Raw genomic sequence first — 223709 nt, 5'->3', positions numbered from 1 at the left:
GTGAGACATTTCTTTACCCTTGTTTGAGTGGTTCTCAACACTAGATAAGGCGTGGGGATATTAGCAGGTTGTTTTAGACAATGAATCTGTCAAAAGCCCGTATTTGTTGAGAGAAATGGACTATACATATGGAAATGTATGCATTTGGGGCTCTGTAATGACCCCGCTACTTTTAAGAGACTTATGGAAAAGGTCATGAGAGGGTTGCAGTGGGAAATCCTGCTGACCTATGTAGAGGACTTAAATGTCTTAGGTAACACAGTTTAAGAAATGAAAGAGAGACTGAAAGTGGTGTAGATTGTTGACTTGTTGAGGAGTGAGGCTTGTGTGTTCTGTCATGGAGGGATCAGCTTGTTGACGTTGTTTGGTGATCAGGCATGCTTCTTTCGTGGGTATGTTGGTGAAGAGAGAGACTACATCAAAACTTACAACAATGTCCAATTGACTGAGGTGAATGCCCTTGATGATGATGACGAACCGACTCCGGTTGGTGATGTGATGCTTTGTGAGGCAGCTTGAGACTGATGGAGAGATTGGAGCTGGTTGGGGATCTTGTGTTCAACGGCCTGGACAACACTTCATCAGTTCCAACACCACCTGAACAACTTACATCCACTATCAAAGTTACCCTAACCCTAACCCTAACCCTAATCCTAATGCTAACCCTAATCCTAATGCTAACCCTAATCCTAACAAAGTCCTAATCTAGATCCTTCAAACCATCAAGAATTCTAAGCTACCAAAACCTAACACACCCAAGCAATAAAATGCCGCCATCTGAGCTATACCTAAAGACCAATCCATCCACACGTCAGCCAACAAGGGTAACGCCACTGTGGTCATGTCCACCTCTGACTACGAACAACAAGGCGACTGAGATTCTCTCAACCGACACTGAAAGACAACTACCAAGAAACCCTATCCAGGCCATCGAGCACAAGATCACCAACCAGCTCCTATCTCTCCATTAGTCTCAAGCTGCCTCACAAAGCATCACATCACCAACCGAAGTCATTTCGTCACCATCTACCTCAGTCAATCGGACATTGTTGTAAGTTTTGATGTACACGTTGTCTCTCTCTTCACCAACATACCCCGAAACAAGCATGCCTCATCACAAAACAACGCCTACAAGTTGATCACCCCATGACAGTTGTTCTCATTACTTGCGTATCTTCATCAAGCTTCCGATGGAGGGACCACTCAAATGAGCAAACCACTGAGGCTGCCATTGGATCTACTCAATTGTCAGAATGGCTCAGTAGAGAAAGCTCATGAGGACAGGCATTTATCACAAGAGAATAGGCTAGAGTGTTAGATAAAGGAAGAGAGTAGTATTAGCCAGATCACTTGTAGAGTAGGGAACCAGATGATTCCGTAGTGGCTCGAAAAACTATCACCGTGGGTTTAATTTCCACTGTGGAGCATAAGGCAATTAAAAATAAGGCAAATGAGGCTAGTGAGCCAAAGCAGGGTTTGTCTTTGCATTTACTAGACTTAATTACAAGAAGTACAGACAATGTACTAAACAAGTAAGCTGTTCCAGTCAGGACGTGTTTAGTACAGTTCGAAGACCGGGGTGTCAAGATATAGGTAGGACGGATGTTATGAAACACCACATAACCACTGGAGATGCAAGGCCAGTAAAACAGAGACCAAGATGGGACTCTGACTCCCTTAGGAGAGATACAAAGACAGGTTGTTGGCATAAAGAAAAGAGGTGCGATAGAACCCTGGTATAGCCTGAGGGCTGCCAATGTTGTACAAAGGTGTTTCTGTATAGACTACAGAAGGTAAACCTGTCCCCAAGAGTTTGGAGGATTCTTGGCCTTGCGTCCTATGACAAAAAGTTCATACACGGTTTTGCAGAGATAGATAGTCTTTTGCATGCCCTGACAGAGAAGTCAAGACTGTTGTAGTGGAGTGAGTTATACCATGGAGCTATAGCTCCATGGTTATACCAGGGTGCATTTGACAACTCTGCAAGCAGTGTAGCCAGGAACAACTGGTAGAGTAGAGAGGGCAGTAAAAACATAACGTCCGCGGAGCATTTTAGAAAAGAAACACAAGAGGAAAAGTTGTTGGTTATGGCAAAGAAAAACAAAGCAAGAAAAACCCAAGTAGATGATGAGACTAAGTTAGGTTTTAAATGCCGAGATTCAATGTGCCACTACCCAGCTAACGTGCAAACGTTGGATGCATAAACATGGTATCTTTCGATTTACAGAAACACTTTCCAGTTAAAATAGTTCAATTGTAAGCTGAGCGAACTACCAATTTACCAGATCGATTATGTTTGACAAAGTACACAAAATTAGATACATTTAAGCAGTGTTGCAGTCGAGTCACCTATGTCAAATCAGAGTCCGAGTCATGAGTCACAAGTCACTTGGGTCGAGTCCAAGTCCCGAGTCACTTGTTTGAGTCTGAGTCCGAGTCACGAATCACTTGAGTCAAGTCCGAGTCAGAGTCATGAGTCACTTGTTTAAATAGTTAAATAGTTCAACTTCAACCGGTTCACCTATACTGGAGCACTTGATTGCAAATCAATTGTTGAAAAACAAGAATAGAAAATTACAAAGTAAAACACATATAATTTAAATAACATTCTGTACTGCAATTTAAATTTCATTTCAGGTTTTACAAATACACAACATGTGGTCCTACTCCTTGTCCCAGAATATCTTCTATTGATTTCAAACTATTACTTTTCAAAAAGAATTTTTTTTTTAAACCAATTACATATCGGTACTGATTTATTCATTTCAGAAAGATAGGTATCCAACAAACTGTTATGGTTTAGAGAAAGTAGACCTCTTGAAATAAAAATAAAAAACTGCCAAATAATGCCGCAGTGCACAATGCTTTTACAGAATAATATCCCAGCGGGCCGTATGCGTCCATCTTACCCACAGACCCATAAAATACCCCTGGGTGAACACAAGTGCCATGACCAGATTCCAACCCATAATTACGATGATTAACCACCAGAACTTGAATTCAATACTCTTGACCACGACACCCTTCCTTTAATTTTAAATGAAATAAACTATATTGATGAAAGTGTACATTATTTTAGTGAATCTACACTCAACTGTCAATTTGTTACAGACTAAAGTGAATAGTTCAACTTGAAAACAGCAGTATTCCCAAATTAAAAGATAACATGATCATCGTCCATTAAAACACAGCTGAAGACACGTTATCTTCTGATACTGGTATACCGAAAAACTTTCCATTTAAAATAGTTTAATTGTAAACTGAGCAAACTGACACCATACTCAATAATGTTTGATAAAGTACACAGAATTAGATAAAAACAAGGAAACATACATTTACACTGTACTATACACTGTAATCTTGGAATATCTCATTTGAGTAAATTCAATATAAAATTATTTCATAATGAATGAAATAGTGGTGGTAGGATACGGACATTATCCTAGCTATATTTTAAAACTTCCTTGGTTAAAGAGAATTAGGCCTAAAGAGTGACAAGCTTAACAGAGTAAACTGTGCCAACACAGAACCACAAACAAAAACCTTAAAGGCACTGGACATTATTGGTAGTTACTCAAAATAATTGGTAGCATAAAAACTGACTTGTTTTCCCTGTTGATAGTATAAAGAAACATTGGTAGAAACGGCTCCATTATTTTCTTGCAATTTCATTGAACAATTAAGCCCAAATTTTCACTGTTTGTTATTTTATGCATGTTTTGGGATACACAAAGTGAGAATATTGGTCTTTCACAATTAGATTACCAAACGTGTCCAGTGCCTTACAATTCATTAGGTCTAAAAGAAAAAATCTCAAATCAATCTATATTTTGTATTAGCCAGTACAAGTTTGCTCAGTCTGTTCCTTTAATAATAACTATATTTTAGTTTTAAGCGCAAGTTACAACCATATCAATGGGCTTTACATTAGTGCCCACGTCATTGAGCCAATAACATTCCTTTAATCTTTCTCGGCTCTCTATGGACAGCCCTGAGCTGCAGCATAGTGCTAGTGGCTTTTCAACCCCTACCCTCAAAGGTACCCATTATACCCCAGAGTGACCATGACCAGATTCGAACCCACATTGCGATGATTAACCACCAGAACTTGAATTCGACGCTCTTAACCACGACACCCTTCTTTAATTTTTAATGAAATTAAATGATTATTTTTGTGAATCTACACTCAACTGTCAGCTTGTTACAATCTAAAGTGAATAGTTCACATTGATAAATAGCCGTCTTCACAAATTAAAAGTCCAACAAAACACAGATGAAAACATGCTATCTTTTGATATACCAAAACACTTTCCATTTAAAATAGTTTAATTGTAAACTGAGCAAACTGGCATTGTACTTAATAATGTTTGACAAAGTACACAAAATTAGATAAAAATAAGGAAACATTTACGCTATACACTGTAATCTTGGAATAATTTCCATAACCTGCCACCACTTTGTCACTTATTTTTACCACAAGGAGTATCTCATTTGAGTAAATTCAATCTAAAGTATTTCATTACGAATGAAAAAGTGGTGGTAGGATATGGACATTGTCCTCTATATTTTAAACCTCCCTCATTAAACAAAATTACAGATTGACAAATTTTAACAGAGTATAAACTGTAGCAATAAACATAATCACAAAAAAAAATCTTAAAGGCACTGGACATAATTGGTAAATAATCCAAATAATTTGTACCATAAAAACTGACCTTTCTCCCTGTTGATAGTTGAAGAAAAAAACATTCAGAGAAATTGCTCCATTATTTTCTTGCACTTTTGATGACTAATTGAGCCCAAATTTTTACTGTTTGTAATGTTATGCATATTTTGGGATACACCAAGTGAGAATACTAGTCTTTCACAATTACCAATAGTGTCCAGTGCCTTACAAATAATCAGGCCGAAAAAATGTACTAAAATCAATCTAAATTTTGTATTACTATACCTCATACATATTTATGACAGAGAGTGGAGTTCTCATTGGTTGATTCATCATCACGCGCCAGGTGTTAATTTTGCTAACTACCAAGAGCGCACGTGAGTATTCACGCAAGTGGTAAATGTGCATCACAAGTAATAGTTCCCTGAAAGCTATTTTACTTGTCATGCGCATTACCGTTGCGCAACGTCATCCCCGGGCGCTATGGATCGTGGCACCGTTTTGTATACACGCACGAACGGCGCTCTCTAAGCGACATCCAACACATGAACAAACTTATCATGTGCATTTTGTTTCACAGTAATTATTTTCTCTTGCTCAAAACTCATGTTCCGGTAATTGAATATGTATGAAGTATAGTAAAACCAATATAACATGGTTTATTTTAGGTGACTAGTCGATGAGCTCCCCTCGGTATTGGAAGTTGACCAACTAGTTCCCTTGGCTTCGCCTCGGGAACTAGTTAGTCAACTTCCAATACCGAGGGGAGCCAATATCAACTGGTCACCCTCGAACCATGTTATATTTGTATATTAGCCAGTACAAGTTTGCTCAGTCTATTCCTTTAATAATAACTAGTTCTTAGTGTTTAGCGCATTTTACAGTAACCATATCAATGTGATTCACATTAGTGGCCTCGTCATTTGGGCCAATAACATTCCTTTAAGCTTTCTCAGCTCTCTATAGAGTATACAGCCCTGAGCTGCTGTATGGTGCAAGTGGCTTTTCAACCCCTACCCTCACACAGGTGACCATTTATACCCCTGGGTGAACACAAGTGCCATGATAAGATTCAAACCCATATTCCGATGATTAACCACCAGAACTTGAATTCGATGCTCTTACCACGACAAGCTTATTTAATTTTAAACGAAATAAACTATATTGATGAAAGTGTAGATTATTTTAGTGAATCAACAATCATCTGTCTATTCGTTACAGACTAAAGTGAATAGTTCAACTTGAAAATAGCCGTCTTCCCAAATTAAAAGATTTTTTAAAATATGATCTTTGTCCAACAAGACACAGCTTAAAATAGTTATCTTTCGATGTACCAAAACATTTTGATTTAAAATAGTTTAATTGTGAGCTGAGCAAACTGGCATTGTACTGGATAGATAATGCTTGACAAAATACACAAAATTAGACACAATTAAGGAAACATACACTGTACATTGTTATCTTGAAAAGATTTCCATATCCTGCCACCACTTTATCACCTAAATGTGTACCTCAAGGAGTATCTCATTTGAGTAAATTCAATACAAAATTATCTCTGATTATGAATGAAAAAGTGGTGGTAGGATATGGACAATTTAATCTTGTTTAATCAGGGGAGTTTTAAACATAGATCCATGTTTTAAAACTCCCGTGATTAAACAAAATTAAAGTGTGACAAGTTTTAACAGAGTAAACTATACCAATACAGAACCCTAAACAGAAACCTTAAAGGCATTGGACATTATTGGTAATTACTCAAAATAATTGGTAGCATGAAAACTGACTTGTTTTCCCTGTTGATAGTAAGAAAAGAAAAGAAAAAAAATATTTGGAGTTCAAAGGCTCCATTATTTTCTTGCAGCTTCAATGACCAGTTGAGCCCAAATTTACCATTTTGTTATTTTGGGATATACACCAAGTGAGAATACTATTTTTTAACTTACCAAATGTGTCCAAGTGCCTTTACAATTCATCAGGCCTAAAAAATGTTCTCAAATCAATCTAAATTTTGTACTAGTCAGTACAAATTTGCTCAGTCTGTTCCTTTAATAATAACTAGTTTTTAGTGTTTAGCGCATTTTGCAATAACTGTATCATTGCGCTTTACATAAGTGGCCTCGTCATTGGGCCAATATTATTCCTGTAATCCTTCTCAGCTCCCTGGGAGTATACAGCCCTAAGCTGCAGTATGGTGCTAGTGGCTTTTCAACCCCTAACCTCACAGGTACCCATTTATACCCCTGGGTGAACACAAGTGCTAGATCAGATTCGAACCCACAGTCCAGTGATTAACCACCAGAACTTGAATTCGACGCTCTTGACAACGACACCCTTTTCTTTAATTTCAAATGAAAAAAAAATACATTGATGAAAGTGTTGATTATTTTTGTGAATCTACACTCAACTGCCAAAAAAAAAAGACATGATGTACAACAAAACACAGATTAAAACATGTTATCTTTCAATTACCAAAACACTTTCCAGTTAAAATAATTTAATTGTGAACTGAGCAAACTGACATTGTACTGGATAGATAATGTTTGACAAAGTACACAAAATTAGATAAAAATAAGGAAACATACACTGTACACTAATATGGAATAATTTCCATATCCGTCCACCACTTTTTAACTTATGTGTACCTCAAGGAGTATCTCAATTGAGTAAATTCAATTTAAAATTATTTCATAATGAATGCAAAAGTGGTGGTAGGATATGGACATTATTGATTGTCCCCTATATTGTAAACCTCCCTTGATTAAACAAAATTACAGAGTGAAAAATTTAAACAAAACAGAGTAATTAAACTGTAGCAATAAACAGAACTACAAACAAGAACCTTAAAGACACTGGACACTATTGGTAATTACTCAAAACAATTGTTAGCATAAAAACTGACTTGTTAATGAGCAATGGATAGCTGTTGATAGTAAAACACATTGTGGGGAATGGCTCCATTATTTTCTTATGTATCTCTGATGACCAATTGAGCCCAAAGTTTCACTGATTGTTATTTTAAGCATACATGTATTTTGGGATACACCAAGTGAGAATACTGGTCTTTGACAATTACCAAATGTGTCCAGTGCCTTTAACAATTAGGCCAGAAACAATGAACCACTACACTATAAAGACATAATCAGTAAAAGCTATGATAGACAATCTAATCAATAGCAAGATGAATTTACTCTAGAATCACAATGGTAACGATAATGTGAGATGATGGCCGTCTTTTGATGAAGATGCCAGTTCTCCCGAGTTGAAAGAGACGGAACATGTGTTTGAATGTGCTACAGACTCTGTAGTATCGAGCTTTGCTGATGGCCTCTCTTGGTCCGCATGTTGTTCTCTTAGAAGATCGTACACCAAATGAAGGCTGACCAGTAGATTAGCATATGAATATGTTTGCATATCAGTAATCTTATGAATGTATACTTATTATTGAGAAAACCATTTAACTGAAACATAATCAATGACAAAAGTATTTCATGGAGTAATATTTCCAGTCTTTCACCATTACCTCCTGTAAACCCTGTAAGTTATTTGTAAATCTGTGAACCAATAGAGTGTCGAATGGCTTTAAACACTCTGGGCCTCATTGGAAATTTAAAAATGTTCAAATCTACTGACATTTATCTTTATTTACAAAAATGTGTAAGAAGAATGTTTTACATATCTGTTTCAACCTTGTTTTACACTAACCTCAAACATCATTCTCACTCATCATTCGCAGGATTGGCACTGCAGACATTGTCAAAGTAGTGTGCACAAAGTCCTTGGGATTGGCACCAGAGAATTTGTCAGAGCAGTGTGCACACAATGTCCTTGGGATTGGCATTGGAGAATTTGCGTAAGCACAGTGTCCTTGGGATTGGCACTGGAGAATTTGCGTAAGCACAATGTCCTTGGGATTGGCACTGGAGAATTTGTGTATGCACAGTGTCCTTGGGATTGGCACTGGAGAATTTGCGTAAGCACAGTGTCCTTGGGATTGGCACTGGAGAATTTGCGTAAGCACAATGTCCTTGGGATTGGCACTGGAGAATTTGTCAGAGCAGTGTGCACACAGTGTCCTTGGGATTGGCACTGGAGAATTTGCGTAAGCACAATGTCCTTGGGATTGGCACTGGAGAATTTGTCAGAGCAGTGTGCACACAGTGTCCTTGGGAATGGCACTGGAGAATTTGCGTAAGCACAGTGTCCTTGGGATTGGCACTGGAGAGGAGAATTTGTCAGAGCAGTGTGCACACAGTGTCCTTGGGATTGGCACTGGAGAGTTTGCGTAAGCACAGTGTCCTTGGGATTGGCACTGGAGAGTTTGCGTAAGCACAATGTCCTTGTGATTGGCACTGGAGAATTTGCGTAAGCACAGTGTCCTTGGGATTGGCACTGGAGAATTTGCGTAAGCACAGTGTCCTTGGGATTGGCACTGGAGAATTTGCGTTAAGCACAGTGTCCTTGGGATTGGCACTAGAGAATTTGTCAGAGCAGTGTGCACACAGTGTCCTTGGGATTGGCACTGGAGAGTTTGCATAAGCACAATGTCCTTGGGATTGGCACTGGAGAATTTGCGTACGCACAATGTCCTTGGGATTGGCACTGTAGAATTTGCGTAAGCACAGTATCCTTTGGATTGGCACTGGAGAATATGTCAGAGACATTATGCACAATGTCCTTTGTGATTGCCACTGCAGAATTTTCGTAAGCACAATGTCCTTGGGATTGGCACTGGAGAATTTGCGTAAGCACAGTGTCCTTGGGATTGGCACTGGAGAATATGTCAGAGACATATGCACAATGTCCTTTGTGATTGGCACTGCAGAATTTTCGTAAGCACAATGTCCTTGGGATTGGCACTGGAGAATTGCGTAAGCACAATGTCCTTGGGATTGGCACTGGACAATATGTCAGAGACATATGCACAATGTCCTTTGTGATTGGCACTACAGAATTTGCGTAAGCACAATGTCCTTGGGATTGGCACTGCAGACATTGTCAAAGTAGTGTGCACAAAGTCCTTGGGATTGGCACTGGAGAATTTGTCAGAGCAGTGTGCACACAGTGTCCTTGGGATTGGCACTGGAGAATTTGCGTAAGCACAGTGTCCTTGGGATTGGCACTGGAGAATTTGCGTTTACAAGCACAGTGTCCTTGGGATTGGCACTGGAGAATTTGCGTAAGCACAGTGTCCTTGGGATTGGCACTGGAGAATTTGCGTTTACAAGCACAGTGTCCTTGGGATTGGCACTGGAGAATTTACATTTACAAGCACAGTGTCCTTGGGATTGGCACTGGAGAATTTGCGTTTGCAAGCACAGTGTCCTTGGGATTGGCACTGGAGAATTTACATTTACAAGCACAGTGTCCTTGGGATTGGCACTGGAGAATTTACATTTACAAGCACAGTGTCCTTGGGATTGGCACTGGAGAATTTACATTTACAAGCACAGTGTCCTTGGGATTGGCACTGGAGAATTTGCGTTTACAAGCACAGTGTCCTTGGGATTGGCACTGGAGAATTTGCGTAAGCACAGTGTCCTTGGGATTGGCACTGGAGAATTTACATTTACAAGCACAGTGTCCTTGGGATTGGCACTGGAGAATTTACATTTACAAGCACAGTGTCCTTGGGATTGGCACTGGAGAATTTGCGTTTACAAGCACAGTGTCCTTGGGATTGGCACTGGAGAATTTGCGTAAGCACAGTGTCCTTGGGATTGGCACTGGAGAATTTGCGTTTACAAGCACAGTGTCCTGAGGATTGGCACTGGAGAATTTGCGTAAGCACAGTGTCCTTGGGATTGGCACTGGAGAATTTACATTTACAAGCACAGTGTCCTTGGGATTGGCACTGGAGAATTTGCGTTTACAAGCACAGTGTCCTTGGGATTGGCACTGGAGAATTTGCGTTTACAAGCACAATGTCCTTGGGATTGGCACTGGAGAATCTGTCAGAGTAGTATGCTCTCCTGATCTTGGCATCAGCAATCAGCATCTGTACCCAGTTCTTTTGTTGAAGAAACGATGATCGCTTACAACCTTGCAACATCAATGACCCGCCTGTCCACACAAGGGATGGCACAACTCTCCAGGCGAATCAAACTTCAAACACCTTGAAAGCGACATGCACATATTCAGACAACCAATGAGTATGAAAACAGAGAAGACAGAGACATTTGCAGTAGAGCAATAGCAAAAGCTGCCACATCGCGCTGCACCGAACACTAGGCTTAAGACCGGAACTGGTATGTGATCTTTCATTTAATATCTGGAATGGGGTTTCTTTGGTAGGTATCTGCAGGTGTCAGATGGTGTCTAAGTGAAGGTTAGTGTCTGTAAGGGTCGGTTGTAGGCCTAGTCGTTTGTGTTGGTAAATGTGGTCATGAGTGAGGGGTTAGGGTTACATTAAGGGTTAGGGTGATAGAACTCCCGGGTAGAACTAGGGTTTGGGTTAGGATGAGGGTTAGGATGAGGGTTAGAGTTGTGTTAGGGACAGACACCTACTAGAAACCCCATTCCGGATATTGAATGCAAGATCACATAGCAGCTCCATTTGTTTCAAGCCATTAGCACACCAATTTAGCGTTATTTTAATTTGCATTCTAGAGCTCTCTGAATCCCCTGCCCTCGTTTCCTCAGACAACCCAAGATACACAATCTTGATGCTCCCCTCCACGACATAGTGGTGTCCAGGGGTTCACCAACCTACAACATGCCCAGACATCTCACCAAGATCCTCCACCCACATGGCCTCACACAGCACCATATCACCAACACAAGTTCAACATTCATGTCAGTTTTGTCAAGACAACACTTGATCACCAGTTCCTCCAACACCAGAACAACCAGCCTGCACTCATCAAATTGACCATGGAACTAAAGGAGAACAATACCATATTCTTCCATGATGTTTAAGTCACCAGAAATGCAGATAGCACCCTCGCCCACACTGTACACTGGAAGCGTGCACGCAATTAGCATTAACCACACAGGTCTTCATTCCATTATCCACTCTTGGAGTCCACCGTCCAGAACAATTTGGTCCACTGTAAGCCCATAGCAGTTAACTAGGTATATGGGTACCCGAAAACAGTCGTTCAGTTCCAGTTCCATTTTATCGATTTCATTTTAAACATCCAGCGAGCAGCAGCTCCCACAGAAATTTCACATTTAGTTAGATATTCAGAGATGACAATTACATAGTAAGTGATGTCACATTTATGTACTTTTAAAGATTATCACTTAGGCTGTGTACGCATCCAGTGTAGGATATGTCCCTCCTCATGTAAATGCCATTCATTTCTATTACTTGCAGTTCTGGTTCATGTTGCTCCTGCATGATGTCATCTCTCCGTGATGATCTTCTTCTCTGTCTACTTGTACCTCTTTTCCCCTTTCCCTGTCCTTGGTTGCCAATCCATGATTCTTGTTGTCCATATAATTATTGTCAGTTCTAAGGGTAAAGTATCCATCCCATCTCCATATAGGCTTTTTTCATATTTTCCTGTTCTCTCTTGTTTCTGTGCATTTAATCCTGTCTCTATATTAAGAAATGTAGCGCTCGTCTCTCCATTGCTTTTGTTGGTGTGCAGAGTTTATGTTCTATCAGTTTTGTTGTTATCTGTCCATGTTTCTGCTCCATAAGTTATTGTTGATAGCCCACACTGATCCTATTATTTTTCTCCTCAATACCATATACCATGTAGGTATCCCATCACAAAATATACCTCCGTGTCATCCAAAGGAGCGTCATCCTGTCTTAATCCTGGTTGATGCTTCATCTTTTGTGATGTCGTTCAGTTTTACTGTTTGGTACAGTATTTATATTCATTGACCCTGGTGATCTCTTGGTCCTCCACCATTATTGAGTAATCTGTATTGAAGTTGGTCATAAACTTTTCCTTGTGCATCTTCAAATCATTGTCTTTATTTTTGCTGTTTACTTCATTTATTTGCACTTCTAAGTCATTAGCAGAAGAGGTGATAGAGCCACATCATCTGCAAAGCATAGATCTAATAACATTTCCCCATCGATAATGTGCCCCTTCCTTCTCATCCAGTAAAGTGTTCTTGAAAACCTCTTCCAACACCATGTTGAATATTTTGGGTGATTTTTTGTCCCCATGTCTTGTACTGCAATACATTTATTAAATACATTTATTAAAGTTTAATATAATTTTTAAAATCGTAACACATAAACCACATAATGGATTTGTACAATCTATAAATCATCACATGGGCTTTGCATACTTTTAAACAAAAGCTACACAGAGTGTGACCCCATTTGACCTTTACTTCCAGTTAAGCGCAGGCGTTAGAGCCAATGTCAGTTTTAAAGTATTATCTTTCTCAAGAAAAGCGCTGTGGCTGGCTGGTTGGCTCCATTGATCAACAGGTTCAAAGAAAGAAAGCTAGGTAGATAGATCAATAGATTAAATGTTAAGTTTTCACAACATTACAGCTGAATTGTAACTACAGTGTATGACACATAGTTACTAGATACATAAATCACAAGCAAAAATGGGAATAATGTATACTTTTAATTATTTATACTTCTTGTTTGGAAGCAGATTGATATCTAATATACATATAGAAGAATCAGACATACACTTTATTGTTCTAGCTATGAACTTAGAGAGGCTTTTTGCATTATTATGCACTTTAAAATTTCTTTATTGCTACGTAAAATTGGGAAGGTAGTGCTTTCTTCCCTACCGGCCAGAATTCAGACTGATGATACCCAAGCCTACATCCGTATTGAGTTTAAAAGGGGTTAACCCTGTTTCAGCCCTAGGAGTAGGTGGCAACGGCCTCTGAAAAAGAAAATTGTTGCTCACACCTTGAAGTGGCCTTCAGGCCTCGTGTGTCTGGCGACTTACATAATTTTTGTATACATATTACCAATCATGACAACAAACTAAATTACTATGATTTCAGTGACGGCTCAAAGTACCAATGAAAATCAAATTTTCGAACAGACATTTTTTGTGTTGTGTGATATCGGTTGCAACTCATAAGAAATACAATTTGAAGAAGGCATTTCATGTGATTGGTGGTGTAAGGGCCACTGAGAGAAATGACATGTTGTTTTAGGTTTCTCTATTTTTTCCCTATTTTACTTAAAGGCACTGAACACGTTTGGTATTTGTCAAAGACCAGTATCTCACTTGGTGTATCCCAACATGCACAAAGTAACAATTCTGTGAAAATATTGGCTCATTTGATCAATGGGCTTCAACTGAAAAAGGCTTCAGGCCTAAAGTATTGCTCTGTCTCCCACGGCCAGTATCTCCAATGGGTACAAATATTGTGTTTGTGCTGATAGTTAAGACGATGATTTTTCCTGCACAAAGACTACCTATCTCTGAAAAAGAGGGAGAGCACAAAAGTGGTAACATAACATGAATTTCAGGAAAAGTCAATTATACTTTTCCTGAAAAGTCAACAACAATTCATTTAGAATAATAGAACATACCCCCACGCTAGGTAGGTCAAATGACTATCTTCAAGGTAAATAATGTGCTGTCAATATTGAGTCTCGAAAGTTGATATCACTTATTATATTTTGAAAAAGTGACAAAACAAAATGGGAGGGAGTTCAGGTTTGCCGAGAACCTGCCAAAATCTTGCAAAACATTTCTAAACAACTCTTCCTTTATGAGTTTTTTTTTTTTAGAAGAGTAGGCCCAACAATTACTTTGAGTAATTACCAGTAGTGTCCAGTGCCTTTAATAAAAGATTTTAAATGGTAATATAATGTAGAAATTAAACTAGTGACATTTACTATAGTGGCACCACAAACAGTTGCGAATTTAAACTACATGTAGTTGCAAGTAATTTTTAATTCCCAAGATGCAATGCAGCATTTGTTGGCCGCAGGCGCAATATACTAAAATTCCTTCTGAAAGGATTGATATATTGTGTCACTGATGTCAGTGTTGTTCAAGGCAGCATGATTAACCTAGTAGTTGAATAGCGGTTGTCCTGAGTGTCGACCCTAGTCACACAAGTCGCCCAGGCTTAAACAGGAGTATAGGCATAATGCATAAAACGTATGTGATTTGTTTTCTGCAATCACACTATATGATAGATAAAATAAAATTTAAACAATGTGAAACTTAAACTGAAATTAAAATAGCGAACAGCAATAAAGACGCAATGCAAGATCAAAGTTGAAACAGAATGTGCTAATTGAATGAATGTTAAATATTCCCTTCATAGCAAATATTGGAAGATGATCAGACATTGAACTATAAAGAATGCTATCATTTTTGCCAGAGATGTGAATACTGTTTTATAAAGTACATGTAGACTCCTACTCCTACTAAAATTATAAAATAAACTCAAAGAATCATACACACTGTATAAAGCATTTAAAGGTACTTGACATGTTTGGTAACCGACAAAGACCAGTATTCTCACTTGGTGTATCCTAACGCATACATCAAAAAACAAACCTGTGAAAATTTGGACTCAATTGGTCATCGAAACACCCTTGTTGCATAAATGTGTGTGCTTTCAGATGCATAAGCTGGAGTATTTTATTGTTTGAATGACAAATCACCTCTTTCTAAACAAACTATATGTTACTTCAGGGGAAGCCGTTTCCCACAATGTTTCATACTATCAACAGCTCTCTATTGCTGGTTACCAAGTAGGTCTTTATATGCTAAAAATTATTTTGCGTAATTACCAATATTGTTCAGTGCCTCTATACACCCTTTGATAAAACTCTCTTTATATTTCAGGAAAATTACAGAGGGACCATGGTCCAATACACGGCTGTCTCACAAGCAAACGATTTAACAATTAGCATTATAACCAATTCATCACACTACACAAATACAATATGTAAAAGTTAAGTTTACAGCAACATTACATTATTGGCTTTTGCTAACAAAACAGTTGCTGGCACGCCTGGCAGTGTAAGCACTTTATGTAATCCACCATTTACAATGTACATAAACAAACCTGTATAGGCTAAAGACCGAACAGCCACCTGGGTCATGAGAAAATAGTGAAAATTTATAACACATTTTCGCTCACTGTGCAACAAACTCAAAACGGGAAATTAGTTTTATAAACCTCTCATAAAATATGACATTTCAGACAGAAACATTTAAAGGGATGTTTTCTACTGTCAGTGTCAATCAATAGACCTAGTAAGTTTGATGTAAATCAGTGATCTTAGACAAGTTTTGTTCATACAAATATTATGTAATGTTCCTCAAAAAAATCAACAACAAGACGATAAAAGTTACTTTTGAATGTTAAAGATGCTATGTCAGATTTTTTGCCCAAAACATTAATAAATAGATTTGTTTGAGTGAATGGTATTTCAAAGAGTATAACCTGCTGTAACGAAAAAAAGTTTAAATTTTACTTGTGATGGTCAGGAACCATGACAAAATTTTAAAATGTTTCTTATAAAACACATAAGAATTGGTCACGTGATATATTGTCGGGATCCCCACAAAAACAAATTTTGAGCACTTGATTTCAATGCTACTAATAATTGGCAAACTTTTTCGAGCAATGACTCAAATAAAAGCTTGTAACTTTCTCGACCCCCATCAATTTCAAATCAAAATTTTGGGGTCAAATCGGCCAAAAATCTGACATAGCATCTTTAAGGTTTACGTTAACAGGACCAAGTAGCTGTCAGTGTAAAATTTCAAAAAATTTAACCGTGAATAGTCTCCATGTACCAGCCAGTTATTTAAAAATTTACTTCTAAACTTTAAAAATGGTTTCTCCAAACATACATTTTTGGCTGCCGGGGATTTGTGGCCGTTCGTAAATAATACTGAAAATATGCATGCATTGGTAATCTTCGGAATCTACGCTTATTATTGAGAAATCAAATTGATTTAATTTATTTCATACACAATTACCAGGAGCTAAACAATATGCAAAGCATTTTTATGAGACCCATACAAATTGCAATAAAGACTGTATTATAGTTTTGAGCACTGCAGTGACAGCTGTTGCTTTGGTAAAATTTAGTAATGATCGATGTAAAACTACCATTCCTATTTTTTTTTAAAGATGTTAAATTTGCGTCCAGGATAAAGATTGATAATGTTGGTTTAAACCCTTACACCAATGTGTGTTAACACAGTTTACTCAGTACTTTCCTGAGTCCTGTGAAAAGTCCATTCAAGATGAATGCCCTATTTGTATAGGTTACAAATAACTCATATCATGCTTTTAGAATAAACAATGCAATTACTACCGATAAAATAGTATCAGAAATCATTGAGGTATTTAAATGTGTGCAAGGAAGACCATAATGAAGCCTATACTAGAAACTTGTATATCATAGAACTAGTCCCTCAATCAGAAGCTTGATGAAAAAGCGCAGGTAATGAGAAAATAGATGACTTTTTGAATAGTGAGGCTTGTGGGGTCTGTCATGGAGGGATTAACTTGTAGGCATTATTTTAAGAAGAGACATGTTACTTTCTTAGGTATGTTGGTGAAGAGAGAGACTTTGTCAAAACTCTCAAGAATGTCGGTTTGATGATGTTGACGAACTGGCTTAAAGGGGCACACCAGCTCACCGTTTACGCAATTTAGGGGTGTAGAATCATAAATAATGTTTTTACAGATGGTTGCTGTAAAAAAAATCATCAAAATGCATTGTAATTAGCGGAAAATGAAAAAAAAAAAAAAAAAAAAAAAAAAGTAAAAGGCCAATGTATACGTGTTTCCAGCCGTTGCAACTGTCAAATCTTCGTGACATTGTCGCACAATGTGGTAAGTAGACTGGTGCTTTGTTTATAGCAACATTTTACTATCACGCAGCATAAGGATCCAGTCTATCCATGTATCATAAACAACCAGCATAAATATACGGATTTAAGGCAAATCCGTCGACGATGGAGTTAGACCTTCAGGCTTCAACGTACATCCAAAGATCGTCACGAGGAACACAAATAACCCAGAATATGATGGGACAGTGACAAGTAAATAAGCATTCCTGGCACAAATAAACTAGACCTACTACTGCATAGGCATGATGCAGTTTGGAATGCGATCGTGGCGTATTGCTCCCGATGTGTGCGGACCCAATTTCATACTTATAGTGCCTGTGTAGTGGCCCACAAATTTGCTTAGCACAAAATAGTATTGCATAGCAGAAACTGATTACCAGCCAAATTTTAATTAAATTTTAAATGTTGTGAACTTTTGGCTGGTGCCCGACTAAATTTTTAAATAGTAAAGCGATTTTGTAAGGCAGTATTTTATGCTAAACAGATGAAAGCGTACCATTTTAGTCTCAGTCTATTTTGTAGCCCAAATAGCCCAATCAGCCGGTGTGTCCCTTTAAATTGGTGATGTGGTACTGTTTGAGGCCAAGTAGTGGGTGGAGAATCTTTGTGAGATGTCTGGCCTTGTTGTAGATTGTTAAAACCCTGGGCGCCACGATGGGATGGAGGGGAATATCGGGATTGTGAATCTTGGGTTGACCGAAGAAACGAGGGCAGGGGGATGCAGAAGTCTTGAGATGGCCTGGGTGTGCTGATGGCTTGAGACGAGACTGATGGAGAGACCGGAGTTTGTTGCTGATCTTGTGTTCGATGGCCAGAATGGAGTTTCTTGGTAAATGTATGCAAGTGTTGGCCGACAGAATCGCAGTCTCCTTGAAGTCAGATGTGGACTCGACCACAAACCCTAACCTTAACTCAACCATAACTCTGCCCTAAACCTAACTCAAGTCCGTCCAGATCCTGCTAATCCTCAAGAACACCAACCTACCAAGACCATTCAAAAGCAAGCAGTAGAATGCTGCCATCTAAGCCCTACCTAAAGACCAATCCATCCACTTCATGTCAGCCGACACACCACTGTGGACATATCTACCGCTAAGTATGACCACAAGGTGACTAAAATTCTGTCGACTGACACTTACAGACGCCTACCAAAAAAAACATCTTGGCCATTGAATGCAAGATCAGCAACAAGCTCTGACCTCTCCATCAGCCTAAGGCCATCAGCTTACCCAGGTACTGCTGTCATAAGACCTCTGCATCCACCTGCCTTTGTTTCTTCGGTCAACCAAAGATTCACAATCCCGATATCCCCCTCCATCCCATCGTGGCACCCAGGGTTTCAACAATCTACAACAAGGCCAGATATCTCACAAAGATTCTCCACCCACTACTTGGCCTCAAACAGTACCACATCACCAATTTAAGCCAGTAGTGTTGTTATAGTGTTCTTCAAAAATGTTTGGCAAATAGAAACTATCATTTCAAAGTAAAATTTTCATTTGTTGATTTTTATCTACTTTTTTCAAATTTGTATTCGTTTTTCACTTAATGATCTGGAGATCATTAGAAATATAAAAAAGCCATTAGCGACCTTATAGTTCTGAGCAGCACATAAGAAAGTGTATAAATGACTAATTGTTTAGTGAATGTACGAGCTGAAGGCAAGTATTTTTGTAGTTAAATGATTTTCAGTGTCTATTCTCTGACTACATAAATTTCCACAAAAGCCATTGTTTGCAGTAAATTAAATGATTTAGATATATCAAAAATAAGTGTAGATTTCTAAAGACCTCAATGATTTTTTGATACTATTTTATATGTAGTATTTGCATGGTCCATTCGAAAAACATAATGTGGATATACATAAACAATAAAAAATAGGCCATTCCTTTTGAGTGGACTTACAAGTTGATGCTGCATGAGTTCTGCAGAACCATTTACAAAATTTTAACCCCGATTGTCATAACATAGGAATTTGTAATTTTACATCAATCACTACTGGAATTTACGGAAGCAACAGTTAGCACTGCATGTGATTGTTTACTAAAGAGTATAGATTTACAGAATTAATGTTTTATTGATACAATTGGACCCATTCCTGGATGTGATCTGCACTGACCTGATTCCAATCTTCTTCTGGCAAGCTTGATGTGCAGATTCGACCTTGAGTCTTGAAACATCTGGAATGCATCTTCAACCACATCTGCAAATAAAGTATAAGAACTTCCATTAAAAAAGCTAGATGTGATTCATATCATTTTCTGTAATGAACGAGAGAGCCAGTAGGCCATATATATCAAGATTTCACAACACACCGAAGAAGATCTAGTAGTGAACCAGCTCCGATTTTGAGTGATTTGGAATTTGCAGATGACAGCGCACTCTGTCAATCAACCCTGGAGGGCGCAAGATCACAAATACTAGATGTCTCAGAAGCTGCCAGATCAGTGGGGCTCAAAATACACACCGGGAAACAAAGGAGAAGTCATCAAACAAACAGACTTCAAATATTTGGGGTCAATGATGGCTTCATCAGAGAGCGACATACGACGACGTAGATCTGTAGCATGGGGTGCTTTCTGGAAACTGGGAAGGATTTGGAAGTCTTCTTCCATGAATCAAGAGCTAAAACTCAACATCTTCAAGACAGCCTGCCTACCTATACTCCTATATGGCTGTGAGACATGGATCCTGACCAAGCACCTCACTGATCTCAATAGCTACATGTATCACACAATGTACAATGTATCACACATGTACCGACCGCAGCGAGCTCTTTGTACCCCGACATCGCTGCCGTCGCTGGTATCACGTCGTTTTCCATCCATAATTATTGGAGTGGTAAAGTAGCAACACACAAGTTCAACGCGTGCGCAGTAAACAATGTCACCTACGTTGCATGCGCAAAATGCTACATTAGAAACTGTAGACTTTGACCTTTCTACTGAATTGTGAAGCAAACAAATTGGCCTTTCCTGTGATGAACTATGACATTTGTTAGGTTTTGCTGATCGGGAAAATTATGAAATATGTGGTATTGATTGTTTTATCATGAAAAGAATGTCTGTGGTCTCCGGCCGTTGAAAACGAATTGAGATTGTTTGCAAACGCTTTTCCTAGCGGGGATATACCTTTGAACGGTAGACACAATTAGACACAAACTGAAAACGGGGAATACAAAATGTTTTTTTTCTTTTTTACTTTTATACAATTTCGCGTAGCACATTTTTGGTTAAGAAGATTGAGAGAGCCGTAATTATTCAACTGATTTTGTGTTTGTTTAATAAGAATACAACCAAGAGGTAATTCCTATTGCATTTTTGTTTGCCAAAATCATTGAAATGTTGTTATTCATAGCTAAAATCATCCTTGCCGTATGTCGTTGGTTGAGAGATCACCGATCACCAGAACGCCCTCTATGAGTGAAACAATCCCAACTCGAATAATTGATGACCCAGTGAGCCGCGACAGAGTTGGACTCGACCATTCTGTGCGTGAACGACATGCAAAACCCAATTCGTGTATGAAGACCTAATGCGAGATTTATAGGCGAGACTCAATAAACGCCAGATGTGAGATGGCAGATTTATACAACCATTGAGCAGACAATGTTTTTGCTAGAGATACACCAAGACTAACAGCACATTCGAGTGTATGTGCTCTTCAGGCCAATGTGCCTGCTACGGTAAGTGACACAAATGGGGGAAAGGATATCCGCATAAAAACAATGTTTCTATTCAAAAAACGATTTCACCTCCTGGCGTGGAGTAGATAGACATAGGGCCAAGGAAGAAGCGGTACTAATCTATTATTCAGATCATCATCATGCCGAAACCTCCTCTGGAGTATGAGGTTCAAACTAGCAGGTGCAGACATAGCCCAGGTTGGACTCCTCCGTTGCAGGCAACGCGACAGAGTTCAGGGTATTTAGGTCACGTACCATTGCGAAAAATTTTCAAAAATCTGTTTAAATACATTTCTGCCTAACTAGGGAGTCTGAACTTTTACTCACATGTTCCTTGTAGTTGGAACTCCAAGTTTCGCATTATTTAAAATTGTTGAATATTCTCCTTTGGTGTTTATTTTTTGTGAAAAGAAAATTTAAATTGGCGTTTTCCGATCCCACGTCATGCACTAACTTCCGTGTAAACACTTTCTTGCACTGATCACTGGCGGCTTACTATATTTGCAGCCAACTCGCTGTCAACTTGCGTCAACCAAACACTACGCAGATGGATAATAGTCAGCGAGCAATTTACACAAAGCGCAAAACTATGCGATACCATAAATTACCATAAATTAGCGCATGCAATACCATCCCAAGAAAAAACATAATATAGACCTTTCTTTTGCAACGGCACAGCCCGAGTTTTTGCCAACCCAGATTGGAAAACTATGGAAAGCCATAGGTGCAAATCAAGAAAAGATCGCTATTTTTGGTAACAATGTAACAAAATTTGTTATTAACAAAACTTATTATTAGGGACACTATGAATATATGAACGGAATTTCAGCTTCTCAAATTAGGTAAAAAAAGAAGAAAATTATAGTCAAATTTGTGTTCCCATTGGGAAAAGTTTCCGTATGGCGCCACCACTTGTTCATTCGAAATAAAATAATATAGTATCTAATTTACCTGATTGATATATCCCTTTTTGTAATAAATGAGTGAAAAAGTGGTGGTGCCATACGGAAAGTTATCCCAGACATAAACTCAAGGCATAAAAGGTACGCATACTGTGCATGTAAAAGCATTTGCGCATTTTGTGTGGGGGGATGGATATTTAACTGACGGTGACACCATTCAGTCTGGTCTTGAAGACATAAGCAGGAACATGAGAATCAATAATATTAATGGAAAAGTTTCCGTATGGCGCCACCACTTTTTCATTCGAAATAAAATAATATAGTATCTAATTTACCTGGTTGATATATCCCTTTTTGTAAAAATGAGTGAAAAAGTGGTGGCGCCATACGGAAAGTTATCCTTTTAATTTTGAGCATCGTATTAGTTCTTAGCTCCCACTTACTCTTTGTCTTGGCTCCTTATTGAATACCATGCGGTAAGGCAGGTCCTGTAAACTACTGTGGCACCGCCACTCGGCACACAGCATGGAGGTAGAACCTCCATGCACACAGTGAACAGAACACGCATTCATATGACAGTGTGTTTTGGGCACGGAGTCGGCGGGAAATTGAGCTGATTTTGTACATGTATTTTAAGTGCTAAATAACCAAAGATTACCATGCACGAATTACCAGCGGTTTTACGGAAATGCATTTCGACAGGAAGAAATTAAAACAAAAAAGATTTACCTTTTCTTGGTGAAATTAAGAACTACGTCACTGAGTCATATCCTCTTAGTTGTAATGGCGCTGCTCAACTCGCGCATGCGCACTGCTAAATCCTAGCTAGCGCGATGCCGTGTGGTGGCGCGGGGTGTGTTCCACTCGCGCAAACGACTCGCAACTGTTCGCGCAAACTAAACGTTTTTTATCCTTTGAACGATCGGTGCGTATAGACCTTTCTTTTGCAACGTCACAGCCCGAGTTTTTGCCAACCCAGATTGGAAAACTATGGAAAGCCGTAAGTGCAAATTAAGAAAAGATCGCTATTTTTTGTAAAAATGTAACCAAATTTGTTGATTTTGTTAACACCAAAACAAATAATTGTGAGAGGTATTTTATTTAATTGAAAATTTGCAGAAAATGCTGAATTTGGTTAAAACATCTGTTTTTAAGATTTAGTGTTTTACTAACATTCGGCCGACCATGCCAACCAAGGCGGCTTGTTTATCAACAAAGGAAAGGTCTATACGCGATGTCAATATGGCGGCGCCCTGAAATGAAGATGGCGCGCACATACGTAGGTTTTTTTTAAACTTCGCTTTTGCTGCAATAGTCGTCTTTTTGACATCATTACATCAACTAATTAACTTTGTTATTCCAAATCTGCATTATCATCCACCGAAAATACAATGTAGTTATGTTTGTGACAAAGAAATAATACCGTATGCTTGTCCGCCATTTTAAAAACCACTCACCAACACCTCAGAAGTATGTTCGCCTAAAGTTGCCAACGTTCGCCAACGGTGGCGGCGAACAACTCGTTCCACTTGAAATTGTTGGCGAACGTGCGCAACTGTTGGCAATGTTTGCGCGAGTGTTGACGTCAAAATGTTTAGGTTTTTTTTATCTAATGGCATCGCCGTATTTCGTAAAAATGAATATTGATCACACAGTAATCTTTTAACCAGTGGTTTATTCACTTTCAATATGGAAATAACGAAGCTATGATTTAGTTGCTTTTTAGGTACAATAACCATGATATCAAGAATAGGTGCATCATAGCTTGAAATAGGCATTAAATTCCAACATCTGAGAGGGGGGAACATCACCCTTCAGATTCACTAGATTACACCAGACAGCATCTACAGGCTAAACAAATTCCCGGGGCCCTAAAGCGGGCCCCGGACCCCACGCCGTAAATGTTATGTGTCCCCCCCCACCTTTAAAGACGGATTGCAACCCTGTTTTAAATAAAAAACCTATGCTGAATTATTGACTGATTTTTTGCAGTTCGTAATTATAAACGATACATTAATTATATGAATCAGAAGTGCTTAAAAAGTAAGTTTTTCTTCTAAATTAATGCATAAGGAGGCTAATTTTTCACCCCCAAAACGCCAGAAAGCTCAGAGCTCCAGTTGCCCCTGGACCCCCACCGGGGCTTCGCCCCTGGACCCCACACAATAAATTTGTTCGAGACCCCCCCCCCCGCCATTAAAATACATTAAAGATCTGCTTGTAGAAGCACTCTCTAAGTTGTAGAGAAAAACAAGTTGAAACTACAAGTACCTGCCAAATGAATAGGTTAATATACATCTGACAGCAAGAGAAAATGTGTTGACATGCTGAAATATATGCACGGTCTTCACTATTCCCTCCCTATTCAGACGACAGATTGACCCCTTGTAATTTTAACTATCCTATATTTAACCTTTAATAGAGGGTTTGAGATTGGTAAGAGCACAGCACACAGTTGCTGCAGGTCCAATTAAATCAAGCTGATTTACAGGCACTGGACCTGCTAGATATCTATACTCACGTACTCTACCAATCACACGCTCTACATGAATTCGAGCATGTGTGATTTCCTTTTTGAGAACATTCTTCTCAGTAAAGGGTTGCCCTTTATTTACAAATGGTGGAATAATGAGCTCTACACCATGCTCTAGCAATTCACCCTTTATCTTAAACCCTTTATCAACCATACACTTGTCACCAGGAGAGAACTTATCGAGAATTTCACTTTTTAGAACAAGCTCTTTATCAGACATATTTCCACCAGCTGGGGGTGACAGGAAGGACACTGAGCCCCCTGGAGTACATGCAAATAGAAATTTAGTGGTTTGGCGGTTTTTATAGGCTGAGAACACTTGAGTATTTGCCTCTACATGAGATGGTTTTTGAGTTGCTACTTCAAAACAGTCAAGTATAGCTCTGACACCTTTCCATCTTGGATAGCATAGTGGGACCTCTTCTTTCTCTGGCCAATAAATTAAACCACAAAGCTCATGACCCAGAAATGGAATCCATGTGGATAGTATGGATGACACAGAAGGTTGTGAAATGTTAAACAGAAATGCCAAATAATCCTCAGTCATGTTGTGCCGCAACTTCATCAAAGTCAGGAGGAGTTCATTTGGTTGAGACAGAAGTCTTGCTGGTCCAGGTCTACTTTGATTTGCCTGTAGAAACTTCTTTGGTGTTGCTGAATCACTGCCATGCCAGTAGGTCATGGTTTTTGCTGCTGGTTCAACTTCCTTAAAGACCCACTCAAATACCTTATACGACGCTAAGCCAGTGTGGAGATGGATAAGTTCATCCGAGTCCTTTATAGATTCAATGGATACTTTAGGCCCGTCTACAAGTCTCTTCATTTCTTGTGATTTCTTTTCAAGTGACTTGTTCTCTTTTGTTAATTGTTTGCTTCGTAAAGCCTCAGCTGCCAAGTTTTCTTGAAGGTTTTCTACTTTTTGTATGTGTTTTTTGAGCTGTACTGTTAGTTCTTTACAATTTGCATTGCCACATAACATCTTTTTGCCCTTTTTATTCCTTTGACAGTTCTTGTATACTTTATGTGTACAGTCTTTGTCATGACCTTTGCATCCAAAGTGAACAGTTGGTACTGACGGTACACCTGGAACAGTCTTGGTGTAATTATGAAAGTCACCGATAGAATAGGGGGTACAATCTTGTGTGTCTTCTGTTCTTGAAGTAATGGTTGGCTGTTTGGTGATAATAGTTGAACTCGTTTGAAGTTGCTCATTTGCTGGAAGATCAAGCAGACCACCATATCTATAAATGTACAAGGCTTCAAGGCATTTACCACCAGGCACAATGGGTGCAAGTTTGGAAACTAAATATCTTGCTGTGGGCCAAGGCAATTGCAGCAGCGTCTGGTTCAGTTGTTCACCCTGTACTCCAAACTGCTTGCCTAGATTAGCAATAGTAACAGGGTCCAAGTACTTGCTGATGTGAACTAAGATGTTGGAGATGAGTCCATCTTCCACAGCTGCTGCTTCCTTGGCCGCACATTTCCTAGACACTGCCCAGCTAGGGTAACCCCTCAAATATTGCGAAGGGACAGCAGAATTTTCAAGTGGCTTTGCAAATCTGAATGAAAAAAAGAAAACAAGAAAAGAAATATGTATTAAGTAATGGCAATACAATAAAGATCTTTTACTGTAGAATACCATCAGGAGATTAGCCAGTTGATCTAGCAACATTTCCCCTGTGAATCATAAAAACTTGTGGGTATGAACTTGCACTGTACACAAAATACCCACAAAACAAAACAAAAAGGTTGTGTTATCTGGTAAATGAACAGTACACTTGCTTTAGATTTTACAATGTTTTATTCTTACTGCAGTTGAAGATTAATTTGACAAATGTAATATGAAGTACAGGTCCTCCCCTCGATAAATTTATTTACATTTGAATTAATCACATAGATTGTTCTCATGAAACAGTGTTGACTGAGGACATAATGTATTTTTTATTCCTATATTTTTGGCAGAGTTTAACATTATTTTCCAATCTGAAAACGCAGTAAATATTTATTCATAAATACCCCACACAGTTTTGCTATTCGGTGATGGAGGGCAAGTAATGTTGGGGTGTATAAAGTGTGACAGATTTTCCTACTTTATTAAGCCTTTTAACCGAAATGGCATTTATAAATGGAATAATAGAGTAGTGACTCGTTCTATAAACAGCCGTTTAAACCTTTGCAGGGTCGTGGCAGTGCGACAAAGGACCGATCCGAACGACCCTGCCTGTTTTAAACACCCGTTTAAGAACATCGTCATCACTCATTTATTCCCTTAGAATTTTGTGCTTAATCTTTCAGGTATATGCATGTACATGTTTCTTATTTGATGACCTGTCATATTTGTTAAGTTAGAAATGAGATGCACTTACTTGAAATGGTTACTGCAGATCTTTGTGTGCTTTGTCACCTTGAAATTCTTGATGTCAATTTTTTTCTCCCATTTCGTGAATTCTTCAGATTTGGGAGAATGGAATTGAAGGTCAAGCACATGTGGCATTATGATCCATCTGAAAAGCAATGATATTGCAATTTGCATTATTATAAAATCTCTTACACTTAAAGCTTTTTAGTCTATTGTGCATCTCCTGTATTTGCCTGAACACCGGTGATTAAAAGATACCATAAGAATGATAAGATTATTTTAAATGTAACTTTTTTAAATATCTGACTGGTACTGTTGTCTAATCCAGTTTACATTTGAAATAACATTTTTTTTTGTATGATATACTTGCAACAAGTAATATTGTTCCATTTTCAAAGATCATTAAAAAGTCACATCAATTCAGAAGATATTTTGTTTATTATTTTCCCCTAAACTCAAGCTAAGCACAGTGCTTTAAAGACACTGGACACTATTGGTAATTGTCAAAGACTAGAGCCTTCACAGTTAGTGTATCTCAACATATGCATAAAATAACAAACCTGTGAAAATTCTCAACCGGTCGTCGAAGTTGCGAGATAATAATGATTTCAAGAAGAAAAAAAACCTTGTCAGACGAAGTTGTGTGCTTTCAGATGCTTGATTTCGAGACCCCAAATTCTAAACTGAGGTCTCGAAGTCAAATACGTGGAAAACTACTTCTTTCTCAAAAACTACGTTACTTCAGAGGGAGCCGTTTCTCAAAATGTTTTATACTATCAACCTCTCCCCATTACTCGTTACCAAGAAGGGTCTTATGCTAATAATTTTTTTGAGTAATTACCAGTGGTGTCCACTGCCTTTAAAACTCAACAACTGGTAATTTTTGTTATAGCATTCTGCTAGGCTCACTTTCATGGCTCTGCTACATGTAACTGCTTATGTCCAACTTCTGTACTTGTGATTATCATTCCAAACTTCTGCACGAGCTGTATAACTTCGGTCCTACTAAAAGCCGACAACTCGCCGACAACGCCGACAACAAGTCCAGAGCGCCGACAACTCGCCGCCAACAAGTTGTAATTACCTCAAAAATGGCCAATAAACCATAGATGTATTAGAACTATATGTGTTATGTAATATAAACATAAAGTTAATGGAAAAACTTCACAAAAAGTGTGAATTTTTAACCAGAAAAAAACTTCACTTGCACGAAAAGCGGTCGGACGCCATCTTGGCTTAAAAACCGTGTTTGGACCAGACCATTATGATACGGGTAGATTTAGCACTTGTCAACAACAGAGGGCGGGCTTCATGTGAAGACCTTCACAGCAGAGACCTTATCGCAAATACCAATGCGCAAGCGCAGACTGTTGAATGAGGTGCATTGTGGGATATATATGGATCAAATTTGGATACCAGCTAGACCACAATGCACCTAATTCCAAGCTTTACGCGCGCGCCCCGGTATTTGCGAAAAGGTCTAGTGTGCACAGTGCATGACGCCCGCCCTCTATTGCTAAGTCTGACTCACCCGCATCATAATGGACTGGTCCGAACACGATTTTAAGCCAAGATGGCGTCCGACCGTTTTCCGTGAACGTTCAGTTTTTTTTCTGGTTAAAAATTCACACTTTTCGTGAAGTTTTTCCATTAAATTTATGTTTATATTACAGAACACATATAGTTCTAATACATCTATGGTATATTGGCAATTTTCGAGGTAATTAAAACTTGTTGGCGGCGAGTTGTCGGCGCTCTGGACTTGTCGGTGTTGTCGGCGAGTTGTCGGCTTTTTTTAGTAGGACCCGTATAACTTTTAAGGGAAGAATGCCTCTATTGCACACTACAAAACAGAATTCCCTTTTATCCTTGTGAAATACATTGAATGTAAAGGCAGTAGAGTTCCTTGCTTTTGGGAAGTGCTGATTCTTTGTACATTAAGCCTGGTGGCGTTTCATACTTCATGCAAAGCGAGGCAAATTTCAGTGGGATATAATTCTCAGGTATTTTTCCAAATGCGAAGCAAGAAAACTCGCTTCGTTTCCGCATGAAGTATGAACCAGGCTGTATTAAGCAGAGCCATGAGCAATCCGCAATTTGTCATCATCTCAAAAAAAATGTGGAGGATCTATGAATATATTATTATTATTTTAGTTTCTTTCTACCACCAATCACACATAAAATAAATCTAGCCTACATTTGTCATTACCATCCTACCAGTACAAGTTATATGTTTGGGATTCATGATTTAATTTTAATAATGACATTTTATTTACTGATATTTTAATTTTATTAAATTATTTTTGTTCAAAATAACTTGGACCTACGACGTACCTGTCCCTGTTTCTTCCGTTGTTGCAAAACACACACCTGTGGTCTGACGGCATTATTGTCGTAGTTTAATCGGAAAAGTTTCCGTATGGCGCCACCACTTTTTCATTCGATATGAAATAATATAGTATTTAATTTACCTCAATGAGATATCCCTTTCTGTAAATATGAGTGAAAAAGTGGTGGCGCCATACGGAAAGTTATCCGTTTAATCATCTAACAATACATGACTAATGCAAAGCCTCGAACTTCGAGTCGAAGTGTACCTCGATGCACTTCCATTCCATAAACATACATAAACATACATAAACTGTCTTCCGCTGCAGCACGACCGTCCATCCGGATATTTTCAAACAAACGAAATGTTGCCAAACAGCAATTAGTACTACACTAGTAGTGCATGCAGTGTACACGACGACAGCTCAGTCAGACGAACGTAGTTCCACACGCTGCGTTGCTTACTGCATGACGACTGCGAGGTGCCAAATCTCCAATAATCCTTTGCTAGCGGGATGCCGCGCTTCGCGCGGCACCCCGCTAGATGATGAAAATCCTTTACACAAATATTTCGAAATGTAATGTGGGTGATGGTGTTATACGCGTCTCTTAATTTTTATGCATGGCGTCATAATTCTAACCCCAAATGAAGCTATTGCGCCCACCTCGTTTTGGGTTAGACGACGTACCTTATGCATACTTTTAGAAACTATAAGGCTCCCCGTGAGCCGGGGGGGGGGGGGGCTCCTTAACGATATACGTTTTTCAAATCAGCGTTGATAGGTGAAAGTTTTACGACCGTTAGCCAGCAATAACTAAAGTTTATTTTGTACTACACTACCAAAACTTTCCCCACACACTCAATATACATTCATAATGCTTGCATTTCCTTTTTGTTGAGTGATATTAAAAAACATCGTAAAAAATGACATTTTCTGCTCGGTACTCACTGTTTTACATGTAGATCGACGAACTGCCGCGGCATGCCGAGCCGCGGCCGAGTCGGACTAAACCATTCTGTGAAAGGGGTGTTCAAGGCAGTGCAGCAGTGCGTGGGTGCTGTCCGTTTACAATACCCGCCGATCACGCATAAAGCTTGCACGCACTGTGGCGGCCATCTTAGATTTGGGAATTTGAGGCATTATGGGACATTTTTGAGCTTGGCATACAGCAAATTCGAGCTTAGTACCCTTCAATACCCCTATATAATGATAATAATAAGACTTGATGCGCACATATCCACCCTGCTGGGTGTTCAAGGCGCAGTAAAACCAAAAACAAAACAAAAAACAAAACACAACACAAAGAAAAACAGACACAACAAAATTAGTCATTGAAAACCTGTGACATAAGATAAGTTTTGAGAAGAGCCTTGAATTTTGCAGTACAAAGACAAGATCGAAGATTAAGTGGTAGAGAGTTCCAGATGCGTGGCGCGGCTGAAGAAAAAGACCTGTCACCCCATGAGTGTCGAGACTTGGGTTCAATGAGGAGAAGCATATAACTTGATCGAAGATTCCTTGATGGAGTGTAAACTTGAAGCAGTTCAGAAATATAGTGGGGAGCCTTGCCATTAAGAGCTTTGTGGACAATGAGCATCAGCTTGAAGATGATTCGTTGAGAGATAGGGAGCCAGTGTAGTTGTTTCAGAAAGGGGGTGATAGAACAGGATTTTCTAGACAGTGTCACAATGCGGGCAGCAGTATTTTGGAGCCGTTGAAGTCTGGAAATCTGGTTGTGAGGAAGACTGTAGAGAAGAGCATTGCCGTTGTCAAGACGAGAAGTAACAAATGCGTGAATGACCTTTTATATGCCATAAATTAACACAGTTTGCCTTGAGGGTTTATTTTTTTGAAAATTTACCCAGTCTATCTTGGGCCCTTCACTTATTCATCGCGATTTATGGAGCGTCACGTCCCACGATACAGAGCGTTGTTACAGCACTAAATTTAGCGAGTCTTCGCAACATGCTGTGTGCCAAAAATCTAATCTATCAACTGTTTTTTTTTTTTCTTTCGGGGGGGGGGGGCGGTAAGAGCGTAGGCCTCTTTTTAGTTTATTCTCATCTGAATTTGTCCTGTAAACTTTCTGGTCAACAGGCTGCACGTTACGGGAGCACTTAACGTGGACGTGAACGTCAAAAAAGTGTATTGTTTATTGTCACTTAGGGCTTATTGCATCTCGCGAAATTTTAACGACACAATTTCTGACCATTCATGTTCACGCTGCTCTAGGAACAAAACCTCCATATACATCCCCTATCTCTGGAACCCTATATATCGTACAAGCTAAATAAAAGAGGTTAATTCGTCCTCACTCCTTAATTTTCTCTAACTTATTTTACTTTCAGAAAGCATGTCAAGTTATTTTTAGGATTTGGTACGTCCAGTTTGAGTCTCAATTTTGTAATAGACACACTCCTAAAAATGAACCCCATTCAGCCGCATGAGGGCTCTTTTGTTTACATTATCTCCAGTAACCAACCCGACGGGCCGATTGCTGAAGCAGGCTACAAAATGGATTTGGCAAAAATGTACATTCTGAGACCTGACCGACACACTGCTCTAACCAATTTTGTGAATCGACTTATTCAAAAGGAAACTTAATGTCGTTTTGCTCCACAACTTTGACCAAATGCAAAGATCTATTTTTACAGCTTCAGAATAGCCTTTAATGTACATGTATAAGTTTCACAAACTTCCGTGATGGGGTAAACTCTGAAACTGCAACACTATACCTCCATGAACAAACCGTATTCTAAAACGGTATTCATGTACTCATTTGAGTTTACTGGCAAAAAGAATCAGAATGTATACACTCTCTTCTTGTAAATAATTTGTTCTATAAAGATAGTGTCCATAGTTTAAAAACAGCAAGATACGTTTTGCATCAATAGTGCAATTTCTGTATGGAGATTTATTGTAAGTCCGAGGTCGCCACCCACTTTCAACCTAAAGTGGTACCACGGCGACCTCCTTCACCAAGAAACAGGTGGCCTGTCTCAAAACCAGACAACACACCACTCGCAATACACTGACCAGAATGTAAGGAGAGGTTGGGCTTGATTACACATGCTTACTTTATTTGTGTAAACCCCCCACCCAACCCAAAATGTTATTAATAGACACCTTTCAGGCTCCTTCCAACCTTATAGCCCTACCCAAAATTTCCAAATTATAAAGCTTCCGTTTGATCCCATCCGCCTTGTCCATAATTCTCATGCCGTTTGGAAGTGACTGCTTTTTTTAAATAATAATTCTCAATTTAAACTTAATCTTTTCAACAAATGAGTCACCTGTCAGAAGGATTTCGGAAGTCTTCGCAGGCGACCAGCACCCGATTTCACGAAGCGCTGCGACGCGTCGCAAGTGCAAGTTGCGACCGGTTACACGTCGTAAGTTGCGATGCGTGTGAATCCATTTCATCAAAGTTACGATGCGTTGGATACGTCGCAAGTTCCTTGACAACGAGGAAGAACATAGGGTCGTCGTAAGAATGCTATGTTTCATTTGTTTACGCACAAAATGCATGAAAGGACATAACAATTACCACACGTAACTTCCGTGAACCAATCGGGAAGACACTAGACAACAAATGGAAATTAACCCTCCCCCCAAAAAAAAAGTTCGGGTAAAAGAAAAGAAAACAAACACACGCATAACAAACGAGCACACAAAAACTAAAACAACTAACAAATAAATAATTATAAACCAACCCCAAAAACCCAAACTAGTCCGAAACGGTGTCTGCCATCTTGAATGAACTATAATACACGACTGTTTCATGACCAAGTTGTACACAACATAAAACAGCAGTAGAACTTTAGCAGTTCATCCTCGTCCAAAGGGTTGTTTTTATTAAGAGTGAAAATAGTTTGTATTGCGACTCGTCGCACTTACGACGTGTTTGGTGAAATGGATTGTGGAACTCGTCGCAGCCACGACGTGTCTTAGGTCTGCGACGCATGCAAACCCTGCGATGCGTCGCTACTTGCGATGAGTTTCGTGAAATCGGGGGCAGGTGACTCATTTGACAGTGTTTCGCAGATGGTTCTCCGGATTGGTTCACTCATTGCCCCTTGCCTATGGGCAGCCAAAAGGGCCAAAAGCTAAATAAACTAAAAACTAACTATATTTTTGAAAACTAACATAAAAAACGAAAATCAAAGAACAATAACAATTAATTAAGATAAACAATAATACCAATAATAAACAAACGAAATTTATGTGTTGATCGTAAAAACAGAGCACCAAAAGTTAAAAATGAATGAAATAAAAATAAAATAAAAAACAATAATGATCACCACGCGATAGCTTCTTTTCCACATTTTTCATTTTAGTTGGCTATGTTAAGGGATTAAAAGGGCTGCAATCCTACCCTTAACAAATTACACATCACATTTATGCCCTGGTTAAAGTTATAATATCATTTTTCAACAGTAATCTGATAAAAATTATTATTATGCGACACCACTTTCGCAAAACAAAGGTTTATCTGTAGGTTATGGGTTTGCCGTCTCCTTATTCATGGAATTTGCCTCCCAGTGATGAAAAGTAGCACCCCCTATAATGTTCTCTTTCCAACCACGTCCGCAGCATTACTATTTAATTAAAACAAAAACCTTTACTGAATTACTGTCTGGTTTGTGCAGTTCGTAATTGTAGACGATACATTTATATGAATCAGAAGTGCTTAACAAATATGTTTTTCTTCTAAATTTATGCACATAAAGAGGCTTGATTTTTCACCCCCAAACCGCCAGAAAGCTCAGAGCTCCAGTTGCCCCTGGACCCCCACCGAGGCTTCGCCCCTGGACCCCACCAGGGGCCGTAAGGCCGGCCCCGAGACCCCACACAATAAATTGGTTCGAGCCCCCCCCCCCCAACATAATCCTAGAAAGCTCTACGTAAAAATGCTGCAGGTGTAGCGCTGTGTACAGGGGATGGTTAAGCGGCTGGGCAGGGTCACAATACAAATCACTGTGGCAAACCACCCATCCTAAGTTAAGACAAATCTTAGTGCTTTGTGAAATCGTACGTTTGTCCGTCTTTTTTCCGTTTCGGCATTGTCGATCCCATCCATATTTTCCAGTTTCCAGCGGGTCCCGACAGTGGTTCTTTCCCAGTCCAGTTTATATCCCGTTTCGTTTATTTTGTTCCCGTTCAGTTTATTATTTTCCTGTCCTGTCATTTTCAAGTCCCTTTTCTTTTTCCACCCTCACCAGCCCCGTTCATTTTTTTCCCCAACTCCCTGTCCCGTCCCATATCTAACCCACGCCTCCGTGCCTCCCGTCCCCGCGATCCCATGCATTAATTGGCATTGTTCTTTGCTTGCCACTGTTTGCCCATAACTCATATTTTTCCAGTTTCCCGCGGGTCCCATGTGTGGTTCTTTCCCGTTTCATGGGCTTGATTTCCCCCATTCCAGTTTAATATTTTCCTGTCCCATGTCCCATATCATGTTATAACACACCTCTTGCTTTTTCTGTATTCTGGTTGGCTGAAACACGGTCACGTGGGATGAACTAATATAGTGATCGCGTGATTTTTTCAATTCCTACCCCAGCCCTGTTAATTTTCTCCGTCATTTTATTTTTGCCGTTCCCCGTCCCCCGTCCCACAGACGTACCACTGTCCCAAATCTAACCCGTGCCCCCTTCCCGTCATCCCGCCCGTGAATTGTTCTTTGCACTTTTTTCCCGTTCTCCGTGGGTCCCGCCAGTCAGGTGTTCTGCGTTTCGTGTATTTTTTTTCTCTGTCCAGTTTATTTTTTCCCTGTCCAATGTCATCATTAGTCCCTTTTTCTTTTTCCCCTTCCCGTATTATTTTCCCGCCTCGTGAAATGGAACAGTCCAAATTTTACCTTGCGATGATATTCCTCCCATTCCATGGCCTCTGAGTAACACTCAATATAATGTGTAAATCATCAATGGTCGCACAGCAGCCAGTGGATCCGATGAGCAGTACGCGCTGTGGTCCCTGGGGTGGATTTCACAAAGGTAGTCCTAACTTAGGACTAGTCCTAGGCAATGCTAAGAGATGGGACCAGTCCTAAGTTAGGATGAGTAACTGGTCCTAACATTGCCTGGGACTAGTCCTAAGTTAGGACTACCTTTGTGAAATCCACCCCTGGGGATCCAGGAGCCGCACGCGCGCGCTGCAAATCAGATCCACTACATCTAGCAACCAAAGATCATACTCTATGATCTTTGCTAGCAACCGACCAAATTTGTCGGGCTCTAAACCACAGATTTGTATAGACCTTTCTTTTGTTGATAAACAAACCGCCTTGGTTGGCATGGTCGGCCGAATAGTAACACTCAATCGTATTAAACAGATGTTTTAACCAAATTCTACATTTTCTGCAAACTTTCAAGTAATAAAATATCTCTCATATTAGTTGTTTTGTTTGAACAAAATAAACAAATTTTGTTACATTGTTACCAAAAATAGAGATCTTTTCTTGATTTGCACCTATGGCTTTCCATAGTTTTCCAAACTGGGTTGGCAAAAACTCGGGCTGTGACTTGCAAAAGAAGGGTCTAATGTCTGTGCTCAAATTATGGCTTAAAACTAGTTTCGCTCGTCCCAAGCATGGGCCAATTTCTTTGCTAAAAGCACGATAATGGCTTGCTTATTTTACATTATTATGTTACTAACTGGCCACAATTTCATGACATATACATTCCCCTGTGACTGGTATTTAGCTGTTGTTTACTTGGCATAACGAGCGCAGTCTTGGCCGGTAATCTGATTTTACTAAGCAAGGTGTAGAATTGGTAAGAAACACAAATCGTGAAGATCACAGATTTACATAAAACTTACATGGTCTAATGATGATGATAGTTGAAAACATCCCTAGAAATATTTCTGTCTGGAATGTCATATTTGATGAGAAATAAATAATATAACTTCGCGTTTGGAGTTTCGCTCAGTGAGTTTTATTCATTTTTGTTTTGGCATCAATGCAATGCAAAATTTGTAATCGGTTTTTCACTATTTTCTCGTGACCAAGATGGGCGATCGATCTCAATTTTCTACAAGTTTGTCAGTTTATGTATATGGCTGATTACATAAAGTGCTTACAACAACTGTTTTGCTAGCAAAACTAATTCTGTAAAATTGGGCCCCATCCGCTAGCTGGGGCCGAGCGAAAAAGCTAGTTTGATTCCCGCGCCGAACACGGCGCCCTCAATCGACCATTTCGTCACAGAGTATTCTACGCTGGCCGCATTGCATCCCCCCCCCCCCATTGCAGCACACAAGACACGGCCGGCCAGCGCTACACTCGCACTCAACTGTTTTAGCAATTGTGGTCATACAACAGCTCTCTGTGGTCCCAGACATAATTTCGACGGAATGGCGGACGAGCAGGAGCAGGTAACTCGCTTATTACCAATATTTAAGGAAAATTTCCCGTATCCTGCCACCACTTACGTGACTTAAAATAAACAAACCAAGTAATTTTTACCATCTGAGATGCATTGACTTGAGAATTCCGCCCCAGTTACTGGGTCTACTCTAGTGTCATGATGATGGGTTTTCACTCCACTCAGCTAGCCCTCAGCATGGATGATGGTAGGATAATGCGACAACTGTTCATAATCAAAAACTAACTTTTTTTTCTAATTTAATTTGAATTCTACCTCCAAAAGGTTTATCGCGAATAGCAAAATATCAAGAGAGGGCGCTGTTGAACCCACACAAAGGTATATAGGCGTTGGGTGCGCGAGTCGTACAAACTGCATAGTAACCGCCCCATATTCCTTCCCACAATGCAGTGCGTTTCTGAATCACGATAAACCTTATGAATAAATGATGATCTATCCATGGAGGAAGGAATAGAAGGAGCTCGAACGACCCGCAAAACTGCAGAGTAACCTCAAAAGAATACCCTAACAATGCCCCTGTCTGTAACTTACCTGTCTGACCAGTGGAAAAAGATAGGAGACCTCCAGCTGGACGGCCGATTAACGAGCAGGATTAGATCCCTTTGTACCGAAGGTGTGGTACCGCCACTCTGCACCGTTGCCTTCGTGTAAAGTTGAATCATTAGAGACAAGAATTGTGAATATACACGTTTTCATTAGCCGTTTGTGGTGTTAACGTGGAAATATCATAGCATATTTTTACATTTTTTGCAACTTTCCGGTCACTAGCGGTGGATCAAAATTTTGGTATAGGCACACGAGGGTGGTTTGTATTTAATTGTGTTAATCTTTAAGGTGTGCAGTAGCGTCTCAAAAAAGTAGTTTTTCCATATGACGTGGCGCAAATTCACACACACCAGGTTGCCCATTGTTTGTGTACGGTATGTGGGTGATTACGAGGTGACGTTAAACGACCGCGGTACCACGGGTTCGACTTTTGAAGTCCAATCGTTCGAGCTCCTTCTCTTCCTTTCTCCATGATCTATCCATCATCCATGTCTACTTCTAGTTGCGATAATGTAACCCTCCTCCCGACGGCAATTTTCTGCTCGGTACTGACTGTTGTTTTTCTGCCGCATCGCACGTTTTTTTTACTTCTAAATCGACTACATCAAGTGTTGAAATCTTCAAAGTTTTGGTCTCACCATCATAACCATGGTCTCGTTGCGAGAGATCGTCCGCCATTGACAGTGTACATGGAAGTAGATAGAATAGAAATGTAACACCCAACCATCATTCATAGAGCGCCGAGTGTGGGCCGGATTAACTATAGAATACAGGGCCACACTCGGCTAACCCTAACCCTAACCCTAACCCTGATTGCATTCACGCAGCGTGGATTAAGTGGAGTGGCCCTGTATTCTATAATTGTACCTGTGGTCTTGTATTCTATACTCCCAAGTCAATATAGACATGATAAAGCATAGTTGCAATCCCGATGGCCGCACAGGCCGGAGGGTTACGAAGCTTCCGCAATGTGTGCAGGGCGAAATGGTTAAAAACGTACAATTTCGTCAGCAGATTTGCTCCATTTTTACCACTTTTGAAAATCATGACACAAATTCTAGGAACACGAACTTGATCCTCAATATGTCTAATGAATCCTACCATATCACTCAAAACACCAAATTGAGGAAATAATTTGAAGAAAAAGGACAAAAACTTGCCAGATCCCCGAGCGAGGGAGTAAAAAATGTCCCAGGTTGAAAATTCAAATCTGAGGGGGGCAGGTCTTCGGCTGTGTGTGCTCGTCACCGGGGTCAACGACTCAGCATTGTGTGGTGCATTGTGTATCCCGCGGTAACTGTGCAGCAGTAGTCTTGGTTCCAAGACCATTGGTGTTGTGCAACGTTCTGATCTATGCACCGCAAAAACTGAAACGATTATTCAGAAATTGAAGGCTCATGAAATGTAATCATTCAATTAGGAAACGTATACTTTCTAACAAAGAACAGTTGCCGAGTATGTTATTTTAAAAAATAGTACAAATTCAACTTAGATGTGTGCAAAAGATAGGGGTTTCGGAATATAGGGATGTCTGAATTTAGGCAGAGTTGTCGGAACATATGAGTGTCGGAACGTAGGGGAGTCAGAATATGTAATCGTTGAGATACACCAAGTGAGAAGACTGGTCTTTGACATTAGTAAAGGTGTCCAGTTTCTTTAACCAAGCTGAGAGTAGTTAGTGTGATTTAATGAGCCAAGGTAGTTAGTGTGATTTCTTGAAACAGCAATGAGTCACTCCTTGATTTCTTGAACTAGTCAATGAGTAGCGCCTATCGGTGAGTCTCTACGGAACACGGTAAATAGTGTTATTTCTTTAAACAATCAATGAGTCACTCCGGAACACAGTAGTTAGTGTGTTTCTTGAAGCTGCAAATGAGTCACTCTGAAACATGGTAGTTAGTGGTATTTTTTGAAACAGCCAATGAGTCACTACGGAACACGGTAGTTGGTGTGATTTCTTGAAACAGCAAATGAGTCACTCTGGAACACGGTAGTTTGTGTTATTTCTTGAAACAGTCGATGAGGAACAGGGTAGTTAGTGTAAGCAGCAAATGAGTCACTCCGGAACACGGTATTTAGTGTGATTTTTTTAAACAGCCAATGAGTTACTTCGGAACACGGTAGTTATTGTTATTTCTTGCAACAGTCAATGAGTCACTACGGAACACAGTAGTTAGTGTTATTTCTTGAATAACACAATGAGTCACTCCGGAGCATGGTAGTTAGTGTGATTTCTTGAATAACACAATGAGTCACTCCGGAGCATGGTAGTTAGTGTGATTTCTTGAAACAGCCAATGAGTCACTCAGGAACACGGTAGTTAGTGTTATTTCTTGGAACAGCAAATGAGTCACTCCAGAATCACAAACGAACAGCGCCCTCTAGCGGCAAAACAAATTGTTTTAATTTTTTTTAATTTTTTTTTATAGCGCCCTCTAGCCAGATAATTTCGGATAGTTGCCCAGCGGTATCCGAATAACAAAAATTCACTTTTCTCCCAGCACTACTGATTTCTCAACCAATCAGTTGGGTCAGTTACTTGTAACTCGGGGCTTGCTAAACGCATTGCTCAGACCACTATGCAGATACCTCCTTGTTTTTTATGAGAAAAAGCATCTTCAGGGAACAATTTCCCTTGTATAGCAAGTTTTGAACAAAATTCGTTGTTCGTTTGTGAATGAGACCTTATGAGATATTAGTTTTAGACAGTGTCACTCGGTTCATTCATAAAAATGACCGGATCTAATTTAAAGATGGCGATTTGCTTTTTCTTATGATCGTGATTGACTCTACATGAAGGAAAACTTTTGTAATCTTTGAACAAATTATGTCAGAAATGTCATTGTTTTAACTCTTCACGGAGGTGAGCATAGTTAAATACTTAATTTGTGCTGTTTTATGCTGTCTTAATAGAAGTTTCATAAGGATTCAGACAAAACATATCAGTTGTCGCCCGACGTCCGCGTTTTACTTGGTTGAAATTACAGAACTATCCGGTTTATAAATAGGTATTCGCGCCCTATGCGGATATCCGGTTAAGAAAAAAAAGGCATTCGCGGTTACGGATAGGAAAACCTATTCACCGGATATTCAAATAATTCGCCCAGGCCTAGTTCCAAGACCATTGGTGTTGCGCGGTCACACACAACCAACGTTCCGATCTATGCACAGCAAAAACTGTATGCTTGTAATGAACGAACGCTAGCAGGGGCTCTGTTTCTCTGATTTCCGGATCTCTCACCATGATCGCACCAAGGTCTTGGATATTTGCAAATTGAAGGCGTGGCCAGACTATGCAAATGACTCGTAATGCATGCAATATTCATATCACGTGACGGGTTGAAGATGACTATTCAAACTGGATGGAGTCAAAGGTCAATGAATGACTCACACGTTGCTGTGATCATGGTGAGAGATCCGGAAATCAGAGAAACAGAGCGCCCTCTAGCATTCGTTCATTACAAGCACGTACAGTTTTTGCTGTGCATAGATCGGAACTTTGGTTGTGTGTGACCGCGCAACACCAATGGTCTTGGAACCAAGACTATGGTTTATCATGAACATGGAGTTCTGTGCTTTCGGGTTTGGGAATCATTGGCTAAATTTAGAGTATTGTACAAAGCAGAAGTCAATCAAAATACTCCCCATTTCTGGTATTTTAGATAACACTACATGTAGGTGTTCGGGTGTTAAGTTGTGCTTCATTATTTCCAAACAATTAAATGAGAACTGTTTCCTTGTCCATCATTCATCAGGTTTGATTTTTTAAGTAACTCATTTGTGTAATCAACAGGTACCAACTAATGCAGTGGAAGAGCCTTTGGATTTGGTTCGCCTTTCTCTGGATGAGCGTATTTATGTTAAGATGAGGAATGACAGAGAGTTAAAAGGAAGATTAAATGTAAGTTTACTTAGTCAATGAAATGCATAAATTTCAAACCACAACCACAGTCCCTGATTATAAGAACACTCTGGATATTGAGCGGGGAGCGGTTAGGGATGCTAGTAAGGGTTGCCTGTAAATTATAGGACTCTCAACAAAACCTATAAAACCATAAAAATGTGTGAAAGTTTCTTCTTTGTATGCCACAACAATAGTTAGCCTCAATGTGCTGCAATCTGGGACTTACACAAACATGCTCAAAGAAGACGGTGGCGATGAAGTGACAAAACAATAGATTTACTAAAACGCCAAATCCAACAAGCCTGACACCTGGTCTTTAGACAGTTAGCTGCCAAAGTTTTCTCCAAGCCCTCCAGTCCTCCCTCCCTCCCCCCTCCCTCCCCCCTCCCTCCCCCCTCTAATCTCAGATTGTGCTCTGTGGTTATAGTATGGATCGATATTCAGCTTCTCAGCTACATGTATGACAGTACAGTGTGCATAAGGCCATAGAGCATGGAACAGAAAGAGAACTACAGCTCCAAAGCTCAAATTATTCCAATTAGCGCTGCACCCACCTTCAATGGAAACACTATGGATGTGAACCGCAGCGCCTGTAAAAGGCTGTACACATTCCGACCGCGGCGAGCTCTTTGTACCCCATGTGTGTTACCGCCTTTCGCTGCCGTCGCTGGTATCACATCGTTTTCCATTCATACATAATTATTGGAGTGGTAAAGTAGCAACTCACAAGTTCAATGCGTGCGCAGTAGAAAATGTCAGCCACGCTGCATGCGCACAGTGCTACATTAGAAACTGTCGACTTTGAGCTTTCTACTGAATTTTGAAGCCAAAAAATCGGCCCTTCCTGTGATGAGTTATGACATTTGTTAGATTTTGCTGATCGGGAAAATTATGAAATATTGATTGTTTTATCATAAAAAGAATGTAGGTGGTTTCCGGCCGTTGAAAACAAATTGAGATTGTTTGCAAACGTTTTTTCTATCGGGTGGTATGCATTTGAACGGTAGACACAATTAGACACAAACTGAAAACAGGGAATATAAAACAGCTTACAGGGAATATAAAACGGCTTTTACATTTTTTTTTTCTACTTTAAGACAATTTTGGGTGGGATCATTATTGTAATGAAAATGATGTGTTTGTTGATAAGAATATTACAAAGAGGTAATTCCTATTGCATTTTCGTTTGCCAAAATCATTGAAATGTCGTTATTCTTAGCTAAAGTCATCTATGCCGTATTTTGTTGGTTGAGAAGGACGCTTGAACGCAATGCAATCTGGTTTTTTTTTCTGTGACGTAACCACAGACACATAATACCCAAGTCTTTCATGGTTCTTTATACTTCGCTTGCCAGGAATTGCGCCCGCAGATGTTTCTGCCAATTAGCGCTGGTCATTTGTGACCACGGTAACACACCTGGAACCTTTGAAGTACGGCTAGTTGTAACTCCATCTGTTCCTTGCTCTATGCCAGTAACGCAGGCCATCTGCCAAAGTAATTGTTGGAAATGTTGAGACACTTTTTGCAGTCAAGTTTTTTCTTTTTATGCCACCAGGATCATGCATACTTGTCAACTATTTGTTAATTCCATCATCTTGAATTTGTCTTGTCTTTTATTTGAATTGTATTAATTTTGCACATCATCCCCCACCCCCATATGGCCTGTCTTTCTGGTTTTGACCATTTTCAAATCATATTACACGTGCTAGTCATGTACATGTATGCCACTTCAGGGAAAACTAACTTCTTAAATTTCACTTGATATCCTGCAGCAGCAATGACCGTACATAGTAAATTGTTGATTTTTTGCAAAAAAAAGTAAGTTGGTAACGGCAGCCATTTTGTAAACAGTCACATTCCATGCTCTTTTTAAATCCTTCCACATGATAATTTTTATGTGTATTGCAAGAGGTCAACATTTTTGTATAATGTAGAGCTCTGTTCATTTTAGTGTGTTTCAAACACAATTTTACAAATAAATAGCAGCCGTCTTGAATTTTTGGCTGCTGTCTTGGATTTCTCGCTTGTGAACCAATTTTTTTAGTAGAACATTGTTTTTTCTTGGAGAGGGCACCATTCCCTTCATTTTGATGTAGATCTCCCCTTCACCACTGGGGATGCAGCATTATTCTACATGTATTATTCTACATTTAGTTGACCCAAATCGTGTTGTTTGAGTAGGAAAAGTTTGAGTTATTGTTAATACAATTGCAAGTTAGGTTTCACTCTTCCTTTTCACTTCTCTCTGTCGTGCCTTTGTTCTCGGTGACAATTATGAATTAGCCACACGTAACACTATCCTTGACCATAGTTTGACTAAGTTTATTTGCGGCCAATGTGTACGCCATCCAGAGCTAGCTGTGAGCCCCCTATATTTGTTTGGGAACCCATCGATGGAAACAGGAGCAAGGGCAGGAGGAGACTCTTTTAAAACCATAGTACCTGCTCAAGTGCAAGAGTGTGCCAACAACAATGATCACAGCAGCAGTCTTGGCAACAAGTCCCAAACGCCCCGCATGTGGAAAGAAGTGTTCTTTGTGTGGCAAATGAATCGTTTCGCTAAACTCTGGCGCTCGTCACAGAACATTCAATGCGTGGATGACCCCTACAGTGATGATCAGAATATAGTGTACACGGTAAAGGACATTACGCACATCGGTCTGGGCAATTTTAAAGACTGTGTAATAACAATCGATGGCAAGCCCATGCGCCTTCTCATTGACCTTGGTGGGAAGGTCTCAATACTAGATGAAGCAGTCTACAGACCACACTTTACGCACCATCGTCTCCAATCCCCTACTTCAACCCTTCATGGCTACTTCGACTCCAAAATTGAAGTACACAGGGTTCTAGCTGTCCCAGTTGACTACAAAGCTATACACTACAGGTGTTCTCCTTTCTCATTGCAAAGGGACGGAGTTTCATGGGTGTTCATCTTTTTGACAAGCTTGGGTTCAAAGTCCTCTGGGAGCCTAATTAAAGACACTGGACACTATTGGTAATTGTCAAAGACCAGTCTTCTCACTTAGTGTATTGCAACATGCATAAAATAACATACCTGTGAACCTTTGACAAAGTTGCGAGATAACTTTGAAAGACAAAAACACCTTTGTCATACGAAGTTGTGTGCTTTCAGATGCTTGTTTTCGAGACCTCAAAATCTAATTCTGAGGTCTCAAAATAAAATTCAGAGAAAATTACTTCTTTCTCGAAAACTACGTCCCTTTGGAGGGAGCCGTTTCTCACAATGTTTTATACCATCAACCTCTCCCCATTACTCATTACCAAGTAAGGTTTAATGCTAATAATTATTTTGAGTAGTTACCAATAGTGTCTACTGCCTTCAAGGTCAAGCTCAAAGATGTCGAGAATCTGGAGAATCTCCAGAAGACGATCAGAGCATACTGATCGAAACGTCGAGTTAAAACCAACGGTTCTTTTCAGAACCTCCCCAACTCATTAGAGATAGTCATTACATGGTGTTACCGCAAACCTTTCTATATCATTCTAGTAAAGACGGAACAAACAGCGCCACAAGCTGCATAATGCAAATGACCTAAAGCAAATCTGTCTATGAAAGTATAGGCCCTACTGCATTTTCAAATGTTACTAAGTTTGTTTATCTTTATTGTTCAGGCATATGATCAACATCTTAATATGATTCTTGGTGATGTAGAAGAAACGGTGACAACCATGGAAATAGATGAAGAGACATATGAAGAAATATACAAGGTAGAAAATAACATGAAGCAAAAGTTTTAAAATGTGTAAGCTATTGTACATGTACCCATTCTGTATAATTACAAAAGGTATTTGTCAGTGCTAGACATCTTTCATTGTTGTTTTCTCCTACTTCTTTTTTACACACTTCAAAAATGTAGAAGCTTGAAAAAAAATGTGTGTATATTTGTCAAGGTTCTTCTGCCTGCTTATCGGAAGAGAAACAATTTAGCACGTGAGATTTGAGTTTGTGCTGCCTATTTGCAACACATCGTAATGATCAGGGTGTGGATTTCACAAAGAGTTAGGACTAGTCTCATCTCGAGTTAGGACCAGTTACTTGTCCTAACTTAGGACTATCAATGCAATTTGTTTATCTCCTAGCTCGTCTTAACTCTTTGTGAAATCGACCCCAGATCTGGTTTGGTTAACCACTGAAAAATTGCAGCACTGACGTTTCGTTGTGCTTTTATAGTGGGAAAACTGTTTTTGCATAGAACATGACTGATGTACATTTATATGAGTATGTGGTTTTTCTCTAACTTATCTTACAACTGTTATTTGCAACAGACTACAAAAAGGAACATTCCCATGCTGTTTGTTCGAGGAGATGGAGTTATTCTGGTTTCACCGCCATTAAGATCTGGAACATTGTAATGGACAAAATGTAGCCCAGCACTTTAAATGGGATCTTCTGCAAAATGGACCATGCAAATGTAGGCTGCAAAAGAAGATGTTTCTCAGGTATACTGGCATCATTTTTCTTCATTACCTCATGGCTTAGGCCATAACTGAACGAATGGTTTTGGAAGTGGCTGTTGTCTGTTTGTCAAAAAGGGTTAATCTTCAATGTTGCTTCTTGCACAAAGGGTACAATACATTGTGTTGCAACTCTGTCACAGTGTAGACATGACGTCGTGTTTAGCATGTACATTTGTATACTTATCACATAGTACATGTTCATGACCACATGAACATGTACTACAAATTGAGCACGGTTTTGAAGTGGGGCAGTTAAAAAAAAAAAAACGCCATAAAACAATATTTATGTTCTATGTTTTGTGCTCTCTTAAACTTGCAAATAATGGACTTTTTAGACAGTGACACGCTTGTGTACAAGTCATGCATGAAGCAGAACTGTGTTGGCAAAAATAATCTTGGCACAAAATATTTTGTCACATGCACTGGCTTAGAGGTGATTATAACCAGTCACTTGACCATAAGGTAAAGTTACAGTTTCTGAAATCTCATTTTATGTAAAACTTACTCCAGTGGTGCCAATTTATTACTACTTTAAATAATGACCAGCCCCTTTTTAACTTTGATATAGGCCTCAACATGAAGCGTAAAAGTGTAATGGAATGTGGGATTTGGGGCTTTGCATGGTGAGGTATCGAATTGGTTCCTATAATTGTGTCTTTTTAAAAATTATGGTCAGATTACTGGTCAGTCAAATACATTTGCACTGAATTGGAAATCTTTTAAGTTGATTAAAGACACTGGGCACCAGTCTTCTTACTTTGTGTATCTCAACATATGCACAAAATAACAAACCTGTAAAAAGTTGACCTCAATTGGTTATCAAAGTTGTGAGATAATAAATGAAGAAAAATCACCATTGTTACACGAAGTTGTCTGCTTTCAGATGCTTGATTTTGAGATCTCAAAATTTAATTCTGAGGTCTCAAAATCAAATTCAATTTTTTTTAGTGGATAACTGCATTCCTTCAGAGGTAGCCTTTTCTCACAATGTGTTATACTATCAACAGCTCTCCATTGATCGTTAACAAGTGAGTTTTTATGCTAACAATTATTTTGATTAATAACCAATAGTGAACAAGCCTTTTATAAGTTAACAAAGTAAAGATGCAATTGCTGGTTTTCAATATCGTTTTGTCAAGTCCCTTTTCTTGTAAACTATCTGTTCTTGGTAATCAAGTGAAAGGAATATCACAGCCAAACAGGAACACATATTGATTGTCACCAACAAAGTTATGCTCTTGTACTCAAAATAAATGGTTTTGCAGTAAACCCTAGTGTGAACCAATTAAATATTTCAAAGAAAGTATTTGTTGTCTTCCTGTAAATTAAAAAAAAAATTTTTTTCAAGGTATTGACTGACCCCTTGCACGCGCGTCACCTGCGACGACTGATGACACGCTCACCATGTTGTTGGGCAGTTAGGTTTACATGTATTAACGCCACGTCACCTAAAATGCACACTTCACGTCATAACGCCCAGCAAAGAGTTATATATTGTATATAAAAACGCACAGTAAAATTGCCCACCAGTATGGCGCATTCAAGATTTTTCTGATGATGACGTCAGGTGAAATGGGTCAATAGTAAAGATTTTTCTACAAGAGCGATGGTCGTGTTTGCATACGTGTAGTATTCATGAGCTATCTAAACCAAGCTAACCAAGCTATGTTGGACATCAGAGATTTCTTGATTTATGTCCGAAACTTCCGAAACAGAATTTCAAAAATCAGCATAGTCTCAACCCTACACAGCCCAATAAATGTACAGGGGATTGTCTCAATGTCCACCTCCAATGAACTGCTATGGCAGAAGGAAGGGCTTATCCCCTTGATGCAAGCAATGGAGGAGGGTTTTGCAGTGGCTTTACTGCGAGAGGGGAGATGTCAGTGCCCCCACCCCAACCTGAAATTTGAAAATTTGATACTATAATAATTAACAGAATAGTTCAATAGTGTTTAGTTTTATAAACTTTTATGGAGCCCTGGTGTCTTATAACTTAATATTTCAAACCACACATAAATGTTGTACCCTTGCATTAGACAGTTTATTTGTCACCAAACGTCTTCAGTAATTCGGGAGTTCAGTAGTTAATGTCTGGAAATGTATAATTACTACCACTGGTGCACGCCCCATTCTGCCATATTCTGACATTTTGTATGGTAGGCCCTAACTTTCAAACTGCTTATTCTTAGATTGCTCTGAGATGATTTATGTACTAATGCACGTGGGTGTTCTGAAGGGGCTTGTTCAATCTCACTGTGGTCGGAGACAAACGTATTTCAAATTACTCATAATGTACAGAGATTATTTCTGTACAAAAAATGTGGGGTTTCTGAAGCGACTGGTTGATTCTCAGCGTGGCCGGAGAAGAACAATTTTCAAATCGCTCAAATTGACTTGAGATTAATTCTTTAGGAACTATGTTCTGAAGCAAGGGTGGATACAGAGGGGGGGGGGGGACAAATCAATATTTTAAGTCAACCAACCCTTAATGGTGATTATAACAGGAAAATCAACCTTTTTTCGGTTGCATTTTGAAAGAATCTGATATTGCACTATGCCAACCTAATAATAAAAGGCCCACATTCTACAGCTCACATTTTGAAGGCTTTTCTGTTTCCTTTTTATCAAGTATGCCTCTAAATGGCCTTAAATTGCACCACAGAGCATCCAGAATGAAAACATTTCGTGGGCAATCCATCGCGCCCCGGACCCATTGCCATAAATGCTTCGTACCGCGCTCGCATGCTCCATCTTCGACAGATTTGGCCCCCCTAAGATTTTGGTCACGATCCGCCCTTGTTTTGAAGTGCCCCCTAGAAAAATGTGTTCCCGCGCCACCCTAAAATAATACCTAAAGCCGGCCTCAGGTCGAACTACAATTTTCTTCCGTCCGGCCGGCCGGGCGACCGTCAGCGCTTAGTGGAAATGTTCAAGTTTTTGGTTTAAGTTTCAGTCTTTGAGTTGAGTTGTTTTTGGTATGTACAAGCCCAAGTGAGATTGTTATATATACCGGTACATGTCAGTCATTTTTGGTAATTTTCAGCTATGTTTTCCAACAATGTTGAAGTTTTTTGGAATAAAAAAACTGTTAAAGTGGGGTTTTTTCAGGCCCAAATATTTACATCTGGATTTTAAAGAATCAAACTCAAACTTAAATCTTGAAGTTTTGAAATAATTTGTTTTAAACAAAAATCAATCTCTCTGTCACTGGTTTTGGTTGAATGAGCTGAAATAATAAAAACCTTAAATGGTCATAACTCCTCATTGCAATGATGTTCTGACTTGAAACTTAAATCATATATTGCTTCTTATTCTTGCTTCTTACATATAGATACAAATGGAAAGAAAAAAATTCAAAGAGTGTACCACTGGTTCCAATTGAATGAGCTAAAACAATGAACACCTTATATGGTCTTACTCCTTATGCAATGATGCACTGACTTAAAAACAATGTAAACTCCCATCACAAATATAAAACTCAAAGAGTTGATCAGTCACGTATGGATTACCACACAAAAGACTGCAGATAAAAACCTCACATTGAAGATCTCCTACCCACTATGAAAAAAACGTAAACTGAAGTGGTATGGCACATTTCCGGTCATCGCGGGACTTGCTAAAGACGCCTGTAAGGTACTGTACCAGGAGGAAGAAAGAGATGCAGGCAGAGGAAAAGGTGGGAGGATCATGGAGTGGACGGGTCTGACGCTGAAATGACTATGGGGCGCCGTCTGGCAATTAATTGTTTAGCACTTTTAAAGGGTATAAATATGTACTTTTTCCTAACAGAAAACACAATGTCCACAGATTTACATTAAACTTACACAGCTTGAAGATTATGATAGTAGAAAGCTTCCCTTGAAATTTTACTTATTGAGGTGCTGTAGTTTTTGAGAAATGAGTAAAAGTAATAATTTAATTTTTGTCTCAGTTTTAGCATATAAAAACGTATTAACCAGTTATGCTATGGTTTTGGTATAATATCATAATCGGTTAAGGGGATTTTATATGCTAAAATAATTTTGGTCTCATGAGACCAAAATTATTTTGTGACATGTTTTACTCATTTCTCAAAAACTACACAACCTTAGTAATATTTCAGGGGATGCTTTCCACTATCATTATCTTCAAACCCTGTAAGTTTAATGTAAATCTGTGGACATTTTGAGTTTTTATAGCAATTAGATTTAAATCATAGAAAGTGTTGCCAAATCCTTTTTATGGTTTACATACCGTACCAGTAGTATTTGTTGTGTGTAAGTTAATGGTTTACAAATCATGAAAATGCAATAAACATTTATAAACCATTGAAATTTACGCATCTTTAAAACATGGTTTATAAACCATAAGAATTGAAGCATCAAATTCATGGTATACAAATAAGGGAATCAATGTGTGGTGAAGAGGTTTTTAACTGGTGGTTTAATCCAAACGAGGCCTGGTTGTTGATAATTTTACCAAGACGAAGTCGAGGTAGATTATCAAGAACCAGGCCTCAGCGAGTTTAAACCACTAGTTGAAAACCGATTCAACACACATTGATTCCCATTCATAAGCACCTTTTCGGTCAAAAAACATCAACACTTCTTGGTAAAAAAGTAAAATAAATGCAAAAATTATAATTTTGTTCAATGATTTCTTTAAACACAACACCCCTCTAGCTATGAAATGGTAAGGCCCTCGCGTAAACAACTCCTTATAAGGGAGTGTTGTGCGTCATGCGTATTGCGTGATGTGGCATAACTGTTTCAGCCAATGCTCTCGACCAATAGGAATGAAGAAACTGTCTGATATAAGCACAGGTGCAAGCTCGCGTGTCACGCCCATGTTTTCAACACTTTTTACTGGTCATGAACAAAGGTTTATACACACCCACGTGACGCGCTCTCAACCAATAGGAATATCGAAACTGTCTGAGGTATTTATGAATCGTGGTTATAAACCATGAAAATTGGGGCATCTTAAAAACATGATTTATAAACCATGAAAATTGAAGCATGAAAATCATGGTTAAAAAAACATGGTTTATAAACCATGAAAATTGAAACTTAAAAATCATGGTTTACAAAGCATGATCATAAACCATAAAAATTGAAGCATTTTGACGATGGGGGCGCACGTGTCTTATGTGACAGCCGGCGCGTAACATGTGTTTGGGAACTCACACGATAAAGGGACTTGAATCAAGTCTAGCTGCCGGCCGGCCGCATGGATGGATGGGGGACTGACACACATGCACACACCATTATAGAGCTATAGCTCTATGACACAACACACACAGTACACACGCACACCACCCACCGCGATCTTCCCCCCCCCCTCCACCACATCACATCCGATCCCACTGCAAACATTTTCTTCGCTGCTTGTTTTTAGATGTATATGCGGTTACCCTTCTAGTTAGGTAAGTACTAAGTTCAGTGTAATTTTAGCATAGTTAGGGCGGATAAATTGGTGGCGTGGTAGGGAAAATTGCCAAAACAGCTGTGTATCTTTTTCCTCTATTTATTATTATCGTAGGAGGTACTGTTTTCGAGGTGTCCCTAAAAATAAAATCGTGGCAAATCTGTTACCTCTCTGTGCGCGATGTAAACAGTCCCTAGATATAAATTGTGTGGTTTTTATTTGCCAAGCAGAGAGTCTCCTCTCCTTTGATTAACATTTAGAAACACGTAATAAGGCTCCACTGGTTATTTGCACAAATGCAAAAAGTTGGGTATTTTAGGCATCGTAGCATCATACGTTATCGACCCTCATATGTTTTCGAACCCCAACTTTGACTCCCTTTGACTCGCGAGATTGTGCAAGCTGCACCGGTGACAGAAGTTATGCAGTTCACTCATGGTCTGTATTTTCATCAGGCTTAACTTAGAATAAAGTTTCCTGTCGTTGGTTATGCTCAAACATTTATAAAATGATTGATTTTTGGTACAAATCACTAAGTGCATTATTATGCCAACATTCAAATGAGTCAAATAAACATCATCCAACCTCAAAACAAAAGTTCAAAACAAAACAAAATTACCATCTGCTAGATTCAGAGATTCTAGAGTTTCATTCTGCTTTAGTCACTAGATGGATCACGTGAGGTGGTTAATATTTGGGATTCTAGGTTTTTTTTGTTGTTGGATTAACTGCATATCCTGGTGTCATGTGTTTTCAGTAGGATAACAGGAAAGTTGTTCACAATCAAAAACTAAATATTTTTTTTCCAAATCATCTATCCAGTTTTTCAACAATAATACTTTCACTTCATGGTGTGTTGAAATTTTTAAAGTTTTGGTTTTGCGTTGCGAGAGACAGTCCGCCATTAACAGTGCTTATGCAACATGACATTGGAGCAACGTCATATGTTTTCACACCTTTCATTGGTTGGTATATTATTGAATATTCAGACGCTAGTATGGCGTGCAAAATAAATCAAAAATATTATTCAAAAACAAATTTAATTACATTTTTGTCCTAAGGGTTTATGGCTACTATATTAGAATCCAGAGATATCATAAGGCATGAAAGTAAAACACCCCACCCCACCCCCCCCCCCCTTGATGCACTCACACTTCATAACAATCCGTTTTCCCCCATTACAGACCAGTAATGTTTGGTTTCAGGAGATCAGAAACCAATCCATGGGGGTCGATAACGTATGACACTACGATACTGTAATAAATTCTGATAAAGCGTAATAAATATTAAGTCTACATTAAAGAGAAAATATAGATTGGTTTCTTATCTCCTGAAACCAAACATAACTGGTCTGAAATGGGGGAAAACGGATTGTTATGAAGTGTGTGTGCTTCAAGGGGGGTGGGGTGTTTTACTTTCATGCCTTATGATATCTCTGGATTCTAATATTAGTAGCCATAATGCCTTAGACAAAAAATGTAATTAAATTTGTTAAGTAGTAATTGAACAATATATATTTTTTTTTTTTGCAAGCCATACTAGCTTCTGAATTTTCAATAAAATACCAACCAATGAAAGGTGTGAAAACATATATGACATTGCTCCAATGTCATGCATGCATATTGCACTGTTTATTAGCGGACTGTCTCTCAAAACGTAAAACCAAAACTTTAAAAATTTCAACACACCATGAAGCGTAAGTGTTATTGTTACAAAAATTGGATAGATGATTTGAAAAAAAAACATTCAGTTTTTGATTGTGAAAAATTTTCCTGTAATCCTACTGAAAGCACATGACATCAGGACATTTCTACATACATTACATTATATTTATAAGGTACAAAAATAAGTCATAATGTTGAGGCCATATTGTTACGTATGACCAACTAACAAGGTTAAACCCATAAGTTGGTTTGCACGGAAGACTAATACAACAATGGAACTACAAAAACAATTAAAGTAATAGTTGCGATAACGTAACCTTCCTCCCGACGGCTCTAGGCCTGGCAGCCGTCGGGAGGAGGGTTGGGAGGAGGGTTGTTTATCGCAACTATTAAAGAAAGGGAAAACCAGCAACTGATAAAGGCAACGGTTGAAATATTCTGTGTATTTAGTAACAATTAATTAAGTAATATATTTACAAAATCAAAGCTTACAAAGGGTGTGATGACAAAATAAAGTTAGATATAGCATAGTGCTCAATCAACCCAGGAGTGCTCTGGAACAGGGAGTCCGGCGCTCACCACCGGTAGGTAGCCTTCGGTGGTACGGTAGAACATCACAGTTAAGGTAGTCCAAGACCCTCAGTACTACGCCCAAATAATTCCCGTCCAGTCTGTAGCGCCTTCAGATCCCACGGTAGAAGTAGTGATTATCACATCCCAGAGGTTTTGCACCGGTCAGCATCCCGCCCCGAGGTTCCCAGAATGGAAAGAGGGTGCGGCTATGGCATGCATTAGCTTTTATACCGCACAATTTCTCAAGCATGACCACGTCTTGAAAGGAAATAAGTGCGCCATTATCAAAGCACACAGGTGGGGAAAGTAAAGAAAGGAAGAAGCGGCTGAGCAAACACACATGCTGGCTACAGGTTTAAAGTTACAAACTGCGACCATGTAACAATAATTAAAAAATTGCTCACCGAAAAAGTTTCATCAAACACTAGGATTTCAATTCACAAATCACGATTATCAAATCATGTGACTGAACATTCTGCTGAGCATTCTGGGAAAAAAATACAGAGACTTAAAGCCATTGGACACTTTCGGTAAACAGCATTGTCCAAAGGCCTAACTTCGTGTATCACAACTTATGAATAACAAACCTGTGAAAATTTAGGCTCAATCGGTCATCGGAGTCGGGAGAAAACCCATACCTTGTTTCTGCACGTTTCGCCATGTCATGACAAGTGTCCAAAAAAAATCCGCAATTCTCGTTATCGACTATTGATAATTGTTTTTTAAAATGTTTTCTCAAAAAGTTAAGCATTTCATGGAATAATATTTCAAGAAAAGTCTTTCACCATTACCTTCTGTTAGTTAAAACAAATCTTAGCCGACACTTTCAAACCATTACTTAAGTTTGGTTTGTTCGCAGGGAACACACACAAAGTTTTATTGTTTAAAAGATTATTGAGCCATCTATAACAAACTTATGTGATGTATTAGCACAGTTTATACTTGTCCGAACAGCGCCCTCTGGAGGCTAATGTATTAAACATGACGTCATTTTAAAAACCTGTATTTAAACAATAATTTGACCAAGTTTTATCATGAAACAGCAAAGCATATTGGTGTAATTGCCAATTGTGCAAACATATATCCTTACCCTAGTGCTAAGGATTTTTGCAATTATAAGCTCCTTGTGACTAGGCTTAAAGAGTGGCCATTTACTACCACTAAGCTACCATCCTGGGATTGCTATCACATCAATTTATCATCCCAAGAAACAGACCTTTAAAAGAAAATTATTTAGATTTTGCCACCTCAGGTGGTACCAATAAGTCAAATTTTGGCCTCTGGCCCATGGACTAATACATCGATGTGTGTTAGCACTGTATACTCAGTACATTCACGAGTCCTGTGAGCAAATATCACAGGCATGTTACTCGGGTAGGATTTGAACCCACCACCCTTGCAATTCTAGAGCAGTATCTTACCAACTTCTTTCTCAAAAACTATGTCACTTCAGAGGGAGTTGTTTCTTACAATATTTTATGTATATAACTGACATACAGATCCTTGTCATTTGATTGGTGGAACTTACTTCACGTGACAATCACTATTACTCCCATCCACATCGCCGATCAAAAAGACCTATTCGCCCATGGGGAATAGCATTTCCCATTCATCAGCTAGGATCATCCTTGTTCCCAATGTTTTTGAGCAGTACAGCGCCCCGCGCCGCTGCTAAAACAAAGGAGCACCTGTGCAAAAGGTTGTGATCCGATTTGTGCATTGTTGCCGCTACGCGGCGCTATATGATTTTTGGTTGTCAGTTATTTGTGTGAGATTTCATACATCAAATGACAAGGATCTATATATGTCAATGGAAGGAATATTATCGCTCGGTAAAATTTGGACTATTCCATTTCACTTGGCTTCGCCTCGTGAAATGGAACAGTTCAAATTTTACATTGTGATAATATTCCTCCCATTCCACTTTGAGCCACTCAATACGTATTTGTATACTATCAACCACTTCCAAGCAATGTCTTACCAACTAGTGGGAGGGCAAATAAAAAAACAGGGTGTGCAACTTTTTTTCACCGAAAATCGACATAGAGCACAGGCCACTTTTTGAATTAAAGTTAATAAATATTTTTACTTCATATTTATAAGTCTTGGCTTATAACATAATGCTAGGTCAAATCACCCAATAAAAAGGCAATGTTAAACCCTAACCCGCTTCAAATTTGCTCATTGTGTTTAAAAAAAATTAAAAATCGTAATTAATTAACCACGTGACCCATATTTGCATATTTAATTGTACAAGTTGTTGGAACTTCCTGTTGATGCTGACATCATGAGAACATCAGCATAAGTATTGGAATTGCACTACCTATTGAACCACTTGGAGTGTTCAAGGAGTCCAACACGTCAGTCTAGAGTCCAACTCTGATTGTAAAAATCAATTCAGGCATCATCTTCAATTTAATTTTATGCAACAAGCAAACTTGGAAATTTTCTGATTTTATTTCAAAGGGTAACATCAATGGCTGTTAGCAAACGGTTTCCAACAAAAACTACATGGTGTACTGGCCTCAAGCATTTACCTCTAGATAATAAATCAAGCATTCAGTTCAAAATGATAAAAGTTTGTTATCGCCACATTATTCAGCGAACCATGAATCATACACAGCTACTATTCACAAGAAAATCTATGCGTGGAGGGTAACAGACAGCACACAATGGAACCGGAGTTTAACAATGACAATACCAAAAGTGCAATCGTCAGCCGTTGAAGTTTATTATACATGGGGCTGATGGTGATCAAAAGGATAAAAGTCTGTTGTCGATACAACAGCCCACTTATATTCAACAGACCATGAATCAAGGACCAAATGCACAAAATAAAATATTCAAAAGAATATCCATATAATATATTTGTCTGGTGTATAAACTGATGTCCCAGGCATGGGATTTTTGTGTGTTTTTGCTAGATCCCTCGCTCCCCAACCAAGGTGACTACAAAACGTCTCTAATGGATAACAATGGTATATTTCGACATGGTTTTTTTCCCAGCAAGAGTTGTGGGGCCCAATTTCTCTAGTATTTATTTTGGGTATTTTGTTTATCTGTTTCATTTAAATATATGGTTTTTGAATTGTTTTGCCGCTACATAAGATTACACCCACTAAATAGAATTGCTTACATTGCTTTCTTCGTTAGAAAAAAAGGGGGGGGGGGGTCTGTACTCGTTAAGGTTTGCTTTTTATGGGCCGCTCCATCCCCTACATGTGTTTTGCATTGATTTTTAGTTTTTGTTTTCTATTATTGTACGATTGCATTTCAGCCATTCCGTGGTATTTGCGCTTCATAGTAAAAAATTTAAAATGGTTATCGTTGAAGTTTTTACATTTATTTTGAAACAAGAACACCTAGTGCTTCTTCTTCTAAAAAGACTTTATACAAATATTCTTTATTGTTTTTGCGACAGCCTTGGGAGTAAAGGGTAAAAAGTGTACACAAAAGTCTGAAAAATCCTTGAAATTCAGGTTTTGAAAAAAAAATCATGAAACAATAGGTGTTCAGATTTAATCATTATGTATAAACAACAAAGAGTCATTAGTAAGGACAGCCAAAATTAAATATGCCTTTTTGAACTATTAACTTTTGAAAAATGGGAGTTAATTTTTACCCTCGTTTTACTGTCACGCGAGTCACAAAAAAAATGATTGTAGTATTTTTTCTATTATAGACCCTCAACATTTTTTTTCTTCTCTCTCATAATAGTGGTCTTTTCAAAGGGTCTTTCAAGAATTAATTAGTTTTTTTTACCTAGGCCTTCTACCTAAACAAAAAAAAACACCCTTGAGTTTGTCACGCGAGTCACGGCTAATGCACTTAATGCACATGGTTAGCAAAAGCTACCAAAGTATCGTGGGGATGATGTCTATGGAATGTTACCAAAGCACCCCCAGCCCACTGGAACATACTACTATGCCCCTGAATTTATAAATTTTTGTTAGAACAATGAATTATAACAGTGCACAATTGTAACCTGGCACACTGTCAGCAGATCATGTTGAACTACATACACTGCATACTGCACTGTACAATACGCTCACATCTGCATAATTTACCTGCATTATTTAAATAATACAAGGAATGATAAACTTAAAACAAGAACAAACAAAAATATTTGATGAAACTGGGTATTTTAAGACAGTATTCTTAAGTAAGATTTGGAGGGAGGCATCAATAAAGAAATTACTTATCAGATTTACATGTACTCAGCCTAACACAGTCTAATGCCATTAGAACTTGACACCAAAATTTGTGGTTTCTTAACCACTCTGCCAAGCGTAGTGAGAAAAAAGTCCTTTACTCAATCACAAAACAATATAATAATTTCTAGTAAGGGTTCTCTCTATGGGTTTGAGTGGTTCTGAAAAGAACCGGTGGTTTAACAACTCAACGTTTCGACCAGACAGTGTTGTTAAACCACCAATTCTTTTCAGAACCACCCCAACATTACCATGTTTAAGTCAAAGCCTGTTCAGATTATTTTTCCTTTAAATGTTGCTTCAGGTGTTTTTGTTATGCAGTATCCTGTTTAGTTATTGTATATTTTCTCAATTGTCACGCGAGTCACAAACTTCTGTCACGCGAGTGACACGCATTTAACAAATTTTCAATTTTTTAAAAACTTTTTATTTTGTACTTTTTATAGTATAATAAAGTGCTTCTCTTGTACTTAAAAAAAAAGTGATCTGGAACTAAAAAGTTCCTCTGAGTTCTCACGACTGGGCAATGGCATACAGGGATGCAACACCTTTCATTTTTTGGCAGTCACGCGAGTCACATTTTTGGAACTCCTATAAAAACATGATACCTACACAATTTGTTTTCCTTTTTTATTTTTTGTTGTAGGGCTCTTCACTAAGTTTATATAAATTGAGTTACATGAGAGCCATGTGTTATATTTTGGAGTATAGATCTTTCAAAAGTTGAAAAACCAGTGAGATTGTCACGCGAGTCACAATGGAATGGCTGATTTGCTTGTAATAAATTATTTATTACCTTCTGTGTAGACTAAGCAAGTCTCGCGCGTATTTGAACTTGCGGGACCATTATGTTCCAAACCTTATGGAGTTTTACGTGGGACATTTTGTTTCGTCCATTATTTTAGTTTAACGTAGTTTATGACCATGAATATTAGATTATTGTTGGAAATGTAATACTAGTTAACAAAACGTATACAAGTAAAATCCTTTCAACAAAAGAAATCCTACTTTCGGGATGTCGACTTCCCGAGATAAATTATCACAGCAAGACGACATCCTACTTTTTGGATATTGACATTCCGAGATAAATTATCACAGGAAGACGACATTCTTCTTTTAGAATGTCGACTTCCCGAGATAAATTATCACAGGAAGATGACAACTGACGTTTAGGATGTCGACATACCGAGATAAATTATCACAGGAAGACGACATTCTTCTTTAAGAATGTCGACTGTTTGTAGTTATAAGATAGGGGATAGGAGAAAATTTTGGAAAAACCGTGACCTCAATTTGACCTCTACTTCCGGGTCAACCGGAAGTGGGACCATATCTCAAGAACTACTCAACCGATTTTCAATTTGTTTTCACTTACAGACTCCTTGACATTAATATTTACTGTGAAAACTCGTGACCCCATGTTGGCCTCTACGTCCGGGTGAACCGGAAGTGGGACCATACGCCAAGTACTATACAACCGATTTTCAATCCTGTTTGTTCAGTTTTATCCTCCTAAGGCATTAAAAATAAACTTTGAAAATCCATGACCCCAAGTTGACCTCTACTTCCGGGTCAACCAGAAGTGGCACCATATCTCAAGAACTACACAACCGATTTTCTAACTTTTTTCAGTTACAGACTCCTTGGGCGTTAGAGATTAGCCTTAGGTTACTGTGACCCCATGAAGTGGCACCGTAACTCAAGACACTGTACAGTATTTTTCAAACTTTTTTTCAGTTATAGACTCCTTGGTAATGTTAACACATAATCAAAGCAAAAGAACACGGAACAGCTTTGTGTTTGTTCACAAACACCTAATGTCTAGTTTATTAGTGCTTTTTTATTTTTTGGGATGTGTTTATTGTGGAGTTTAGTTTTCTCCCCTAATACCCAAGGGCCAGTCCAACCTCTGGCTGCCAACAAGTCTGGCCCGCTAGTTGATTGGTTTTCGTCAAGTCATAAACCACTGATGGTCATTGCTTCTCATTGCTTCATGTCAATAAGAAAACCTTATTTATGGACTAGTGGAAACATTAACCCTGACAATCCATTCAGATGAAATAACAAGCCACTGGCTAAAGTCACTGATACTCCGTAAACAAGTTAGGGACAACCCTAATTTATACAACTTACATGTCAAAATGTAATACTGTTTTGAACTGCTTACCCCTTAGTTTGAAGGAAGATGATTTTTGGAAGCTGTTGAAATCCAGAGTTTGGCGTTTCTCTTCACTCTATCGTACAAAGCTGGATTCACACAATGGCAGATACTCATACAAAGACAGCCACCAACAGAAAAGTTTTAGCTGGTGCAGCAAGGCTTGCATCTTACAATATGATACTTCAGGTAAGATTTGAGGGTTCAGGTAAGCACCATGGCCCAATTTCATGGCTCTGCTTACTGCCGAATTCTGCGCTTACGATCATGATTCCCCGCTTATGTGCAAGCGCCGAAATTCTGCCCTAGCCTCGTAAGCGTAGAATGCATAGATACGTGGAGTACGCATGCGCAGAAGCCAAAATTCGCCGCTAATCCCTGAAATTCGTATGACATAATTCCCTGCTTCCGTAAGTACGATTCTGTGCTTACGGTTAGCAGAGCCATGAAATTGGGCCCTGGTAGATCAGTGGTAAAATGCACTCTAGCCAGGCTTAAAGAGGCATAAGATGTGGCTTGGACAGTCTTTTTTAGAGCCATGATCCTATGCGACTGGAAGAGGAAAGTGAGCGGCAAAGCCAAAAGGGCGCTTGTTTGTGGTTTCTTTATAAATCTCAACCCTTTTCTAACAAATGGACGAAACTAGGGAAAGTCTGCGTTTTGATTGGTTATTTTTTAATAACACTTTTCGTACACTATGATAACGTCCGATAACCAGTTCTTAAAAAACCCCAAAGACCGACAGTTTCATAGGGTTTATATTTTAATAGGGTTTATATTTACCGGTTTTCTGCTTGATCCTTCGCGCTTATTGTTTTTCTAAACCATATCAAATTGCCCCGCCATGCTCCACTTTCTTTGGTTTTTTTCTTACCAACGAAGAAAAGGCGGGATTAATGTTGCTGCTTCTGCTAGCTAGGCGAAGGGAATGTCTGCTCTCCGCATGACACCATGAGGCATATGCTCCGGTTTCCGGGGGTTTGTTTACACACAAAAGTACCATTATGCAACTAGAAAACAATTCTCGTCAGACAGCATACGTTCTACACTGTTTGTGCACATTCTGGCTCTGTGTGTTTTTGTTGCTCAATTAGGGAAACCAGACGCTTAAAGACACTGGACACCTTTGGCAATTGTCAAAGCCTAGTCTTCTCACTTGGTGTATCTCAGCATATGCATATATACATATCAAACCTGTGAAAATTTGAGCTCAATCGGTAGTTAAAGATGCGAGATATAAAAACACCCTTGTCGCACCATGGTCACACAATGTTGTGTGCCTTCAGATGCTTGATTTCGAGACCTCAAATTCTAAACCTGAGGTCTCGAAATAAAATTTCAAATTCGTGGAAAACTACTTCTTTCTCGAAAAATACGTCACTTCAGAGGGAGCTGTTTCTGACAATGTTTTATTTTATCAACCTCTCCCAATGAATCGTAATCAAGAAAGACTTTATGATAATAAATATTTTGAGTATTTACTATTAGTGTACACTGCCTTTAAAGGCAGTGGACACTTTTGGTAATTACTCAAAATAATTATCGGCATAAAACCTCACTTGGTAACAAGTAATGGGGAGAGTTGATAGTATAAAGCATGGTGAGAAACGGCTCCCGCTGAAGTGACGTAGTTTTCGAGAAAGAAGTAATTTTCCACGAATTTGATTTAGAGACCTCAAGTTTAGAATTTAAGGTCTCGAAATCAAGCATCTGAAAGCACACAACTTCATTTGACAAGGGTGTTTTTTCTTTTATAGTTATCTCGCAACTCCGATGACCAACCAAGCTCAAATTTTCACAGATTTGTTATTTTATGCATATGTTGAGATACACCAAGTAAGAAGACTGGATTTTGACAATTACCCAATAGTGTCCATTGTCTTTAAAGGATTTGGGTACTTTTTCAAAAGTCCACAGATTTACATTAAACTTACAGGGTTTTAAGATAATGATAGTGGAAAGCTTCCCTTTGAATATTACTAACTAAGGTTGTGTAGTTTTTGAGAAATTAGTAAAACAAGTCACAAAATAATTTTGGTCTCATGAGACCTAAATGATTTTAGCATGTAAAATCCCCTTAACCAGTTACGATATTATACCAAAACCATAGCAAACTGGTTAATACGTTTTTACATGCTAAAACTGAGACAAAAATTATTACTTTTACTCATTTCTCAAAAACTACAGCACCTCAATAAGTAAAATTTCAAGGGAACCTTTCTTCTATCATAATCTTCAAACTGTGTAAGTTTAATGTATGTAAATCTGTGGACATTGTGTTTTTTGTTAGGAAAAAGTACATACCCTTTAAAAGGTCCCATTATGTGTCTGGCGCTGTTGTGTTTTATTGCTTGTTGTATAAGGGGGTGTTGGGGCGGAACCAGATAAAAATAACTTAACTTAACTTAAATGCATTTATAAAGCGCTTTAATACTGTTTCGAAGTGCTGTACAGCCAAGAAAAACATTAAAATGCAGGATAAAAAACATGAGCAAAAATAGCAATTGGTTTTAAAAATACACAACAGTTAAAAAAGAAGCAAACAAAATTTAGTCAAAAATTGCCTTACAAAAGTTCAGAATAAAATACAAAATTAAGTAAGCGTCAGGTGGACCCAGATTAAATCAACCCCATTTCTGATAAAAAAAAGGAGACAACATGGAAAAAAATTACATGACAAAGGGTCAAATAACGCAAACCACAAAATTAAAAAAGTGAATTGTAGTCAAGAATGTCCATAAAGTGGAAATCAGTTCAGTTATAGGTTTTCAACTTTCTCTTGAAACATGCAATCGTTGTGGTTGCACAAATGTCCTAGGGTAGACTTTTCCACAATCATGGCTCCGCAACCGCGAAATCCCGGTCACCAAGCCCGATCAACATACTTAGTGAAGTTGTGAGGCAGAACAAAGATTGCGTTCGGGAACGAAAATGGAAAGTAAGTCGCAGATATACTTGGGCCCGATACATCCATTGCTTGATTTTGAGACCTCAAAACTTAATTCTGAGGTTTCGAAATCAAATTCGTGGAAAATTACTTCTTTCGGCAAAACTACGTTACTTCAGAGGGAGCCATTTCTCACAATGTTTTATACTATCAACAGCTCCCCATTACTTGTTACCAAGTAAGGTTTTATGAATAATTATTTTGAGTAATTACCAATAGTGTCCACTGCCTTTAATATAAAGACCAATTGATTAAACATGAGTAATAGCTGTGTCATCTGCATAAAAAAAAAAACGTTTTAGAGTCTATTGGAAGCATATTGGCTAATTCATTTATAGTGTGCAATATTAGAAGAAGTGGCCCAAGCCCAAAACCCCGAGGCATACTGGGAGTCACTACAGTAGAGGAGGAATAGTTTTCACCAATTTGTGTCACCTGTTTTCGACCATTTAAATAAGATTAAAACCGGTCGAGCTCCAGACCCTGCACTCCACTCCAATATGTTTTATCTTGTTGAGAAGATGGTCATGGTGAACAGTGTCAAACACTTTTATAAGATCTAAAAAGATTGCTCTCTTGAGGTACCCTGAGTTCATATTTTCCATGAGGTAATCAGAAACATTAAGAAGACAAGTTTTGGTGGAGTGCATAGGTCTAAATCCAGACTTAGTTAATGATGTTTAGTTTATCGCCACTAAGTTTCCAGGCAGATGGCACAGAGCCAGTGGAGAGGCTCAAGTTCATGATGTGAGTAAGTGGTGCCGCAAGTTGTTTGTACCCCACCTTCAACAGCCTGGGACCAAAACCATCAAGACCAATAGCCTTGGTGGTATCGAGGCCACACAGCAAAAGGCTTGCCTCACACGGCACCACACCCACAAAATGAAACGGCTCCTCCACTGGCTCTGTGTCCTGGGTACATAAGCTGACGTAGTCAAGTAAACTCTGCCGACTCAGAGTATGAGTAAGTTTCCTGCCGATTAGGCCTGGGCGAATAATTTGAATATACAACTAATGGCTAATAGTTTTTCCCAACCGTAACCGCAAATACCGTTTTTGACATAACCGGATGTCCACAAGGGGCGTGGATACATTTTAATAAACCTGATGGTCCTCAAATTACAACCAAGAAACCGGATTCCTATTATCCGTGATCGTCGGGCGAAGACCAATAGGAACGTTTTGCCTGAATTCTTATGAAACTTCTATTAAAGGCAGTGGACACTATTGGTAAATGTCAAAGACCAGTCTTCTCACTTGGTGTATCTCAATATATGCATAAAATAACAAACCTGTGAAATTTGAGCTCAATTGGTCGAAGTTGCGAGATAATAATGAAAGAAAAAACACCCTTGTCACACGAAGTTGTGTGCATTTAGATGGTTGATTTCGAGACCTCAAATTCTAAATCTGGGGTCTCAAAATCAAATTTGTGGAAAATTACTTCTTTCTCGAAAACTATGTCACTTCAGAGGGAGCCGTTTCTCACAATGTTTTATACCATTCACCTCTCCCCATTACTCGTTACCAACGTAAGGTATTATGCTAATAATTATTTTGAGTAATTACCAATAGTGTCCACTGCCTTTAAGACAGCATAAAACAGCAAAAACAAGTTTTCCTTCACATAGAGTCAATCACGATATCAAAAGAAAAGGATTAGATCCGGTTATTTTTATGAACGAACCGAGTGACACTGTCTTAAACTTACATCAATCCGCCCATATGATCTCATTAATAAGCAAACAGCGCCCTCTAGTGACCCAAAAAATTAAATTAAAAAAAACGCCCTTTAGCGGCCTTGAACCTACAATAATAACTGCTATTTTATGTTTGCCCTTCCAGGTCCTTTTCCGTTTGACCACGTTTGTACTGAATGCTCTCATACTGAGACACATTTCCAAGGAAATGCTAGGAGTTGTTTCTGTCAGGTATTGGTAGATATTTCTCTCTCAAATTATTGTTTGTTTGACTATGACAATAATAAACTTCAACTAAGCACTATAACTTAGCATTGCATGGTGAGTGCATGCAGCACTATAACTAAGCATTGCATGGTGAGTGCATGCACTGTGCGCACTATAACTAAGCATTGCATGGTGAGTGCATGCACTGTGCGGACTATAACTCAGCATTGCATGGTGAGTGCATTGCACTGTGCGCACTATAACTAAGCATTACAGGGTAATTTGCATTGCACTGTGCGCACTATAACTAAGCATTACAGGGTAAGTGCATTGCACTGTGCACACTATAACTAAGCATTACAGGGTAATTGCATTGCACTGTGCGCACTATAAGTAAGCATTACAGGGTGAGTGCATTGCACTGTGCGCACTATAACTAAGCATTACAGGGTGAGTGCATTGCACTGTGCGCACTATAACTAAGCATTACAGGGTGAGTGCATTGCACTGTGCGCACTATAACTAAGCATTACAGGGTAATTGCATTGCACTGTGCGCACTATAACTAAGCATTACAGGGTAATTGCATTGCACTGTGCGCACTATAACTAAGCATTACAGGGTAAGTGCATTGCACTGTGCGCACTATAACTAAGCATTACAGGGTAAGTGCATTGCACTGTGCGCACTATAACTAATGCTTACAGGGTGAGTGCATTGCACTGTGCGCACCTACATTAGGAAATGTATGAGTGTCTATAATGCTTATTCCGAATGTTTACAAAAGTGGGTTTTGCATGTCATCCGTGCATGCACTGTGCGCACAATAACTTAGCAATACAGGGTGAGTGCATTGCACTAGTGTGCAGATAAAGTATACAAAAGTCAAATGGTTAATCCTGAAACTGTTTGATTACTGAGCAAACAGGACATTTTTGCCTGTTGAAAACAGTATTTTATGAATCTACTGTGACTGTCTGCATTGAATTTGTATGTCTTTGAATATCTCTTTAGGTTACAACTTTTATACAATACCATCCTGTTTATGTCAGGAGAAGCATTCCGCAGAGCCTGCCTCAGTCAGGGTCAACACAAGCAATGGACACAAACCATCAATCTGCTCTGGTGCTCGTAAGTTATCTTTGATTGTCTTAATTAAATGGGTTGTCTTTTAGGTGTTCAGGCATTCAGAAGGGGGAGGGTCATTTAAAGGAATTTTAATAACTTTTGAATTATATACACGCCTCAAAATGACCAACGGCAATAAAGATACATTACTTGCTGTAATGCCCTCAAAATACCAGTATTTCACACCGTTAAGTTGCCCAGCCCTTTTTTAAACTTTTGCCATGCAAACTGTAACTAGCTTACCTCAAAGTTGACAAGTCTTGTCACTCGGTGTACCTCAACATATGCATAAAATAACAAGCCAGTGAAAATTTGAGCTTGATTGGTCATCGGAGCTGCGAGATAACTATGAAAGAAAAAAACACCCTTGTCACACGAAGTTGTGTGCGTTTAGATGGTTGATTTCAAGACCTCAAATTCTAAACTTGAGGTCTCAAAATCATATTCGTGGAAAATTACTTCTTTCTCGAAAAACTACTCCACTTCAGAGGGAGCTGTTTCTCACAATGTTTTAAACTACCAACCTCTCCCCATTACTCGCTACCAAGTCAGGTTTTATGCTAATAATTATCTTGAGTAATTACCAATAGTGTCCACTGCCTTTAAAGCCATTGGACCCTTTCGGTAAACAGTATTGTTCAAAATCCACCCTTGTATCCGCGCGTTTCGCCGTGTCATGACATGTGTTTAAAATAAATCCGTAATTCTCTCTAACGTGAATTGATATTGTTTTACTGTTTTTCTCAAAAAGTAAAGCATTTCATGGAATAATATTTCAAGAGAAGTCTTTCACCACTACCTTCTCAAACCCTGTAAGTTATTTGTAAATCTGTGAACTTTTATTTTTTTGTCTGTACCGAAAGTGTCCAATGGCTTTGTTTAAGTTTAATTACACTATCCAACTAGTGTGAAGATTGTTTGTTAAACATTAAGAATTAAATAAAACACATTTGATCAGACCTGCGTACTAAACTGTTGAGAGGCTTTCCTTAAACTCTCTTTGGTAGTAATTGTAAGCAATCTTGCTGGAAGTAACACAATCAGACAGAGAACCCTGCCAATCTGCTCCACTTTAACCACTCACACGCATTCATATCAATACCAAAAGTGTATGTGATGGTGGTAGTCTCCTTTATTTTTTATTATTTTATTATTTATTGCTTATTGATAAAAAAGGCATCATAGCCATCTGTTGAATTACGACAATTTTGTACAAATAAAAATAATCATAAACAAGTACATTACAAATATGAAATAAAATAGACAGTATAAAACGGTTATATAAATACAAACAAATAGTACATAAACATTTATACAAAATATGTCAGTATAAAAAAGTATGATTAATACAAATATAAATAAAAGATATTATTACGACAGTACTACATAAATTAAAAATTCTCTTGGAAGAAAAATATTATACACATCAGTATGTACTTAAACTCAAAACACTTAAATCAGGATAGCCTTGCTCAAGGCAGTCGCATTATGCGCTCCGAAAAGACGCCGCTGTAAACCCACCCATATACCCTGTGCGTGATGCGTGCGATCACACTGCATGACCCACCCGTATACACACTGTCACATCGTACGACTACTGTGCACACAAGCCATCCGCACTCGTACCACTAACCGCATGCGGAGGCCGTCAGGCCGACAGCCTTGTCGGGTCTGTAACTTCCGGGTTTAATATGTTGTATTGAAAAATTGAGGGGGGGGGGGCTCTCGGATATGCTAGTATGCAGTTCATAAATATGTATATCTTTCGTCAGACCTATCAGACAACACAGGAGGCAAATGAATTATTCATTTTGACGTCCAATCACGCACGCCTATCATGCTCGCTGAGCGTCCGTGGTGGTGGTGTGTGATGTAGACATATCTCGTCTTTCGCGGGCATTATGGTAATGAGATGACCGTGGGAACTCTTCGCTTATTATAGTAATGAGGTCAGTGGCTTCAACACAGACCCTACAAGGCTGTCGACCTGATGGCCTCCGCATGCGGATAGTGTACGGGGGCATCGTGTCATGCGATGTTACGCACAGTGAATACAGGTGGGTTTTTATACAGCGGAGCGAATAATTCGACTGCCTTGGGCAAGGCTAAAATCAGGATCAACTGCAACTGGAAAACTGTAGCTTAATGGCACTTACATGTATCATTTCAACATTTGACCATGCAAGGAATGGCACCACTAGCATGTCTCTTAGTAGTACATTAGGAGTTGTCGAGACAAGTGAGTTACAAAATACCTGGCAATTACCATCACCTCTAGTCTTAGGAAGCCACTCTCAAAATTCAGTACTGTTCAACAGGGACTCGGCAAAGTTGAGGCAACAGTTGGAGGCGTTGCTTTGGAGGCGTTGCTTCAGATCTTGCATTTTCAAAGCAAGTAGGGCACAATCATATGATTCGAACTCTTTTGCTAGATAATCATACAGGCCCTTTTTGTATACGTTCAAGTGCATGTTTGTCTGAGATCCTGCAGCCGATTTCACAAAACTTTACGCAACTGCGTATGTCCACTTGAAGTTGCGCCACAAATTATGGTCGAGTTCTACCGATTTCACGAAAGTTAGCCATGTTATAAGTGGCGCAAGTCTGAAAGTTGCGCCACAAGAATGGCGTAACTTACGCACTCAATTTTTATTGCAACAAAGTATATAATAGTTTATTGATTTTTAATCGTCCAGTGACCACTGTAAAAAAAAATTCAAGGCCCCACCCCATTTATCAAGTACACAAACAAATTAAAATATATAAAATTATGAAGAATTGTTTCGAAACCACAAGAAGATATTAGCTAAATTTAAATTTCAGAAGATGAAATATAATATGGTAAGTCCACCACAAAGTTAGTATTTTAAGCACTTCAAAGGAATTTCACCCAACTATTTGGAGAGTAACAGTGGTTTCATTTTACTTAATTTAGTTGAAAGGATTTGAAGTTAATACTCTTTATGTTTGCCCACTTGCATGTTCACTGACCAGTGTTCAGTGATGTTAGAGGGTCTGGTTTGCTTGATTAGTGTGTAAGTTACTGTTTGCCCTTTTTCTCTGTGGTGTAACCCGCGTTCCTTACACATGGTATATAATATGGATTATTTTAACCAACCAGTGTTTACCTGCCAGACTGAGTAGCCAGCCAATTGACCCATTTCACCTGACGTCGTCATCAGAAAAATCTTGAATGCGCCATACTGGTTGGCAATTTCACTGTGCGTTTGTATATATAACTCTATGCCGTGCGTTATGCAGTGAAGTATGCATTTAGGCGACGCGGCGTTAATACACGTAAACCTAACTTGCCCACCGACATGGTGAGCGTGGCATCAGTCGCCGCGTGTGACGCGGGTGCAAGGGGTCAGTAGGAGAGTTTTATAAATGTGTCAGTGATCTTGGGAGGGGCTTTGTTAAGTATTCAAATGGCATGTTTTGCCAAGTTCTGTGAGACAAATTGGGGAGGGACAGAGGATGACTGGAGGAGGGAGGACTGGAGTGGCTCATCCTATCCTTGGGGGTTTATAAGGGGTAGGTGTTGAGGCTGAAACTTGGGATGTCTTTCTTTGGTTAAGGACCAACCCAATTAAAGGGTTGAGACAAATCCCCTAAACACTGAGTGAAACATCCATTATCCTCACTTATTATTAATAGTTTCATTAAACATAATGGATCATATATCCTAAAAAATACACCCCGGTACGATTGGAATTGTAATAAGTATTTAAAAATCTTTGTTGATGCTGCCAATTCATTCGCCTGCTGTGTCTTTATCATCTCTAAGGAATCCCCTATTTGTTTAAGTTATAAACTAAGATATTAAATCTTGGTGGTATATTTCCTTCAAGCGTATCCTCATACTTGTCGGCCAGCAGCCGCTCGCTGACAGGGACTTTATGTTGGAGTCGTAAGTTAACGAACAATAATAGGTGAAGCATATCCCTATTATTTTATTTGCCCTCCTTTGGGGTGGATGGGGGGGGGGGAACTGTAGCAATTTAGCTTCAGTTTCAAGACAACCACAAAGCTATAAACAGTATGTGTTACCATTAGAAAGTAGACTGTCCATTATCACAGTTCTTTACTTAACTTTTCTTGTTTTTTTATCACAGTTCTTAATTTACCTTTTCTTGTATTTTTTGTTTTCCAGGATCCCTCTTGCAATATTCTGTAGTATTCCCCTTGTTTACATTTGGATGTCAGTTTTGGAACAGCCTGATCCTGGGGTAATAGCCAACTATTCATTTAGTGTCTTTATATTTGCTTTGTCAACATGGATCGAGCTGTCAGCACAGCCACTCCTGGTTCTTGCTCAAGCCACACTATTTGTCAAACTAAAGGTGAGAACGTTAAAAACACATTTGATTGGTCTCTGATTGCGATGGTTCATTGCAAGACCAACCGTTTTTCCTTTTTTTTTTGGGGGGGGGGGTGGGGTTGCATTTCGGGTGTTCAGATGTAACAAAAAACTCCTGTTTTTGTGCCATTTATTTATTTTGGGAGATGTTTGGTGTAGACCTTCTTTCTCCAGAAGACGATCCGAGCATACTGATCGAAACGTCGAGTTAAACAAACGGTTCTTTTCAGAACCACCCCAACTCATTAGAGATAGTCATAACATGGTGTTACCGCAAACCTTTCTATATCGTATTTCCACCATGCAAAGTTTGAAATCCTACAGACCTTGTTTAGTTTTGTATTTTGTCCAGTCTGCAATGTTGTATGTGTTTGCACAGGTTTTTTTCCTGTCCGATGTCACAAATGAAATTGCAGTTTTGCAGCATCGTTTATAAAGACACACTTTCTTCCTTGTGAGTGGAATGTAGGAGCTACAGTCTCAATGTTTAAAAATATTGCTTTGAGCCTGAAATGCTTTGGAGTTTAGGTAGGGATAGCAGAATCCGACTTTGGGCTTGACTATAGACACACACCACCTGACACAATACACATGCAGGTGCAGTACATGTATGAATGTGCAACAACAAAATATATTTGCCAAGGTGCGTGTAACATCCAAGGTGCATGATTTGTGTGTTCAATCCAAATGATCTGCTGTTTATTGTACCTTCATAAATACCTAAGACAGTTTATCCATTCTGATTGGTCGAGGGGGCATCACGTGGGGGTGTTAAAACGGATGATATAACACCAGTAAAAAGTGTTGAAACATGGGCGTGACACGCGAGCTTGCACCTGTGCTTATTAGACAGTTTCTTCATTCCTATTGGTCGAGAGCAACGGCTGGAACAGTTGTGCCACATCACGCGTGACGCGCACAGCAATCTCCTTATAATGAGTTGTTTACCCGAGGGCCTGACCATTTCATAGCTGGAGGGGTGTTGCGTTGAAAGAAATCATTGAACAATTATAATTTTTGCATTTATTTTACTTTTTGACTAAAAAAGTGTTGATGTTTTTTGACCGAAAAGGTATTTATGAATGGGAATCAAAGTGTGTTGAATCGGTTTTCAATTAGTGGTATAAACACGCCGAGGCCTGGTTCTTGATAATTTACCTCATTGGTAAAATTATCAAGAACCAGGCCTCGTTGGGTTTTTAAACCACAAGTTAAAAACCTCTTCACCACACATTGATTCCCTTATGCTCTGATGCTTCTGTGTAGCAGAGTGTGGGTTCAAATCCCGGTCGTGACACTTATGTCCCTGAGCAAGACACTTAACTATAATTGCTTCTCTCCACCCAGGGGTAAATGGGTACCTTTGAGGGCAGAGATGGCTCTTGTGATTGGTTTAGCCGAGTAGCGCATATATTGCGCACAGGCTGTATACTCCCCAGGGAGCTGAGATGGTGTAAGGAATGATTTAAGACCCAGTGACCAGGGGTAATAATGTCGGAAGCGCTTTGAGACACCCCCTCAGGCGTGGAAAGCGCTATATAAAAAATGGTCTGTTATTATTATTATTTTTATTTATTATATATTAATGATAATAATAATCATAATAGTAATATCAGTCACTTAGACTGGACTTTGCCAAAAGATTCAAAGTGTTGTCGCTGTCATCCTCGAGTCAGAACATCCTATTATACATGTAGAATCTGAAAAGACATCTGATCCCCAAAATAGTAAATAACAAAGGAAGATTATTTACTATTTTGGGTATCAGATGTCTTTTCAGATTCTTCTTGAATGTCAAACACCTCAATGAAAAGGGTAGCTGGTTTAAAAGCATTGGCCCAGTTTAACCAAGAAAGCCACACCAGACCTCACGTTTATGACTCTAATTACCATAAGCAAAGAATCAGTTCTCGCGGAAGCAGGGAAGTCCATGGTTACGTCAAGCCTTTTTCACGGGTTAGCAGGGAATTTACCTTGTGCGTGTGCGTGCTCCACGCCGATGAATTGATTAATTGAATTTGTTCTGATAAAAAGCCAGCAAGATCATGCCAAAAATACATACACAACAACAGAAGAAAAGACAATAGAACATACTGCACACAATTATCCAAGGATAACCCAAAAAAGCCAATAGCTTAGACTCATTTTCCATCGGGGTCCTTTAAAAAAACGGCAACAAGGCCAATAAGAAATGGAAGTCCAAAAACATACAAACCTAGGAAAGAGCATGAGATGAATCATGGAAAACCAATAAAAAATTAAATTAAAAAATTAAAAAGTGGAAACCAAAAAGGAACCCAAGCTATGCTCTCTTGGGCAGTGACTATTTTAAAACAATTGTTGCAGGCTAGTAGACATTTTAATAGTAAACTTGCGGGTACAACCATGTAATAATTCCCTCCAATAAAAACAAGAAACTGTCATGGTATTTGCACAAGAACATCCAACTGTAACGAGGTGACAGGGGGTACCAACTGTAACGGGTGACAGGGGGTACCAACTGTAACGAGGTGATGGGGGTACCAACTGTAACGAGGTGACAGGGGGTACCAACTGTAACGAGGTGACAGGGGGTACCAACTGTAACGGGTGACAGGGGGTACCAACTGTAATGAGGTGACAGGGGGTACCAACTGTAACGAGGTGACAGGGGGTACCAACTGTAACGGTGTGACAGGGGGTACCAACTGTAACGAGGTGACAGGGGGTAGCAACTGTAATGAGGTGACGGGGTAGCAACTGTAATGAGGTGACAGGGGGTACCAACTGTAACAAGGTGACAGGGGGTACCAACTGTAACGAGGTGACAGGGGGTACCAACTGTAACGAGGTGACAGGGGGTACCAACTGTAATGAGGTGATAGGGGGTACCAACTGTAACAAGGTGACAGGGGGTACCAACTGTAACGAGGTGACAGGGGGTACCAACTGCATCTCTGGCCACAGCATTTGCGATCGCACACCAGCCTTAAGTGATTTCATAATTCATGCATGAATCGTTTTTCAGATTCAATTGTGTTGGAGTGAATAATTTATAGACCAGATAACTTTGAAGGGAATATTTGCTCAAAATCCCTTCTTACCAAGTTAGTTTTATGTTCATTAATTTTTTGAGTATTTACCAATCTATGACGATACATTTAAAGTTGTTTAACCTTTATCTAATGTTCATTTGTATTAGAACTGTTTTTTGTTGTTGTGTGTTTCAGGTGATCATAGAAGGTCTTGCGGTTGCCGGAAAATCTCTGCTGATTGCCAGCTTGGTGCTATTTTTCCCCCAATTGGGAATCTATATTTTCTGCATCAGTCAGGTATGATTTGACACATATTTGGATGAGAATGAGAGGATACATTGTGCATTGTACACAATGCAGTCTAGTGATTGAACAGATACCAGGGATATTGTGAAAAACGGGGAGCTCAACAATCCATTTAATATTCTTTATCTCCGATGCACATTTCTATCTATTAAATCGTTAAGCTACCCTCTGAAAGAATAAATGTACAGGGTTCGAACTGCCTCTGGCTATCAGGCAATCTTGGTGGTCTAGTTGGAAGGACTCTGCTCTAGAATCGCAAATGTCCTCGGTTTGAATCCAACCCAAGTAATATGCCAGTGATTTCTTTCCACAGAGCTCGGGGAAAGTGCTGAGTATACATTGCTATTTTCATTGCTTAATGGTTGTTCTTTTGTAGAGCAGCGCCATGAGCGCAGCTTGCGGCAGATACCGGCGCTTTAAAAGTGTGTATGGGTAAAACCAAAATGAATATTCTTAATCTCCATTGCAAATGGCCACCTACTAAATCTATTTTACGTTTAGTGCATGTGATATTGAATTACCGTTGATGATGGCCCATTCTGTTTGCTTTTTGCATAGTAAGTCTGAAGCAACATCAATAGCAGCGAAAAACACCATAACAGACCTAGTTTCATAATAGAGTAAACCATAAAGTTGAAATTTTACTTTTTCTTGCAGATGGGATATGTTATAATCCACTTGAGTATGTATTATGGATACATCATTTATTATATTGTGGCAAAAGGCAGTCAGGATGATGATTTTCCCATCAAGTCAGTAAGGGACATTTTCCCGAGATTCCAGTCAAAACAAGTAAGTTACATGTATTTGTTCATGTGAAGATGAACTTAATTTTATACATACATACATATATATAATGTATTTGTTTAGCGCCACTACATCAAGAACGCAGTGCATTAGATAGGATACAGAGAATTTTTGATACACTTCTTAAATGTTCAAAAAGAGTCGGATTTCCTGATTGAGGTGGAGAGTGCATTCCAGGTGTGTGGAGCAAAATGAGAGAATGTGTGACTTGAAGCTGACTTAAGAAGCTTGATTGAGTTAGGTTCCATGAGGCGAGTAGTGTCGGATGCTGAGCGTAGACTTGAGCGGCCAGGCCGATGGAGAGACAGGCAAGAGGTTAAATAGCCAGGTGCTGTGTTATTGAGGCATTTATACACATAAACCAAGATCTTGAAGGTTATCGTCTCCCTAATCGGCAGCCAGTGAAGATCTTGTAAATAAGGTGTGGCGTGGTCATGCTTTTGGGTACGACAGACAAGTTTAGCAGCCCAGTTTTGTAGCCGTTGGAGTCGTTGTATGTCTGTTGAGTTGGACCCAAACAGCAAGGCATTACCATAGTCAAGCCTGGTATGAATCAGAGCATGGACAACAAGATGACTGGTGTCCTTATCGAGGAATCTTCTGATTTTATGTGAAACTATTTTAAGAGCTAAGAATGAAAATTACAATGCCAGTTAGGAAAAACATTCCACCCTTTAGAACATGTAAATGCAAACAGAAATGTTCATGTTATAAATTTAGCCAGTCGTCTTAAAAAATTGAACTTGGGTTGCACAAATGTTAATTTAATTTGGCCTTGTCTTGCAGATTAAACTGAAGATGATTTAAGTCAATGATTGTGCAACACCTGTAATTATCATGAATGTATTCATTGAACCACAGGAAACATCCCCATCAATATTGAAAATAATGATTTGTTGTGCAGGGATAAGATCCTCTGTGGTTCAAATGTTGACTTGTCTCACAGTATATGCAAACAATGGCATATTATTACTAGGCAAATAAAGTATCTGATGTTTATCTAGCACTGGTGTAAGGTGCCGAAACAAAGTAAGACTGTTTAATACTTCTAGGGAAACTTGACATATAAATGTGTACCAAAACAAAACACAGGAATAGTTTTCTTTATCTGAAAATGAAAGTTTTTTGGGGGAAAAAATGGTAGAACTTTTTGTCATAGCAAATAGAAACTTTCTTGTGCTCCTGTTTCAAATTTTAAAAAGTAAACATAGATGTTGGTTTATAGAATGGTGCCATGCTCAATCCATATATGTCTCTTATATCGCTTTTATTCTTCAGCAATGGATAAATCCACAGCAGGCATGTCTTACACTGAGTTTCTTCAAGCAAGGTTTTCTCAAGCAAATTCTCACAGAAGGTATATAAGGTGTATTGACTTTCCTAGTATTGTTTCTAATATGTGGTTGAAGAAACTAATGTGAAAGCTGTAGTTGTGTTTGTTTTAGAACCAATTTTAAAGGAACGTTACAGAATTGGTAAGAAACAAAAATCGGGAAGATCACAGATTTGCATAAAAATTCTAATGGTGATGGTCTAATGATGATGATAGTAGAAAACATCCCTTAAAATATTATCGCTCAGTGAGCGTTTTATTCATTTTTGTTTTTTCACCGATGCAATGCAAAATATGTAAACGTTCTCTCGTGACCAAAATGGCCGATCGATCTCAAACTTCTACAGATTTGTCAGTTTATGTATATGGTGAATTACATAAAGTGCTTACACTGCCAACAACGTTTTTTTTCACTACTCTCTCGTGACCAAAATGGCCGATCGATCTCAAACTTCTACAGGTTTGTCATTTTATGTATATGGTGGATTACATAAAGTGTTAACACTGCCAGCAACTTTTTTCGCTGGCAAAACCATCCTGTAATGTTGCTTTAAACAGTGTTAGAAACAGCAGTAATGAATCTGTCTTCACGATATGACTTCCTGATGGCTCATTATAGTCTTTTTCCAATAGTTGTTGTATTTCATGACCTTTTTAAACAGTGTAACAGTGTATATTTATATTTTATACAGTTCAACTTGGTAATGCTAAGTGTTAACATTTCAAATTCATTATACAGATACAAAGAGATGAATGTGCTACGTACATTTGTAGAGTGTCACGGCCGAATGGTTAAGAGCATCGAATTCAAGTTCTGGTGCTGATTCACCGGAGTGTGGGTTCGAATCCCGGTCGTGACACTTGTGTCCTTGAGCAAGATACTTTACTATAATTGCTTCTCTTCACCCAGGGGTATAAATGGGTACCTGCGAGGGTAGAGGTTGATTTTGTGTATGAAAAAGCCACAAGCGCCTTACAGGCAACTCAGGGCTGTATACTCCCAAGGGGGCTGAGAAAGATTAAAGGGATGTTATTGGCCCAATGACTAGGGCACTAATGTAAAGCGCATTGATACGGTTATTGTGAAATGCGCTATATAAGAGTTTGTTTTTATTTTTACATTGACATTTAATGAATCATAATGGTGTTATCATAACTTTTTCTTTGGCAGGAGAGAGATATATTATGACCTTTTTTGACATGCTGAGTTTTGGAGATCAGGGCATCTATGATACCATCAACAATCTGGGCTCTTTAGCTGCTCGCTTTATATTCTTCCCAATTGAAGAAAGTACCTACTTGTTTTTCTCACAAACATTAGAAAGAGGAGTACCAGTACACAAACAGCCAAAGGTAAAGAAAAAACATTGTTTATTCTCGCAAATTTGAGTGTCAAAATGATGTTTGTGTTAAACACACTGAAGTACTGTGCTGTAACTCTTTGTCTGCTGTGGGTTGGATTGTAGCTATTAAACGGTAAATCTAAGTTAAACTGCCTGCAATCTAAGTCTGAATTCTGGTTTTAAAATTTGTGTTCGTGAATTTTGTGAAAAAAAGCAAAGAATGCAAATATAACAAAATGAAAATATAAAAGTTTATGTGTTATGTTAATCCTGTTCTATGCTAATTTTGTAAAATGTAATTAAAGGCAGTATCATCATAAAACCTTTCTTGATTACGAGTAATGGGGAGAGGTTGATGGTATGAAACATTGTGAGAAACGGCTCCCTCTGAAGTGACATAGTTTTTGAGAAAGAAGTAATTTTCCACGAATTTGATTTCGAGACCTCAAGTTTAGAATTCGAGGTCTCGAAATCAAGCATCAGAAAGCACACAACTTCGTGTGACAAGGGTGCTTTAGGGTGTTTTTTCTTTCATTATAAGCCACTTCGGAATGTCAGCTGCGCATGTCTATTACTGCTGACAACGGATTTTGTCTATCTCCCGAAACCTTTTGACAATACCCGCCCGCTGGTATTGTCAAAAGGTTACGGGAGATAGACAAAATCCGTTGTCAGCAGTAATAGACATGCGCAGCTGACATTCCGAAGTGGCTTATTATCTCGCAACTTCGACGACCGATTTAGCTCAAATTTTCACAGGTATGTTATTTTATGCACATGTTGAGATACACCAACTGTGAAGACTTATCTTTGACAGTTACCAATAGTGTCCACTGTCTTTAATTGAACTACAGGAGTCCATAACACTAGCTTCTACTCTACTGAAGTGCCTACTGAAATGTGTAGTTCTTATAGGCCTCACAAATGTAGTCTTCGGCTATGCTTACTCTTACTTGCTTCTGGATATATATGGTGGATCCCTGCTCAGCTCTAGCTCAGGTGAGTTTGATGCATGGAATTTAGAACTAGAACAATGGTTTAGTCTTATTTATTTTATTTATTTATTTCCTCAAAACCTCCAAAAAAGGAGAAGATAAAAAGATTTATAAAAATTACATCAAAAATACAAAATAAGGGACATAAACACGCAAATAAAGAAACAGGATAACCCTGACACTCTCGGACGACCCCCCCCCCCCCCCATACCATCTTGACAAAGTATGAAACAGAGGGATTGTCAGAATGATCTGAGTAGCAGACCGAGAGTATCAAGGTCATCACATTCAAGAAATTGATTACAAAACAAAACTGTTTTTACACTATCACAAATATCATGGTTGACGCAGTTTACATACTTAAGGTCAGAGTAAAATTTCCGCCTGCAAGAAGGATTAATAATGCAGTTAATAATGCAGTTAAGCAGCAAAAAATCTTTGTGCCAGCTAAAACTTATGTTACATAAACCAATGGCTCAAACTGTGTTACATAAACCAATGGCTCAAACGTTACCATTTCTGTGTGAATCAATTAGCTTTAGTAAACAACTATCTCTGACATAACTATATATCCATGAAACAAGGAGCCATGTTACCTGCACACCACCAATCTCATCTGTCTTATATCTTGCAGAGTTTGTGGTGTTCATTATACAGGTGAAATAACAACTACACTCAAGAGGCGTTTCTACAATCATAGATACAGAGTCACCACCCATGTTGGACATCACTTCAATTAGTTTGATCACTTTATTTCTGACATGATTTTACAGGGCACTGAGGCATAACCCAACCTCAGAGAGACTGTCCGTCCGAGTAGGGAGAAACTCTGGATAGGGTACTCCTACATGTAGACAATTCAACCCCATGGGCTAAGCATCCAAGAACAACATTATTAATAACTTGTTGTCTTTTCATGCTCATTTTTTTCTACAGTTGTTCCCAAGTTAACTCTGTTTCATTCACGAATTAACAAAGTTTTAGACCTCCCCTTCCAGATCATGACCAAGACCTCATGTCAAAGATTGTTGACAAACTCAAACAATAATAACAAGTATTTTGAAATGCTCCTCATAGAAAACTATATCACAGCGTTTACAAAAACTGAAAAAGCACAACAACAACTAAGTTTTATCAGAAAAGCTACATTGTACATACACAATGTTATAAATTAAGTTTGTTAAATGAAATTCACCAATGTGTTTTAAATAATTACTGAAAATATAACAACTAGTTTTTAACAAGTGTCATGAATTTGCATTGTTCCTTTATAGCCAGTGGACACTAGTGGTAGTAGGTAAATTTTATTTATTTCACGTCCATTTTATGAAAGAGGATGAAGGAATTCAAGGTATGAAAGCACAGCTTTCAATAGATGCCCAAATAGTACGCTCTATTCATTCATTTCATTCATTCAATGGTTTATTAAAACTCTATTCAATTCGCTGCGAGCAGCAGAATTACATGAACAGTTACAAAGTAAAAAATTTGGAGTAAGACATTACATTACTATTTAAAATGGCCTAAATCTTACACAGAAAAACTGAGAGGGAGAAGTACTGTTCACTCTTGTAGGGAGGAGAACAGTTACTTAAAATTAATTAATTAAACACTATCACGCTCGCAATAGAACACGCACCTCGAAGTGTGATGCCATGAGCGCTAGATGTTCAGGCTAGGTTTGCTACATGCTAGGTTTGCGTCAGCGTGGTGTAAGGGGGTGAAGGGGGGGCGGGTAAGTGGAGGGACGCAATCAGAGTACAATACAAATAACTGTGGCAAGCAACCCATCTAAAGTTAACACGATGAATCTGTGCTTTGTGAAATCAATTTTTTTGTCCTGTAGACTATTGCACAAGAAAGAGAATCACTCTAAAGACATCAGAGAAATAGCAGCAGCATTAGAGCAGACCTTTCAAAACAGTGCCAAAGTGGTTTGACACTAAAAACAGCATTGTTAAATTACAAGTACCACTAAGTATTGGCAACAAATGCAGTGTACCTGTTATTGAATGCAGACAGAAAATAAAGGTCCTCAGTTGAATCAAGTGTTTTCTCTCTTATGATAGAGTAACTATCTGTTGAGATGAGTGTGACACATTTAATTCCTTATATCTTTAAAATCTGACATGTAATCATCAGGTTCTTAGAAATTTTTTACTATGATTATCAACCAAATATACTTCTACTAAACTGCAACAGCTTATCCGCTTCCTTGGTACATTTGAATAAAAACAGCATTGTTAGGTTAATTAACTACATCATCATCAGAATTCGGTTGGGTTTGGGGTGGACTTACAAATTCCATACAACCAACCCCGCCCCCCCCCCCAAAAAAAAAAAAAAATCAAAAAATTTCATATCAAATTCACACTGGACTTGACTACCACTAATTTGAAAGCAAAACACCGGAATTCCAGTTAAAACCGGAAGATTCTCATGCCCGGCCATTTCTATAAAACCGATCTTCAAATTACTAATCCATAAAATTTGCTGTTGATGAAAACGCCTTTATTTAGGGCAGAAATTAAGGGGAAAGATCGTCCAAAACGCAATTTCACGACCTGCACTTCACTTGTGGGCCAAGCTGCTACTTTAGCTCATCACATGCCCAATTCTAACCCTAGCGCAACGATGTACTTTTTTCATATTCAACGCCCCCACCCCCCTTCCTCCAAGCAAAATAAATGTATGCGGTTAACTACATAAAGAAAAAAACAATTATCTTGATAAAAGGAATGACATTAACTAGATATTGAACCTATGCTATTTAATTGGGAAAGGAGGATGGTTTGATCATTGCAAAAGTACTTTTTAATATACATTGGAAGGAGTTCAAAGTTTTCAACTGTTGTGCAGAAACACAACCATTTTCATTTTGTAGTTGTTCTTAACAAATCAACACATCACTTTTGTTGTAAATTCCCCCCGAATCAACGGTGCTCAGCCCAGTCATAATCAACAATCCATACAGTACACATGGGCTGCTAAAAAGCAAGCAGTTTTGATTGAAAATCAGTTCACTTTGTCTTCACATTTGAAGTCTGCATGGCCATACTGTGAAGTACATTGGTGATCTATCAATGGAGGCCAAAACGAGTCACGTTCTCGACTGTCTAATATACATGTACATAGAGCCAAATCACATTGGCCGGCAGCTGGAATTCCCTTTTCTATTTTTTAATGTTTTGGGACGATTATGATTTTGAATTTCAGGTCTTAAAATGTTGCGACCTTTGCTCCAAGACTGAGATTGAGTCTTCCAGGTCAAGACACTCAAACAGCCAAGACCTCAACAAGTTGATGGGTCTTGAGATCGGTCACAAGTGTTCAACAACACTGCTAATTAATTACTTTTTCCTCCCTCTTCCCTCCTTTGATTAGGTGTCCGGGCATGGAACACCACTTTTTTTCTTTTTTTTTTCTTAATACTTCTTCATTCTTTTTTTCTCAGCATCCCTTGTCGCTTACAAAAGATCCTTTCCAAAGTCATATGTTGAACCATTTACATGTATATATTGACTAGAGAGCTAACTTGCTCTGCGTTTAGAAGCCACCCTGGGCGCAGACATGTTTGATGTGTTGCGTGACTACGGAACGATTTTAATTTGAACTCTGCACCAATTTTAAGTCCACACCAATTGCACATATATGTAGATCAGCTCTTGATAAAATATTTCTACCTTTTTTCAAAGGACCTAATCATGTCTGTATGTTGGTCCACATTTAATGCTTTTGATGTAGAGTATATTTTCTACTTTATATTAAAAAGTACTACCATTTAATCACTCTGGGTTTCCAAAGACCATCATCATAATAATAATAATAGTGGATTCTTATATAGTGCGCAAATCCGTCTTATACTTACTAAAAAGTACTAGCAAACACTGATCCAACGACAGCCGAACACCTAGTGTTTGTTTCACAAATACTACATGTCTAGTGTTTTTTTGTTTTGCTTCTAAGCTCTTGTGGTTAGACCCTCTTGTCTTTTATTATCTTCATCACTTGTGTCTTCTGTTTGCATTCTGTCCTTCTGGGATTGCTTCTTTTGCACCAGTCTTGTCTGTGTATGTTTTGAGAAAGACTGCTTGCATTGAAACATCAGGCCATCAAAACATTTGTGCAGTTTCCATTTGAAATACATTGTGTTGTATTTGAGGAAACTAATAACTTTTGTTCACAAACGACAATGTAGATGCACGATGATAGAAACATTAAAGGCAGTGGACGCTATTGGTAATTACTCAAAATAATTATTAGCATAAAACCTTTCTTGGTCACAAGTAATGGGGAGAGGTTGATGGTGTAAAACATTGTGAGAATGGGCTCCCTCTGAAGTGCCATAGTTTTTGAGAAAGAAGTAATTTTCCACGAATTTGATTTCGAGACCTCAGATTTAGAACTTGAGGTCTCGAAATCAACCATCTAAACGCACACAACTTCGTGTGATAAGGGTGTTTTTTCTTTCATAGTTATCTCGCAAGTTCGATGACCGATTGAGCTCACATTTTCACAGGTTTGTTATTTTATGCCTATGTTGAGATACACCAACTGTGAAGGCTAGTCTTTGACAATTACCAATAGTGTCCACTGCCTTTAAGTAACATAAAGTTAAATACAAGCTATTCAAACAGTGTATTATCTTAACGACTAGAGAATGAATTGAAGTTTATTAAAAACAAACTTGCTTTTCTTTCAGGCCCATCACTACTTCGATGGTACTGTTTCTATGTCCTACTTATTGCCGTTAACGGAACCACAGAGGCATTTGTGTTTGCTTCAATGAGCCAAAAGGATGTTGAAAGGTAAGGGAGACTGTCCATATATAAAGTGTGTTTACTTTTACAGTCCAGAGTAGTTGTACATCACTCTGCTAGATATCCAACAGGTGATACACTAATCTGTTTGGTTTAAGTCACACAGGTAAATTTAACTGCCAGCCCTCCAACGATGCAGTACTAATTAATCAAATGAAGCAAATTGTAGCGATAAGTATAACACAACATAGTAATAGCATGTAGGAAGGAAGAGAAGGAGCTCAAACGAAGGCACTTCAAAAGTCGAACCTGTGGTACCGCGGTTGTTTAACGACACCTCGTAATCACCCACATACATGTACCTTACATAAACAATGGGCGACCTGGCGTATGTGAGTTTGCGCGTGGGCACTTGGTTCTTCACGCAACTATGGCGTATGTTGTATGGATAAAAAAAAACTACTTTTTGAGGCTTGATAAATTTTGTGTACGCTTTCGCCCACCAAAACGAGAAAAAAAACAATTGAATACCAACCACCCGCGTGTGCTAATACCAAAATTTTGAACCACCGCTAGTGACAGGAAAGTCGCAAAAAATGTAAAAATATGCTATGATATTTCTATGTAAGCACCACAAATGGTAAACGAAGAAGTGTATATTCACAATTCTTGTCTCCAATGATTCAACTTTACATGTACATGAAGGCAATGGTGCAGAGTGGCGGTACCACACCTTCATACAAAGAGATCTAATCGCGCTCACTAATCAGCTGTCATGCAGGAGGTCTCCTATCTTTTTTCCACTGGTCAGACGGGCATTGTCAGGGTTTTCTTTTGTTACTCTGCGGTTTGGCGGGCCGTTCAAGCTCCTTCTCTTCCTTCCTCCATGGAAATAGTAACAGGGACTAGCCATATTGATCCAATTTATCTGAAGCCATCACCCATGATAAACTTTGTTGTTACTCACATGTTAGTTACGTACATTTTAGGTGAGGTATATGTCATTTACACATAGTGTATCATTTTTATTATTATAGTTACTAATACTTATGTGGCAGACCATAAGCAGCCACTAGCTGCCTGTGACATGAGTGCAAGGGTTCATGATGATGAATTACATTTGTTTTATTTCCTGTGTTTGTTTTTGACTGCAGTTATAACAAGAAAATGCTGCTGTTTTCAGTCTTCTTCTTGTCAGCTTCTTGGTATCTATCCAGTACACTAGGTAGTGTTGGTTTTATCCTTGCCAACTGCATTAACATGGTGGCCAGAATCATGCATAGGTATGCCTACGATATTCTACCTTTGTTATAATCCCAACAAATAGTGCAAACAGTTTTCTTTCCACTCACTGCTTGCATAAAGGCAGTGGACACTATTGGTAATTACTCAAAATAATTATTAGCATAAAACCTTACTTGGTAACGAGTATTGGGGAGAGGTTGATAGTATAAAACATTGTGAGAAACGGTTCCCTCTGAAGTGATGTAGTTTTCGAGAAACTTGAGACCTCAAGTTTAGAACTTGAGGTCTCGAAATCAAGCATCTGAAAGCACACAACTTCGTGTGACAAGGGTGTTTCTTCTTCCATTATTATCTCGCAACTTCGATGACCAATTGAGCTCAAATTTTCACAGGTTTGTTATTTGATGCATATGTTGAGATACACCAAGTGTTTGTCTTTGACAATTACCAATAGTGTCCACTGTCTTTAATGAAGTTTGTTATTTTTTTTTAAATAATTTTAGAACTGAATAATTACAAGTAGCTCTGATAATGACAACAGTTTTTCATGTCAAACGACATGATTTCTTAGGCAAGGGTTTTAAACATCAGTTTTGGGATTGTGTACAGTTTAAAGCATGTACACAAAAAAGCTTAATAATAATAATAATAATAATAATAATAATAATAGTTTATTTTGGATATAGGGGAAGGGCTTACATAAAAAAAATCTCAAACAGTGTACATTACTTTTACTCATTTTAAACATTAAGAAGCTAAAAATAGTAAGCAAAATACAGCAACATTTCATTGTACAATAAGAACAACAAAAACAAACAATGACATACACCATTACAAGACGATCAACAATATTACATCACAGAAAAGGCAATGAAAAATATGCACAAATTCAAAGATAATGTCTTTTATAAAGAAATGTTTTGAGATGGTTTTTAAAAATATCAAAGTTGGTGATAATCCTCAAATGAATGGATAATTGATTCCAAAGAGTAGGAGCAGAAAAAGCCTGATCCCCATCAGATTTGCTAGGCTTTTAATTAGTTCTGACAGATAGCGAGGGGTCGGTTTAATGTGATGAATAAGTTTTAAAAACACAAAGACGATTTCAGTCAAGCATATTTGCTTGCATCCAGCAACAGATTTTGTCAATGCAGGACTTAATTTGAGTCACACAAGAAAAATTAGAACGAGAGCCACAAGAAATGTAAGGCTGACAATCATCAGCATAAATTACACAATTAAAACCATGGCGGGTGATAATGTACTTGAGTAGATCCATGTAAAGAGAAAACAAAACCGGTCCCAGAACATAACCTTGTGGCACTCCAAATTGGAGAGTCTGCCGCCTTGACAACAATGACCCTATTGACACCCTTTGTGTTCTACCATGCAGACAGTCATAGACTTTGCTCCTAATTCCAAAGCGGTCATGTAATCTTTTTGCAAGAATGTCATGGTCAATGGTGTCGAAGGCAGACAAATCCAACATTACTAAAATAACATCATGTTGTTTATACTAACAATTAGTTTGAGTATTATTGAATCCCTTTTTTATTTTTATTTTTTTTATTTGTTGTATCCCATATACAGGATTGTCTTGTTGATGTGTATGGCCATTGCAGGTGTTGACCTATAACTTATGACATGTTTGATTTGCAGCATTTATTTCATAGTGAATTACTTCAGTGCTACCATATACCAGCCACTGTATGGCATGTTACCAAGTATACCGGTACTCTTCACTTTTGGAGCCTCATGGTTGATCACAAGTTTCTCTGAGGTGAGTTTTATTATCAAGCCACATTTCTATAACGTGGTAAACTAAGGGTCTCAATGTGTGGTGAAGAGGTTTTTAACGAGTGGTTTAAACCCAACGAGGCCTAGTTCTTGATAATTTTACTGAAACGAAGTCGATGTAAATTATAAATAACCAGGCCTCGGCGGGTTTAAACCCTTAGTTGAAAACCAATTCAACATACTTTGATTCCCATTCATAAATACCTTTTCGGTCTAAAAACATCAACACTTTTTGGTCAAAAAGTAAAATAAATGCAAAAACTCTAATTGTTCAATGATTTCGTTCGACACAGCACCCCTCCAGCTAAGAAACGGTAAGGCCCTCGGGTAAACAACTCCTTATAAGGAGATTGCTGTGCGGGTCTGGCGTATTGCGTGATGTGGCACAACTGTTCCAGCCGATGCTCTCGACCAATAGGAATGAAGAAACTGTCCCGCTCACAACCGGTCATAAACACTGGTCATTATCAAAGGTTTAAAAAAAAAAACGTGACGCGATCTCCACCAATAGGATTAGCGAAACTGTCTGAGCTATTTATGAATACTGGATTATAATTCATATCCTTTGCTATCGGTCAAGGAAAGTTGTCAAAGTGAACATTTAGCATATAAGATCCTTACCAACAAAAAACTAATCCATGGGTATTTTGACTAAGCTTTGTCTAAGGCTCTTTAGGAAAACAGGAACACACCTGCTTTCCCTATAGTCACTAGTGGCATGAATTACATTCAGCAGTGTTTGTTTAACCTCAATGAAGGTCACATAGAGCCAGTTGTTCTACTGCAAATGTTTTATGCTATGTAGGTCTTGAGTCTTGAGTAGTGTGATCCCTTTGCAGCACAAATTTTGCTAAATTGGGATGGGTGCAGCGTGGCGTCACAGCCGGAAGGTGCAAGTGAAGAAAGAAAATAGACAAAAGCACAAGAAGTTGACAAAATCCAACAGAACTTGGGTGCAGGTTAAAAAGTTTGACTACAAGATCAAGAGAAGCCTGGAACCAGCAGGTAGCCTAATCCCTTTAATGACAGGCAAGGCGGCTTCCTGGAAGGCGATGGGTGATGTAGCCAGGACAGCAGCTGAAGGCAACTGGTTCAAAATCCTCACCGTGCATGGATAGAAGGAGAACTTATATAGGTCAATGGATGCTTCAGGAATTGTATATTTCAATTGGTGGTCGGCGTCTAATGTAGTGTGCTGGTTGGATAATCGATGGAAACTCGATATTGACAAGTCCATAGTGGATTTTATAGAACATTGTCATTTGGAAAAGTAGTCGCCTGTTATGAAGTGGATCCCAGCCCAAGGTAGTGATAAGGGGCGTGACCGATGTTGTTCTGCGGTAATCACCAAAGACAAAGCGAGCTGCAGCTCTTTGAACCTGCTCTAGGAGGTTGACTCCATCCAGGGTGTATGGGTTCCATACCTGGGCGGCATACTCAAGTTGTGGGCGGACGAGCGTTTGGTAAGCTTTTGCCTTGACACCTTGATGACATGGTGAGAGTGTGCGACGGAGCAGTCCCAATGTGCGGTTGGCCTTCTGTCTGATCTTCTGGCAGTGGGCATCCTAGTGGAGATCGTGTGAGATAGCTACTCCAAGGTAATCATGCTGACTCACCCTTTCAAGTGCTTCACCAAAGATGATGTACTGGTGTTGTGAGGGTTTTCTCTTCCTGGTTATTGACAGAATGGCACATTTCTTTATGTTGAAGTGCATTAACCAGGTGGATGACCAGTCAGCAAGTGCCTCAAGGTCTTTCTGGAGAATTGCATGATCTTCTGGTTGCTCAATCTCACGGCAGAGGATACTGTCCTCAGCAAATAATCTCATCTTTGACTGGACCTGGTCTTGGGTGTCGTTAATATATAGTAGAAACAAAGCCGGACCTAGGACTGAGCCTTGGGGTACTCCAGATGAAACCATCGCCCATGATGAGTGGGTTCCATTTAAAGATACAGCCTGAATCTGGTTGTTTAGAAACGAACGAATCCAATCTAGTATAGAGCCTCCGATACCATAGTGATCAAGCTTGACAGACAATCGTAGATGTGGAACTTAGTCAAAAGCCTTGCTGAAATCAAGTAGTATGACATCGGTCTGGCCACGATTTTGTGGTGTGGAAGCCCAGTCATGAGTGGATGTGATAAGTTGCGTAACAGTGGATAGCCGTGCCGAGAGTCGATGAGGATGTTGTTCATGTTTATGTATTTTGGGATGTGGCTGAGAATTATATGTTCCATAATCTTGCTGCAGATACAAGTAAGAGAAATTGGATGATAGTTGCATGATTGTGATTTAGGTCCCTTCTTGTAGATACCAGTTACAAGTGTTTGTTTCCATTGGGAGGGGCTAATGCTAAGGTTGTAAGATTGTTGAAACAAAAAAGTTAAAGAAGGTGCAAGTTCTTGTGCAACAGTTTTCAACAGCCTGGGTGGTAGCTCATCTGGCCCGCATGCTTTGGTCGGATTTAGAGATGCAAACTGTTTTTCGACACCTGATACACCGATGCAAAGGTTTGATATTCTATCCCCTATAATATATGTGCCATTCACGTGAGCTAGAGGTTTGGTAATTGTCAAAGACCGTTGTTCTCACTAGATGTATCCCATCATATGCATAAAATAACAAGCCTTTAAAGGCAGTGGACACTATTGGTAATTACTCAAAATAATTATTAGCATACAACCTTTCTTGGTGACGAGTAATGGGGAGAGGTTGATGGTATAAAACACTGTGAGAAACGGCTCCCTCTGAAGTGCCATAGTTTTCGAGAAAGAAGTAATTTTCCACAAATTTGATTTCGAGACCTCAGATTTAGAACTTGAGATCTTGAAATCAACCATCTAAACGCACACAAATTCGTGTGACTTGGGTGTTTTTTTCTTTCATTATTATCTCACAAGTTCGATGACCGATTGAGCTCAAATTTTCACAGGTTTGTTATTTTATGCATATGTAAAATTTGGGCTCAATTGGTCATCGAAGTTGCGAGAAAATGATGAAAGAAAAAACACCATTGTTGGACAAGTTTGTGTGCTTTCAGACAGAAATACAAGACTTCTACATGTAGCTAAAAGTTTTTGATTATTTTATTAAGAAATTACCTCTTTCTCAAAAACTACAATACTTCAGAGGGAGTCGTTTCCCACAATGTTTTATACTATCAACAGCTCTCCCCAATGCTCGTTACCAAGTCAGTTTTTAAGTTAATATTTGTTTTGAGTAATTACCAAACATGTACCTTCCCTTTAAGTCATGGCCATATCACACCATAACTGGTTAATACGTTTTTACAAGCTAAACTGAGACAATTTATTTTTTGTGGCGTTGTTTTACTCATTTCTCAAAAACTACAGCACCTCAGTAAGTAATAATTTAAGGGAAGCTTTCTTCTATTATTATCTTCAAACTGTGTAAGTTTATTGTATATCTGTGGCAATTGTGTTTGGTGCTAGAAAAAAAATACATACACCCTTTAATATGTGTAGGTTCATTTCTGTCTTTCGATGATATTCAGTCATTTAGGCCTTGAAGTCTTTAAACTGTTGGCCAAAATTCTTCCTTTGAATGTAATGACCCATTAGTTGTTGAAATCCATTGACGCTGTGTTTCAAATTTTTGCTCTAAAAGAATTGTGAATTACTACAACCATCTCCATACAAAAATTTACTTAGCACTTTTTCTCAGAATTATGTCATCGACTTGCATTAAAAAAAATATTGCGCTTAAAGGGTATGAAATACAATAGCAATTTACACCAATTTTACATGAGGTTAGAGACGTAATTTTTTCCACATTCATAAAGACAGAGGCCTCTATCTATTGGAACTGACAGTTCCCTTCCTCTTTATGCAGGCATCAATTTGAAGCCTAAACCCACCCACAGAGGTCGCAAAAAGGAGGCAGCTTCGACGCAGTGAGGTCAATAATTTGCTCTTGAAGTGAAGCTGTAACATTCTACATGTATTTAAACAATTAAATAAAGCATTACTCATGAAGTTGATGAAAGATTGAAGCATTGACAAGCCGGATTTATCTTTGGTGATGTGACGTGACATCGAATCCACTACATCAGTTGCATCATGTCAAAGCCTTGGCGTTTCAAATATTGGCGCAGTCTTTGAAGACGGCCTTTTTTTAAATTCCTGCAAGTCAATTTAAAAGGTTTGCTGGCGCACTATTTTTGAACCAAAGTTTGTAAAAACAAATAAATTTCCGCTGCTAGGACTGGAACTACACGATTTGCAAAAATAATAATAATAATAATAACAATAATATTGAAGTCTTTTACAGCGCACGTAGCTACCAACAAGGTTCTGAGACCCAATTATGTAGCACTGTATAAGGGTTTACAAGGTGCTATGGCGCATACAGCAGCCACAGCCAGGAACACCGGGGCGAACCCCTTCTCTTTTAGATAAGTGCTCTGGGTTCTTTTACATGCGTTACACAACACATGGGACCAATGGCCTTATGTCCAATGGTAAAGTGTCTTGCTTAAGGACACAAGTGTCACGACTAGGGTATTCAAACCCACACTCTGCTGATCAGAAACACCAGAGTTTGAATTCAGTGCTCTGAAAGGCACTGGACACTAGGTTATTACTCAAAATAGTGTTGAGCATAAAACTTTGGTAACAAGTAATAGGGAGCTGTTGATAGTATAAAACATTGTGAGAAACGGCTCCATCTGAAGTAACGTAGTTTTCGAGAAAGAAGTAATTTTCCACAAATTTGATTCAGAGACCTCAGAATTAGATTTTGAAGTCTCGAAATCAAGCACTTGCGATGCGCCAATTTTGTATTTCACTAAAGTCATCGCAGTTTATATAATAAGGAAAATAAAGTTTTTGTAGAAGGCTAAAAGCAGTGACCTTTGACATAACCTGCCAGAAAATCGTCGGCCATCGAGATTAAAACCGAAATGCACAACCAAAAAACTAGGGCTACATTCATTTTAGGCAAAAAGATCTCCTTTTTGACCAGTTTTAAGCTCTCTCTCGTAAGCACTCGCATCGCTGAATGTTGTCATCAGCCATCTGAGTTTCACAGTGTGAGTAAGAAAACACGGAGAGTATAATGTAATGCCATTTGACTGTCTTTAGTTTACGGACAAACTACGTCAAGGCACACCGCTAATGGTTAGCACAAAATGCCTCACTCTGTCATAACTTTGAAGCCACTACAAGGCAAGATTGTCTTTGCTTATATTTGTTTTGCGATGGGTAGATTTGTCACAAAGTTGTAGTGAAATCATTATCCAAAATCCATCGGTAAGTTGTGATGGGTTTTGTATTTAGCGATCGGTTTCAGCTTTTGCAATGATCAAAGCGTGTTGGCGGAATCGGCCCGAAGCTTTAAATTGATGCCTGCATTAGTACGTAAAGCTAACTAACCCTCAAATCAACAAAAAGGTCTCACAAGTTAGTTACTTAAACCAAACTAAACCCACTACCAATGAACAGGCACAAAAAACATCTTACATTGACCATGTTCTAAATCAATGAGTGCAGAGCCTAACAAGAATCTGTGATTCTACAAAATAACTATTTTGACCATGCAAACACTTGCAGTCATAAAAAGGTCATAAAATATTGTATGGCTTGATTGTTGGTTTTAATAGAGCATAGGAATTTGTTTTAATCACAATACTATGATACGTGAAGATACACATTTTTAATCACAGCCCTTTGTGAAACTTGAACAATACTAGCAATTCTTTTTAAATTTCTTTGGAGCCAAAGACATGTAAAAAACATTTGCTCAACATTGTCTATCTAGCTTGTGATAAAGTTACATTTTATGAAGCTGAAGAGGTCCTTATCATGCAATCTATCACAAATTTGCAAAGTTCTTTACCTATATCTTATTGTCATCAACAAAATTAATATAAAAATAATGTGGTGTAAACAAAAGTAGACCCCACCTGCCCTCATTTTTCAAGTCCTGAGGTCGACTTTTGTTGATAAAGAGAAGTGAGGTAAACAAGGAGTTATCAGTTGGCCAGACATGAGACAATCATGTATCCTGATGCTTACAAATCTAACCTTTGTACAGTAATTGATCAATCAGCTTTTTTGCCTGACTGCACAGAATGGCAGTAATAAATTGTGATTGGCAGAAAGCATTGCTAGCCAACTAATCAACCACTTACAAATTGACTGTACCATTGTTGTCTATAAATTGGCATGGCACTGCTGCAGGGTCATATTGCTAGCTCCTACCTTTTTTAATTCTTAAGTTGGATACAATAAAAGTTGTGCGTCTTTACAACTAACAATAATCATGTGTTAACAGTGTGTGTACAGCTGCTTGTGTATGGATACCAGGTCTGAATTTCATGGTTCTGCTTACTTTGAGCAAGTTGTTGCCACTTACCTATATAAGCATATTTAACACGTCAGCAAGGAGTTTATACTTGAATCAGGCTTGCATAGTCAATGACTACTAGTCTTCATTTGCAAAGCTACATGTACAACAGACATTTCTGATGAACAGATTAACACACTTTGAGTCTATATAACCCAGTTACAAACATCCTTTAAACATTCAATACCGGTAGTGTTTTAATAGAAAGGTAATAATCAGATCACAAATTAAATGAAAAACTTTGTTTTATGCTTATTTAAAAATTCTTGAAAAGTTGCCAGATGACATGTTAAAAATGAATAAATCCACTAACAAAATTAAATAAACAAGTAAAAGGCATAATTCATGTATATGTGACACCAGGATGTTAATAGGAGTCAACAATAAATGACGAAAATAGCTTGCTGTTATTTACAATGTATTTATTGATCTTGATCTGGAAAATAGAGAGGTGAAACCAAAGACTGTTTAAAGGGTTGTCCCTCTCGTGAAAATAATTTGCAAAGTGAGTATGAATGTGGACATGAAGGCTATGAAGCTTATAAGGGCGTTAGTGTGAACAGGTTAAGTTGGATATTAAACGCTTCTAAAATGAACTTAAATGGCATAAAAAGTAAGGTAAGTAATATGTTTACAAATGGAAGAAAATAGTACATTTAAAGGAAACAATAAGTAAACTTTGTGGGTTATTTCAATAACCGTCACATAAACAAAGTAAATTTTCTCATTAAAGGCACTGGACACTATTGTCATACATGTACTCAATATAATTGTGAAGATGAAAACTTACTTGGTAATTAGCAATAGAGAGTTGTTGATGGTATAAAACATTGTGAGAAATGGCTCCCTCTGAGGTAACGTAGCTATCAAGGAAGCAGTAATTTTTCACTGACTTCGAGACCTCAGAATTAGATTTTAAGTCCCAAAACCAAGCATCTGAAAGCCCACAATCTGGCAACTTCGATGACTAATTGAGTTCAAATTTTTACAGGTTTGTTATTTTATGCATATGTTGAGATAAACCAAGAGAGAAGTCTGTCTTTGACAATTACAAAAGGTGTCCAGTGTCTTTAAATCATGATTCATAAATACCTCAGACAGTTTCGCTATTCCTATTGGTGGAGAGCACGTCACGTGGGTGTGTATAAACCTTTGTTTATGACCGGTAAAAAGTGTTAATTCATGGGCGTGACACACGACCTTGCACCTGTTCTTATAAGACAGTTTCTTCATTCCTATTGGTCGAGAGCAACGGCTGTAACAGTTGTGCCACATCACGCGATACGCGCGACGCACACAGCATTCCCTTATAGGGAGTTGTTTACCCGAGGGCGGCGGAGGGCTTTACCATTTCATAGCTGGAGGGGTGTTGTGTTGAAGGAAATTATTTAACAATTATAATTTTTGCATTTTATTGCTTTTGGACCAAAAAGTGATGATGTTTTTGACCGAAAAGGTATTTATGAATGGGAATCAAAGTGTGTTGAATCGGTTTTCAACTAGTGGTTTAAACCCGCCGAGGCCTGGTTCTTGATAATTTACCTCGACTTCGTCTCGGTAAAATTATCAAGAACCCGGCCACGTTGGGATTAAACCAATAGTTGAAAACCTCTTCACCACACGTTGATTCCCTTATTATTTGTGGACAGTCAACTCCCACTAATCAAATTTTGGTACAATAGTTGTAAACAAAAAGTTGGTTTAAGTTAATTTTGATGTTTATTTTGTTATTTTGTATATTTTCAGATGTATCTATGTTGTGATGAAGGTCTGTCATATCGGCTTGCTCATATAGCCATAGGGGCTATGTGTATTGTAGTAGTATTTGTGAGTATACTACAAAGTGAAAAAGAGTTAGTAAATTTCGTTATAACTCAATATAGGTCTAGAAGAGGCAGTGGACACGGTGAGAAATAAGGTTTAGGTGACCAAATCACCACAAGAGCATTACATTATGTGGTGAAATATCTGTCAATTCTGTTCACTGTAGTTTGTTCATGGGAGACAGCATTCATGTTTTTGAGTTGCTCAGAGGTTGTATTGACACGGATGTGTTTGGTCAGGTCATATGCGGCTGTTTAATTAATACCCTAATTCGAAAAATGTCACACTTTCTGTTGATTTAGATGACATGAAATTCATTTGAAGTTTTGATCAGGTACACTACAGTGGAAGCTTTTTGCCTGTGTCAGATCATGGAGCAATAAAATTGCTCCATGGTCAGATAAACCCAGTTGTTTATTCATTGTTTATGGCAAGATTACAAATACACGTATTGAACAAATCAAAATACATCTTGGCAAAGCGGTTCAAATTTCATGAATAAACAAAAACAAGACAATGGGATCAATTCATCCATCCTGATTTTAAATTTCTTTTAATTATATAATTGTCACTTTTCACAGGTATTTATCAATTGTTTATTGCACTGGTATAAGGTTTTTTTCTTGACCAACTTTATTTGTGTGTTTGGTTCAACTCCCTTTGTCTGCCCAATAGGCTGACAGGGTAGTGTCATTGCCTCCAGACGTTGTCCAACTTTTCTGACCTGTAATTTAAGTTAGAAGTTGGACTTGTTACTTTGTATGGTGTTACCCTTTGGGAAAGGAAACTTGAGATTGTATTGGTGTCAAAAGTCAAGGTCACAGTGGTGAGTTTAGGTTAATGGTTTTTCGGGCCTTGACTCCAGTTAGAAGTGACATTTGGACTTGAAACTTGGGTGAGGGTTTCTGTTTTGGAAAACGGGAGCAATTATTTGGGTCACAGTGGTTAGTTTAAAGACAATGGACAATATTGGTAATTGTCAAAGACCAGTCTTCTCACTTGGTGCATCTCAACATATGCATGAAAAACAAACCTGTGAAAATTTGAGTTTTATTGGTCTTCGAAGTTGCGAGATAATAATGAAAGAAAAAACACCATTGTCAAACGAAGTTGTGTGCTTTCCGATGCTTGATTTTGAGACCTCAATTTTGTAAATCTGAGGTCTCGAAATCAAATTCATGGTAAATTACTTCTTTCTCGAAAACTAAGTTATTCAGAGTGAACCGTTTCTCACAATGTTGTATACTATCAACAGCTCCCCATTACTCATTACCAATAGTGGCCACTGCCTTTAAGGTCAAGAGATCAAATGTCAAGGTTGCGAAACTTGGTTGTATAGTTGGTATTGGTATAGTGTATTAATCTATGCAGGGCTTCAACAGCATTGCTGTTACTTTTGTTTTGCCCCCCCCCCCCCCAGTTTTTCAATTTTGGGTTGAAAGCGTAACTAATGGTGTACATGTACCTCAACTTTAATTTAAAAAGGCTAATTTGTATACAGTTTTGGCACTAATTTTTGTTTATACATTTATTATTTTTCTATGTACCATAATGTACTTCATAACATTTATTTCAGTTAACAAAACTGTTTTGGGAACTTTTGTCAATAAAGTTGTTTTTTATAAAAATGTCATCTCTGTCCAAGTTTTTCACTGTATTAATGTGAATTAGCGTTAAAATCGATAACCAAAATATGTGGATATGACAACAAATGGACAATAGTGACAGCAACTCAGACATGGAAAACAATGACAGCAACTCAAACACTGATAACAATGACAGCAACTCAAACACTGATAACAATGACAGCAACTCAAACACGGACAACAATGACAGCAACTCAGACATGGAAAACAATGACAACAACTCAAACATGGACAACAATGACAGCAACTCAGACATGGAAAACAATGACAACAACTCAAACATGGACAACAATGACAACAACTCAAACATGGAAAACAATGACAGCAACTCAAACACGGACAATAATGACAGCAACTCAAACACGGATAACAATGACAGCAACTCAGACATGGAAAACAATGACAACAACTCAAACACGGACAACAATGACAGCAACTCAAACACGGATAACAATGACAGCAACTCAGACATGGAAAACAATGACAACAACTCAAACATGGACAACAATGACAGCAACTCAAACATGGACAACAATAACAGCAACTCAGACACGGACAACAATGACAGCAACTCAATTATAGACAACAATGACAACAACTCAAACATGGACAACAATGACAACAGCTCAAACATGGACAAAAATTGCAGCAACTCAGACATGGAAAACAATGACAGCAACTCAAACACGGACAACAATGACAGCAACTCAATTATAGACAACAATGACAACAACTCAAACATGGGCAACAATGACAGCAGCTCAAACATGGACATAAATGGCAGCAACTCAGACATGGACAACAATGACGGCAACTCAGACATGGAAAACAATGACAGCAACTTAAAATGGACAACAATGACAGCTCAAACATGGACAACAATGACAGCAACCCAGACATGAAAAACACTGAGAATCAACAATGACAGCAGCTCAAACATGGACAAAAATGGCAGCAACTCAGACATGGACAACAATGACAGCAACTCAGACATGGAAAACAATGACAGCAACTCAAACATGGACAACAATGACAGCTCAAACATGGACAACAATGACAGCAACTCAAACATGGACAACAACAGACACAGATAGGCATCATTCGTTAATAAAAAACCACAACAAACAACATTGGTCCTAGGATTGAGCCCTGCGGAATACCACAGGTGACTGGTAACCAGTCTGAAAGAGCACCATTTAGGACCACTCTCGCAATCTGCCCTCCAGGTAATTATGGCACCAGGCAAGGAGTGTGCCACCGATACCAGCACACCCGAGCTTCTCAATAAGCTTAGAATGATTGACGGAGTCAAAGCTTTTGAGAAGTCCAGGTATACTCCATAAGTGTTGCACCCCTGTCACAAGATTGTGGGTAAATTCAACTAAAGTGTGATGTAAGAAAGATTAGGCATAAATCCATGTTGGCTGTCAGATAAGCGGTTGCAGAAATGGTAATAGTTGCTTATGAATACACCGTTCCAGGACTTTAGAGACCAGGCTAAGCAAGGATATGGGACGGTAGTTTCGTAGCACAGCTGTTGTCCCCTTTTTTGAAAACTGAAGTGACGTTTGCAAGTTTCCAGTCAGCAGAGGGAACCTTGCCATGCATGAGAGAGGCATTGAAAATTGCAGTGAGTGAAGGTGGAATCTCGTGATGCGCACACTCACGTAACAATTTGCCAGGAATACTGTCCGGGCCACTTGCCTCTTGCCTGGATCCACTGTGTCATGACTTAACTTCTAAAACATCTGTGGAAACAAAATTCAAAGAGCATATAGGTTATTTAAATTGTCCTGAGAATTTTGGGTAGAGTTAAGCTTATATATGTATTAAGTAGCTTTTTCTCCAAACACACTGAAAATATTTGTTTTAAAAAGATGGGCATGTTGAGCCGGAACACTGGTTGTATTAATGTTATAACTGAATGAGTGTGGAGTTTTACCTGGTTTTGTAATCTTGTGAAAAGACAAAAAGCGCGTGGGATTGTTTTTAAAAGATCTACAAGAAAACTAGCACGCTTCTGTTTGATGAGAGTTTTAGATTGTTTGCGCAGAGAACAAAATTTGTTACAGGTTCTTAAATTTGACCCAAGCTCTCTCCTTCTTTTAAACAAGAAGGATGACCTCAGAATTTATCCAAGGAGCAGAACTACGAATTTTGCAATGAACTCTAGGAACAAATTTGTCAACAATATTAATACAACTGGCGTTCCAATTTTCCCATAATAAATCAATGTCATTGTCATCCATGTTCCAGGATTAAGCACTCGGTCCAGCCCAGTCTGCACGTTTAAAGTTTTATAATGGTACGCTTAGCTTGTTTCACCACGAGATGGGTAAAGTCAAATTAATTGTCAAGGACTAGTCTTCTTAGTATCTCGATATATGCATAAATTAACAAACATGTCACAATTTGAGCTCAACTGGTCGTCGAAGTAGCGAGATACTAATGGAAGAAAAAACGCCCTTGTCACACGAAGTCGTGTGCTTTCTGATGCTTGATTTCGAGACCTAAAAATCTAATTCTGAGGTCTCGAAATCAAATTCGTGGACAATTACTTCTTTCTCGAAAAGTACGTTACTTCAGAGGGAGCCAGCCGATTCTCACAATGTTTTACACTATCAACAGCTCTCCATTACTCGTAACCAAGTAAGGTTTTAGATGCTAATAATTATTTTGAGTAATTAACAATAGTGCCCACTGCCTTAAACGTGAGACTTGCAAAGTCGAAATTGTTGGCCTTAAAAATGTCAACTTTCCAGGGGTCTCAGAATATTTGTCTTTCGGTTGTGATTAGGGCCAATATTGTCTTTTTATTTTTGGTGAGAAAAACTTGGGTAATTGTAACAGTACTGCATCAAAAATATACTTTTCCCCATAACAGGGAAAATGCATTTTGATTTTTTTTTTAAAGGAACACGTTGCCTTGGATCGGACGAGTTGGTCTTTGAAAAGCGTTTGTAACCGTTTGTTATAAAATGCATATGGGTAGAAAGATGTTTTAAAAGTAGAATACAATGATCCACACACATTTGCCTTAAAATTGCGTGCTTTTCCTTTTACTTTGCGAACTAACACGGTCGGCCATTTAAGGGACTTAACGCGGTCGGCCATTTATGGGAGTCAAACATTTGACTCCCATAAATAGCCAACCGTGTTTGTCGACGAGGTAAAAGGAAAACCATGCAATTTCGAGTGATACTTGTGTGGATCATTATATTATCATTTTAAAATATCTTTCTAATCATATGCATTTTATAACAAACGGTTACAAACGCTTTTCAAAGACCAACTCGACCGATTCAAGGCAACGTGTTCCTTTAATATTGAATGTACAACATTACAAAATTCGGCAGCTTTTCCAAGAACATTAGCACAAGAGTTTAAGAAGCGCCCGTTAATCTTAATCACGTTCACATTATATGTTTTCTTTAATTAGGATGAGAAGCTTCATGACATCATCAGCAACTTGGCAACATTTAAAGTTTTGTTGATCGTTAATGAGACCGTTTTCCATTCAAAACGGTATCAACCGTTGAAATAGTTTCAAACTTGGTTTTCATTGGGCTAAATTGGTATTAGATGTTGGCTCAGTCACAAATTCGCAACGAAAAGTTCGCATCACTACACTTGTTGGGCCACCCCTGCGAAACATTCAATGCGTGGCAGGGGCCTTATTCATGAAGCCCTCGTAAATTGGTCACTTACGTGGCTCTAAGTAAGACTTTAGTAAGGCTTTAGTAAGCTCTCCAACGTAAAAGAAGAAGCTGCGCCCCCAGTAGCATACACTACGAGTAGGATCATGATACCCTTTCACAAATAAAATACATGCAGTTTGTTATAGATCCTTGTCATTTGGTTGATGGAATACTCATCATGCCACCCTTTATTTTTATCATGTTTAATGTGGAACGGCTACAATTTAATATAGGAGTCATAAACCAAATGCTGCATGCCTTCACTGTCACATAAATCACCAAGGTGAAACCTGGACTATTCGTTTCACATACAAATTAAATAGTTTTAGACAGGAATCTACGTGATTCAGTGGATAATTTACATTTCTGTTCCATGTGCCGATTAAAAAGAAATAAGGTCCACAATGGACCCTTTGTCTGTCTCAATTACAGCTTTCCACAGTATTTAATTCAATCTTACACCGGACAACAATGCAGTTTGAACTTGGGATATCACTTTCCATGCAAACACGATGTAATGTACCTATACAAGCTGTTTATTGCTTCAGTCTAAGTAAATGCGAAACACAATCTGCACGACAAGTAGTTTGCATAATAATCACAGGCCACCGTTAACAGCATTCCCTTGTTCCATGTAGGTATATAGTTTGGGTAACTTAAGACTGAAAATCGTGTTTTAAGGTAGAGGCAGTGGCTTCTATTAACTTTCTTCAATAATAATAGAACACTGAGTTGATTTTTGATTGTTGGTTGTTTTTGTGAGGGCCTAATAGGCCCTACACATTCTCTTCTACAATAGCTTACCACAACCCATTATATCGCAATATATAGCGTCCTCTCTGACTCTCCACAGACTGGGGGTTTATGAACATTGCGCCCAAGCATGCATGGTCCTAAACAGTCATGTAACATTTCAATGAAATACTTTTCAAATTGGACACCGAGGATGGGGTGGGGGAATTATTTCTGAAGTCAAATTGCTTTACAATGTTACCGTTCACTATGGAAAAGTGCTTGCGAAACTCAACTCATTCGAAAAACTTATTCAAAGTGATGGATCGAGGCAAATAATGCTAACCCTTTGACATTGAACGTTGAGTATCTGTGATCTATCAAGCACAAAGGCCTGTTGCCGGGAGTGGTTTCAATTATTTTGATATGCGTATTTATATAAAAATTAAACAAACTCATATTCTATTAGTAAACTGTTGTTGACTGTTGACACAGTGACTGGTGGCATAAAAGTGTCACTCGACACACCACGTTACCATCGCGACGTATGGGATACGGGCGCCGCTAGTTGGTCAAAATCCAAGACTGCTTGTATTTATACTTTATTATTAACACAACCCGCAGTTGGCCGGGATCGTGTGTTTTTTTTGACTAGCCAATAATTTTGCCGAGATATTCGAAACAGCGTGTTTTATGTGTTGTCGGACCTACCCTACATAATGCAAAGAAGAATGTTTTAACTTCGAATTGCTGAGCAGATTGGGAATTTTTGGAGTGTTAATATCAAGCTATAACCTCAAGCGTATCGGTAATAATTAAACAGGAGAAAGACTGTAAGGTAAGATTTTAAACTCATGTTTGCCTAAATACCTCCTACATCCATGGTATGGAAATCTAGATGACATCTGTGGAACTTGGCCGCATTAATACCAGCTTCTTCTCACAAATTCTAGAGCTGACAAAAATGGCACGAATGTGGAACTACCACGTTACCTTCATTTTGTGTTTTACAAATTTCGGTTAGAAGGTACACGTTTGGTAATTGTCAAAGACCAGTCTTCTCACTTGGTGTATCCCAACATAAGCATAAAATAACAAGCCTGTGAAAATTTGAGCTAAATTGGTCATCGAAGTTGCGAGAAAATGATGAGAGAAAAAAACACCCTTGTTGGACGAATATGTGTGCTTTCAGATAGGAATAAAAGACTTCTAGCTAGAAGTCTTTTATTATTTAAGTGGCAAATTATCTATTTCTCAAAATCTATGCTACTTCAGAGGGAGCCGTTTCTCACAATGTTTTATACTATCAACAGCTCTGCAATGCTCGTTACCAAGTCAGTTTTTAAGTTAATATTTGTTTTTGAGTATTTACCAAACGTGTACCTTCCCTTTAATAAGCTAAGCTGAACTTTTATACAGGCCTACTTTTAATAATAGCATCTTTAATATTGTTGTCCAAAAGCGCAGACATATACACATTTCATTCGTACCAGGTTTACATATTATAAAACAACTTAGCACACAATCCTGAGTGTGGGTGGATATACACAAGGAGGTTTGTAAATGTTGGAGGCGCAGATAATGTGTAAGACAAATCAACTAATCGACAAGTTAATGTTGGTGTTTTTATTAATGTAATTTGTGCATTTTACAGACACTGCGTGAAAAAATAACGTTTGTTTCATGTAACTTTATTTGCTGCGATGTTCATGTACACTCAATATAAAGATGTTAATCAACCATTGGATTTAGAGATCAAACTATTTAATGAATCCAATTACCAAAACCCAGGAAGATTGAGCATTTTCCCGCTACTCACTTCAACAATCATTTTAATAAACCATGCTGCAAGTTTAACCCCAATGACATTCAATCAGTGCCTTAACCAAATGAAGGTTAATTCTCAAAACACTGACATGAAGTAGCAGCCTACAACAAAATCACATTGCCCGGACTATAGCAGGTAAACTCGGTTATTTGTCATGTCGGAAGACACTCAAGTCATCCTATGCTGCAAAACGAAATGTGAAATGTCTGTATTTCTGTATTAATGAGAAGCCGAACGTGTGGAGTTATTGTACGGATAGTGACGTAAACACTACACTTTGCCAACAGCAATTATTATTTTTGGTCCGATGACTGGCTTCGCCAAAACGCAAAACTCTTCACATTTTGTATGGATGCCATCTGTCAACAGTATTCAGTTAATTTACAAAGGGAGGTTATAATAGTCTGTAAAGATAATGGTAAATGAATGTAAGTTTCGTCTCAATTTTAATTTCTGAAAATAAGTTCAGATTCGCTTATCAATTAGTATTTCGCTTGTTTAACCCATGAACAATTCCATCTAACTTCCGTCATATTACTTGGGTCCATTCAATTGCCATCCAAAAGGTATATAGGGCCTACCGTCCCAAGTTGTCAGATGTTTCTTCCGGTATGGAATACCCACTGCAAAACGTGACGACCTTTTGGGTATCACTGGAAACTACTCTTTGAATTCCATCAACCAAGAAATTCAGATGAAATAATGACTCATTGGTTATGATATTTGTTGAACATTTTCAGGAGCATGCTTGATATGTTTTCCCTTTCATGTTATTGTTAAAGATTGAAAGCTTCTCATATCGGTCAATCAATAATCATTTATTTTGCAAGTAAATGTTTCCTAATTGCATCGTGTGGATGCTCTCAGAAGTGTTGGATTATCCGGTAAGCATTTGTGTATATTATTGGCAGCGATGACACTCAGTGTTTGACCTATATAACAATAAAATTGGCCTCTCCCTTTAAAGAGTATAAAACTTGATGTTCAAGAATATGTGAAGAACTGCACGAAGTTGCACCATTAGATTTGCCATCCTCACAAATTTCCCAACTTTGTTAACGATTCCTTTGAAATTTCATTGAGATTACAAATGCACATGACAAGTAGACTAACGCCCGGGCATTAGTCTAGTCATGCGCATTTACCATGTATTCATAATTATTTATATATATATATTAATTTATACCGCACACATTACCTGTCTATACCCCCTCGGCATTGGAAATTGATAAACTTCCAAAGAGGGTCGGGATCTCATAGCGACTATTCAACCGAAATAAACCACTGTTTAACTATCATACATATTCAGGTAATGGTACAATATTATTTATAAGCAAGGGAAAATGACGACTGAGAATTAAAATGCATCAATTGTTTTCACAAAAACCTACTGGCGCATGCGTAACAGACAGTTCGCCGCTCGTAAAGCGCATGACTAGTAGCCCGGTTCTACTTGTTATTCGTATTTACCATAAATGGGTGAATAGGCAGGCGGCCTACGCCTCTCTTAATATTTATATTTATGCACGAGTATGTTACAACTTTAAGCGTTAAACAAGGCTATACGCCTCTCTTAATATTCATGCATGACGTCATTTACCTAAAATTGAGTCCATTGTCGCTCATGCATAAAATTAATAAGAGGGCATATAGGGCAGCAACTGCAACAGCGGTGGCGGACGTGCGCCTTTAAGCATTTTTGAGGTATGGCGGACGTACGTGTTTGTACTGTCGTGTACTGTTTGGTTTGGGTGTATAGACCGTATTGAATATGACGTCACCGTTCATATATCTGCCCTGCAAAATGGCGTCTGTGCGCGTTTGCGTGGGGGTGTGTGCGTGCATTTGCCGTAGAAATCTAACTCATAGATATAGAGTATAATACACAAGCCTTTTAGTGTTGCAGCATTGTGTCCGTAATATCTCAAAAAGGATTATATTATGGATGGCCTCATTTTTTTTACAAGAACTATGACGTCATGCATATAAGAGAGGCGTATACTCCCGCGCGCGCTTGGTTCATATCAAAGCATGGCACGTGATGTTAAATATAGACCAAAGAGAACTCGACTTTCGGTCATGAATATGTATGAGGTATACATGTAGTAATAATTATCGACTGTTCAACCTCTAAGCTATTTGTTGGTGTTTTTTCTCCTTTTTTTTGTGTTTTGTAATTGTACGTTAGCATATTGATGTTTTCTCTGAAAATCAGTAAATCTGGCGCAGTATCACTCCTGCACTCGTAGGCATAACTCCACTCATTAAAATGACAAAATAATAGATAAATAAATACATAGTCATAATAACAGGCAGACGAGCAGACACATAGCAAGCAGATATTTTGTTATCTCTAGAATATTTGATTTTTCTTTTAGTTAAAGTGAACATCTTTTCGAAAATTCTGGCCGCCAAGGACCTTTACATGTTTGAATCGGATGGTATATGCCTACATATCTTATTGTATACTATACAACAGATTTTATTGTTTAATATTTTTGTTAAGGATAAACCATGGCACACATATATGAGAGAGTAGTTCGGCTTATCTCCAAGGATCCTTCAAGAAGACATGAGCGAGATATTGAGTCGCTTATTCCGTGGTTTCAGAACATGAGCGGACTCTTCAAGACACAGAAGACAGGTAACATCCAACGTGTTTGTATGCAATATCGACAACGAGCAGTTATGCTTAAAGGCAGTGGACACTATTGGTAATTACCCAAAATAGTTATTAGCATCAAACCTTTCTTGGTGACCTCAGATTTAGAACTTGAGGTCACGAAATCAACCATCTAAACGCACACAACTTCGTGTGACAATGGTGTTTTTCTCTTTCATTATTATCTCGCAAGTTCAATGACCGATTGAGCTCAAATGTTCACAGGTTTTTTATTTTATGCATATGTTGAGATACACCAATTGTAAAGGCTAGTCTTTGACAATTCCCAATAGTGTCCACTGCCTTGAAGCAAAAATTACTTCTCTAATAAAAAAAAATCAACATTCTTCTGTTGAATTATATTTGGTCCCTACCTATTTACAATATTGATAGAATCGAAACGCGTTGGAATTTGTTGCAGTTTTTGTTCATGTTGCTTTGTTGTCACATCATGAGTAAGTTACCCGCGATATAGAACGTCATTGCAACTTATAGGCTAAGTAGGCCAAAAGTTTAACAAGTTTGGATTGAAACTAACTTATTTGCCTTATAAAATTTGTAATCCAAACTACTCAGTTAATACGATTGTTTGCACAGACCTTTAAAGATGCTATGTCAGATTTTTGGCACCAAACATTAAAAAAGATTTTTTTGAGTGAATGGTATTTCAAAGAGTATCACCCGCTCTAACGAAAAAAGGTTTCACTTTTTTTTTTAATGGTCAGGAACCATGACAACAATTTCAAACTTTTCTTATAAAGCACATAACAATTGGTCACGTGATATATTGTCGGGATCCCGACAAAAACAAATTTTGAGCACTTTATTTCACTGCTACTAATAATTGGCGGACTTTTTCGAGCAATGGCTCAAAATGAAAGCTTGAAACTTTCTCGACCTCTATCAAAATACCCATTGAATTTTAAATCAAATTGTTTTGGTCAAATCGGCAAAAAATCTGACATAGCATCTTTAAGTTCGAACTAAGTTGGACCAGACTTTAAAACGTTCTAAGAAACAACGTTTGTGAATGGGCTCACCAAATAATCATTTTGACTTTGTTTTCATGGGTTTCTCTTCTCCCCCCCCCCCCCACCCCTCTCTTTCTCAAATGTTTGTGACTTATGCCTACTGCCCGTTGGTGGATGCATTTCGTATAAATCGCTCCACTATACAGAGATATCAAGCCGAACTTTATAGACATGAATTCTCTGTATAAAATATATTGGCCTTTTCACAGAAAAGAAATACCAATCAGAAAGCGTCCTGAACTGAATAAATAATTAGTTATTGTTAACTTTGCTGACAAGCCAGTGATGTGTGAAGAGTGTGGTAATTGATGCTCATTTTGGGGAGATGTCTAATGTTGAGAATCATTTGGTTGAATGTTCGTTTAGATGTGGTGAAGGACATTGTGCGGAATTGTGAATTTAGGTCAGTACCATCGGATAATGTGATCATCAAGCAAGGTGATAAAGGGGATTGGTAAGTAGAATTCACCGTATGCTACATGGTAGACCCAAATCAAGTACTTAATTGACTTGTCGGTAGACATCAATCGACTGGCCCAACGACCCCTGCCAATAGATGAAGACATTTGATTGCCTGATCTGTCCGTCAGTTATAATTAATGATTAATGAACACATGCAGTAATAGTGTCCATGTGCACATTTTCATTTTGACATTGTTCATTGTAGGGTTCACAATGAGTATTTGCCTTAGAAAAAAAAAGTACCTCTGAGAAAGCTTCCATTAGAAACGAAACTAAATGCAAACTTCTGAACAATTGTTTCTGCTTCGTGTGTGTGTGTGGGGGGGGGGGGGGGCTTTCAGAGCGCCGCCCCGCTGGTTACGGTAACTATATCTGAATGCGGAATTGTCTCATTTTAACCTTATACCATTTACGATTCATTTTCAGTTTCTATATCATTCTAAGCGGTACCGTTTCCATCTATATCAACCAGACGTTAGAAGAACAAGGAAACATTCACAATCCAAATGATCTCGTCAAGGCTAAACGAAAGGCTAAGCAACGAAGTCGCTCAAACAGTAGGCCTAGGCAGATTGGTTTACCCCTACGTGAACGGAGTAAGACTACTGTCCGAACAGAAACACCCAATGCAGTAGCTTCACAACGACGGAGGAAGAGCTTCGCTGACCATAGCGATATAGTTGAAGTAAATGGCGATGATGATTCTGAACAATTCTTGAAAGCAAATGCTAATGGCAAATTTCTCAAGTTTCCGGCAGGATATCGACGTTCAAGCTTATCGCAGTTACCTCATCCGAACCCAACAAAGGAGTCCCGCTCACACACTTGGCTTTCAACTTACACGGCGCGGGATGCAAGCTTCTTTTATAGTGAAGACGACCAACTTGAGTCAAGTTCAAGTGAAGATGAAGCACAAACAACATCAACTGGGAAACTGGACAGGACAATGTTTGGTGTGCACATCCGAGAACTGGGTAGGCAAACCAAACTCCTTGGGGCCTACCCAATTTCTGTCGTTTTTCTCGGATCGTGTCCTATATAACTTTGCATTTCAACTGGGTACTGTCTAAATAAACAAATTACATAAAAATGCACGTGTGTGAAAATAGGTTAGTCCTTCTTATTAACATGTATGTAAACACTGTGGGTTAAAACTCCATATAGCTGGAGCCATGCAGACGCACACTTAAACACTTATCACGCCAGCCTCGTTCCCAGAGGAGATCTCACCGCCGCGGCTATTTTCCAACTAAACTGCGCCAATAAAGACGTATCTAAACACTTACAAATGGTCAGATATATCGGAACCTGAAACAGTATGCCAAAAAATAATTATTCATTTCGAGTCACCGTTAATTTCTGCACATTTTGACACATCTTGTGTTGCGCTACGATGTTGTTTGGTGGATTTACGGGCACTTGAGTGGCTTAAGGTCGAATTTCAACAGTTGCAAAAGCCCCTATTCAAGCTAAATCGTTGTAATTGTGAGTAAGATCGGCGTTTCTTTTGCTCGCCTTTTATAAATGACGTTTTTTTGGTCGCGTTTTGGATAAATAGGTTGCGATGAACATACTCACCAATAATTGTCAGTAACCAAGCAAAGGAGTCAAAGATGGGAGGCATACAACAACGGTAAGACAGGGAATGGTGTTTCAAGATAACAGGAAAGATGGCTCAAACGACCAAACAGGTAAGAGGACGGATCGTTGGTTTGATAGAAGCCGGTACGTCGATGCGAGCTGCAGCTCATCAGGTAAAAACGTCACCAGCGACGGTCAGTAAATGGTGGATTGCTACCAAGCTCAGGGAAATTTGGACGACCTGCCAAGGGGTGGCCGTCCGAGGGTGACTTCTGCAGCAGAAGAAGAAAGTGAACAAGTCCATAAAGCCTGACACCACTCTCGAGGGGTTTGCGACGCATCCTGATCAGGAAATGGCAGGGGATTGACCAGGGACAGATCAGAGGTCTCATTGAGAGTATGAGAAGACGACTCCTTGCCGTTCAGGACAATGATGGAGGACACACCAAGAATGGAGGACAGGATAACAGCAGTTACGGCAATTAATTTCATGGTCATGTAAACGAAACGAGTTTGTGTATTTGTCTTGATTTTGTCTGAGTGTGATGCTTATGTGAGTTCCCTTTTGGAATTGGGGTGAATAGGGGCTTTTGCAACTTTTGAAATTCGACCTTAAGCCACTCAAGTGTCCATAAATCCACCAAACAACATCGTAGCGCAACACAAGATGTGTCAAAACGTGCAGAAATTAACGGTGAATAGAAAAGAACAATTAAATTTTTGTATACTATTTCAGGTTCCGATAAATCTGACCATTTGTAAGTGTTTAGATACTTTATTGGCGCAGTTTAGTTGGGCCCCTGTCTTTATCAGCAAGGATAAAGACATGGACAGGCTTACTTGCTTTTCAGTACCAGAGGTTTCATTTGATACAATTATTCGATAAACGTGCAGTGACAGTTTAATAGACGGGCTCTTTTGTTATTAACTAACGCTGGTCTGGTGGTCGGGGCACCAAACCCACGAAAAACAGCAAACTGCCACATCAATGGATAATATCATCGTCAGCCAATCACCGTGCAGGAAAACCATCCTGTTTGATGGTTGATTTTTTCGGAACGTGTGTTTTGGACTACCGGTGGAAATCGCTGTATCCTGACTGGACTAGGTACGATCCGGTCTCGCTTTAAACATTTCCAGGAAGAATATTAAATAATCTATCCATGTATACTATTTTTGGACTGTTGCTGACATTCATAGCGGGACAATCTGTCGTGTTTTTGTGAGATGTTTTTATTCTTTTTGAAGCCATCTTTTACGTACAAATTTCTCTTTTTAAAATTTGAGTCGCACCGATTTTTTCATACAAATTGACAAATATGCTCTTCATTTCAAATGTACTGCTACATTATTTCTGTCAATACTCTTCAGATAAGGCCGAAAAAGACTGAATTCCAGAAGCCCTTTTGACCAATTAAATATTCACACAGAGGTCACGCACTGAAGAAAAACGATACATAATTTGCAGATAAAAGGTTGCTGTACAATCTTGCCGCGCCATTTTTATCCCGCCGATTGCTCAATGAGTAGAGCCATACCTTTCGCTCCGTCCAAGGGGACCTCATTAGAACGGTGTGCCAAAGTGCGACTTTTAAATAACAAAATATTTTGGACTGACATGTGTAGTAAAATTAGCCCCTCAGCCTCTCCCCTACTCCATGTATGGTCAAACCTTGGCGATAAGGAATCGATTCGTTTGATCATTGTTATTGGTATTAGACACTGCTCTAGAATCGCAAAGAGTTCGAAAGGCCACCCGAATATGCCTGAGTTTTTTCCCCACAGAGTATGATATACAGTGCTACTGCTAACACATCGGTGTATTACTTACATAGGTACTAACCAAAAACTCATTTTTGCAAGTTTCAATCTAATATTTCATAATGGTTATGAAATTATTTCCCTAAAGTGGTGAGCGTATAGGTAAATGTTTATGCTAATGAATGTTCACATCGCATGATTGGTTGTGAAGTTTTGACACGTTGGAAAAGGCCTTCTTTGTGCTTTACCGCTCTCGCGTCTGGTGGTCTGTGGTGTGTTGGAAACAAATAATTGAACAATTCGAATTTAGATTTTTATTTTATTTCAAACTTTTTGACCAAAAAGTTCTGATTTTTTTGTATTACCAAAAAGGCATTTATGAATGTGAATAATGTGAATAGGATGTTGATAACTACCCTCGCTTTCGGCTCGGGTAATTATCGCATCCCGACTGTAACCGGTATTAAACAGAGTGTTTAAAACCAGCCAAACACATATTTATTCCCATAAATGCTCTTTGTCTGCTGCATCCAAACAGTTGTCTGCTGAAAAAATGGTGTCCGGTGCGCATTTTACGTCTCAGCCCGTATTCCAAATCTTGCACGTGATTCGGGAAATACGTGGATATAAAACATTGGTGAAATCATGTCCTATTTTTGAAAAGTTTAGGTCTCACTGACGATTCAATTATCAGTAGGGGCCAACATCAACTATTTGTAAGTGGAGGCATGTTGGCCTAATTAGCTAATTGCCTGTTATAAACGAGATAGCTGACGACCCGCCAGATAGAAGTGGCGGTGTCACACGGAATTCCGTCCGCCTGAGATTTTGTCCCCCATTGGAAAATTAACTTGAATTGGAGGAGGATCAAGGATGATTCGAAATTAAGACCTCTCTTGGTACGAGTAATCGGGAGAGGTTGATAGTATAAAACATTGTGAGGTGAAACGGCTCCCTGTGAAGTAACATAGTTTTTGACAAAGAAGTAATCATCCACAAATTGGATTTCGATACCTCAGATTTAGAATTTGATGTCTCGAAATCAAGCATCCGAAATCACACACAAAACTTCGTGTGACAAGGGTATTTTTTCTTTCATTATTATCTCGCAACTTCTACAACCAACTTAGCTCAAATTTTCACAGGTTTGTTATTTTATGCATATGTTGAGATACACCAAGGGAGAAGACTGGTCTTTGACAATTACCAATAGTGTCCAGTGTCTATTGCACATAGTTCGCCATATTGGGAACAGAATCTCCTGCCGGGCGGTAATTCCAGTTGACTGAAACACTACACAGGAAAAGATATATCGCCACGTGGTGTAAGGAGAAACGTAATGTTTCACTATTTATGGGCGGCTTATAACGTCATGCGTCATCTGAATCGTTCAGATATTTTCCTCGCCGTAGCGTCTGTCATAAAGCAACAAACTAAAATCGAAATTTGTGGTGGCTCGGTGGGTCAGCATCTAAATTTAGACGAAATGACCTCTAACATCCACTATATGACATTTTCTCGAAAATGTACATTTGGCCTACTTTTACAGGACGTTTTTATTTGGTTATGATAGGTCCCGGCAAGAGTTTCGGCGAGTTGGCGCTGGTACAGACCAACTTGGTGCGAAATGCGTCTGTTATAGCTGACCAGCAGACCGATTTGATTGTAGTCAACCGGGATTTATACAATCGCTCTTTGAAGGCAGCCCAACAACAAGAGTTGGCAGCTAAAGCACACTTTGTTAATAATTTCCAATTGTTCAGGTGAGATTGTTATTGTGGCTATAACATCACTTCTTAATATGTCACCATTATGCGATTTTTAGCCAACACCGATCATATACTCCTCTTTTGAACTTTTACAAAATTATAACTTTACTCTATCATGATTAACTCATCATCACACGGAGGAGTTCAACCCCGGAACATCAGGTACACCGCTATATAGACTACCAAGTCGTCTCCAGTTCGTCACAGTTCGGTGCCATTATCACATTGTGACGGTTTATTCTTTGCCCGAGACCCGTTCGGTCCCAGCCAACGTCAGCGAGCGGTCTGGAAGGCTGGAGTCTTCGGTTCGTTTCGGCGGCAATTTACCACCAGGCCCGTAGTGCAACACAGTCAATAAAATCCACACCAATAATTGTAACACATCCACTCCCAAATGGCGGAAAGGGACAGCAATGACAGGAACGGACACAGTTCAATTAAAAGTGACTTTGACTTGTTTAATTTACGCTCAATTAGCCAAATCTCTCTTCACCTACGTCACAACATCTAGATCTACTACCAAAGTTATTCGGCTGATCTGTAATTACACTCACTTTCTCTTTAGTTAAATGATTCCAAGAGACGATTACAATGCAGATCAGAGTAAACGATTGAGTAGACTTGATTTAATGATTGACTCACAGTAAAGCGTGAGGCTCCTTCCCTAATTGTCGAATACAACACTCACGTCAATTTTATATGGTCTGACTCTGACGGTCGCAGTACGGGCAAAAAAGAACGGCCCACGCCCGCTCCGTCATTATATACTGTGTACGCACTAGGCTGGCACCCTCCAACAACCGTAACCTAGCCCGTTACGTGACAGCTAGGTACTAGCCAGGGTTCGTTGCCTAGCGACCTAAAAACCTTCAGCCAATCACCACCAATACAAACTGCATTGCGTTACATAATCTTATTCGGCCAGCGCCATCTCTCTCTTACTTAGCTTAATCACCTTAAAGCGCGAGTCGTAAAGAAACTGAGATGGGTAACGCACGCAAAACAAAATAACAACAATACCAGTGTTCACTCCAACATTCAATCTATCAGCGGCCACTAGATCAAGCTAGCCAATAATGTGACCGGGTTAGCTCTCACTTTGTGTATAAAAAGTGTTCCCACATGTTTCCACATCAGAACACTCCAACGTTAAAATAAAATTGTTCGTTTCGTCATTTGCCTTTATGTAAACAATTTTGTATACAAAGTAAACAAGCATGTACAGCTGATATGTGTTTGTGTGTCACTCAACCATTATTTTAAACAAGATTGTTTGCGTCATGTTTTAGTCACTGGACACCAAGACAGAGAAATGTTATGACGATGAGCCTGACCAGAGTGAAATACCAGTACGGCAATAGCATCGTTAAGCAAGGAGAGAGAGTCCGTGGTATTATCTTCATCAGGTCAGGTCGAGCTGTTGTCTCTATAGATCCCATTCAACATATAGAGCAGTACCCTAACTTGTGTAGCAAAGCAGCCATGAGCTTTGCCAAGGAAGTCAGGTTGGTAGTAGGGCTATTCAGACCAATATCAAGTTAGTTACAACTTCTCAGTAAAACACACAAATTTACATTGCAATATTTCAAGCAATTTTTTCGTGCATGGACAAACTAAAATAAAATGTATGTGATTCCACACTTTGTCAAACTATCATTCCTACTCTTTGTTATGTTTTACTCATGCCATTTACATCACTGGTTAATTACTAAAGATGTTCCTTTGAATGGTTTACTTGTGTTCCTTTTGTTTAGACTTGGTAGAAGAAGTCGAACAGCATGCCCAGGTTCCTCAGACTATTGGCTTTCAGAATTGAGAAAACCTGGTCCCCACAAGGCCCGTCGGAGGGATGGCTATGCAGCAGCTGAGAAGGAGGTCAATCGCAAATCCATTCAGCTCTGTGCCATTGGATCGAATGACTTCATAGGTTGGAATTATTCATTTTTTTTTTCCAATCCAGAAATTACTCAGGGAAAATCCCTTTCATTTTAAAACATCAGCTGAAAACTTACCTGTTTACTCCTTAATTTTATTAATTTGGTTGTTTACCCATACACCGATGTATGTCAGCACTGTATACTCAGTACTTTCCCGAGTCCTGTGAAAAAATATCACGGGCATGTTACCCGGGTGGGATTCGAACCCACGACCCTTGAAATTCTAGAGCAGTGTCTTACCAACTAGACTACCAAATTATTATTATTATTACTACTATTTGCATATGATCTTCTAATTGAAGTTTTGTTGGAAGTCTCAATTTTCTGCCCATTTTTTTAAAGATACCAACAGTAACCTTCAGTTTATTTGTTTATTCTATATCAAGTCTTTTGATGTAGTTTTAATGCAGAATGTATGGCCTTACATTTCACAATGTGCTTTATTATAAGTTGCACAAAACAAAGAGTGAGCTGTCAATGTAAGGTGTGAAATGAACACAAAACGAAAAACACAGGAATAATTGTCTTCTGAACTAATATAATGGAAGTTTAATGGAGTTATATGCACCCATGCTTTGCTGAATACTTGCTTGCAGTTAAAAATTGTGAACTTAAAAACAGCATTTGTTTATAAACTTTAGTTTATGCGATAGTATGCAAAACAACTTGAGAAGTGTTTGACAAGAACCTTTATTCCGTCTCAAGGCCTTTTGGATGATCTGGTTGCCTATTTGACATTTTGAGGTCAACTCTTCATAATTGTTTCCGAGCAGAACTGGCCACTGAATCCACATGTGTTTTTAACCCCTCCTTTTAAACATCGTCTATGGTTGCCTGGAAAAGAAAATCAAACCAACCTTGCCCGACAATAATTTGGTATGGTGTTGTGAGCCAACGTCACACAAAAAAAACACCCAATTGTTAGTTTTGTTTGTTGAATATGAGGTGTTGGGCGATGTTATCTTTTGATGTGTTATCACCAAGTGAGCTTTTAGATGACCCTCACTACAATTCACACATCTGGTTGCGAGAAAGAATGTAATTCAAGGCTCTCTGAATCTTGATGTTGTTTAGGTGATGTTTCAGTCTTTCTTCACTTGCCAACCTATGTGTCAACAGTAACCTGTCTTGAACCAGTGGAGGCACTGGAATTGGATCTCAACAACTTCGAGCGGCAGGTCTTCAAGAAAATTCATCCAACCTATGTGGCAATGAGAGAGATTGCAGAGTTGAAGCTGGGATGTCGTGTAGATAGGCTACGTGATGAACAGGTACAGCCCAAGCTGGGTTTCCATGTAAATTGTGTGTTGGGGGAACTGCAAATAATTATGGGAAATTTTAACAAATTTAGGTGTGTGAATTTCTCCCTCTCCTCCCACGCCCTATGGCCACTGCTGACAACAGCAGGAATAATGATTAATGAAAAAGATTTGAGGTAATTTCTTAAAAGATTCTTATCCCATTTAAAGATGCTATGTCAGATTTTTGGCCCCAAACATTAAAAAATATTTTCTTTTTTTTTAAGTGAATGGTATTTCAAAGAGTATCACCCGCTCTAATGCAAAAAATTTTTAACTTTTACTTTTAATGGTCAGGAACCATGACAAAAATTTAAAACGTTTCTTATAAAACACATAAGAATTGGTCACATGATATATTGTCGGGATCCCGACAAAAACTAATTTTGAGCACTTTATTTCACTGCTACTAATAATTGGTGGACTTTTTTCGAGCAATGGCTCACATGAAAGCTTGTAACTTTCTCGGAAATCAACATTTTGGGGTCAAATCTGCCGAAAAATCTGACATAGCATCTTTAAGCACTGCATTATAATGTCTACTAATCTGGAATGATTCCAGCATTGAGGTACATGTAGATCGAGCAAAGATGCCATTATTTTGAGGGTCACAGTAAATTACACTAAATTTACCTATGAAAGGTAACATGTGTACTCTTGTCAGAAGCACCAATACTATTAAGATGATACCAATAATACACATAAGTACATCTACCTTAGTGTCTAATGATCCTACCACGTTGTGGTCCCTTCTCACCATGTGAGCTTAAAGCCTTTAATTTTGTGTACATTTGAAGGTATACAGCCCAGTCTTTGAGTCAATGCTTGGTAAACTTGTTGAGTTGAATACCCCAGCAGCCATGAAGGCAGCATTAAGAAGGAAGCAGACAGAGGAGGAGGATCTTATGGCATCCCTCTTCACTCCAAGCTGGCACAGCTATCGAGAAAAACAGAGGCTCTTCCTCAGGAGGCGGCAAAGAGAAAAACGCTTGCAGGTTTGTTTCAAAGAATTGTGCCGTTTCTATGCTTTTCTTTCTTTCTACAAATTTCTCCATACCTAAGGAACACGTTGCCTTGGATCGGACGAACTGGTCTATAAAAAGGATGTGTAACCCTTTTTTATAAAATGCACATGGTTTGAAAGATGTTTTAAAAGTAGAATACAATGATCCACACAAGTTTGCCGCGAAATTGCGTGGTTTTCCTTTTACTGTGCAAACTAACACAGTCGGCCATGGGAGTAAAAAATTTGACTCCCATAAATGGCCGACCGTGTTAGTCGACGAGGTAAAAGGATAACCGGGCAATTTCGAGGCATGTTTGTGTGGATCATTGTATTCTACTTTTAAAACATCTTTCTACCCATATGCATTTCATTAAAAAAACGGTTACAAACGCCTTTCAAAGACCAACTCGACTGATCCAAGGCAACGTGTTCCTTTACAGCAACCTATTTTTAAAATTCTGACCTTTCCGGTTCTTTCAAGTTGGATCTGCACAATGCCTGACAATAATTTGGTATTATGTTGTGAGCAGTGTCAACGTATCACCATGTGAGGTTACAAATCTTTAATTCTGTGCACTGTATATTTGAAGGTACATAACTGTCCAGTCTTCGAGTCAATACTTGGTAAACTTGTGGAGTTGAATAACCCAGCAGCCATGAATGACTCGGGATGTAATAATACATCACTTTTACATTAAAAAATTTAAACTTTGTTATGGACTGTGTCATGATACTATCAAATCAATCGTTTTGTTTGTGCATTCAGTTATACAGTATATGTTTCTTGTACTCCTCTGTATGTGCATTTAAGTTCAGACAATGTATCATTAAAATGTTAATGTTTTACAGAATACACATAAGTAAAGTCCCAAAGAATTGATGGTTAAAGTTTTGAATGTGCAAACAAATATATTTCCCAGGTTTATCATAGTTATTATTGTGGTCCATATGAATTGCCAAGAAATCCGGGACACACTTGAACTTAATCAACATTTATTTCTGTTTGATTACATGGACTGCTAACAGGAAATAAGAATGCAGCAAATGGCCCATGCAGCCAGTCTTGGCATGAAATTACGAATGCAAAGCCTGAACATTGCTTCAGAACTGCCTGATGGGTCGGACACGTTGCAACGTCGATCTTTCCAAGATGCTTTACCTGCCAGCTTACGAAGAAACTCTATCACATCATACTCGGCTGATCCCAAAGCAAGACGGCTTGTTCGCCAGCCAATGGCGAGTGACAAATATGACCGATTTTACTTGAAGTCTCAGATGGTGTCCATCCAGCAACGGCAACCTGTAATTTCAACTGGCAACCTGCTTTCATCATCAAATGGACAGGCAGATGAAAAACAGTGATGCCTCTGATTAACTGGGCTCAGGTCAACTCACATTGAAAATACAATGGAACTGACACATTTTTTGTTTAAGCCCGATTTACAACACTGCCAACTCTTCAAAGAAGAAATATATTTGTCAAAGTTGTGAGATAATAAAGATCCCTAAACCATCGTTCATTGTTCGCATCTCGATTGCTGCATTTAAAATAAGCATGTTAAAAAATAATAAAAAAATAAAAAAACCATTTATTTTTTAATGGTTATTTCCAAGCAAACGACACCACTGCATGTGATGATGAAGGTTGATTGAAGTTCTTGGTTTTGTAAATGCATCTTCTCTTCCAATAACTCGGGTTGTGATAATAATATATCACTTTTATATTAAACAAGAATGGTGTGATGACTCTTTCAGCTCATAGTAGACAGGCACTTTTGTTATTGACTAACGCTAGCCTAACGGTCGGTAAACCATACCAACGAAAAACAGCAAGCTGCTACATCAATGGATGATGTCATCGTCAGCCAATCACCGTGCAGGAAAACCATGCTGTTTAATGGTTGATTTTTTCTTAAGGTGGGTTTTGGACTACCGGTGGAAATCGCTGTATCCTGACTGGACTAGGTACGATCCGGTCTCGCTTTTAACATTTCCAGGAAGAATGTTAAATAATCTATCCATGTATACTATTTTTGGACTGTTGCTGACATTCATAAAGAAAATCTGTCGTGTTTTTGTGACTTGTTTTTGTTTCTTTTTGAAGCAATTTTTTACGTACAAATTTCTCTTTTTAAAGTTTGAGTTGTACCGATTTTTTTCATACAAAACGACAGATATGCTCTTCATTTCAATGTACTGCTACATTATTTCTGTCAATACTTTTCAGATAAGGCCGAAAAAGACTGAATTTCAGAAGCCCTTCGGACTAATTATATATTCAAACCGAGGTCACGCATGAAAAACCACACCAACCCATGCAGATAGAGCCGGGCAAAAGCTCATTAAAACGCATGGGTTGAAGGTAGACTGTAATGGAACTGCTATAAACTATAGTAGAGCTCTTGGGTTATGATCAGTTATGTATGTTATTCAATGTTACTCAGCAACAACCAATCAAAGGAAGAGATGATGGGGTAAAAGAGCAAGCACATTCCACTATATGGAATAAGCCTCTCACCGTGTTCACACTTGATCCTGCTAGGAGGGTCAAAGGAGGATCTGATCTCGCAAGGGCGGTCAAAGGGAGATCAACAGCTAGTGTGAACGGGATCAGGACGCAGCACAAAATGCTTGATCTCGCTTTCTGGATCTGATCCTCCTTGGATCCTTGTAGGAGGATCAAGTGTAAACGCGGTGTCTGTAGAACCTCTGAGGGGTGGTAGCCTAAAATAAATGATGTAAACAAAGCTTGAACTCAGTCATGATTTCATGTACACACAAAACCACATACATGTACCTACACATTCTGTATCTCATTGGTTGAACTGAAAAGAAAGTCAGAGTGGGGTCATCTTTTTATCATATCCGTCATATCCGTCACAACACCACAATGACATGGTATTATGACATGGTTCGGGTAAAATGTTTTTTGTGTAGTAATAAAATTTGATTGGATAACTAACTGGTCGTTGCCATAATGACAAAAATGTGTTTTAGATACCCAGTTTTCTGGATGTACCTGATTCTACTGTCACAGGCTATTGAACAATCATGACACATTTCTAAATAACCCAATCTAAATCCGCCTCAATTACAAGTGGATTCTATATCATTTAATTGAGGACCATGATAGTATAATGAGTGACGCAACAGGCTTCAGACTATTCCCACTGCTTTGGGAATCCAATAACTAAAGAATGCATTTTTTTGTGTAAAATTCTTAGACTCACATAAGTCCTTTTAATATGCTTGTATGTATCCATGAACAGAGCATATACTTTTCACAAATAACAACATGATTTAATCAAGTCTAGGATAAACAGATTCATCAAATAGTGACAAAATATTAGTGGAAATACCTCAATCTTGTTGAGTTTGTAATGAACTGGAATTTAAACTCTTCTTAAAAGCCTTTTTAAGAGCCATACATTTTGTACACAAACAGAAAACGTGTCATAAATGGTGTTACAACAACGACGTAGTTCACAAGTGTACATGTACAACCAGCGTTGTACAACTGAAAAACGTTTGAAGATCGAGTGTAAATTTGCCTAATTCAGTATTCAAGCTATTATAACTAAGCTAATTAATTAAGAATGTTAAGCTAATTACTTACATCTAAAGATAAGTTCATGACCTAAGCATTGATATGATATACATGTATGATAAAGGATCTGACACTTTCATATAAAAGTTTGACTTAAAATGCTTTAAAGCCACACTGTGCATGATGGGGGGGGGGGGGGGAATAACTGCGCATTGACAAGAACCTTCAGGAGGTGAACTAATTGTTTGAATAGAAACCCTCGTTTTTTATGCAAAGATTTTTCCCCAGATGTTCTTTGCTCACAGCACCACAACAGGCAAATGTGATTAAGCAACAAGCAGCGCTGAGTAAAAACAAGGCCCTGTAAGTAGCAACACGAACAAGGTTGTTTAGGTAATGTGGTCATTTAGCGAATCAAATCAGTGCTTGTCATGGATATCAAACAACTGGTTAGACAACTGGTCAGACAACTCAACTGGTCAGACAACTGAATTTGAATTTGAGACCTCAGAACTAGAATTTGAGGTCCCGAAATCAAGCATCTGAAAGCACACAACTTCATGTGACCATGGAGGAAGGAAGAGAAGCAGCTCGAACGAAGGGACTTCAAAAGCCGAACCCGTGGTACCGCGGTCGTTTAACGACACCTCGTAATCACCCACATACCTTACACAAACAATGGGCGACCTGGCGTATGTGAGTTTGCTCGTGCGCACTTGGTTCTTCAATCAACTATGGTGTCGTACATGTATATCGTATGGATATAATTTTAAAAAAGAAACCTTTTTGAGACCTGATAAAGTTTGTGTACACTTTCGCCCGACAAAATCGAAAAACACAATTGAATACCAACCACCCTCGTGTGCTTTATACCCAAATTTTGAACCACTGCTAGTGACAGGAGAGTTGCAAAAAATTTTAAAATATGCTATGATATTTCCACGTTAACACCACAAATGGTAAATGAAAACATGCATATTCACAATTCTTGTCTCCAATGATTCAACTTTACACGAAGGCAACGATGCAGAGCGGCGGCACCGCATGTTCTGTACAAAGAGATCTAATCCTGCTCGTTAATCGGCCGTCTAGCTGGAGGTCTCCTATCTTTTTCCACTGGTCAGACAGGGGCATTGTCAAAGTATTCTTTTGTTACTCTGCGGTTTTGCGGGTCGTTCGAACTCCTCTTCCTTCCTCCATGATGTGACACGGGTGTTTTTCTTTCATTATTATCTCGCAACTTCAAAGACCAACTGAGTTCAAATTTTCACAGGTTTGTTATTTTGTGCAAATGTTGAGATATAACAAGAGAGAAGACTGGTCTTTGACAATTGCCAATAGTGTCCAGTGTCTTTAAGTTAATGTGCTATCCACAACTACACATGGTGTTTTATCACATGTGTGGGTCCTATTATAATGTCCAGAAGAAAATAATGGTTGCAGGCGAAACATGCAACAATAGACCCTTCCCATGAAATATGTAAATTGCACATAGCGCGTGCGCACTAACGTTTCGGTTGGCAAAATGAGGGAACATCGCACTGTTTTGTACACGGCTAATGGGTCCGTGACTTAGTGCACAACTCTAGGGCGTTTGCCAACCAACAGGGTCTGTACCCATGCGTGAATGTGATTAGCATAATTATTTCATGGGAAGGGTCCATTGTATAGGAGTGGAAGCAAAATCTAACAGACCCTGAATATCTTCTGCTGAGTGAACCTTAGCACATTGAACCTTTCAGCTCCAGACTGTGGTCGTGGTCTTATACTGCACTGATTAAACGTTTCAGGCTTCCTACTTCCTCCCAACTGCTGCCTGTGCTGCCTTCTTGGCCTTCACCATTTCAACAAGTTCCTGTAAAAATAAAACAAAAATAAGACTCAAAAATCTCTTCATGTGTGTGATTCAAATGAACCCCTATCCAACAAGTTTGCCGACTTCTTTGAGAACAAAATTGTCAAGATTCGGAACGATCTTGATAATAATACTGATTCGGCAGACTCTAATCCAATTGATATTCAAGATTCGGAACGATCTTGATAATAATACTGATTCGGCAGACTCTAATCCAATTGATATTCAAGATTCGGAACGATCTTGATAATAATACTGATTCGGCAGACTCTAATCCAATTGATATTCAAGATTCGGAACGATCTTGATAATAATACTGATTCGGCAGACTCTAATCCAATTGATAATGTGTCCAACACTGTTCAGGCGATAACTGTTCTGAATAATTTTGAACCAGTTGATGATGACAATGAGTTTTGCAAAATTATCTCGGTCGCCAAATAAGTCTTGTTCTTTGGACGTCTTGCCAACATGGTTGGTCAAGCAATGCATCAACATCATTGTACCAAAGCTGACTTATATTGTAAACTTATCTTTATCAACAGGTGTATTTCCCGATGTTCTAAAACAGGCTGTCATTACACCCGTCCTCAATAAACCATCCTTGGATGTTAATCAATTAAAGAACTACAGACCAGTGTCTAATATACTATAAATGTGGTCTAAAGTTAAGAAGGGCCATTGCTTCACGCATAAATAATCAACTGGTTCTCCTCATATCTCCAAAATCAACGAAATTGTGATGTAGTCTCTGGATCGTACTCTAGTGAACATATAATGGTTTTTTTCTTTCTCTTTTCTCTGAAAAAACTATATCTCTTTCTTAAAAAGTAGATTAAAGATGTGCTACTAGCTAGTTTTAATTTACCCTTTTCTATGTTATGCGCTTTGATCATGTTTTGGAAAAGTACAATATAAACACCTTTTATTATTTATTATTATTTATTTGAAAAACTGAAAACTAACTATAAACAAGTAATGTAAACAAAACACATAAATCCTTTGACCCAGTTTTAGAAATTATGTATCATTCCAAAAATCAACGAAACAAAAATCACTTGATAGAGCATGTCTTCCTTTATCAGAATCCACTAAGAAACAGTTGGGCTCTTCAAAATCTACAACTTTATGGCTATTTTTGTACAAGTCACTGTGATCGTTAATAGGTTATCGTGACCTTTGACCCAATTTTTGAAATAGCACATCGATCCAAAAATCAACGAAATGAAAATCACTTGATAGAGCATGTCATCCGCTATCAGAATCCACTTAGAAACAATTGGGCTCTTCAAAATTTAAAACTTTAAGACTATTTTTGTACAGTTGGTAGGTTACAAATTAGTCAATTTATATACTCTACTTTATAAATCCACACATTTGTTTTCTTCCAAAGTTACCAAAATTGTTAATGGTTTGGGATTTTTTCACGTTGAGGGCTGATGTGGTCTACCAGAATCATACTTTAAAATACCAGCAGTGACGCACCCAGGATTTAATTTGGGTTGTGGGTAGGGGGGGGGGGCCATGTTTCCCAAACAAAATTCTTTCCAAGATGGTAAAAAAAAAAGTTCACCATGCTGCAACTCTGACTTCATCGGAAGGTTAGCATGCCTTTTCGTGTGCTGTACGGTAGCGAATGGAATGAAATGGAAATCGCCCAGTTAGCACAAAATCTGCCGCTGAGCAGCTCTATTAAAATTGGCCCTGAAGTCGGAGTTGCAGCATGGTTAACAAATTGTTCTTGAGGATTTCTCAGACAGTTATTATGCATTAATTTGTTGTTCAAGATTCATCACAGGGGGTTAAAGCAAGACTGCATAAGTTTGTGATCTACTGAAGAAAGGCAGACAGCTTCTCCATCTCAACCTTGATGTAATCTCTAACTGGGATCACTAATAATCACAGTGGTGCACCCGAACTGGGGGGGGGGGGGGCGATGAGTCTAGGGGATTGATCCCAGCCCTCCAAAGTATTCAATTTGTTTGTTTGATTTGTTTTGATTTTTTTGTTTTAAAATCTTCGATAAAAAAAAAATTGGGGAAATATGGCCCACCCCCCAAAATAATAAATCACAGTGCGTCACTGCTGATAATTTAAGTTCTAATTCTGGTTAAACCACATCAGCCCTCAACAAGAAAAAAACATATGATTATATGCTAGTTCTGAGGAGTATATCCTTAAGATTATGAGTGGTGACAATCAAAAGAAGTCAATACCACCCCACCCCCCCCCCCCAAAAAGGAAAGGAATTACCTGCTATGACTAGATGGTTACAATAGCTCAATGTTTCATGACACTGTGTATAGATTCATTACCTTGTATCTCAACATGCATTCCTTCTTCGTACGTCCAGGCACAGTATCTGCAATGCGATCCCATCTGTCTTTAGTACTTGTTGGGTATGTCTTCAAGGCTTGCTCTAAACGTCTCTGTTCATCTGTGCTCCATGGCTTAGCAACTTCTGCAGCCCCACTTGCTTTCTTTTCCCCTGGTTTGTCAGCTATTTGGGAATAAATAAAGAGATTGATTATCAGAAGATGAAAGCACTATAAGCTAACAAACAGTAACAGAGAAGACTGAAGTAAGCTAGGGTTGTAATGTCAGGTCAATGACAAATGTTTGCATTTAAACCACAGATACTTATTTGGTAAGCAGTTTTCCAGAGCTAATTCAATTTTTTAGACAATATAATCGATAACAACAATAATAACGATTGTAGAGTGTCATGACCGAGTGGTCAAGAGCTTCAAATTCAAGTTCTGGTGGTTTATAAGTCACTAGAGTGTGGGTTTGAATCCCGGTCGCAACACTTGTGTCCTTGAGCAAGATACTTTACTATAATTGCTTGTCTTCACCCAGGGGTATATAAATGGGTACCTGCGAGGGTAGAGGTTGATATTGTGTATGATAAAGCCTTCTGAGCGCCACGGCAGCTCAGGGCTGTATACTCCCCAGGGAGCTGAGAAAGATTAAAGGGATGTTTATTGGCCCTATGACCAGGGGACTAATGTAAAGCACATTGATAAGGTTATTGTGAAATGCGCTATTTAAGAATTTGTTATTATTATTATTAACAACTGGATTAAATTCATCTTAGCTTGCTTCCAAAGACTCTTACTTTAGAGAGGAGTAAGTTGGAGGTTTTTTTAAGAACCTAAATAGAACCATTGTCATGATTGTACAGAATTGAATAATCAATGTCAGTAAAGGGTAGAAATCAAACTAGAATGACAACAAAAGATCTTACGATTGGATAACTCTTGAAGATCATTTGTACAAATACCATTAATTAAAGCCAGTGGATACCATTGTCACACGAAGTTGTGTTCGTTTAGATGGTTGATTTTGAGACCTCAAGTTCTAAATCTGAGGTCTCGAAATCAAATTCATGGAATATTACTTCATTCTCAAAAACTATGGCGCTTCAGAGGGAGCCGTTTCTCACAAAGTTTTATACCATCAACCTCTCCCCATTACTCGTTACCAAGAAAGGTTTTATGGTAATACTTATTTTGAGTAATTACCAATAGTGTCCACTGCCTTTAAGACCCAGTATAATCACTCAGTTTTACATTGATTAGTGTCATTTGAATAACACTTTTAGTCAATTTTAATAGCTCTACACTTCAAGAAAAAGGTTCACAGTAATTTGGCTGAAACCAAACTAACAAATTTGTATCTATCCTGGTTAAATATAAACTATACTATTTATTAAAGCTTTATAAAGTGTTTACTACACTTTCTTGTTAAGATGCACTACCTGTATCAAAGCGTTCTGATGGCTGTGGCACATCTTGCTTTTTGGATTTGTTCATCGTCTTCTCAAATTTATCAAACGCTCTTTTGTTGACTTCCTCTTTTTGAAAACCATCTGTGGAATAAATGTTTATAATTAAAATGTGTTACAATGAAAATAAAAATATTTTAATTTGAACTGGGCCCAATTTCATAGAGCTGCTTAACCGTCGATTTTGTGCTTAACGAGCACACCTAGCAAATTTTTTCATTTCACAGGCTTGCTTAAGCAAGGATTTTTGCTTAAAGCGGTAAGCAAGCAAAAAGGGTCCTTAAAGCCTTCATTTGTTTGCTTCAGCACCCTGTTTAAGCACAAGGCATAGTGCAACATCATACGTTGTTATTGTGGCAGCTCAGCTGTTGTATTTTACGCGTGCGTGTGTGTGATTAGGTGCAGCTAAGTAAAATTTGGTCCAAAATGTTCTCAGAAATGTGGTCACTGTATCTTCTTTTTGTTTACTCTCAAGTCAGTGTGTAAACCTTTCAAGTGTAGACAGAGAAGGTGATGATTTTTGTTAACACCACTCCGCCATTTTGTCAGTACCTTCTTCTTTTTTGCTTAAGCAAACTTAAGCAAAATACTGCGCGTGCAGTTTGTTAATGTGCTTAAGCTAGCAACCGCTTGGCAATAGGTTTACGCTTAAGCAATTAATTTTGCTACGTTTAGCAAAGCAATTGCTTATGGTTAAGCCCAGACCTCTCAATGTAACCGTTACTAATCTATCACATATTTATATGTAACCACATTGGCAGGTAAAAGAATCTTGAAAATTAATCAAATACTTTGCGTACTTGCTACACGTGTAAAGACGTGTACATGCTAATAAATATAATCACAGCGCTATTGTTTGGGATCTCACATTTACAATCTTCATTCTTGCTTCATTCTTTTCCCCCAAGATTTACGTATGATTAAAGTTTGCCTGATGACCCGCCAATCAAGCAAAAGTACTAGCACTATATATTTTTTATACCAGTTGAGTCATTGTAAAAATGTTCGCAGTTGTAACCAAATTCCTCAAAAAAAAAAAAAAAATCTTAATTTTAATCAACTGATACTTAATCCACGCCATTAGATATTGTAGTGAAACGTGATTATTCAAGAATAAACTAGCCAAGTGTGACTTGTCATCACATGGTTGGACCCATTCGCCTTGATCGAATGCCAGACATGCATTTGTATTATACTGAACAAACTTTAAAACAGTCTGTTTTCGGATTTTAACACCGTACCCCTCATATTGTGTAAAGGACACCTTGTTTACCTTTGAAAACCATCGGAATCGATCATTATTCCAACAATTCTGATTTTGTACACCCTCGAGGGGAAATGGCACTAGAGGTGAAGCCGAGGGTGCCATTTCCCCTTGGGTGTACAAAACGCCATGGACCCCGTCACAGCGTGCAACAATTGTATACTGGTCGCCTGCAATGCACTTAAATCGATATTACATAAAAACCAAATGTCTTCAGTATTCTCTCAGAGTCGTTCCATGGTGATGCAGTGTTTATAAACGCATTTGAATGGTAAAGAATCGGTTACTATGCTCACAAAATCAAATATGAACAGTTAAGTTCACTTAAAAAAAAAAATGAAATTCTTAATTTTTAAACAAGCAATTTGTATTTTTGTAATTCATAGATAAATTTGTAACAATTAAGAACAATTCCTTATAATTGGCAGCTATGGAGAATTGCTATTAGTGCAGTTAACTTGACATTGCAATTTATTGAATTGAAATAGTTCCTATCTGAACCATACTTGTTAAAAAGATGGTAATGCTAGTAACAGGGGTGAGAGTCATTACTAACGAAAAAGTCTGAAACTTGGATACAAATTCAAAGGTGTGTTGAAATGATGCCATTTCTACCATTTGGTAACCCCTGGGGTTATAGATTCCAAGGAGCTTTTGGAAACGGTATCCAAAGCACTAGAGAAGTAGACCAATGAGCAGGATTTCTTTATTTGTGGAAAAAAATATTGTCCAATTTGGCCGACATAAAAAGTCTGAATTCAGCCAAAAGTTTGAACAATCTCATCCCTGAACAACACACACACAGATACAACTATCAGGTTGAACTTACCTAGCTTTTGAAGATTCTTTGTTTATCCCTGAACAATACATACACACAGATACAACTATCAGGTTGAACTTACCTAGCTTTTGAAGATTCTTTGTTTTGTTGATGATATCTTTAGCCGTCTTGCTGTGTTCAGATGAGGAATGTTGGTTGATGAAGGTGGCAATAACATCATACCTATAAAGGCAAACAATTACAGTAGTCAAGATATATTTGCAGGGGGGGGGGACGTGCCAATCCATGCCACCAAACCCCCCGATTGACCCTCGACCATTTGAAATACAGACTTCTAAAGGAACATTACAGAGTTGGTTTTGCTAGTAAAAAAGTTGCTGGCAGTGTAAGCACTTTATGTACTCCACCATATACATCAACTGAAACAAACAGGTAGAAGTTTGATAACGATCGACCATATTATGGGTCACGAGAGAATAGTGAAAAATCGATAACAAATTTTGCATTACATCCATGCCAAAATAAAAATGAATAAAACGCTCACTGAGCAATAAACCCCAAACGCGAAATTAGATTATTTATTTATCTTACGATAGAAATATTTCAAGGGATGTTTTCTACTATAATCATCATTAGACTGTGTAAGTTTGATGTCAATCTGGAATCTTCATGATTTTTGTTTCTTACCGATTCTGTAAGGTTCCTTTAGGATTAAGACTAACCAAAGTAAAATGTTACATTTTATAAGCTTTAGAGTAATAACGCATACAATGTTTTTGAAACTACTATTTCATTTACATGCATATGCATACAATGTATTTTTTGTAAAACTCATATCATCAGCTTATCTTATACAACAAGTGAATGGCACAGAAATAGCACCGAAAAGATGACATTTTAGGAGAGGTGCAATTAGACTTTTAGTTGGCCAGACATTGTGCCCCCTAAAATTACAATAGTTCTGAAACTGCATAGTGCTTTCAATATTTTGTGCTCAAAAACTTGTCTTTATTGTGTACTAACATCGATGTCACTCTAAGTTAAAGACACTGGACACTATTTGTTAATTGTCAAAGACTAGTCTTAACAGTTGGTGTATCTTAACAGATGCATAAAATAACAAAGCTGTGAAAATTTGAGCTAAATCAGTCATCAAAGTTGCGAAATAATAGTGAAAGAAAAAACACCATTGTCACACCAAACTGTGTGCTTTCAGATGCTTGATTTCGAGACCTCAAATTCTGAATCTGAGGTCTCGAAATCAAATTTGTGGAAAATTACTTCTTTCTCGAAAACTAAATTACTTCAGAGGGAGCCATTTCTCACAATGTTTTACACCATCAACCTCTCCCCAATACTTGTAACCAAGTAAGGTTTTATGCTAATAATTATTTTGAGTAATAACCAATAGGGTCAACTAGGCCTGGGCGAATTATTCGAATTAAGCTCACGGCGAGACCCGCAAGCTGGTAGATCATAGCGCCCGGGATTATACCTCCAGCCCCCACAAAACATGGCATGTGCGGTACGTAATATGCCCCAAGGCTTACGTTCCCATTGCTCCACGCCTTGGGGCCATTTAACAAGCTTTCGTTACACAGACTCTTTGTATGCGAATCTTACATTTGATTTTTGACTATTATTTACGATTTGTATCCATAATTTGAATACGTAGTCTATTTGTCATATATATATGACTAATTGTAAACAAAAATATTAAAATTTGGTTCAGCGAATTAGCTTTTCTATGGCTGGAAGTAAAACTAACTCGGAAGGTCAGGTGATTATTCACGCGACTCTACGTTTTTTAGAAAAATGCTCAAAAATTGCTAAATTTAATGATTTTTTTAGGGACTGCTCTTCTCCATTCCAGGAAGACTTTTGAAGTCACATCTTAGTAGCCCTACTCAGCCAGTGTGCCCCTTTAAATATTTAGATTTATATTACATAAAATTAGTAATTAGCACTAGTCACCCTTCAAAAATTTATGTTCAAACATAGTATTATCATCTGCATCAACACAAGTTCATGATAAAATTAAAAAAACACATGATACTTGACCCATATCAATAAAATATTCAGACTACATTTTTGTAGGTTCTTAATAGATTGGAATAAATCTTCCTTTAAAATCAAGTGTGGTGCACTCCTTTCAATGTAACCAAATGTTACTGCTAAATAAAAGCAAATATTTCAAGTATTTGTTTCAAGATGCTGCTACACTCCTACCTTGACACGGTTCCAGCAGGGAACATTTTCACTGCTTTGACCAATAGTTGTACTTCCTCTTCACTCCAATGTTTACCAAGCCCTCCTGACCCACCACTTCCTACTTTACTTGTCTGTGCTTCTTTCTGCTTCCTTAGCTCTTCTTGATGCTGTCGTTCCATATCAGCATTCAAATCACATACCTACAATGCCAAGCATACAGTCACTAATAAACCCACAACTAAACCAAATGATCAACAATAAGAAATGTAGCAATTCAATTGTACAATTGTAGAACAACAAATATTACAGCCAAGTGCTAAAGCTTTCAAGAAACATTAAGGGAACATGACATAGGATTTGTAGCAGACTATGATGTTCCTTTGAGGTGTTGCTTACCTGTGCACAAAAGGCTTCTTTGGCTGATTCAACTTCGGATTTAGTCAAGGTTTCATTTAGAACCTGTAAACTGAAATCATTAAAAACAAGCATTATTTAAAATATTTCCCAGCTGCCATCGTCTTATTCAGTGAGTGGAATGAAAATAGTGAATAGTGACTGAGCTAATTCCTATGACCTAAACATGTCATTAACCAAATACATTTCTTGATGCAGAATTTGAATGACAAAATTGGTATGTTTACCATTAGGAACTTTTAAAATAAATCCAGTTTGTATAATCCACCATTTTGAAAAACCCTAATCAAGCCCTTAAATGCGCGTGATTTCTGAGGTCGTGCTTGACATCTGGGGGGTGCCGCATGCGCCTTGACTAGAGGCTGACTATCAAATGGAGTTAGTCGTAGCTGATTCATTATTTATTAATTGCAAACTTTGACATGGCATGTGGACAAGGTAGTCAGAACAAATCCAAAAAACTGCAATCCAATTCTCCTTCAATATTGAATGTTTGCAATGGTTCTAAATACACATGTATAATACTGTGAATGTATTAGTATACAAATAATGAATGTTTATGAGTGCAATGGTGCGAACATGTTCATGAGTTGAAAGATGGAATGTTCTATTAAACGAGGCGGAGGAATATCATCACTGGGGCCAATATTTGCACTATTGCACAAATGAAAAACATTCATTATTTGTTTTATGTAGCATCCAAATAGATCTTTGTCATTTTGATTGGAGAGTACAGCTTTTAAAATAAACCAAGCCTAGGCCTACCATTTTTAATTGTGAAATTACACCCGTTTCTTTTGGGTCGGCGTGTTGGATTAAACAGTGACAATGTGCGTTCTGTACAGCTATTTTGAGACAACGCAGACGCCGAATGTAGTATGTGTGCCTTGTAGTTACACTGCTGGGCTACCAAAGACACCCGCACGCAGTGCTGTGTTTACTCAGCGTGAAATAGTACTTTTCGGATGGAACGAAAAATGCACGGTGAGTGACTCAGCGTGCAATAGTACTTTTATTTGCTACCACGTGACGGACAATCCTCCAATCAAATGGCAAGGATCTGCTTTGGTGTATAATTGTGCTTACTCAACAGCAGATAGCCTTTCGCACAGCATCTCAACATCGGCCATATGTTTCACCCTGTCAGCCTCTGCTTCTGCAAAGTAGTTGTTTCTCTGTAGAGAACATTAAATGAATGAGTTTGCTGTTAAAAAGAGAATATCCAAATCAATTAGTTTGCCTCTTCAAGTGAGCCGGTTGATTAGTTAATCCCATTACATTAATGCACTGGGTTGATAAATTGCTAAAGCCATTTCACATGTGAGCTTTTTATCCAACATACTTTGCAATTGTTCGCAACCAGAATCAAAAATAGTAAAAGCAACTCGTATGAAAGCTTTCCTTATTATGAAATAGCAAACGATCCTGACTAAATATAACTGCGATCGATACCTACTACAAACAATTGCAATAGCGTTATAATCGCACTGATCGAATGTGTGAAACTACTCAACCAAGGACCCTGGTTATGATGACAGAGTACGCCTGCGCAGAACGTGCGTCGTGTGCCTCGGATTGTCAAGTGTTTTGTACTCTGGGTTTTGCCGGTACAGCCATTTTACAATGGCACTGTTCATGTTCACCTTTGCGTTTTACTGAGACAGCCTTACAAATTTAATTTTGTGGTAATGAACCATTCCCTCCATCTTTTTCTGCACGCCTTCAGCCCCCATGACATCAATCATTTTATCAATCGTATCATCGTAAATCCAAGATGCTCCAAGTCACCTTTTTGGGTATTTTCTTTGTTTCCTAATTTGGTTCTTTGTAAAACTGCGGCAGAAAGATCCACTGGTTAGTAAACAAATGTTTATTTCTTAAATGTTCCACTTTGATTGCTTAATTTATGTCTTATTTATATACCTAAAGGGACTGTCCCTTTGGATAGTGATTTGGTTCGCTTTTGAGCAATCCCTAGGCTTCTGTTTACTGTTTCTGTTTGATTTGTTATGTCTCTCATTGTTTTCCTAATGTTTTAAAATCCTACATTTTCTGTTATTGTTGCTATGTGTTTGTATGTTTTTCAAAGCCTGGAAGAATAAATAAATAAATAAATTCCAGCAGTTTAGTTGATCCTATTACATTAAAGGCAGTAGACACTATTGGTAGTTATTACTCAAAATAATTATTAGCATAAAGCCTTACTTGGTAACAAGTAATGGGGAGCTGTTGATATTATACAACATTGTGAGAAACAGCTCCCTCTGAAAGACAAAGTTTTCTAGAAAGAAGTTATTTTCCACAATTGATTTTGTGACATCAAAATTAGATTTTGAGGTCTTGAAACTTTGTGTTTTTTTCATTGTTATCTAGCAACTTCAACGACCAATTGAGTTCATATTTTCACATGTTTGTTATTCTGTACATGTGTTGAGATACACCAAGTGAGAAGACTGGTCTTTGACAATTACCAATAGTTTTGAATGTCTTTATTGCACCTTTAAAAAGTATTTTAGAGCCCCAAGACAGTAAGAAAGTGATTTATGTAAAAACAAGTACATGTAGGCAAAAATCTTTACCAGGAAAATGCAGTTTACAGCAAGATGTTCTCAAAACCATTACTTTCCCTCGTCTTTGTTTGCACAAGCAGCCATTTGCACTTCACATAGGTTATTAACATTGCTTGTTAGACATTTGTATAATACTCCCATAACAATATCTAAGTACAGTATGTATTAAAATATATTCATAAATACCCCTGACAGTTTCTCTGCTCCTATTGGTGGAGAGCGCGTCACGTGGGGATGTTTATAACCGGCTGGCTTCCGCAAAATTATCATGCGGAACGCAATTCATAGCTATTAGTAACAGCACATAATCTATTTCTAAGCGCGAGCGAGCAATTTAATTCTAAGCGCGCGCACGTACACACAACTCAAGCGCAACGGTTCTTTGAACAAAAATATTTCAAACCTCAAATTTTCAATTGTCAAAGTGTCTATAATTGTATTTTTTTCAGTTTTTTTTTAACAAAAGGGCATTTATGAATTTGAATTGTTCTTAAATGTCCGTTTTAAACCTTGCAGGGTTGTGCCGTGCGATAAAGGCCCTCACCTTACAAGGTAACGACCCTGCCGGTTTTAAACGGACGTTTAAGAACCTGTCGCTACCCTTTTATTCCCTTATTTAAATATGTAAGTATGCAGCCATATGAGGTCAGGTAATAAAGAGAAAACATGGCAGTCCAGCAGCTAGCTGAGAACAAGAACTAGTAGTACCATCAATCAGTACTAAAACAATATTAAGAAATATAACCTACATATCCAAAGTCCTTACATGTTTAATTTTTTTAATCACTCTATTTACCTTACATAAATCCCTCAGCATCTTACGTTCTTTCTTGATAACCTTTTTAGCTGCTTCCCTCTCCTTTTTAGCTGCCTGAGCCTGTTGGTTAACAATGGATATTTTTAAACCACACTTAGGACTTTTGCCTCCTAATTAATCAAGTTAATACAATACAGATTATTTCACTAGGCCAGTGACCCTAAAACGTAAGGGTTTGCATATGAAGTCAATTAAAACAACACTATTTCGTTCCAACTTCAAACACACAATGGAAAGAGGTACTGTCTTCAGTTGTTTCCCCAAACCACAAACCACCTATATGTATTAATGACAATAAGTGACTTAGTAAGAATTTCCCAGTGGAGTTTAATAGTCATAAGAGTTGTAAATGGCCTGTGTAGGTTGACATTGAGAGTGAATTTTGGGCAGCAGCAGCAGTCAGTGGTACTGTGGTCTTGTTTTAAAACAAATATTGTTTTCAGTTGTTTTCATCAGTTGCATCCGCTGATCATTGTTTGATTAAAAACAAATATTTAGAAATGGTGATCCATTTCACAAACCTTGGAACAATTGTTTTTTTTAATGCCGACCTTAAAGGGACATGTTGGATCAGGTGAGATGGTCCATGATAAGAGTTTGACACCAATGGTTATAAAATGGGACATGTTGCCGTGGATCAGGTGAGATGGTCCATGATAAGAGTTTGACACCAACGGTTATAAAATGGGACATGTTGCCGTGGATCAGGTGAGATGGTCCATGATAAGAGTTTCACACCAACGGTTATAAAATGTATGGTTAGGAAGATGATTTATAAGTAGAATAAAATGATCCACACAAATACATGTATGCCTCAAAACTGCACGGTTTTCCTGTAACTTTCCGAACTAACATCTTTGATTATTTTATGGAGTCAAAAACTTGACGCCACTCCATGTTTGACGATAATACTTATACCTCAATTATAGAGTATCATCGTTAATATATAAGATCACCTGCATAGTACTTTGGTTTGACTGAAAATGTTCAAGTTGGAAACTAGTCATCCTGGATCCCCCCCCCCTTGGGAAACCTCAATACTTACCTTTGCCTTAGCTTCCTCTTGTTCTTTCTCTTTGGCTAATCTCTCTGCCTCCATAGCTGCTTGTTTCTCTCGTTCTTTCTCCATCTGCAATGCTTTAACTGCATCTTGCTTGGCTTTCTTCTCAGCTGCTTTCTTCTCCTTCTCTTCTTCTTTAAAGCGTTTGATTCTTGGGTCACATGCATATGCATTATCTACAGGGATAGTGAAGGTTTCAACACATTAATATTATTGGTTCCACAATGAGGCTTACTTTAACCCTTTCAATACCATTGTCGAGTTTACTTTCATTATTATCTCGCAAGTACGATGACCGATTGAGCTCAAATTTTCACAGGTTTGTTATTTATGCATATGTTGAGACACACCAACTGTGAAGACTAGTCTTTGACAATTACCAATAGTGTCCACTGCCTTTAAACAAACTACAAAGAAAACTGTAACAATGCTATTGAAACCCCCTCAACCCTTGAAAATTGTAACGATTTCCTTTGTCCAAGGAAAAATTCTTGAACCTATGGTGTTAAAAAGGAAAGTGTTTTAACTGAACAAAATAACTCACCAACGAGTAATCTTATCCTTGCTGCATCTTCTTTTTTCCTGGTCTGTCTGGCTGCCTTGTTCTGTCTCTCGATCCAACGTCTCTCTTCTCTATTCTCCCCCTTTTCCTTCTCTTCTTCATCTAAGTAAGAAAACTCCCTCCAAGAGTCAAAATCGTACCTGCAATCCATTGGAAAATACAACCATCTATTATTCTCATGAAAGAAGATTTGGGCAAATATTTCTTTTCAAATAATACTCATTGAAGAACAATATTCTTAACCATTGAATGTCAGAAGGTGTGTATACAACCAAAACTTTCACTCACCAAAAAATGCATGCCCAAGAAACCATTTGATAAAATGTTACATGAGATGCAGTTGGCAAACATGTCAGAACCTCTTTTTTTTCAGTATGAGGAAACAGCTGCAGGTGTTAACATGCCCAGACATTTCATTGTGTACATGTATGTAGTAAGCAATATGAACGCTCTCAAGGTATTCAGCTCAATGTGCTCCCAACAAACAGGGACTTCATTTTATAAGCGCCCCCCCCCAAAAAAAAAAAAAAAATTAAAATAATAATAATAATAATAATCATAAAAAATAAAAATAAAAAACTCAAAAAATCTGTCTTTCATCAAATGAAATATTCTCACAATTGCACAGAAAATTATACATCAAGGTGAAACTCAATGAAGTCTATATTTGATGATTAAATGAAGAAGGTAAGAAATTGCATCATTTTAACACCTTTTCAGCTACTGAAAGACAACACTATTTCCAACTGCTCTACATGTAGCTCTCCAAACTTTGAAAATTTTTTACACAATGTCTTATTGACTATTTGGTACCAACAATACATTGATGGGAACCCAAAACTTTTGTACAAATGTGAAGGTTAGTCAAATGTCATGTCAAAAAAATGTAATGTCCGTAACAGCAAATGTCCGTAACAAAAAATACACAGTGAATGAACGACAAATAAACAGTGATTGACGTAGCGTGCAATAGTTCGTTATTTACTATCATGTGACGGACACCCTTCAATCAAATGGTAAGGATCAGCTTGATAAAACATTGTAGGAAACAAATCCCTGTGAAGTAATGTAGTATTTGAGGATGAGGTAACTTCTTACTAAAAAATTAAGGCATCTGAAAGCACAGTTTGTGCAGCAAGGTTTTTTATATTTGATATTTACTTAACTCTGATGACCAGATGAGCAAAAATTGTCACAGATTTGTTATTAATAAACCAAGTGAGAATATTGGTCTTTGGCAATTACCAAACATACCCGGTACGTTAAAGGTAGTGGATAATTGGTAACTAATCACAATATTTATTACCATAAAACCTTACTTGGTGACGAGTAATGGGGAGAGGTGATAGTATACAAATATTGAGTGGCTCAGAGTGGAATGGGAGGAATATTATCGCAAGGTAAAATTTGGACTGTTCCATTTCACGAGGCGAAGCCGAGTGAAATAAACAATCCAAATTTTACCGAGCATATTTGTTTATATATTTGTTTATATAACTGACATATAGATCCTTGTCATTTGATATATTTTAAAAGTATAACATTATGAAAAATCACACAAATTACTGACAACCGAAAAACATAAAGCGTCGCGTAGCGGCAACAATGCACAAATCGGATCACAATCTTTTGAACAGGTGCTCCTTTGTTTTAGCAGCGGCGCAGCGGCGCTGTACTGCTCAAAAACATTGGGAACAAGGATGATCCTAACTGTTGAATGGAAAATGCTATTCCCCATGGGCGAATAGGTCTTTTTGATCGCCGGTGCGGATGGGAGTAATAGTGAATATCACGTGAAGTAAGTTCCACCAATCAAATGACAAAGATCTGTATGTCAGTTACATAATATAAAACACTGTGAGAAACGGCTCTCTCTCAAGTGAAGTAGTTTTCAAGCAAGAAGTAATGTTCCGCGAATTTGATTTCCAGACCTCAGAATTAGAATTTGAGGTCTTGAAATCAAGCATCTGAAAACACACGACTTCATGTGACAAGGGTGTTTTTTTTTCTGTCATTATTATCTCGCAACTTCGACCACCAAATGTGACCCACTCTGTGAAAATGAGTCAGATGTCGCCCAATGCATTATTAAGTTATGGACAGTTGAATGTGGAAAATATAATAAATAAATAAAAAATCATTTAAAAAAAATACTTTTTAAGATCTATATTTGCATCGTAAACCTTTAGAACACTTCCTTTTAGGCAATCAAGCTATGAATACAAAACAAATTTTGAGGTATTAAGGCCCTGTCCCACTGCAGCGATAACGATAACGATAACGATAACGACGCAAAGAGAACGCAATCCATTGGTTGGATGAGCGTGTGCGTATTCTGCGTGGAGCAATTCAACCAATAGAATGCGTTCTCTTTGCGTCATGGTCGTTATTGTTCTGGTTATCGCTGCAGTGGGACCGGGCCTTTAGAGAGCATTCAGGGCATGTTGGAGTTTATTGAGATTTTCCTTCTTTACTGATTGCAATACACGTAATTACATGTATGTTTGCAGTACATGTACAGTACATGTACTTGATGTAGGTTTGTACTTTTTAATGTTAAATCCATAATGAGGCAATCCTAAAATCTGTTCCCATGGTTCATGCCTTACACAAATTTCTACTTACCAAAAATTATAGAATTTATTGACTTCTTCAAATGTAGCTTTGTCATTACCCAGTGGAGGTACTCTCTTCTTTTTGGACCATCTGCATACATCCAAAAACAGACAATTATTAATAATTCAACTGTTATATATCACATGTTTACAAAAGAGCCAAAATGCCCGGCGTTGCTGCAGGCAAACACAAGCGGTTCACATCTAAAGGGAAACAACAAATTGTATGTTTGTGAAAATCACACCAGATGATTATTAAATTTGATTTGAGAGAAAGGGTAAGACGCAGTTATAAGCTGAATTCAATGTATGAATCGCCAGGACTATAAACAAGCATAAATGCCTGAGTTGATGGATGGAATGAGTCTGGGTGTATGGGCTGCATCACATCATGGAGCAATAATGGTTTTGTCTTGAAGGATTGTGTTTGGTAAGATAGCTTAGCATGGCAAAATGTGACAAAACCTTTGCATCCAATTCATCTTGACTATAATAATAATAATCTTGACTAAAGGCTAAGCCATGCAGGGTGCAAGAGGCTATACAGATTTTACAAATGAAACACACAGCTTGGGATTTGTAGCCACAATTAGGTATTACATTTAACCGGATTCCCCTTTACTTTGATTCAATTAGCTGTGTTGTTAATTTAACCTGGATAAAAAATACTGTGATGCTGCCACAATGACTAGGTGACCTTGGATGAAACAATTGTGTTTTTATTTTGGGCTCAGGTAAGGCCTAACAAGGTTTACTTACACTGCATTCCTGTCAAAGGCTCTGCTAAACTCCTTGAAGAAGTTATCTTTGGAATTTTGGTTAACGGAAGGAACGCTGTCATCAAACTTGGAATCTACACTGTCATAAGACCTCCTCTTGATTCGATTTCCAAGAGTTTCATAAGCTGTGAAAGACAGGAACCAAATTACACAATGCAAAACAAGTCTCATTAATCTGCATGTTTACATATTAATACATCTTGTACAAAGCAGGCAGAAGTCAGTAATTTAACTCAATCAGTATTAATATGAACAAAAGACTGTATAAGTCTCTCACTTAATTTAACATAGGAACCCATTCAAGTGGATTGGTTTGTTTCCTTCATGCGTTAATTAAAGCATCGTGGAACCAAGTGGTTCCAAAATGATTGAATACGTGAAAGAACTGCACGGTCTATTTCAGTAACAGTAAAGACTCAACTCCACAATCTCATGCCAGTGATGCATGTATTAAAAGGTAACGCAAAAGCTGTGAGTGTGCGTGTGTGTGTGTGTGACCCAACACATATCCCACATGCAAAACACCAACATTTAAGGTGTTAAAAAAGGTCTTTATAAAAAAAAGAAAAACAAAAAATATAACAATATTAAGCTTGTTTAGCAAAGAAAATAGTTCCCGACATAAAAAAAGTTGCCCAAGCTAATGTTACCAACCAGCTTGCTATGTGATGTACCTAATGTTACCATAAGGTGGTTTTCTCAGCTATGAATTTGACAAGCACAAACTGTTTATAATGCTGGCACCACAAAAAGTGAGTCCTACCTCTTGTGATACATGTGAAGTAGTCATCATCATTTTCCCGTGGCTTCTTGGCACCCTCTACTTTTCTCTTGTCTGGATGGTGTTTCAACACTTTACGCTTATCTACACAGCAAGAAAAAAAAATTGGACAACATTTATTTTCTTAGAAAGTACAGTCTAACTGGTTTTTATCAACACAATTTTCAGTCTAAAGCACAGTTCATACTTTATGAAAAAGCGAATGCTAAGCTAATTGCATAGAGCAAACAATCATGTATGTGCTGTTTTCCAATAGCAATGCGCGGAAAGTCACTTCACTTTTGCTATTCAGGTGAAGTATGAGCCGGACTCACTTATTTTACAAAGTTCAGAGCAGGAGCTGCATGGCTATCTTTTACTTATCATCTACGTTTTTCAGAAAAGTGACAAAATTTGCATTTCATAGAAAACTACAATTGAACCATACCAAGCCACTTTAAAAACTGAATAAATCAGCAAAAAAATAGGTGAAGTTGATGCAATGATTAAGGCCCGGAAGTTTCAATAAAAAAAATGTAATACAGTGTATTTGTACATGTATGTTACTTTCTGGGTTCTTCCCACGATTTTTCGAAACCATGGGGCATTCTGGACCCAAACTATTCATGTCTGGCTGAAGCAAGGTCTCCAATAGACCGATTGCACTATTAATGTTTACATGTGATCAAGTGACCTGAGATGGGTATAGAAAAACAGCCACACAGTAAAGACATGGGAAGACTCGTACGAATGGACCGTAATCGGCTGTATTCTCGATAAATAACACTTTAAACTCAAAACGAAGCCCGCCCTTTAAATAAAGTGAAATAATGTGACATTTGAATATATCGCATTTTCTATTTGATAAATCCAGTATTCTACAACAATAGGCGTTTCTTTTAGGAGTATGGTTAGTTTTTGCACTGTGCATGGTGTGAAGTCGGGCTGGGCCAAGGGAGACTGCAAAGTTCGACTCTAGCTGATAGCTACCCCTTCTAATCAAATAATTTGAGGGTGAAAATAAAGGAATTTGCAGCTTCTTCAGTAGATTTTTTTGAAAATATTAGCAGCAAAATCATTACAACGAAGGCAATGTAAAACCACACTTTCCGTGCACAAACACATGACATCATGTGAACATTTTCGTAGAATTTCCTCGTTGGTGGAACTGTGTTTACCGATTACTGGCAATGTCCAACCACCACTAAGGTCTCATGGTACAAACTCTGAAATATTCTTCAGTGATTTTGAGAAAAAGCCTTGATTGAACAAACAAATGCAACAATTAACATGTCTTTCAATGCACATTGATATGCAGAAAGCGGTGTATGGGACCATCTCAGGTCACGCGACGTTGGTAGCGCAATCGGTCTATTGTTTCCTCATTGGTATTTACACTTGGTTTTAACAAGTTCTACTATTTATACTATATGGTTTTCTCTTGATGATTTGGGGGGAATACAAATAATAGTATAACAATATCAAAGTCTTACTAAAGACACTGGACACTATTGGTAATTGTCAAATACTAGACAGTCTTCTCAGTTGGTGTATATCAACATAATATGCACAAAATTTGAACTCAATTGGTCATCGAAGTTGCAAGATAATCATGGAATAAAAAACAACCTTGTCACACAAAGTTGTGTGCTTTCAGATGCTTGATTTCGGGACCTCACAATCTAATTCCGAGGTCTCAAAATCAGATTCATGGAAAATTACTTCTTTCTCATTACTACAATGTTTTATACTGTCAACAGCTCTCCATTGCTTGTTACCAAGTAAGTTTATCTGGGACCCTTACAAACTCTTTGATTACACTGAGGACAGTTGCAGAGTCACCAAACCAATCAAGATAGTGCCATTTAATTGGAGCAAAGTAAAAATAATGTTTTTTATATATGTAATTGTTTTAAAAATTGCAAGAAAAACCACAAAAGCAAAATACAAAAAAGCTTGAACAGAAACTAGTGCCAAACAGGCCCAAAAAGTACACATTACAAGCAAAACTCTTACTCTTACTTACAAGCTCTCTTAATCTCATCAGAGGTTGCTTTGTTTCTCAATTTGGACAACCCAAGAACAGCATAGTGATCTTGATTCTGTAAAAATAAATGAGACAAAAAAATGATAAATTGAGTGCTTCTTCCATTTAAAAGGGTACAAACAACACATGGTGGATCATAGGGCAACACTTCCTGTAAAGTACTATGTGCTTCGACTTCTTTGCTATATTTTTTTTGAGTATGAGTAAAACAACTCGTTTTAGTTTGAAAACAGTGAAAACATACCACAAGAATTCACTGTACATGTACATTGTAACAGCATAAACCAAACTGTTCTGGATCAGGACGTACTGGATACGAGTTCCCCAAGGATAACAAGCGGTGTGCATGAGTTTTTATAAGAGTGTTTCTTCTAGGGTCTTTAGCAAAAATCCAAAATGCTGACCTACCAAAAATTGAGAAGAAATCTGAAGTTTAGTTGTATGACAATGTATCTGATTTAGTTTTCAAGAGGCTGAGAGACTTCTAAATGTTTTTTGAGTATTTTTGAATTTTTAGCATTTACCATTGTTTGCTCTAGGAGTTGTGCACCCTTACCTGGTAGGTCTGCTGCCCTCTAGTGGCAGAGCTTTCAAAAAGTCTCCCATTACAGCGTGACTGACATTACTTTTTTAAAACTTATTTTGGATATCTTATCAGCTCTCACATCCAATCTAAACCATGTGTGGCATGGGGGATACTAGGACCTCAATACACAACACAGAATTGAAACCTTGAAATTTCATATTAAGCTTTTCTGACTGGGGGGGGGGGGGCGTTAACTGCGGTGACTGACATTACAAAAAGCGTCGCAACCAAGTTAAAGTGCTACAGATCTAAATCCATACAACCATTATATCTTACCAACACTTGTAGTTAGATTGGGAAAACCTCTTCTTGAATTTTGCGACAATTATGCAAATTAACTGACATTACCGTGACTGACATTACACATTCATAACATCTGCTGTAATGGCGTTAGCAACAATTTAACAGAAAACAAAACAAATTCTGTCAACAAGAGAAGTATCATTTAGCAGATTAATGATGTAATAAGGAAACAACTTTAATTTTAAGATGTTTAAGGGTTGAAACATGCATTCAATTTGATACAATGTGTTATAAAATACATACAAAATACTATTTAAAAGCAAAAAATTCTGGCCTTCTTCATGCTAAATGATTTATATTATGGGTGGCTTAAATACAGCTTCATGTAAGATTTAGCAATTCAGACCAAATGTAAAGTTAAAAGTTCTACCAAAGTTCTCCCAGCTTTCTCCAGAAGACGATCAGAGCATACTGATCGAAACGTCGAGTCGAAACCAACGGTTCTTTTCAGAACCACCCCAACTCATTAGAGATAGTCATTACATGATGTTACCGCAGACCTTTCTATAAAGTTCTACCACTTCTATTTACTAAAATTACAAAAACACAAATTACGGAACTTAAAACTGATACCTGACTATACTGTTTGTTTTGTCAAACATTACCTTCCAATCTTTTGGGTCTAGGGTTAACAACATGGAGTCATCTTCATCATATTCCAGGTCATCATCGGAGCTATCAGAAGATGAATCAGAGCCAAGCGAACCAGACGTGTAAGATAAGGTGTGATGATGGTGACGCCTGTGAATATGAGCCTCAAACCAACGACCAACTGGCTCTAATCTCACTATGATAGGAGCTATACAAAAATACAAATAAATACATGGTCACAAAGAATCATCTAAAACTTGTTCGGTATGGTCCTACTACAGGTACTTGCCCTTAACTCGCCCTCAACTCAACCACTACGCAGATGGCAGGTACGGATTAGTCTTGACCCAAGTCGTCAGTGATCAATAATTGAACAAAGCACAGTACCTAATACAATATGGTACCGATAATTAAATTTGATGTCTTGGGCCAAGACTATTCCGTTTTCAGGAAAGCACCCTCTATTGTCCATGTTATACAAGCCAGGCTGTGAAATAAGCAAGATGGTGGCCAATGGCTTTGCTACTTCGGGAAAAAAAATGATGAGAACAAAAGACACAATTAAAATGTAGTAAATATTAACTGAAATGTAACCTTAAAGCTTAACCTTAAACTTATGAAAATTATCTTTCAGCTGATACTTTACAGTTCTATGCCTCTTTTGTGGATTTTAAATGAATATTGGTTGAGTTGACAGCAAGTTGGACGGCACTAAGCAAGTTGACGGCACTAAGCAAGTTGACGGCAAGTAGACATGTAGGACCCGTACATTACTGATGATAATGATTCCTGTTGTACATTAAATGTGTCTGCCTAGAGTAGGGAATCCGGCACTTTTTGTACTTTTTCACAAAAGCCCATCAAGTTTTATACCATACTGTTATTGTTATGTCATTTCCTACATGTAGTACAATGGTGAAGGGAGGTATCTCAGGATTTTAACAAAGTAGCATATGTCTAATTGAGTAATATTGTTATATCGTACGACCTCCTGTTTTCAAAGTGTCCCTAAAGTCGAGGCAAATCTTTTACCTCTCTATACGCGATGTAAACAGTCCCTAGATACATACGGTTCAGCGCTTGGTGACCAAAAAATAAATAAAGCGTTTGCAAAGTGATGCGACAGGTTCAAAATATAAACCTGGGAATTTGCTCCGGGATCTGGTAAGTTTTAGTCCGGTTTTTTTCCAAAAATATTTTCTCACTGGTGTTTTGAGTGTTCATTAGACATTGAGGATTTAGTTCCTAGTTGAATTTGTGTCGGATTTTCAAAAACAATAAAAATGGAGCAAATCTAATCTGTTGACTAGCTTTTGAAATTGTCTGGTTCGACCAGATTGCCGTTTGACACTCAAGAGAATCTGGCGGCCGTCGGGAGGAGGGTTACGTTATCGCTAGTTGCGATAACGTAACCCTCCTGCCGACGGCGGAGCCGTAGGGTTACGAAGCCTACGCAACTTATGCAGGGCGAAATGGTCAAACGTGTACAATTTCGACAGCAAGTCAACAGATTTGCTCAATTTTTACCACTTTCGAAAACAATGACACAAATTTTATGAACACGACCTTAATCCTCAATATCTAATGAATAACACTCAAAACACCAATGACAAAATATGTTGAAAAAAAGTACAAAACTCACCAGATACCGGAGTGAAACAGTCACAAGCGCTGAACCGCAGGTACCAGCCAATTGAATTGACGACCTGCTGAGCCGCGGCCAAGTTGGACTAAACCATTCTGTAAAAGGGGTGTTATAAGGCAGTGCAGCAGTGCGTGTGCGCTTTCCGTTTGCTATGCCCGCGGTTCACTCATATAGCGTGCAGGCACTGCCTAGTAACACCCCTTTTACAGAATGGTTTAGTCCAACTCGGCTCAACAGTGAGTACCAAGCAGAAAACTGCATTTTTTGACAAAAAAAATTGTTTTTTAATTTCACTCAACAGAAATACAAGCATTATGAATGTATATTGAGTATGTGGGGAAAGTTTTGGTAGTGTAGTACAAAAGAAAATTCAGTAATTGCTGGCTAACGGTCGTAAAACTTTCACCTATCAACGCTGATTTGAAAAATGTATAGCGTTAAGGAGGCCCAAAATATTAGACCCCTATGAGGCTCACAGGGGAGCCTTATATAGTTTCTAGAAGTACTTGGTAGGCATGGTATTGGTTACTCCTATTTTTGTTTCGTCCGGCTATCGTCTCCCGTAACCTCATAAACGAACATCTGTCTCGCGTTTAACGACCCATGGTTCAATGAATTTTTGAATAAGAAATCTCTCTTTTTTTTTTTTTTAATCTTGCCAAAATTAGGCTCTATGTGTCCTTTGATATATCAATGTGCCGGGGGGGCGAACAGAGAATCCACTCCGCAATCTCAAAAATTGTTAAAAATGATAAATTCTTACCGTAATTTTGGATTCCCCATCTGCTGTACGTGTTACTCCTCTGCCAAAAATTTTGAAAATTACCCGACCTTGCGATAGTGCGTCACGAGAGGGCGGGTATGATCTGTGATTTGTGAACAAAACACAGCCGTGTACATACTGGTACCCTGTGCGAGCTTCGTGGTTCCGTGTATGTTTTGTACCATAGAGTTATATTATAAGAACTAGAGGGCGCACTGGCCTATATACGCGCCCCGGTATACGAGCAGGCGGGCATTTTGTAAGTTTACAAAATAGCTATCTCACAGCGTATGTTTGTGCGGGCATTTTGTAAGTTGAACAAACAGCATCGCGTGAGCGTTCAATAAAAAAAAAAATCAAACGTGTATTTCATATTCTACGCGCGTACAGAATGGCGCGCTTGTCATCTTGCGGTCCCGTCGCGTTTGTGCAAGAAGCATCGCCAGTGCGCCCTCTAGTTCTTTATAACTCTATTGTACACAAATCATGGATCGTACCCGCCCTCTCGTGACGCACTATTGCAAAATGAGGTCGGGTAATTTTCAAAATTTTTGGCAGAGGAGTAACACGTACAGTAGATGGGGAATCCGAAATTACGGTAAGAATTTATCATTTTTAACAATTTTTGAGATTGCGGAGTGGATTCTCTGGTCGCCCCCCGGCACATTGAGATATCAAAGGACACATAGAGCCTAATTTTGGCAAGATTAAAATAAAAAAAGAGAGAGATTTATGATTCAAAAATTCATTGAACCATGGGTCGTTAAACGCGTGACAGATGTTCGTCTATGAGGTTACGGGAGACGATAGCCGGACGAAACAAAAATAGTTCTAGGAGTAGGTATTGGTAGGCCCTACTCAGTCATACTCTGTCCTAAAACTATTTCAGTTTCGTCCGCTATCGTCTCTGTTACGGGAGACGATAGCGGACAACACCGAAATAGTTCTAGGAGTAGGTAGGCCCTAGGCCTAACAATCATGCCCAACTGAAAAAGTAAAAATTTATAAAATATTTATTATATATTATGATTTGTTTATATGAAAAATACTTAATAGTAGGCAGATCACACTATTTTTCAAAGTTCTGCCAATGCCTTCAAAGTTTGTCTCATATGATTTAGCTTGATAAAAGAAACAAAGAACTGAAAAGCAAATTGAAATCCGACATTCGATTCTCTTTTTATGCAAATTTTTGTTTATTGTTTAAAGCACCTGTTTTAACCATTTACGGGCAAAAAGTGGAAAATGCTTTCTTTTCAGTTTTTCCTTTAAGTTTTCATTGTTTTTTCTCAATTTTAAACCCTGTTAGTGTTTCTTTTCTTATAGTACACAGGTCAAACCTACTTGCAAAAGAGAAATGGAGGTTCTATTACATTGAATTTTTTTTTTTACGGTCACCAAAAATGGCACATTATCCAAAATTCCATAACGGGAAACCCCAAAATGTTCCAAAAATGACTAAGTCCAGCTAATTAAATATGCGTGAGGCTCTCCTGGGGTAACTAAAGTAGTTACAGCTATGAAACTTGGCACAATTCTTGTTTGTGTATAGACATTTCTTTTAAAGTGTATATTTCAAAGTTTTACACGCCATTATGCAAATTAGCCTAATTAATTATTCATTTTGTACGCAAAATTACCTAATTTAATATGCGTGAGACTCTCCTGGGATAACTAAAGCAGTTACAGCTATGAAACTTGGCACAATTCTTGTTTGTGTATAGACATTCATTTTAAAGTGTATATTTCAAAGTTTTACACGCCATTATGCAAATAAGCCTAATTTATTATTCATTTTGTACGCAAAATTACCTTATTAAAAATGCGTGAGACTCTCCTGGGTTAACGCAAGCACCTACAACCATGAAACTTGGCACAATGAAAGTTTGTTATTTTACAGTACATTGTAGTTATTTACATGGTTTCATACATCATTCTGAGAATTCCACACAACTGCAAACCAGACCATTATACTGGTGCATCTCATACAGAGAATGAGAAACGTCAACAATTTTGCAAATTCAGGCACTTTTTGGAGGAGGTCTACTGTGGTGTGGGTTCGTTTTGATTTGGCTACATGTCGTTGTACTTTTTGGAGTAGTCCATTTAAGTTGGTACTGGTAGGCAAGTTGAGGTTGAGGGCAGAAAATATTGGTGGGAAATCATGTTTGTAGCTTTTGGTGGTCGAGTGCTCAATACGATATCTGATTGTCTCCAACAATGCTGTGGTCAGAATTCCATTCCAATGATCTGGTGAAAAGAAAAAAAAAAAAAAATAATAATAATAATAAAAAATAAATTACATTTTTTGTCTGGGGCATATTTTCTCTTTTCGTGACAGTTAAAAATAGTGAGTGAAAGAGGCACATTCAAAAGGGTTAAATTAATTTTGTTAGGAATATGTAGCCACTTTCCATCACAGAGCTTTATCAATCCATAGAGCAATAAACTAGACTCCATGATCAATCTGAATCAAAACTTTGCAAAATGTAAACAAGCCGACAAACTATTCCCACGACCATACGGAGTACCAGCAATAAATGGAACAGCCTTGATCAAGACAATAGCGACATCCGATTGGTCAACCGCTTGATAAATGTGTCACGTGACATTTTTTTAGACGTTACGTTCACTGTACACCCGCCCTGAATTACTTATTTCTCTTAACTTTCCGAAATTTACTCTCTGATTTTACACAACAAATCTACACAGAGGGTAATTTTATAACGATATTATTAAAATATATTATCTTGAAAATTGAGGAAAGTGTTTATTTCTTACCTGGAACGCTGTATTCCGTAAGCAACAGGTCAATTTCGTCTGATGTCCAGCCAGAGATATGATCAACTTCGCACGCGAACGCTTGGTCATTGAACTCAACTGCTGCCGGAGGCTCTGAATTGACAAAACAAACATGTCCTATTTTAGAGCGCTATTACTGAGTGCAACGGATAACGAAATTCAACAATCTGCACATCATAACAAACTTTAGAATGTCTATTTTCATATTCTAATATAGAAGTATTCATATTTGAGATATATAGGGAAAAAACGGGTGGCTTACCTGCTCGCCGTTTCCCGCTTCTACTGGCCGCCATTTTGGAAATTTCGAGAACGTACGCATCAAGAGTAGAGTTTCCCCATCCTAAAAATAGCTTCACAGGGTCCCTACGTCACCGACTCACTCCGGAATCGTCCATTATAGAAGAGAATAGGGGGGGATTAAGCTGCGAGGTGGTATTTTTTCCCCTCCCACGCGCCGTCGCTGCGCGCCGGACCGACAAACTAAGTAACCCAAAACTACTGTAAAATCTATATTTCTTTACCAATTTGGATCAAATGAGCAGACAAACACAGGGGAAGTCTATATTTTTTAGTAATGTAATTGTTTTCTTTATTGAATTATCCAATTCTCCCTTAAACGACTTTGATCTGTACCAATCTTTTCACATTCGACCGTGCCGACCGTTGTACGTGTGAGAATATGCATGGTCGGCTGAAATGTTTACGCGCAGAGTGATCTGCCTATTAATAGGGTGGCGTTCGTTTAGCTTCCCTGGGTCGACCCCGGTGTGTGGCGGTCTTTTTTTCCAGGACGAACGTGGGTAATTATCTGCACACGTTTGTCCTGGAAAAAAACCCGCCACACACCGGGGTCGACCCAGTGAAGCTAAACGAACGCACCCAATATAATTAATATTAATAAAAATAATAAATAATAATTAATAATATTAAATTTATACTCACCACACAAAGTACCCAATACTTTAGTTTTTAAACCAGCAGAGGTGCGTGCATTTACCACAGTTTCCCCTGTCATCTTAAAATCAGGTATTAAACACTGCTTCACTTGGTGCTTGCTAGAAATGGCAGAAATCAGCCCAACAACACGCACAGTTTTAGCACAATTTTATTCTTCTCATGTAAATGCGCACGTGTGGTCGTATTTTGTAGCAAATACTACCTACCGGTAGAGGGCGTACTTTTACTCAACCTCGTTCTCATGCTAACTGTGTGTGTATTGTAGACATAGCCGCTGTGGCCGAGCGAATACGGACACCTACTTTCCAAGAATCTGCACCTGGTGGATATCCAATTATTTTATTCAAACCATGATGTTCAAAAAGCCTTCATAAGGGAATCAATGTGTTGTGAAGAGGTTTTCAACTAGTGGTTTAATCCCAACCAGGGCCTGGTTCTTGATAATTTTACCTATTTTCTCGGCGTCCTGTTTTTCCCGTTTTGTAGTATTTGTCAGTCGAATTAATTTTGTTCCCGTCCCGTTCACTATCCCCCAATCGCGCACTTCTAACGCGTTCTTGCAATGTTTTTTTGTTCTGTGCAAATTCCTGTGCTGCGGGTCCCGCTAGACAGGTAAACAAAAGAGGAGTAGATGTCATCAAGATTCTCTTGATCCATCAGGGGGGATAGAGCCGCCCAACCAATGCGCTCTGATCTGCTGCCGAGTGCAACTGCCCAGTCTGCTTCCAGTTGGTCGACCCAGGTGCTGCGAGGTCAGCTTGACCTCTTCCAGGCTGGGCAGGGGTGGGATCCTCCCTGTGCTTCGACGCTCAGCTTTAGGTGTATCTTCTGGGAGCCGTCTGACATGGCCAAAGAGGGAATGACGTCTCCAGGAGTTAGGATATCCTCGATGCCGGTGGTCTCCGAGATTGTTGCGTAGTGATCAAATCAGACCACCCGGGACGCCGAGAATGTGACGTTGAGACCTTAGGCTGAAGGCTTGGAGCTTTCGTGTCACATCAGCTCGGAGTGTCCATGTTCCTGAGCCGTAGTAAATACCCTCAGCTTGGTTGTGAGCTTGGGGCGTTTGTTTCTCAGTCCAGCCACGATCTAGTTGGCCAAAGGTGGATGAGGCATGAGGTATATATCGCGAGTATGAAAATAAAAATTAATATCCCCATGAGTAAACTTTTAATTTAAGGCATGCATGTTTTATTCAGTTTGTCATAATTTGCTTGAGGACGGATGCATGTGTCCTGAAAAAATGAAGATGTGTTATAGGGGCCGTTCCCCCGTCCCCCTGCCCCTTCTTCCCTCTCCCCGTCCCACGTGCTCTAAAGCCTGCCGATCCGTTCTCCATGATCCCGCCGATCCGTTCTCCATGATCCCGCCGATCCGTTCTCCATGATCCCGCCCCATACAGCAACAGTGAAACAAAAGGTGCCGTTCTTCCATTTGTTTAGAACCACATCCTTGAGATGAGTGGTCAGAGTCTGTCCAGGAGTTCCTTTACCATAAATACATAGCAGTTGGTTGCCCCCATCAGGGACATGACGTAAGGCTCTGTTGTAATGACTGTTGCAAGGTCAGTAGTTTCCTTGAATGGGTGTGCCCGGATTTGATTGTCTTAAGCTGCCTATCTAACACGTTTTCTTAAGAACATAGGCCACTAATTCTTTTCTCATTGGTCAAGCCCAACCAGGATGTTATTGTTTTAATATTTCTGGCCAATCATAGTTTAACTTTCCTGTCCGAGTGCGTGACCAGCTCGGTATATCCTGGCTCGTTTTGCTCTGGATCCTCAGAGTGAAAATCGGACTAGTGCAAGACTCTAGAGCGTTTAGATGTTACACTTTGCGTATAGATTTCGTTTGGAACATTTGTTATACTTCCCTAAGTAATTTCCTAAATCTCATTCATGCATCTTTACCACGTGCTCTGTTGGTACAGACTAGTCCACAGGCCACGCTTGAGAAGTTGACCCGGTTAAACTTTTCGCCAAGTCCCGCTCTCAACCCCCCTTCGTCGCCTTTCCTGGAATTCGTCAGAGTCACTTCTTGGACTTCGGAGCCCATCTCATGTCAACCTTTCAAGACTGAGTCTCTGCCAACTCCAGTTGAAGCGCGGAACCCAGCTAAGACTTTATATATCATTGTGTATTTTTTTGTAGTCATTAACTGCTTCAGTGTTCATATTGTTGTGTTTCTCATACAAAACTGCGATCTGTTAATACTTTCTCAGGCTCATTTTTGTTGTTGAGTATTCCTTTTAACTTGTTGTTTCACATTGGTGAATTGCCGTTCAGATATAATTTCGCACAGTTTGTAAACTGTTGATATACTGAAGGAGTTAATACGATTTTGCAATGATGATATAAAACTTACTACATTTTAGTTTAGTCTAAAATGAGAGGGGAGGGGACAATTTCCCCTGGCGGCGGACCAGAAAACTCTAGCCGCGGTGACAGTCCCCCCGCTGTGCGGGAATAATTTATTGAAAATAATAACTTTTAAGGTAAAGCTGCAACGTTTGAGTTATTTTACAGGCCTACATTGAATAAAATGTGTTTTAACAGCCACTTTGTGAGCAGTGGTCTGTCTAAGCGAAATCCACTGAAGTTCCGTCATCGGTGGACGCTCATGCCTGGGATGGGGGACACATTTTCCGTTTGGGGACAAAATCTCCGCTGAGCACAGCGGATAGGAGACACTGTATCGGGGGACGCGGTACCCTACCCTATAGAAAAGCCAGGTAAAGTGGTCCGGGCACGGGCGTCAATCAGGGGGAGGGGGATATGTCCCCCATCTTTTGGAGGCCTGTGGAGGAAACGATATCAAATGTCCCCCTCCCCCCCCCCCACCTTTTTGAACACCTTTATCATGAAGCCCGAGTTTTGTACTGTGTTAATAGGCCAAACCCTGTGTCCCACCATGGGCATTAATCCTGGGAGCAAAGGATGACACAACTTTTTGATGGACCTAGATTGCATCCCAGAGCATCTAAGTGCACCTATAAGAGCATCCCGGGCCCTTAATCGGGCCCGCACCCGACGCCATACAGGGTCCTCACAGCACGCATACTCGTTGACAGATTTGCACCTTCCCCTTAAAAGAGTGGAAGGGACGTGTCCCCCACCCACACCCCATTTTCGAAGGGTAGGGGAAACAACATCAAATGTTCCCCGTGTCTTTTGACCACCTTTTTCATAAACTCATGTTTTGCACTGTGCAAGACCAAACCCTGTGTCCCACCATGGGCATATAATCCTGGGGGCTAAGGATGAAACAACTTTTAAAGAGTGGGGGGACACTATATCAAATGTCCCCCCTCAAAATTTGCCTGATTGCATCACAGAGCATCTAAAATGCAAAAGTTTCATGGGCCCTTAAGCCCTTAAGCAGGCCCGGACCCCATGCCGTTCCCGTGGGGGGGGGGGGGGGGGCAGAATCTCTCGTTCACACCGGTCGGCCGGCCCAACAAATACTAGACTTAACTCAAGTCCCAATCCCGTGCCAATCTTAGAAAACTATTGATAATGTTCTCCAGAAGACGACCAGAGCATAATACTGATCGAAACGTCGAGTTAATCCAACGGTTCTTTTCGTACATGGTGTTACCGCAAACTCTTCTATATCTTATTTCCACCATGCAAAGTTTCAAATCCTACTTATTGATAATGTGATGTTCTGATGCATTCCCCAACCTGTTCGGTACATTTTGACGGCGGCGGGTACATGTATATGAACCTCCCGCACGGGAACGGGACTTGAATCAAGTCTAAACAACTTAATGACGACTTTCAAGACTATGTGAGAATTAAATAGCATGCATACTTCCCAGTCTTGGAATCAAGGGTGTATTGTAGGCCCAGACGAAAATGACTGCTGCACACATTTGCAGGCAGCTTACACTCAATGCACATAGTCCCCCCCCCCCCACACACACACCAATTGAGCTGGACAGGAACAAAAAGTCTCTTATTTTATTGTGTAAATAATTATAACTACATTTAACTCAGTCTATTGAGCCTAGGGGAACAAGTTCACCTGGTGGACAGAAAATTTAAACCCTAGCCGGGGGGCGATTTTTCCCCCCAAACGACATTGCAGCATTTGTTTTATTTCCGTCAAAATTGGCTCTTTCCGTCAAAATTACCTCATAATAAAATGATTAAAATCTTTTACCAAATCTTTGCAATGTCGTTTGGGGAAAAATAGCAGCCGGGGGGGGGGGGGGGGGGGGGGGAGATTCTGTCCCCGGACCGCTGTGCGGAAACAAATGATGATATTAAAATATAACTACATTTCAATTCAGTCTAAAAAGTGAAATGAGAGGGGAGGGGGGGACAATTTCCCCTGGCGGCGGACCAGAACTAGCCCGGGGGACAGAGAGGTTCTGTGTCCCCACCCCGGGCCGCTGTGTGCGTGTGTGTGTGTGTGGGGGGGGGGGGGGGGGTCCCTGTGACATTAGACGTTGGTTTCAAGTAAAATATGAAAAGGTTTGCGGTAACACCATGTAATGACTATCAGGGTAATGTGTTGGGGTGGTTCTGAGCAGAACCGTTGGTTTCAACTCGACGTTTTGATCAGTATGCTCCGATCATAATGGAGGGCTCCTATCGTCTTCTGGAGAAAGCAAGTCTGGTTCCAAAAGTGGCTTTCCATTGTGGCTTTCAGTCGTCCTGAGGCTCTGGATAGGCTCTACAAACAGCGCCCTCTTGTAATCAACCTCCGTCATTTAGCATATAGGGCGCTCGTGTGGCGTTTTTCGTGAGATGCAGAAGAATAACCGCGATCTAAGACTTGAAATCAAGTCTAATGTGATCTAAGACTTGAAATCAAGTCTAATGTGACACCGGCTGCAAGCATAAAATTATTCTTTGTTCAAGACGTTATTTTGCGTTAGCGGATTCTCGTTATGGACCTGCAAAGAAACGACTCGTTCTAAAGACTAGCTGCAAAAGAGTGGCGCTCTTTGTCTACTGCGGCTTCAGTGTGTGATGATACAAACCACATGCACTGTGCACATCAACTTGGAACGTCGGTCCGTCCCCGAACAACGGCCCCCGTACACATTCACTTTTTCTCATACCATTAGGTGTCACTCTCCCCCGAATTCTCGGCACACACTCACCACTCGATCCTCACCTGGTACTGAGAGTTGATACAGTTTATGCATGGTCTACTTGTCACATCTGACTGACTGAGGGAGAGAGGTAAGACATTATTGTATTGTATTTGGATAATTTGTTGTGTATCATCATATTAATGACTATGATAAACCAACCGTTTTCTTTCTAAATTCTAATTCTATTCCAAATTTTCTTTTTTTCTTATCTTATCTAGGCCTAATTATTGTTTAAATAAGTTCTAAATTATATTCCTTCCTTTTTAAAGTCACTGGACACTAGATAATATGGTAATTAGCCTTCTCAAAATAATTGTTGTTGGCATTATTGATAAACTTCTTCTTGTTCGTCTTCTTCCTATTTATACGACTACGAGTACAACCAAGTCTCACATGTGTGAGTATTTTTATCGTTCTATGATATTGATAGTATGAAGTGTAAAAGTAAGCAGGGCGCGGGAACATTATATCAGCAAAAAAGCTCACAGAAATACATGAAATAAGGTGTATTTATACAGATGCAGGTAGGCTGCAAGTGCAAGTAAAAAAAACTGGTTGCTGGCTTGATTAACGGAGCTGTAGCGTAGGCTGGACAGCCGATTCCGGAACTGGTCCAGTGATGGAGCTGTCACAACGGTGTCTGGTAGGTGGTTCCACAGACAGATGGCGCTTGGTATTAATGAGTGTTGTTGGTATACAATCCTGCAGTGGTGTTGGAGGAAGCCAGGGCCCAATTTTGTGGTTACCATATTAGCACAGAATCGACGCTTATGGAAGCAGGGAATTCTGTGCTTACGGCAAGCGTATTTCACGGGTTAGCGGCAAATTTGGGCTTCTGCGCGTGCGTACTTCACGTTACTGGGCATTCTACGCTTACAAGGCGAGCGCAGAAATTCGGCGCTTGCATGTAAGCGGGGAATTGTGATCGTAAGCGCAGAATTCGGCGGTAAGCAGAGCCATGAAATTGGGCCCTGATCTTAATGGAATGAAATATAGTGGTACACATGGTATGGCCACAAGCCCATGCACAATCATATACACCATTCTTAACTTACTTGGTAATGTCTATGAATGAGCAATGATAGTACAAAACATTGTGAGAAAGGCTCCCTCTGAAGTAACGTAGTTTTTGAAAACGAAGTAATTTCTCACTGAAATATTTCAAATTCAAGCATCTGAAAGCACACAACTTGTGCGACAAGAGTGTCTTTTGGTTTGCGGTAACACCATGTGGATTGTGTGTATCTACAAGTACTTGTCAGGTTGAGTTCTTTCTGATATAGAGAACTGTCTTTCTTTATTCTACTACTGCGGTGTAGATTTATCGGATGTTCGGGAGACTTCTCAGTTCTGAAAACAGCTGTCTTGCTTTTTAACTACTACCGTATAGTACCAGTGTAGCACCAGGGCAAAAGGTACAGAAATTTGGCTTGGACTACTAGTGTCCTTGTGTACCCTATATGCACGCACTGAAGACTTGAGTAGAACCAAGAACAACTGAGCTTTATTTTTGTTTGTCCGATGTCAAAGCCCACCTGAGAGGAGAATTTCAAGCCCGCAGAATGCCATCGAGGCACAACGGAGGTCGTCTTCTGCGAACGACCCCAACTTGTCAGCGTACATTTTGCATCACATAAACTCACGTCACAAAATTGCTTGAGTGAATTAATTCATAAAATAATGTGGCCCATGGCCAAGTATGGGAAATTTTTTTTATGATGTTCTCCTGGTCAGATAAATACTTTTGCAAACCTACTCCTCACCAAACTAAGCCTTCTTTGTTAAAAATAATGTGAAAGTTGCCAAATTGTCCCCCTTCCCCCAGTAATAAGACATAACCAGATTCATGTTGATCACATTTTGTATAGGAATGCAGAGGGTCTGCCATGCCGGAGGTGGTGCTCAGGTGTTTGGTTGATTTATTAATGGAACAAGTTTCTGTATTTTAAAGTCACCTGGAAGTGGTATTTTTTCAAAATAAAGCTTTTGTCACTAATATATGTGTTTTGATGAGTGGAATGTGAATAAACAGTTAACTAAGGTTTTAAAAAATCAGTTCTTATGCTATTTACAAATTTAAGAGTAGACCCCGACCCGAGAGGGCGCTGTTCGTGACGTCAATCGAGGCACACTTTGCCTGTAATGCGTAGAGTAAACATAATTGCAAAGTACATGTACGGACCAAGTCGTGAGTTTGTACGTTTTAAAAAAAGATTTTTTATTTTTTTTTCCGGCAACGCCGACCAGGTGTATTGCTGCTGAATGCAGAAAAACACTTTTTGAAACGTACCAACTCACGACTTGGACGTACATGTACTTTGCACGTGTGTTTACTATACGCATTGCAGGCAAAGTCTGCCTCGATTGACGTCACAAAAGGGGTAGGCGGAGTCAGCCCCCAAACAACTTTATATATTTTTTAAACATATAAATCGTGACAAACAATTACTAAAAAAATTGTTTTATTGTTCGTCAGCATATACTCTTATGTTTGAAAGAAAAAATTTTTTATTTCCAGGTGACTTTAAGTACATCTGACACTACGTGCATAATTACCGTCCTGAATACAAACTGTCTTTATACATTTGTTGTGGTATAATCAGTCTGTTTCTGTAAATGCCATTTTACATTGTAGAGCTTTTAAAAAGTCAAAATGACAATAAAGGTATTCTTTTTCTCTGCAGTAAGCCATGACCAAAAGGCGTAGATCAGCGGCGTCTACTGATGCCAAGGATACAGAGGAGGAACCCTCGCATTCAGTCCCCCTTTCCATAAAGAGACGCAAGAAGTCTGTTCACTCACAAGACTCAGTAAGTATGCAAAGTATATTGTAAGTACATGTAGTCAAGTTCAACTTTAATAGGTGCATCCTCATGAAAGATTTTTCGGTGGACAGTAAGCCGAATTTTGGCGGACAGTCTCAGCGTGTAAGAATGTACCTAGTGGTGATTCATGGGTTCTCAGATCTTCTTCTGAAGAATTAGACTGATCATCATACTTTGTATATAGGAATAGGCAAGAAGGGCAACTTTGAGTGGAGCTTGAAAGCAAGCCAAAAATATTATGTCTCGATTTTTTTTATATTGTGGAGAAACATATGGGGGTAAATTTTCACCTAAGTTCATCTCCAGATCATGTGATCCACAAGGTCAAATCCAAGGTCAAAGTAAAAGTCAAAAGGTTACTAAACCTAAACATGTTCCTACGAAAAAAGTAATGGCAGATTTGGAAAGCTTATGCAATTACCTTTCCAAAGACACCAATTTCAACCAATTTGACCCAATGGTTACTGATTTATGGTCGTTTGAATATGGTCGTTTGACCTACATCTAAAAAAAAAGAGCATGATGCAGGACGAAAACTGTTAATAGGATAGAGCTGAAATTTGAAATATCAGGTTGTTGAGCCCAAATTACCCCATAAACCAAATTGGAAGAGGGGACCGGAGGGGTTTAAAATTGTCTTTTTTGGGGTCATTTGACACGGAATGACCCAATAACGTTGTAATTCTTGGTGAACTTTGTTGACCTTTGCAATAGTTAACCACAAACATTAAACTAACCCCATTTGTAATATAAATGTCCAATCTATCTAGACCAAAATTCGTTTTGGAGACCCATCTCCTTCATGGTTAGATAACATTTCGAAATTGGGGTGTATTTCCCACTTTCGGTTGCCACAGCAATGCACAAGGATGCCACACATCATGTAACACAATTTTGTACTTGTACAAAATTGTGTGAGAAAGGACCACAGAAGGAGATGGAACTTCCTTACTTCAGAGGAAACATGATCACCACCATGAATACATTGCAATGATGCTTATCATAGGTCTACAGTTTATTGTGACTGCTGACACAAACCACCACTTTGCTGTCAGCCAATGGACCGATCCGGCCTGTCAATCAAACTGTGCGCGTTCACCCATTTGACCAATCACAGCAATGATTGTGGTCGGACAAACTCGGTCACGTGCGCGTATATTTGGCACGCGCAGCAGAATCGTGCAGAATGTCATTGGGAGTGCTCGTACACGTGTCTTGCCCACGTGCGCTGTGGGCGGAGCTTAGTGGAAAGCCGGAATGGTCCATTGTCCATAGAGTGGACGTATGCAGAGCCCCAAATCAGTAGATCTGCCTACAGCGTGTCAGGAAAAGAACATTTATGTCTTAAAATGTTGGGGTTTGGAGTTGGCTTAGGTTGGCCACATCATCGATTAACATCATGGTCAAAAACACAAACTCACTGCCTGCCAGATGCACAATTTTGTGACCCAGAAAATCAATGACAATTGTATAATTTATAATGTCAACTTCGTAAACTTTGATTGCTTTTCAAAAACAAAACATTGGCAGATGGCTGTCATTAAAATCTTTGCAATTGTGTGCATCTTTATGAACCTTTATGACTGCGCATGCAATGAAATCGCGAAATATCTACTCCATTATTGTGGAATATCTTGCAAAGAAATTACGTCAGAAAATATGACACAACAATCTTTAATCACAGGCCTTAAATGAGCTGTAGTTTATCAGTGTGAAAATGCGGCGTTGCACAACCTACACAAAGGGTTGGTGAGACTAACATAATTTTGACGTTCATAAATATGGACAAAAAAACTTTGTCGAACAGACGAATTTCCTTAAGCAATGGAGTAGAAATGGGACTTTTGTGACCCATTCATCTAGGAATAAAAACAAGGTTGGTGGAGTTGTCCATGTTGAATAAAATGTTTTTTTTTTTTCAATTTTTTTTTTTCAGAGTGAGTTTGGTGGTTCTTTCTTTTTAAAAAATGTACGTTGTTTTTCCCCTTCAATATTAGCATGTCAGTATATAAGCCGCCCAGCACAGGAGTTAAAAAAGGGCCACAATCGACGTATAAACCGTAACTTATAAGCCAAAAAGTTTGGTATTACAAAATGACAATAATGGAAATGTACTTGATTTACTTAATGGCAGGCTGGGATTATCCAGGAGCTGTATGATACCATCAGGAACTATAAAACTGAAGATGGAAGACTGCTATGTGAAGCTCTGATCAGGGTACCAAAGCGAAGGTTTGTACAAATGGTTACAATTATGTTGGCCTGCTTGTAGCAACTTGTACATGTAGGAACAAATTTCAGGAATTTTGATACATAACATACATGTATTAGGCAGTACATTACGTCTGGGAACATGGCACATCAAAACAAATTTAGACACGATTTTACACACATACGTACATAGAAACTTGAACATGTTGAACGCCTAGTGATTTTTACAAAAGCTATTGCTGCTATTATAGAAATACGGCCACGGAGCAGACTGCACGCACGCACTATGGCTGCTGTATAATGTGCGGACGGTCACATAGGACCTGCACGCACGGTGAATCGCATGCGGTACCAACAAAAAATCGTGTCACTTGGCAAAAGCTAAAAACATACCCTCAAAGTTCAAACAAAACTGAAGATGGAAGACTGCTATGTGAAGCTCTGATCAGGGTACCAAAGCGAAGGTTTGTACAAATGGTTACAATTATGTTGGCCTGCTTGTAGCAACTTGTACATGTAGGAACACATTTCAGGAATTTTGATACATAACATACATGTATTAGGCAGTGGAACATTATTATATGTACATCTGAGCCTTGAGAGACAGTTTTGTTAAACCCATGTCTGCAGGAACATGGATAGCTTATGTTACTTGCATGTAAGCCTGGTCAGATAATCTAGACATCTACTGATAGTGCTAACTCTTGAACGCTTACTAATAAACATGGGTAGAGCGAATAGACTTGAGCAAAGCTAGTGGGCGATACAGCGCGCTGCCCATGGTAGAGATACAAGTCTTACACAAAGCTAGCAGACAATAAGGCGCGCTGCCCACTTTCCATAAGAAGGCACACCAAGATAGTGTTGAGGGAAGTATAATGTACATGCACATGGACATGATGCATTTTGCATTTAACACAGAGACCATTGTCTTCAACTCAAACAGGTTACACTCATGAAATGGTTTACATGGTACTACATGTAGTAGAGACCACTATGCAATCTTGGTGTAGTTTTTCCATCGTCGATGGCGTTTAAGAACCACATTTCTAACACAGTTTGTTCTGCTTCATTTCACATCTGCAACATAGGAAGGATTAACAAATATCTTGATCGTGCTTCCACAGAACAGATTGTCCACCCCTTTGTTACATCGATAGATCCGTTCTTTTGTATTTAATCTGTTATTTGTTATTTTTGTTTGAGTTTCTTTGTAATAGCGCCCTGAGCACTATTGTGGATATGTGCGCTTTATAAAACTTTAATAATATTATAATTAATATTAGTTGAATTTTTAAAATTTTGTATATGTTGTTAATTAGTATTAATTAGTAATGGACGAAACCAAATCTTCCCAACGTAAACCGCCATAAGGTTGGGACCATTCACAATGGTCCCGGAAGTTCAAGTATTACATCAAATGGAATCGATTGTACCACTGAAAACCTTATCAAAAAACTCATATTTTTTATCTTTACTAATGTATTTACTAATGAGAATAACAGTGCGAGGACCCGGTCGTCACTGCGTGGTATTGACCTTGGTTGGTGTCTGACGCTGGCTTGATCCACTAACAGCGCCAGCCACCAACCTTGTCATTACCACGCAATGAGGACAGGGTCCTTGCACTGAATTGTTTGAATTGAATTGGAGACCTTAGCTGAGGTCTCTAATTCAATGCATCTTAAGGCACACAACTTTGAGGGTTGTTTTTTCTTCCTTTATTCTCTATGACATTGGACAACCAATCAAGCTCAAATTTTTAGAGGTTTGTTATTTTTGCATAATTATTTTGAGATGCACCAAGTGAGACTAGTCTTTGACAATTACCAAAGGTGTCCAGTGCCTTTAAGGTAATGACATTTTTATGCTTTATTTAAAGCGCCATCTGATGACATCAATCATCAATTAAGAATCTCAAATCTCATATCATGAGACATGAACCATCAGATCATCCAGACTAAAGCTTAGTTCAAGCCAGCAACACAAGCAAATTAAATTTTGAAGTCACAAAAACTGAAATTCTATTTATTGTTATTTTAATAGAAACAGAACTTCTTAGGCACTTAAGAGTTATTTTAGTAAACATGACTAAAGTTTTGGAAATGACTCTTTGAGGCTAATTCTCACTGTTGTTTTTGTAGAGGAGCACCTGAATATTATGATGTGGTAACTAGTCCCATTGACCTGCTGAAGATCCAGCAACGACTCAAGATGGAAGAATATGACACTGTAGATCAAATGGCAACAGATGTAGAGCTTATGATCAATAATGCACTGGCATATTATAAGGTAAGGCAATACTGTTTATTAGGTTGACAATACAAACAGGGGAAACAATAAGATTTTGTACATGTATCTTTGGAATTTGGATAGAACTAAAAGTACAGGGAAATACAATGTGCACGGGGTAGATTATAGATTGCAATCATGATGGGTTTGGTTTGTGCTAAAACTTTTGACAACGGATGTACTGGTTAAAAGTTTAAATTTTAGTGGAGTCAATTACTCGGTAGAAACCATCTTGGTGCATACAGTTTAGCACATGCAGTCTAGACTAAAGAAAATCCTTTGGCTTCTGCACCTCGAGTGTACATATTGCATGAATGAACATGTGCAGTGACGATCTGTTAGGCTACTTATCCAAAATGTTGTTTTAGTTTTTCCATGGTTTTTCCAACTGGAGACCTGTCAGTGCAAGATAATTGTAGACAAAGGAATCAGGTATATAATAACAAGTTTAGATGGAATTGGTTTGAAGACAGTGCCAGTGACAGCTGTAAGGTGTGTTTGTTTTGCTGTGCTTTGTTGTGTGAGTGTCGGTTTACGCTGCATTTTTATGCCCTGCCAAGAAAGGGTACAAATAATTTATCATCATTAAACAACACATCATAATACATGAAGATTAAATCTGGAGGTGCATCTGTGAGAGAGACTTATTAATATTTTCATAATGGTTTTTATGAAACGCCCTGCATGGTGGCAGTTTGATGGCAGATGCAGTGAAACAGACCTATTTCATTTACATTGCAACAGAAAACCTCTCAAGAATACAGGGATGCATGTGATCTTTGGCGTCTCTTCTGTGCAACCAAACACCAATATCTTGAGGATGAGTCTCCAGATGATGTAAAATTGGAGGAGATAGAAGACAAACTTGAGGATTTGGGAGAGGTTTGTTTTACATTAAGAATTACCAGAAATACTTGTTTGTGTCATGTATTTGTTCCCATTTATCGTGGCACTTCTTTATAAATAAGTATTTTATGAGAATATTTATTATTTTGCTTTTTCTACAAATATATTATCTCCATAAATCATTTACATGTATATATATATAAACAAAAATTTCCCAATCAATAATCCATTTGCGATTTAAATTTGGATATATCTGCAGGGTTCTTCACAGGGTTAAATTTTGTCCAGGTGCTAAACAACTAAATAATTCACGCAGCATCACCTAATTGCGCAAATTCCAGCACTAGCAGAGCTGCCAACTCGTTTGGGTCCTGCGGAAGACTCCCGCATTTGACAGAAAACTTCCGACATCCTGTAAACAGTCAAAATCTCCCGGATCCCCAACTTGTTAATGAAAAAAAGAAGAAGACGAATTTGCCCTCCGCCGCTGTCCCAATTCACTTTGTGTTTATTAAACATTTGCGCGCATGCAAATTGCAATAGATGCGCAGAAAAAATTGTTCTAACTGTAGTTTCGTCTTCTGCAAATCTTCCACGATCTAGTCTTGGTTCCAAATGCTCACACACAACCAACGCTCCGATCTACAGTATATAATACACGGCAAACTGTACACGCTTGTAATGAATCAACATAGAGGACGCTGTGACTAGTGTTCTTCCCCTGTGTGTGTGCAGCGACGTGGGTTCTGTGTGTGAGCGCGCAACACCAATGGACTACCCAAGACTACCCAAAATGGCGGCGCCCAGCAGTGCAAGCATTAAGTCGCTGAAACAAATTAAATATGCTGAAAAACACATAGACGACTACCACAAAGGATGACCATGTATAAAATAAAACAATCATCCAAAGATGAAAATCATGCGTTTTGCACCATGTGCGATTCAGATGTTTCTGTGAAATCCAGCGGACGAAACGACATACTGAGACACGTAGGTTCTGATATAAACATTGCAGTAGTGAAACGGCACGAGTCGAGCCAACACGCTAGGCATTGCCGATTTTTGTTAGAAAATTTGGACTCTAATGACAGCAGTGTAATAAATGCAGAAATTCTATTCCCTGGGTTTATAATTGAACATAACTTAAACCATGCATCTTCTGACCATGCTGGGCCTCTTTCTAGAAGTATGTGCAAAGCATTTTAAACATAATACAGCAATATTCTTTTGTAATGTTTCAAATGTACATGCCTGTTTATGAATATTGGTTTTTATTTTAGCAAAAATCGTTGTCACGCGCACTGAGATTGAGTTTTTCTGACTTAAAAATTAAATCTTCCTGATTTTCAAACACCAATGTTTGCAGCTCTGCACCATCGACATATTGCGAACACTATTCCTGCACTATCAGCAAATAGCGCAAATTCTTCCTGCAAGATAGATAAGCTGATTCACACACCATTCCTGTACGATCGGCAATTGCACAAACTATTCCTGCAAGACCGACTGATTGCGCAAACATTTTTGTGCAAATCATTTCAGCACAAACAAAACCACTGGTGCTAAACTGTAATCCACTTTGTGCACGATCGCCCGATAGCTTCTACTCAGGAATGCGAGTTTCAGATTTGAATCCAGGTATTTTGATCTCTGATCGGTCTCCTACCTAGACTTGGATCAAAGTCTGTGATTGTGGCTTTTAGCCTACCCGATAGCCAATACAATATTGCCTGATTGAAATAGCGCCCTCTTGCAAATTAATCTCTGTCATTGGCCTGTTAGAGCGTGTGATAGCTAATCTGCAAAGGAATTCTGTGTGGCTGATGCATGGGAATAACAGCGATCTTAGACTTGAAATTAAGTCTAGTCTTCTTCCATGCTGTTTGTTGCAAACATCCAAAGAGTTGTTATTCCCTAGCCCATTATGGACAATGTACAATAAAAATCTCTCTCATGATAGCGAGGTTTACTCAATTATGAGTCTTGGATACAAGGCTCCGTTCATCAACTAAAAATGTAGTCAGGATGCCCTGCGACACAGAGAAAAATGCACTTGAAATAGCCGACTTCTGGGTGCCAGTCTCTGCACACTATTAATACAAAAAGATCGATCTATTAGCGCATTGCAACGGTGGTTTGTGTACGTCGTGTAGTAAACAAAAATAAAAAATTGTCTGGGCAATAGACGATTTTGTCTGGGCGCTACGGTTTTTGAGCGGGCGCATTTGGTATTTTGAGAATTTTGGAAGGCCGCAGAGCCCAGACAAAACCGCGTGTGGAGAACCCTGCTGATACAATAACCCGCTTGGTCACTGGTGACCATTTAACCTTGAATTCCTTCAGCCTAGAGACGGTTACTATGTAGTGATTGCGCAGTTTCAAAATAAAAACAAATAAAACTTTCTAATTGTGTTACAGGTTTGGGCAATTTTGCACAACTGATATGAAATGAGGTTAAAATAGGGCATGAATATAAACCACAAGGGGAAACTGGGTAAATTTTGAAATGATTTTTGGGGCCGAACAAAGAATTGACTAGAGTGGGATTCGAACTCACGACCTCCAGATTAATGTGCCGGCGCTCTACCAACTGAGCTATCTATCTAGCCCTATTCTGGTGGTGTCCCTATTTTGTCAATATCGTTGTTCGGTACGATATCGTTGTTACGGTACAACCTGGGAAGCGGCAGCCAGGGGATCACCTTAAGGGGATCCCTGGCTACACAGCATTAACCATACATGTAGTTGCTGTGAATTTGACATCAGCTTAATTTTCTCCACTATTCTAAGGGCATCAGAAAAGTTTTGCATTGCAATGTGATTTAAAGCAATTATATGGTTAAGTTGTTTGTCTTGTTTGGTTTTGAAAGGTTGTCAACGAGGAGTTTGGAAACCTAAATGAAGAAGAAGGGGAAGAAGGCAGTGAGTTTGTTATGGAGAACCCATCCGATCCAATTGAAAAACTTTTTACTGCTGTCATGGCCCATCAAGATGACACTGGAAGAAACATCAGTCTTATATTTCGCAAACTACCTCCAAGATCGCAAATCCCGGACTATTATGACATCATCAATAACCCTATTGACCTGAAAGTTATAGCTAAGAATATACAGGTAAAATCATTTTAAATGTGTTTTGTTTGTAAGAGGACTTCGTCATCTTGTTGTAGTAGCGAAAACACAGTTATAACGAGGTAATTTTGGCGACCAATTGATAGCCAAACATTGTTTAAAGCCCTTTTATATTGAGATAATACAAAAAACCAACAAAGGAAATACACTGTACCTTAACAGCCTGGCAAGTCGTTATTCGTGGCTTTTGAGGCATTCAATAGAGGTGCCTCAAATCCTATATTATTATTATTATTATTATTATTACTATTATTATTATTAGCTGTTTTGTAGTGCAGCGCAGCGAAACAGCTCTTGTTTTTGTTCAAGTTTTTTTATTTATTATTTATATTTGACCTCATCTTAAAGGTGTTGTGTTTTAAATGTTTGAAAATTTATAACAAATCAGCCACAAGAGACGGTAGGTTTCTGTTTGCGGGATTGGGGAGGGATAAATTAGGTCTTCATTTTGTTTCATGTGCATTACCTCACATGACCTCTAATTCAAAATTGGCAAAAGATATGAAGTTGCTTTTAACAATGTTAGTGCCAATGATGTCACAAAATGCAACAGCACCCTCTAGTGGCAGGTTGAAAACTCGTCAAAATTTGTAATCACTTCAAATTTTACACACACGTTAACTGTCAGGCAGCCATCATATGTGTGAAGTTTCAGATCAATGACGTCATCGGGGGTCACATGACGCAGCCTTAAAGGTGCACTTTTTGAACTAATATAACTCCCTAAGTAATTATGCGATCATGTTGAAACTTGGTAGGTTGTTGGATATTGCAAGTTCTTTTGAAATATGAAATGGCGTCATGACGTCATCACATGATTTTTTAAAGATTTTTTAAATGTTTGCACCTTCAACACATAAATTGCTATCTGAACATGGTATAATCCAAACTATTTTTTTATTTATGCCACATCACATTGGGCAAATTGCTTTGAATACCCAACAAATTTAAAACTCAGTTGAGAAATTTGACAATTTTCTTGACGAAACAGCTCTGCATTTGTGCACAAATGCAATTTAGCTCTAGTTATTATTATTATTATGACAGGTATGAGTAGCCTTTTGAAGTGCCTCTCAATGATAATTAATGTCAGTTGAACTAAGAGTGATGTTTGTGTCTTTTGATGTCTTCAGTGTGGTAGATACTCCAGCATCCTTGACCTTGAGAAAGACTTGATGTTAATGGTAAAGAATGCCAAGACATTCAATGAACCTGGATCCCAAGTCTATAAAGATGCCATGGCACTCAAGAAACATATTGCTAGTACTAAACAGGAGATAGAGAAAGCAATGAAGACAGGAGAGACATCCAGGTAAGTCATTGTAGTGTGTTGTGGAAAGGGGGAGGGGATAGTGTTACTAAATCAGACAGTAGGTAAGTCATTGAAGTGTGTTGTGGAAAGGGGGAGGGGATAGTGTTACTGAATCAGACAGTAGGTAAGTTATTGTAGTGTGTTGTGGAAAGGGGGAGGGGATAGTGTTACTGCATCAGACAGTGGGTAAGTCATTGTAGTGTGTTGTGGAAAGGGGGAGGGGATAGTGTTACTGAATCAGACAGTAGTTAAGTCATTGTAGTGTGTTGTGGAAAGGGGGAGGGCATAGTGTTACTGAATCAGACAGTAGGTAAGTCATTGTAGTGTGTTGTGGAAAGGGGGAGGGGATAGTGTTACTGAATCAGACAGTAGGTACATGTAAGTCATTGTAGTGTGTTGTGGAAAGGGGGGAGGGGATAGTGTTACTGCATCAGACAGTAGGTAAGTCATTGTAGTGTGTTGTGGAAAGGGGGTGTGGATAGTGTTACTAAATCAGACAGTGAGTAAGTCGTTGTAGTGTGTTGTGGAAAGGGGGAGGGGATAGTGTTACTGAATCAGACAGTAGGTAAGTCATTGTAGTGTGTTGTGGAAAGGGGGAGGGGATAGTGTTACTGAATCAGACAGGTAAGTCATTGTAGTGTGTTGTGGAAAGGGGGTGTGGATAGTGTTACTAAATCAGACAGTGAGTAAGTCGTTGTAGTGTGTTGTGGAAAGGGGGAGGGGATAGTGTTACTGAATCAGACAGTAGGTAAGTCATTGTAGTGTGTTGTGGAAAGGGGGTGGGGATAGTGTTACTGAATCAGACAGTGGGTAAGTCATTGTAGTGTGTTGTGGAAAGGGGGAGGGGATAGTGTTACTAAATCAGACAGTAGGTAAGTCATTGTAGTGTGTTGTGGAAAGGGGGAGGGGATAGTGTTACTGAATCAGACAGTAGGTAAGTCATTGTAGTGTGTTGTGGAAAGGGGGTGGGGATAGTGTTACTAAATCAGACAGTAGGTAAGTCATTGTAGTGTGTTGTGGAAAGGGGGTGTGGATAGTGTTACTAAATCAGACAGTGAGTAAGTCGTTGTAGTGTGTTGTGGAAAGGGGGAGGGGATAGTGTTACTGAATCAGACAGTAGGTAAGTCATTGTAGTGTGTTGTGGAAAGGGGGTGGGGATAGTGTTACTGAATCAGACAGTAGGTAAGTCATTGTAGTGTGTTGTGGAAAGGGGGTGGGGATAGTGTTACTGAATCAGACAGTAGGTAAGTCATTGTAGTGTGTTGTGGAAAGGGGGAGGGGATAGTGTTACTGAATCAGACAGTAGGTAAGTCATTGTAGTGTGTTGTGGAAAGGGGGAGGGGATAGTGTTACTGAATCAGACAGTAGGTAAGTCATTGTAGTGTGTTGTGGAAAGGGGGAGGGGATAGTGTTACTGAATCAGACAGTAGGTAAGTCATTGTAGTGTGTTGTGGAAAGGGGGAGGGGATAGTGTTACTGAATCAGACAGTAGGTAAGTCATTGTAGTGTGTTGTGGAAAGGGGGAGGGGATAGTGTTACTGAATCAGACAGTAGGTAAGTCATTGTAGTGTGTTGTGGAAAGGGGGAGGGGATAGTGTTACTGAATCAGACAGTAGGTAAGTCATTGTAGTGTGTTGTGGAAAGGGGGTGGGGATAGTGTTACTGAATCAGACAGTAGGTAAGTCATTGTAGTGTGTTGTGGAAAGGGGGAGGGGATAGTGTTACTGAATCAGACAGTAGGTAAGTCATTGTAGTGTGTTGTGGAAAGGGGGAGGGGATAGTGTTACTGAATCAGACAGTAGGTAAGTCATTGTAGTGTGTTGTGGAAAGGGGGTGGGGATAGTGTTACTAAATCAGACAGTAGGTAAGTCATTGTAGTGTGTTGTGGAAAGGGGGTGGGGATAGTGTTACTAAATCAGACAGTAGGTAAGTCATTGTAGTGTGTTGTGGAAAGGGGGTGGGGATAGTGTTACTAAATCAGACAGTGGGTAAGTCATTGTAGTGTGTTGTGGAAAGGGGGTGGGGATAGTGTCCAAGAATGGTTCCTTCAAAGAACCATTCTGAAAAATCTCACTCAATAGTGAGATTAGGTCCCAGATGTACTGCAAAATGAAACCTTCGTTCAAATATCATTTTGATATTTGTGATTCCTTACGGTTTACTATGTTGCCAGGTTGACCTTCTTTACCCCATGCTTTTATCCAAAGGTCTTTCAAAGCCATCACAGATCAGAGAGTGTCGGCCATTAAAGTTGCAGCGAGCCTTCCATCAGATGAAGATGATAACAGTGAAGCAACAGATTCCATGCAGTATGAAGAAAATGATGATGAGTCGGGAGCCGAGGGGTTCCAAGCTAACTCAAGTGATGCTAAGCACGTACTGTTTGACACTATATTGAATGTGAAAAACTCCTTAAGTCAGTTGATTTCTGAGCCATTTATGAGGTTGCCCATCAGACGGCTGTATCCGGATTACTATGAAGACATCAAACAGCCAATGGCACTATGTAAGATAAGGAATAAACTCAAGGTAAGCTTCATGCAACCACCCCCCGGATTCCATTCATAATAATGGAATCAATGTGTGGTGAAGAGGTTTTCAACTAGTGGTTTAATCCCAACGAGGCCTGGTTCTTGATAATTTTACCGAGACGAAGTCGAGGTAAATTATCAAGAACCAGGCCTCGGCGGGTTTAAACCACTAGTTGAAAACCGAGTCAACACACATTGATTCCCATTGATAAATACCTTTTCGGTCAAAAACATCATCACTTTTTGGTCAAAAAGTAAAATAAATGCAAAAATTATAGTTGTTAAATAATTTCTTTTAACACAACACCCCTCCAGCTATGAAATGGTAAAGCCCTCCGCCGCCCTCGGGTAAACAACTCCTTATAAGGGAATGTTGTGCGCGTTGTGCGAATGGGGTGATGTGACACAACTGTTTCAGCCGTTGCTCTCGACCAATAGGAATGAAGAAACTGTCTTATAAGAACAGGCGCAAGGTCGCGTGTCATGCCCATGAATTAACACTTTTTACCGGTCATAAACAAAGGTTTATACACACCCACGTGACGCGCTCCCCACCAATAGGAATAGCGAAACTGTTTGAGGTATTTATGAATAGTCAATAACTATCTTTCATTTCATTATGTTTGTTGTTAATTTTGTAACATTCTGGTATTGAAACCAAAGAACTCTGTCAAAATGCCAAGCACTTTACTCAGAGGCATGTGGGTAAAAAAAGACAAAGAGTTCCCACTTGCAGATGTGATAAGAAAAACTAAACTCAAACCATTAAATGGAAGGATTAAAATGTTGAGACATACAGGGTGCGTTCGTTTAGCTTCCCTGGGTCGACCCCGGTGTGTGGCGTTTTTTTTTCCCAGGACGAACGTGTGCAGATAATTACCCACGTTCGTCCTAGAAAAAAAAACGCCACACACGGGTCGACCAAGGGAAGCTAAATGAACGCACCCACAGTGAACACATTTCATGGATTGCATTGTTTCTACTGTATCTTGAAAGATTACTGATTGGCTTTTTATTGCCCCTCAAATGTTTCAAATAAAATATCATTGAACAGATTTAAACTGTGATATGTTTGTAATTTTTAGGTAGATTTATAAAACAAATTTTAGTGGCAATGCTTTTGGTCTCTTGGTCCATTCTCCTGAGGTTGTCTGCATCTCTGGACAAAGTGTCCAATTTGTAGTCATGAATAATTAATTATGCATTAATAATTATTAGCATAAAACTTTACTTGGTGACGAGTAATGGGGAGAGGTTGATAGTATAAAACGATAGAAAAACGGCTCCCTCTGAAGTGCCATAGTTTTTGTGGAATAAGTAATTTTCCACGAATTTGATTTCAAGACCTCAGAGTTCGAACTTGAGGTCTAGAAATCAACCATGTAAACGCACACAACTTCGTGTGACAAGGGTGTTTTCTTCTTTCATTATTATCTCGCAACTTTGATGACCGATTGAGGTCAAATTTTCACAGGTTAGTTATTTTATGCATATGTTGAGATACACCAACTGTGAAGGCTAGTCTTTGACAATTTCCAATAGTGTCCACTGCCTTTAAATCAATATACGTCATTAGACATAATATATAATTGCTTAAATGACATTGTGATGAATAACTTATTTTCTTTAGATGGACAAGTATGAGTCTCTTGAGGACCTGTCCCATGACTTGGATCTTACCTTCAACAATGCAAAACAATATAACATTTCAACCTCTCGACTCTACAAAGATGCTGATAGACTGCAAAAGCTTATGCATGTGAAGTTGAAAGAATTAGACAAAATGGAAGCAAAGGTAATTACAGTTTTCATCAAATTTAAATTGTTGTTTACCTATTGTATACATTCAGATAGAGTTAATACACTGTTGGTATGGTATTCACCAACCTCTAAATACAGCCTCAATTTGTTACATGAAACAAAAACAAGCTTGTTTTACGTTTTTAGAGGGGAGTTTTGGATTTGTTCCATATACATGTACATACATAGCTACTGTGAACAGTTTAATTTTGGAAATTAAAATCAGGCTTGTGAAATCTCCACTTCTATGCGGATATCCGCTTTAAAAAAATATACAATTTGAGAATGTGTATCCGATCTGCTTTCAGTGTAGAAATGCCAAAAGAAAAGAACAAATACGAAAAATTTTCCCGTTCGGCTGGCTACACATTTTTATAGAGCACATGCAAAGTTTGTTATTTTATATACAGTTGACTCTCGTTTTGAGGTCCACTGGACTGGCCCGTTGTCCTTGTGTTATCCCAAACTCAATTTATCTGAAGCACATAATAATCCATTGCACTATGCACAAAGTGCATGGTATCATGGCTGCATGTGTACACAAAGGAAAGGCTGCCACAAAGTCTGTTATTCTATGTACAGTCGACTCTCAACAATTTGGCTTAAACCCTGATTTAATTGAGTCTAGTCTAGTTTGAAAGTCAATTTATAAAAATCCATTTACATTTTACATGATTGAAAAAACGTCTGATTTTAATTCGCGTTCTGTTTAGCGAAGTTTCGGTGCAAAACTTTGATTCCAGTAATAGACTCCTTAGGCATAGGAAATTTGCCTTGGGTAACCGTGACCCCGATTTGACCTCTACTTCCTGGTCAACCGGAAGAGGGACCATATCTCAAGAGTTACACAACCGATTTTTCTTAAGTTATAGACTCCTTAGGCATTAGATTTTATTGGGGAAAAACCATGACCCCATTTTGACCTCTTCTTCCGAGTCAACCGGAAGTAGGTCCGGTTCTCAAGATCTACACAACCGATTTTCAAACTTTTTTCAGTTAAAGACTCCTTGGGCATTAAAAATTAATTTTGAAAACCGTGACCCCATGTTGACCTTTTTTCTGAGTCAACCGGAAGTGGGACCTTATTTCAAGAACTACACAACCGATTTTCAATTTTGTTTCAGTTATTGACTCCTTTGACATTGGACATTCACATTGGCTAGGCGTGACCCCATGTTGACCGTTACTTACGGAAGTAGGGTGACCGTTACTTCTGGGTCAACCAGAAGTAGGACCATATCTCAAGAGCTACACAACCGATTTTCAAACTTGGGTTAAATTTAATAAAAATAATGACCATGACGCCATGTTGACCTTTATTTCTGGTTTTAAAGCTCCTTTTGATTTAGTATCAGATACAAGACCAGGTAATCACATGTCATAGAGTTGTAATGTGTGTGTTTTACTGTAGCATAGAAAACTTTAATTAACAAAACATTCCGGAACAGCTGTGTGATTGTTTACAATCACTATCTCTAGTTATTGTTATTATTGTTATTTATTTGAACAATACAAAACAAACCAAGGTTACATAAGGGCAAGAAAGAACAAAATAAGGAAAAAAGTTAGAAATAAAGCAAGTAACCATGGAAAATCATAGTAACCAGGAAATTTGATGTTGTTGCATTAAATTTTGATTGTGCAACGACTATTTTTGCTTTTCTGTTATTTTTCTGCTGGAAATGCACACTATGTGCTTGTAAAACTCAATGGATCAGTATATTTTCTAGAGATTTCACATGATTTGATGAATGCTCTAATGTTTGAACCATGCACGTCTCGAAGTCCAACCCTTGCCCCCAGTTTGGACTTAACATCCTACTTGCCGACTGGTGACTCCAGTTTCGGATTGGTAATGCTAGCGATAGCGTCCAGTTAGCACCTCTACAAGCCATAAATAACGACTTTAAGGCATTTCCTTTTATTCAGGCGTTTACATAGCTTGCCAAAATATACCATAAAGATTTCTGTACAGTTCTGTAACTATAGATGTTCTTGGCTTGTTATGGTATGCTTTGTTAAGAAGGCCAGGATCACCCTCTGGCTAGAATAAAACATGGTGCTGTATTCTTTTGCAGAAGGAAATTGATAGTGATGAGGAGAGTGATCGAGGAGGTAATAAACGGCGTAGAAGCAGTATCAAGAAAACACGGGAGAGTGATGTAGATCTCAAAACAAGGATGCAAGTATTGTGTGATACTCTAGTGGACTGTCAGGTTGGTACTTAAATTTATTTAAATCACTTCTATTTCAAATTGGCATCCCCTTAAGGTGATCCCTGGCTGCTGCTTCCCAGGCTGTGCCTTCAAAAAGTTTCCTCTTTTTTTTCAACGGGCACTTGCATGCCTGTGTCCAGCATGTTAATGTCCTGGGAATGTTTACGTTCCGGGTGTACACAAAAGCACAATTACCATTTGTGTTTCCTAAAAGATTGTGTGTGCATCGAATGTTCTGGCTATAACTGGTTAAGGTACATAACTGTATAGTCCAAGGCTCAAGGGGAATGAAACTAAATAAATAAAAAAGAAGCAAACAGAAAAACACCCCAAAACAGGTGAAATACTAATTAACTTGGACATCAAGTAACCAGGACAAAATGAATCAGGGACCCTTTGAATTATTTGTTTTATTTTGAACATTTTGAATTAAAATACTTGATGCCATTGGGACATGAAAGATTCTTCCCTGATTGGTTAATTACCATTGTTGCCTGATTTGTTGACAACCACGGAAGGGCGAAGAAGGTTGAACCTTGCGATGTAACTCATAGCTTAGAATAATAATGCCAAACTATCTTAACATCCTATCATTGATGGAAATCAAATCAGTCAATGAGGTGTCATCAGCAAAAATATAGCATCAATTAAATAAATGATTATACATCAGATGGTAACATGAAAACCAAAACATGCTCTACTACAACTTTAGTTGTCAGTTTTTTAATATTAACTAGTCAACTAGCTAAACAGTCAAAAGAATGCTAGTTTTTATTTTATTTTAGTGACTGTTAAACTAGCTAAACAGTTAACTGCTTGCTAGTTTTGTTGATCTTAGTGACTGTTTACTAGCTAAACAGTTAACTGCATGCTAGTTTTGATGATCTTAGTGACTGTTAACTAGCTAAACAGTTAACTGCATGCTAGTTTTGATGATCTTAGTGACTGTTAACTAGCTAAACAGTTAACTGCATTCTAGTTTTGATGATCTTAGTGACTGTTAACTAGCTAAACAGTTAACTGCATGCTAGTTTTGTTGATCTTAGTGACTGTTTACTAGCTGAACAGTTTACTGCATGCTAGTTTTGATGATCTTAGTGACTGTTAACTAGCTAAACAGTTAACTGCATGCTAGTTTTGATGATCTTAGTGACTGTTAACTAGCTAAACAGTTAACTGCATTCTAGTTTTGATGATCTTAGTGACTGTTAACTAGCTAAACAGTTAACTGCATTCTAGTTTTGATGATCTTAGTGACTGTTAACTAGCTAAACAGTTAACTGCCTGATAGTTTTGTTGATCTTAGTGACTGTTAACTAGCTAAACAGTTAACTGCTTGCTAGTTTTGTTGATCTTAGTGACAACTGCATGCTAGTTTTGATGATCTTAGTGACTGTTAACTAGCTAGACAGTTAACTGCCTGATAGTTTTGTTGATTTTAGTGACTGTTAACTAGCTAAACAGTAAACTTAATGGTAGTTTTGTTGATCTTGGTGACTGTTAACTAGCTAGATAGTTTACTGCATGGTAGTTTTATTGATCTTAATGACTGTTAACTAGTTGGACAGTTAACTGCATGCTAGTTTTGTTGATTTTAGTGACTGTTAACTAGCTTGCTAGTTTTGTTGATCTTAATGACTGTTAACTAGCTTGCTAGTTTTATTGATCTTAGTGACTGTTAACTAGCTGAACAGTTAACTGCATGCTAGTTTTGTTGATCTTAGTGACTGTTAACTAGCTTGCTAGTTTTGTTGATCTTAATGACTGTTAACTAGCTGAACAGTTACCTGCATGCTAGTTTTGATGATCTTAGTGACTGTTAAACTAGCTAAACAGTTAACTGCTTGCTAGTTTTGTTGATCTTAGTGACTGTTAACTAGCTGAACAGTTAACTGCATGCTAGTTTTGTTGATCTTAGTGACTGTTAACTAGCTGAACAGTTACCTGCATGCTAGTTTTATTGATCTTAGTGACTGTTAACTAGCTGGACAGTTAACTGCATGCTAGTTTTGTTGATTTTAGTGACTGTTAACTAGCTTGCTAGTTTTGTTGATCTTAATGACTGTTAACTAGCTGAACAGTTAACTGCATGCTAGTTTTGTTGATCTTAATGACTGTTAACTAGCTTGCTCGTTTTATTGATCTTAATGACTGGTAACTAGCTGGACAGTTAACTGCATGCTAGTTTTGTTGATTTTAGTGACTGTTAACTAGCTTGCTAGTTTTGTTGATCTTAATGACTGTTAACTAGCTTGCTAGTTTTGTTGATCTTAATGACTGTTAACTAGCTGAACAGTTACCTGCATGCTAGTTTTATTGATCTTAGTGACTGTTAACTAGCTTGCTAGTTTTGTTGATCTTAATGACTGTTAACTAGCTGGACAGTTAACTGCATGCTAGTTTTGTTGATCTTAATGACTGGTAACTAGCTGGACAGTTAACTGCATGCTAGTTTTGTTGATTTTAGTGACTGTTAACTAGCTTGCTAGTTTTGTTGATCTTAATGACTGTTAACTAGCTTGCTAGTTTTGTTGATCTTAATGACTGTTAACTAGCTGAACAGTTACCTGCATGCTAGTTTTATTGATCTTAGTGACTGTTAACTAGCTTGCTAGTTTTGTTGATCTTAATGACTGTTAACTAGCTGGACAGTTAACTGCATGCTAGTTTTGTTGATCTTAATGACTGTTAACTAGCTTGCTCGTTTTATTGATCTTAATGACTGTTAACTAGCTGGACAGTTAACTGCATGCTAGTTTTGTTGATTTTAGTGACTGTTAACTAGCTTGCTAGTTTTGTTGATCTTAATGACTGTTAACTAGCTGAACAGTTAACTGCATGCTAGTTTTGTTGATCTTAATGACTGTTAACTAGCTTGCTCGTTTTATTGATCTTAATGACTGTTAACTAGCTGGACAGTTAACTGCATGCTAGTTTTGTTGATTTTAGTGACTGTTAACTAGCTTGCTAGTTTTGTTGATCTTAATGACTGTTAACTAGCTGGACAGTTAACTGCATGCTAGTTTTCTTGTTGTCATTTACAGGATAAGAATGGACGATACCCAATTGCATTGTTTATGGAAAAACCATCCAAGAAACTGTATCCTGACTACTACCAAGTTATCAATGAACCTATTGACATGAAGACAATTGAGATCAATGTTAGGTCAGATAAGGTGAGATTTAAAAGTAATGAAAGAATTAAAAAAAGGAGTTTAACTTGATTGTTTAAAGATTGTGTGTGCACAAAGGCAAGTCTTAGTTGATGAGGCTGGGTCAATAATATGAAGTGTGCTCTATGTGGTAGGAAAGTAACATTGTAAAACATTCTAAATAATTGTAAATGTATGCTACAGTGTAGATCAAGGTCATTATACCCGGCGGCACAGCAGCGTATTCCGTCTTTTGTATAGGATACCTTTTGCTCAAAAGCTGATCAGACTTGAAAAACCAATTGTGATCTCCCTGGTGCCCACTTGATTGCCAGAACCACAACACCACCTGATATTCTTGCCAATCAGAGACCTGATATTGATTTGTAAATTTGACTATGATATGTATCATAATACATGTAGTTGAACTCACAGTTCCATTTAAACAAAATATAACAAAAGCCCACACTCCAAAAAAGAGAAAAAAAACCACTCTAGTCTGGTTTCTGATCTTGAGGATCAAGGTTTACAACTCACTTGTATTATTCCCCAATCTTTGTACTCCGATGAGGTTTGGTCACATGTATAACTATTTTGCAAAATTTATAAGCATAATCTGCTTGCAACAGTATCGAGTACAATGTTTTGTTTAAAGTTATGTTTTTACTAAAATAATTTTGTTAACTGGAAAACTAAAACAAAAATTGAAATATAACATGTTTTCAGGTGAGATTTTCAGACGATGTTATTTTTGAAAAGAGTCATTTTCAAGTTGAACTCTAGTTTGTACACTCAACTACATGCAGTTAAGGTAGATTCGTAAAAATAATCTTCACTTTCATCAATAGAGTGATGACACAAAAATACTTTATCATCTTTTAATTAATGTTCATAAATACCCCAGACAGTTTCACTACTCCTATTGGTTGAGAGCGCGTCATGTGGTGGTGTTTAAACGGCTAATAAAGACACAACTAGAGCTGTTTAAGACCAGCTGGCTTCGCGTGTTGGGCGTGCAAGCTGTGTACTCCAACTTAACTTACGCGGAACGCAATTCATAGCTATTAGTAACATTGCGTTATGTGTTTGCACACGCGCGTATTCACATCACCACCCGACGCACACAAAAAATGTTGACAAAAGATTTTGAAAATTTGAAAAGCTTTGTGTTTTGGGCGCACAAGCTAATGTACGCCAATTTAAATTACGCGGAATGCAATTGGCATTGCTATTATTAACAGCGCATAAAATGTTAGTACACGCGCGTATACACACCGACCAACGCGCAAAAAACAATTTTATCAAAGTTTTGCAAACTTCGAAAAAATTTGCAAATGAAACAGTGTCACACTGTCTATACCTGTTAAATTATATCGCTTTTAACATAAGGGCATTTATGAACGGGAATAAAAGAGTAGTGACTCGTTCTTAAACGGCCGTTTAAGAACTCGTCTGTTTTCCTGAGAATTTGAACTGTTTGATTGCATTTGAATCTTGACTTTTGTCTCTTGCTTTGTTTCCCCTAGTACATGACTGAGGAAGCAATGTTAAAGGATTACGACTTGCTGTTCAATAATGCCAGGCAGTATAATGAAGAAGGCTCCATGGTATATGAAGATGCCAACCTACTAGAGAAACTACTTAAAGATAAATGCAGAGACTTGGGTATTCAAACATCAGGTATCTGGTTAAATGTATTTAGGTTGAACACTTTTAACAGTTAGTCTGGCATTTAATTGTAGTGGAAAGAGGTTAAGATGATCCTATATATAAAAGATTTTAACCCAAACTTAGTATAAGAATCTCCCTTGCTTGTGGACTGTAGTCATCTATTATGCAAGTGAAATTAAGAGTAAGTATTGCAGGAGTTGTTAAATATAAATCACAAATATGAGAAACTTAATAATCTTTCCCCTAAATGATACTTTTTTCATCTGCAATGTTCCATCATATCAATCCTCAAATATATTTATTGACCTTAAATCACCTCCAAGACCAATGTGGGTAATAATTATATCATCACAAAATAGAAAGTTCAGTTCTCTAGTTTATAAAAAATTCAAAATTACATCTTTCATCAAACATAAGTGTGATGATTTTAAATGCTGTTTGAAGCTTTGCATGGTGTGGAGATCGAATAAGAGTAACTTTAAATACAAATATGAATTGTAGACTTGCAAGTACAACCATGTGTAAAATCTCTTTTGAAGGAGTGTTGGCTCTGAAAAGAGCCGGTTTGGTCTTGACGCTGGTCTCAACGTTTCAAACAGTGTACTCTGCTCGTCTTCAGGAGAAGATGATCATTTTGTTGGAGACACGTTTTAAAGGATTTGGGTACTTTTTGTTTACACAAAACACAATGTCCACAGATTTACATTAATTACACAGTTTGAAGATAATGATAGTAGAAAGCTTCCCTGAAAATATTACTTGCTGAGGTGCTGTAGTTTTTGAGAAATGAGTAAAACAATGTCATGACTATACGTTTTTACATGCTAAAATAATTTTCGTCTCATGATCACTGAGACGAAAATTATTTTAGCATGTAAAAACGTATTTTCATGACATTGTTTTACTCATTTCTCAAAAACTACAGCACCTCAGCAACTAATATTTTCAGGGAAGCTTTCTACTATCATTATCTTCAAACTGTGTAAGTTTAGTGTAAATCTGTAGACATTGTGTTTTTTGTCCTACAAAAAGTGCATAGACCCTTTAATTGATCTTCATACTATGCTATATTCCAACAAGTCTTGACTAGTTCATCATGACAATAGACAAAGCATCATGAAATCTCATTGAAAGTGCAACATGTGCACAAAAGTTATTGCAAAGAATCGTACTTCAGAGATACCAACATACACGATTTGGTCGTAGCAAATACGATTTCGAGCCGTGACTACGACGCTACGATAATACTCAATAAAACACGCTAAACAAGCCGGCCAATATAATTTTATTAAATCGTACAATACATGCAAACAACTAATGAACTATTAAGTGGAAATAAAAATTAAGAAAAATATCAAAACAATTGTAACAGAAAAGAAAAAAACACTTTTAATTTTAGAATGCAGTGTTGAATAACGGCAGATGGCATGATTGTTGCGTGCCCTCCCCCGCTGGCTGGCCGGCTGAGTGTGCATTTTTTACGCTAGTGCATTTCTTCAAGATCGTACCCATTGATCTCTATTACACGATGGGGGGAATAGTGCACACGTGCGTGGGGAATGAGGTTGTGTGTGAGCTAACGTGTCACAGTAACCTCATTCCTCATGTATCCACTATTATTGTGCCCACGCTGGCTGTACATGTACTTTATCAAAGCTTGGCAAAAAAGTACGAAATAATGGCGACAAAAAAAGGAGACCTTCTGAACAAAAATACCTTCAACTGAGTGGCCTGTGAGGTCTAAGCTAGACAGTGTTCATGTTTTCCTACCAGTAATTGTAGCGCCGATGTCCAGACAGTGCCCAGACAATGCCCAAAATACGGACACGTATTTTTTGCCCAAAATCCGGACACGTTTTTTTTCCTTTTTTTTCTTTTTTTCTCCTCACCCTCCCAATAGCTTGTTGTTGCGTTTCTGATCATTAAAACAAAAACATTTAAGTAAGGCCACCCTTTTTTATGTTACATTTAAGTAAGGCCACCCTTTTTTATGTTACATTTATTTTTGAAACAGAAGATGAGGGAAATCAGGGTTTTTTTCAAGTTTCTTTTCACTGGCCATTATAAACATTTGTAGCTGTTCTGTTGATGCATACAGGTAATTGTTATTTCACAACAATGCCTGAAAATGAGCTAATTAGCATTGTAGAGAGTAATAGAAAGATCGGTTTAGGGAGCCCAAGATGCGCTCGCCTTTAACATTTGGGAGATGCTACTCTTTTTTAAAATTCAATGTTGGCATCTCTGGTACTTCACTAGCGAGGTAAACTGTGTTTGAAGACATATAAATAGATAACATTATCTTAACTTGCCATTCTGGTGTGACAATCAGAGCCACCAATGTTTTCTTGCATTTCAGATGTGACTAAAGCCAGCATTAAGATCAAGACAACACCAGTGGACCCCACCAAAAAGATAGCTTCCAAGAGACCCAAATCAATGAGTGGGTTAACACTGCTAGAACAGAAACTAAATGATTTGTATGGGCACATATTGGAATATACAGACACTAATGGAAGAGAGCTTGCTGCACCATTCATCAGACTACCAACCAAAAATGTAGGTCGTATGTACATTAGATTTAATATCAAGGTATTATTTACTCCTTTTTATTTACTCCCTGAAACATTCAATCAATCACAGACCGAAAAGTTTCAGAATACTCATTGACTAAATAACATGTAGTTTAACTTATGTTCAATAGTGGGATGCCGTGGGGGGCGGGGATGCCGTGGGGGGCGGGGATGCCGTGGGGGGCGGGCTGTGATGAAGGGGCACTCACAGTCACAATACAAATAACTGTCAAGACAAATCTTGGTGCTTTGTGAAATAGTACGTACATTACTTCCCCTGTCTTTTTTGTTTTATTTCTTTTTATTTGTCGGTCCCATCCATGTTTTCCCATTTCACGTGGGTCCAGTTTTCCCCATTTATTAGTTAAATATTTTCTTGTCCCGTACCGTTTATAATGCCCTTTCTTTTTTCTTTCCTGGTTTTATATCCCCAGCCCAGCCCCGTTCATTTTTCCCCCGTAATTTTGTTTTCTTGTGTCGTTCCCCCTCCCCTGTCTCACAGTGTGGCCCCTTCTCCTGTCCCATAACCCGTGCCTCCAGGCCTTCGTCTCTGCCAATCCGTGTGTTGGCATTGTCCTTTGCTCGCCACTGTTTGCCCATTACGCTGGTTCTACTAGTGGTTCTTTCCCAGTCGTGTTTATACCCCACAATTTGTTCCCGAGTCCACCGTCCCACCGATGTACAACTGTGCCCCTTCCTCCTTGCGTTCCACATCTAACTCGTGCCTCGTCCCTGTGACCCTGTGGATTGGCATTGTTCTTTTCTTGCACTATTTGCCCATAACTCATGTTTTCCAATTAGGCGTGGGTCCCTCGTTAATGCTTCTGTCCCCGTTTCGTTTATGTTTTCCCTGTTCAGTTGATTATTTTCTTCTCCCATATCATCATTAGACCCTTTTTGGTTTTCCTGTTCAACAATATTTCCTCAGCCCTGGTAATTTATGCCCTTCATTTTTTAGCCGTTCCCTCGTCCCCTTCCCACAGACGTACCACTGTGTGGCCCTTCCTCTCCCTGTCCTCCTTCGTGTCTCTGTTCCCCGTAGTGGTTCTGTCCATTGTTCTTTGCTTGCACTGTGTACGCACAAAGTTACTTGACGCTCACAGCAAGTCTGTGACATCACAAAGGGACCCTGGTGGGTATGAAACAATGCAGCTCCCCTGACAATGCTACTGATGTTGGAGACCTTTGATATCAAATAGCTGGGTCATTTCAGGCATAACTTTGTTTTTCAGTGTTACAGACAGTGGACACTATTGGTAATTGTCTAAGACAATAATGAAAGAAAAAAACACCCTTGTCGCTCTAAGTTGTGTGCGTTTAGATGGTTGATTTCGAGACCTCGAGTTCTAAATTTGAGGTCTCGAAATCAAATTCTTGGAAAATTACTTCTTTCTCGAAAACGTTTCTCACAATGTTTTATACCATCAACCTCTCCCCATTACTCGTCACCAAGTATAAAAGTTTTATGCCAATATTTATTTTGAGTAATTACCAATAGTGTCCACTACCTTTAATTAAAAACAAAATCCATTCATGTACTGATACCATTGATGAAGCAAACTTATAACATACAATGCTATTATGAATTTGTACAGGAATACCCTGAGTACTACCAAGTGATTAAAAAGCCAATTGACATGCAGAAGATTCAGCAGAGACTAACAGGCAAGCAGTATGAGCAACTAGATGACATGGCCAATGATTTCCTGCTCATGTTTGATAATGCCTGCAAGTTCAATGAACCAGACTCACTTATTTATAAGGTATTGCATAATGTTCCCACATGTGCAGTGTAGTTTCTTTAGTAGAGTGTAAGTCAGTACATTAACATCTAACTATGACATCTTTGCAATTTAGTAGAAACGTTTGCATATAAAAAAATTATTTCCAGTTTGGGATATACCTTTTTTATTTAAATAAGTCCAAATATGTGTTTATGTTAGCTTTACAACAAAATAAAACTAAATTAAAATAATTCACATAAGGTGCGTTCCATAAGCTTCCCTGGGTCGACCCTGGTCTGCCCCGGTACGTTCGAATAGCTTTGACGTTATTCCAGGGGCTCACCCGGGTCAGCCCCAAGTGCCCTGCTTGTGGAGTGGGTCACTTGGGGCTGGCCCCAGGTGCATGATGTCACCATGAGAGGGCGAGTGTGATCGTTTGTTTAGCTCTTGTCAGGGGCTCACCTGAGTGAACACTGCAGGGGGACACAGGGAAGCTAATCGAATGCACCCAAAATACCTCCTCTAGGGGCTGACCTGAGTGAACACTGCAGGGGGACACAGGGAAGCTAATCGAATGCACCCATAATAGAGCACTGCAGGGGGACACAGGGAAGCTAATCGAATGCACCCATAATACCTCCTCTAGGGGCTGACCTGAGTGAACACTGCAGGGGGACACAGGGAAGCTAAGCGAATGCACCCATAATACCTCCTCTAGGGGCTGACCTGAGTGAACACTGCAGGGGGACACAGGGAAGCTAATCGAATGCACCCATAATACCTCCTCTAGGGGCTGACCTGAGTGAACACTGCAGGGGGACACAGGGAAGCTAATCGAATGCACCCATAATACCTCCTCTAGGGGCTGACCTGAGTGAGCACTGCAGGGGGACACAGGGAAGCTAATCAAATGCACCCATAATAGAGCACTGCAGGGGGACACAGGGAAGCTAATCGAATGCACCCATAATACCTCTTGTACCATTACACAACTGAGATATATTTACGTTAAACGTTTAACTAAGATATATATTATGTTACACCCTAGGATGCCCTCACTCTTCAACGTGTCCTACTTCAAACCAAATCTGAACTGATGGGTGATGAGACCTCTGGCATGCCAGATATTCAGAGCACAGTCCGAGAGATTTTAACTAATCTCTTTGTGTCCTTGGCTAATCATCAAGACGAAGAGGGCCGTTGTTTCAATGATTCATTGTCAGAGGTTCCACCAGATAAGGATGAGCTAAGTGAAGACTCTGAAGGGCAGATTCCTGTGCGACAAAAGTAGGTAGTAGCAAGTATATGGAATGTCAAGGAAATATTAACTCATGATACTTATTGGTCCTTTGTGCTGATCAATTAGACTTTGTTATTGACTGTTAAGTTTTCGCCTTCAATACTTTGGTCTGTAGCATCAATCAATCAGTCTTTGTCATTGATCGTTTGGTGTTTGGCATTCATACTTTGGTCTGTAGCGTCAATCAATCAGTCTTTATCATTGATCGTTTGGTGTTTGGCATTAATACTTTGGTCTGTAGCGTCAATCAATCAGTCTTTATCATTGATCGTTTGGTGTTTATCAATACTTTGGTCTGTAGCGTCAATCAATCAGTCTTTATCATTGATCGTTTGGTGTTTGGCATTAATACTTTGGTCTGTAGCGTCAATCAATCAGTCTTTGGCAGTGATCGTTTGGTGTTTGGCATTAATACTTTGGTCTGTAGCGTCAATCAATCAGTCTTTGGCAGTGATCGTTTGGTGTTTGGCATTAATACTTTGGTCTGTAGCGTCAATCAATCAGTCTTTATCATTGATCGTTTGGTGTTTGGCATTAATACTTTGGTCTGTAGCGTCAATCAATCAGACTTTATCATTGATCGTTTGGTGTTTGGCATTAATACTTTGGTCTGTAGCGTCAATCAATCAGTCTTTGGCAGTGATCGTTTGGTGTTTGGCATTAATACTTTGGTCTGTAGCGTCAATCAATCAGTCTTTATCATTGATCGTTTGGTGTTTGGCATTAATACTTTGGTCTGTAGCGTCAATCAATCAGACTTTATCATTGATCGTTTGGTGTTTGGCATTAATACTTTGGTCTGTCGCGTCAATCAATCAGCCTTTATCATTGATCGTTTGGTGTTTGGCATTAATACTTTGGTCTGTAGCGTCAATCAATCAGTCTTTATCATTGATCGTTTGGTGTTTGGCATTAATACTTTGGTCTGTAGCGTCAATCAATCAGTCTTTGGCAGTGATCGTTTGGTGTTTGGCATTAATACTTTGGTCTGTAGCGTCAATCAATCAGTCTTTGGCAGTGATCGTTTGGTGTTTGGCATTAATACTTTGGTCTGTAGCGTCAATCAATAAGTCTTTATCATTGATCGTTTGGTGTTTGGCATTAATACTTTGGTCTGTAGCGTCAATCAATCAGACTTTATCATTGATCGTTTGGTGTTTGGCATTAATACTTTGGTCTGTAGCGTCAATCAATCAGTCTTTATCATTGATCGTTTGGTGTTTGGCATTAATACTTTGGTCTGTAGCGTCAATCAATCAGACTTTATCATTGATCGTTTGGTGTTTGGCATTAATACTTTGGTCTGTAGCGTCAATCAATCAGTCTTTGGCAGTGATCGTTTGGTGTTTGGCATTAATACTTTGGTCTGTAGCGTCAATCAATCAGTCTTTGGCAGTGATCTTTTGGTGTTTGGCATTAATACTTTGGTCTGTAGCGTCAATTAATCAGTCTTTATCATTGATCGTTTGGTGTTTGGCATTAATACTTTGGTCTGTAGCGTCAATCAATCAGACTTTATCATTGATCGTTTGGTGTTTGGCATTAATACTTTGGTCTGTAGTGTCAATCAATCGGTCTTTATCATTGATTGTTTGGTGTTTGGCATTAATACTTTGGTCTGTAGTGTCAATCAATCGGTCTTTATCATTGATCATTTGGTGTTTGGCATTAATACTTTGGTCTGTAGGATAAATCAATCAGTCTTTATCATTGATCGTTTGGTGTCAAAAGACCCTTTTGTTATGTCAAGATTATATTTGTACTTGAATTATCAACAACTGTCTTTATAGGCATGTCCCACAATTATATTTGACATTTTGTAGCAAATTTTTGTTTCATCTTGGACTATTTCAAAGAAATCAAACATTTAATGTATCAAGGTGTCCTGTTTGTTTCACCCAAGTCTTGAATGAGGGTGAAATTGTTAAACATGAAAGTTGATGAGCTAAAGCTACTGCTGCAATCCATCATGTCAGCCAAGCAGCCATTTCTAACATTGACCCTGTTAATGCAGTCAAACTTCAGCAGAAAGTACAGTGTGGGTATACTGTTGGGATTGTGGTAAACAAAAGTTATATAAACATTGTGTTGGTTACATGTGCTAACATAGTTGAATTTCATATTAACCTTCACAAACAAGTTTGACTGATGACATTATAGTTGCTAAAATTTGATCTTTAAAATGCAGAAAACCTCAGGACTTGGATACTTTGAGGAGGTATTTAGACAAAGGTTGTTACAGAAGGTTGGATTGCTTCCAGGATCATATCTTTGGTGTCCTAGAGAGAGCTCGTAGTTTGAGTAGAACTGACTCACAGGTAAGTAACAAGGGCCTTTAAGATTGTAAAGTATTCTTCTTGATTAAGGGAGTAAAAGGGTTGCGACGAGTTCTTGGAAAATTGGAATTCCTTAACGTTGGGAGCTGCATTATTTCATGAAAATGACGGATTTGTGAAGAATATATGACGATCAAAACCCACCGCAGAAAAATGTATGCTGCCATGGATTGTGAATCTGTTGAAATTAGTGGTTTCTTGGAGGTAAGATTTGAGTTATGAAGCTTTGAAAAATGTTCGCCCCAAAAATGTACCCTGATATCCAGGACGTCACTGTAGTACAATACAAAAGTGTAAGGCCGCCAGGGCTATGATAAAGGTATGTTTGATTGCATATGATTGTAGGTATATGAAGATGCAGTTGAGATGCAGAGATTCTTTATTGCTATTCGTGATGAAATCTGTAAGAATGGAGAGATTCTTCTGTCTCCTGCACTCAGCTACACCCATAGACACATGCAGAATGACATTGACAAGCAGAAGAAAGTCAAGCTTCCAAAAGAGGTTAGTTGACCTTTAAGGGACCAGAACAGCTGTAATCTATGGTGTTGCATGAAATGCTTATAACTCATTTACTTCACTTCCTCCCACTCACCTTCCAGTCAATACTTGGCACTTTGTATCCTTCGGGAAAAAAGGCACGTTATAAATAGAGTCATTGTAAAGACGAAGTGACCTATGTTTACATTCAAAGAGTTGCGAAGTCATAGTAAGATTGTGCACACTTTCTAGCTGGCTGCCAAAACACAAAGGTTTTGCCTGGCGGTATGCGCGGCGCCGCGCGAATCATGTAATGCTTTTCGTGTGACGTCAGAGGTCACATCGTCTATAGGTGCTGTACACATATATTGTATATGGAAATCTGCTATAATAATTATGTGATTTCTTCCTAGTTAAATATTTCCAAACATTTGTATTTGTGATGAGCCAAACTTATTGGCTCCCACTGCAGCCTAAGCTTTTCTTCAGATTGCCATTGAAGATGGCCATCAGAATTCTTGTATTGATCCTAGAGATAGGGAGTGGGTGCAGTGATGTTTGTGACCAGTTATTGAAACACCACTGATGGCTACATCTGTGGATTTGGGGATAATCTGTTACATGGCACTTTACTGGACACTTTTTGTAATTGTTAAAGACCAGTTTCTCACTTGGTGTTCTCAACATATGAACAAAATAAAAAACCTGTGAAAATTTGAACTCAATTGGGCGTCGAAGTTGCAAGATAATAATGGAAGAAAAATACCATTGTCACACAGTTGGGTGCTTTCAGATGCTTAAATTTGGGTGAGGTCTCGAAATCAAATTCTTGGGAAATAACTTCTTTCTCAAAAACTATGTTACTTCATTGGGAGCCGTTTCTCACAATGTTTTATACTATCAACAGCTCTCCATTGCTTGTTACCAAGTAAGTTTTAATGCTGACAATTATTTTGAGTAGTTACCAATACTGTCCACTGCCTTTAAAGAGACACGTTGCCTTGGATCGGCGAGTTGGTCTATAAACAGTATTTGAAACCGTTTGTTAGGAAATGCATGGTTAGATAGAAAGATGTTTTAAAGGGAAGGTACATGTTTGGTATTAACTCAAAACAAATGTTAACTTAAAAACTGACTTGATAACAAGCATTGGAGAGCTGTTGATAGTATAAAACATTGTGAGGAACGGCTCCCTCTGAAGTAGCATAGATTTTGAGAAAGAGGTAATTTCTCACTAAAATAATAAAAGACTTCTAGCTAGAAGTCTTTTATTCCTAAATTCGTCCAACAAGGGTGTTTTTTTTTCTCATCATTTTCTCGCAACTTCGATGACCAATTTAGCTCAAATTTCCACATGCTTGTTATTTTATGCTTATGTTGGGATACAGCAAGTGAGAAGACTGGTTTTTGGCAATTACTAAACGTGTACCTTCCCTTTAAAAAAGGAATATAAAGATCAACAAATATTCCTAGAAATTGCGATGTTTTCCTTTTTTTGTGCGAACTAAAACGGTCAGCCATTTTGTGTTAAAAATTAATTGGTGTGCCGTAAAATTTTGAGGCATTTTTGTGTGGATTATTATGTTCTACTTTTAAATCATCTTTCCAACCATATGCATTTTATAACAAACGGTTTTCAAACGCCTTTCATAGACCAACTCGCCCGATCCAAGGCAACGTGTCCCTTTTAAGACTATTTTGTATTTTTACCAAGTCTGTATTTTGGTTCTTTTGTGTGAATCATATTAGCTGAGATATTCAGTGTACTTCCAGTCCTGTTCATAACATATTGGATATTGTGTCTTGGTTGCAAATAAATACTTTCTTGTTGATGTTTGCCAACACAGCTGAAGGAAGATGCTGAGAAGAAAGAGGAAGAAGCTAAACAGCAGCATGATGTTACAGATTCTAAAGAAGATATGACCGTTAATCAGGAGGTATCGTACAAAGATGTGTTCCTGTTCATGTTTACACTGGTTTTAATCATCATTCTTTTTGTTTTTCATTTCATTATCATAAGATGTTATAAAACACCCAAGTAGATCCTTCACATTTGGTGTTTTTTTTTAAGTCGGTGAAATTAATGAGGACAGCACGCTTCTCGGTAATAGATTAGTAATAGCATTCTTTATATAGGGAACAGGCCTGATACTTCACAGAGGCAATGAAGGCGATTGCCTCCGTTGCCCCTGGTCATTGCCTTGGTGCTCTTGAAATGCTCCAGTAGAAATTTACAATTTCCTCATAGGGTGCCCTTTGCCAAAGAGAAAATGCCTTGGTGCCCTTGCCATGAGGGAAGGATACAGAAGTGTGTTTAACCATGTTTAATATTGTGGCTATTATTTCTTTGTAGGCCAGTGATGGCTTAGTGGTGAATGGACAGACATACCGTGTTGGTGACTTTGTCTATGTGGAACCCAGGTTAGTATGTTTAGATTTATTATAGCTTAGTGTTTCCAAATTTCCAATGAGATGACAATTTAAAATAATATACATGAGCAGCCTGAGTATCACATTTGTTTGCTGATCCATTCCATTCATGGTAATACCAACAATTGTGACTTTGTATTAGGCCTGGGCGAATTATTCGAATATCCGGTTAATGGCGAATAGGTTTTCCTATCCGTAACTGCGAATGCCTTTTTTTTCTTAACCGGATATCCGCATAGGGCGCGAATAGCTATTTATAAACCGGATAGTTCTGTAATTACAACCAAGTAACCGGATATTCTTTAATATCCGAATATCCGCGGACGTCGGGCGACAACTGATAGGAATATTTTGTCTGAATCCTTATAAAACTTCTATTAAGACAGCATAAAACAGCATAAATTAAGTATTTAACTATGCTCACCTCCGTGAAGAGTTAAAACAATGACAGTTCTGACGTAATTTGTTCAAAGATTACAAAAGTTTTCCTTCACGTAGAGTCAATCACGATCAAAAGAAACAGCAAATCGCCATCTTTAAATTAGATCCGGTTATTTTTATGAATGAACCGAGTGACACTGTCTAAAACTAATATCAATCCGCCCATAAGATCTCATTCACAAACGAACAGCGCCCTCTAGCGGAAAAAAATTATTTTTGAATTTAAAATTTTTTTAATTTTTTTTAAATAGCGCCCTCTTGCGGCAAAAAAACTATTCAAATATCCGGTTAATTTCAGATAGTTGGCCAGCGGTATCCGAATACCAAAATTTCACTATTCGCCCAGCACTACTTTGTATAAAGAATATTTATATCTTAAACTAAGTAACTATGGGTAAAATCAATGTAGGTATTAAGTTCTTGATAATTGTAAATAGTAAACATAATTATAAAGACATTTAATGTGCACATATCCACCCTGATGGGTGTTCAAGGCACAGTAAAACAAAAAACAAAACAAAACAAAACACTTTCGTATTATACTATAGTGACATCTGGGATATCAGGGTCCATTTCTGGGGTGGAAAATTTCAAAGTTTCATAACTCAAATCTTACCTGCAAGAAGCCACTAATTTCAACAGATTCACATTCCATGGCAGCATATATTTGTCTTATATCTGGTCATCTTATCTTCCTCACAAATCCGCCAATTTCGTTAAATGATGCTGCTCTCAATGCTTACGTTTTGATGGTATTCTCACAGTTGTCTGTGCCGTGCGTACGCAAGACGCACAGCGTACTTGCATTTTAACGCCCTGAAGTCAAGATACGGTCTCCAAGAAGTACATAAATTTGTTTATGTCTTGCATACGCATTGTGAGAATACGATCAAAACAGGATTTTGTTAACGGTGGGAGCTGCATTATTTTACTAAAATGACGGATTTGTGAGGAACATATGACAACCAAACCCACCACAGAAAAAATGTTTGCTGCCATGGAATGTGAATCTGTTGAAATTAGTGGCTTCTTGCAGGTAAGATTTGAGTTATGAAGCTTTGAAAAAATTTCCGGCCCAGGAACGGGCCCTAATATCCAGGATGTCACTGTAGTATAACACAAAAGTGTTTTCTTAATATTTAGACCTCTGTATCTGTATACAGCACTGAGGAAGAGTCCTATATAGGCTAATCTGCATCCTTGCGTGTACACAGGTCTGACAAGAAGGGAGTGAAAGCGCCAAATCAAAAGCATTTTGATAGCTTTACAATTACGCAGTTGCTTCAAATTGTAGCTTTTAAATTTTTTAAATTAAGTTAGAGTGACAAAATTGTGAAGATGGTCATACGAGACCAGTTTTAAACCCCCAAAATGTGAAATAATGGTTCATTGGTAAACCACCCAATTGATAAGATGGCACATACTGTAGGATGTCACTGTAAACTTGACTAATGCATGCATTTTGCAATCTGTTTTATTTTGTTCTGAAGCTGCCAGTTAGGATGTAACATGTGTTTATTTTTGTCTTCTGTCAGTGAGAAGAACTTGAAGCTACATATAGTGTGCATTGAGAAGCTATGGAAGGATCCAGACGGTGAATGTTGGCTCCATGGCAACTGGTTCCTCAGACCAAATGAAACTTTTCATTTAGCTACTCGCAAATTTTTGGAAAAGGTATCCTATTTTGAATTTTAAATTTTCTTATGGAAGAAATTGTGTTCCAAATTGGATATTACTCTTTGAAATGTGTTTTAAAGACTTCAGAACAAAGGAATTTCTGTTAAGTATTGATTACATGTAGTTCACCATTTTCTTAAGTTCAATGTAGTAAACTACATGAAAGTTGAGTTGTTACAAGTTATTGCTTTTTTCCTTGACAAAAAAACAACTACAACTACAAGTACAATGTGTTCTAGAAAATATAGTATTGTACAAATGAATAAGACCATTGGTGTTCAAAGAAACTAAATCGACTGAATACTCAAATAAAGGTACATAATTATTACTGGTTTCAGCAGTATTGAGTATTGAGTTTGAATGCAAGTTGGTAAAATCAAATGTCTGTTAGAGTTCTAAAACTTACCAGAGTCTTTAATCTACTTGACCCTTTACCACTCATGTAATATTAAACAGCACCACTCACTCTTCACCGCGTCATAAAAATTCACTTTTCCATCCGTGCCTAAAAATCTTTGCATAACTTTTCTTTTGATTGATTTCTGATGTTACAGTTAATATTTTGTAGGGGATGAAATTATCTTTTAAATGATTTCATAGTTGTTTTGTTTGCGTTATCAAGTTGAAGCTTTGAGTTTAGAAACATCAGAGAGATCATCCAAAATTTGGTACTCCGCGTGTAAAAACACCAATAGATTTATTCAAAGTTGCTTTTACTGTGTACATTGCGCTCGTGATACGTGGTACGTAGAGCGTGGTCTGCACACTTCAGAGAAAAAGCAGCTACTCGTTATGTCTTACATGCATTACTCAAAGGACTTCCCATCTTTGAATCTTTGATGCTGGACGGCGTCAGATTTTCTTATGTCGACCATGTGCTATTTTTAGACTATTTTCATCTTGAGATTGTGCTCTATATGGCTGTTTACTGCGTGTTAATCATGTGTTTAGAATTAAAAATTCAACTTGTCAAACTTGGATGTTGGTTGTGGTCGGTATGAAGAGTATAAGGCAGGCTGGCTATAGGGTTAAAGACACTGAACACTATTGGTAATTGTCCAATACCAGTCTTCACAGTTGGTGTATCTCAACATATGCATAAAATAACAAACCTGTGAACATTTGAGCTCAATCAGTCGTCGAAGTTGCGAGATATTAATGAAAGAAAAAAACATCCTTGTCGCACATGGTCACACAAAGTTGTGTGCTTTCAGATGCTTGATTTCGAGACCTCTAATTCTAAATCTGACGTCTCAAAATCAAATTCGTGGAAAATTACTTCGTTCTCGAAAACTACGTCATTTCAGAGGGATCCGTTTCTCACGATGTTTTATACTGTCAACCTCTCCCCAATTCTCGTAATCAAGAAAGGTTTTATGATGATAATTATTTTGAGTAATTACCAATAGTGTCCACTGCCTTTAACCCCTAAGCAGCATATCGTCCGGAGGCGCCAACAAAATTTGACATGGTGTACTTTGAGTTATAAACAAGCGATTACGAAGCAAACATGCGAAGCAAACAGCCGTAGATAGAGCGCAATCTCAAGATGACCACAGTCTAAAAATAGCACATTGTCCACATCAGAACAAATGACGTAAAGGTTCAAATGATATATTGTTGTTTGATTATTAATCAAAGTTGTTAAGATTTTCATTCCATTTATAAATGTGTCAATTTTTTTTTCTGTAGGAAGTCTTTAAAAGTGACTATTACAATAAAGTAAAGATAACCCAGCATGTTGCAGGGAAATGTCATGTAATGTTTGTAAGAGATTTCTTCAAGAGTAAACCAGAAGGCTTCAACGAGGACGATGTGTATACTTGTGAGTCTCGATATTCTGCAAAGGCCAAAGCATTTAAGAAAATAAAGGTATGATATATCCATGACCAGATTTGTGTTTCTGTTTACATTCTGAGTTTTCATGCACTATTCACCTTAATAGTACTCAGTTCTTATGTTGTGCACATCTTATCAGTCAGATCAAGCAAGGTTTTAAATTAGCCTTTGCCTGGTTGTCAAATGCGAGGGAAAACAGCAGCAGGCAAGTTAAAATCCTTCCTTTACTAGTCCGCCGGGCGAGTCAATAAATGAGGGGTTCATCGGTAAAATCCGAATGAGAGTGTATTTTTAAGTTTGTAAATTCATGTGACAAATTTTGATATTTGCTAGATTAAATGTGGCCTCGATTGGATCGTGATTGTTCATTTTAGTTTATAAACGTTAAAACACGAATGCACACACAACACATGGGTGTAATGTGCAGTACAACGGAGCAGGTCCAAAGTCCAACCTAACAATCGTTCCCCACCCTGTGATTGGCCCGTTGATAATCACCACGAGCTGGGTAAAGAATGGCTGCACAATGTTTTAATATCAATATGTTTTGCAATGCTTCAAATACCATGAATTTTTTTTATTCCAAACAGATTTGGGCTCTCCCTTCTAGTAATGTTAAGATAGTTCCTCGTGATGAGCCTTTGTCTCGTGTGCGTGTTGCGTCTGTATTTGCTGGTAGTCAAAAGCTTGAGCCTACAGATGCTGATAAGGTTGATGGAGAGTATCAACCCTTTGACAAGGAGAGAGAGGTATGTAACATTCCAAAGTATGACAAAGTATCAGACGCTTTAATACAATAATGGCTATTTTTTTTTAATTTACATGAAAAGTGTTTTTTTTGTTTAAACATTACACCTGGTTGCTGATAGATCTAATACCTGATTGCTGATTGACCTAATACCTGGTTGCTGATTGATCTAAGACCTGGTTGCTGATTGATCTAAGACCTGGTTGCTGATTGATCTATGACCTGGTTGCTGATTGATCTAAGACCTTGTTGCTGATTGATCTAAGACCTGGTTGCTGATTGATCTAAGACCTGACTGCTGATTGATCTAAGACCTGGTTGCTGATTGATCTAAGACCTGGTTGCTGATTGATCTAAGACCTGGTTGCTGATTGATCTATGACCTGGTTGCTGATTGATCTAAGACCTGAGTGCTGATTGATCTAAGACCTTGTGTGTTGTCCCTTTTTGTGACTTCATGCCATGTTTTTCTTGATTTCAGACTAGAAACAAGTGTCATAGTCTAACTACCTTTAATAAGAAGTGATTCATTGTTTAATTCAGCTGTATTGTTGTTCTGATTACAGGATGTTATAGTTGATACAACCAACAGTGACAGTGGTCAAGTATATTACGAACAAGTTCATTTTGAGGGTCATGTCTACAAGCTAGGGGACAGTGTGTATCTTCGATCTGATCAAGCAAGGCCATTTATTGCCAGGATAGACAAGATGTGGAAGGATGCCAAGTAGGTTGTTTCACTCAAATATCAATTCAAGTTAATAACGGTGTCATCAAAGAAATATACTTAATCCCTCTGGCATGGGATTGGGATTTAATGACCTCTTGTGTACTGCCATATAAAGTATAAAGCCGCCGGGATCATTGGGGTTGCGGCTTGAATCGGAGGTTAGTTAAAGAGGCCCTCCCATATAGGTTTCTTTAAATTTATCTTGATTGAGGTGCCAAAAAACTTTATTTTAACTGTATTTGTTATACACTTATGAAGAGAGTATTATTATTGTTAATACCAAAGTAAGTGATGACCAATATTTTATTTTGTTAGTAAAAGTTTTGATGTTTAATGTTGACAGCGGTGATCCTTGGTTCAATGGTCCTTGGTTTGTGCGTCCATCCGAGACTATACATCCACCAACTCGCTTATTCTACAAGAATGAGGTTTTCTTGAGTTCGATTGAAGATACAAATCCCATGCGCAGTATCTGTGGAAAGTGTCATGTTATGATCTACAAAGATTACACCTCCAGTAAGTAGAAGAAGCTATAGCATCCTATAAATGACACTTGATAAAGTTTATTATAATGATATTATAACAATGAAGTACAAGTCACAAGAAGGTGGTGTCAGGTGGGGGTAGGTAAGTCTTGGTTGGAAGGAGTCAGCATTGTTTAAAGAAGGTGGTGTCAGGTGGCGGTAGGTAAGCCTTGGTTGGAAGGAGTCGGCATTGTTTAAAGAAGGTGGTGTCAGGTGGCGGTAGGTAAGCCTTGGTTGGAAGGAGTCAGCATTGTTTAAAGAAGGTGGTGTCAGGTGGCGGTAGGTAAGCCTTGGTTGGAAGGAGTCGGCATTGTTTAAAGAAGGTGGTGTCAGGTGGGGGTAGGTAAGCCTTGGTTGGAAGGAGTCAGCATTGTTTAAAGAAGGTGGTGTCAGGTGGGGGTAGGCAAGCCTTGGTTGGAAGGAGTCAGCATTGTTTAAAGAAGGTGGTGTCAGGTGGGGGTAGGTAAGCCTTGGTTGGAAGGAGTCGGCATTGTTTAAAGAAGGTGGTTTCAGGTGGGGGTAGGTAAGCCTTGGTTGGAAGGAGTCGGCATTGTTTAAAGAAGGTGGTTTCAGGTGGGGGTAGGTAAGCCTTGGTTGGAAGGAGTCGGCATTGTTTAAAGAAGGTGGTGTCAGGTGGGGGTAGGTAAGCCTTGGATGGAAGAAGTCAGCATTGTTTAAAGAAGGTAGTGTCAGGTGGGGGTAGGTAAGCCTTGGTTGGAAGGAGTCAGCATTGTTTAAAGAAGGTGGTTTCAGGTGGGGGTAGGTAAGCCTTGGATGGAAGAAGTCAGCATTGTTTAAAGTTGGTGTCAGGTGGGGGTAGGTAAGCCTTAGATGGAAGGAGTCAGCATTGTTTAACACATTGTAAATATAACTCAAACTCAAACTGGATTTTGAATGTACGGTTTGTCCTGAGCTTATTCTTTCGACTAGATTTAGTTCTACAGTCATTGTGCAATCTATTATACCACCTTGAAATAAACACATCACATAGTTGTTGAACTAAAATACGATTCACATTCCTTCGGTTTGCAAGCTCTGGTATGTTCTCTGGCATGTTACAGGAGACTGAATCAAAGTATTTTCTAAGCATAAGAAATACTGATGGTTTGTGGTTAAGCCCTAGAGTTTGATGAACTTTAAAGGAGTTGTACAGAATGGAATTCCTGTGTTTACCACTAATTTAAACCAGTAATTAAGCATGTGTTTAAGTTGCTCTATGTATAAAGGAGAACGACCAAATTCACCCCGGACTGCGTCCTTGGGTGTACGTCTATTCACAGTTAAAATGAACCTTAACCAATTTAAATGAAAAGCTTCAATTTGGTCCATTTCTTTCTTCCAAGTAAAAGCTGAACAATATTCAATTGATATAAATAGTTTTAAAAACTGTTTCGTGCTTGCAATTAATAGAGTCAGGTTTTTTTAAGACAGCAATGGTGCATAAAATTACAGAATTTATGAAAAATGCTGAAAATAATATTTTGTATGTTACAATTTTGATGGATCAGGTCGTCCTACAGAGTATGAAGAGGCTGATGTGTTTGTCTGTGAATCACAATACAAGGAAGCTGAGAGACAAATTCGTAAACTCAAGAGCATCAAGCGCTACTCTGTCTCTAATAAAGTGGTTGATGATGAAATCTACTTCTTTAAGAAATGCATCACACCTCTAAAGGAAGCATCCCCACTCCTGCAGCAAGCATCAGAAGGTACTGATATGAGTCGGACTGATGGAGTGCAGACTGCAACTCTAGATGAAGATGATGATAAGACGGTCATATTGACTGCTGATGAAGAGACACAGGATAGTACTTCCACAGCGACACCTATAGGCACATCAAAGGTACAATTAGCTTTTGGTTTGTTTTTTGTGGGAATTTTTCAGAAATCTTTTATCTATAATTAAGAATTGTTTTTCTTCTTCAAAGATTTGTCTGACCTGTCAAAGGTTGAAGGAAGTCTTGTGGTTGGTGTGTCTTGTCGAATTGTTTGTAAATTTTGTTTACCTACATGTACACAGCATTGCAATTTAAAGGACCAAACTATGTAGCAATTAAATATCGGTTCCACTCTCAGATGTCAGTTGGTAGTGTCTGCTCTTTTCAGTCCCTAACGTGGGAAATGTCAGTGCACAGGCAAACTGATGTGTTTAGGTTTTTGTCCCGCTGCATTTGTGCTTTTGTTTTAGAAAGACAACTAACATCTTCTTTTAATTTCATACTTGATACGTTGTTTAAACTCGATTTGCTCGTTTGTTAAATTTCAATATTGCATCAAAATGCAACTTGACTTGTATTTCTTTTTTCAAATAGTGAAATTCTTAGAATGTATTGGTCTGTGTAGTAATTACATGTATGTGTTAAACGGGAGTTGGAACAACTTTCAGGCCCCTGTTTGGATATTGAAATGTGCGCAGGTACGCCAAAGGATGTTTACAAATAAAGTACTTCATTTTCTGCCATACTTTGCTGTTCCAAATTCCTGTCCAAAAAGAAGAAGCCGATCAAACATTTGATTGCATGGTCAGTTTGGTAAGCATTTGTGGTATCCATGGTATCTGGCAGTGAAGGTAAGAAGCCAATATGGGTAATAAGCCAACCAACTAACCAAATAGCTGATAAGACACTTTGGATCATGGCAATTGGCGAGACCTTATTTTTGTATTGGAGTTGAGCATCCCAAAGATTACTCCCCATTGGAGCGTTGCGGAGGTCCCTCTTGACTAGCCAACTGGGTACCTCACACCATAGAAGATTGGGTGACTGTATCTCGTACCCTAGCAGATAGGGCAGTCAAGTCACCATACCAAAGCCAAATGGCACAATTCTGAGCCAAGATCGTGCAACCCAATCCAAGATGATGCACTTCTACTAGACAAGATGGTATAAGGTATGACTTTAATGGTATGGATGAGTAAATTTAGAAGTTTACCGTTACATTATGTGTCTTTAGAAGCTCCAACCCGACTAACCCTGTGGTGCGCTGCTTCCAGTGAGGTTACATGTGATTTGGGGGACAAACCCTACATTTATGTTAAGCTTGATCTCCATGTGATTGATTATGATAGTTAGTAAAAGGCTTGTGTTAAGACAGGGTTGCTTTGATTCCATATCTATCCCTTTTTACTTTGCTTGGAATACAATGTATTTTACCCCACGGGTCCTTCTACATGGGATGGCTTAGACGGTTGCCATTCTGCAGGACAATTTTAGTGAAAACAAATTTACCTTGTAGAAATGTTTTCACAATGATCTTTTCTGGAAAAAAAGAGGGAAAACAGAACACATCCAGGAAAATGTTTGACCAACATATTGGTGCAATGCAGTGTGCATTATTGTTGAATACTGCAGTCATTTTGGCTGCTGTGCAAAAATTACTTGACCGTCAAAGGCAATGCAAAACTAATGGACCTAGTCCAGTTTGGGGGTAATATTAAATCAGACCAACCATTGGAGCAAACTAATCGACCTAGTCCAGTTTGGGGGTAATATTAAATCAGACCAACCATTGGAGCAAACTAATGGACCTAGTCCAGTTTGGGGGTAATATTAAATCAGACCAACCATTGGAGCAAACTAATCGACCTAGTCCAGTTTGGGGGTAATATTAAATCAGACCAACCATTGGAGCAAACTAATCGACCTAGTCCAGTTTGGGGGTAATATTAAATCAGACCAACCATTGGAGCAAACTTGAGACATTCCAGTCTAATCATGTAAATGTAGATTTGTTATTGAATGTACAAGTTTTCTGTAAGACGCTCTTAAATAGGAAATGTTTCAATAAGTTTGCAGATCTACCTTAAAATATAAATGAACATCTGCTTGCATCGTTTAAAATCTGACAGTCTTCCCCAGTCATATTTGTCAACTTTGTATGAATTTTGTTGCTTAACATATTTACAAATTTCAGAGACATTCCCAATTTAAACGCTAGCGTTTGCAGACATTTTGATATGCCCTGCATTCATGGTGAGTATTACTGTCCTTTCAGGTTAATAACTGCAGCCCAAGCAGATCAACAAGTAGCCAGAAACTGGTAATCAATCTGAACCTTTCTATGTTGATTTACGCAGAGTATTGTCTGTCATAACATTTAGGCCACATAAACAAAAAAATTGTTGATCGTCCTTTTTTTTGCAGGGGGAGGGAGTGAGGTTTTTTTCTTTCTTTTTTAATTAAAAAAAAAAAGTTTTGTTGACATGCCAATTATGAAATCAAGAATAAAGAAATCATCAAAATCACTATAAAACAGAGGGTTTGTGTGTTTTTGATGTTTTCAATAGTTTTGTCAAACAAATTTAACTCTAAGATGACATTTTCTGTAAACTTTTTCAAACAACTAAGCACAGTGTAGCCCAAGTAAACATTTGAAGAATTGTTCTTGCTTTGCCAACATGAATAAAAACCTTTTTTACACATCTTTTAAAACCTGTACATTTTGAAAAAAATATCAGCTGAAAAATCTGGGCAGTAAAAGCATAAAGAGATATCCAGACATGGGGAAAAAAAAATGGGGTCGGGGGGACGATCAACAATTTGTTCTGTTTATGTGGCCTTACTGTTTTTAATTTAATTAACTTCATATCACCCAATGTCTGCTTGATTTAATGACTCAATGTGGAATTAAATTAATATCACCAAGTACTTGTTACCAACCTACACGTACCATAGTGTTGTGCAAGTACAGTTTCATTTTACTCAATCAACAACATGCATAAGTAGTTTACCAGCACTGGCCAGCATTATGCATACCCCAACCTTTCCATCATCCTCCTGTCCCAGGAGAACTACCCAAGTTATCTTGCAGCTTTAACTATTTGTATAAACTCACAGTAAGTAATGTGTGGTGACTCTAATAACACCCAAGTGTGTTTGTTGAAGATGACATGAGCAAAATACAGTACATGGTTAAGCAGAAACCCTTAATCATACCTGTATGTTGTGATCCAGTCATCATTGATTCTCAAATTAGACTGGGATCATGTGGGATCACCAAGGGTGTGCATTTTGATGGTCCTAACCAATCACAGTTTCATTTTTGGTTTAATTAATAACTTGTTAGACTAACATTTTGGAAAACACTTGGGTTGAACCCCAAACAAAATATTTCACAATAAGAGCAATATTAGGAGTTGCAGTTTGTTAAGGTCCATTTTGACAAGTATGAGCAGAAAGGAACATTGGATGGAATTCCAAGTTGTCCAGAGATCTTTAACCAGATGTTTATATTCTTCAAGTGAGTTTTCTAAGTCTTACGCCTTTCAAGGCATTAACCCTTTAGATACTGTTCAACATTCTACATTATCATCACAAAACTCCCAGAAGTTGCCAATATTGTTCATTTTTTAAATCAAAATTATCCAGTATTAATAATAACAGATATACCATGAAACAGAAGATTAAGTTTTGCATTTAGAAATTGGGGTAGTATTTAACACGAAACATCTGGAGTCAAGTTTTTGACTTCATAAAATGGCCGACGGTGTTAGATAGCAAAGTAAAAGGAAAACCACACATTTTCTAGGCATATTTGTGTGGATCATTGTATTCTACTTTTAAAACATCTTTCTAACCATATTGATTTCATTTCAAACGCTTTTCATGGAAAGGCAACGTTTATAGTTCATTTGTAGAACTTCTTTGTCCCATGTTGATTGAAGTGATATTAAATTGCTTAACAAATGGCAAGGAGTAAACTGATTGAAACTTGTTTATTGGGGACTGACCCAGTGACAACATCCTGCTGCCTCGTACTTTGTGCCAATAAAGGCCCTGTGTGCCTGCACTTTTTGTTAGTTAGAAGGAGATCATATCTAGTCTTTGATTCTGGCCAAGGTAGATGGAACAACAAACTAAACAATCCAAGCTCCATTAAGGAAAATCAGCAGGGTAAACTTGACTGGATTCTTGGTCTTATCATGGTCTTATTACTTCTTCCTGAACGTCGCTTAACTGTCCCCTCTGGCTCCATGGCAAACATTGATGGTTTCTATATTATGGGCTATAATATATTATGGGCTATATTATTGTTGCATCAATGGTTCCCATCAATGGTTCCCAGCAATGGTTCCCATCAATGGTTCCCAGCAATGGTTCCCAGCAATGGTTCCCAGCAATGGTTCCCATCAATGGTTCCCATCAATGGTTCCCATCAATGGTTCCCATCAATGGTGCCCAGCAATGGTTCCCAGCAATGGTTCCCAGCAATGGTTCCCAGCAATGGTTCCCATCAATGGTTCCCATCAATGGTTCCCATCAATGGTTCCCATCAATGGTGCCCAGCAATGGTTCCCATCAATGGTTCCCAGCAATGGTTCCCAGCAATGGTTCCCATCCAGCTGGCACACTGGTATAGGAACATCTGAGCCAAACTTGTCCCCAGAAAATAACATGTGGTTGCATCACTTGAGGATGGAAAACACTGAAAGTCATGATTTAGTAGTTTGACCAGTATTAAACTGATATCTGTTGCTAACCTTTTTTCTTGTTCAATAAAGGGACAGAACCTTGGTCAATGAAAAGCATTTGAAACCTTTTATTTTATTTTATAAAATGCATATGGTTACAAAGATGTTTTGAAAGTAGAATATAATGATCCACACAAATATGCCTCAAAGTTTTCCTTTTATTTTGTGAACTAACACGGTCGGCCATCACAAAATGGCTAACCATGTTAGTTCATGACGGGTAAAAAATCATTCAATTTTGAGCCATATTTGTGTGGATCATGATATTCTACTTTTGAAACATCTTTCTAACCATATGCATTTTAGAACAGACAGTTTAAACAATTTTTTTATAGACCAACTCGAGGGATCCAAGGAAACTTGTCCCTTTAAACACTAAGATTAAACAAAGTATCGGAAGCACCAAAGCCATAACAGGTGAATGAAACATGGAGCAAAGGGAGTTTTTTTTATATTCCCTTACAATTAGGTCAATTTGGTCCTATCTTTTAGGATGTGTAGAATTGGAATGAACACTCTGTGGGTTTGTTTCAGTTGGGGGGGGGGGGGGGTTGTTAAAGGTAAAGAATTGACATTAAACAATGAAAAATACAAATTAATATGAAGTAATAATTATTCTGTTTTAAAGTGAGCTCAACAAAGTGTTTTATTTCTGAACTTAAAATGTACATAGACTTCTCTTTTTAACTATGAAAAACATCAAAACAATTGATTGAATTTTGTTGTTACTCTTTTATGTTCTGCTAAATTCTGTTATAAGAATTGCACTTGCACTGGTATCATGTTATATCAGTACCTTGCAAGTAATCCTATAATAGTTTGTTTTTGTGGTACACAATCTAATACAAGCTATTATTACATTTCACTTGGACCTAACTCTGGGTAGCATTCTACACCTACATAAGTCGTATGCATTTTTCTTGGAAGAATTGGTCATATTACGCTAAATGGACAGACAATGGGGTTGTGTGTCTACCCAATGACATGCAGACTTTAACAAAAGGGATCTAAGTGGTTTGAAAGTGGTTTGTACATTAGCTGATTAGTGTAGGAATCCAAACAGGGTCCAATTTCATAGAGCATTTGCTTAGCATGAAATGTTTGCCTTGATAAAAACAGGATTTCCAACCAAATTTCTACATGATTTTCAAGATAACCATACAACAGCTGAATACCAGTAACTAGGAAATGCAACAAAATGGAAATTTGGTTGGTAATCCTGTTTTTATCAAGGAATAAATTTCATGCTAAGCAAATTTTCGTGCTTAGCAGCTCTATGAAATTCGGCCCTGGTGTACAAACCAAAGCTGTCTTAGATTTGACTCAGTGTACCAACAAAAAAGTTCCAAACATTGGACAAAAAGAAGAGGTCTCGGATTTATTAATAATAATTCAAAATGCTTTCAACAAGTTCCCGAAAAGAAATTAATTAGTCTTTCAATAACCTCTCTTTCTGAATAAATGAATACATAAGTGCCTTGAGTACCTTGTGGGCATGGTGGGTAGATACGTGCGCTATACAAGACTGTGGTATAATAAATGAATAAAGCAATAATTTGTCTACAGTTTAAAGGAACACGTTGCTTTGGATCGGTCGATGTTGGCTTTGAAAAGCGCTTGAAACCGTTTGTTATAAAATGCATATGGTGAGAAAGATTGCTTAAAAGTGGAATATAGTGATCCATACAGACATGCCGCGGAATTTCTCGGTTTTCCTTATACGTCGCGAAGAAACACGGTCGGCCATTTATTGGAGTCAAAAATTTGACTCCCATAAATGGCCGACCATGTTAGTCGACGGGGTAAAAGGAAAACCACGCAATTTCGAGGCACATTTGTGTGGATCATTGTATTCTACTTTTACAACATCTTTCTAACCATATGCATTTTATAACAAACGGTTACAAACGCTTTTTATAGACCAACTCGTCCAATCCAAGGCAACGTGTTCCTTTAACCATTGACCAATAATTAATTTCTTGGTTTGTGTTTCTAAACATTACTTACTCTAATTTGCAATGATGCCTTTTGTTTTTGTCAAAGATCCAGCCGCCCAAACCTCGCCATGCCAGTGGATTTATTTTGTTTGCTAGTGAACAGAGAGCTGATGTTAAGAAGAGCAATCCTAAAATGTCATTTGGAGAGATCAGTAGACTAATAGGAAGTGATGTAAGTACTCAAAAAGTTTGAAATAATTCACGGTTATTAAAGGCAGTGGACACTATTGGTAATTACTCAAACTAATTATTAGCATAAAACCTTACTTGGTAATGAGTAATGGGGAGAGGTTGATAGTATAAAACATTGTGAGAAACAGCTCCCTCTGAGGCGACGTAGTTTTCGGGAAAGGAGTAATTTTCCACGAATTTGATTTCGAGACCTCAAGTTTAGAATTTGAGGTCTCGAAATCAAGCATCTGAAAGCACACAACTGCGTGTGACAAGGGTGTTTTTTCTTTCATTATTATCTCGCAACTTCGATGACTAATTGAGCTCAAATTTTCACAGGTTTGTTGTTTGTTGCATATGTTGAGATACACCAACTGAAAAGACTGGTCTTTGATAATTACCAATAGTGTCCAGTGTCTTTAAGTGTTTGTGCGATATGTGCACCAACACCTTCTTGATTCTGTTCCTTTTTTGTTTGTTCTTTTCTATCAAATGGGAAGCTCTAAAAATGTTAACAAAATCTCCTGATCCACATGTAATAAAATCATAATGTTTGTACTGTCTTGTTTTGTACTGTGCGACACAATAGACATTTATGTCAAGATATGACCCACTTTGATCTGTCTTTACAGTCCAAACGGCAAGTTAAAAGAGTAAGGTAATATGACCAAACTTAGCATAAACTATTGAAAGTAATGACATGATATTTACAATTTATGTTCCAACATAAAACAAACCACAGTGCTTGTTACGCAGCAAACACACGTCTAGGTTTGACTGTTTTTAGAAAATATCATTGGGATAATATTCGTTTGACAACTTACATGCCCTGGACGTAATACTGTACTTTTCTTTAAGAACTCTAAATGCAGAATAAGTCAGTTTTGATTGTGTTTTATGTTGAAGTGGCGTCAGCTTCCAACTACAGATAAAAGTCAGTATGAGGTACGTGCTGCAGCCATTGCTGAGACCAAAGCCCTAGAGAAGGCAACCAGAGAGGCACTTAACCCCCAACCAGCTAGTCAGCCAGTAACTAAGGCCCCTGCAGCAGGAACTATACCAGTCTTTGAATGTGGCTGGGATGGTTGTGATTATCAATATGATGACTTGGAGGATCTTATCAATCATGTTGTAGAGGTATCAGATCACCTCAAGGCAGTAGGTACGTACATGTATGTCAAAGAATAGCCTTTGGACAACGTTTGTGATGTTATCAAGCTAAATGTGTCGTATGTCGGAAATTAAGCCATATCGGGTCAAGTTGTTGTAAATTTGTTGTAAATTGTAGATTCTATCGGCAACTTCTTTCCAGATAAAATAGGTATACACTTTCTCATGTGTAGAAGGGTCAACCAAATTACACAGAGTCTGGAGAAATAAGTTGTTGGTGTTGAATAATTGTAAGGCACAGAGATAGATGTACGTAATAGTGTTTTAAAACTTTAAGGGAAGTTAACTTGTAAAAAACTTTAAGTAGTAATCAAGTTCTTGATTGAAATTGTCTGTGTAGGGTCCTGCTTAAATTGTTATGATATCAGGTAATAAACCTCGAGGGAAACTGACTGGGCAAAGTGCACAGTTCTCCACGTACTCTAATTGGTGATGGTTTGGCATCACCGGATTGGCTCCCATCGATATGACATCATCAGACGGTGAACACTGTAGTCAAAATGCCATGTGTCCTCCCTCGTGACATCTTCATTTTGGGGCTTACAGCGCCATCTAGTGACTTCAACCATCAATTAAGAGGTCTGAATCTTGTATCATGAATCATGTGACAAGAACCATGAGGTCTTGCAGACTCAAGTCATGGAGAGGTTACAATTTCTAGTTAGTTCTATTGTAACACTTTAGAGGCAGTGCACACTATTGGTAATTACTCAAAATAATTATCATCATAAAACCTTTCTTGATTACGAGTAACACGAAGAGGTTGATAGTATAAAACATTGTGAGAAACGGCTCCCTCTGAAGTGACATATTTTTTCGAGAAAGAAGTAATTTTCCACGAATTTGATTTCGAGACCTCAAGTTTAGAATTTGAGGTCTCGAATTCAAGCATCAGAAAGCACACAACTTCTTGTGACAAGGGTGTTTTTTTCTTTCACTAATATCTCGCCAACTTCGACTACCGATTGAGCTCAAATTTTCACAGGTTTGTTATTTTATGCATATGTTGAGATACACCAACTGTGAAGACTAGTCTTTAACAATTACCAATAGTGTCCACTGGCTTTAAACATTAATTCAAATCAATTGTTTTTTTATTTGAAACTGAAGCTGCTCACTTTCTTGAGGTTTGTAATTTAGGAGGTCTTGATGGGAACTTATGTTAAACTGTCTTTCACAAAATAAGATTAATTATGCAACTTGTGATTTATATTTTATTTACACAGGTGATCCAGCTGAACCCACATATCCATGCTATTGGAAAAGTTGTGTCCGGTATCGCAAAAATCAGTAAGTTGGAATCATTTCAACTAAAGATAGTTTACTTAAATTCTGTTAACCGTTTGTCAGGAAACTCTGAAACCATTTGACCAGTGTTGTTCAGAGATCTTGTGTGCTGTTCTGGTTTGTCTGTTTGTTTTCCTGATGTTCCCTCTACCTTCTGTTGATTTGTTTCTGTTTTCTTCTTTTCATGCGCTTTGAGCACCTTGTTAGGTGGATACATGCGCAATATAAATTTTCATTATTATTATTATTATTATGAGGATGACAAGCGCGCCATTCTGCACGCGCGTTTAATATGAAATACACGTTTGAGGTTTTTTTTTATTGAACGCTCACGCGATGCTGTTTGTTCAACTTACAAAATGCCCGCACAAACACACGCTGTGAGATGGCTGTTTTGTCAACTTAGAAAATGGCCGCCTGCGGGCATACCGGGGCGCGTATATAGGCCAGTGCGCCCTCTAGTTCTTATATAGAACTCTATGTTAGACACATACTTTGAGTCTTCTAGTTCCTGTCTTGGTCCCTGACTTCTAAGTTGTATACCTACATGGAAAGTGAAAACTAATTTATTTGACAGGACTCAGAGAATTATTAGTGTTATAATAATCTAATATCCATGACTGTCAGTGTTCTTAGAGTCATGGTTAACGTGATCTAGCTAATAACGGCCTCATGGTGAAAGCCATTGCTTGAAGATAAAACAGAAGTATTACCATAAAAAGCTTGATCATTTTGTTGTGTGTGTTACATACATGTAGACCATTTCCAGCGTTGTCTCGCCTGATACGACATTGTAAAGAGGTGCATATGAAGTCAGCAACAGGCAAATACATCTATCCACAGAACCTGAGCAGGTAAATAATTTCAGTCTCTGAGGACACAGACAAATGTGTTTGTTTTAGTACTTCATAAAACTTTCAATTTCTTATCATGAAACAGATCACATACTGATCAATGAACTGGAAATCTAGCATTGATTTTTGACATCAGACACAATGCTTGCATGCTTTGTTTAATGATTTGGGAACTATTTCAACTAACTTGTATATCTGTACATGTAGTACATCAAGTTGTTCTCATTGTTCAATATTTTGTGCCCATAAGTTAAAATATTTGCTTCATCCTTATTGATCAATATGAAAGTTCATAAGTGTAATATCAAACTATCTTCCAGCTAACTTTTCTACCTCAAAGATATTATCTCAGCATTAATATCAATATTTATCTTCAAGTACGCGCTAATCCTCCAATCAGATTCGCAGAATGGAGTGGTGATAAAAACCTATATTGCACGGCTAATATCACTACCTGCGTCTTGTGTGGTCTATGGTCACGCTCCAAGTTTGCTTGAAGATAAATACGTTATCACACGCGCGCTCTTGGAAAAGCCTCCCTAGGAGTAGGTGGCAACGGCCTCTGGAAAAAAATAATTGTAGCCCACACCTTGAAGTGGCCTTCAGGCCTTGTGTGTCAGGCGACTTGCATAAAAATTAAAAAAAAAAATACCAATTAGGAGGCAGCCAAGCTGACTAGAGCAGTGCTAATTTCAATGTCCATCATATTGGCTTGTCTTGCTGTTAATCACAATGAGTTTGGTGATTGTAGCGGTCAGTAGTGTAGGCTTGTGAAGCCTACAGCCTGATTGAGCCATCCAATGTACACTTTTTATTTCTCATCAAATGCTCTCTAGTTTTGTGTTCTTGATGTGTTGTCTTAATTTGACCCTATGCCTAAGTGGTTAAAATGTTTTATTTGACTGTACATGTATTTATATTAGTTTGTTATTTTGTTATACAGGAATTACTTTTCCCGCTTTGCTGTCCATGGGAATGGGGATGGAAGTGGCAACACACCAGGTGGGCGTGCTATCATGGGTATTGTTGGTCCTCCCACTCCAGTTGGGATGGCTACACAACAGCTTACACATTCATCTCACGCAGGCATGCAAGGTGGGTGCATTGTGGATTGGTTGTTGCCATGGCTGCCAGGTCAGGGTTTAATGTCTTGGGGGTTGTACAGACTTATCTTTCTACAATAAGGGAATCTTTTAAAAATCTTTTTTTTTGAAATTTTATTGCCACCTAAAACTCAATTGGAGACTTGTTTGCTGCAAGCTTTCATTTCTTTTCAATTCATATGAAAACATCTTTTTTTATGCATAAAAAAAGTTCACCATCTGCTACTCTTTCGATTTCCTTCCATATGCATTTTTCCTTTAAAATAGTTCCTTCTTTTTTTTCAATATCTTTGGTGAGTGACTTTTTGATAGAAGTGCTTACATAAATTTTGGAAGCCAACATGGAAGTATGTATGGTAACTTTGGCTGAACTGAAATATGAAAGGTTCTCCTGGAATGTCAGACAACTCATCCACTGCACCATTGCCACACCTAACTGTAGCAGCAGCTGCCTATGGATAACACATTATTGGTTCCATAATCCCTTTTTGAGTTGCGCTCCTCACCTCTAATAATCTTAACCACTAATCCTAACCACTTTCCCACAAGCAAGTATTCAGTATTTATTTTTTTCTGCAGCAGCATGCCTTTATGTCATTATGTTTGAATTGTTAAATGTGTAACTTGTGAAAAATGAGGTTGTTTTATACATAATTTAATTTTTTCAGCTCATCAACTAATCTCTTGGTGTTTGGCTTCTCAATAATGCCATTGAAAGAAACGGCACAAAGTGTTCTGCAAATGGCCTCTTGTTTTGGGGCAAAATGCAGTTGTTTACTGCTGTTATGAGGCTAAAATAATGGTGCCTTCACTTTTTGTAGCTGAAATGATTTGTGGAAAGCATTTTATACACATTAATAAACTGCATCTCGTAGGAGTATCAGGTTGAAGTAGCTGTTGAATTTTTGCAATTTCACTTGAAATGCGCTTAAATGCACCGTGTCTGTTTTGTCTTGCGAGCTACTGTACCGTCTTCTATATGTGGTGTTTACATTTAATCTTGAATTATTTGTTTTTTGTTTTGGTAAGTTTGGTTCTGTTTTGTATGTGAGGTTAACTTTTAACAATTAATTAATTGTCCTTGGTTTTTTACTTATTAAAATTTTTGTTTTGTGTTGCTTGACGTGGTTAACAGTTTGCAACTCTAAATTTACTTTTGTGAACTACAATGAGCAAACTAACTAAACTTTTAAAGTCATCGGACCGTATTGATATAACTATATCTATATAGAGTTGCTTCTCTCTTTGCTATTAACCTTGTAAGGAAAGGATTCTTTAAACAAAATCATGCCTCTGTGCAGGATTGTTTTTGAAATTAAGAAATTTAGTTTTGTTTTGAGAGGATCATTGTCAAAATAAAACCATGACTACTATCAAGTAGAGACATGTTACGATTTCCCAAAACTCCCATCCCTTCATGCACCCAAGATGATATCCACCAATTGCACCAATTAATGGGTTTATACATTAAATAAGAATACCCCCCCCAACCAAAAACACAAAAAAGAGGGGGGGTGAAACAGTAAATTTTCTTTTTGCTACTTAATGCTTGCGCCCCAGATGAAAGTGTCTGGTTACTCAACTGCAAAAAATTACCCGGACTTATCTTGTTGTCTTTTTTCACCATGACATGCCTGTATACCCTACTAGGCCTTGAGCCATGGCAGACTTTGGACCATTGATGAATAAATTATAGCATCCCACCAAGCTCTCAGAATTCTTGTTTGTCACACCATGGCAAGACAAAGGGTCTGGGGTCATGGATTGCACAAAATTTGAGCCCAAATTCCAGAACTCTTTGTTCTTCTTTGTATGTGTGTGCATGTACAGTGCATGATGTAATAATTACTCAACTGACTGCAACCAAATGAGGACATTCTGAACTACTCTGAAACATATACATGTCCACTGTAATTCAGTTTGAAAACAAAATCATGTGTTTCAATATGTCATCTAGCGCCAAAAGGTTAAAAAAAAATGGATGAGGCTTGATGAAAGTCATTGTAAAAACTGGTTTATTTTACAATGTGAAAACTCTAAAGTTGAATATTGGAAGTATTCAATAGCTAGAACATTTGGATACATTTGATACATACCAAAGGTGCACACTTTAGAAGACTGATAGATTGCATGAATCAATGTAGTGATTGTAGTATAAGTGTATTGCATGAATATTTCATTTGAATGTTTGATAACATTGCATCCTTGTCAGTGTATTTGGTTTACCCCTTCCATCCTTCCAGGCATGGCTATGCAGCCGATGCTCGATATGCACGCCTTCCCGTATTCCAACAGTCACATGATAGGGGGTCATCCTAATGGCATGCAAGGGATGATCCCCATGGCCCAACCAGCTGGTATGCAGCATGGCATGCAAATGCACATGCAGCAGCAGCAGCAGCAGCAGCAACAACAGCAGCTGCAGCAGCAGCAACAACAGCAGCTGCAGCAGCAGTCTGGTTTGGGTTATCATCCCCAACAGCATGTGATGCATGTACAGCAACAAGGTGAGATGATAAGCATGCCATTGATTTTGTATCAAAGCTGGCTTATTATTACATTGTCTGCAACAATCATCCATGGTTTGTACTCACTCATAGCTTGGCATTTGTCGGGCAACTATTTGTTTATAGACACTGGACACTATTGGTAATTGTCAAAGACCAGTCTTCTCACTCGGTGTATCTCAACACATGCATAAATACATACTTGTGAAAATTTGAGCTCAATCGGTCATCGAAGTTGCGAGATAATAATGAAAGAAAAAACACCCTTGTCACACAAAAGTTGTGTGCTTTCAGATGCTTGATTTCAAGACCTCACATTCTAAATCTTAGGTCTTGAAATCAAATTCGTGGAAATTTACTTCTTTCTCAAAAACTACCCTTCTTCAGAGGGAGTCGCTTTTCACAATATTTATACTATCGACCTCTCCACATTACTCGTTACCAAATAAGGTTTTATGCTATAATTATTTTGAGTAACTATCAATAGTGTCCACTGCCTTTAAAGCAAATGTAACTTAAGTGTTTCATTTTCCTTTTATTTATTTATTTTTACGTACAATTTTAGTTTTGGGATTATTTTCTTGTTTATTTTTTTGTGTTTTCACAATTTGTGTATTTCTTTGGACTGGTTGCTTCTTTGTATGCGTGTTTGTCTTAAGTAGTTATTCTTTATTGAGGCAAATTTGGGTTGAAAATATATTTATAATATACATATTCATAAAACAAAAAAAAACCTTTGTCAACAACTTTGAAAGAGTAACTATCTTGTTTGAATTGTCAAAACATTTCTTTCCGACCATCTTCTGAGATTACTCAACCAACATTGACATTGCATTGATGCATTTATTTAAGACAAAACGACATCATATGCTATTGGAAAAATCCTCTGGATTTGAAAATAACATTTGCACGTGTTCTTGGCAACCCTTATTGAATTAGTACAAATATTAGTTTGTATGTTATTTCATACATCTACTACATAGTCACGTCTCTAGAAGTTAATCATATTGTACTGAGCCTTGATCAACATCAAGATGGCACCAGAACAATAACATGATTACGTCATCGAGTATCAAATTACATTAAATCAAACTTTAACATTTGAAGAAGAAAACATCTTATGAACCTCAAAATTCAATTCAATGTATTCATTAAAAGCTATACATCTGTGGAAAGGTTTTTCAAAACGTAACTCCATTTGTCTTGAGGTTAAAAACTATTAAAGTCTGCATTGTTTGAGAGTCAGAGATTTCAAACTGGGTTAAAACAAATCTGTCATTCAGTGATTCCCAAGTTAAAACTCGCTCATTTTGATAGATAGATAGATAGATAGATAGATACGTTTATTCAATGTTGCAAGTAGTGTACAATATGGTCAAAATCATTGTAAATAACAAAGAGATTTAAAGTTGAAACTTTAAACAAAATGCAACATCTAGGTCCGGGGAGAAGCACAGCTTTTGTTCCCCAGCCTATGAACAGCCAGACCAAAAAACAGACAGACATTAAAAATACAGGACAAAACTAACAGGTTATGACTGTTATATGCAAGCAAACTCTTCTCTGCGCATTAACTTCAAAATGACAAGTTTTGCATTGCAGAAGAGCCTGGTAGATCCTAGATGCTACCAGCTGAAATGAAATGCATTCATTGTTTATCAAATCAGTCAAAGGAGAGTTGTTCCTTTCAAATCAGTCACAAAGGAGAGTTGTTCCTTTCAAATCAGTCACCAAGGAGAGTTGTTCCTTTTAAATCAGTCACCAAGGAGAGTTGTTCCTTTTAAATCAGTCACCAAGGAGAGTTGTTCCTTTCGAATCAGTCACCAAGGAGAGTTGTTCCTTTCAAATCAGTCACCAAGGAGAGTTGTTCCTTTCATATCAGTCACCAAGGAGAGTTGTTCCTTTCAAATCAGTCACCAAGGAGAGTTGTTCCTTTTAAATCAGTCACCAAGGAGAGTTGTTCCTTTTAAATCAGTCACCAAGGAGAGTTGTTCCTTTCAAATCAGTCACCAAGGAGAGTTGTTCCTTTCGAATCAGTCACCAAGGAGAGTTGTTCCTTTCAAATCAGTCACCAAGGAGAGTTGTTCCTTTCAAATCAGTCACCAAGGAGAGTTGTTCCTTTTAAATCAGTCAAAGGAGAGTTGTTCCTTTCAAATCAGTCAAAGGAGAGTTGTTCCTTTCAAATCAGTCACCAAGGAGAGTTGTTCCTTTTAAATCAGTCAAAGGAGAGTTGTTCCTTTCAAATCAGTCAAAGGAGAGTTGTTCCTTTCAAATCAGTCAAAGGAGAGTTGTTCCTTTCAAATCAGTCACCAAGGAGAGTTGTTCCTTTCAAATCAGTCACCAAGGAGAGTTGTTCCTTTCAAATCAGTCACCAAGGAGAGTTGTTCCTTTCAAATCAGTCACCAAGGAGAGTTGTTCCTTTCAAATCAGTCACCAAGGAGAGTTGTTCCTTTCAAATCAGTCACCAAGGAGAGTTGTTCCTTTCAAATCAGTCACCAAGGAGAGTTGTTCCTTTTAAATCAGTCACCAAGGAGAGTTGTTCCTTTTAAATCAGTCACCAAGGAGAGTTGTTCCTTTCAAATCAGTCACCAAGGAGAGTTGTTCCTTTCGAATCAGTCACCAAGGAGAGTTGTTCCTTTCAAATCAGTCACCAAGGAGAGTTGTTCCTTTTAAATCAGTCAAAGGAGAGTTGTTCCTTTCAAATCAGTCAAAGGAGAGTTGTTCCTTTCAAATCAGTCACCAAGGAGAGTTGTTCCTTTTAAATCAGTCAAAGGAGAGTTGTTCCTTTCAAATCAGTCACCAAGGAGAGTTGTTCCTTTCAAATCAGTCAAAGGAGAGTTGTTCCTTTCAAATCAGTCACCAAGGAGAGTTGTTCCTTTCAAATCAGTCACCAAGGAGAGTTGTTCCTTTCAAATCAGTCACCAAGGAGAGTTGTTCCTTTCAAATCAGTCACCAAGGAGAGTTGTTCCTTTTAAATCAGTCACCAAGGAGAGTTTTTCCTTTCAATCATACTTACAGTTGCTTCCCACATTGTACTGTAAACTTGGGTGTGATCCCTAGTTACACGGCAGCTAACGGTTGTATGGCACCTCAGAACAAACGTATTGAGAAATGATCGCCAACATAGGGATATATAAAAGCAAATTCTAAAATGGTCGTTCATTCCTATCTGCACCTTTTGAGAAACTTGTTATATGGAATGCGCAAAACAATAAAAAACAGTTGTGCATGAGGTTAGGGTTTTTGAATAAGTTGTTGAATAGATATGTAACCTTTTATGTGACCAATTAGAGCACCAGACTCAAGCTCTGGTGTTTCTGAGCAGCAGAGTGTTGGTTCGAGTCCTGGTTATTTCTGAGCAGCAGAGTGTTGGTTCGAGTCCTGGTTATTTCTGAGCAGCAGATTGTTGGTTTGAGTCCTGGTTATTTCTGAGCAGCAGAGTGTTGGTTCGAGTCCTGGTTATTTCTGAGCAGCAGAGTGTTGGTTCGAGTCCTGGTTATTTCTGAGCAGCAGAGTGTTGGTTCGAGTCCTGGTTATTTCTGAGCAGCAGAGTGTTGGTTCGAGTCCTGGTTATTTCTGAGCAGCAGAGTGTTGGTTCGAGTCCTGGTTATTTCTGAGCAGCAGAGTGTTGGTTCGAGTCCTGGTTATTTCTGAGCAGCAGAGTGTTGGTTCGAGTCCTGGTTATTTCTGAGCAGCAGAGTGTTGGTTCGAGTCCTGGTTATGACAATTTTTATCCTTTGTTTGGGACTAGGCGTAGACAACTTAAGTTGTGACTAATTTGTTAATTCTCAAGATGCACTGAGGCATTGTGTGCCGCAAACTCATTATATTTAAATCCAAGTTGAAAGGATTAAAGGATTGGGTCACTGATGTTAGATTGTGTTTTGTAAGTAAATTTATTTGCCGTGAATAGTCACGAGTGACACAATTGGTTCACCAAACGGGTAGTAGCGACAGTTGTTTTAGTAGTTGTGGCAGCACGACTAACCAAGTAGTTGAAAAATGGTAGTTGTGACTCTACTAATTATTTAGTAGTCGCGACACTTGTCCCACTAGTCACCCAGGCCAAGATGGGACATTAATTTGTAGGTCCTGTTTACTAGGATTGGAAGTGCACGTAAAATAAACCAAAAACACTTATCATGAATGAGTAGGGACTAACCTTAGTGTTTCTGGTTCACACATCTGATTCACAAAGCAAGTTCACTTATGAGACATCCTTGGCTTCATTATCAGAAATTTATAGCAATAATATAATTTACTAAGTCAGATTTTCAGAAACAAAGCTTAAAATGTTCAGGCAACCAAGTTTTGTGCATTTCTTTGTCAAGACACAGATTAGGAGTTTGCTCTTTTTAAAGTTTGCTAACAATAGGTAAGTATTTAAAGTTTGATCAGTCATACCCAGATTTGAGTATTGTTGCACAAAGTCGTGTGTTGTCACTGTGGCTGACTGCTTGCCTTCCCAAAGTGAAGATTTAGGTTTTGCTGTTTTTGAACGAGCCCAGAAAGAAAGAAAACATGTATGATTTGTGTTCTTTTCTCCAAGGTGTGATGGGTCAGGGACAAATGATGTCACCTATGAGTCAACAGATGATTGCTCCTAGCTCTCATGGTGCCCCCAGTCCTGCCTTAAACCAAGGTAAACGGTCAACAACAACATTGCTTGCAGAATATAGTGTCATGTAATTGCGTTAGGTAACCACCGACGCCATTTGTGTTTTTTATGGGTCTTGATCCGGGTTGTTTATTATGTCTTCACCTGGATTCCTATAACACAACGCATTTGCCATTTTTGTAACACTGATGCAGTTTTGTTGCAATTGACCATCGTTTAGAAAGCTTGTGTAAAACAAGCTTTAACATCTTTGACTCAAAAGACTTTAACTCTAATGCCACTGGCTACATCAAAATAAATAAAAAATATGCATCCGGGATTAAGAATATTATTTGGTTCTACCCATACATCAATGTGTTTTAAGCACTGTATACTTCATACTTTCCAAATTCCAGTAAAAGAAATCCACAGGATATTACTCTCAACTGAAGTTCAAACCCACAACTTTTGTCATTCTAGAGCAAGTGTCACTCCTAGACCCCCCAAGATTGTCATCAGGGATTAAGATGATTTTTTTGGGGTGATACCCATACAGTCGGTACTTTCCCATGTCTTAATAAGAAGAAACTAGTTCCTAGTTATGACTATTATTGATCTGAACAATTGATGTTTTGTTATTGTCAGGCAATACTTACAGTCAAGGGTCCTCAATGCATCAGTCAATGGTACCTCCTCAGCCACTGTTTGTACCTCCACCACCAAAGACCCAACGTCTGCTCCACTCAGAGGCTTATGTCAGGTAGGTGGCATATCAGTCATAGTAATATGATTACTGCGACGCGAGATCAGACTCTAAGGACAAATGTATTGACGGCAAGGACAGAAAACAAATGTCTCTCCTATTGACCCCTTGCACGCGCGTCACACACGGCGTCTGGTGCCGCGCTCACCATGTTGGTGGGTAAGTTAGGTTTACGTGTATCAACGACGCGTCGCCTAAAATGCGCACTTCACTGCATAACGCACAGCATACTCTATGCATATAGTTATAAATAAAAACGCACAGTGAAATTGCCCACCAGTATGGCGCATTCAAGATTTGTCTGATGATGACGTCAGGTCAAATGGGTCAGTACATGTATGTTGAATGTGTATAAGGAAGAGGAGACTGTATCTCATAGAGTCATATTGTCAGTGAGTGGAGTACAAAGGAAGACATGACAAGTTGGCCAAGGTGATTCATTGGGATCTGTGCAAGAAATGGGGTGTCCAAGTGACTGCAAAATAGTACAACCATGTTCAGGGTAAAGTTGCAGAGACCTACCAGGTCAAGATCCTCTGGGACTTTAACATTCAGACGGATCATGTTATAGAACATAGGCGTCCGGAGGTTGTACTTGTTAACAGTCTGATTTGTCATCAGACGAGTGTTCTCTGCTAATCAAATAATGGAAAATTCCAATCAGTAACAAGGCTTAATCTGTGTATAGTTATTAAAGATCGCAACTAAAATAGTGACCATACTTCTCAGGGTAACAATGGTCTGTGCAGTGTACACAATACACATTTGATTCAATACAAGTACGTACAGTACATATTCATTGTACATAACATGCATACAATGAAAGGAACGCTGTAGTATGATAAACATACAATACAACGTTGAACTATGGCCGCAGCCCAAACAGCTTCGCTCTGGAGTGCATTTTGGCGACCCCAACCAGAAACATTGGTTATCGGTTGAGCGTTTTCGTGTGTTCGGTTGAGCGCGGTGACGATGCAGTTCAGACCAAACGGTAACTGACTAGTTGAGTTGGTTGGGCTTTGGTTGGGGTCGCCAAAACGCACTCCTGATTAACAAGAAAAGTGGCACAAATTGAAAGTTCAGGTTGAATTACAGTTTAAACTGTCCTGAAGAGTTCTTTTATTTTGGTTGAGGAAAATCTTTATGCATTTTATATAGAAACTTTCATATTCTTAGATCATCAAACATAAGAGCTCATTAGAACCCAATCTGTTGAAATGTTCCAAGCTTCAAACGCATTGCATTGCAACCAACTGCATTGCTAGATGGACCTGATCAGCTGTTAAAGCCATTGGACACATTCTGAACAGAACAAAAATTAAAAGTTCACAGATTTACAAATAACTTACAGGGTTTACAGAAGGTAATGGTGAAAGACTTCTCTTGAAATATTATTCCATGAAATGCTTTACTTTTTGAGAAAACATTAAAACAATTATCAATTCTCGATATTAAGAATAACAGATTTATTTTAAACACATGTCATGACACGGCGAAACGTGCGGAAACAAGGGTAGGTTTTCCCGTTATTTTCTCCCGACTCCCATGACCGATTGAGCCTAAATTTTCACAGGTTTGTTATTTTATATATAAGTTGTGATACATGAAGTGTGGGCCTTTGGACAATACTGTTTACTGATGTTGTGTGATTGCTTTAAAAAAGTGTAATGTACTGATTGGATACTGAAACTGTTTTGTGATAAACTTGTTATGACAATTGTCAGAAGATCTTTGTGTGTACTTATCAGATAAGCACAATACCTGACAGTCGACTCCCGTTAATACGAGGTCCGCCGGACTGGCCCGTTTTCCTCGTATTATCCGAACCTCGTTACATCCGATCGCGGTAATATTCATTGAACTATGCACAAAGTGCATGACATAATGGCCGCACATGTACACAGATGCATGGCGGAGCTGCAATGGACTACTGTGTGCATAGAGTAGCATGTGATGTACTGCACAAACATCACAAAATTAGGCTAATAAAACTGTTTTATTTAAGTTAGTTTAGTTTGCTGTTATTTTGGTGATTATTTCAGATACATTGAGGGTCTAAGCAGTAACACTCTGAATGTTAGTGATTGGCAACGTAATCTGACTGTACGTCCTGAAGATGTTACCATTACTCCAGAACAACGAGCTCGGTTACCCTTTAGATGGCTGGCCAACAAACCAAGTAGAGAGAGTGAAACGGTTAAAGCACTATGGAAACTACGCGATCTTATGTTACATGATTCACTCAGAATAGCCAAGGTTCATGACATGTAAGTTGACTTTAAATATCATATGGTATATGCTGGCCAGAATAATGATTGGTAATGTGGTGCTCATTATGTAAACGCTCTTGTACCCTTCAAGTAAGTAGGGTATTTGTACGTCAACTGAGTTGCATATGCTATAGAAATCACACTTTGACATTGCAATGATAGTCTTGAAACGTGAATTGGCAATAGTTCTTATTTGTTATTTTTCCATTTGTTGTTTGTAAGTGTCGGTAATCAGACGGTTTTGCAGTTAATGATTTTGGTCAAAATGGCCAAGCTTGCTTTACATGTTACTGTATAAGCTGACCAGAAGGTAGCCACAAAGAACTATGCAGACAGATCAATGTGGCTAATATTCTGAAAACTATGGTACAACGTTGGCAAGGTGTTTTCAAGTTATATATCAATCCCATCTGGTTCTCATGGATAATAGTCAATCCAACTTCAATATTTTCTACTAGATATGGCAATTGATACAGCAACATCATGTCTTGTACGCAATTGGATGCTGGTCTTTTGTAACTTGATTTGAATTGTGCATTTTATTTTCAGAGACATCAAAGAAGAAGACAAGCCGGAGGTCATTGTTATAGAGACTTAGAGTTTAAACAGGAAGCCAACAAGTTTCCAGATATTACTTCTGCCTTTACATAAATGAATAGTTAGGATAGTATTTGTTTTGACCTGCTTTATATAGCGCTGTTGGCCAAGGTTCATGATATGGTTCGATTATAAACATACATGTAGTTGTCTCAAACAGTCATTTCAAACTGGCACACCATATCATTGATGTTTTATTGTTTCATTGCTTTTTAGAAGAGCCTACTGTTTAAAGCAATGCATTTTAAAATGTGGATAACTTGAAGCTGAATGAGTCTGAAATAAGTCAAATTTTGCAATGCTGAAAAGCAATACTCCATAACTTATTACTTTATCAATATGAAGAGTAAATTTGCCGAAGACTGCTAAAAAGGTCTTACACATTAATGCTTCAAATTCATGCTGGAACCTTGGTTTTGAGTTTCATTTTGTCGACATTTAGATTTGATGAAAAACAAGGATTCTCTAGGTATTCATATCAGGTCCTGTTGGGATGATGGAGAGAGGTATTTGGGCACATTTTAGACATAGTCTGAGTACCATAGAGACACAGAATCATCTTCAGCCGATGAAGTGACAGCTTTATTTCATATATTAATGTTTGGTAGTTAATTCCTTTATTATTTAAGATGTTGAATACTTTGATCTGCCGATCTTTGCACTGATTGTAAATGAAACATTGAGTTACGGTATCTCCGTTTTTGGATCGTCATAATTTGATGGGTGTTTTGTCAAGTTATACAAATAATAACTCTACTGAATTTCCCACAAATATTGATGTTAGGATGTCTAAAGAAGAAGTATGTTTGTAGAAGTATGTCAAAAATAATTTTTACTGTTATTCTTATTATCATTTCCATTTTACTTCCATGTTTTAGATAGTAAGATTTTGTTAATTTAAATTTTTAAACAATTATGGTACAGCAATTAGTAGACATCTAATTATAAAATGTTCAAGAATGTAAAACTTCATTTATTAAGAACTGACCCCCAGTTTTCCCAGGTTGTAAGTACACAAAGTCCTAATGTTTTAATACAAATAATAACAACCTAGAAAAAACAAACAGCATTTCAGATTAATAGCTGAAACCACTTTTACATGAGTGCCAAAATTCACGACTACAAGCTCTGTGGCACTGTACTCAACACAAAATGAGGAAAATAATAAAATCCTCAAAGATAACATTAACTTATGAAATGCATTTTTAAAATTAAGTATTCATATGTTTAAAGACAAGAAATTCATGATAACCACGATAAAAATAAACCAGTAAAACCAGTATACCGTCGAGCATAATTGGAACGAAACGATAATTTGTCCTGTCAAAGAATCTAATTACAACCAAACACCATATTAAAGCCATTTTGAAATATGACATGTATTGGTTTGACATATTATAATTGCACTGATTGGTTTGAGTAAATCAGTCAGTACACATCCTAACCAAACACTGTTTGCCATATCTCACAAAGACTAATTGATATTAACAGCAAGATTAGTTTAAAGTTAATGATTCGAAGAGATCTGATATAAGTTGGCCAGGTCGTTAGTTCACAGAAGTTGTATCAACACTTTTACTGAAATGTTGTGTTACCATATCCAACAGTTCTGGAACAAGATGCATAAAGTGGAATGATATTCTCTCATGCAGTGATCTTACTGGCTTGTATGTAACCCAGTGCTAGATCATGCAAGCCCTTTAATATAAAGTATCCTGATTGTGAACATAGCTACTAGTATGGCTATTGCAGTGATCTAGTCTGGATGTTACAAGATAATACCAGAAGCTCGATGGCAACTACATTCCAGCAAGTCCCCTTGCTAGTACATTCCTTACAAATCTAATTCTTGAACTCATTATGTAAAGATACCAGGGTCTCACTGCACTAGCTTTCTGTTAGGAGACTTCTGCCGTTTAATCCTTATTGTATAATTCTAATACTGTATATTATTATTGTCGATGCAAACTGAGTGGAAATAAACTGAACTAAACTTAACCTAAGCTCTCATCTTGATTCATTATGTCTAACTACTAAGACTTTTGGCCGTTATGCTGATTTTCTGTTTGTTTGTCACACACAGTAAGCATGATGCCTTGGTAAGCATGGCTTGGTAAGCATGGCTCGGTAAGCATGGCTCGGTAAGCATGGATCGGTAAACATGGCTCGGTAAGCATGGCTCGGTAAGCATGGCTCGGTAAGCATGGCTCGGTAACCATGGCTCGGTAACCATGGCTCGGTAAGCATGGCTCGGTAAGCATGGCTCGGTAAGCATGGCTCGGTAAGCATGGCTCGGTAAGCATGGACTCCCCGTCGGAGCACTGCTGGCAGCCCCTGCAGGCCGATTTGGGAACCCGCTCTGGCAAAGGCCTTCTCCCTTGTGTATTAGTATGACTTGTTGAGTAACAATAAAGCTTCGGAACAAGGCAAAAAAGCCAGTTAATTGTATCTTATCGTGTCTTTCAAACTGTGCGCATTGACGGACTAGATGTACCTGCCATCAAATCGACGCTGGAGGAGCTGATTGAGTGGGGGTAGGTTCGCAACCACTCGGACGCCCTCCGATCCAACCATGGAGCAATATCGAGCCCATTGCGAAATAAGCCGTCTGAAAAGGGGCGTTGTGACAGCCTGGAACGACCCCTGTCTCTCTCCAGCACACCTTCGGAGGCATTCTCCACTGGACCGTACAAATATCAGCTGGACGCCAGAAGCCACGCACCAGCAGAACTACCATCAAGCCTTCACCACACCATCATGTCAGGCGGATAACAACACCCAGATGGAGAGCTCCCGCCTGACTCACCTCTGATGTGGATAACAGCACCCAGGTTGCAGCAACATCATCGAGGACCCCTGCCAGAAGCCCCCCGCCCCCCACCCCACCATGATTTCCCAAAGGAGTCCCCAACTTTTTCGGAAGCAAAAGCTACTACACAGGACCGAGACGCAGGAGCACCAGGACAGTCTCCACCATAGTGTTATTTTTGTTACTGCCATTGTGAAGGCGGTGCCGATTGAGATGTCAGCAATAGCAGGCTGTTGGAGGGCGCCCTTTTTGTGGTATCAGAATCTAGCCTGGAAGCCTAGAACTTGGAAAAATATGCTTATACATGTATAAGTTAGTCTCTTTAGCTGAATGTATTGGTACAAATTATGACGAGTTTAACAAACACCTTTAATCCAAACGGAAATTTTGAGGACTTTCTGCTGATCAAAAATCAAATGACATTTTGAAAGCAAAGTTCCCCTGCAAATAGACAAAATTAGTGAAGATGAGTGCTGGAGGGGGAGTATGTTTTGTGGCAGCGGTGCCCATCGACTAGTAGGGGGTTCCAGCATGACCCCCCGTTGGAGCACTGCTGGCGGCCCCTGCAGGCCGACCAGGGAACCTGCTCACCAGAAAGGGTGTCCTCTGGCTTAGGCCTTCTCCCTTGTGCAATAGTATGACTTGTTGAGTTGCATTGCAACCCCTGGTCAAAGCTACAGTATATTGGTTGCAACCCCCGGTCAATGCTACAGTATAGTGGTTGCAACCCCCGGTCAATGCTACAGTATAGTTGTTGCAACCCCCGGTCAACACTACAGTATAGTTGTTGCAACCCCCGGTCAATGCTACAGCATAGTTGTTGCAACCCTCGGTCAATGCTACAGTATAGTGGTTGCAACCCTCGGTCAACACTACAGTATAGCGGTTGCAACCCTCGGTCAACACTACAGTATAGTGGTTGCAACCCTCGGTCAACACTACAGTATAGTGGTTGCAACCCCCGGTCAATGCTACAGTATAGTTGTTGCAACCCTCGGTCAACGCTACAGTATAGTGGTTGCAACCCCCTGTCAATGCTACAGTATATTGGTTGCAACCCCCGGTCAATGCTACAGTATATTGGTTGCAACCCCCGGTCAATGCTACAGTATAGTTGTTGCAACCCTCGGTCAACGCTACAGTATAGTGGTTGCAACCCCCTGTCAATGCTACAGTATAGTTGTTGCAACCCTCGGTCAACACTACAGCATAGTGGTTGCAACCCCCGGTCAACACTACAGTATAGTTGTTGCAACCCTCGGTCAATGCTACAGTATAGTGGTTGCAACCCCCGGTCAATGCTACAGTATAGTTGTTGCAACCCTCGGTCAACGCTACAGTATAGTTGTTGCAACCCCCGGTCAATGCTACAGTATAGTTGTTGCAACCCCCGGTCAACACTACAGTATAGTGGTTGCAACCCTCGGTCAATGCTACAGTATAGTGGTTGCAACCCCCGGTCAACGCTACAGTATAGTTGTTGCAACCCTCGGTCAATGCTACAGTATAGTGGTTGCAACCCCCGGTCAACGCTACAGTATAGTTGTTGCAACCCCCGGTCAACACTACAGTATAGTGGTTGCAACCCTCGATCAATGCTACAGTATAGTTGTTGCAACCCCCGGTCAACGCTACAGTATAGTGGTTGCAACCCCCGGTCAATGCTACAGTATAGTGGTTGCAACCCCCGGTCAATGCTACAGTATAGTTGTTGCAACCCCCGGTCAATGCTACAGTATAGTTGTTGCAACCCCCGGTCAATGCTACAGTATAGTGGTTGCAACCCCCGGTCAATGCTACAGTATAGTTGTTGCAACCCCCGGTCAATGCTACAGTATAGTGGTTGCAACCCTCGGTCAACGCTACAGTATAGTGGTTGCAACCCCCGGTCAATGCTACAGTATAGTGGTTGCAACCCCCGGTCAATGCTACAGCATAGTTGTTGCAACCCTCGGTCAACACTACAGTATAGTGGTTGCAACCCCCGGTCAACGCTACAGTATAATTGTTGCAACCCCCGGTCAACGCTACAGTATAGTTGTTGCAACCCCCGGTCAATGCTACAGCATAGTTGTTGCAACCCCCGGTCAACACTACAGTATAGTGGTTGCAACCCCCGGTCAATGCTACAGTATAGTGGTTGCAACCCTCGGTCAACGCTACAGTATAGTGGTTGCAACCCTCGGTCAACGCTACAGTATAGTGGTTGCAACCCCCGGTCAATGCTACAGTATAGTTGTTGCAACCCCCAGTCAATGCTACAGTATAGTTGTTGCAACCCCCGGTCAATGCTACAGTATAGTGGTTGCAACCCCCGGTCAACGCTACAGTATAGTGGTTGCAACCCTCGGTCAACACTACAGTATAGTGGTTGCAACCCCCGGTCAACGCTACAGTATAATTGTTGCAACCCCCGGTCAATGCTACAGCATAGTTGTTGCAACCCTCGGTCAACACTACAGTATAGTTGTTGCAACCCCCGGTCAATGCTACAGTATAGTGGTTGCAACCCCCGGTCAATGCTACAGCATAGTTGTTGCAACCCCCGGTCAACACTACAGTATAGTGGTTGCAACCCCCGGTCAATGCTACAGTATAGTGGTTGCAACCCTCGGTCAACGCTACAGTATAGTGGTTGCAACCCTCGGTCAACGCTACAGTATAGTGGTTGCAACCCCCGGTCAATGCTACAGTATAGTGGTTGCAACCCCCGGTCAATGCTACAGCATAGTTGTTGCAACCCTCGGTCAACACTACAGTATAGTTGTTGCAACCCTCGGTCAATGCTACAGTATAGTGGTTGCAACCCTCGGTCAACGCTACAGTATAGTTGTTGCAACCCTCGGTCAATGCTACAGTATAGTGGTTGCAACCCCCGGTCAATGCTACAGTATAGTGGTTGCAACCCCCGGTCAATGCTACAGTATAGTTGTTGCAACCCCCGGTCAATGCTACAGTATAGTTGTTGCAACCCCCGGTCAATGCTACAGTATAATTGTTGCAACCCCCGGTCAACGCTACAGTATAGTGGTTGCAACCCTCGGTCAATGCTACAGTATAGTTGTTGCAACCCTCGGTCAATGCTACAGTATAGTTGTTGCAACCCCCAGTCAATGCTACAGTATAGTTGTTGCAACCCCCGGTCAATGCTACAGTATAGTGGTTGCAACCCCCGGTCAACGCTACAGTATAGTGGTTGCAACCCTCGGTCAACACTACAGTATAGTGGTTGCAACCCCCGGTCAACGCTACAGTATAATTGTTGCAACCCCCGGTCAATGCTACAGCATAGTTGTTGCAACCCTCGGTCAACACTACAGTATAGTTGTTGCAACCCCCGGTCAATGCTACAGTATAGTGGTTGCA

The 223709-nt window shown here is 38.6% G+C and overlaps 7 protein-coding genes across 13 annotated transcripts; 4 read left to right on the top strand and 3 right to left on the bottom strand.

The window, feature by feature from the left end:
* Positions 1-23687: 23687 nt before the first annotated feature.
* LOC117306777 lies at positions 23688-29667 on the bottom strand. 2 transcript variants are annotated; one of them, XM_033791283.1, is made up of 4 exons: positions 29459-29667; positions 29256-29318; positions 26929-27066; positions 23688-26121 (listed from the first exon to the last, which is right to left on the bottom strand). In XM_033791283.1, the coding sequence occupies exons 2-4, from the start codon at positions 29306-29308 to the stop codon at positions 24438-24440; spliced, it is 1875 nt and encodes a 624-aa protein (XP_033647174.1). In that variant the 5' UTR covers positions 29309-29318; positions 29459-29667; the 3' UTR covers positions 23688-24437. The 2 variants fall into 2 exon arrangements, with proteins under 2 accessions (XP_033647174.1, XP_033647173.1); XM_033791282.1 differs by having other exon boundaries at positions 29256-29326; positions 29467-29666.
* Positions 29668-36505: 6838 nt separating this feature from the next.
* On the top strand, positions 36506-46373 carry LOC117306778 (U6 snRNA-associated Sm-like protein LSm3). The gene is made up of 4 exons (XM_033791284.1): positions 36506-36628; positions 40979-41086; positions 44727-44822; positions 45381-46373. The coding sequence occupies exons 1-4, from the start codon at positions 36608-36610 to the stop codon at positions 45465-45467; spliced, it is 312 nt and encodes a 103-aa protein (XP_033647175.1). The 5' UTR covers positions 36506-36607; the 3' UTR covers positions 45468-46373.
* A 4485-nt stretch (positions 46374-50858) lies between these two features.
* On the top strand, positions 50859-94744 carry LOC117307190 (protein RFT1 homolog). Its single transcript, XM_033791866.1, has 14 exons — positions 50859-50979; positions 59604-59776; positions 64380-64465; positions 65456-65572; positions 69723-69912; positions 73139-73240; positions 73907-74041; positions 75335-75413; positions 76561-76742; positions 77587-77731; positions 82430-82535; positions 83642-83770; positions 85392-85512; positions 93644-94744. Exons 2-14 carry the CDS (start codon positions 59690-59692, stop codon positions 93812-93814), a joined length of 1650 nt encoding a protein of 549 aa, XP_033647757.1. The 5' UTR covers positions 50859-50979; positions 59604-59689; the 3' UTR covers positions 93815-94744.
* Positions 94745-104139: 9395 nt separating this feature from the next.
* Positions 104140-116498, top strand: LOC117307355. Its single transcript, XM_033792085.1, has 9 exons — positions 104140-104269; positions 105685-105772; positions 106207-106754; positions 110696-110885; positions 112181-112396; positions 112646-112818; positions 113903-114099; positions 114924-115121; positions 116159-116498. The coding sequence occupies exons 1-9, from the start codon at positions 104140-104142 to the stop codon at positions 116492-116494; spliced, it is 2076 nt and encodes a 691-aa protein (XP_033647976.1). The 3' UTR covers positions 116495-116498.
* A 3775-nt stretch (positions 116499-120273) lies between these two features.
* LOC117307126 (dnaJ homolog subfamily C member 2-like) lies at positions 120274-148055 on the bottom strand. 2 transcript variants are annotated; one of them, XM_033791794.1, is made up of 17 exons: positions 147837-148055; positions 141696-141889; positions 140181-140256; positions 138158-138259; positions 137375-137519; positions 136626-136706; positions 133983-134140; positions 133424-133614; positions 132358-132438; positions 130078-130166; positions 128974-129043; positions 128596-128777; positions 126512-126588; positions 126415-126438; positions 124295-124405; positions 122850-123034; positions 120274-120534 (listed from the first exon to the last, which is right to left on the bottom strand). In XM_033791794.1, the coding sequence occupies exons 1-17, from the start codon at positions 147907-147909 to the stop codon at positions 120475-120477; spliced, it is 1899 nt and encodes a 632-aa protein (XP_033647685.1). In that variant the 5' UTR covers positions 147910-148055; the 3' UTR covers positions 120274-120474. The 2 variants fall into 2 exon arrangements, with proteins under 2 accessions (XP_033647685.1, XP_033647684.1); XM_033791793.1 differs by lacking the exon at positions 126415-126438 and having other exon boundaries at positions 126488-126588; positions 147837-148054.
* On the bottom strand, positions 145146-147599 carry LOC117307127. The gene is made up of 3 exons (XM_033791795.1): positions 147154-147599; positions 146871-146984; positions 145146-146339 (listed from the first exon to the last, which is right to left on the bottom strand). The coding sequence occupies exons 1-3, from the start codon at positions 147185-147187 to the stop codon at positions 146014-146016; spliced, it is 474 nt and encodes a 157-aa protein (XP_033647686.1). The 5' UTR covers positions 147188-147599; the 3' UTR covers positions 145146-146013.
* Positions 148056-152846: 4791 nt separating the features above from the next.
* Positions 152847-219532, top strand: LOC117307319 (protein polybromo-1-like). 5 transcript variants are annotated; one of them, XM_033792039.1, is made up of 36 exons: positions 152847-153045; positions 155642-155767; positions 157917-158014; positions 160138-160285; positions 161030-161167; positions 164002-164244; positions 165396-165574; positions 167782-168103; positions 169736-169900; positions 171984-172121; positions 175166-175297; positions 176800-176953; positions 179304-179503; positions 181113-181280; positions 182290-182528; positions 184730-184859; positions 185223-185381; positions 187205-187294; positions 187711-187778; positions 189764-189902; positions 191598-191777; positions 192335-192493; positions 193059-193219; positions 193566-193738; positions 195255-195589; positions 197740-197784; positions 202259-202384; positions 203290-203545; positions 204780-204843; positions 205599-205694; positions 206638-206696; positions 209041-209304; positions 213854-213946; positions 214547-214661; positions 216710-216934; positions 217487-219532. In XM_033792039.1, the coding sequence occupies exons 2-36, from the start codon at positions 155648-155650 to the stop codon at positions 217533-217535; spliced, it is 5430 nt and encodes a 1809-aa protein (XP_033647930.1). In that variant the 5' UTR covers positions 152847-153045; positions 155642-155647; the 3' UTR covers positions 217536-219532. The 5 variants fall into 5 exon arrangements, with proteins under 5 accessions (XP_033647930.1, XP_033647927.1, XP_033647928.1 ...); XM_033792036.1 differs by having other exon boundaries at positions 206638-206789; XM_033792037.1 differs by lacking the exon at positions 197740-197784 and having other exon boundaries at positions 206638-206789.
* The last annotated feature ends 4177 nt before the right edge of the window (positions 219533-223709 follow it).

The sequence above is a fragment of the Asterias rubens genome, chromosome 2 (assembly GCF_902459465.1).
Source record: "Asterias rubens chromosome 2, eAstRub1.3, whole genome shotgun sequence".
Taxonomy (NCBI): Eukaryota; Metazoa; Echinodermata; class Asteroidea; order Forcipulatida; family Asteriidae; genus Asterias; species Asterias rubens.
This window is presented reverse-complemented; position numbering and strand designations above follow the sequence as displayed.

Bases quoted from the DNA above. Each gene is read 5' to 3' on its own strand.
- LOC117307319 (XM_033792036.1), top strand. From the start codon at position 155,648: ATGACCAAAAGGCGTAGATCAGCGGCGTCTACTGATGCCAAGGATACA. The intron at 189,903-191,597 runs GTATCCTATTTT...TTTTTTCTGTAG, and splicing joins CTCGCAAATTTTTGGAAAAG to GAAGTCTTTAAAAGTGACTA. The intron at 213,947-214,546 runs GTAAACGGTCAA...TGTTATTGTCAG, and splicing joins CAGTCCTGCCTTAAACCAAG to GCAATACTTACAGTCAAGGG.
- LOC117306777 (XM_033791283.1), bottom strand. From the start codon at position 29,308: ATGCCGTCAGACCACAGGTGTGTGTTTTGCAACAACGGAAGAAACAGG. The intron at 27,067-29,255 runs GTACGTCGTAGG...ATTGCTTTTCAG, and splicing joins AACGGAAGAAACAGGGACAG to ATGGATCATAATGCCACATG. The intron at 26,122-26,928 runs GTAAGTGCATCT...TTTTTCATTCAG, and splicing joins ATCTGCAGTAACCATTTCAA to ATTTGCAAAGCCACTTGAAA.
- LOC117307190 (XM_033791866.1), top strand. From the start codon at position 59,690: ATGGCAGATACTCATACAAAGACAGCCACCAACAGAAAAGTTTTAGCT. The intron at 59,777-64,379 runs GTAAGATTTGAG...TTGCCCTTCCAG, and splicing joins CTTACAATATGATACTTCAG to GTCCTTTTCCGTTTGACCAC. The intron at 77,732-82,429 runs GTGAGTTTGATG...CTTTTCTTTCAG, and splicing joins CCTGCTCAGCTCTAGCTCAG to GCCCATCACTACTTCGATGG.
- LOC117307126 (XM_033791794.1), bottom strand. From the start codon at position 147,909: ATGACAGGGGAAACTGTGGTAAATGCACGCACCTCTGCTGGTTTAAAA. The intron at 130,167-132,357 runs GTAAATAGAGTG...TGTTCTCTACAG, and splicing joins TGCTGAGGGATTTATGTAAG to AGAAACAACTACTTTGCAGA. The intron at 126,589-128,595 runs GTAGGAGTGTAG...TTGCCTTTATAG, and splicing joins CCTGCTGGAACCGTGTCAAG to GTATGATGTTATTGCCACCT.
- LOC117306778 (XM_033791284.1), top strand. From the start codon at position 36,608: ATGGCGGACGAGCAGGAGCAG. The intron at 41,087-44,726 runs GTAAGTTTACTT...TTTATTGTTCAG, and splicing joins AGTTAAAAGGAAGATTAAAT to GCATATGATCAACATCTTAA. The intron at 44,823-45,380 runs GTAGAAAATAAC...TATTTGCAACAG, and splicing joins CATATGAAGAAATATACAAG to ACTACAAAAAGGAACATTCC.
- LOC117307127 (XM_033791795.1), bottom strand. From the start codon at position 147,187: ATGGCGGCCAGTAGAAGCGGGAAACGGCGAGCAG. The intron at 146,985-147,153 runs GTAAGCCACCCG...TTGTCAATTCAG, and splicing joins AAGCGGGAAACGGCGAGCAG to AGCCTCCGGCAGCAGTTGAG. The intron at 146,340-146,870 runs GTAAGAAATAAA...TCTTTTCACCAG, and splicing joins TACGGAATACAGCGTTCCAG to ATCATTGGAATGGAATTCTG.
- LOC117307355 (XM_033792085.1), top strand. From the start codon at position 104,140: ATGGCACACATATATGAGAGAGTAGTTCGGCTTATCTCCAAGGATCCT. The intron at 105,773-106,206 runs GTAAGTAGAATT...ATTCATTTTCAG, and splicing joins CAAGGTGATAAAGGGGATTG to TTTCTATATCATTCTAAGCG. The intron at 110,886-112,180 runs GTGAGATTGTTA...GTCATGTTTTAG, and splicing joins AATAATTTCCAATTGTTCAG to TCACTGGACACCAAGACAGA.